Source organism: Acipenser ruthenus, chromosome 1 (genome assembly GCF_902713425.1).
Source record: "Acipenser ruthenus chromosome 1, fAciRut3.2 maternal haplotype, whole genome shotgun sequence".
NCBI classification, from domain to species: domain Eukaryota; kingdom Metazoa; phylum Chordata; class Actinopteri; order Acipenseriformes; family Acipenseridae; genus Acipenser; species Acipenser ruthenus.
In genome coordinates this window covers 24779286-25067643 of record NC_081189.1, presented here as the reverse complement: position 1 = coordinate 25067643, position 288358 = coordinate 24779286, and the positions used below count along the sequence as shown (strand labels likewise).

Genomic DNA, 288358 nt, shown 5'->3' with positions numbered 1-288358 from the left:
ATGGCATACCCGTCTGATTGGCAGATAAGGATTATTTCAAGTTTAGAAGAGATATAATGATAACAGTTGGATAATATTAATTAATCAATAATAACTTGGATGTTAAAACAACTACATCTAGTGCTATTACACTCTACTCCTTCAATGCATTTTCTTAGAGGTTGCATTTGTCAATAGTAAATCGATCAATAAATCTTCATGGGGTACAGAAAGTAATGACAAAATGTACTTATCATTACATCAAAGTGTTTTTTGCAAAACACATGTGACAATTAATAGCAGGTAGAATTATTTGATCATGCGGTGTGTCACTGATCAAAGCTTTCTGAAAAATTGCTTTTAGTATTATGGATTACTCAAATGCAGGATGCCTTTGTAAAAGGACCTCCAACATGTCTAATCTTTCCACAGCAGAAACAGAGATACAGGAGTAGAGAATCTTATAGTTTCTAGCTTATTGATGAATCAGTACCAACTGTTGTCCTATATTGGGATTGTTTGCATTCTATAGAATAGTTACAGCTTGGGTTCATTGCCTTGTCAACTAGGAAGTAGTTTACTCAGACCAGATGAAGTGGGGAGCAGTTATTAACACTACTGCAACTTCCTATGTTATTGTCCTATAACAATATTTGTCTTGGCCAAATAGGCCTTGCATTGATCAGTACTTTTTACGAAGTCAGTCAAGTCATATGAAATCTATCGACAGGAAGCAAACCACAGTTCACAGGATATCAGCACCCCTGTCATAGATGACAAGAGGACTTGCATAAACACAACTAGTGATGAACCTAATGATTCTTGTGAACCCAGTCAAACAAGCTGTGAAAAAGGCAAGGGCATCATCATGGGCCTAATAGAGTTCCATACAGAGTGTACAACAGTGCCCCTGGTGTTCTACGAATCCTGTGGAAATTGTTGAAAGTAGCATGGGAAAAACAGGTTGTACCAAGAGCATGGCGCTGAGTAGGTGGAGTCTTTATACTCGAAGAAAAAGATTCTACGAGTATCGGTCAGTTTCGCCCTATTTCCCTGTTTAACGTGGAAGGCAAGATTTTCTTCAGCATTGTTGCACAAAGATTGTCAGCTTACCTATTGAAGAACTGCTTCATTGACACTTCAGTACAGAAAGCTGGTATTCCAGGTTTCCCAGGATGCTTAGAGCACATTAGTGTGATCCGGCAGCAAATTCATACAGCTAAAAAGGAGAGGAAGGAGCTCCATGTGACATTCCTGGATTTGGCTAATGCATATGGTTCAGTGCCAGATGAGCTTCTTTGGGCAGGATTTGATTTTTTCAGTGTACCAAGGACAATAACAAACTCAGTGAAAGCCTAATTTGGAGATTTGCAATTTTGTTTTTCAACTTTAGAATTTACCACTACATGACAATGTCTAGAAACTGGAATAATAGCAGGATGCACCATTTCTCCACTGGCTTTTACCATGGCAAAGGAAGTAATCATTAGGGTGTTAAAATGGGTAGTGGGAGGAGAATGCTTGGCTTCTGGAATGTGACTGCCACCAATTAGAGCATACATGGATGACATGACAATCATGACTACAACAGTAGCCTGCAGTAATCAGTTATTGGGCAAACTAATCAATAACATTGAATGGGCACAAATGCAATTCAAGCCCACTAAATCAAGGAGAATCTCTATAATTAAAGGTAAAGTAGTGGATAAGAGGTTCTACATTAACAATGAGGCAATACCAACAGTGTATGAGAAGCCTATGAAAAATCTTGAGAGATGGTATGATGGGGACCTAAAGGACACAGTTCATGTGGGAGAAGTCAGACAACAAGCAGTGCAAGGGTTGAAGAGCATAGATAGCAGCGCTTTACAGGGCAAACTTAAACTCTGGTGCTTTCAGTTTGGTCTACTGCCAAGACTTATGTGGCCACTCACTGTATATGAGGTTTCCTTGACAACAGTAGAGAAGCTGGAAGCGTTAATCAGTTAAAATGGTTAGGAGTTCCATGCTGCCTCAGAGCAAAGGGATACTGCAACTGCCAGTCTCAGCTCTAACTGAGGAGTTTAAGTGTGCCAAGGTTTGATTAGAAACAATGAATGTGCGAGTGAGGCAGCACCTGTGTTGAAAACTGAAAGAAAGTGGGCGGCAAAGGAAGCTGTGGAAGATGCAAAGGCTGCCCTTCGTATCAATGATATCATGGGGCAAGTACAGCATGGAATAGGAGGCCTTGGTCTCAGTTCAGCTCCTCCTACATGTTACAAAGCAGCCCCAGCTCAACGTGTGTAAAGGCAGTTTCCCAGGCCAAGCAGGGGGAATGGACGAGATGGGAACAACAGCAGTGTGGAGTAGTGGTTAGGGCTCTGGACTCCTGACCGGAGGGTTGTGGGTTCAATCCCCAGTGGTGGACACTGCTGTTGTACCCTTGAGCAAGGTACTTTACCTAGATTGCTCCAGTAAAAAAAACCAACTGTATAAATGGGTAATTGTATGTAGAAATAATGTGATATCTGTATAATGTGAAGTAATGTATAATGTGATATCTTGTAACAATTGTAAGTCGCCCTGGATAAGGGCGTCTGCTAAGAAATAAATAATAATAAATAATAATAACACAAGATCAGCTGGCAAGATCTATGGACAATGGAACAGAGCAGGACAGGTTTCCTCATCAGGTCAATATATGATGTTCTCCCATCACCACAGAACCTTAATCTATGGGTAGGAGAGGATCTGGGACACCAGAATCATTGTCAAGCCCTCTTAAGGTGTCGTGGGCTAGTCGACAAAACACCAATGATGGAAGGTGACCCCTTGAAGACCCCAGAGAAGTACCCTACTCAGCTCAGTCCAGACTGTTGTCATGCTGATGCGCTAGGGAGGCCACACAGTGGCTGATCCCTGGAGCCAGCATTGCAGTCATTGTGTGTGCTGATGAGCCAGGGAGGCAAAATAGGCTGATCCCTGGAGCCAGCATTACACTTCAGCCATCAACACCAGGCAGAAGGATATCTACATTATCAGATGGAAGGAAACACAGATGGATCACATTAGTTTACAGTAAAAGAAGCTATGTCTTAGTTGGTGTTTATCTTGGCTAGAGCTAAGTCCAATATCAGCATGAAGTTTTAACACCTACTCTCATGTAATAAAAATCATGTGCAAAATGGCCATCTGGCAAACAACAAGCAATCAAGCTAGTGGTACAGTGGATACTGAACAAGGTTGTTTGACCATACAGTTTTAAATAAATAAATAGTAGGAGTATGCAGTCTCTTTTCTCTGATTCCATAGCGGATGCCAGCAACCAACTGGCCAAAGGAAGACAAAGGCCAATCCTGCAGGTGCCAGTTCCAATGCAATGCTCCCAGTGTAATCCCCAGTGAAGACCAACAACTACACAGCCTGGACATGAACATGCATTCCTCTGTGTTTTGTTTCTGTGCATTGTTTAAATGCTGCTTCCGAATGGGTATTTGTCTAAGTGTGATCCATTTGCTAGAAAGAATACTCTCCAAGCCTCCCTCCTGTTGTCATGGTTACCCCATGCCTGGACTGGAACAGACAAAGTAGAGAGGAGCTGACTTGCTTGTACGTTCTTGAGCGCGGAGTACGCACAGGCAAACTTCTGGACCAAGGAAGAGTGCAGAGTTGTTTTTTCACAGTATAGCGGATTGGACTGGCTGTTTTTTATATAGCGCTCTAGCCCGAGTTGCTACAATAGTACTCTGTCAGTCAAATGACAAGTTTGTAACCAAGTGTGACAAGGCTGGCTGAGTGATGACGTCAGACCCAGTAAAGGAAACACACACAGGACGGTGAAATGATGAAGGCGCTTGCTTGCGCCGGTTTATTTCAAATAAAAAGGTTGTACAAAACAGAAAACACAGACTGAACAAACAAAACGGCACGTTGGCCAAAGTAAATAGACAGACAAACAAAGTGGACGAACAGACAAACAAGTACCGCGCTGGTGCTTCCAGCGCGCAATAGCAATTGTTATTTTGTTTCTTTTTAGTTTTTACCTCCTCTCCACACCTGTTTTCCACTCACGAGCACACAACCCCGAGTGAGTAAAACGTGCATCTATATATACAATTGTGCTAGGATTCAATTACCAATTAATTATTCACTTGAATCCCAGCACGTGAACTAAATCTGTGCAACCCCGTGCTCACATATTATTAACTACTTTAAATGCACGTGAAGTGAAGTGCAATCCCTGTGCCTAAATACAATTATACATTTTAAATAACTCGTGCTACACACACCCATTTATAACACACCACACGCAACATATAACACACAAATGCACACAGGGGCGGGGCACATTGGCACACCAAGTTATTTACATTAGATGTACTACACAAACATTTTTTCAGCATCCTCCATCTCTAAAATATGTTCAGTTCTGCAGGCTAGAATGTGTGTTTAGAGCAGTGGTGCTCAACTCGGTCCTGGAGGGCAGGTGTCCCTGCAGGTTTTTATTCCAACTGCACCCTAAAGTACTTTATAAGAATGCAGTTAACACTCTGGCCTTTACAGGTCTTTTTTTGTAGGAAGTAGTCCCACTATCACATGTTCTGTGGAATAGGACGTAGGAACACAAGTTGTAAATATCTGTGACAACATTATCTCTGCAGTTTATTTTCTCCTTTGATATACTTCAGTTTGGTTTGTGCAGATATTTCTAAGGATGAATTTCATGAATGTATTACTACAAACCATATCAGCTCTTACTGACATTAAGAGAAATATGACTCATTGTTTAGGAGCAGCAAAACATAACTAATGAATGAATATATTCAATTAAGCATTCATTGAAAGTACTTGTTCTGTCCTGTTGTGATGTAAGGTTAATTGAAATAGTAAATATATAATTTGCACTGACTGTCTAGTAATAATACTTAATTGAATAGTAATTACAAATCTGTTTAATTACATATTTTGAAAGGTACCAATAAAGCTAGTTTCATAGTTGATTATGTGGCCAGGCTTTATTTTAAAGGCCATTTTTTTTAACTGTTAACAAACATTGTTAATTTTTAGCTAAGGATTAGGGTTAGGGTTAGGGTTAGGGTTCAGGTTAGGGTTACTGTTAGGGTTAGGGTTAATAAAAACCTGATTTAATTTGCTAAACATTACTACAGTAACAATTTGAACCGATTTCAAGCATATGATCTGGTGTTTGATTAATCATCCATAGGGCGCTGGTGTTTGATTGATCATCCATAGGGCTCTGGTGTTTGATTGATCATCCATAGGGCTCTGGTGTTTGATTAATCATCCATAGGGCTCTGGTGTTTGATTGATCATCCATAGGGCTCTGGTCTTTGATTGATCATCCATAGGGCTCTGGTGTTTGATTAATCATCCATAGGGCTCTGGTGTTTGATTGATCATCCATAGGGCTCTGGTGTTTGATTGATCATCCATAGGGCTCTGGTGTTTGCAGTTTTAGCTGGCCTATTATATATTATTTACAAACAATTAACAGAAAATAAATAATGTACAGTAACATGTTTATTAGCTGTTTGTTAACAGTTAATAAACAAAAAAAGTCCTTAAAAATAAAGCGTGACCGATTATGTTGCCTTTGAGAAAATGGGTTAGAGAACTCATTATAATATTATGCAAAAACAAGTGTACAGTATAATCACTGGAATTTCTAAACATTGGAGTTTTATTTCACAACTATTGGGTTGATTGTCATGTGGTATGCATAATATCGAAAAGGTTAGAGTGCCTAATAAGGGATGACCCACTCTCCTGTACCAGAAAGTCTTTCAGGGATGGAAATAGCATTTTGATATATTACAGATTGTATTATCAGCTTAATTACAGTATACACACCTGTAGTTCTTACATGGCTAATACTGTACAGCAGCCACACTGCCTGAATAATTCACAATCACATTTTCAACATTTGCTTCTCATGCATGATTTATGTAGTGCGGATTGGGTATCTATAAGACAAACTCTCCATTTTTTTGTTTCTAAGTACAGTGCAGTAAGTACAGTAACATATGTCCAATAGTTTTACCTGTTACTGTAAAATACCCATAATTACATCAATTATCATATTATGCTAGTAACTTTTTTGAACAGTGCTACGGGACACCAGAACTGATTTTGTCGCTGTATGATACAATCGCTGTATGATACAATCGCTGTAGGGCAGCAGTGTGGAGTAGTGGTTAGGGCTCTGGACTCTTGACCAGAGGGTCGTGGGTTCAATCCCAGACACTGCTGCTGTACTCTTGAGCAAGGTACTTTACCTAGATTGCTCCAGTAAAAACCCAACTGTATAAATGGGTAATTGTATGTAAAAAAAAAAAAAAATAATAATGTGATATCTTTTAACAATTGTAAGTCGCCCTGGATAAGGGCGTCTGCTAAGAAATAAATAATAATAATAATAATGATACGACTGATGACAAAACATTTCTAGTGGTATGATCTCTGACCATATGAATAAAACTTTAAACAAGCTAATATTGCTTTGTAACATCAGGTCCTCATCTAAAATGCTTTCTTCAAGGAGGTCAATCATGCTGGATTTACGCACAGAGCTTTGTCCCCCAGTAAACAGCTCTACAATATGTCAGAGCAAATGATGTCTTTTCAATCGTGACATTTGTTTAATATGGTTTTCTGCTTGTGTTACTTTCTACTGAGCCATATTGAGCCTTACTCAGCCTGCAACAGCCTAACTGTAACCTTCCCTCCAATATGTTGCTGTGTTTTTGCCTGACAGTGGGTCATTAAAAGTTCACTGTACACATTTTAAAGTTGCCACCGTTTTATGGTAAGTGGTACTGTAATACCATTTGCCATTTAAATTGTCGCCCATAATACATTGTGAGCCTTATTTTAAAAGTGTTACCTCCAGTCTTTAATTAACTCCTATTTTTTGAAAGGAGAAAAAAAGCATGCAAGTCATTTGTGACTAATTAAAACAAACTGACATTTGAATAAAACGATTCCCTTCAATCCAAAGTAGCAAAGTAGCAAGACAACGGGCTAAAGAGTTTGAAAAAAAACAATGTATGAAGATGGTGGCAAATTATTTTGCAAGGCATGTAATTGTGTTTTGGATCACACTCGGAAATCCACACTAAATGACCATCTGGCTTCCCAAAAACATAAACAGAAGTACGAGGAAGATTGCGCCAGCAGTTCAAAGAGACGGCAGACTACAATAACGACGAGCCTACACACCAATACAGAATCGGAGATAGAACGTGTCAAGTTAAGTTTTCTTTTAACTTTACCATCTTATGGCAATATGTGTGTATGCTGTTATTGGGGATGCATCTTATATCATTTTCAACTTCAGATAAAGAAAAGTGCAATTGATTTAAAAGCAGAACAATGGGATATGATGAATTTAGTTGTTCAAACGTTGCTGTAAATCTTTACCAGTTAGATTGCCACGTTTAAGTTATTTTTACGAAGGGATCAATATTTTTTTTTGTTTTTCCCACTTGCTTATCTACCAAGTAGTGATCAATTGATTTTGTACTGTGGTGAGCATAGAGTTTAAAAAAACAAAAACAAAGAGTCGCTTGGGTTTGAGGATTGACTGTGGCTTGGCAGAAAACAATGAGGAGGAAGTCATCCTTAATTAAAGTAAATCTAAAGAATATACATTTGAGAATGTTTCACTGTAAGAATTCATGTTTGTTTAGTGTGATGGGTTTACAGTTTTGTTAATGGATGCTGCTTTTATGTGAATCTTATGAAGAGTAAGATTTTGTTTTTGACATTTGTTTCAGTACACTTGACGTTTAAATCAATGTACTCTCTCTGACCATTAGAAATACTAGCAGAAAAAGAATTCCAATTTATATGACACTCTGATATGTAAAAGTATATAAGTCTTGAGTTTATCTTATGTGTAAAACCACTGCAGAAATACTACAGAATGTTCCCGGAATTTATGAAATTTTGTTGCAGAATTCCCCAGGGAATTAACTATATATACTGTGTGTATATATATAGCGCAGAGGAACATGAAGCAATTTAGTAAAAAAAAATTACAAAATAAAAAGCATCAAATATTCTTTTTTAGCTGACAAGATACATATTTTCATAATTAGAATGTCATTTATTAGTGCTGTAAGGTAATACAGTACAGTAACATCCGTTTAGATGTAAAATGTAAAAATGCAATCATATTAGGTGATTATGTAATAATATAATAATGTGTTGTGTGCCGGATAATTTACAGCTAATTTTAATTTGAATTCCATTTAATGCACAACTTGATTGATTTATTTTAGACTTGTCCTATCCACCCACTAACAAAAGTCCCTGTAATAATTTTATATAATAAGATGTTAATAATAATATAATAACATAAAAAAATCTATAGTGTAAGATTCTGAATTAAAATCATTATTATTACTCATCTTGTTTTAGCGACACCAACCGTACTAATCAGGGCCACGACAAGGTCACATAGGGACTAACTGGACTGGGCCTCTCCTCCAAAGTTCAGTAGCCAACATTGTTCTCCACGATCTACCAGCAAACAGGCATGACATTACTTATTCACATTTTGATTCACAAACTGGTAAAAATAATAATGGAAGGCAGGTGTGTTTCCATTTTTTCTTTATAGTAAAGTTTAGATGATAAACAACTGAATGAATCGTACTGATGTGTTTAGCCTGTCCCTAAACATTTAGACTAAACTGAGATATACAAGTCACTCATTTAACTCAGTATGTCATTTATTTGCTTTGTTGGTACATGAACAGCTTATTTAAATAGAGGCTTTGTTTCTGAACTCACTTAGCTAGGGCAGTAAGTGTAAATGTTCATTAAGTTGTTTAGTCACTGAAGAAGAAGACTTTCAATAAACAGAATCTCTCTTCCTGGACATGTAGGTAATTTAGTTAGGAAAGTATGAAATTTAAGATAGGATTGGCAACTGCAAGGAGTAGGGGGATCATATTGAAATGGAAAATTTAAAAAAAACAATCAGGAATTAATTTAGTATACTGCAGACACACAGCCAAGCAACATGAACTTGGCAGAACTAAAATTTTTGTACCAACTGCTGTATGTTTAATCAGCTGCAGCACTGTCAAACTACAGGACACCATCAAAGTAATCACATTAAAATGTCATTGCTCAGCAAGTGCATCGTCATTGAGAACTATTTAACAAGTAACCCCGGATGTTTTCCCTGAGCCTCCATTTGGATCCAAGCTTACTGTTACAGATTTAGTGAACATGTTATATTTTTAAAAGTATCTCATAATACCCAGCACAGTGCCATCTGGCACACAAACAGTGGAATTTAAAGTAATTAAAAAAGTCTCCTTTTGTCATGTAACAGGAGTGCAAGGCACCAGGCATTTTTTTTATTACCAGAAGACTATAAGTTACAGTCAAGTTCCCTACACTTTCTTCTGAATACACTACCTAATCGAGGTCGAGAGCAAAGCTGTCTTTGTAACACCACTGCAGTTCTCCCCAAATTCTCTTGGCTGTCCTTTATAGCTTCTCTTTTCTCCACACCCTGAAGACCTACATCATCGCCCGCCACTCCATGGCATGGCTGGAAAAAAAAACACTCGAACTACAGGTGCTAGCATTACTAGAGTTCCACCCAGCCCCAGCATGACTGCTACAATATTCATGTTTTACATACAGATCTGTTCTTTTCCATCCCGAGTTGGAGGGCCGGAGAGGGACTACTATCACCCCAATATTGGAGGCGGCGCCGGACCATTGATGGTGTGCTGTGTGCAACAGAAAGCGCTACCTTGTTGGAGACTGACCAGCGGGGGCACCAGTAGCACCAAACTGTCCGGCTAGACTGCCTTAGTCTGTGGGTTGGGCTCAGTGGTGCCCCCTGTTGTGGGTGAGGTGAATTTGATTAAATTAATTGCTAAATTGGGGAGCAGCAGACTGGAACCACATCCGGTACTGATGACCTGGCTAGGGGAATTGGTTAGTGAAATTGTAGCTGTACTGCTTATTAGTTATTCATATTCTTTTTAACATTGTCTGTATCCAGAATAAACATAATTAATCACTTACCTCATTGTCCTGTCTGTGTGTCTGGCTGTTGTCCTCCACTGTAAATGCCTCAAACCTGTGTAACCCAAGAAACAGAAGGGTTAAAACAAAGTCAATATAAATTTGTTCTGTCGCTGTTAGCCCAGAACTGGTGTAATCGGACTTTGTCACATCCAAGTAATACTATGTCGGACTATATCGGCTGTGGTGCTGTCATCTGATAGAACAGTTCTGATGTAATTCAGGAATTGCTTGCTGCATCAATAAATAAATGGATGATTTTAGTACCTGTATCACTGTATCTTGTTCAACGTGGCAGTTTTGAAACATATTCCTAAACCACACATTAAATACAGTTAATAAAAGCCTGTTTGGCATCTGTTAATGAATTTTCTTTAACTGCAGACAAGCATCGGTTGATTTTGCATTTTACGACAGTGTAACTGACAATACAAGAAGCATATCTGTGTCATAAAACAAGCATGTATAATGTGGTGCCCATGCGAGCTGACAACCTTTTGTTTAAATTTGGCTGTTACCATATGTACATTATTCAACAAAATGTAAAATTAGAATGTACAACTAATGCAAGTGTATTTTATTCTGAAATGCTTTTCCTGGAATTCTCTATCTGAAAGCTGGATAATCTAAGTGAAATTGTCTTAATAATGGCTACATTCCTTTTATGATTCCATGCATGCAGATTTTTTTTTTTACATAAATCAGACAACTTTTTTTTGCTGAACAGTAAAAATACAGAAAGAAATGTGATCCATACTGTATATATCATGAAATGTTCAGAAACTGGAACAAATACAGCAACACAGATTATTGTAAATTGCTTTAGACATGCTCATGTAAATAAGAATGGTGTGCATATATAGAAGTGTTAAAAAATGTTCCCTGTTATAATGTTCTGGAAAATACCTTAAAGCCTAAATCACTTTAATCCAAACACCTTTTACACTGGCAATCTAAAATATGCATTTTCACACTGCTTTTTGAAGAAGCAGGGTCGACCTAGGGTGACAGAAGCAAGTACGCAATGCCCGGGAAGCAGCAACGTTCACATGACCACACTTTCATCTGTTTTTAATCTGCCTCTGCACTGGACTGATGTCCTGTGAAATCCTCAGCCAACCTCTTGCAAATAGCTTTGAAGACGTTCTTGTTACTGACGCTTCCATCCAAGCTTCTCTGGATGGAATCGTCGGCCCAAATGTTGATTAGAGCAAATGTTTCTTAATTGTTGCCCATGAAAAGGAGGTTTCTGTTTATTTATTGTGTTTATGTGAATAATAGTGAGATTATTTGTCTGTAAATGTTTCATGGGGAACCTGGCGCTCTTGGGAGATCTTACCTGCTGTGTGTGGTTGCAGGAAAGAGCAGCCTGAGATTGCCAGCTGTGGGATCTTAATCAGCAGGTGGGTGTTCCAGCGGGGTGTCAGGAATAAAAAGGCCCCGATTTATACACCTCAGGGCTGCTGCATAGCCATAGGGATCAGAGCGCTGCTGCTGCAAAACCCTCGACTGCTCGGAGTTTGTTGTGGGAGAAGGAAGCCACAGCCGCCAGCGACCGTGTGTACATCTAGGGTTGGAGTTGAGTGAACTGCCCGAGGGACAGGGAGTTAGTTTCAGGATAGTAGATCCCACCAGTATAAAGCGGGACCTCCACTTGTTTGTGGAGTATTCTTGGCAACTTTTGTTTATAGTTTTTGTAATGTGTTTTAATTTGCCTTTTGTATGCTTGGCCGGATGTTCTCTGTGAGCTACCATTGCTGGTAGCAGCATGTGATTTGTGTGTAAATAAATAAATAAATCCTGCGCACCTGCGGGATGTGTCAATCCCAACCTCCATCTCGGTCTCCTGCCTGTCAATCAGAAATCGCTCAACACCAGAAATCGCTCAACACCATCCCTGCAGCAATCTGGCTCATGGTGTGTGTCAATCAACAGAAATATGGTTAAAACAAAATAAACAGAAATGGCTCACAGGTTCCTTATGCAGGCATGGCTGTTTGTTACTTTGTGTGGAGGTGGAGAGGAATTCTAACTTGCTTACTTGTGTGAGTCATTTCCCAGTGGCCAGATCAGTAACTGGTTAAAGCATACCCTCTGTGGTACCAAGAAATATGTTTAGCTGTGTGACAGTGTGACTGAGGGTTATTGAGACTTGGAGACAGTAGCTGTGATTTTAAGTGATGGGGCAGACATTTATTAAAGAAAATAAATAAAAAACACTGCTCCCAGAGCAAAATAAAAAGGTCACACAAAACAAGTCACTAACAGAACCAACAAAAACACCGGAACAAGGTAACTGGCACAAGGGCCAAAATAAAAGGTTTAAACAAAACAATAATAAATATCAACAGTGCTGTCAGGCTGGGCATTCGCCTTCACTCACTACCACAGAATAACACACAGTTTAACCCACAGGGTACACTCACCCAAACACCAACCTCCCAAATAAAGGATTTTCCCTTCCTTAATACCATGTGACTGGAGCCTAATTAACCATTAATCATTCAATTATGTCTCCAGCCGCATTCTCACATGTATTTGGCAGGGATAGGAATTAACCCCATCCCTGCCAACCACCACCACCAGTACACAAACCACACTATTTATAAGCAGGGCCCTGATCTGCCACAATCTGGTACTAACCCTTTTGTAGAGGAAAAAAAAAACATGGTTGGGTAAAGTATCACTCCTTATCAGCAGCTTTTTATCCCCTGACATTATGAGGCCTATTCCAAACACTCACATATGCAGTTTAATGAAATAGGCCTACTCTACATAGCACAGTGCAACATTCAGGTTGATGGATCTACTAAGACATTCAGGACACTTGCTTGTTTTGGTACCCCTGAGTAGCTTAAAAAAATATGCTAAGGATTTTAATGATCAAGCCATCTCACAAGTACAGTGGTACCCCAAAATTGTATTTATTTTTAGGAATGTAGAACAACTATGGGTTGGAGCTTTTATCGGCCAGTTTTTTTTCTTACTTAGGCCCCTTCCTCACTAAATATCTTTGTATTTGTGGCCCAGCGCTACAGTAGTTAATGTTAATAAGAGGTGAGAACATGAATAAATCCTTGACTAGCACTCCTTTAATCCAATTTTCTGTCAACATCATGGATATCTTAAGAAGAGGGTCATTGGCTTTGACCCTGGTGTCGTGGATAAATCCCAATCACTGCCAGAAATATATTTGATGTGATTAAATTCCCTTAGCCTGACTTATACTCCCTGGGTCACCACCATATATTAAAACCTGTTCTCTCAGTCTCTAATTTGATAACCTAATTAGCTTTTGCTCATTTCTATGTATCTTGTATTTGGATGGCCAGTAAGGACTTTTTTTTCTAGCTCTCAGCTCTTTAGTTCTTTCTTTTTTTCTATTTCATTTTCAGTTTTTCCTATATTTACCGTATTCGTCTGAGTAAAAGTCGACCTTGTGTAAAAGTCGAGCCCCCCCTTGAGGGCGAGATTCGGGTATCATTTTATTTTGTATTTTTTAGTGTGGTAAGTTTTAGTAATATGGTAAGTTTAGTGTAACAGAAAACAACTCCTGAAATCAAAACTGTTGTTAGATTGCACATCAGGTGTTAGTTTTCCTAAATATATGTATTAGATATCCTGATGGTGTTTGAGCGGCAGACTTGCAAAAATAACAATTTTATAAGCACTTCTACCTAGACATGTTTTTTTTTTTTTGTATAGCCTACAATAGTATTATTTTAGTATACAAGCCCCACCCTCACTTCCTTCTTAGCCCACATGGAAGTATGTATTTCAATGGAATGTGGGGGGTGGTGTGGTCTGGCTGTAATTCAATGAAACTGTGTCTGTGTTTTATGTGACAGCTCTGGATGTAAACAAACCTGGGATTCATTTTTTTATATAGACCATGTCACAGAATTGTTTTCGCCAAATCTTAAGATGTTTGCATTTTGAATTGAGAGAAATTAGAAGCATTTGCTCTGGCAACGAGGGCAACAAGGATTTGCCCACAACAATGGAGGTGCTGCTGTTTCCCACAGAAGCACTATGCTGCAGGGTCACACAATAAAAAAGGTAACGTTATTATTATTATTATTATTATTATTATTATTATTATTATTATTATTATTATTATCTGTAAACTTTTGAAAATACAAAATCGGAAGTGTAGAGCGGCGAAGGTGGTGGGGGGGTCAGGGTGCAGGTGCGTAGCTAAGTACTGTATGTGAACGTGCCTCGTGCACTGAATGCATGCCTGCCACAGGGCTCCCCTGGGTCCTAAACCATGCTAGGTACAGACAGGGATTGCAGTAACCACACACCGGCCATGACTTTTGCAGACATTAAAGGTTTGCTGACATAAGGGGGGTTTTGCTTGTGTATTAGTTGACCCCCCAACTTCAGGATTGTGTTTTGGGGTTAAATTTCTCGACTTGTACTCGAGCAAATATGGTAGTTTAATTCATACTTTTTTGATGATTGCTTTGTTGCCTGAATTGAATCAATCACAGGGTATCAAACCCATCAAGACAGTATAGTACCTAGTCAAAACAAAACTTATTCACTTCGTTTTCATAGCCTGTCAGAAATCTTTTTTTTCACAATTTTCATAAAGTGGAATTTGCAGTGATGGCTTTAATTGGTTTAGTTCAATCTGAAATGAAAAACACACCTAGGTTCTCTTAAATAACAACACCATTTTTCATTTTTGGCAAGAAGCAACATTTAATCTAAGTCATTTGCAGATGTCTTTCTTTTTCTTTCACAATCATAGTTTCAACAACTGAGGCAATCTGCTGCTTAGGTGCTTACTTTCTGTCTCACTGCTCTGTGAGTAACCACTTTACAATCAATTCATACATGAATAAATTATTTAGTTGAATTTAGCTGACACATTTATCCAAAGCGACTTACAGAGACTAGGGGGTGAACTATGCATCACAAATGCTGCTGCAGAGTCACTTGCACTAGAACCTCTGTCCACTTATTTATTTATTTTTTAGGTCAGAGTGTTATTCTTCTCCAAACATTTGACAAGTTTAGTTCTCATGAATGTTGAGGGACATCGGCACTGGCAACTCTTTCCAACTTGACCTCTTTCTGTTTGCTGGAGCAGACCACTTTTAGGATGGCTGGACCAAGGCTGGCTGCACTTACACTACAGAGGTGATTAGCCCCTAGCCATGCAATTGTTACTGCACGGCCATGTGATCTTGTTCAGCCAATCACAGCACTTAATTGTTCCAAGCCATTTAAAAAAATGTAGCAAGTCGTATTTTTTAAATCGCTGCAGAGTCTAAACCTACAAACATACAGTACTTATATTGCTGCTGCAGTGAATTGATGATATTTATTGTTTTCACTTCAAGTCACAAAACCAACTAACTAAACTGTAACACTGAAGGGATTTTTAATGTGTTGTTCTTCACGGCTAAATGACTTTGTCAACTGGATTTTCCTAAGAGCTTATGAAGATATTTACATAATAAAATGCATGAGACAAATGCAAATAGCACTGTAGGTAATATGTGTGGAGTCCCGTTTTGTAGCATGACAAATCAATTACAGTTATTTTGAATTCATGTAGTCAGTGTTTGAATTCTACTGTGAAAAACAGTTAGGTGTCCCAAACTGGGCCATTTCTGAGGTTCTTTGTCAGAGCTTACCTGTGTGTGGAATTTATGGTAAGCAAAACATCTAATGAATTGAATGGAACGGCAAGGGCTGGATGTGAACCGGGAAGCATACTGTACGGTTCAAAGATGAACGTCTTACCATTCAACTAAAAAGCAAGCTCTGTAGTCGAGAGGTAACTAGTATAGATCATATTGTTTTATGGAGCAATCGTCCAACTCAGATCTCTACATTCCTGTCAGGGGTTTTCAACCTTTTTTTTTTTATAACTGTACTCCTTCTGTCTGGGAAGGTTTCAGCTCAAGTACCCTTTTACAATTTCCACTCTACTGAATGGCACTAAATAAATTCGCCCCTGTAACAAATGTGCCCCCTTATAAAATCTCTATCACATGAAACGTAGGTGGCAATACAGGGCACAGTGTTCACATCTCGAAATAAGTTTTTTTATAGCAGAGTCCTATACAGCATAGCCTAATTTAAACTCCAATTACAATATAATTTATAATCCAATATAAATTGCATATTTTTAAAAGATGAACAGTGCCTGGAGTGTCTCTTGATCTTGAAAGCGTAGAAAGAGTTACTGCAGTACCTATTAAAAAGTGAAATCCTTATGCAGCCTATATTTTAATATATAACATTAAAACAACAGTTTACACGTCGAGAGGTCATCGAGAGGAAATTCTTCAGACCTTACTGCCTTAAATGTATAACTGATAATGAAAACCTATTCTTTCCCTATCATGAATCCCAAATATGCCATGGCCCAACTGAAGATATTGGATTTTTTGTACAAGCTGGGCATGACCCCTGACTTGTAAAGAGATTCAGTATTTTTAGTTTGTCCATGGCAATTCTACAATTAATTAACAAGAGTAAGCAGAGTTACTGTAAGTGAGTGGAGTTCATCACCCAGAGCATAAAAGAGAAAGCAGATACCTGTAACTGGTCAGACCCTGGCATTATGTGATTATGTTTCCGGTAAGACAGAGAGACTGCTTTGTGGATTAGATTGGATTACTTGCTGTAAATCAAACACACATCCGGAAAACACAAGTGCTGCTCTATAATTCAATGAAACTTGGTAAAAGGTTATGTATGTTTTGTTTTTTGTTTTTTTAGCAGATCTATGCAATCATACATCACTTGGCAATTTATCAATTAAAAAGCGTGGGAATTCATGAATCATAACAAATATTTATGGTACTGGCAGTGGAAATGCTGTGGACTACCAGTATTTACAGCAGGGCTCTTCAACTGGCGACCTGCGAGGGACAACCAAGTGGCCTGCCGACAATCAGAAAAAATGATAAAAAAATTAACTCAAATAAATACAGAAAACAAAAAAAAATGGAGTCAGTCCCTCCTCGAGTCAATCCTCACCCCTCCTCGAGTCAGTCGTCACCCCTCCTCCAGTCAGTCCCTCCTCGAGTCAATCCTCACCCCTCCTCGAGTCAGTCGTCACCCCTCCTCCAGTCAGTCGTCACCCCTCCTCCAGTCAATCCTCACCCCTCCTCGAGTCAGTCCCTCCTCGAGTCAATCCTCACCCTTCCTCAAGTTAGTCCCTCCTCGAGTCAATCCTCACCCCTCTTCGAGTCAGTCGTCACTCCTCCTCGAGTCAGTCCCTCCTCGAGTCAATCCTCACCCCTTCTCGAGTCAGTCGTCACCCCTCCTCGAGTCAGTCCCTCCTTGAGTCAATCCTCACCCCTCCTCGAGTCAGTCGTCACCCCTCCTCGAGTCAATCCTCACGTCAATCCTCACCCCTCCATGAGTCAATCCTCAGGCATCAATCCTCCTCAATTATTTTTTTTTGTTTGTTTTTTTCGGGGAGAGTGAGGGGTTGGACAGAGTCATCTGAATCACCCAATCAAACAAGAGCAAAAAAATACTTTCGATGCTTCCATTGGATGAAACAGATGTCAGTGTAGCTGCTGATTGGTGCATGCATTTTACCTTTCTTCAGCATTTAATATGTATACTGTAAGCATTTTAAAAACTGCTTTAAAAGTTACAATGTGCAATTTCATGATTTGAATTTATTTGGATTTAAATTGTAAGGAAACACTTCTCAGCATGTTATATATATAAATAAAACAGTGAGTAAATATTGTTTTTCTTTCATTGTACAACGCTACTTTTTCACGTTTATTACCAGTGTTTATTCAGGTTAAAAACTAATGTTATTACTTTATTTTTCAATTTTAATGCAATGCGATACATATAATGGCTTTGATTACCTTTTGAAAATGAACGAATATCCAAATGAAAAACTAAATCTTGAACAAATATCGGAACATGAAAATTCCATGTTCATCCCAGCACTAATGAAGACTGCTTCTAAAATAATTATACGAGTTATACAAGCTAGCGCCAAATGTTCATTTTAATTGAATTAGCTGTTACACGGTCAAATTCAACCCATTAGCTGTAATTTACAAAATCACCTAAGAACAGTTTCTTTGTGGTTACAGCAATGTTCGAACCAACAAGGCTAAATGTTTCACCTGACTTCTGACTCAAATATAAGAGATAGTTTCTCATTGAATAAGAATAGATAGCAAATAGTTTTACAATGCAGGCTCCACTGCAATGCAATCAATTTTGTACTGAAGACAGTAATATTGACTGGTTATCCATCTTGCCTGACTCCATCTTTTGGATGTCTGTTTCAGAAAAATAGCTTTATCATCTTACGAATGGCATTTAATCATACTCCAGCAGGGCTATATATATATATATATATATATATATATATATATATATATATATATATATATATATATATATATATATATAGTGACTTTATTTGTATATCAGTTTTAGGAAGTTTGAAATACACCAGGTTATTTGTGATATATCTAAATATGATGGGAAAACAAAAGCAATTGCATATGATATGATAAAATAACAACCTGTTTCTGTCTAACTAAGACCAGATATTTAATATCATCTCAGCTCAGAAAAATAGGCTTGTGGTGCCTGAAGTTTGGGTGTACAGTATACAGAGGCACTGAGAGCAGCTGGCAGCTGGAGATTTGTTGTGATGTCTGCCACAGCAGTTATGTGTGTAGATGGAAAAACTACTGTGACACCATTCCGTTCTGTACTTGTAAAGTCCTGCATTTTAATATCTGTGTTAGAAATCAGAGACATCTTATTTTTCTTGTTTAAGAAGCAAAACATACAGGCAACCCAATTTATTTGAGTAATGTAGTATTATTTTCATTGTTATTTATTTCCATGTTTTTCTTTTTTAATTATCTCCCTGGTCACAATACTGTATACCAAACCCTCCCAGATATTGAAAGCCTTATTATAAACACAAATGGCAAAGATATCCAGCATTCAATGAAAACACACTTACGAGCAAAACAGAAATAAATAAAATAACAAACCCAATGTGTTTTTACACAGTAAATGGTGCAGTACATCTGACAGCTGACCAAATGCACACAACGTACAATGGATTTATATTGCAGCCTGATATAATAGTACGAGTGGTCTATTTTTTGTCCATTGTACCAATATAGCAGAACGCCTGGCGAGTCTACTAACATTCTTTGTGCTTCACTTAACTGCATACTTTTGGATGTTTCAATACTCATTAGGTGCTCTGAAGTACAACCTGATTGCATACCGACTGTTCTCTTGAAAAGTGAACACCAAAGGGGAAATTTAAAGGACAGCTGACAGGAGTAAAAACAACTGAAATGTCAGTGTTTAGGCTTTCCAACATCACAGAAAGAAAGAAAAATCCTTGGCACATTTTATAAAGTACTGTGCCATTCAATGATGCTGCCTTGACTTAAAGAAACAGGGCGACAGTAAAGTAAACTGAATTAGAATCTGCCTAAATTAACAGTACCGTTTTGTAATGGGACATGTACAGTATGTCACGTGAAACATAAAAACATGAGATTATGCACTGTACAGATATCATTGTTACAAAAATGAAACACTGAAATCTGTAGCAACTGGGGAGTTTATATGACTGCGTGTGTTGTCAGTTTCAGAAACAGCACTGTTAAATCCTGATTACTTATACACATGTACTGTTTATAAGAAATTCCATTGTAAGCCATTTCTAACATGTGCTTAAACATTTATAAGGGTTATACGTAATGCTGTAGGTATTTAAACCCACTTGGCTGCTATAGCTTTTTTTGCTGTTGTTTGTTTTTTAACTTGCTTGGCTATGAAACAAGATGTCAACTTCTCAGCAAGATCTAAACGGGAACCCACGGAGCCAGAGAGAGGCAGTATTTCTTGTAGGTTGCACATTGTATGTTTTTTCAGAGAAGCTTAATTCAGGGTATTACATTTCTTTTATTATTTATTGAGCTTCACATCTGCTTAGCAACACAACATAATTTGGAAGTGTGAAATTCACCCAGCCATTCTTTTGTTGCATGTGAATAAAATGATTTGTAGGATTCCAAAATGATAAGCACTGTTTTTTATTTTATTATTTATTACTAATGTAATAACACAGATATGGAATTCAAAACTCAGCAATGGGTTTCTCGATGAGCATGTGTACATAATGAGCCAGATTGTGGAGTTTGCGAATCAGTAACCTTCGGGCTGGAAAGGAAGTTTTAGGCTCTTTTATTTTTGGGAAATGCAGCCCATGTTGGAATGTCCTAATCTTAACAGAAAGGAGCAAGCAATGCAATAATTATTTGTAAAATAACTTAAGTGAGACTGCCACCACATCTACAAAAAATGCTGCCTGTCACTGTCACATGCAACTATGTTTTGAGACAAGAGTTTTCGGTGGTTTAAGGTTGAAAGGACAATTCCATATTTCAAAAACATTTTATCTTCCCATGTATTTCAATTTAATTCAGTTATGTACAAGCCAAGAAAAGTGGGATTTCCATTGTTGCATTTTTCTGGCTGATTTTCTCACAGTGCCCTTCACAGTCAGGTGTATGTAAAGATTAATGAAATTCAGCAGTGATGAGCCTCTGGAACTTACTCAGCTGTCTGACTGGGAAGCTATTATTTTTTTATTGCAGCTAATGTGTCATATCAATGGTACGAACGGAAAGTAAAAGTTTTGCAAAGTGTGATGGAGCAAGGTCCATATAAGGTTATTGGCAAGTTCCCTTAACATTGGATTCAGTGTTTTGATGCTCCTTACCCGCACAATGAAAACTTTGTTATCGAGTACAGTAATCCGTCGCGTATCTGCCTGTCACGTATATCCACCCTAACTGTTTATCCGCCACAATCAATCTCTTCAGCAACGTTAGTTTATTATTGATCAGAGAAGATTAGTTAGATTAGATTGCAAAGACTGTAGATTCTACCAAAGTTTTTGTACACTGTGTTGTTTGCATTCTCTGTGTGTTTTGGTGCTTGTGTGACGGAGCTGAGAGACTGCCTGTGTGTCAGTGCGTCACTGAGGGGGGGGAGAGCAGGTCTGACACGACCAGTCAGAGATAGAGAGTGTTGGCCCAATAAGTGAGAAAGGGGGAGGGGTGTGTGTGTGTGGAGATGAGTTTGAAAGAGAGAAGCCTTATCTGGCGGCGGGAGAATTGAGAGAGAGAGAGTTAAGAGCAGGGTTGCCAGATTGGGCAGGTTCACGCACAACTGGGCTATTATTTGTTTTACTGTGCTTAAAAAAATGGCTTTGGGGTGGGTGCCTAATTTCTGGGCTAGTTTTGGGCATTTGTGCGGGTATTACCTTTGGATATATTTTGTGTGGTTTTAAAGTCTTAATATTTTTAAGCAAAATACTAGGCTATATGACACACAACCCTTAGTGTTTACATAACTGTTGTTAAACATTGTAACAATAACACGCATCAATACCTGTGGCTATGTCGGTACATTGCATGATGGGTAACATATGTTTCACACGTGCCTGGTAACAGAAGATATATACTGATGCAAAATATATAGGAAAGCATGGAAGTCTGATGGTGAATTAAACGTAGATGGTGTTCTCTCAGATGTAACTTCTTAAAGATGACAGTTGAAATAGAATGGGACTAAAACTGCTGTCAAACACATACTCCACATTTGTTTTGGACTACAAAGAAACAACTTCAGCCTAATTTACAGCAGGCCCCTCGGGAGCTGCTGGCAAAGTTTGACAGCAGCATGTGTAACGGCTAATGCAAACCATTTCAAGGTGACTGCACGTGTACATAGTTTAATGGAAGTTTAAAGACTTGTACATTTTAGTTTAGTTTCTTTACATTTTTGTCCATACATTTTTGGATATATATCCTCCTCACACAGCTGTTATCAGAATTCAGGTAGGTTCGATTATTTTTTTATTTTTTTATGTTTTAAATGAAAAGATTTATTGATGTATAATATAAATGATAATAGGGAAAGCAATTGTATTTTTTAATTACAAAATGTTTTTTTGTTCCTTTGAAGACCTTTGCTCATGCAGTTCCAAATGCACTAACCACTCTGATACCCGTAGCTACATAGTGTGCATGTTTGTGCAATGCTGATCATTCTAATACCTTAAGATAAAACTGGAAAATACTGTGTTTATTAGGTTACTTTTAGAACTAGTTTAGGCAACATAATATTGGGCTACTTTTGGGCTTGTATTTGGTTGACTTTGGGCTACAAATGTATTTTAATTTCGGGCATCCCTGGTTAATAGAGATCGAGTCTGAGAGTGAGAGGAGAGGAATGAGAGCCATCGTTCACTAAAGCTAAAAAAAAACAAAACAAATACAGCGGTTTCCTGCTTTGAACCTCAACTGTTGTCTGTCTCATTATATCCTGGAAACCCAGCAGCTCAGCGCTACAGTATGTAAATAAATCCTGTTCGCCTGCAGGGGGCGTATCAACTTCAACCTCCATCTCGATCTCCTGCCTGTCACTCAGCAGCGAATGCACGCACCCACACGGCACACGGCTACTCTGTCACAATCATTAATACCCTGTATCTTTCTAAACAAGGGATTTAGGGGAGCTCCCTAATAAAAGCTGAATTTCAAAACAATAATAATATAGTACAGTAATTATTACACCTGTGTATAATGGTATTTAAAACAAGATTCATTTATCCGCCTTTTTACATATCCGCCCTTACTCTGGTCCCATCGCAGTCGAATACGCAATGGATTACTGTATATTTCTGCATAAACACAGAGAAACACGACAACAAAAGCAGAGAATGGTAAAGCTGTACTGCCCTTTAAATGTGTCTGTGTTTATGAAAACTTGCATTACCATTGGCTGCACATTTTCTGATAGGCAACCTGTCAGAACAGATTAATCGACACATGTCGCTCCACACAGCTCGGTTATTTGAATGTACATCAGCTATGCATGTGCCAGTGATATTTGATATTACAGTTCCCATATACCTTTACTGTAACCTTGCTGTATTTATGTGATGAGAAGGCCAGACATTATCAATTATATTCCACAACAGCAATAAGGAAAGCACTTAATGTTTGTTGTGAAAGGCACTTTACAAATTGAATTTGTTGTTCTTGCAACATTAAGCTGAATTTAAAGTGGATGGCACCATATGCTTATATATTTTTAGGTGAGTAGTTTTGGAATGTTTATTATCTGCAGCCCTCAAAGCGAGATGCAGAGTACTCTCTCTGTCTGTCACACTCCATAACCCACAAACTAAACAGGTTATAAAGGTCATTGTCACACATGTAGACGAAGGCATAAACAAGGCTTGTGGGAAACCTTGACATTTTGATCTCCAGGTCAAGGTCACAGACTACCAAGTCAGTTCTCTGTTTTCGATGTTCTCACAATAGGAGTAGAACTGATGATCTGATTTGGACAACATTTTGTACAATTAAACAGTTAGGTACAAACTTGGCTCCTATTGTGTTTTTTAGTAAATCTATGAATCGCTGTCGGTCAAACAGAAAGAACTGTAACAAAGAAACAAAAAAAAAAAAGTTGGACTGACTTAAAGTGAAAAAAAAATCCATTTGATTGGTGGACCGCCTCTAGATACTTATTTACACCTCTGGAAATAAAAGTCCAGTTAATTATGAACATGGAAAGCATCAAAAGAACTGGGGAACAGATACGACATTCACTAATGATATGCACTGTATCCCCAGGCTCTGTAATACAGCATACCTGTGCTTTTCTTCTTTTTTTGTGTGTGTGTTTATATTTATATTTATACACTGGGTGTGTGCGTATTAGCAATATGGAAATGTATTATAATATGTAATGCCATGAGTCCAACTACATGCAACCGTTCCCGTTATACAAACTTTAAACTGTAATAAATGTAATTAATGTAGCCTATTTATTTAATTATGTCTTGTTTTACACGTGTAGTCTACATAACAGGCTAATCAACAGATCCATAAATTGTTCGGTCATTTATTTCAAACATTACCAAATGAATCTCTCACTGCAACATACACATTTATATTTGGGCCAAACAGTTAAATCGGGTCGGTACGTGTGGCTTATAAACCATCTGCAAGATTCCTATGATATTCTTACATAGGAATGTGTAGTATTTTGGTGTATGGCTCTTAATAATTAGAATAATTGCAATAGGAAATAACATACACCGTTAGAAAATGACATACAATTACAGAAAATACAGCACTGTGACCAATACTTAAACTTGCTGATAAAACCTTAGCTTCAACAGATATTGCATGAGTAGATTCCAATTTGAGTCTAAGATGTGAAGCCTTTTAACAAACATTTCATCTGGGAAACTGTCAACATTTATTCAGGGTCTGATACGTGGTGGACAGGATTGTCCTTGCTGGGATGAAAATTCTTACTCTCTGATGCCTTCTATGTAAATAAAGAATGGAATCTTATTATTATATTCTGACTGACAACACTTTTCATACTACTAAAATATAATATAAACTAGGATGTAATATGGTAGGATTACAACAAGTTATATCTACAATGCCATATTAGCAGTGCAATAATGCAAGGATAGTGCACCCGCTGAGGAGTAACATGGTGCTTAGGTTAGGCAAGTCCAGTGCATAGTAGGAGGGTTAGATCAAGAGATCTTCAAGTGCAGTCTAAACAGGTTTTACCCCAATTCGGCTGTTAAACGCATTTTCTCTACTAGCCAACAGAGAAAAGAAAACAGTAGCCCATCATAGTTTATTCTAATAAACTTAACTGTTACACACTGCCAGTGTGTGTTTAAAAATGCACTGTATACAACATTGATATACCATTCAGATTTCAAGATCACATCACTAATATACTTTGCATACAGTATGTTCTAAACAAAGTTGTTAAGGCAGTAGAAAGGCAAACAAAAATCAAGCACATCCTATCGACTTAATTTGCTAAACTTAAATAAATAACCAACAAAATAATTATATACCGTACAGACAAAAAGAGAGTGAATGAGTTTGTCTGCGCTGGGGGAAATATGGGTATACGGGCATGCAGTGTCTTCTGGGAATAGTAGTTTATCTAGTATACGCTGAAAGGTGTTTCCAATCAGCAGAAATGCAGAGCAAAACTACAACTCCAGTAACCACGCATGTCAACGCTGGCTTTGCTTTTTAACTTTGGTTTAATGGGACTAAACAGTCAAGGGATTTTAGAGCAGCAATGCAGTTTATTTTTTTTGTTTACCATCCCAGATGATTTTCAAATGTTCTTACCATTATGGTGGATTAGTTTTTTTTCTGGTCAAAATCTCCTTCAACTCATAATCGCGAAAACTCAATGCTTCAGCAGGGGCGGGTGGGTTTGAGTTGCTCCTCCAGTTAAAACCAGGGATCAGACTACATCATGTGCCATTGCTAGTACTGTACTGTGTGTGGTTATAGCAGATAGTTTGTAACAGAGGCTTGTCTCCTCTGATAAAAAAAACCCAAAAAAAACTCATACTCACGTGATCTTCTAGTGCTAGTATTGTGGTTAATAGCAGATAGGAGTTTATAACACCAGTGTGGAGTAGTGGTTAGGGTTCTGGACTCTTGACCGGAGGGTCTTGGGTTCAATCCCAGCTGACAGACACTGCTGCTGTACCCTTGAGCAAGGTACTTTACCTAGATTGCTCCAGTAAAAACCCCACTGTATAAATTGGTAATTTTATGTAAAAATAATGTGTAAAAAAAGAATGTAATTGTAAGTAAAAATAATGTGATATCTTGTAACAATTGTAAGTCGCCCTGGATAAGGGCATCTGCTAGAAATACATAATAATAATAAGAACGGAGACTTGCCTCCTCTGAGGAGCCAGAACTGCTGTTACTATAGGAATGTTGAATCTAGGGTTTAGGTTAAAATGTCATTTTTTCTTGCATTTTAGACATATTATAATGCTACGCAACTATATATATATATATATATATATATATATATATATATATATATATATATATATATATAGATAGATAGATAGATAGATAGATAGATAGATAGATTACCTATAATTATATAGTTACTGCTTTCTCCCACCTTAACTCGAAAGCTGCTTGTATTTACTTACTCTCCTGAGTTTTTCACTAGTTGGAGTGGGAAACATGTGGGTCAAAAATATTATCATCACAATAATATACAGTATGTCTATACTGACATCACTATGTATTTCCAGCAGAAACAGGGCTGGGCTCTGCAAAAAACCAATCATTGTGAATTATGTGTGTATTTTCACTGTGCCATATCATTTACTTGTCACAGTAGGATGAATCATGTGCAATGATATTTACAAAAGCATCTGAGATAGAGGGTTTTTGTTATGGAGCTCTTTAAATATCATTCAACTCCCTTACAACTACAAGTTTTTCAATTACTGCGCTTCTGATCTTGCCTTTGGCAACTTATTTTACAACTGAATGACACTGACATTATGAATTGAATGTTTTGTTACTCAAACAACATCTAAAAGCCACTACACACCACATGCGATGCGATTTTTCATCAAGCAATAAGATACTTTTGCAGCAACATGACCATGCACATCTGAAAACTGCCAGATCTATAAAAATGTTACAAACTGCTGTTGACAAAACTATGATCAATACTGGTACATATTCAACAAAATGATGTGGAAATGATGAGGGTCTTTTCTGATGATGATTCAACATATATGGCAATAAATCATACATACCAGGCTTATCAAGTTCCTTCTAAATGGACTCCCATGTATTATCTTTCATCTCTGTAGCTTTATAATTGCGATTATCTTTTTTTTCTTTAAATTTAGTAATTGATTTTTACCCCATTTTTCTCCCAATTTGAAATAGCCACTTTCGTGCTGACTCCGGAGAGGCACATGCTGTCCTCCAAAACATGTGCCATCAGCCAACCACTTCTTTTCACTCTGCAGGCCCACCATGCAGCCACCTCAGAGGTATATTGTTGCAGGACAACGCAGCTCTGGGCAGCTTACAGGCAAGCCCACAGACACCCAGCCAGTCTACAGGGGTTGCTGGTGCGTGGTGAGCCGAAGACACCCTGGCCGACCTAAGCCCTCCTCACCCGGCCGACGCTCGGTCAATTGTACGCCGCCCCTTGGGAACTGTCATCCACGGTCGGCAGTGGAATAGCCTGGACTCGAACTGGCGATGTCCAGGATATAGGGCGCATCCTGCACTCCACGTGGAGCGCCTTTACCGGATGGGCCACTCGGGAGCCCCTTAATTGTGATGATCTTTGTCATAAAGCTCTGGGTATTTTTCAACGGTAAGTATTACTTTTTCCTTTCATTTTGGATACTGCCTCACCCTGGTGGGCACTAGTTGTTGCGTGAAGACATCCTGTGGTCACACCCTGATGTTGCTCCCGCGTCGCCTGTGGTGTGAAAGACACTTATCAAAAGTATAGGTTCTATTAATTTTGTCATATCGCTGCACATTTCCCCATGTCACATTGCATCTGGTGTGTAGCAGCCTTAAGTGAGAACAGAAAATGTAAAACATTTAAATGTTTTCTTATGATGGAGCAGCAAATATTACAAGCACTTGTCCAAGAAGAGGAGCCTCAGGTTTTAGCTATGCAGTTTAGCACACAGTCTGAACTTGGTGGTGCAGAATATGGCACAGCAAATAGACATATGTCAAAACTTGGTCACCTTAATCCGTGACTTGATTAACCATGTCAAGAGCTCTCCAAAACACCTTGCTTGACTGAAAAATGTCAGTGGGTAGAAGACCATGTACGCATGCGGCCATTTTGCCCAAGAAGGTGGAACACAGAGTATCTTCATTGCAGTCAATGGCCTCCAACTACAGTGAACTGATCGTGTTTCTTGAAGATCTGTGAACGCATGACAAAAGTGATGCAGGGGGAAAGCAAGTGGTTTTATTGTACATCTCCAATTGCTCTCACACTCCAATTGCTAGTACTTATTTGTTCCCCTATGGAAACAGTAAATACTGCTTGGCAGGGGAGTAACATAGTTCCAGCAAGCAAAAATGACAATTACTTCTCTTAAAGATAGTACAAGTCAACTTTGCGACAGATTTAATGAGTTCTGGGCAAAAACAATTAAGCAGGCAGAACAGTTGGACTTGGAAAATCCCTCTGTTCCAAGACCAAAAAAGGCTCCCCGCAGCATTGATGATGGGTCTACCACATGTCTTTCAGTCTCTTGAGGAACTCTACCAACAGAGATACTACAAAGTGATACACTACATTGCTACTGCACTGTCCAAGTGGTTCACATCTGCTGAATGGGAATGGGAATATATGACAAACATTGAACAGTTATAGGAGATAGCAACAGTAAGTAGATTGCAGACTTTTACAAGACTGACTTTAATGCTGGTTGACTGCATACACCATGGTGTTTGTTGAAATTGCAAAGCAGTGCAGTGCTCACCTGTCAACATTTCAGGATGCAGTAGTAGATTTGCAAGGACAACTACCGGGGCTGGCGAGGCTGATTAAAATTGCATTTATCATACCAGTGTCCTCGTGTACATGAGAAAAGTAATTCACAAGCCTTTGTAGGATTAAGACCTACCTGCGATCGACCAAGTTATCCTTGTACATGGTCATAAACACCTTTCAAGGGAGATTGATGTTAGCAAGGTGGGGAACGGGTTTATCTGCCGATAGGCTTCAAGACAAAACACCTTCAGCATTGAAGAGTAACAACGCAGCATTGAAGGTAGATGATCATTTTATTTTTGGAAATTTTGAGTAAATGTGGTATATACTCTTACTGCAATAACTGGTTGACCAGTACGTACAGTGAAGCCAATTTTACACAAAAAAAAAACAAAAATGGCAAGGCCGGTGTTCAGGTTTGCGTCTATAAAGTAACATTATTCTATACACTTTAGTGAACTTTAGTGAACACTCTGTTTATAAAATGAGGACTTGAGTCAAGTGTGCATTTGCAAAATATAATAACTGGGGACTGTGTACATATAACATCTATGATTTTGACAACATAATAAAATGACTAATGAGATTTTCATCCTTTAAGTCTACACCAGTAATTACTTGCTTTTTTACATGTAGAATAGGCGTAGACACTAATGTCAATTTAAATAACAATAAAAAAGCTACATTTATATATTTATGCTGTATAAGTTATATGGCTCAATTTTGTTCACAGGGCAAGACACTAAGACTAAAGCAAAGGTCATTGGTGCCTGATTGTGGAGGTGACTTGGGAGAGATCAGAATTTGCCCAGTGATCCTGTTTTGCTCTGATTTTTTGCGACTGCGTTTTTGTTGGGTGTCAGCCCAAAAAATTCACTGACACACTGTTGGCCTTAAGAAAGAAAGAGAAATTGTTAAAACATTTTTAATAAAACAAAAATGTTAATAAGAAATTATGAATCTAGGTTGGCAAAGTTTTTATGGATTAGAGATGAGGCTTCATTCTAATATAATTATGAATAATGTGTGATCATTTTATGCCATTAATATTTGTAGCAATTTTTTTTAACCGTTTACAGCCAAGTGGTTTTGTTACAGATGCCACCCCATAGCCAAGCATTTTTTTTACCACTTCAAGCGCTATAAAAAAGGTATTTGAGGCAGTAGAGTAAGATCATAAAAAACGAAAAACATCTTTTTTTATATTATTATTATAGCGGAAAGATCAAACATGGCTAATGGTGGCTACCCAAAGACCACTAGGGGAACTGAATATAGTTGATGGAGGCTGCAAAGGGGTTAACCTTGCTCATTTTAAAGCAGGTTGGTCTGCTCACAGAAGAAAGTACATTATGTTAGCCTGGGTAACTCAACGAGCAACACAAAAAAATCAATTTCCAGCCACCACACTGATAATGCAGGTCGGCTATTTTAAACCTCCAGCTAGGCAGCTCGGTTATGTAGCGCTCTCGGCGTGCAGGTAATTTAATAGAAAGCGCCACTTAATGCTCTGGAGTGCTCTGCCTAATGAACGCACTGCTGGTGTTGATACTACATGTTCACAGTATTGTAAAGTATATACAGTATAAGTCTGCAACACCGTTTTTGAAGTATGAAATTGCTGTAAAACATATAGCTTTGTATGAAACAAAAACTGTGTTTAGAAACAAATACACTTACAGTAATACTTTATATGTATTTAAGAAACAGTGCCCTACAAAGCCCAATGCTCACTTATCACATGTACTTTCCTACAGCTTTTTTTAACCCAAATAACAGAGGGTTCTACTGTATAATGAGTTCAAATAGAACAATTGAATGCAACAGTAGTAATGTGATGCTTCATACTTGAAGGGCACTGCTTTTGTGAGAGGGTAGTAGTATGGTACTAAAAAGAACATTTGTTATAAAATTAGACATATGTTTTGACAAGACTTTGGAAATGTCTTGTGTTAGTTACTGTTGGAACAAAAGTACTATGGGACAGATTAATGACAGTACTTTGAAACCATTATATCTAACTGTAAAGGATTTTATTTACTATTGTTGGTAGTGTGTTTCAAGGAGGGAACAAAAGGAATGTGATGTCTTATATGGATAGAAAGATACAGCACATTATTTCAACTGGAAGTTTATTGTTGGTTCACATTTTAGTTGATATGAAAGTTAAATAATGCAAGAGTAAAAAAAAACCCTGTACTTTATATGATTGATGGAACATATAACCACTATAATTGCCCATCATTACAGCTTTGACAAGAGTTTTTGCAGTTTGATGATTTCCCTCATAATGCCTCAGAGATTTTTTTTTTATCAGGGTATTTTAATTACTTGTGTCTTGACCTTTTTCTGCAACAATGTATCCTTCTGTGTCAAGACTGGCATCCATGTATTCTCTGACCACTGATTTTCCATTATAGGTTTACAAATCTGCCAAATGATCTCCGTCAGAACTTGCTTCGTGTTGTTGGAGGTGTTATTTAAAAGCACCAAATACCATGCTAGATTAGCAAATCATGAAAGCCTCCCTGCTATATCGGTCACATGTAAAAGTCACCCCACCCCAAAAATTGTTAATAGAATTGATATTTACCAGGGGAAGTATTCATCAATTTCTCTGTGGAATTGTGCTATGAATAATGTAAAACATTTTTGGAATCCACATATAGTGAGTATATTGTACTCCTCAAAACAAAATATATGTCATAGAACCCTGATGTCTTGAGGGGATATAGTATATATTACAGAATAGTAGGCAACAGGTGCTTTTCATTGTCAACATATGCCCCTAGCTATGCGTTTCATCTAGAGTAAGTGGTACCACTTTAGTTTAGGTATCTGTTATAAGTGATTATAAACAATCTATAAACATGTTATTAATTATGCTATTAACAATGATAGAATATGATTAATAATAATAAGACTATTATTGCACACTTTTGCCACTGTTTTATTTGTATTCTTTATAATCAGTTATAACAGATATAGTCTGTCTGCCTGCCTGTCTTTTCAGGTCTGTTTGTCTTTCTATGCCTGTTTGTCAGTCTGTCTGTCTTTATATGTGTGCCTCACCAACTGTATGGGGCTGCTTTATAATATAAAAATGTAACAATCTGAAGCAATTGTTCCAATAAGAGATCAATGCAAGTAGCTGTGCAATAATGTAACAGTTAATTAATGTGAATGTCTTATAGTTTAAATTGTTATCATAAATCATACTATCTTAGCTGTAAAAGGCCAGTAAGAAATAATTTATCTTGAAGAGGTTTCTTTTTCATTATAAAATGAATGGTAATTTTGCAAAAGTAAATAGTCTAACTGGTCTGCATACTTGAAGTTATGCACATTTCCATTCGGATTAGAAGTGAAATCTCGATTGCATTTATTTTAAGAATAGCTGTTGGGACTCATAGTAAAGGCACTACCATGTGCAGTGTGGGGTGAGTCATGCAATCAGGAGCTGTTTAGGTTTGTTGGTTGAAAAGAGGCTGTTGGCTGTTGGCAGTATAGAGATTTTCAAATTGTGAATTTCAGGTAGGGGAGAAAACAAGAATAAAATATGTGATTGGAAAAGGTTTGTTTATGTTGTATCAGAAGCAGATCAAAATGCAATCCTACTGTGTCTATTCCAGCTATACATACTTTCAGTGAAGTGGTCAAAAGAGATATGAAGGTGGCATTACATAAAAAATACTATCATACACATAATTTAACTATGTTGGGATCATTAGCTTTAAAATATCTGACTAATTTTTACACCTTTATCTCTGAGACACAAAATGTAATTCATAACAATATCATACTTTCAGTATATGTTTTACTTACCATGATTAATTACCCCCTCCTTCCCCTTAAATGTTCGCTAAACATAATTGTTCCAGAATGACTCTAATCAGCACCTATATCTTCTAATTTTAATAATACCATGATAATAGTCATGATTTTATCATAAATGCTGGTCTGTACTTTAAATGGCATCTCAACCCTATTATTTCTTCTATTACCATCTTATACAAGTATCTGTGTTCAGTTCCACAATTCTGGGTCTTATCTCCCTTCTGTGTCATGTGTTGAACATATTATTAACAAAAGCCTTGATTTACTTGCCACTTTCATGTAGCCCGTTTTTCTTTCTTTCTTTTGTGAGATCACATACCAGTGAAACTTGAAACCAAAGCCTTTTATTAATCCTCCCTGTTCCATCTGGATAATAACTTCACTGCAGTCTCTTTTTAATTTTCAACTGTCAGCTGCATTGCTTTTCTTTTGTGAATGTCTTTTCAACCTCCTATGCATCCAGCATTTAACATGGGTGCAGTAAGAACTTAATTGAATATAGCTATCCTCAGACCCTTTGTTGAGTAGCGCCACAGAACTAGGCAATGATGTCGATCATGTCTTTATAAAAGTTTACCATGATAAATTTGCATTGTAATTTTGCATTGTTCCCATGGTTATACTATGCATTTACCATAGCTTACATGGTTTGCTGTGTTTTTTTTATTTGCTTTACCATACCCCCCTGTGCTTTACAATATGCTTTACCATGTTTCCACTATGCCATTAATTTTGCTATGCTTTCACTATGTAAACTTTTGTTAGGGTCACAATTCCAGGCAGTTGGAGAAAACATCATCAATTGTCAGTTGAATACAGACAGTATAGCAAAAATACTCAGCTAATTATACCACAGGTATTCTTCATAACAAAATGTTGTTATTGGCTATTTAAGTTAATTTGTTATTCGGATGTTTGTTTGCAGTGGCGACTCGTGGCTTGAAAAACTGGTGGGGCACCGCCTCCTTCCCCCCAAAAAAACGAACTAAGGAAGCAAAACCGCGCTCAAACCCGATGCCCGATTTTAACCATTTTTATGTAAACATTAAGCTAGCTTTGTAACATCATCAGATCTTTCATAACAAACAGTTCTATGCCAAATTGTCACAATCAAGAGATCTGCAAACAACAGGCAAGGGTCTCTTTTATCGGCAGCTGCACCTGCACTAACCTAAGTTTTTTAAATGGAAGTATCGTCACACTCTCATGCTGTTAATATCATTCTGAACTACAGAAGAGTCACGTTCGGTTTCTGTTGATGTGTCTGGTGTTGGTGGTTTAGCTTTTTTGTTGTAGAAAGACTCCTAACGTAGCTGTCTCTGCCATTTTAACAGGGCTACATCAAATTCGCTCAGTTTTTAGCACATATTTTTGCTGACTGAAAAAGTGAGTCTCACATGAGAACAAATATAACGGTGAAGCGTCTGAGCTGCGACTTGCTGTGTATTACTGATGATGTGATTCGTAGCAGGTATCGATTTAAAAGAAGCACAATTATTCACCTTTTTGGAGAATTAACATGTTTAATTGTTTAATCAAAACAATTAATGTGGATTCATTCAGTGCATGATTAGGATTCTGATTGTTGGTGAGTTTTGCAGTTGAAAAACAAACACTCACTATTTTTCGTTCCTACAGTATATTCATCAGTGCCAAGCTAGCAGGTACTTAGCTTTACATAGTTTTCATAGCATTCCATCTACCGATAGAGGCAGCTCAAGTCATTTTAAAGTAAATTATATTATACACCCAACAAGTATGTGTGTTTACTATTTACAGCTATAGCCAAAAGTTTTGCAACACCCTGTAGAATGAACTAACTGTGCTTCTTAAAGTCAAAAGAAACCTGCTGAATAATGGTACTCTAACACATTGAATTACATACCGCTTTGTAGTTTTCCATATTCTTAATGAAAAACTGACAAAAATTTTAAAATGTGACATTTTGAAATCTAACATGAAATACTGTACTTCTGTTACGGCTTCCGGTAGACTTTTGTGATATCATTTTGTAGTTTCTTTGAGTACATGATTTTAAATAAAAGATGTAAGTTATGTTCACATAGATTTTTTTTAATTGTTTCAATGCTAAAAATGTTACTGAGGTCCAGTTTTCAATGTAAAAAGAGGAGCAAAAGACTCCACTTAGCTCCATTATTTTACACTTAATTCAGGGTGGTGTAAATGAGGAGCAAGCTATAAAACAGTGTTATCAATAGCTATGTTTACAATGACTTTTGGCACTCAGAAAATGCATGTTCCAAGCACGAACGTCAGGAGGGGATAGGCCAGTGCCGAATGAATATGATTAACATTGTACTACGTGGTCTGCAGCAACAGTGCTGGAGCTGTCCAACCTACTAACTAAAGCCTGGTGAGCTTGTACAGATATGGCTAAAAGACTTGCATCACCTAGAATGTTAGGATAAAGACATAATTTATATATATATATATATTATTTAACATCATGTAATCAAAGAAACTACAAAATGATATCAGAAAAGTCTACCGGAATCCATAATAGAACCATAGTATTTCATGTTAGATTTCAAAATGTCACATTTTTCAATTTTTCGTTATGTATATGGAATACTACAAAGCAGTATACAATTCAAAATGTTAACATAACATTATTCAGCAGGTTTCATTTGACTTTATGAAGCACAATTCTTTCTATAGGGTGATGCAGAACTTTTGGCCATAGCTGTAAATAGTAAACAAACGGTGGGGCGTAATAAAATATCATTTATTTTTAAATGACTTAAGCTGCCTGTATAGTTAGATGTAATGCTATGAAAAATATGTAAAGCTAAGTAGCTTCCTAGCTTTCTGTGCAAAGCAATGATGAATATACTGTAGGAACAACCATATCACCTAGACTTTCAAACCAACTATCTTGGGAAGCTGAACAATTGTGAATATATTCACAACCTTTCCTTTGACTGTGAATTATATAAATAATTTGTGAAAATCAATAGAATATCCCATATGTGTGTATAGTGAACATGCGTGAATGATTAAGCTTTATATTGAAAACCATATCACCTAGGTACTTATTTGGAATCATGTAAATAATTTGACATGTCCGGTCTGAGGCACATGTTAATTATGCCGGTAAGGGTCAATTAACATCAGAATACAGATTTACGAATCAGATGAACAATATGCTATGAGAAAATTGGTCTCTAAAAGCACATTATTCTAACGTGGCGATGAATGTTTTTTCCACAGTAAATGGCATTTGTGTATAATAAAGTATTCCCAACCCACACATTCCAATAACAGGATGTGGTGTGATCCTCTGGATTCAGCTGTACTGCCAAGAACTATGAGAATATTTTATGAAGTCCACCCTCCTGGCTACGTGAAGGTCTATATAAGACCATGTTAAAATATATGCTCATTGCAAGTTTGGCCATGGCTCATTCCAGGGATTCCTGGGTCATTTTTTCCTGTCACAACCAATATTAAGTGTTTTTAAATAGTAATTTAGTATCTCTACTGTGTGTTCTACTGCCATCTACATTTTTAGGTTTAACACAAAATCCAACAAAACCATTCTTAATTGATTTTATCAGGACTAAATAGTTTGGTGAATTACAAAATAGTATTGCTGTATGTCATTTGGCAACAGAGTTAGAATGAAGTCCTACCACAAACACAGTAATCAATGCAAAACCAATGGTTAGTAAAATTAATGTGCAATGTGAATGATGTGCAACCACCTGTTCAAATACTGTGGCTTAGTTTTTTTTTTTTTGTCTGACAAGCCAGGGACACCTACTTCCTAGTTCCTACCACTTGACTTCCTTATTTAGCCTTTATCAATTGACCCATATGCTTCTCAGAAGACCTAATGGCCTCTTTTGGTCATGCCCCTCGAATATTTTATTCTTCTCAATATTGAACCAAGCATCATAGTCCTGGCAATACATAAACATCTTTAAAAAAAATAATGGAAAGAGAATTTGGAAAACTGGAATATAGGGAAATAAAATCTGAATTATGTATGCATTCAGCCAAGGCAAGATCATGTCTTCAAGATAATTAAGAGCTATTTGTAAAATCTTAAATGATAAATGCAGAAGTGTACTACTTATTAAAATTGGTTATATTAGTGGAGGTATGTGACTACTGGCTTGAATGCAAGAATCAAAGCAGTACCAAGTGGTAGCACTTTGTAAGAGCTGACATGTGGAAGTGCTTACAGACTGCCAATGCATGCAGGCAATAAAGTATGCATGACACGCATTGAGAAAATGACAATGTCAAACAGAATGATTAGCGTAATAGTAAGATTTACAGTATTAATGTGACACTTTATTGACCAAGCCAATTCATTTTAAGCCTCTTAAGATACAGTAAGCCATAACACTGTCTTTAAAACACAGAGAAATGTTTCAGAAGAGAGCTCCACTATCATGAGTCCATAGTATGTGTTATTGATTATCTTCAAGAGTAGGTAGCTTCAAATTCCATTTGTATTTCTTGTTTACATTTCCCTTACTTTTGTATGGCTTTTGCACTCATTCTGAGTGGTTCTGGATTCATTTGCTCCAATATTTAGATATACCATGCCATGCACATTCCTCATGCCATAGGAAGTGGTCATCATGGTCAAATCCTTATCATACTTTTTAAAGAGGAGACAATAATCTATTCATACCAAGATATCTATACCAAGATATCAAGTGAGCAAGTGAGGTTATCCAGTTGCACGGATCAGGCAGATTCCGAGAGGTGCTGCGCTGGAGCAGCCGCGGCTGCAAAACAACAGAGTGCTGATATATATAGTATCCACCACTTACACCACTCAGGGTTATTGCGGGCAGCCGATTATATATCGGACAAATTAGCGTTTTCCATTTGCCATTCCCATTGATTTCAACAATAAAGGCATTGTTTATACCATGTTATTTTGGGCAAACTCAGCTGTTTGGATCCGTTATGTGCCATTCACATAGATTTGTGGGCAGCAGTGTGGAGTAGTGGTTAGGGCTCTGGACTCTTGACCGGAGGGTTGTGGGTTCAATCCCAGATGGGGAACACTGCTGCTGTACCCTTGAGCAAGGTACTTTACCTAGATTGCTCCAGTAAAAACCACACTGTATAAATGGGTAATTGTATGTAAAAATAATGTGTAAAAAAATAATGTAATTGTATGTAAAAATAATGTGGTATCTTGTAACAATTGTAAGTCGCCCTGGATAAGGGTGTCTGCTAAGAAATAAATAATAATAAATAAATAATTAAAATAACAAAACGCACTGCTAATACTGTAGTAATCGTTCTTACTAGTCGGTTGTTTTCACCTCGTTACCTTGCCATTCAAGTAGATTTCAATACAAAAGGCAGCACTTTACTGTAGTAAAAGCTTGACAGATCAATCAATCAGCTGTTTATTACCTCATTACTGAATGATTACCCCTGTACTGTACCTTGGCTATTTAATCACTGTACACAGTATCAGGTTTACAGTTTGAAAAAACAGCACTGACTGCAACAGCAAGCATGGCTGGAAAGAGAAAAGCAACGAGCATCAGTAGGAAAATTCAGTGTGTAAATAAAATGGCTCTGTTGGATGCTGTGCGCCTACTAAAGCATGCTTGGAACCCTGTCAGTCAGCAAACAATGCAACGTTGCTTCAAAAAAACTGGGTTTACTGTAGTTGAGGAGGAGAGTGCTGACGAAAATACAACCGAAACTGAAACTCTGACAACATCAGAGAGGATGTTAGAGGAAGAATTCTCAGCTGTGTCACCTTAGCGACCAGGACGCTCTGCCTGAAACAGACACAGATGATGTAAGCGTGCGTGCTGTGCTTTTAACACTGCGGCGTGTTATGGAGCAACATCCGGATAGAATTGGGATTTTTCAGAAAACACCTACAATGTGCCGTCCATACTTGCAAAAAAAGACCATCCAGATGCGCATCACAGAGTTCTTCACTGGAAACAATCTGCAGTAATGTAGCCTACCTGTTTTGTACATTTCTGCACTTGCATTACTTTTTTGCACTTACTTTTTATTACATTCATAGGTTTTAATACATTTTTTTATTAGTGTAATGCAGGTCTTAATAAAGATTTTTAACCGCATGCACGTGTGTTTGTTTTGTTTACTGTACTGGTGATTGGGAGACATTTTGAATGTCAGGTTATTGTGTGAGAATTTATACCGTCCATCGTTTACTGCGGGCGAATCATGTAACACAAACGTGCCTGTTCTAAGCGGTGGCGACTATATATATATATATATATATATATATTGGAGCTTGCTCTTATTGTGTTACTTGTATTGTAACACTTGAAATGTATTTGCTTACGATTGTAAGTCGCCCTGGATAAGGGCGTCTGCTAAGAAATAAATAATAATAATAATATATAAATAGTGTACTGTATTTGTCCAAGAAGTAATACAATTACAGCTCTGTGCAAATAGCATTACATATACAATATGAAAACACCAGATGGCATTAATTCAGCTGACATCACAACCTCATCTCTCTCCAAGGGTTTCACCTTTCACCATGTTTCCAGTTTTCAATCATTTCACTGTGTTTAAGATGTGGCAGGAAGGTGTGTGCTATTGTTGTTCTCCTCAGTGGGCTTACCTAGCTGATCTTGCCAGCAGCATATGCTTGTCTTAAAGATTAAATCACGCCTGTCTAGTTACCAAGGGCTCGGGCAGTACATTTGGACATGTCTATTTGGATCACTTATGGTTCTTTTGACTGCTTCAACTTGGCTTGAATGACCATTATTTATAGGCCTGGCGCAGAGGTGGCCAAGTGTATGATAACAGTTATAATAACTGGTGACAGGATTGGACTAATATTTGGTGGAGTGAGAGTTATGAAACAAAATCAGAGACTTTGAGAAATTCTCCTTGAGAGTTTGTTTATCGATCAAGGAGAGGAATACTAGAGCTTCCATGGCACATTCCATCGGCAGCATCTGCCACATGCACCAAACTCCTGCTTATCACAGTATTGCTTTACTGTAAACAACAAAAAATATGAAATACAAAGATGGCAGGGGCTGGGACAACATATTAGAGGGTCAAGATTTTTTAAGCAGTGTAGCCAACAGCCTATGTTCTGAAGCTTTTTCTGATAAATCAGGCTGTCTTTGCAGGCTGACAGTAATGCTATATGTTTTTTGTTTAAATTCAGTATTTTTCTAAGACAGTTGGTTATTCATCTTTTCTAACCCTGACTTTATAAAGTCAGTTATCTAAATCTTGGATGTGAACTTATTTAGATTTAAAGGATTACTGGTATGTGTGACAGTGGAACGGACAGATCCACTTACTCACAGTACTCGTACGTTTGACCAACTCTGTACAGAATCAGGATATGCTCCGATAAACGCAACATCATAAAGGCTTTCACAGTTTTGACTGATTGAAGATTCTTTCTGTTGGCCAGAGACATGTGATATCATTGACTTGCAAACTTGCAGTCGAGTGTCTGGATATAATAAAGATGACAAATACAAAAGTGAAACCAGAACTTAAAAGTACCATCATCTATACTACAGTATAGATACACGTTCCCTTGTGTTATTTCTTATTGTAAATAAAAAATCTGTTGTTAGGAAGGAACCTTGTTTTATTAAACCAATACTGGCTGTATGGGAAGTCACACTCCCCCAGGTATTTTTAGCCAAGTTCCACGTTCAAATTTAGAGGAAATTACTTGCTTTAAAATTCAGACTTTGAAAGTAAAAGCTGGCACATTTTTTGACAACTTTAAAATGGAGCCCTTACTACTGAACAATATGTTTTGTTGATGTCCCCTTCATTGCGTATTGCTTTTGTTACCTCTGGTACAGTATGCACTGCAATTATCAAACCTTAAAGTTAGAGAAATATAAGTGTCTCATATGAAGTCAAGTACATTTTTAACAGTGTGTGGTAATGACTACTTTTCTGCAACAAAATGATTTTCCCATCCCGCATTAAGGAATGTATTTTAATAACTACACCTTGAATGGCTTAAAAAAGAAAATTACATTGTCATCACAAGGACAAACTCAACAAACATCAACAACTGAAATGGAAAGCAATAGGTGTCAACTTTGAAGAAAAAAAACAAATAAAAACTGTCAGTGCACCCTCATACTTCCCAATTCGATAACTCTGAAATCTGGTTAATTCATGGTAAAGCAAAGTTGACTGTAAACTTTTCATATACTAAACTTTATTGTGTAGGAACCCTTACTAATTCTCTGCCCTCTATTTACGATTCTTCAACGTCTAAGTCCGATAGCAAAAAAAGAAAGCAGTGTAATTGAAAAGCATTTATCCAATATTCCAAAGTAATCAGGGAGCTAAGGAATTCCAGGAGAACATGCCCCACATCCGGGCAATGCCAAATCCAATTGAGTAGACAGATCCTAATAAAGTGGGCAAATGATGTATGTTGTTGAAAAATGTTTCATAGTATTTTTTTTAAAAATAAACAATGGCAGTATTTATGGTTCTAACAGGCTGTTCGTGGTAATCTTATTTATGTCTCCTTATTCTATTTGTTGACATGGCTGACAAACAGCTTCCAATTTAGAGGTTGCTTTTCGATTAAACTGGTGCTGACCTCTAGCCTAAAGCAAGGGACCAGAGCAGCCTGCTGAAGTTTATTTAAGTCTCAGATGGTATTTCTCATTACTACTAATTGACAGAAAACCTTTCTTTGGATGGACTTACAAAAGGTTACCAATGACTTATTTAAAATCAGAAATAGCAAATGCATTTTTAAAAAAAAAAAATTTAATCGTTGCCAATTATTTTTTATTATTTTCACTCCAATTTGAAATGGCCAATTATTTTTAGGCTCAGCTCACCGCTACCACCCCTGCACTGACTTGGGAGGGTGAAGACGAACACACGTTGTCCTCCGAAGCATGTGCCGTCAGCCGACAGCTTTTTTTCACACTGCGGACCCACCATGCAGCCACCCAAGAGCTACAGCGTCGGAGGACAACGCAGCTCTCGGGCAGCTTACAGGCAAGCCTGCAGGCGCCCGGCCAGACTACAGGGGTCGCTGGTGCGCGGTGATCCGAGGACATCCTGGCCGACCTAACCCTCCCTCCCCCCGGGCGGCGCATGGCCAATTGAGTGCCCCCCCTGGAAGCGTCCTTCCTCGGTCGGCAAAGGAATAGCCTGGAATCGAACTTGCGACGTCCAGACTATAGGGCACATCCTGCACTCCATGCGGAGCGCCTTTACTGGCAAATGCATTTACCATAAACATTTAAAGGTGTAACAATTGGTTTTACATGCAGATTCATTTTTGTTGTGTGCTTCCATCTAATAAACTGCCAACAACTCAATTTGTCAGGTTTTCTCAACCATGATTTTGCATGACCGTCAATGCACAATAGAAGGCATTCAAGCATAGCTGTTGCTAAAATCCACATAATAGAAAAAAATTCATACTTGACCTGCCTATTATAGAAACATTTAAAGAGTTATCGGGCCTGGTTTACTAAGATTAATAATGACAACATTTATGTTTGTTTCTAATGGCAAGTAAGCATTAAAGAACAAAAATATACACAAATGATGTGTGACATTATGGAATAGATGTAAGTATAGGTGCAGTGCAAATAATTGCAGATGCAAAATTCAAATTGCATTGTGGCCAGCAATTATTTTGCACTGTGCCCTATGTAAGCTTAAGAGCAATGCAAATTACTCAACACACACAAATAATGATCCGCAATTATGATAATGAGGGTCTCAATGAGGGCATCGGTCTATTTAGCGGCCGCACTTGCAGTTAGGAGTTTAGAGAGCAGTAGTGGAGCACGAAAATTCAAACCAAAAAAATATATATGTCAGACGAAGGGCAACAAAGTCCTCTTGGTGCACGGAAAAGAAAAGTTTTCTGAGAAGGAGCTAAGAGTCCCTACGGATGAGGTCACAAAACAAAGTCATTTGGAAAAGCCTCAGCCAACATCAGTTATGCTAGTATCCTTAGGAAATTATATGTATTGGCCTGCCCTTTTTAGCATGACATCCAGAAATTTGCCTAGCAATCTGGGAAAGGTGGATTGGGCCAGAGGCTAAGCAGTGCAGAGGACACAACACTTTCACATGTGCAGGGATAGCGGTCCCTAGATTGACGCTGGGTTTTAGCTCATCCCTCAATTCAGTTATTAGGTCTACGATGACCTGCAGAGTGAGATGATAATGCTTTAGCACCGCATCCTCCGGCATCCCAAACAAAGTGACCCTGGAATTGAATATGCAGGGTTTTTTTTCGTCTTGCCCTTCTCCTCCGAACGTGTTCCTGCCTCTCTTCAACAAAAGCCAAGTGTCGCCGCATCAGGAAGTGTACCACAGGAGCCATCCTGAAGCCAATGACAGGTCTCTGCAGGTGTGTGCTTTTATACAGCTCTTTGTTACTTGCTTCTACAATGGTTTGCACCTTGTATAAGAGGTTGTGACACAGATGGCTTGGTTGTGACATTAGACCAGGAAGAGAATGACAACAATACTGGGGATGATGAAGCGCTGGTGCACGGATTGATTATAAAATTAATATTTAAGCAAACAAAACACTTTACAAAACAAAAGACATGATGGCCAAAACAAACAGACAGACACAAAACACGGAAGCAAACAAGTATCGTGCTGGTTTTACAGCCAGCACGAGTAGCAATTGTTATTTATATCGTTAGTTCTCTTTACCTCACGTTCCATCCACGATGAGCGGCTGGTCCGCTCTTTTATACAGCTGTGCCTGGGCTCGATTGCTTGTTAATAATTCAATCGAGCCCAGACACACTCTGCTCATGAAGTAATTTGGTAGGGAAGGTAATTAACACTTCCCTGACGTCCTAAAACAACAGTGCTCCAATACATACATTTTAAATAATAACAACACATAACACAAAACAAACAAAATATGCACTTGGGCAGGGTGTACCTCGCCACAGAGGTGTAAAGTTTTTGGAGGGTCAGCAATTGCCTAAGTGCAAAGCAAAATCCTTACAACCCCAAACTGGAATAATAACTTACAGTAATAATATATTTTTGTACATGGTTCAAAAGTCTTCAAAATAGCCTACTATTACCGGCAGTGTTGAATCGGTTACCTGAAAGGGAAATAAAATGTAGTGTCAGTGAGATTGTGACATCGTTGCCATAGTAAAAACTGCAGTCAATGCAGATGAAAATGTATGGAATGCCCTCATTCTCTGCTTTCATTATTTAGAGGAAAAGAAAAGTGACAATATTATGTTTTGGGAGCGGTAAATCTGACAACCTATTTATTTGTTAACACTGTCTCAGTGCTTGTGTCTTGAAATTAGAAACATGTAGCGTCCACTATGGTGGTGGGGGAGGGAAGGGAAGAAATGTGAATTGGTCATGACCCTTACAAGGGTAATTCTACACAGTAATTTTGCAGTTTTCCCATGCATTTTCTTTGTGTGGTGCATAAGTATGTACATGTACAATGTTGGAGCATAGTGAACAATAAAGATGAGTCTCTGCGTGTCTGCTGAATCAAGCCTTCATTATACATGTCATTGTACTACTATAGCACGGATAATTGAAAACCTGAGAAAAAGTGGGGGCCCTTTTCTTGAAGCTAGGAACTAAAGCACAATTAGAACCATTGCTATTGCACACAGAATACATTTTTAATCCTTATGTTCAGATTTTGTTTATAATAGGATGATTTTTTTAATATTGGGGGATTACAAATATTTAATATTGGTCAACATTGGGGCAGTGACTGCAACAGGGGGCTTGAAGTGTATTGAGTAATTTCAGTGGCAAATCCACTGTACATAGTTGAATGTATAGCACAAGATAGATTGTCAGTACCACCACTACAGCTTCATCTGCTTAAAAGGAAAGTGAGTTAATAGGGGTCGGTTTTGCAATAATGAAAATAGTAACAACATCAGACATGACTGGAGGTTCAATACACATAACTGTAATTATTCTATTCTACAAAGGCCTTGAAGCCATACGCTCCTAAACCGAAGGACGTTTTAGATTAGACAAGCTGTCATCCTCATATTCCAAAGCATAAGATCTTTGAATGGCCAACAGCAAGATGTATGTCACTTTTCATGTACTTATATATATAAAAAAACAGTTTCCTGTTATGCAATTGTATATTGTAGTTCTACTGTTGGCCATAGCAAATAAATAATAAAGCAACCTCTTTAATTTCTGTGCCATTCATTTTTTTGGTTTGATCTTTAAATTACTAACAGTTAACTACACCGTAACATATGACTTTAGTCACTTAGATAGCAGCATGCATCTCAATTGACAAATACAAGGTCACATTTGGGGGAAGCACCAGAGTCAGGACCAACCCGCCCACAAGAATTCAGGGGGGAAAGATGGATAATGTGGGAGGGAGGGTGTTTTTTTCAAGGGGGGAGGTGGCCGGTTGCGGCCATGTGTGCTGCACACATGGAGAGGAGGTATGTGGCATGGCAGCCCTGCTGGTGTAAATAAGTGCATTTTGAATCTAAGTTTGGCAGGGAAGGGGTTAAATCTATCCCTGCCAACAACCACATGGGGAATGTGTCCATCCCCCTATTAGGTAAGGTGCTAATTGGGGAATGGCCACTTGTATATAAAGGAAGGACAAATCCTTTGTTGCAAGGAGTTTGGGGTGTGTTTGACCTGTGTTTTTAAAAGTCCAGGGAAGCCTCAGCCCAGCCTGGAGAAAAATGAAACATTTATTTGGAAGTTTATGTATTTGTTTTGTTTGAGCCTTTTGTTTTGGCCCTTGTGCCTTTGTTCATTTGTTTTTGTTTGTAATTGTGTAATAAACGTGCACAAACAGCGCTTCACTGCAGCTTCTATGTTTCTGAGTCTCCTTTACTGCCCATAACATCTTGGGCCACAGCGCTATCCTGCCACACTCAAAGAAAAGCCTGTGTCGTATCCATGCTTCTGAGCGATGCTGATCAATGCACTCGTCATGCATGTACAGAACAGGGACACTACCTTGCGTAGGCACTATGGGAGCCTGGGGTTTATTATTCACATTAGGGTGAAAGAATACATTGCATTTTTATTAAAAAATAAGTCATTTATAAAGGAGTTCAACATGGTCTTAGTATAGAAAACTAGTGAGTTTTTATTTTTTCAATGCCTGTTTCAAATATAACTTTTACAGGGAAAAGCATTAGATTTGGATTGAATGCCAGACTATTTTAAGGTCAAACAAATACAGCTCTTTGGGCCTGTAACAGGGCCAGGAGCCCTGCTCCTATAAAGTGTATTTGTTTTGTATTATTATTATTATTATTATTATTATTATTATTATTATTATTATTATTATTATTTATTTATTTATGTATATGTATGACGGCGTAGCCGTGCGTTTTTGTTTTGTTGTTATTTAAATATTTTCTGGCAGAGGCGAGGTTGGCAGCTCATCCTCTGCCAGTAGTAATTTAAAAAAAAAAAACTTGTGCAGATTGTGGCCGAGGGGTATTATTATTATTATTTATTTAGCAGACGCCTTTATCCAAGGCGACTTACAGAGACTAGGGTGTGTGAACTATGCATCAGCTGCAGAGTCACTTACAATTACGTCTCACCCGAAAGATGGAGCACAAGGAGGTTAAGTGACTTGCTCAGGGTCACACAATGAGCCAGAGGCTGAGGTGGGATTTGAACCAGGGATCTCCTGTTATAAGCCCTTTTCTTTAACCACCGGACCACACAGCCTCCTAATGAGATAATGAGATAATTGATAGTTAACCCCTCGGCCATAGTAAATAAAATCCTGCAGCTACGCTCAGGGTGGGTGTTCAGAGGAGTGAACGAGCGTGAGAGCGAGAGAGGAGGGTAAAAATAAAGATAGAAATAAGTACGATCAGAGAAGGCTACTGCCCAGCCTGATCGTATTGTTTAGTGTTCGTGATTTGTTTTGTTTGAACCTTTTATTTCGCTCTGTGAGCAAAGTGTTTTTGTTAAATCTTTTGTTTTATTTTTGTGTTAAAATAAAACAGCGCAAGCACCTTTGATCCTGCAGTACTGCCTCGTTCCTGCTTCTGACCTGACGTCACCACTAAGCCACCCCGTCACAAGCCTGATTTTACTTTCTATTAGTGTGTATCAAAATGAATGGTTTTGACATTAACACATATCATGATTCACAACCGTAAAAAGATAATAATACTTTCATGCCTTCTTAGCTCAGCAAGCACAATGAAAATATTATTAATCAACTCATCTAATCACTGTGGGTTGCTACTTGGATTTCTGCATCAGCAGAAGCAGTCCTGGCAGCAATGTTGCTATAGGTGTTCAGTGTTGCATTTGCAAAGCTTAATAATTCCTGGTGTTCAGTTTGCACTACAGCTGACAGCAGGTGTATGTTTTTGTTTGGCTAGACATCTGTAAGTTACCATTTGCTTTGCAAAGTGGTTTGCATCAAAGTCAACCAGTCTTATCTCCTGCTGGAAATGTAGACAAAATAGATGATTGTGTAGACTGTCAACCAACTGGTACACAACTTGTCTATTGTCCCTGTCAGACAAGTTCCAAATATCGTCTTTGTGTGAGGTTTAGAAAGCTCCCTGTAGATGGCAAAAAGCTTCATTAGTTTTCTCTTCTTTTTTGGGATGTGCTAAGATTAAGGCCTGAACAGTGATTTTTAGGAACTACAGCTCTATCAAGCAAGGTCTAACCTTCTTTATAGTCCCCTTGGGTTTCACTGAAATATGGATGCATGTTTTATTTTTATTTTACCTCTGCAGCAAGATCTACAGTATATTAAAAAAATGACCTTCTGAAGGATTAGCCAGTAAAATCATTTCCAGGGCCCTTTGCGATCACTTGTCTGCATGAATCAATATGCTGCATTGCTAATCAAACGCAGTATTATAATGGATAGGTTTGTGAAAAATGTATCTGGTTCTAGAGACAGAAACTTTTTTTGGAACAAAAGTGTGGCCTTTCCTGTTCCAGAATGCACAAGAGATCTTCACGAAGACCTTTTGCATGGTATACAATAATGTTCTTGGCCATAAAAAGAAGGTCAACATTATGGATCAAGTATTGTGTTAAGGTTGCCCTACTGTATATAATTATAAACAAAGAAAACTATTTAGTCTTCAAAAGGCTTTGCCTAGAAATTGTAGTCCCCTGCCACATAATTTTTTAAAAGTTTGCAGCATTTTTCACATAAAAATAAGTTTTTGGTCCAGCAGGTTTGGTCCAACTGGTTCTATTTCATTTCAAGAAAGCTGTTTAAAGTTTCTTCCTTTACCCAGCAATCTTAAGTAAAACAAACAAACACATTTTTTTTTAAACAGTTACTCTAGTGGCTCAAAATTGTAGTTAGAATACTGTTAAAATAAGGTCATGCCTTTTAAATTTTTAAATAGTTTGCTTGAGACCGGGATCTACATTAGCTCTTATTAGCTCTTTACTTTAGGACATTTTTCTAATGAACGCTGAAGTATTTTGCCATATTTGCAATGTGCTATCTCTGGTGATAGCATCTGCAGACATTTGGATCAAATCACTGTCTTATCACTGTAGATTTGTGCCAAACTAATATGCCTAAAAGGTCTAAACCAGTGTTCTCTGGCCACATTAATCTTTTTTTTTTTTGTTGTGTCACATGCTGTCTGACCTTTTAGTATTTATTCTGTGAAAATGTGACTGGAAAGCAAACAAACAACTTAAAACTTGCATTGTATGTTTTGAAAGGTATTTTCTGTATTACTCCATAATTTTCCTCATCTCTTTAGTTAAAGTCTCTGATGCATTTCTATAAAAGCAAAAACAAAGGTAACCTAGTTGTCTTTTTGGCGTGTTTAAAAAAAAAAAGAAAAAATAATTAAAAGCTACTCCAGAACACAATGTTCAGGCAATTAAAAGGCTATGTGCTAGGGCTGTGCCGAGTACAAACGAATAATTGCAATGAGAAAAGCTAGTTTTCTATTATTCAATATTTGTTATTGTGTTGGTATTTCACTTGATGTTTTGTGTTGTTTTTTTCTAAGACTGTGTGGGTTATAGTAATACTAACTCTTTTTTTCGAGTAATTACCTTTAAGAAAGTTGTTAGGTATTAATTAAATGGAATACAACGTGTTAATTGCTCAACACAAAACAATGTGTCCCCTCGGTTTCCCTTGTTTACACAGCTATTGAGTATCAATCAGTACATCTGTCAGTGTTATTTAATGTAGAACCAACTAACTTAAACTCATGTATATTTTATAAGCAATTATTTGTCTTACCTGTCTTTTATCCCTTTCATATGAAATCTTTTTTTTCACTTTACTTAGTTTCCTTAGACATGCGTCATGTCTGCAGTGAATTGTGGGGTGTAGCCCTGGGTAAGGTCTTATCACTGATTAAAATCGACAAAGAAATATCTGTGGCAGCGTGCCCCGCCCCTGTGTGTATTTTGTGTTATATGTTGTGTGTGGTGTGTTAATATTGATGTATATGTATTGGTGCACGGGATATAAATGGGTCTGTGTAACACGAATGATTTAAAATATATAATTGTATTTAGGCACGGGGGTGGCACAATCACTTCACATGCAGATAAAGTATGTAATAGTATGTGAGCACGGGATTGCACACATTAGTTCATGTGCCGAGATTCAGGTGAATAATTAATTAATAATTGAATCTCGGTACAGCTGTATATATATAGAGACACGAAGCACTCACTTGGGGTTGTTGTCGTGAAAAAGAGCACACCATGTACGCTTGCTATATTTGATGACAATTTTTGGATGACTCCTTAGAGTTCCAGAAGTGCGCTGTTGTCCTAAGGATATACTTAGGGGATTTCCTAAGGATATACTTTCTAAAAATATTCCACATTATTTAAAAACTTTTTTTTTGTGTTCATATTAGGTTTATTTGGGGATTTTAGAATTTTTGAAAGGTTATTCATTACGTCCATGAAAATAATGTTGTTTTAATTTCACAAAGAAAAAAAAGCTATTATAAATTGAAGCCAGCTGCCAAATATAAAAAGGGCAGCAGTCAGTCTAGTGTAGACTGCTGTGTGAAAAGCATGCTCGATTGTGTGCTCAAGCATACCAAAAAAAGATACTGTGTGATCCTTTTGTTTCGTAATTTGTGTATTGTGTAAACAACTGTGTGTTGTAATTTTGTTTTAACAGGTGAACAGCTTAGCTGTCCTGTTTTATAATTAGGTTCCTGTTCTGTTCAGTTAGTGCTTTAGGTTTTTGTTTGTTTATTTTTATTTTGTATTATTGAAAGTGCCCTTCAGGTCTAAACTCCCAAGTTTTGTGTGCTGTGTCTCATTTTATAGGGCACATTAACCCCTGTGAGTGTGTCCCATGTTACATTCTCTCTCTCTCTCTCTCTCTCTCTCTCTCTCTCTCTCTCTCTCTCTCTCTCTCTCTCTCTCTCTCTCTCTTTATATATATACTGTATATATATATATATATATATATATATATATATATATATATATATATATATATATATATATATATATACACAGTATATAGATAGATAGCTAGATAGATAGATAGATAATTTATTTTTCATTTTCCTTGTTGGTTTATTTGATATCCGGTGTGTATTATTTAATGTTGTACAGTACAGACAACACCTCCAAGTATTTAAGATAATAGTAAATAGCAATACAAATAATTCATTCACGCTGTAATTTGTAACATATTTGTACTGTAGCTCTGCTGTATCCAGTGTATTAAATAGAGCTGAGGACCATTACTTATTGGACGACACTGGGCAGTAGCTGCAGCAGCACTCGGGTCTAAGGTAGGATTTTTGACTGTGTTGTTTAGACAGGTGTTTTGCATAATTCTTGCGTGCCCAAATTTGATTTAGTTTAAAACACCAATATACTGGTACCCGACTTTTTTGTTGACCTAAGATCACCTTGTGGCCATCATTTTCTACAGTAATATATAAGATGTAAAAGAAAAGGTTTTGTACATAAAAGGTTTAAAAACATATTTTATTTTCAGGACATTTCGGGCAAAAGCCCTTCTTCAGCTGTTTAAAAAGAAAAGTAAACACAGTGCAGTAAACTTGTTGTTATTCAAGAATTGTAATTATACAAAAAATCTGTGAATGGTGTCACGATGATTAGAATAGAGTGTTCATTCCCAGAGGTTCCAAAGCTCCCAGTTTGAAGATAAACTCTCCTTCCTTTTGTTTCAAAGCAAATTTGTTCCATAGCACTGATTGATCACACAGACTGTAATCATCACTGTTGAAGTGACAGACTACTGGAAATGCAGTGGTGTTGATGTGAATGCTCCTTAAGTGTTCTACAAAGCGGTCTGCTAAATGCCTTTTAGTGTCCCCAATTTACAATTTGTTGCATTTAGATAATGGAGTAGACTATTCCTTTAGAAGTACATGTAAAATGTTCATGTATGTTGAATGAAGATTTAATGCCTCTAATCTCTGTTTCAGAATGAATGTATTTACAGGTATTACATCGTGGTCTATTACATGGATATGTGCCTTTCAAAGGTTCCCCAGAAGGACGAATAGCACTGTGTACGACATATTCTCTTATATTCTTGTCTCTTCTATTTGACATCAAGGGGGGAGTCTTGAAAATAGGCGCTGTGGATGGGTCTTGTTGTAAAATTGTAAAGTTTCTTTGCACAGTTGTCTGTATCGTTCTGTTGACAGGGTAGTAAGTGAGGACCAGAGGGATTCTATCATCTGTGTGTTGTATGTTGTTGTTAAAGCATTTTTTTTTCTATTTATATTTTAAATGCAGGATTTAGCTTTAAAGTCATTTAAAGTAGGTTACAAACGTGGCAGCGGACTGTCTCTCTTTAACGCGCACACAAGAACTTGCAGACTTGATGCAACTGTGTTGAGAATTTAAAAAGAAAGCATTTTAAGAGATTTTTAACTAGAGGTACCGGGAATATGACTCTGCACGCCCAGAGGTTAGTTTTAGTTTTACAGGAGATTAGCAATCTAAACATAAAAGAAAATCTGTTAAATACAAAATTAAGATGCACAGTAATGTGGTCATACTTGCCCCACTTCTGTTCACCATTAAAAGTCATTAAAACTCTGCAATGTACCTAAGATATAGTTTAGGTGTGTTTCCATTGTATTGCTGAAAAAAAATGTTTTCATCTGATCCTATAAAAAAGCAAGCATATGATGGTCCCATTTTACATCCCGTGCTAACACCCCTTCTTGAGTGTAAAAATTACCATCAAAGGAAAAACAATTCACTGTGAGCACAAGTTCAGCCAGTCTCAGAAGGATATCTGTTGAGGGTTCTTTCATTATCCGTTCATCAAGAAAGTGTTTTATTGCAATTAACCCTTAATTATTTGGTATAACAGTGTAGATGCTTTTAATGTCCATTGTAAAAAGAATAATATTATCACAAGGGTGCTGTTCTTTGAAATTATCCAATTGTTTTAGAATATGTGTAGAGTCTAACATAGGAGGGCAGTGATTCAACAAGGGGTTTGAAGATTCCGTCAAGAAATTTGGAAATCAGTTCTCTGGGACAGGAACAGGCTGATATAATTGGGTGGCCTGAATTGTTTGGTTTGAAGGTTTTCGGAAGATATACATAACATTAAATAAAATATAATGGCTATGTCTTTTTTAAACAACTTTTTTTTTTTTAAATGTGTGAGACAGGAGAGGCATGGTAAGCTACTAAATAAATGATTGTTGATTGTTCTATTTATACATGTGTATAAAATTAACAAATAAATATGTATGACATTATACCCTTAACAACTCTTTGTGAGCTGTCATGTTTTTTTTAGGTATCAAGAGTTAGCCTGTATTATCCCACACAAGCTGTGGCGTCAGAAGGAGAGGGAGCTGCTGGCTGAAAGGGATGTGTACATGTGCCATGAGAAATCAGGATCAAGTTTTTAATAATTCATTTAAGGTGGGTAATTTCTATTGCTGAATGTACCAACAAAATGATTCATAGGAACAGTTCACATATGTCCTGTCTTTTTCTGCAATGCCACATTTAAATGCTGAGAAAAGCCTGTGTTGTAAAGTTTGTAGTATTATGTTGGTAACCACCTACATGCTTTATTTTTGGTTTTAATAATTCTTTACTAAAGGTGGTATCCAGTGAGGTTTATGGCTGTGGAAAACACAGTGTAAGCTCATTTAAATCTTTTTTTGCCTTTATAGTATAGTCGAGACACAAATAATAGTTCAACATGGTAAGATTTAATCTACATAAAAAAACTGTCCATTACCACTATAACAGTACACTACAATAGGGTTCCCCTGCACCCCCCCAAAAAAATGATTATTATTTAAAATAGATGTAAATCAAATATCTTTCTGTATACTTATCTGGCAGTATTAATCCAAATGCCTGCAATATTTAAGAGGTATAGGCAGATAGAAATTAGGAGCTAGCCGACAGTCTCCTGCGCATTCAGACTGCCAAACATGTGAAGGGATTAGAGCCAGTTGCTTGTGTGAAATCCGATTAGTCCATAAATCCATATTTGTATGTTCGTCTACAACCATGAGCACTTTCCAAGTCTGCAAAAAAGCCAGAACAGCTGTCCTCTTCTGAGGTTAGATAAGAGTTTGAAGACAACACATTTATGATTGTGCCCCCTTCATGTATAAATGGGCTGTTTGAGGCTTCTGATGTTTCTGCTAATTGCCTTTGGTGTATAAAATATTTAAAAGATGGATCGGAGTAGATAAATAATGATTTGCATTAACATTATGATGCATTGCGACTGTATGAAAGGTAATGATCATATCATTAGTTGAAATCCAGAAAAGAAGTGACACTTTAACCTCCTTAGGTTCCATTACATTTGCAAAAAAAATAACAGTAGAGTATAAAGATGATGGATAGCATTCTGTCAGACTGAGTAGTCTCTTGTGTCCTTTCTTTCGTAATAATGACAATGAAAATAGATTGCCTTGTGTTACACCTGGAGTTCCTCCAGCTGCCAGACTCTAGGGCTTGGTGAGGGTGGTTATGCTTTAGTGAGACTTATGAGGGAAAGCACACACAAATCAACTGCTTTTTAATGATTTGTTACTTCCAGTTTTATAATTGGAGGCGGTATGTGTGTGAAGCACTTTTTTTTTTCTTCTCAAGACTTACCCTTACAGAAAACCTTAAAGAGATACTTTATACCATCTACATTTCCAGAATATTAAATGTATAACAGGGTTATTGGACTGCCAGTGTCTGTGGATGCAGGGAATATTGACACAAGAAGAAGTTAACTATTTATGTGCTGCATGTTTGCTCACAGTCCGATAACTCTATTATGTACTGCTTTTTTGTTGACATACATGTTAAAATAACAAGCCCATTCCAGACGGTTTCCATGCTGAGGCGCTAGGGAGGCTGCACTTTGTTTGATCCCTGGAGCCTGCATCACCACGTTGTGTGTGCTGATGCACCAGGGAGTCTGTAAATAGGCTGATCCCTGGAGCCAGCAGTACACTTCAGCCATCAACACTGGAACAATAAGAAAATCCACATTCCCTGGAGGAAAAGCGCTGAAGGCTCATAGCGAAGCTACGTCTAGGTTGGTTCCTGTCACTATTATCTCATTTTATCTTGGCAAAAGCCAAGTCCAATATCAGCATGAAGAAAATAACAGCTACTCTCATATAATAAAAATCATTAACCAAACATTTTAAAGAAAGTTAGCAGCAGTGAAGTGGTTATTATTATTATTATTATTATTATTATTATTATTATTATTATTATTATTATTATTTATTTCTTAGCAGACGCCCTTATCCAGGGCGACTTACAATCGTAAGCAAATACATTTCAAGTGTTACACATACAATGTAGGCAAGTCTACCTGAAGGAACAGCAGCACAGTCTGGGAAGGCAAGGTTGTTTCAAAATATATCCTTACAGACTGTGAAGTATACATCTCATTATTCTGACTGAAAGTCTACGTCAACATCAAATGCTATATGTATATATAATGTTACTCAACTACTGTAAATGAACATCATATACCTGACATCTTAACAATTCCCTTTATATATACACCTGTGGAGAATAAAATTAGGTAATGGTATTATTGTAAGGGTTAAAAATTGGTTAATTGTTTGTAATTAAGGTAATTTTAACAAGCTATAAAAGATTCAAATTTGTCTGCATTGGGTGTGGGTGAAGTAGGAGTTGTGTGGGGGGTGAAATTGGTGCAAAATGAAAACTGTGTATATTATATTGAGCTGAACTGTGGTTTTTGTAACAGGAAAACAGCTTCCCGTGTTAGTTCAGGTCCTGGGTAGATTTAGTTAGAACTCTGTGACAGAGCTAGGTTTTTGTTTTGGCTTTTATTTATTTTTGTGTTTGAACTATTCTTCTGTGTAATATATATATATATATATATATATATATATATATATATATATATATATATATATATAGTAATGGAAACTTTACACACATGTAAATGTTTGAGTGTTTGATGGAGACAGCTAAGGTCGCACACTCCGTAATGTTCCTTAGTGATATACACCAACTCAAGTATTAAAAATTATTTTCATTTTATTGAGACAAACAGGAGATTTAAAAGTCCACGTCATCCTGAGCCATGGGAAACTGAAGTTTGAAGGATTATCCCCTACTTATTGGCGTGAGTCAAGAGACAATTATTTGTACCATATATATATATATATATATATATATATATATATATATATATATATATTGTGAAGTACTTTGTTCTTTCCAACAGGTGTTTGTCACTTTAATTATACATGAAACAAGGGTAGTACTCTTAAACGCCGTGGCGTACGTTTATTTAGCAAACTGTTCAAACAAAAACACACAAAACAAAACCTAGCCTTTCTTCAGGCGCTAACTAAACTGAGAAACAGAAAGGCTAACTAATGCAGGGCAGGGTAAGCCTGTTCCCCTGTTTAAACTAATTCCCAGAATCACCTCAGCCAAATCACCGTCCAGAACTTCGTTGTCAAGGATCGCCGTACCTTTATTTTGTTACGAGAAAACCTTTTGTCCAACACGCTTGTTTCACCACTTCAACCCTCTTCCCCGAACACACAAACTGAAACCCTTTTTAACCCCGACCTGATCACTTCCATCTGATCAGCATTTGCCGATTAATTATACAATTAAACACTTGTTACATTTGTTTCAACACAGTGTGTGGCTACCCCCCATGGTCCTAAAGCCTCCAAATTACTGTCTGGTACATACACATCATCACAATATATATATATATATATATATATATATATATATATATATATATATATATATATATAAATAAAATAAAAGATCACATTTCCATGCTTTCAGAGCTGCATAAAGAAAAAAAATGAATATTGTTATATTAGGGGAATCCAAATGTCTGTACAGAGCAGCTCAAATTGAATATGCATGGTTATAATGCAGTGATGGTGCCCTGTTCTATTGAGTAAGTGCCACCAGAATGAAGGCTTGTCATTTACATACAGATATAACTCTACTGGGGACTTAGCAGGACCCATGAAGAAAGAAATTAGCTGTGCTCCTTACTCCATGTTTAGAATTACACAGGCAACGCTTTTCATATCCTGACATTTACTTCTATGTAATTAATAATACATGCTGATGAATGGTACGCTGAAGTTCAGCAGTGGGTAAACGATTGCTTTGACAGTACAGAAACATGACAAGGCCAAGGCTCACAAAAGCTACACTCACATCACAATGACAGGCCAATGAGGCACACAGTAATTATTTATTTTAACGGCGCTGGAACAGTAATGATGTTACCACATGCACTAGTCCCAATAATTAAAAACAGCAATTAAAGCTGATTATAATAGTTTGAAAGCATTCATAAAGGCACATTTAAGAAACTTGGTGGATAACTGCTGCTTTGTAAACTAAGTGTTGTATTCTAAATAAATAAAACCCTGAACTTCGCAAGCTAGCATCGTAACCATTACATAAAAGATACAGCCTTGATTGCTGGAGCAGTTATACAGTTGCACTGTTTAAACTTTTAATGTTTAGTGGTCAGAATCCGTAACACAACAATGGTCGTGGGTCCACAAATCTGGACATAAAATTATGACTAAAAATTATATATTTAAGTATATAAAAATTAGGGGTCTACTTAAATCGCGATAAATTTACATATTTTTCACAGGTTGCGGAAACAAAATGAGGATTTCGCGGACATTTCACTGACCTGTTTAAACATTAAATAAACCTAAGTAGTATTTCAGAACACTATAAAGTCTAAAAATAGTGGTACTTACTAAAACAGAGTGCTGTCATTTGTTAAAGGCCAGCATGCAGCATCCCCCTGCAGTTGACTTGCCCATACATTAAGACTGCACGTCTGCATCCACTGAATTGGTTGGAAGTTAAGGCAAACCTTTGCCAAGTTATTCAGATGTGGAAATAGATTAGAAACAGCCCCAAAACTTGTTTACCCAAGGGCATCTGGCATACTTTAATAAAGGCAATATATGGAGAACATTCGTTGTCATGTTATTTGTCCCATCCAATAATTTATTTTATTAGTACCGAGTCAAAACAAAGAAAACATGGCTAAAATTCCAACTGCGAAAAAGTAAGCAGCAGGTAGAAGCGAGGTGGCTGTGCTAGATTGTTGTAGTACTGATTTAACTTACCGACAGGAATACTGTTTGCCTGGGCTGACTTTCCAGTTTGGTTTCTGAAAGCTGTTTATTTTATGTTCTGTTCAGCAGCCTCTGTAGTAGCCTTTTGTTTAATGTATGATTCTGAAGTTATAGCGATTGATCGTATTTTCTAGTCACAATAAAAGATGTGCAAAACAATTACCTCCATCTGCATGTACAGTTTCTTTGGGAAATGTCTTGACACGATCCTCAGCCGAAATATACTTTACTGGTTTGGTTTGTCATCCATTTTTGGTATTTTACGTGTAATGCTGAAAACTAGACCAAGAACAGTAAACAAGAATGTTATTTGTGGATGTTTTTTGTTTAAGTGCAATGCACACAGGACGTTGAAGGAATAAAAAAGGGCTATCTACAGATTAAGATACGTAGTTTGTGTCGCTTGAGTTGTGCAGTAGTTCATTTAAATGATTTTTCTTTTTTTTTTCCTCTCCGTACTTGTTCGGTATGCATTGGCCCCTAAAAGAGGTGAATTTCACGGTAACCACTCAATTTCACGATTTCCGCGAAATCCACGAAATCGCGATTTAGGGAAACCCCTATATAATCCAGGGCTGGCAATGGAACGTGAAACAAGCAACATGATTGGTCGAGCAATGTTCCAACTGTCCGTATATTGGATGGATACAGACAGTTGGAGCCTTGTCACAGATTCTAAATCACTGTGCTGCCTGTAACTATTAAACTGAGTGACCGATATACCTGCAAAAAATCCCAAAGTAGTAAGTAGACATGCCAATTTGGATGAAGAACAATTAAGTGACGTGGAAGATAGAAGCGTTTTTTTTTGTTGTTATTACTGTCTTTATACTTAGTCACCCCGACTTTGTTACTTAAAATAATGTATTTTTGGCAGTTTGTAAACAATACAGAAAAACACAAAAAGACACTTCTGCACATTATTCACGCCTCTCAGACACATACCTTGAAAAAGTACTGAACTCCGAGACGTCGTTTTGTTTATTTTTATTCCTCCCGTCTGTTCTGCTCAAACAGTGTGTCTGCACTGTCAGTGACAGAGAAAAAAAATAACTCAGTGTCGTCTCAACTCCGCCCCCTGGTGTATCTTGTCAATGGGAATGTCCACAATAGCAAAAATACAGATGTCCTTTATTTTGCATGTTCCAATAAAATTAACTCAGCTTAACTTAGTGTGTAGTTCAAAGTTATAAATGGGACTACTTTATTGATATTTAATTTTAAAAAAAAATTGCCCTAAACATGATTTATGCTTTTTTTTCTTCAAATCCACTGTTTGACCTGGATTATAAATGCAATAAGGCCCTTCAGGGTATATGTTGAATATACGGACGTCCTGTCGGGCCTTGTTGCATACATATATAGAATGAGCATTCTATTCTAACATAATCATGACATCATCATAACAAGTTTACTGCACTGTGTTTACTTTTCTTTCTACACAGCTGTACACTGCAGTTATAACTTATTTTCAAACATATATATTTATATATAAATATATCTAGTTATTTTTTTAATATTGGGGCTGTAGGGAAGAGAGGTTAGGTGTAATGGACCAGCATATTATTCTAGAGCACTGTTGGGCTTGATATATTAACTGAGTAAAATTGCACTGAATGAACTACATAAATATATGTGACATTAGCGCATAAGTTAAGTCATCCGCAGATACAGCAGGACCAGCTTCCCTGGGGATGTCAGTTGTTCCTAGTTCACTAGAGATGACATCACGTCTTCCTTGTTGTTGCTCCTTTGCTTACCTGTCCTCCAGCCTCCTGGTCAACAACACAATCAGAGTCTGTTCTGCATCTGCTGCAGTCTCCAGTTACTGCTTCAAGGGCTTCTGTAGGAAAGTACAAGGGCTGGGATAACATTCAAGAAACCGACTAAAGGTTTCACATTTTGAAAGTAATTTAGAGCAGAATGGATGGACCTTATTGGAAGCAGAATACAGTTTAATTATCTAAAAGGCAAATAAGTTACTGGACGCTGCAGATCACATTCTCATGCAATGTGTATCTTGGAGACTTTACACTTCAATTTGTCTATTGATTTCAACCTTTTTAACAGTCTCTATTGATTCTCAACCATGGTAACGTGTTAGTTAGTGCTAATTTTGATAGTAGTTCATGATGCCAATATAACATATTTTAAGATTAGTATACAGAGTTTTCTGACTTGCCATGCAACAAAGCACATATCCCGGTAACCCTTGTTCCCTGAAAGAGAAGACGACCACCAAAACATTACGTATGGGATATGCCTGCCTATTGGTAAGTATTCACTGAGCTCTCTATATCGAGCCTCTTCCTGGATGACATCCTCGTTCCCGCCTACCGAGGGGTTAAAACCGTCATTCCACAGAAGCCATTTCTATTTTTGCATCAAACTCGTGAGGGCAACCGATGCGACCTCGCGGTTGGTAGTCGTCTTCTCTTTCAAGGAAACAGTGTAGACTGTTGAAAGTAAAGAAAGATTTTTTTTTAAAATAGAGCACAGTTGCGCAGCGTTTCAGCTCAGTCCTCAGAAGCTGAGTTTCTGTTTCCGGGGAAGTGGCAAGCCGACTTCCAGCAATAAATTGCAGTGGAATTAGCAGAAAACTCAAGCTCTTTTACAAAGAAACAATCACGCAACTGGAGAGGTTAGTTATACCTACCTTACCTACCTGATTGTGAGAAGCAAAAGAGAACGTAATCTCTGCGGAGTGACTACTTAATACCTCGGTAGGTGGGACTGAGGACTTCACTCCCCGGAGGGGCCTAAATGCTCAGTAGATGCCTGACCTGTGGCAGACATATTCCAAAAGCATTGTTGTTGGTTGTCTTCCAATTGAAAGTGTGTGTTATGGGCAAACCCCGGACAATTGTGGGCACTCCTAGATCTGCCTGGGCAAAACCCAGAATGAAAGATCTTTGTGATTAATTTCAGACTTTGTCCGGCAATCCGCAAATTGCCCATATATATATATATAGTGTGTTGCTCATCGAAATGTATGTATTGAGAAAATTGGGATAAATCTCAGGACAAATTGAGCATTTAAAAGTAATTTGGCCATGGAACATCACACAGGGCTCTACAACAACAACAACAACAGGTCTTGAAATGTTACTAGCAATCAGGGTAATTCTCAATAAACATCTAATACAATCTATTAAATCACCTGAATTAAGGATGCAAATTAGGTTGATCAGGTGATGTGACATGGGGTCCCTGCAGCACTGTAAGCTGTGGGAGCAGCATACTTTTAATCAGTCTACCAGGGTTAGGGGAAGACAAAGATCTAACAGCATTCAGAAGATGCTTCATAGTGGGTGCATGTTGTGCAAGTGCCACCGTAGCACAGACAGTTGTGTTGGTTGGCTGCTTCCAAGACATCAGAGTGTATCAGTAAAGGCAACATGAAGAAACAGTGGTTGCCAAGAGAGACAGCTGTGGTTGCAGCAGTAACGAGGGATAAGACTTGTTAAGAGATTGTTCTATTGATTACTGGAGGGAAGTGGTATGGCCCAATGATTGCTATTCACCATTTATTTCTTCTGTTTTGTGGTATTAGTATCTTCAAGCCATGCAATGGCAACAGATATAATTTCATCAAATTAAAAAGCCAAAACATAGAATTTGTAAAGAGTGCCATCTAGTGTATAATACATATCAAAAGTAAATTATTGTTCACATAAAACCAGTCAGATATAAATATTACAATGAAATGTTCCTAAATGTTACCCTATAAAGTTTGATCCAATATCGATCTGTATTCAATTGAGCTAAACAGTTTCGGATCTTATTACCTTATTAACATATACAACTTAAGGGAGTAGGTGGATTTGAATGGTGGTGACAATAATATTTGCTACTTGTTAGATCAATTGATTAGACCCCAGTATTTTTTTATTTTCTGATGGTACAACTTTTTAGGGGTGAACATATTACATCAAGGTATAGTTGCATTGTAATTAAGGATGATAAAGATAGTGGTTGCAGATGACAGATGCATTAGATTCTACTTGAAAAGGTACTTTTTCTTAAGCCTTAGTTATTATCTCCTTATTGAAAATTGTAGTTAGGGGTTCTTTTAATTCATAACTCTCTTCTGCATTTAATTAAATCTGTATTCCACTTGTCCTGAAGCGTAATTTCATCCTGAACACATCAAATCATTTTCTAAAATTTGTGTTAACCAGACTGGGCCAAAATTGTGACAGTTCTGATTGGGAGGTTTAATGGGCCTTTGATGAAAAGCAGCGATGATTAAACTGTGGCATGAATATCAGTTAAAAAAAAAGTAATTATTCTCCTATTCTCCAAACACAAAAGACAAAAAAAAAAAAGGTCAGGTCACTGTCGTGTAAAGATCAAGATTTTTATTTCCCAGTTTGACTGAAAAGCTTGCTAATATGCAGTCTCAAATTAATTTGGTGGATAAAGACAATTTATATCAATAAAATACAAATCTTCTGTTATGGTCCACAGCATACAGAGGTGAACAAGTCCCCATACTGCTGCCTTAGATGCATTTTAATTATTGTAATTATTATCTTCACAAACATGGTTTGATTGCATCAACATATAAACTATTTGAGTCTGTACAGCCTATGCTCTACACTAAGTAGCAAGTTGATAAAAGATGAGGGAATCTAATATAAGCCAACACATGATTCCCATGATGAAGAAGTGACCTTCCATTGCCACAAAAGTGTCTCGCCAGACCCTTATATGCTGCTCTGTAGTCCCTATCTAGCCTTTACTGGTTATTTCACCTCCTTAGAGGTAACCCAGAGGGAAGCTGCTATCACCTAGGGAGGGCTCAATTCACACAGCAAACTACACAGTGGAGCATATTACATTACATTAGGACTGACAGCAGCAACATTATAGCAAACACTTCCATGTTGTAACTTCTTTTTTGCAATGTTTAATCAAAACAAGTGATTCACGAAGTGTATCTTTCAATTTCTCAGCCATTCAGGAACATGAGTAAGTATGTCACAAAGAGAATCATATTATAAGTTGTATACCAAATGTGTAGCTACTATCTGTATACCTTTGATCTGGAAACTAAAACCTCAAATTAAAGCAATGTGGCAGATATGTTAGATGTGTAGTTTCACTAATACCTATATCCACTCCCTAGCAGTGAATGCCACCGGGGGCATTGCTGGTCTATACCCAGTTATGTGAACACATCTTTGTATTTACATCTTTCCCTACATTTAAATAGTTTTCTAGCTGCAGATCTGACTATATATAGCCGTTTGAATGTTTGGTGAGCTACCCCATTCAGTTCACAGCTGCCTTGGGGTGAATGTGAGTAATGCAAGGCAGAAAGAATCTCTTCAGAAAAAAGGTTAGCATTCGTTATTTAAAATCTGTTGTTGGTCTCATGTGGGCAGTTTTGAAAGACGCGCATTACATTTTTTTAATGATCTTCTGAAGGCTTCCATTGATTACCTTGAGGTACTGTGGTTTGTCATACTTGTGCTTCCAAGGTCATACAGTAGCTGTAAACTCTGCCGAACTGCTTTTTATACAGCTGGCAATATAACCCTAATCACTAGGAGACCTGATAGAACTAAATATAAGTCAATTCAGCGCTCTGGTTGGCTCAACTTGGCTAATTATGGCAACATTATTTGTGAAGGTTTTAATAATTCCATGAAGCATTCAGAACTGTGAGAATTGATCAAAATTGGGCTTCAAGGAGTTTAAATCTGAGTAGGGTTAGAAGGGGGTGGTCTGCATAGGGCATGATAAGTAAGCAACAAATAAACATCAATATAATTTATTTATAGTGTAGGAGCCAATTTGCTTTTCTGGCTCACTGCACATGCGCAACGAAGAGACTAAGAACAGAGAATGCAAAAATACCAGCAATTGACTTGTATTTGACTTGTACAAAGAGTGCAAGAACAATGGAAGGTTCCAAAGTGTGGAATGTGTGCAAAACTGTTATACATAGATGAAGTGCCAGCACTGAGTGATGCCGCCCCTGTGTAGAATGTTCAAGGTTACTGATGCAAACTGTTAATATGCTAATAGTGTTATTGCAAATTTACTAACATAACTGCGTGCTGAATGCTGATTGGTGAAACATATTTCTTACTGTGAAGTTACCACTGATTGGTACTAGCAAAATGTGTAAAGCAGTCCCTTAAGGACATAACTATAGAGCAATTTACTACACCATTGGTCGTGTGTGATTGTCTCTCCAGAGCTCTGCTATGTTCAATAAACAACTTTAACAATCTACTATTGGATCTGAATCGTTGTGTTCCAGCTTTTCAGGACCCTACAATAGCTAGATATTACAACAAGTGCATAAATAGTTCCACATTTTCTTACAATCCATTCACATTCTTTCCACATTCAATTTCCATATCAGATTATAAGTCAAGTTAAGCTTGTAATTACTTGTGTTACCATGTTTACTGTTTTAATTATATTGTTTCTTTTTTGCTTAAAAGTGTGTCAACACTTTTGAACCATGTTAAATAGATCACGAAACAGTAATTAGAAACACCATGCGCAAAATAGAGAATTCCGACAGGCAAGACGCAAAGCTGCCACAAAGTCAAGCCTGTCACATTTGAGCATTGTCTTGTGCAGTCAGTCATAGAAAAGTATAACCCTGCAGTCAATAAAATGCATTGGTTCTGCATTCAACTGAAAAATGGTTAGGTTCCCAAAGGTAAATGCTTCAAAAACAATAGAAAGAGATTTGTCTGCCGATATACTGGGAAGCTGTTATAATGTCTTCACTTAAATGAATAATACACTGACGGGGGATCACAGTACACACCATTTTTAACAGGTATAATGAAATATTAAACTACTTTAAGGAGGTTTAATTCATTCAAATTAACAATTTAGAACATGGTTGGAACAGTGACCTGGACATGGAATGTTACATGGGCATCCTGTTATGGACTAGGGGGTGCCCTGTGATATATATATAGGACCCAGGCATCTACCTTGCTTAGATGGTGTTGCATGTGTCACCAGCATCCCCACCCACTTTCTGGAAAAAGGGTATGAATTTCATCTAGAATCTTCTATTTACATGCCAAGAACAACCTGCAATAGGGACCTGGCTATGTTTAGGGAAATTACCTTTTGTTTTTTCCTGGATGGATTCCACCACCGTGCAGAACGATCTAATTAAACTTAAGAAAGGAAATGCACTAGTGTATTTAGCCCAATATAGGGGTAGAGACAGAGGATCAGATTTTGATACACACACACTGTATGCTGTGCCAAAAGAGCTTCATTTGTGAAACAGAAAGACACTTTATCATTCAACTGAGGTCCAAATTAAATATATACCTACCATATGGCAATGGCAGGTTATGACAGGGCGAGGTCTGTGCTGGCTGTCTGACGCATTCATGGTTCTGTAGGAAGAGGGGAGCAGCCCTGTAGGACCTGCCTGTCAATCATGGCAGTGACACAGGGAGGCTGGGAGAGGGTGTGTTGTCTCTCCCTCTTTCTGAGTGAGGCGGGTCTTGGGGGTTCTCTCACCTGCCCATCTAGGAAGAACTACAGCAGGAGCGGTGTTTGAAAACTTTGACGGCAGACCATAACATGAACGTCAGTGTCTGGAGAAAGTGAGAGGGGCAAGCAAGCCCAGCTGCAAAAGACAGCCGATACTTATTTAGCTGGGGAATATTGGGCAACCCCCTGAGTGTTAGTGAGGGATTAACAGAGTATCTCTGAAACCTGAGCCGTACTGGAGAACGGAGGCTGAGGGACGATGCAAGGAGCAGCACCTTTTATTTGTAGTTTTGTTACTGTGTTTTATTTTCCCTTTTTGCTTTCGCCTTCTGGTTTTGGTTTATTATTTTTAGCACCTGCGAGTGCAAACGGGACTGTGAAAAAAAATATACCATTGCTGGAAATCACTGCATGCCACCCTATTTACCGTTGTCGGTATTTGGGACCACAGCATAACAGCGCCATCTACTGTACCAAATAAAGCAGTGCACCCAGTGGTGTTTCAAAAAGAGTGTTCTGTCTCCTGTGTCAGTGAATTCTCCCACCATTCCATACAGCTCCATAGTATTATTATATTATTATAGCACCCCCCCTTAACTTTTTCCTTTCTTGTTTATTCTCCAGGTTACATTATTGTCAAGGCAAGTGTGTGCTGATTTCAATGTGTTTTGCTTTACATTTTCCTTATCGGAACACCACAGTATTTGTTTTGGAAAATAAGTGAAATTTCAACGGAATTATAAAAGGTATGCATTTTATTTGAAAATGAATTACACAGAAGGAAGTTCACCTCATCTTTACATTTGACCAACTGGAATGAGATATTTGTTTAGTTCAGATTGGACAGGTGCCTTCCACGTTCTGTGCTTGTTGAATTTTATATTCCTGGCACGCATGGAAAGCGTCAAGCTCCTTGTCTAATAAGACAATTCTTGCAATGACACTTGTTCCTGTCAGACTGACTTTTATGTCTCCTCTGTCATGTGTTGTTTCCTTCCCCTTCCCATAGGGAGTCTGTTGTTTTTCTATGTGCCCATCATTCTTTTCCAATAAGAGGTTCCCCATCCCTCCCTTCCTTAATGATGAAATAAAACTGCCAATTTGATCCCTTCTCTATATTTTATCTCTGGGTGTTAGGTTAGTTGCCACTAGTGACTGAGTATGTGTAGTGTCATGTACATGCCCTTTTCCTTGTTATCTGATTAATTGTTGTACTACTTTTGTTTAAGGATGCGGTACATAAATCATTACATGTGATATATTAAGCAAAATTAAGTTCTATGAGTACAACATATAAAGTAAAGATGTATTTAAAAAATGTAAATCAAAATATAGGTATGCTGATATTTAACTGTGAGCTACCCTCATTCAACATGAACTTCAGAATAAGCTCTCTATGGCTCTTTGCTGCTATTAAAAATCTATTTTAAGATCATACAATATTTGTATGTGTAGCAAAATGTACGGTAATTATAGTGATGTTGCCATAGTGATTAAACACAGCTTTACTGCCATTGACAAGAATATATCCTGCAATAATCTAGGGTTTTCTACGTGGTATACTCCTTGTTAAATGAATGACTGTAAACGTCACCTTGCTTATCTGTATTCTTATCATGGTATGTTAGATCACATAGAAGAACAATAGCACTCTAGAGCCCTCTACTGGTCAAACTACATTTCAGCACTGAACAGATAACATGGGGCTGATGGAAGGATACATGCAGTGATTTGCGGCTGCAAAACACCCATATTGCGGCCAAAATCTGGGCTGTAAGTGCGGCCGCTAAATAGCCTGATGCACAGGCGGTGCTCATTGCGACCCTCATTATCATGATTGCTGCTCATTATTTGTGTGTGTCGAGTAATTTGCATTGCACTTAAGCTTTCATAGGACGCAGTGCAAAATAATTGCCTGGCTGCTAAGCAATTTGCATTTTGCAGCCACAATTATTTGCACTTGGCCTATCCTTACATCAGCTCATATAACTGATACCTAAAATAATATCAGTTTCTTAATTGCATATTAGTTATTGCAAATGATGTGCATCCACTGTTTAATAACAGTGACATGTTATCATTAGTACTGTGTTCATGGCAATTATCTTCACTACAGTACTTTACAACTCAGTGTTGAATGATTTTTGCAATTATGATCCTCGGTCTCATATACTTCATTTTTACTAGTTTTACTAGTTCACACATTCAAGTGTTGTTACCAGAATGTGTTATTAACAATGAATGCAAGAACAAAGAAGAACAAAGAAGATTTTTTCCATGTTTTCTTATATATTTTTCCTAATATATCCACAGGTATTAAAACTATATACGTAAAATGCTACCAAACAAGATTCTGGTGGTATAGAAAGAGGTCAAGCTTTGCTCTTGTGTGTGTTTATAATGTTACAAGAACCCCTCTAAATGTAACACATAACTTGGAAAAATCATATAGTGTATATATACACGCATATATATATATATATATATATATATATATATATATATATATATATATATATATTGTATTACATCATCATGGGGCTCTGTTTAAGATACAAGAATGATAACAATGAGGAATTTATACTGTGTTTTAATTGTATTTACATTACTATAATGGTTGTAACAAACCAGTTTTAAAAATCACCACAGATTAATAGACTGTAGAGACAGCTACAGTGACATGTTATGTTCCCTTGGCTTAACATTTAGCAAATGTCTTTACAAACAAAACCCAATTTCCACTTCATAGTACCACTAATGCCTGCTACTACAAACATTTTCTTCTCGATAATTACCTTTCCAGTTATTGCTTTTCACTCTGGACACTTAACTGTTACCATGGTCAATTATCTAGCCGGTAATAGAACCCCCTTGTTACTAAGATAAAGTGCTTGTCTTCAAGCAAGACCAGTGTTAAGCAAAACCAAAGCATTACAATTCACCTAGAAATGTAAATACTGCTAACAGTGCATTCTCAGATCAGTCTGTTAAAATATCTAAATATATACGGCAGTTCACAGTTCACAGGCCTTACTGGATTCACCCTTTGTGGAATATAGGAGGACAGAGTTATTATCTCATAACATTTTCTAAAGGGGAGATAATTTGTGACTCATCTTATTAGCACAGAAAAAATACTAGTGAGGCCAATACATGTGTGTGCAGAAAAAAACAAAACAGGGCTAGCTCAGCTGAGTAGTGGAGCCTATATGCACAGTTCTTATTATATATGCACGTGCCACATGCGCTTTGTAGGTGGCTCTTGGAAAGCTTCCAAGGAGAATTTCAGCACTGAAAGTCAAAAGTCTTATTTCTTCTCCAGCAATGTCAGGTTGTCAGTGTCCTCCTTACAGGGGAGAGGTGTGTCTATTCTACACTGGTGCTGTCACATTGTGACGCAGTATACTGTAGCTGGGCTTCTGTCATTTTGAGTTAGGGAAGTATGTGTCTATCATAAATCAAAGGTTTCATTTGTGCAAGTATACACGTATTTATAAGTATGTATGGTACTGTAACTCATTCAGCATTGGGAGTTATAAATGGAAAATATTTTACATATTTTTAACTTCTACTGAGGGACACCAAAATATTTACTAAGCAAGGTTGCTGAGTTAGGTTATCAGGAAACTCCACATCCCCAGTTGTACTGCTTTACTAGAAAAAAGGAGAACATTTTAGGATACCATTCTACCTGTGAGATGTCTTGCACATTTAATTAGTTTGCATATTTTTTTATATAGGAGGTGAATGTCTGTCAGTGTTTAAACAATAACATAAATTAAAACACAGATACATGAAACGCGTGTACACCAGGCTGCAAATCACAAGGACATGAAAGCTGACCTCATTAATGAATATGGGCAGGTAATATCTTTTTTTTTTTTTTTTCTATTTGCATAATTCAGTGGTGCCTTTCTAGAGTTTGTCTCCTGTGACCTACCGTAGTGAAGTTGGTAGCGCATGCGTGGGAGTGCCCGGAAGCTTGTGTCACAGGCAACGTGAAGCTGGTCGGTCCATAACAGCAGTTTTGCTGTGTGCAGTTAGTAAACTTTATCAAGCCGTTGTTTACAGGCATTAAAAAAACAAAAACAAACAAGAAACACGTATAATTAGTATTTTAATTACTGACAAAGAGCAGAAGAAAGAGAATGGCGCAAGTGCTAAATTTGAATAACGAGGTACGTTTGAAACTAGTACAGTAGCCTAACTGCAGTAATTTAAGAATGTAAACCATAGGTTATTTTTCAACGGCAAGACTTTGATTCTAGAATCTTCTTTTTTACCTTCAGTTTCTGCAACGGCAGTTATGTTACCCAATGTCTTGCAGGTCCGCATACTGTAACTTTATAGAATTAGACTGGTTGACGCTTTAATTATATGTCCACGCACGTGTGTCGTGATACTGTCGGTCTATCAACACAGTGCACGGAACACACTAGTGGACTATTATCACAGCATTGTTAGCATGTGAAAATATATCTCGTACAATTTTATGACTTGTATTGGTACAGAAAGGGACTTTTTTATTGATGGGTCGCTTCACATTATTACAGGCGTTTTCCACATAAAATGTACGGTTTCACTGACACACTGTTTATTGGCTACATCCATGTACAGCACACACGCTTCTCAAGTTCAAAATAGTATAATAGTTGTTTTAATTCAACTATATTATTTCGAATTTAGCAAGCAAGTGTACCTCACAGAGTGTTTCAGATCTGTTTAAAAACAGAAAATATGGTAAATACAACAAAGTGGTGATTACAACATTTGGCCACCAGGTGGTATGTGTTAAATACAACCCCATAATAAAACACAACATATGCTTTGCAGCCATGTCTACTATGGATCACTGGTACAGTCTCCTGAAAAATTATACATCTGACAAACTGCAAACCAGCTGTATAACGTATGCGTGTGGGGTGATACTCAGATGTCAGCTACTTGAGTTAACACAGGTTCTTTTCAAAAGTAGCAGTGACAGAGGGCCTGCACTTGCAAGCTAAAGACTGGAGGAGTCACGGTTTAGTTTAGGCCTACCTGATCACTGCAAAAGAAGTAAACTGCCATTCAAATACTGCCACCTTGTCTTGGTGAACGACATTCGGGCTAGCTTTTTCTTCTAAGATGAATGAGGACGATATAAATAATTTGAATGGCAGATTAAGAGGAAGAGAGGTAGTGGGGATGCTACATTCCCCAGAATGCCACGGGAGCGAGCCAGAAGGAGGTACAATTTTATCAGGGTGCACTGTGTTGCTACCTAACTGGAAAGAATGAGGATGTTAATTCCAGGACTGCAGCCAAATAAGCAGTTTGTAATTCTGAAAAAGTACTGAGAGTTATTTTAAGTGATCCTAAAACGTAGGAAACAGCACAGTAAGGTATAATGCATCTTGCAGGTATTGTTATAACGTATATGGATGCGATACTGGCAATTTAACATCATGTTTCTGATTCACCCATGTTGTCAGCAGCACGTGTGCATAGCACCCTTTTGGTCCATCGATATTGCCACAATTGGTTCACCGAAGAGTGTACCCATGGGCCTCTCCTTTACAGCCTGTTATGGACCAGTTTTTTTTTTTATGGGGGAGTGGGAAAATCTGGATGGAAAGCATGGGCTTTTTATGTGCCTTATTAAACACACCTGAGCTTTTTTAAATGGACTGTTGCTAATTAACCAGATAATAAAACCTGTAATGTATCAATCTCCTCTGAAATGGTAGTCACATTTGTACCCCTGTTTGAGCATAGTGTTTTAAAAAGAAATCCCTTTTTACATTTCAGATGTTGCTGCAGTACAGCAGGGGGCATTATGATCCAACATATCCACGTCTATTACCATGCCTTGCTTTCTGTAATGTGTAACCAAGGTATTGGTACTAAGACTGTTAGACATGTCTGCATGTATTTTCATATCTATCAATTTGTTAGTCCTGTCATTCAGATGATGTGTCCTGCAGAGAGGAACAACCACTGGAAAACATGTGTGTTCCCATATCCATGGGAACACCCAGACACTACATTTTAACAGTCACATAAGGATTAGAATACATAAATACCCCTGTAATTATTATGTAAGGATCACAGTATGCTGTACATCTTAAAGGTCATCCTAGGAAACCTACAGTGCAGTACTTGTCTACATGTAAGCCACAGCTCACTCCCATTTTTTTTCATTTTTTTTTTTATCTGACCATTCAAGCCACGTTGACTTTTAATTCTGTATAATGTGTATTTTGGAAATGTTTTGTAACAAAACAGTAGTAATATGAAACCTACTGTAATTAGAAACCCTGCTAGAAAAAAAAAGTAAACTCTCAGAGTCTGCAGTAGGAAATGTCAGCATCCAGTAAGTATTGAATAAAGGAACTGTGACTTGGTATGTCTGTGTTCCAAAACAACCTGCAGTTTTCTGTTTTTAACTTGATGGATAGGCTTGTGGTGTTTTTAGACATTAACCCACTGACCACAGTCAACTTAAATATAATTTTGCAGTTTGCATGACCATTCAGAAGCAGTCAGGACTGACGTAATTACTGTATAATCATATCCCTTGCAGAAAAAGGTACCTTGTTTGAGCTTATTTTTGGCCTCCAAGAGGAGACACCTAATTATATATATTTAAGCCAATAATTTTGTTCAAAAGTTTGTTTACATATACAGTAGTTGCAAAACTCAATATTCTGTATTATTTTTTTTGTTTTGTTTTTTTACAGTTTTTCATAAAGTATACAGAACCACTTGTTCACTACTGAAGCTATATATCATAACCTTAGAGTATATGGAGGCTGTGTCTGTCCATCTGTCTCTTAGAGTTTCATATAGCAGCTTGTCCAATTCTATGTCATGATTACATTTACATACATGCTTTTGCAAATTGTGATTAAACTTTTAAAGGACATTCAGGTTATTAGGTGAATCAAAATCTGGAGGTATGCACTGCATGTCTGTATAACATACATGTATGGTAGTTAGGCTATGTATTTACAGTATACAGTGCTGACCCTTTATAACACTATAATGGGGAGCCATAGTTATAAGACCGTGCTATTTGTGTTCCGCCTTATAACTAATATAAAAGAGCTACTATAATGTCATTATGGGGGAAATGGGAGCCACGACCCTACCGTGTTCTAACCAATTCTGCACTATAACAGGGTGCGTTATAACAGGTGAGCACTGTATTTCTTGTGTTATGGATTCCTGACCTCCAGTTTTAGATTTGCTGTAATTTTTGTTGCTTTAAATTAACTATTTGAGTTGCCCTGCCACTGTCATATCACTTCTTTGCTGTCAGCTGTGTGTATCTGTATCTGGTTAGCAAGTTACTTTAGGGTGAAGCGGGGAGGAGGTTGCATTAATTTCAATCTGAAATCGTGAATGTTTCAAGAACTGCGCTGTAAGAACGTTCCCAGACTCTGTAGCAAGTATGGCTGGCATGGCTGTGAGGGAAAAGAAGTAAACAAGCTTTCTGATTTTGCTTTCTATAATTGAAACATATATTGCTATAGGAAAAAATACACAAACTGCATCACTTAATTTGTTGTATAGTATATTGGACTCAGCAAGTAGTGGGGTTCTGGAAAATAAAGCGTTATACATCCCCACATGTTGCTACAACTGTTTAAATAACATACCTGTAATCTTTCTTTTCATTGTTAACATCCTGACAACATTTTACACCTCTAATTTTGATGTCTGTTTCAAAACTCTTTTCAAAATGCCTGCTGTAATGCACTAGGGTTTGAGATCTGACCTCTACAACACTGAAAAGAAAAAGAAAATAACAAGTGCTCTGACTTTTCTCTTCCGTGTTGCTGTGTTACCTGTTTGACAATGTGAGCAACAATCCTTACACTATCAGTGCACTAGAGCAGACATATTTCAAATATGTGTACTTGTGTTCTTTAGATACTAATATACAGTAATATTGATGTATGTAGTGAGAACTAGTTGTATCTAGTACTAAAGGTTTTTTTTGTTTTGTTCTTGGCTTCATACTATCATCTGCTTGAATGTAAAATAGCCTATTATATCCATTCCAAGTTCTGGCACGTATAAAACTTGCCACATCATCTGGAACCTGTTTTGTAATAGAAATGCACACTGAACACTTCTATACAAAGTAGGGTTGGAGATTTTTTCTTTTTTTTTTTTAAATAAAAAAAAATCGGATTTTTTAAATTCAAATCGAGTTATTGTTGTTTTTTTTTTTTAATTATGGAATTTTGTTTGAAGTACCATAGTTGTAGCTCTACAGTACCTCCAAACTGTAAATTAAGGTTGTTGGAAGTGGTGGTTTGTGAATAGTTGCATACCAAACTACATTACTCAATCTTAAATGAATACATAAAGTAAAGTATTTATCATTGTGGCATCCTCTAAATGTGAACTACAGTATATGAACTATAAGAATTGGGGTACGCCAAAGAAAAATATCCCTCACTCATCCCATTCTTTTACTTTTCTTTCTTTGATTTCCTCTTTCTGTGTCAGTCCAAACACACACAGTTGTTACTTAGGACTGCTTTGCTTTTTATTGTGTGTTCAGTTGTTAAAGTTCCTGATTGCACCATTAAATAAACCTGGTTTCAGCGGGTCTAAATACAGTGCTCAATTTATTTGGGACCCCATCAGAATCGCTTCGGCAAATATGTTAATAATGGGGCAGGTGCTCTATAGCGGGGCAATACATGTCTTCAGAATACCATTTCAGTGCAGGATTTCGTTTTTTACGTCTTCACTCCATATGCTACTGAATTGGGGGCAAACGTCGTTTGCGCTTGCACTCGCATTTGTGCTGTGATCAGAGTTTTAGTTTATAGACAGTAAGAGTTTAAGATGTTTGTGTTAAAAGGTTTTTAAAACATACTTTTCATCTTTTCCTTGAGAAACTGTATAAAATAGGTATAATGAAAAAATTGTTTAAATCAATTAGTTGTTTTTTTTTAATCAAGTGACAATCGACGTGATTTAAATCAGGCAACCCTCATATAATTGTGTCCTCTTTCAAATATTTGGACTAGTGTTTCTTTCTGCATTTAACATCTGGTGTAATGTAAAACAGTCAATTGTACAGAACTTGGATCTCATCCAGATTCCAGCACTTATAAAAGCGCCACATCATCTGCTGCCTGTTTTGTAATGGCCAATAATTCTGTTAAAGTATATATTTACAAATGTGTTTATTTGACATTGTAAACTGTTACTATGGGGCTTAAAGCATGTGTATGTTACACAAACAAAACATAATGTTGCTATTGCCAATACTTTCAAAGATTGCTTCCTATAGCACACTTTTTATATGAACACATGTGGCGGGCCACGTAGGCCTGTTAGATGCTGTTACGAAATCACATGTCTCTGGTTCTTTGGTAGGCTAGCATATAATAAAGAGCTAACAGTGCTGTTGTATGTTGTGAGGTCACTGAACTATATATGAACTTGGCTAAAAAGTGTGTGTGTAATATATATATATATATATATATATATATATATATATATATATATATATATATATATATTATAATTTGAAGTTGATAAAGGCTTAAAAAGAAAGCTGATGTTGAAAATGTGACTATAAAAAAAGTAGATGGTAAAATAAAGAAACTTAAAGTCCTTTGATACGGTTGTCGCTTTTATTACATTATGCAGGAGATACTCCTCGCAAGCACGTGACTGAGTATTCTGACGATACGTTAATTCACACAAGCTTATATAGAATGTAAGTCATTACATATTCACAAGACGTGATCAGGTACACCCCGGCTGCTATCCCTTCTCTGTCCAGTCATCGCGAGACAGCAGCTTATTATCTCGCACCCCTTGTTCAGTGTTGTTCTGCTCTCACTGGACTTTAACACCCTAAACTAAACTTGCCTTGTACCAAATACTGGTTTCTAACCAGTTTCTTATCTTAGCTCTGAATCACTCCCATGGGGGCTGCTAATTGTTGTATAACAGGAGTTAAGGGCTTTTAGCTGCATACCCATCTGTTTCCCTTGGAGGTTGCGTTATCTTTAATTTGTGGTGGTTATTCTGCTTTTCTGCTAATTTTACTTATTCTGCAAATCTGCAGGTTTTTGTACCGTGCTTACAAGCTTCTCATCGTATAATACAACACAGACGTTTTATTTCCCTACCCTATTTTAGACTTGTTTGTGCGACTGTGGTTACAAGTGAAGGTGCTTTGGCTGAATGTCCAGGCTTTTTCCATCCTGTTTCTTCCTTTGAACTGTATGGGCCGTTTCTTGCCGCAGCTGAGTTTAGGTTTCTAGTGAAACCTGCTAACAGATTCAACAAAGCTTCTACAAAACCCATTTGTCATGTTTTAAACTCAATTTCATGTTCTTTCATGTTTTCCATCCTACAGTTCAGATCATTTCTGTCACACACACACACACACACACACACAGCTGCAGATGTCAAAAAGACTTCAGTTAGGGAGAAATTATACAACAATTGTAAAGCACAATGAGCATCAGGACAACCTCATATTTCTGTCACCGAGTGCCGTTTTGTGCTGTAAGCTGTCTTTAGTGTCATATGAGTGAAGTGGAGTGGGGCAGCAGTGTGGAGTAGTGGTTAGGGCTCTGGACTCTTGACCGGAGGGTTGTGGGTTCAATCCCCAGTGGGGGACACTGCTGTTGTACCCTTGAGCAAGGTACTTTACCTAGATTGCTCCAGTAAAAACCCAACTGTATAAATGGGTAATTGTATGTAAAAATAATGTGATATCTGTATAATGTGAAATAATGTATAATGTGATATCTTGTAACAATTGTAAGTCGCCCTGGATAAGGGCGTCTGCTAAGAAATAAATAATAATAATAATAATAATAATAATAATAATAATAATAATAGCAGTTGTGGGTTTGGCCAGCTTTCCCAGGCAGTGGTCCCATTTGCCATGATAATGTTCAAACTAAACCCTTAAATTGAAATAGTACACTACTTTCAAAACAGATTCCTAATGGAGTTGTTTGTGTTTATGGGTTAAGTGTGCATGTCTAACTTTGTAATTTAGTAAGCTATTGGGGTTTTGTTCTCTTATAAAGGTTTCCCATAGTAGAAGCTTAGCAAAGTGTAATAAATCACAGGTAAAGCATAGGTAAACATTGTAAAGCAGAAAGGTATAGTAAAGTATATAAACAAATAAAATAACAAAAAACATGGTAAAGTACAGTATAACCACGTGGGAAGCAAAAATACCACGGTAAACTTTTATAAAGGTTACTACGTGGTTTTGACCATTTGTTTTAGTTGAAGCATGAAGTTCATCTGTTATAAAATAAAAAGATGATGTCAAGTTTTAATATAAAAGAGATCACAGCAAGATAACAGAACACATCAATCTGTAACTCCCCTATTCCTAACAAAATAATTCTAGCATTTCTTACCTGATATGTATCATGTGTTAAATGTGTATTTGGTTTTTAATGGTAGGATTCATTTTTTTTCATAGCTACAGTATTGGTGAACCAAAAAAAATAAAAATAAAAGCTTTTGCATTGTTTTCAATGCTACACTTATTGTCATGAAGGAACACGGCCGTTCCTTCAGTGACAATAGAATATAAAACCGTGCTGTACAAAGTATTGTTTAATTTTTATATTCGGAGGTAACCTTCACACTTGTAGCCTGTAGACTTTTTTTTTTTTACCAGAACTGAATTCTTTATCAGAAACCTTCTTTATCACAGCTGCACCCTTAATAATGTTCCTTTTTAAAGCAATAATTGGATATCCATTTAACCTGCTGATTTATGTTTTTCCAGTTCATAAATTGTGTGTTTAAAGTTGGGCCAAGTATTGAATTCAGGACCCAACTAAGTGTTTTGAATGCAGTAGCTTTGCAGTATTACTGTATTAAACCATACCGTGTCCCAAACTGCATTATCCTTTAGCAGCTACATAGTATATTTATGTAAGGGATGTGTGCTGTGTAGGACAGGTTTGCAGTTGTCTGTGTCCCTGACCGTCCCTGACCGTCTTGACCGTCTTGCATCTGACCGTCTTGAAGCGGGCAGCCCCAACACAGGTTATTTTTTAAATTTATTTTTTTTAAAATCATGCAGGTAATATAGCTGTATTGTGTGAAGTTCACGCTTCAGAATGTTGGCGGGCTCATACGTTGTAGTTCCTGCTGTAGAGAGCTGGAAAACATGTAACTGGGTATGTTTTGAATCGGAGCGAACTGAACATTACCTATGTGTGGTTCCTTTTTTTGCTGAAATCCATCTCAGGGTTCCTTGCTGACCGCTTCCCAAGCATAAGCAACTGTTTAAAAACCTGATAAGTAGGTCTGTATATTTTCATGGTAAAAAATGGCTTATTTCACAGCATTCCACGGTCTAAAAATAGGTATTTCAAGATATTTCACGATTTAAACATATTTATTAAAACAAAAAAATAGCGTTGACACATTCAAAATTGATAATACTCTGGAGTTATCATACAACAAATGTCCCTACATAGTTATTGGTCTTTATTATTGATGCAGTGGGGGATGCCTGGTTGAGTAGAATGGTTGGTTGTCCTTTATGGAATTTTGCTTTTGTGGATCCAATCTGTTTTTGTTCTTCGTTCTTTTAGACAGAAAAGCTTTCTGTTTGTGGCTTTTAGTGTTTGTTTCTTATTGTTATTGTTAAACATTTGTCAAAATGTAATAAATGAAGAAAAATAAGTGTCCATGATATTAAGACTGGGGCCCTAACATTTGATGTAGGGATGGAAATTTCGAATAGTTTCCTATTCGAATACTCGGGGTCCACATCCACATTTCTTGTGTATTTGATTACCCAAACTCTAGTCCCTGCTCTTGCGAGCCCAAGAATAAAAGGCAAATGCGTATGTGTACTACAAGCAGACAGCATAACAATGTAAGCTAGTCAAGTTTACGCAGTGTGGAGTAGCGGTTAAGGCTCTGGACTCTTGACCGGAGGGTCATGGGTTCAATCCCAGGTAGAGGACACTGCTGTATGTATGTAAAATAATGTGTAAAAAATAATGTAATTGTATGTAAAAATAATGTGATATCTTGTAACAATTGTAAGTCGCCCTGGATAAGGGCGTCTGCTAAGAAATAAATAATAGTAATAATAATGTCCAAGACTCGTTCAATACTCCATTTCCTTAGGCACAGGTGTTTCCTTTTGTTTACTGAATGAAACTTAAGAATTTAAGACATCCTCGAATTTAAGACGCAGCCCAAATTTCCCACCCTCAATTTGAGGAAAAAATAAAACCTAAAATATGCATTTACAAAAATGCAACCTCATTTACGCATATGGAGGCAGTTTGCGGCCATCTGCTATCACACAGAGCATTACAGTTATGTGTTGCTTCTCATTTCCAGTAGTCATTACCCGCACCTGTTTTTCTCCCAATTTGTGAACTGTGGTGTTGCTTGGCTTCTTGAAAAATACGGGGGTCTGATCAGCATTTTTTATGTGTCCAAGCTGGTACTGTTCGTTAGGTGCTGAAATTGTAAAAGCTTCTCTTTGAATCCCTAAGGAAGCTATTGATGCTTCTTTGAAAATGGCTGCCTGTATGTCATGGATGATTCGAGATCAGGCAGTAACTTTTTGGTTTGTCTTCTCTCGTCAGCAAGTCACGTTGCTGCTTGTGTATTCAGGCAGTGGCGTCTTTGTTCGTCTTTTCTCGGCAGTCAGTCACATTGCTGTTTGTGTACTCTGATAGTCCCGTCTTTTGTTGGCGATTTTAATACACACATCACTACTGTACTAATTTTAAGACACAGGCTATTTTTGAGCAGCAAAAAACTGCTTCTAAAATCCTTTTTTCTGTACTCGGAATAAAGTATCTCATATCATATTGCAACCTAAATATTCTAAATATGTTTAGTTGTAATAAATAATAACATTCATAAAATAATCTGAATAGTGCAAATATTGTAACCTGGCCAAAACAATAGAAAATACATTCCAGCGTTACAATAGTGTAACATTACTCCAAATTACAACTAGCCATTAAGTTCTGACCTCAGGTTAATCAAGTTACTTTGTTTATTCAATAACCTGTAAATAGTTCAAAACAAGGAACCTGGTTGTACTTTTAATGGCCAGTGCAAATGTCGACGTTACTCCATCCATTCACAGAAAGTCAACAGTGGATGTTTTACAATGAACTGCAGTCCAGAGTTTAAAAAAAAAACCACACACACAAAACTCCTGTCCAAGTACAGTGCTGTAAAAAACATTGCATACTCATTTTTATTGCTAGAACTAGGGGGTCACAGCGCAGCGAAGTTTGAGAACTGCTGCTCTATGATATAACAGATGACATTTTCATTCGTCTTTGAGTACAGTGGTTTAAGAGATCTGTACTGACTATCTGGTGCATGTGTGGTACTGCAGGAAGGGGGCAGCAGCTTCGTAGAGCCGCCTGTCAGTCATGGCAGTGACACGGAGAGGTGGGGAAGAGGGTGTGTTGGCTTTCCCTCTCTCTGAGTGGCTGAGAGACGGGCCTTGGGGGATTGCTCGGCCCATAAGTACTGCGCTAGGTTAAGCATTCGGGTGGCCGTAATTGGAAAACACACAGAGACGCCGGCTGAGAAGGCCAATGGTTGGAACGAGCGACCAAAACAGGCAAGCACGGCTGAGGAAAACAGCCAGAAAAAAATAAACAATTTTATTAAAATCTCTTTTTACGTACCCAAGGGGACGTGTGTAGTGATAGGGGAACCTTAGCCACCCCAGTGTATAGTGCATAACAGCGTAGGACGGAGATCCCGAGCTGACCTGCTTAGTGGCAGTGGGGGCACTGCGTAAGCAGCACCTTTATTTTGTAGTTTTATTACTGTGTTTTATTTTCCCTTTTCATTTCGCCTTTTTGTTTTCATTATTATTTTGAGCACCAGTGAGTGCGCCTGCATTGAACTATTTACCTGTGTTGGTATTCCTGTGGACCTGATTACCATTGCCGGTAAACAGGCCACGGACAACAGTGCCCTCTGCGGACTAAAATAAATCAGTGCGCCAGAGCAGTGTTACAAATAAAGTTCTGTCTCCTGTGTGTCAGTGAATTGTCCACCACCCTTCCACATTTGGTAACATGTATTTTTATTTTAAAATGGTGTTTTATTTTATGTGAAACCAGTGTCCACTGTAGTGGATCGAGATTAACTATGAACGAGATACTAGAAACTTAGAAAGGTGTACCACTGCACATATCATCAATGTGATAGTCGTGATGCAATTAAAGAGGATTTGTGCTCTTAAGCTGCTTCTTAAATGTCTGGTAAACAAATGTCAACGCATGACAAAGACTAAATATGTGGAAAGTGTATTTATTTAAAGGGTATTTATTTAAAGGGTATTTAGTGTGACAGTGTAACTACAATTAAACTGTTAACTGATAGAAATCAAATAGTTTAAACAGATGTTTTATTAAACAATATTTACATCCCTACTTTTAACACTTGTCAAGTGTCAGCATTTAAACAAAAAATTAAAAACGATTTTGCTTCTACAAGTAGCTAATATATAAGGTGATTTTCGTATATTCGACTACACCCTAATTTGAAGAGGGGTGGTAAGTGTTTGTACCAATCATGATGATTATTGTGTGAATGAATATCGCACATGGTTAAGGGTTTTAAATTGAATAGCAAAGCTGTGAAAGATGCCCTGTCTATAGCTGTTTAGCCAACCTCATACAGTATAGCAAGAGAGATTTCTAGATCTATCTTTTGGACACAAATAGTGTCCATTACTGATTCAGCTTTACTAGCTTACAGTGTACCTTTTTTTCACTAACCACTAGAGCTGCCAACAGTAACTTCTTAATTGTGCAAGTGTTGGATAAACAGAGGGTTAACTCTAAAATGTCAGTGTAAAAGATGATTAACAATTTTCTCAAGTATGCGTCTACACCCTTGCTCCAAGAATAATATGAAAACGTCGCTGGCTGGGAATGCCTTGCCTTTTCATGCTTTTGTTTTCGTTCAGGCTTCAGACACATCTCAAGGGTTTTTGGCTTGTTCCATTTCCTTTGAAGATTCGTCAGCTTTTATTAGGGCAATAAATGCAGCTAACCAAACTCTTAGGAGAAGGGGCCACAGTGTACAGTATCAGTCTCACAGTGGTTAATGTTAAATTACAGTGTGTCGGTCAGAGTGTGATTTACTGTATGTAGGAAATGTTAAATTTGGTTTCTTTTTGTATTTTTTTAACCAGGTTGTGAAGATGAGGAAAGATGTAAAGAAGGCCAGAGCACTGATCATCCGGAAGTTAACGAGGCACATCACCAAACTAAAGTCGAAAAAGTTAGTGACTTGAGTTATCTATTTGTATTTATTTATTTTATTATGTGTTATTTAACACTTGGAGGCTGTTCACTTGATCTAAACATCTCGTTTACTGAATGGCTGTGATTTTAGTAATTTCCCTGCTGGATTTTTTTTTAACCAGGGATTTCAGGTTTTCTCCAGTCACTAAACAAAACGCTCAATTCAATTATTTAAACTTTTATTTAGGAAGGCCATATGAGCTTCAGGTAGCTCGTTTACAAAGGCGTCCTAGAAAGTACTGCAGCAGGTTACAGGCTTCAAAATAAAAATAATAAAAACACATAATGACAGGATAATAACACAAAGTACACATTAATTGTACACAGCACGTACACATTAAATGCACAAGCCCTGTTTAAGTACTGGAACAGCAGTTTTTTAAAATTACCACAGGAGATGTCAGATCTAAGTCCTGCGGGTAACAGGTTCCAGTCTGTAGCAGCATAAAAAACTACAGATTTTCTTCCCGCAGCACTTTTTACAGATGATATATTGAAGTATTTTGTGCCACAGACATTATGTAGGCTGTATTTACAAGTAAACTCATGAAACAAGCTGTTTAAATAAACTGGTAATGTTATATACCCCTTTAAAAAGAATCAGATTCCAGTGATAATTCCTTCTGTTAGCAGGTGGTGGCAAATTTAATCTAGAATGCAAGCTGCAATGATGCTCAAGCGGAGTACACTGGAGTACAAACCTACAGATCCTATTATACATTGTATCGATCTTCTTCAGTGATTCCTTACTAGCTGTCTTGTAGATCACATCATTATAGTCTAGAATAGGGAACAAAAGTTGTTGGGCTAATTTAAACCTTGCTGTAAAGCTTAAACGGTGGCGCTGACCATACAATACTCCAAGCTTCCTACCAATTTTACTACATACATCTTTTAATATGTTTTTCAAATTAAGAGTTGTGTCAATATAAACCCCTAGATATTTAAGTGGCAACTCTCTCCAATGGTGTAGTATTACAAGTAACAATAGAAACATTTGAACTAGTATTTTGAATCATTTTCTTCGAACCAAATAGCATGGTATTTGTCTTTTTTTCATTTAAGATCAGACCATTTTCATCAAACCATTTTTGAAGTTCAAGAAAATCGCTCTGTAGTATCTTAGTTAAGTCATGGATATTAACTAATTGTAAACTACAGTATCTTTTACAAAAAATTGCCCTTTTTATCAGTCAAAAACCATATGCTGTCATCACTAGAAAAGAAGTCAGTAAATCCCCTGAAGGAGAAATGTTAAATAAGTGTTCTGTCTCAGCCATTTGCCAAAGTCTCGTGTGACTTCCATTGTGCATTTCTCTGTGGTTACTCAGCTGTGGATAGTAAGAAAGCTGGTTACCAGTCAGTCTCATGGGTGAAACAGAAATATGTTGTTTTACATTAAAATGAAACATCGTCTTAAGGGTCTCTTTTTACCTGTCTGAGTTTTGAGTAAACATGGTTGGAAAGAAAAGAGAGCAATGTCTTAAAACTTCTGTTTTCCAACTGCATTATAATCAAGGGTTCACATAACTTTCATCATTAGGTTCTCACGTGAGTACCAGCAGAAATGGTTTGGTACGCACCAAAATTAGGGGTCATCATCCAAGTCGCTGTCTAGCTCCACCTCTGACAATTCAAACAGTTGGGATGGCAGAGTCAGAGACCACAACAATAGCTTCTGAGTGTTTAGCTGAGTGTTTAGCTTCTGAGTCTGGATTGCTGGTTATTACAATTTTTAACAAGTCGTCACATTCTCTCTTATTTCAATATCTCCCCCCCCCCAGAATTCAGCATTCCACACTGTCTGGCTGCCATACCGTCATCGTCTCCTGTAAATGTATTTCAATTTGTTAAAATATTTTTTAAATCTATACTAGTCAGCCATGTTTTGGGCAATAACTTACTTTAGTTTAAAGGTAATCCATTCAGCTGTTTTTCCATATGGTACTGTTTTTGCAGCAACAGTTCATTCCCTATAAAAAAAAAATCATTATCATCAAGGGGGAAAAACTAATAATAAGAATCAAGGTGATTAGGAGACTTTCTGAAGTAGAAACCTCATCACTTTAAAGTTGCTGTAAAACAGTGGAAACTGATTAGTAAGAAACACCTCTTTTATTATAGATTATGAAATGAACTGTAAAATGCTCAGATACTTGCCTAATTAGTGGCTACTTGCTCAATTTCCTATATTGTAGATAGATAGAAAAACTATCAAACTTAAGAGTACTGTCATGACCCTTATATAAATATTCCAACTTCTAGTTTAAGTTATATTATGATTTTGCCTTACGTTTTACTTCAAGGCTGGTCTTTCTGCGTACAGTAAAATGGCATTTGGTGACAACCTCATTATCCAGGAGACCTGTTGATATACACTGATTTCATTTTTTTTGTATGGGGGTGTTATCGTTTTTATCGGTTAAAACCGAAAATTAGAAGCCCTAATTCTATATTATATATACTGTATTGCACCAAAGAAGGTCCTTGGCAAGTTTTATGTAAAATTGCAAAGAAGTGTGACATGTGTTAGTACATAAAGAATTTTCATATACGTCCCTGACGGAGGATAAGATATTTTTGTAGTGAGGTGACCAGAACTACAATAAATAAAATGTCCCTTAAAATTAAATGTTAGCTCTCTGCGCTTTACCACTGAGCTTTTTTTGGCTACAAAAGGCACTTCTCATTAGACCATTTAACTGAGGTAGGCCTAAAGAATGTTATGCTTATTAATGCTGCACAACCTCTTGGCATTCTATATCCATGCTTGCTTTGTTTTATCCAGAGCTGGTTATGCTCTTCTCAGGAATGGGATTACACTGTATGGATGCAGTAAGTTACAGATGAATACACTATATGTTATCAGAGTTGTGCCCACTAAAACATTTATTTCCCAGCAGATACTAATTTTATTTTAAAATGTGTTCTTGTATCATTGCAGGGGTAATGCAGAGGAAGTTGAAAAGAACCAAAGACGTGCAGGCAGGTTGTTAGAAGAAATCCATGCTATGAAGGTAAAACAAAAAAGATACACTAAAGGCTGCCACACACCAGACGCATTGCGATTTTTTCATTGGGCGTCAAGATCCTTTCGCAGCGACATGACCATACACACCAGAAGTGACAGAAAGGTGCTATATCTATACAACTACAGGACATGAAGTTAAGGTCATGAAGGGCAAGGCAATGTTGCCTTCGTTGGGTGTGAATATTCAGGGGCACCAAGGCAGTTCTGGGGGCCAAAAAGGCAAAACATAAATCCAACCAAAGGGCACGAAGGCGATTTCATACTCATTCATAATACAACAAAAAATAGAGAGCCTGTTATGTTGATGGAATTTGAATTCAAACAAACACAAAACCAATTTTTTCTAATTGTTAGAAAAATAAAATATAGGTCACTTTTCCATTGTAAAAATAAAATGGTATAAAATCAAATTTTAAAACAACAAACTTTTTATAATGAGAAATTACAAAGGGTAATTTGGCCAAAAATAAATATTCAGGGTATTTTTTGACTACAGGCTTAGGTACAGCCTTAGTGATACAAAAGCACAAATAAGTGATATCAGTGAAGGGACAGTTTAAAAAAAAAAAAAAAAAAAAAAAAACATTTTCAAGCAAACTGGCTGAAGGTTTACCCATGACTGGAGTTTAATAACGATAGTGGTCAAATGAGTTGTTCGGTCTGCAGTCTGCACAACTGTAGCTTGGGAAACTGCTGTTGCAAAACCTGTACAAAAAACGCAGCTTTTAAAAAAAGAAAAAAAAATTGGAAACTTCGTCAGGCAATGGAGAGTACTCTGCATCACAATGATGAACAGCTGGATTTACATAATGTTAGATGTTTACATTTGAGAGACTTTGTATAGTTTCACAGTTCTTGAAATTTACAGTTGCAAAGGATTTACATTGCTGGACACTCAATTCAGTAAAAAAACGGTATGCGTTAACCATACACATCCTAATCCCTTTCGTGAAAGCATGCGTTTTACTAGTTAAAAAGAAGTTAGAGGGGCTCCCAAGTGGCGCATCCAGTAAAAGCACTCGCGTAGAGTGTAGGACTCGTCCTATAGTCTGGACATTGTCGATTCGAGTCCAGGGTATTCCTTTGCCAACCAAGGACGGGAGCTCCCAGGGGGTGGTGCACAATTGGCCGAGCGCCGCCCGGGGTGAGGGAGGGTTAGGTCGGCCAGGGTGTTCTTGGCTCGCCGTGCACCAGCAAACCCTGTAGTCTGGCCGGGCGCCTGCAGGCTTGCCTGTAAGCTGCCCAGAGCTGCGATGTCCTCCGACGCTGTAGCTCTGGGTGGCTGCATGGTGAGTCTGCAGTGTGAAAAAAAAGCGGTCAGCTGACGGCACACGCTTCGGAGGACAGCGTGTTCTCGTCTTCGCCGCTCCCGAGTCAGCACGGGGGTGTAGGGGTGAGCTGAGCTAAACAAAATTACACTATTAAATTGGGGAGAAAACACAAAAAACATAATTTGGCAACTACTAAATTAAAAAAAAAAAAAGGTGCAAGATTGTTTATTGCACTGTTGTATTTTAAAGTATTAATTTTAAGCCAGTTTTGTAACCATTCGATTTCATTCTGTCTCCTCTCGTCCTTTCTGCAGTACTGTACTTGTATAACGGGCCGCCTTGTAAAGGGGGAGCACTGTATTGATGTCGTGTATCTTTTTCCTATAGTCTTGCTTACTGTTTTGTAGTTTCTGTATTGTATCCCCCCCCCCCACACACACACATTTAAAATTTGACAAATCACATCCTAATAATAATAATATAAATTGTATCATGTCCTATTTGTATATATGCTAACAAATAGCCATGTCCTGTACGGTATATGTATTAAATATTTAAGTATTATACCTTAATAAACTTGTCTGCCTTCAGAAACGCAAGCTAGCTTCATAATGCATGGTTTGAATCTGCATTTATTAGCAGGGTATTAGTTAATTGTTAATTTTTCAGAATATTTTTGGATTACAGTTTATGACAATGTTTGTTTATTCTGGCATCTGTGTTGTGCTTGGTATGTATATTAATTCAGCAACTTTATACCTTTCGATAAAATCTTCAGCTTTTAAACTACTGTATCAGGTAAATAATAATTTCTGATTTGCTTCTTTAAGGTGCTATAAAGGTTTTAAAATATTTGTATTTTTTTATGGTTGTGAACAGATTGTCAACCTCTGTGAAATGAGTTGTCCTGATGGGGTGGGTAGGAAACAGACTGAACCTTGATTCACCTATCCATAAGCTATTTTTGTACATTATAAATATTCATTGGATTTAGTTTATTGAAAGTGGGAAATTTGTATTCGAAAATAAAAATAAATAAACGTTAGAAGTTAAGGTTAGGAGTCAAGAAGCTTGTAGTCTGCTTTATCTTTAGAATGCATCAATGCTGGTATAATAGCCATTATTTTACATCATAAAGCAATGTTTTATAATTAGCAAGTAGTTAATGTGTTAAATGACATTTATTATTCTTATTTGTATCAGTTTAAAAGGCTGAATTGCAGGTGAGTCCATTTGTGTACGTTTTGTGTATTTCTCAAGGCCCTGCTTAAAACCATTTTAGATGGCGTCTTCATATTTTCAATGTTATGGCAATTCTTCGGGCAACATCTAATGGCATTCACACTCTATACAACTGTATTCTATGATTCTCAAGGTTACTCAGGGTATTGTCTAAGAAAAAAAAAAAAACTTTGTCAGTAATTATGTCGCTATTCTACTTGGAAAGTCTAATATCTCAGTCACTAATTAAGGCACTAATCTCATATTGGGGTTAAATTAACACCGTCTGTGTCTTGGAGACCATGACATTGGCTTACTGCACAGAACAAGAATGTCTGTGTTTATCATATTTTTGGTTCTCATTTCCTGACGTTTCGCTTAGGTTTAAGGGGGACAGTCTGATTCTTTTTGATGAATGCTGTGACAGTTTGAGCATTACCACACTAGACCACGCAGTATGCTAATTTAATCACTTTTGTATTGGGTTATGCCAAGCACAACTGAGTATGCTTGCATTTGCTGAATTTTAAAATCACATACTGTAACTACATAACATAAAGAGGAACGAAAAACGTCAGGCTTTTCAGAATGTGGACTCTGGCAGTGTTGATCAATTATGACTTCATGCTTCTCCACATGCCAGCCTTGTACGTTTTTCTGTAATGTTCTCAGTATTTATTGTTGAACATTTCCAACTCAAATACATATTTCTTGAATCTAATTTGGCTGTTATATGGATAGGACGGGAGCACGGTGTCAGTCTGACCAGCTCTTCGTCTGTCATGGTGAAAGGACCCGAGGTCAAGCCCTCTCTAAGCAGTGAATGTCCCATTGGATTGTGGACACGGTCTCGACTGCTTATACTAATGCCAGTCTACTCCCACCTGGGAGGGTGGCCACGCACTCTAGCGGAGGAGTGGCTACGTCATGGGCTATCTGTAGAGGAGCTTCATTGACTGATATTTGTACTGCGGCTAGATGGGCTACGCCGCATACATTCACCAGATTCTACCAACTTAATGTGGTAAATCCTTCTATGCCTTCATTAGGCGCAAGGGACCTTGAGGTTGCACGCTCACACCACCAACACTAGTTGGCGGTAGCGAGACGTCCCTCATATGCTGCCCGTTCACACTCCCTTGCAACGGCTTTGGTATACTTTTCCTACAAGTATGGTTGTTGGTCGTCTTCGAATTGAAAGGGAACGTTAGGTTACGGATGTAACTCTGGTTCCCTGAAAGAGAAGATGACCAACAAGCCTTGCAAGGTCGCATCACTCGCATTCGCGGGTTCAATGCAAAAGAGAACATGATCTCTGCAAAGTGACTATTTAATACCTTGGAGGGCGGGACCAAGGACATCAATCCACAGAGGGGCCTATCAGCAGCTTTGATATAAAATCCTCAGTGAATACCTGACCTGTGGCAGGCATATCCAAAAAGTATGGTGGTTGGTCGTTCTTGGAACGTTTTTCTAACAGTCTAGCGAAAATGTTAGAAACGGACCATGGCACCAAGTACTAAAAGAAAAAGGGAGGAAAAACTTTGTGACTCACTACATTTAAACCTTTCACTGCCAGTGGGTACTTCCAGTGGAATACCATTTTTTCAGTAAAGTTGAAAATGAGCTATATTTGAAAGGCCAGTCACTTGTGACCTGACATTTAGTTTAGCTATTTCTTTTTTTAGCCATATATCAGGATGCTGTACATATAATAGCTCACTCGTTAAATGTAAAAGAACAGTAATACTTGTAAGTGTTAAACTTTTTTTTAATCTAGTAATTGCTGTAATTGGATAATTATGAACTAAGCCAAGCACCAAATTAAGTACAGTTTTTGTACTGTAGTTTTTTTGTGTAATGCGACTTCCTATTTTAGCACAGGTATGTGTTGACAAATTGTGTTTTTTTTTGTTTGTTTTTTTACTAGGTTTTATACATGTTAAGTTTCTAAGTACAATATGATATTTCTTTTTGTAGGGTATTTACTGTTAATAAATAACATATAAAATGTTAAGACTAGTTTAAATAACAATATAAACCAGTGTTGTGTCGTTACCTGTCCACGCATGTGGGGCGCATTCACACCCCTTTCTGCCGTCTGTGTGAGGGAAATTTATTTCCACTGACGAGAGTTAAGTAATGGATAATGTCAAGTTTTTTTTTTTTTTTTAATGATATATCATCTGCAACATTTCAAATACGGGTAAGTTTAACTGAAACTGCTAGTATTTTATTTGATTTCATTCACTTTAATGTATCTGCAGCCTCCTCTGGGAAACATGCAAGGCATCAACACACTGTAATGCAGCAAGGACAAGGAGAGGGCTGTTTTACTAGATTTGTTAATACAATATTTTCCCTAAGTGATCTGAATTATTGTAATTAAATGCAATATGAGTAAAGAGGAAATTCCAACAACAATAAGGGACAATTTGGTAAATGCTTCAGTGAAGTGTAAAAACTGTTGCTTAGATAGGGCCAAAAATAGTGTTTATCAAATGCAGCTTTACATTTGGGTCATTCAGGGGGCAGTCTTACAGTACATCTGAAATATTGCCTCTGGAACATTTTGTTTACATGAGCTGTCCATCGCGCACTTCAGTGTTGTGATTTGGCCCAACACTTGGTCCGATCCTCATGATTTAGTGTGTTTTTCTAATGCAGTAGTCCATTTAAACCGAGCAGTAGGATGCAGTCAGCAGAGCATGTAATACTGTACTGTGCTTGAGCCCGTACAAGCCGAATTTGATGCTCTTTCTGCAGGATGACAAGAGCTAGAAATTCTAGCAACGTGGATATAAGAGTTATGTTAATTGTTTGCAGAAGCCATTTAGCTGTTAGAGGTTCAGTGTGTGCTTGGAATGCCACAATAGTTTTTTTTTTTTATACTGATATTTATAAAAGATGGAAAAATTACTGCTAACACATGACAGCTGGTTCTACTTTCCCATAGATATATTAAGTATTCAGGCCAGAATCAAGCCGGTAGAGAAGCCCTGTGGATTGCTGTGCTATCCTTGAACTCTTTTGTCTCTTAACCAACCAGGTCTGTCGTTCAGGGAGTAATGCATACTATATGTGTATTGATTTTGGCTAATCATTTCTTAATTATTAGGAATGCATGCTTCAAATGAATGACTACTTAACATTACTCAACTTCATTAAAGTAAATGTGCCAAGACATATTTCTGTAAGTGAACGTCTGGTTTCACAAGCACGGATAAGCATTAATCTTGGACTACTTTACCTGAAGTAATGTGATGTAGTCTCAAGATTCGTGCTAATTGGGGTCTTTGAAACCAGCCATAAATGTTCAACAGCATTGAAAAAAAGGAGTTTATTGAAACATTATCTTTTTATGAACAGTGCCCCAGGCGCAAGGTTTGTGAAGCAGATGGCAAACTCATCACCATTACCATTCTTCAAAACCGACATGTTTCATAGAAGAACCCCTGTGAAAAATGATCTGTTTTAGTTAAATGAGAATACTTACTGACAGAATGGGAGACAAAGCTCAGAAGCTTTTTATATATATATAAACAATATATATATAAAATATAAATACCTGTTTAGGGAGTTGCTATGGTATGGGAACATCATTGGACAGTCTAAACTGAAAAATTGTGATATATAATTGGAAACTTCAGATGTATTTAATTGAAGTCACAGGTTTTAATCTATCTAACACTTGGCTATTTGTACTGAAAGTCATTATTATCGATGCCTTTTCAAATTACTCCATTGTACTAAAAAATGTATTAATGCTGCGTTGTTTATATTTTACTTTATCATAAGGGCCTAATCTAATTTTAATATCCTGAGAGGCTGAATTGGGACACATTTATTGTATGTTGCCAATTTGGATTAGATCCGTCTTTTGGATTAGATCTATCAATATTTCAAACCTCTTACTCCAGTGATTATACCCTTGAATGTTATTTCCATTAAAGAAACAAATTACATTCTTGGCAAATTACTTGAGCAGCAAGCTGAATTCCACCTACCTCCTTCTCGCATGTTATTGTCATCCGGTTATTTGGCAAAGAGAAAGTGTTCTAAAAGTTATTTGTGTTTTGATTACAAAACACAGTGATTGTTTAATGACTTGCAGGTCCATTTTACAAGTAGCAAGAGAAGGTCATTGTTAAGACTTTTAATTGTGAAATATATTTGTCAGGAGATTTCTTGGAAAAACAAGTGTCAGTATTGCTGTGAATCATCTTAGAATTCAAGGAGTTAGGCATCCAGCAATTAACTCCTTCATGACCTTAAAAATAATGGTTTCCTTTCACAGCTCCTGATTCCTGATTGTGTGTAAAACAATATGATATTAATCAGATGATGGGATCGGATTGATTAGTGGCCTGTGAAATCATTGACATGTTTCTATAGCAGTTAGAGCTGTGAGGTGGTTGAATCAAAACTCTTTTTGTCTGTTGGTAAACCAGCTTGTCACATTCCTGCAACTTTTGGAAATCCAAAGTCATCACAGAATCAGGCTGATTCTAGTGTCTTGGCTGGAATGGTGCAAGAGGCTTGTATGCTTGTTGTCTGAAAGGCAGAAGCAACATGTTTTATTTCTCAGTCAGTTTGTTTTCTTTGTCAAACTTTTTTGGGGATAGATTTTACAACTCTCTTCCAAACTAACACAATAATATTTTCATGGCAGTATATCACTGACATTTTGGTATTTGGAGGATAAGAAGTCCAGTATAGTATTACAAACCTGCTCCATTGAATCATAGGTTAGGAATCTATTTCCTGTGGAATGAATTGATGGGATTTAGATGTGTGTAAGTGTGTTTTTACATCCAGTGGTAGGAATAAAAAGGCAGCCTATTGTGTTAAAAGAAAATTATGTATTTAACCACACTGTTTTCCGGTATACAATATACTACAACTACAGACAGCTTATCAAAGTAAAATATTCATTGAGTTAAATTAGCACTATTGGACACCAGTGAATAATCTAAACCCAGATTCAACTCAGTGATGTAATAGTTGGCATCTTCACTGCTCCACACCAGAATTCAAAATGTGCCTAAAGACATGTCAGAAGAAATCTGTCTCTGTGTCAAGGAGGGCATCAGCATGTATTTGTTTTTTCATCTACCCCATTCATCCATCTTTTAGTTATTATTATTTGTTTATTTAGCAGATGCCTTTATCCAAGGCGACTTACAGAGAATAGGGTGTGTGAACTATGCATCAGCTGCAGTCACTTACAATTACGTCTCACCCGAAAGACAGCACAAGGAGGTTAAGTGACTTGCTCAGGGTCACACAATGAGTCAGTGGCTGAGGTGGGATTTGAACCGGGGACCTCCTGGTTACAAGCCCTTTCCTTTAACCACTGGACCACACAGCCTCCTATAATTAGAACCAGATTTAGAAAACATTTACATAAATACATAGCCAGTACATGTGTAAAATTCCAAATAAAAAGACACTGTCTACAGGCACTCTCTTGGTGGAGACAGCCGGCCCGTCTACGCCTAGGCGTGGCGCTGGGCAGCGTCACCAGGAGAGAGGTCATCACCAAGGATGTGTCCAACTCGGGTTGGGTCAGAGTGTGGAATGGCCGAGGCATACGCTCCCGTGGAAGGGTCACCACATCAGTGTTTTAGAACTGCAGGTAGTGTACCTGTCCTTGCAAGATTTTTTGGAGGTTCAGGGGAGACACTTGCTCGTCCGTACCGCCAACACGGCTGTGGTGTCCTACACCAGGGTGGTTTGAGGTCACCTAGTCTCCACTGTGTGGCCCATAAGCTTCTACTGTGGGCACAAGAGAACCTCCTCTCACTCCGGGCAGTTCACCTACCTGGAGTGATCAATTGGGCTGCGGACTTCCTCTCGAAGGGGGGTCCCCAGTAGTGCAGAGTGAAGACTCCATCCTGAGGTCGTGAGCCTCATTTGGGAGCGATTTTGGAAAGCAGAGGTAGACCTTTCTGCCGCTCAGGAGTCGGCACTGTCCCCTGTGGTTCTCCATAAAAGGAGAAGGGGGACCTCTAGGTGTAGGTGCACTGGCACACCTGTGGCCAGCACATCTACTCTATGCATTTCCATCGCTTGCACTACTCTCGCTATGCCTGGAGGTGGTCAGGCAGGACCGGGCCAGGGTCCTACTTGTAGCCCCATAACGGTCCAGGAGAGTCTAATTTTTTCAGAGGCCAGAACGAAGGTTACCCTTCATACTAACCCTGCTTTTTTGCGGAAGACCATCTCAGCTTTTCATGTTAACCAGTCAGTGGAATTGAAGGCTTTCCATCCTGCTCCTTTGTTATCTGACAGGGAGCGCCAGCTCTGTACACTTTGCCCAGTGTGGGCATTAGTGTATTATGTTAACAGGAATAAAAGCTGTAGGCAGTCAGAACATTTTTTTTTCTGCTACAGGGCCAAGTCCCGAATTAACAGGCACAGTTAAGACTGCTTATGAACTGGCCAAACTGCCTCTGCCAGAGACGCTCACCAGCCATTCCACTAGGGGTCAGGTGACTTCATGGGCTTTGTTCCAGGGTGAATCTGTCCAGGACATATGCAGTGCAGCAGTGTGGGCTTCCCCCCATACTTTTACCAGATTCTACCGACTGAATGTCGTAGATCCGCAGAACCCTGAGTATGGCACTAGAGTGCTGAGGGTGGCTTCCCAGTCCACCCTCACAAAAGAACATTAGAAGTGAGTTCATCCTAATGTCTCTTCCAGCTTTGCTGGGATACTGATCACAAGTACAAGGCGGTTTCGACTTAGCTTTGTAGCTCAGAGTTAAACAACCATGTCCTTGTGACAGCGTGGGTGTGCTCACTCATTTTGTAATGGCTAATATTCCCTACCTAAAAGGGAACGTTAACCCTGGTTCCCTGAAATAGGAATATTAACCATTAACTTTGGGGTCGCAGTTCTCGAAGGAAAATTACATCGTTGTCAGTGTGTGCAGCTCCTATATTGCTCTCGGGGGCGGAGCAGCAGCTGCGTCACACTACTAATATTTATTTTTAATTTTTTTTATTGTTACCCATAAAAGACCTGTTCCAGATAATATATATATATATATATATATATATATATATATATATATATATATATATATATATATATATATATATATATATATATATATGTGTATATATATATATATATATATATATGACTGAGATGTGGCACTTAAAATGTTTGTACCGTTTCCAAAGCCCTATGAGTAAAATTATTAGATTCTGAAAAGTCAAGCATTGTTTCTGTTTTTATTACGATGTGTCTATCTTCTTAAGGCTTGGTGTGGACTCACCTTTTTAAGTTAAAGATTTAATTTTTAAATACTTAAATAGCAAAAAATACTATAATCAGTTTAGAAAAGTATGATGGTAAATAAACAACCACTAACGTCTACTTAAGTGTGGTGCATTTTAGTTGAAGCGATTTACATTTTGTTTAATAACAGCCACTTTTGTTTAATTACTTTCCATAATATAAACATCCCATTTTCAGGAATTCATGGTGTGGAATTGTAGGCACTACAGTAGTTATCCACTGTTAATGTCTTGGAAAGTCTGAAATGTTGGGAGAAGGTTTGAGGCAATTAGACACACGTGGTACTACTTTAGCAGTTCCCTGTGTTGTTGGTTTTTTTTCCATTTTAAATAAAACTGTAGCACAGCAGTGTGTGCAAGAATCTGTATGGAAATACAGTTTGATCTTTTATAGGGCATGTTTTATTTAATGTATTTCCATGAGTAGCCCGTTGGTAAAGGAAAATCTTGTCTAAGCAGAGAACATAGGCCACTACGGATTGTGGCAATATACTATTTCAGAGAATTTTTAGGCTATCGTAATCTCAATTTATTAAAACTAAAATAAAGCTTTAAGTCATGGCAATACATTTATTGGATCTGGCAGGCCTCAGGTAAGACCCTAGAATTGGTACTCGCAGGGAGTTTAGAGCCATAGCATCATATGAATGTACGTGGTACTGTATATGTAAAGTACTGTCCCTCACTTACTGTAGTAGCTGATTCAATTCTTTGTTCACTTTGAAAACAGAAAATAAATACATTGTCAGCAATTCTACTGCAGACACATTAACAATTTATTTTTAATTTTTTAAATGGTCTATCTGTGCCTTTTAATCTGGTTTAAATGTAATATGTTAATCTCTGTTGTACTTGAGACATCTTCAAAGGGATATTTCCATTATTATTCTCAAAAGGGAATGCATACCACTGAAGACTGGGGTGAGGTGGAGACTTTTCTATGTGTGATTTTAAACTTGTTTAGCACAAAAGCACTGGAGAGTATCTGGCTCTTTCCAGTCTGTCTCTGGCTGGCTTTCCCCCATGTTCTTTTCTTGCTTAACTTTGTTTTTCCTCCAGATTTTTTTTATTTTTTTTGCACTTTTCCCTAATACTCTTTTCTACTGGAAAAGGGTAAACTATTTGTGGAAAGTTGCCTTGAGGTGTTTACAGACAGGCTTCATTCATGTTTTACTAATAACCAGTTACTGTAGCATTACAGTTTTGTATTCTAGTTTGTGTATGGTATCAAAACAATTAGTTACTGTTACAATTTAGTGGAAAGCATGATTACAAAAAGTTGTTGCAAAAAGATTACAAAAAGCTGTAATGCTACAGTTACTGTAGCATTACAGTTTTGTATTCTAGTTTGTGTATGGTATCAAAACAATTAGTTACTGTTACAATTTAGTGGAAAGCATGATTACAAAAAGTTGTGCGTTGTTTGTTAATGGCAGCAATAATCAATAAGTTAATTCAATTACTTTGCGGACATAAGATAAAAGGCTGGACATACTTTCTTATGGAGTCTGTTATTCCAAAGGCAACTTTTTTAAAATATTAGTTTTAAGAAATAAGCTTTAATTGGCATGAAAGTGAATGCAGCTGTGAATGCTCTAAACACACCCTTCTCATTTTTTTATCACTCAGTTTCAAACAAAATGTGGTTATTGTATTTAATATAATGTAAAAGCAAAGGCAGTACAGAAACAAACCAAGTACTGGAACTGAACTTGTTTTTGTAATGCAATGTGGTGTGGATTCAAAAGAAACTGGGCTCATTTGGAAACAAACCATTTGTGAAACTTGCTTGCATTCTTCCTGTATGCACTTGGATACCGTTTACAGTGGCCAATTGGACATAGGGATTGCTGCCACTTAACAATTTCAACACAAATACAAAGCTCTTTATTGATGTTTATTATACGGTAGCAAATGTTGGTTTTAGTTTTCTACTAACAGAAAGGCCAGTTAGAGTGCATGTCAGAGGATTACGCTTGTGATTATATCGAATTAAAAACAAATTAAACATTAAAAAATTCAAACATTCTAACAAATGTCAAGATTAATGTTTTTACTGGGACAAGAGATTTAGTATGTTAATAGATGCCAGTATCCCAGCTTTTCCACTTCACAGTATTATTTATCCTTGTCTGGGGAGTTAATACGTTGTTTTATAAATCTAATTGCCCCCACCATTTCAACTGCCGAAATATCATAAACTATTTCAGACTCCAGCTTCATATTTTCTGTGTTTTGGAAACTCCTGAGACAAAATCTAACAATATCTTTCACATTGACCTGTGAATAGATGTGACATTTTGATTTCATTTTGGATCACCTTTAAAGAAGGTATTTTACCTCTTGCAATTCTGTTGCGCAGATTCTGTCGGTGCAAGGCCAAACACGTTGTGATTCTTTACTTCTTATTTCTATCAGTTGTGTATTTTCTAGCGGACACGGACATGTGTGTGTTTTTTTTTTTTTTTTTGGCCTTCATGAATACATGTAAAAAAAAATGTGTTTCGGATATTTTTCCCAGCACTAATTGTATATGTTTTTTATTGTACTGCAACATGACCCAAAGTTGCCTGAAAACCTCTTGTCAATTTAAGGTTAATTTAGTGATTGTGCACTAGTACAGTGACCAGCAAGAGTTTCCAAATTATACCACAGCACTACTATTTTGTTTGCTGATCAGTCCTTTCTAAAGGTCTATGGAAAGTGTAAATTTAGCCACAGGTCTGCTATGAGTATGCCGGTAGAGAAATCGTAGGCGTCTCATACAATCATTCCCATTCTGTGCAGTGTGGCCTGGAGAGGATTGTTCTAGAAATGTCATTGGGTACAACCACTGGCCTTGAAATGACACTGTACTGTAGTTGAACAAGACTGGGTTTTAAACTGGAATTGTTTTCAGTACATGTTTGGCCCTTCATGGGTCAGCCTATTTGGTGGTGAATAATTTTCTTCGTAAAAAAAAAAAAAAAGTTCTTAGTTTGTAATCATTGAGCTCCACACTTAAAGAAATTGTATTTGTTTGTTTTTACACCCACCCCTTGTTATATCGCCCCTTGCTATGCTGCGGATTCGGATATATCGCGGTCCTGGCATTGGCTCCCCATTTTTACTGTCTAACTGCGTATGCCTTAGCTGCAATATGCACAGGCACTTAGAATTACTGTTTCTTTTTATTTCGTACTGCACATCACAAACAACAATATACAAAACAATTAAAAACAAAGCAGTAATATTGTACTGTTATGATATACTTATTATTATTATTATTATTATTTATTTCTTAGCAGACGCCCTTATCCAGGGCGACTTACAATCGTAAGCAAATACATTTCAAGTGTTACAATACAAGTAATACAATAAGAGCAAGAAATACAATAACTTTTGTTAAAGTGTGACAAACCACAATTCAATAATACAGCAGATAATAGTGATAGTTACATCAGGATATGATTAAATACAAAATACTACAGGTTAAACACTTGGCAGATTACAGTATTCAGAAGTACAGGATTAAATGCAGTAAAATAGGGGGCAGATAAGAGCAAAATAAAGCACATTTACATGAAGGGTGATAGTGTCCCAGGATACAAACAGAGGAGTTCTACAGGTGCTGTTTGAAGAGGTGAGTCTTAACGAGGCGCCGGAATGTGGTCAGGGACTGGGCAGTCCTGACATCTGTAGGAAGGTCATTCCACCACTGCGGAGCAAGGGTGGAATGACACAAAGAAAATTAAATATCTACTTGCTCTAGTGGTTTTTATTTTAGCCAATGAGCTGTTCACGTGTGGCAGCAATGAACTAGAAAAAGTCACAAGGCAGTGACGTCGGCTCCCTAGCAACAAACCTCCTATGTTGGGAATGGATTATTTCAATGCAGTGGGTTTGTGCATTTGAGAAAGGAGAGGAAGTCTCATGAAATTTAATTGGAGACTGAAGTTGATAAGAAGCAATTACCCTCCACTGTACAAATTAAAACGATGTTCTGCTTTTTATAAGAAAAATGAGAAAAGCAGGTTGCGTAGAGGATTTATACTTGACCCTGACACCTCCGATAAAACAAGGGAGTGGTTTACAGTATTTGTTTTGGGTCTCTCGCTATATTTCAGCCCTCAGTATATAGTGGATTTATATTGGATCCTGACACCCGCGATATATCGAGTGGGTGGTGTAGTCAGTTATGTTGAACTTAAAGACCAGCATTATCTGTAAGAGTCAGAACACATGCTATAAGAGTCCTGTAAGAATTGTCATGGCAAGGGCACACCACAGTTTTCAGATGGCCCGTTCTCTTCCAAGCATGATATATGTTTCTTTGGTGGATAGAACTGTAATGCCTTATATGCACATCTTTGCCAGTGAAACATGTAAAAGCACAGATAACTTGTCACATAGTTTTTTACATTATTGTTCATCTGATAAATCCAAAAGTGACATCAGTCATAGTAATATTTTAAAAAATGGCTATTTTTTATATAACAATTTCTACATTATTATTTTTTTTAGTTTGGACTCTAGAACTAGGTTAAATTTTATTTTTCATTATCTTGCAGAGTCTAAAACCAGATCAAGTTACCAAAGCTGCTTTGCAAAGGAATATCATCTTTGAAAAAGTGTGCAAAAATGTAAGTATAAACACAAGTGTTGTGTTTTTGTTTGTTTTTATTCACTACAGTTATACAGTAGCATGAACATATGGTGTTGATTTACTAAAATTTGTTTTCATTCTCTGTATCATCAGAATTGTTTCTTTACTAAACATGTTCTCGTAATTAAGCTCAACTAAATAACTACTGTCAATGTTAAAAGTTATTTTTACCGCCCCATTAATATTTAAACAACTGCCAAGATGTGCTCATGTTTTTGATAATCTTAAAATATCTTCATAAACCCTCTATGCCAGTAGTTCCCAACCTTTTTCAATGTGTAGGAACCCCCTTGGTGTTTGGATTTTTCCCACAGATCACTTGACACATTTCTTTCACAACAGCATTTTGAAACTAATTTGTATGTGTATATGCATATGTACATTTAGAAAGTAAAGTATTGTGGGGGCTCCTGTGTGGTGCGCGTAAAGGCGCTCCGCATGGAGTGCAGGATGCGCTCTATAGCCAGGACGTCGCCGGTTTCAGTCCAGGCTATTCCACAGCCGACCGTGGACGGGAGCTCCCAGGGGGCGACGCACAACTGGCCGAGCGTCACCCGGGTGGGGAGGGGAGGGGGGGGGAGCGTTTAGGTCGGCCGGGGTGTCCTCGGCTCACAGCGCACCAGCGACCCCTGTAGTCTGGCTGGGCGCCTGCGGGCTTGCCTGTAAGCTGCCCGAGAGCTGTGTTGTCCTCCGACGCTGTAGCACTTGGGTGGCTGACTGACGGCACATGCTTCAAAGGACAGCGTGTGTTTGTCTTCGCCCTCCCAAGTCAGCGCAGGGGTGGTAGTGGTGAGCTGAGCCTAAAAAAATTAATTGGCCATTCCAAATTGGGAGAAAATAATAAAAAAATAATTGGCAACGACTAAATTTAAAAAAAAAAAAAAAAAAGTATTTATTTAACATACCTAACAATGAGATTGCTGGGCTTGAATCTTCGTTACCAGGTCAGCAAGGAATGATGTCATTTTACACTTTGAAAGTTTCTGATGGCAAAGTTCCTGTTTCTTTTGTTTTAAAAAAGTTATATTTTTCACATTCTGAATGCTTTGTCTATAAATGGTGTCTCAATTTTGCAGGATTGTGAGTTTTGTTTGACAAAACCTCCTGACAAATAATGCACTGGAGCTTGGGTCGTTCTCGGATCCAGTAAATGTAAATACTAGCATTGGTCCCCTAAACCGTTACCTCGTGTAGCAAATTCATCTCTCCATTTCTGACGCAATTTATTGCATTCACTGAGTCTCCATCTTCGCTCGATCTACATATAAAAAACACACTGGAAGACGAGGTGGGTGGGAAGCAATTTGAAAAAGAAAAAACTGATTGGAGAGTGTGTACAAGGTGTTGCATACCACTTCTGGTGTGCTGTGATGTGTAAATTAAAGGGATTGGTGGCACAGTCGATAGGATTTATAGCATTTTGCTTAAATATGACGGCGTCAGAACAGACATTACTGTACATTATTTCCAGAAGTAGTGTTAAGAAAATGTCCCTTTGGCATATAGTCTTGAGATACTAAACTTGTCTGAATATGATAACATGGAGCTGAAATTGATCATTCGCACTACAGTACAGTTCACAAGTCAAGCAACAAATATAGCCTCTATAAATGTTCTAATATAACTAAGTCAAATACCTCAGATGTACAGTGTTTTCCTGTTTTTGTTTTAGCTGTAAACAGGTTCTTGTGTCATGTTTTGTTTCTCTGTGTTGCTGAAAATGTCTGCGCTCTTTAAAAATGAAATGCCCATCTTGGTGATGTCACACGAAAAAACAAACAAGCAGGCAGTGAAATTCAATTCCTCCCCAGTGAAATGATAGGCATGAACAAGCTGTACTGCAAATTATAGTGGCCCAGCAAGTCAAAGAAACAAAGTGTGTTTTTTATCGTGTTTACCCAATCACGGGCTCAGAATGACACTTCAGTATGATCGTGCTTACACGATCACAGGGTGTTGTTGTGATGCTTAGAACTGCGTAACCAAATTTTGCGAGTTGTTTGCGGACCCCTGGTGTTTACTCGCAGACCACAGGTTTGGAACCACTGCTTAATGCAATTGCTAAGAAATTGAATAAATAAATGTTTAAATGTAATTGGCAATGGTGATGACAGAGCGCCAAAGCCATTGAGTGGTCCATAAGAAAGATTTTAAACAATCCCAGCAAATTAAATCTTAATCTTAAAGCTGCAATGCCACCATTTTACCCTAAATACACTACTGTCGTAGTTTATTTGTGTCTGTGGACGATGTATCCTATATTTTATCGTTCTGTGCACAGTACTCTTTTATAAAACAGGCTACTACAGAAAGTCATGCTCCTTCTATTACTTGGAGCAACATAGACTAGCTCAGAAAGCGAAACAAAGGTTCTGCACCAATATGTACACTATATGCATGTTTGTTTGCAAAGTGTAATTAAACATCCCCGCAAGTGGAGCTTGTATGAGTATGCAAACCCGCCATATTGGGGTCAAGTGACTTTTTGCAAATCTTCCCCTGCCACAATGCCAAAGCCTCATATCTCAGAAACTATGAGGTAGTGCCTTTTATATTTTCAGGGTCATATAAACTCTGCATTCTTAATGTGTTGGTGACATTGACCTCTCACCTATTATTGCTGCTATATTAAAATTAGCCCTTTCACTGCTTCATTGCGTTTACCTCTAGCCTTATCAATGATAAAGACCTAATACTTTTACATAAGGTCTTCATAATTGGTGCACAGTTGTACTGAATTTCAGCCACAGGTGGTGGTTAGTGAAAATTAACTATTTTGGTGCTACATAGTTTTAAACTCCATATTATTGATACAGACCACGCTATCAAACAGGGTCTTTACAACCTGTATTCTATGATTGTCAATAAAGTTATATTACAGGTCCGATAGAAATTAACCTTTGCATTGATACAAAAGACACTGTTTTTATTCACAAAAAATATTTCTAGTTTAATTAATATTTAGATCTTCAGTTAACAGAATGGTTTATTAGAAATAGCATTAGTGTTGCCCCCTTTATAACTCTATGTGGTTCTTGTGTGTTTGCAAATACTTCAAATAGTACACTGTAGATAGTGCTGCAATCCACACTGTACATTTTGGGAAGCAGCAGCCCCTTTTCATCTTTAGTCTCTGTGAAATGGCTGCATACTCCTAACGGAAGTGTAAAATACAAGCAAGATCCAAAAGATTTTCAACAGAAGAAAAGGGCTACCAGTGATATTGCAAGTGCAGTAAGAAAATCTATTTTTATAACCTTAGTTAGGACTCCTTTTAAAAGTAGCAGTTTCAATGACCTTGATAAAAAAAAAAAATCTCATACTTACCAGTAAAGTACCAGCTGCAAAGTAGAAACGGAAGACCATCTGCATAAAGCAGTGGCAAAAAAATATGCCTGCAAGTCCACCACAAGTACACTGATGCTGTGCCAGCCAGACATCCAAAGGAGGTCACACTGACTGTGAACGAAGGCAGCCTAAATTCATTTTTTAGAAAGGAGGTGTTTGTTTGTTTAAGTAATGTAAGTTATTGATGATCTAAAAAATATCCTGTCCTCATATTGAAAGGCTGGGAGCAGTCAGAGTTTGGAAATAATAACATCGGATTGCTTTCATGATTGAAAAAAGTCCTGCTTCTTTTCTGAAAGAGAGCTGTTCTTAATTCTTAATGGAATGTTATACATATTGTTTGATTTCTGTGTGGTGGGTGATGTACCAGATGTTTACTGGAATGTATCTTGTATTTGTTGTAACAACTTTGTTTGTATTTAAACATAACATGGGATAGGTTGAAAACTAAAGGAAGGGAACATCCCCCCCCCCCCCCCCCCCCCCCCACTTAAAAAGGTGTTACAAACATAGAGAAAATCGTAAATGATATGGCTTAAATAACAAATCCCTTTTTAGCACCAAGGTAACTGCAGCGGATTTTATGATTACATCTGGAGGATGAGGCCACTTTCACATATGTGGGAGTGAAAGCTAGCCACTGGTCAGATTATCAATCAGCATTAACCTTTTCACTTCTGCCTGTTATCTGTTTGCTGCCGGTCAAAGTCTGTCAGACCTTGTGCCTGCTCTTGCCCTTTGAATTCCTTTTTTTTTTTTTTTTCTTCTCACCAGTTAAAAGCACTTGTGAACGCACAGATAACCCTCCCATGTTTTGTACACGTAGGCCAGGCATATTCTGTTGTGATAACCATGGCAGCAAAACATTAAACAAAAAAAAAAACCCATAAGATTTTATATACAGCAAGTCATATTGAAGTATTTACATGTTTCCTATATGTGTATACAGGGAAATTAGTGGGGTCTTTTTTTGCATTTGGTACATAAACAACAGTCCAGATGTTTAGAAGTATAATTCCAATGAAACAGTCTTGTTTTCTTTGGCAGTGACTGAACAGTTTGACTTTCTGTCTGGAAACTGAAACCATACTGCAGAAAAAAAAAAATTAGTTGTATGGATTAATTAAATGAGTAACAGTTTGTCTAAACTCACTGTTTTAGTTTTATCAGATTATTGCCTATATTACAGGCAGAGGTATTCATATTTACTTAATGTGCTGTGGACGTGCCCTCCCCCTGTTGCACTGTTGTGTAAGTGCTAACAGGGATGTTTTACATTAGGTTCTGTATTAAAAACAGCAGATGAAGAACACAGACTAGCTGAAGTGCAAATGTGCATTTGAATTTTTCTTGGCATAACTAGCCATAAATCTGTAATGTGTTCAAACATATTGTTGGATATGTTGGTAGGTCCTGATTTTCTGTTGGTTACAAAGAAACCCAGAAATGGCTGCCTGAGATTTTCTGATCTAAATTGAAGGTATTACAGTGGTCTCCGGCTAAGAGAACACCCCTCGGGAAGCAAGCAAAGTGTTCTTTATGACCACCAGGCACAATATGAATCAATAAATAAATACATAAATAAATAAATTAATAAATAAATATGTATTGCTTGTCATGATGCACGTGCATCAACATATTATTTATTTCTTAGCAGATGCCCTTATCAGGGCGACTTACAATTGTTACAAGTTAACACAGTACAAAGTATCACATTATAAAATAACACATTACAGGTTATCACATTATAAAATATCACATTACAGAATATCATAATACAGATAAGAGCAGATATGAAAGTACAATAAAATCAAGTAAGAGCAAAATAAAGTATACAGAAACTTACAGCAGTGTTCCGCATTTTCGGTTTTTATCTTTAAAAAAAAAAAAAAAAAAGGGATAAAATCGGTCAAAATTGAAACATCGGTAAAAATCTCAGTATACACACTTTACATGTGGAATATGATGCGTAGCAGTTCTGGTTTCTGATTAATAATGTCACTGGCATGTATGATGAATCAGAATCTGTGCAAGTCGAAGCCACATTTTCCCAAGTTAGCTTGTACTTTGCGAACGTTTGGGCAATCGATGCATATTACGTAAACAGTTGTTAATAAAATCCGCTATCAAATCGAATACATTACGTACAATTGGAGCAGGGTGTAGTATCCAAAACAGTGGGCTTGTACCTCTAGTGGATGTATTGCTTCAGTAAAATATGTACTGAATACCTAGTGTACAAGACAGTGTAAGAGAAACAGCGACACATTTTGCCATTTGTTTACTTACCATTTCATGGAAATTGGAATACAGAATAATTCAATGATATGATGACGGTTCTGGAAAGATTTTAAACCAATCCGTGTCCCTGAAGACACTCTTGCGATGACAAGTCACGTTTTTACAAAACAGTACTGTATCCATTGTGAACAATTCCCTATCGGTGCTAAGAAGGTGTTCTTTTAAGCGAAGTTCCTGTTCCTTTACAATGGTGAAAAATTTGTTTCACCACAAGTGTATTCTCTTAGGAGCTGTTCCTATACACAGAGACTACTGTACCGGTATTTATGTTTTTTGTAAATTAGCAAGTAAGTAATACTGCTTTTTTAATACACGAACCTAACCTTTAAATGCAGTAATCTAGTAAAGTTACCAAAACAAAGACCATAGTTGCTAAGGTATTAGTAGATTAGAAATAATCGTTGTATAATCTTAAACTAACAGGAGCTTAGTTAATAATAAGCAGCCTATAGTATTTGTACTTGTTGGGATGTTTAAAAAAAAAAAAAAAGAAAAAAATTGTACACCCCTGTTTGTTTGTTTTGTTTTTGTTTTTTTTTGGGGGGGGGGGGGGGTGTTCAGTTTTGACCTGCCCCAGCTTTTGATTACGGGCTGATTTGGAGTACTGTGTATTATATTATGTGTATTATATGTCTAATGAAAATACTTTGGGATGCATTTTCATTTGCAGTGATAAAAAAAAAACAGGGCTCCAGTAAATTTAATTACCGGTAGTCACTGCAACATTCAAGTTGTCAGAAATCTTGATTTCAAGTACATTTTTATAGTTGTGTCTGCCTCAACACTGCTCCATGGAAAAAATATACAGATTTGTTTCAGAACAATATCAGTCTGTTTCCTGACTGGGTCTCGCCTCAAGCTAGAAAATACATTCCTGTAATATTTCTATGAGGGTTGTGGATCTAACTGGATGTATATAACACATATTTTTTCTTTATTTAACCCTTTACAGACCATTTATTCAGCGCCTGTCAGGCACGTCAGGTCTAATTTATTTTCACACAAGCTGTTAATTTTACAGGCGCTGTTTATTTTATTCACAGTAAAACAGGTTTAAAAGGCTCTGCATATCAACAGGACACTCAGTACTGCATCTCCAGCCCTGCCCCACCCCTTGTTCGCTGTATTTATCACATATCTCTTCATAGTAGTGCATACTGATAAATCATCTCCTGATCACTCATTTTATCACCAAACTCATCAATAATGATATCCAAGTTATTATTTTATTACTGTAACATCTCAAAAGGCTTGGCAAATGGCCGTGGTTTTCTTCTTATTTGTTTATTTAGCAGACGCCTTTATCCAAGGCGACTTAGAGACTAGGGTGTGTGAACTATCTATCAGCTGCAGAGTCATTTACAATTACGTCTCACCCGAAAGACGGAGCACAAGGAGGTTAAGTGACTTGCTCAGGGTCACACAATGAGTCAGTGGCTGAGGTGGGATTTGAACCGGGGACCCCCTGGTTACAAGCCCTTTCCTTTAACCACTGGACCAAACAGCCTCTTTGAGCGCTGGATCGGAAGCAGCTATCTTGTTTGTTTATGTCCGTGTTATGTCTGTGGTGAAGGGACTGTGTGTGTTGCTCAGATCCGCCTCCATTTTTTTTCCTTTTTTTTTCGGCTTCTATCGGCCTCTCTCGGCCATTGAAAGCTTTTCTTTGCTTTTTCTGGAGAAAAAACAACTAGGGACCTGTGTGACGCCTTTTTGATGATGTCGGACAGGGTAAAAAATAAAAAAATAAATTAAATAATGTCGGACCTGGTCCGACATAGGACCGCAAAGGGTTAAAGTTTCCCTTTTTAAAACTTTTTTTTTATTTTTATTGGGCTTTTTGTCTAAAAGTTTAGGCATGTCTGTGATAGCATTTCATTTTTTAATTGAATTCCAACATGGGTTCCCTGGAGCTTGGAAACTGGCTGTTCATAATTTAAGGCTCAAGATGTTTAAGATTTAAGGTAGACATTTAACTGGACAATTCTGCCAGTTTGTACTGTAGCTGCCAAATTCAGTTAGAATCTGTAAAGAAAAGACTTGCACAAACGTGGAGTCAGTCAGTTTGAGGTCCATTCCTATAGCATGTAGCGTCTTTGCAATGTGAAAGACCAGTTTCTAATATGAAGTATCTGTTTTTTTAAAACACCGCAAACTACATTCTGAATCATCTGTGGGTGTTTTTAAGTTTGAATTAAGTGAATGATGAAGCATTCAGGATTCTATGAAGTAGCCTATACTGAAACAGAATCAAACTTCCAGTAAGTTCAGCATACTGTACTGTGTGTTCATTTGGTCATTATTATTATTATTATTATTATTATTATTATTATTATTATTATTATTATTATTATTATTTCTTTCTTTCTTTCTTTCTTTCTTTCTTTCTTTCTTTCTTTCTTTCTTTCTTTCTTTCTTTCTTTCTTTCTTTCTTTCTTTCTTAGCAGACGCCCTTATCCAGGGCGACTTACAATTGTTACAAGATACCACATTATTTTTTACGTACAATTACCCATTTATACAGTTGGGTTTTTACTGGAGCAATCTAGGTAAAGTACCTTGCTCAAGGGTACAGCAGCAGTGTCCCCTACCAGGGATTGAACCCACGACCCTCCGGTCAAGAGCGCAGAGCCCTAACCACTACTCCACACTGCTGCCCTTCTATGAAGTAGCCTATACTGAAACAGAATCAAACTTCCAGTAAGTTCAGCATTTCGCAACCCTGCATTGTTAATAGTCATGTCCAGCATACTGTACTGTGTGTTCATTTGGTCATTATCTTCGCTTTTGTATAGTGTAATTACTGGTCAAACAAAGGCAGATGGTGGACCTGTGAAAGAAATAAACAAACACACAGCACTATTTTGTCCATAAGGAGAACAGAAACCATTCCACAATGCACAGTATGGGTTTAAGTGAATGGGAGTTCTTGCACCTGTCTGTTACATTCTTTTGCTTTATCAGTTGGCTGTAGAACACTACAGTCATCTTTGGTGTAAAGTTAGCATTTATAATTTGTAATGGAAAATTCTCAAGAAACCTGTTAATATTTATACTGATATTCCTAATACATTCTACAATAGGTTAGTTTCCTTTCTTTAAAACAAAACAAAAAATTACAGGGAGAGAATCTACTGTACCTTAAATGAATATTGGGCTAAAATAGTAATGCAATGAAAAAATGGTTTTGTCTGATCGCTCAAACATCATCTTATCCTTTTTACTCTTATTAATTCCATGGCAAAGCCAACCCAAAACTAAGGCTGCGTTCACACCGAATTTGTTAGGGAGGTTTGTTCAGGACTCTGGTTTGGAGTGTGGTGTGAACAACAGCTCACTTGGGAAACAAACTGAACTGAGACCATGTATTCAAAATCCAATGAACAAGTTCGGGCCCTAAGTGACTTTTTTGCTTGCTACATGTTGACCTTATTAGCTAGATGAGGAGGAAGTGAAGTTTCACGGTTATTTTTTTGTAGTTGGTAGCATCGCGCATCTTGTCTGGTATTCTGCAAAAATTTCGGTCAGAAAATGGGTCAAAACAATGTGAACAATATGGAAATGAAAGAAACGGGGGACCCTTTTAGAAATTTGTAGTTGGTAATTCATTTAAGGGCAGAATTTGACAAAGAGAATTCTCTTTCCTTTTACTCCATTGCTCGGGATAACTCGCTTCAATAACGATAAAAAAAAAATATTGTAAATAATTGAAACCCATGCTGACAAAAAACAGAAGAATCCCTCCATCACTGCCATCTTAAAAAGATACCAATATGCATTGCAGATAGGGTAAGCATCCTTGCAAATTACAATGTGAACACAAATTAACGCAGTCCTAAAAAAGCAGATCATGTAAAAAAAAAAAAAAAAAAAAAAAAAAAACAGCATGAGTTTGCAAACTCTGGCCAGATCTAAATCTGACCGTATACAATGAAACTTCAACAGGGAATTTGTTTTTTGGAACAAATTGGATAATAAATAAAGGAATTCGACCATATATATATATATATATATATATATATATATATATATATATATATATATATATATATATATATATATATATATATATAAAAGCAACCAAAGAAAACAAAAAGAAAAAAAAAAATACATTCAAATTATTAGTCCCAGGGATCCTGATCATGTGGCACAAGACAGGGCTGTTCACTTTGGCTTGAATGGCCAGCACGATGGTGCCCCTGGCAGCATAACCTTAACAGCTCTTGTTTTGTGCATCTGATCCACAAACACGAAAAACAAATATATATGTATCGGAAAATAGGTCCTTGTGCCTTCGATGTCGTCATTTCTCTTACTTTGTAAAGATTTTATGTGAAAATGTTTGTTTACTGCATTGAGGTAGATCTGTCTTACAGTGCAGCAGCAACATTGCAAAACACTCGCATTCATGGCTATCTCCTAACGTGGTCATCTACCGGAAATACACAGGACCTTGTTTTAAAGCTCTGACTCTGCTTTCCATTTTACTTCATGTTTACAAACTATTCAGTCTGATATGAAATATGTTCCTTGGAGTAAATGAAACATTAAAAATCTGGATCATAGGTAGAACTCTCTGGGTTTTCTTTGTTTTTCTCAGCCCAACTCTACATCATCAGAACGGGCAACTGCAAGAATAGCATCCCATCCACAAATCAGCAAAAAAATAATAGACATCGAAGGTAAGATTTTTGTCTTTAAAAGCAAATAGATATTTTAAATACAGTAGATACAGTAATATGTGAAGTAATCCCCAATTTAGGCATATGGCATATTTTATGTGGTGCATTGTTTTTTAATTTTTTTCTAATTACCACATTTTTGTTTAATTTACTATCTCAGAATCCTTTTTTCATTTCAGTATTTTGTCCATGTAATGTTGCGTGCCTCAGATAGTACGGTTGTTTGTACAGTATGAACACAAATCAAAGGACTATAGAATATTCAATGTAGATTATACAACTCGTGTTTTGTTAAAAAAAAAAAAAAAAAAAAAATTATATCTTTATATCTTTTTCAGTGAGTAAGACATTGATTATGATTTTGCAGATCTACTTTCATTTATGTCATTTGCAGTCATTTATTGTTTATTGTTGTAACTAACCAGGCACTGACGAATCTTTGTATAACTTCTGAGTGCTAGAGTTGATCAGATGCACGATAGTGTTTAAATTACAAACACATCTAACATCATAAGTGCCTGCTGCATGAGGATCCACTGTTGGTAATAACTGGATTTGACATGGAAGCAGGAAGGCATATGCTAAACAGTTACCCTGCTATGTGAATAGTAGTATTTGATTATCCTTTAAAAAAACATTCAGGAAATTTTTCAGAGTATTTTACATATATTAAAATAGGGATAAAATTGGTAATTAATAGTTTTTAATTGAAACATCGGTAAAAATCGGGGGGGGGGGGGGGGGGTGGAATCTCAGTATACACACTTTACATGTGGAATATGATGCATAGCTGTTCTGGTTTCTGATTTAAGTTTAATGTCCCTGGCATGTATGATGAAGCAGTATCTGTGCAAGTCGAAGCCACATTTTCCCATGTTAGCTGGTACTTTGCGAACGTTTGGGCAATTGCTGTGCTGACAGAACTGTACTAAGTTAGTCCTGATTACAGCGTACCAAAAAGCTAATCCTGGAAATTGGTTTAGCTGACCTGAACAAGTGGAACAAGTTAGACCGATAATGAGGACCAACCCATAATAAGCCATTACAAATGTGGATGGAAATTCACAATTTAGTGTAAAGACAAACTCAGACATTTACGTGTACATTGTCATTACTAGCATTTGATTTAAAAAATAAATTTAAAAAAATACATTGAAGATATTGATCCAGCAAAAAAGTCAGAAATATGAACAGGTATAAAAAAAGCAAATAATAAATATATTAATGATAAAATGGTAAAAGCGTTTTTATTTCATTTGGCATGATTTGGGAAAACACATTTAAGTAAAAGTAAAATTGTAGCCTACTACATGTCTTTTTGTGCACATTCCACACACGGATCATACTTGCATTTTAACTTGCCGGTAGCCTATTGCTGCTTGTCACTGAACGTGAAGTTCTAAATGTGGTGTTTGCATTTAATACACATTACACTGACATTTCATTGTTTATCAGACATTTCCGTGTGATAAACATGGCTACATTTTTTTGTACAGTACTGTGCAAAAGTTTTAGGCAGGTGTGAAAAAATGCTGTAAAGTAAGAATGCTTTCAAAAATAGACATGTTAATAGTTTATATTTATCAATTAACAAAATGCAAAGTGAGTGAACAGAAGAAAAATCTAAATCAAATCCATATTTGGTGTGACCACCCTTTGCCTTCAAAACAGCATCAGTTCTTCTAGGTACACTTGCACACAGTTTTTGAAGGAACTCGGCAGGTAGGTTGGCCCAAACATCTTGGAGAACTAACCACAGTTCTTCTGTGGATTTAGGCAGCCTCAGTTGCTTCTCTCTCTTCATGTAATCCCAGACAGACTCAATGATGTTGAGATCAGGGCTCTGGGGGCCATACCATCACTTCCAGGACTCCTTGTTCTTCTTTACGCTGAAGATAGTTCTTAATGACTTTCGCTGTATGTTTGGGGTCGTTGTCATGCTGCAGAATAAATTTGGGGCCAATCAGATGCCTCCCTAATGGTATTGCATGATGGATAAGTATCTGCCTGTACTTCTCAGCATTGAGGATACCATTAATTTTGACCAAATCCCCAACTCCATTTGCAGAAATGCAGCCCCAAACTTGCAAGGAATCTCCACCATGCTTCACTGTTGCCTGCAGACACTCATTTGTGTACCGCTCTCCAGCCCTTCGGCGAACAAACTGCCTTCTGCTACAGCCAAATATTTCAAATTTTGACTCATCAGTCCAGAGCACCTGCTGCCATTTTTCTGCACCCCAGTTCCTGTGTTTTCGTGCATAGTTGAGTCGCTTGGCCTTGTTTCCACGTTGGAGGTATGGCTTTTTGGAAGCAAGTCTTCCATGAAGGCCACTTCTGACCAGACTTCTCCGGACAGTAGATGGGTGTACCAGGGTCCCACTGTTTTCTGCCAATTCTGAGCTGATGGCATTGCTGGACATCTTCCGATTGCGAAGGGAAGTAAGCATGATGTGTCTTTCATCTGCTGCAGTAAGTTTCCTTGGCCGACCACTGCGTCTACGGTCCTCAACGTTGCCCGTTTCTTTGTGCTTCTTCAAAAGAGCTTGGACAGCACATCTGGAAACCCCTGTCTGCCTTGAAATTTCTGCCTGGGAGAGACCTTGCTGATGCCGTATAACTACCTTGTGTCTTGTTGCTGTGCTCAGTCTTGCCATGGTGTATGACTTTTGACAGTAAACTGTCTTCAGCAACCTCACCTTGTTAGCTGAGTTTGGCTGTTCCTCACCCAGTTTTATTCCTCCTACACAGCTGTTTCTGTTTCAGTTAATGATTGTGTTTCAACCTACATATTGAATTGATGATCATTAGCACCTGTTTGGTATAATTGTTTAATCATACACCTGACTATATGCCTACAAAATCCCTGACTTTGTGCAAGTGTACCTAGAAGAATTGATGCTGTTTTGAAGGCAAAGGGTGGTCACACCAAATATGGATTTGATTTAGATTTTTCTTCTGTTCACTCACTTTGCATTTGGTTAATTGATAAATATAATCTATTAACATGTCTGTTTTTGAAAGCATTCTTACTTTACAGCATTTTTTCACACCTGCCTAAAACTTTTGCACAGTACTGTATGTGTGTGTGTGTGTATGTATGTGTGTATATATATATAATTAATTTCATAACAATGGTAAATAATGCAAACATATAATATACTTTTTTATTGAAAGTACAGTTGTTGAATATTTTGTTGTAAGAAAAAATATATATATTTTTGGATTTCCAACTTAAGTAAAACAACACGGGACAATTTGTGTTCCCAAATGCCACAGTGCGACCGCTACTCGTTTTTTCAACCAATACCGAACGTCTCATTTGTGTGTTTTGGCACTCCAGGAAATGTCTCAGTAAATGACGAAGACGCATATACAACTCCTTAGACATGCGTACATTTTTAATCCAGTCATTTGGAGACCACTGAAGTCTTTCCCACGAGCCTTCTGGTCGGAAGATCGCCCAAATGTTTCGATCTACCGTCGTGGTACTGCAGATTGTCACCACTGTATTTAGCAGTGCAGAAAAAGCAAAACAGCGTCTCCGCTGGTTTTGCAGAAAAGAGCACAGCTGTGCTTGATGAGCTCTCGATCGATTACGTACTGTACTTTCTTCCAAAAGCATAAACAAAAACACAGCCTCCATGCTGTCACACAAAACCTCACGCTCTGCATGTAATGATGGCCCGAGTTCAGTGGTTTGTTTAAACAGGGAGTCACTCACTTCAGTAGTGAAAGGTGTGTGTGTACAACAAACAACCACAGCCAGTGCCGTTTGTAAATACGGTTGTCCAGCCAACTGCAGTGTGTGTACATAGTACTAAGTCACCTTGAACAGAATCATTTCATGTCCGATTTTGGTACGCTGCAATCAGGATCTTGTTTAGTCCGATTTAGTGGATGATCCACCTGTGGTGGTTTATCTTATCTTCTGGTATGCTGCAACCAGGATTAACAAGTGTACTAACTTTAGTCCAAACAAGTGGACTAAACCTGCTTAATCCGTTAGTTAGACGCAGCAAGTGGACTAACTTTGGTACGCTGCAATTGACCAAAACTGGTTTACGTTTTCTCCCCATTTCCTCATCCACTAAAAATATTATATTTTCGTGTAAGTATTTTAATTTAGTTTTTGATCAAGCTAGTAGTTTGATCACGCCCAGCAATTGCCACAATAATCAGACTTTAATTGCCCAACATAATCAGGTGATAATGTGTTTGTGAAGTGACAGAGAACCACGTTTGAACGCTATTTGATCTTCTGGCGTCTAAACGTCTGCTGTATCATAGGATACAGTGTAGGGCTGCTTATTACAATGTCAGAGTCAAAATAAAACTGCATTTTAATCAAAAAATTGTGTATTTCCTAGAAAATAGTACCGGGAAAATATTGAATAATAGACTGGGTATAAAATCGGGTATGAATCAGTAAAAATAAAAATAAATAATAATAAAATAAAATAATAATAAAAAATAAATGCAGAACACTACATATACTGTACTTGCACACATAATAAGTAGCTTTGTCTTTTGTTTTTGGATCAATAAACATTATCATTTAATACTTGTCTTTTTTTCTTTTCTTTTTAGCGGCAATAAAGGCATTTAAGGAAGAGAGAGAAATACAGTCAGAAGGCAAAGACACTCAAGAGGTTCCAAAGCTAGAAGACACTGTACAAAATACACAATCAGTTCAAGAAAAGGATCACTCAGAGGACCTAGAACTAACCCTATCTGGAGATACTGCAGAAAGCATTAACCAGATAACTAAAACAGAGCATGTTCATAGTCTAGAAAGTAATAAAGATACAGATAAGACTGATGCACTGCCTGAGACAGTCATAATGCAGGAAAATGCCAACATAAAAACCTCTGTAGGGAACACTTCAAATGCCATTTCTCAGAGAAAATCACCACACAAGAAAAACAAAACACAACCTAAACCTCAAAATGAAGCCAGTGGTACAATAATACAAGATAAACATGAGTCACAGGGTGAAGAAAGTGAATTAGAAGAATCAGATGAAGAAGATAAAGAATATTTTGACGACAGTACAGAAGAACGTTTTTACAAGCAGTCATCCATGTCTGAAGACAGTGGTGAGGATGATGACGATTTCTTTATTGGTAAAGTTAAACAAACAAAGAAAAAGAAAAGTGACACTAGCCTAAGACAGGAAAAAGGGAAAACAGAAGCCAGGAAATCTGAAAAAGAAGATACTGAGGAAAGCAGGCACATGTCAAACCAAAATAAATTACAGTCTGTATTTTGCAATTCTTTATCGGGATCAAAAGTATCAAAACCACTGGAACAAAAGAGGTATGATTTTGTTTTTTGTGTGAAGGCTGTGTTCTGGAGAGTGGTGGTGTGGATGATGAAAAAGCAATACTTAAACACAGAAATAGAAGGACTTAAGTCTTAAGACTTGTAATGTTTGTTTTACTGCATCCCAAACATAAGTGACCAAGAATTACTATCTGGTTGCAGTAAATAGCCACCTGCGATGTCTGCATTTTGCAGTTCTTTTTAAAGACTTTATTACCATATTTATTTACTGAAACGCAGTGATGGTAACAAGTTTGTGAAATGTTCAGGAATGTTTGAAAATATTTGTACACTTGAACACTGTCCAGATTTAGTCTTTTGCCACTACACCATTTGAGCCCTTCGTTCTCATTTCAACATAATACATGGTCATTCCTAAAATGCTGACTGATGACAAATCTGTTTCAAGTTCAGTCAGTTTTAACTGGTGATTTGAGCACAGCTTCAGCAATCTTGTTATAATTTACAGTACAGTCGGCGCCGCCTAGTCGAGATACTGATAATCTGGATTTCTGCTTAAATAGGATACAACTCTGTGAGGAGGTTATTCCCAATGCTATTTATGTTTAACTGGGACATTACTTTGTTTAATTGGGATACAATATTTTCAGATGATGAACGGAGATTGCTTTTCTGAGCAAGAGGTTTGCGTAGCGCAGTGCAGTGAGTACGTGATTACACTGTGACTTCCGTAAACCACGTTGAACTCTTGAAGGAGCTGGAGTCTCCTGTGGTTTCTTAGGCTGCAGTTGTAAAGAAAGCTGGCGTGTCAGTATCACCTTGTGATAGATGTGATTTCATTCTTTTTCATTTCATGTAGAAATAAAAAAACAGCGATTTAATTTGGTTTAGGAATAAAAAAAAATAACAATTGACTCGTGTTTTTAAATGATGCATTTAATCACAATGTGATGTGATTTCATTATTTTTCTTTTCATTTAGAAACAAAAAACTGTGACTAATGTCATCTCAAATGCCTCTCGTTTTAATTGGTTCAGGATATGTATACTTCTCCCGAAGCGTCCAGATAAAGCGGCACCGACTGTATTTACCAGAGTTCTAATTAATACGACTGTGTGCCAATAGATCCAGTAGAAAATTAGAGAAGACTCAGAACTGTATTGACCTGTTGAGAATAAATGCATTATGTTGACCATGGGAGTGTTCTTTTTTTTTGCCATAAAATTACTATTTACAAGGTTTTACTTTGGTCAATAGTGTCCTGTAACTACTGAAAGCATGGAAAAGCTAACATTTATAAGAAGCTAAGTGAATACAATGTTTCAGCTGATTACAGATAAAAAAAAAAATTAAGAAAAATAACATTTGGACATTTTGTGCTGTACCTTGGCGTGTAAATATATTCTTTCAGTTAGATATCCATTTTGTTTTCCAGGAAGTCTCAAGGAAAGCCTCAAGTGAACAAGGGGTCAGGTATGTTAAGCTTATACATTTTGTTCCAAAACCTCTTAAGCCACAATAAAACTTTATTTTTCTGAGACTTTAAAAATTAAATAAAAAAATCAATATAATCACAAGGGATACTAGGAATCAGTTTGCTGTGTAATAATACCAAAAAACACTGATTTTTCTATGCTGTGGGAGATTTTTTAGTTTTACACTTGGAGAGGGTCAAAAAACATGAAGGCTTTTTTTGTTAGTTTGATAACCAAGTCAATACAATATTCATATTCAATCATAAATTTATGTAAATGTACTAGAGTCCAGTAAAACTGCTTCCGGTGTACAACGCTGGATACTAAACAGGCTGTTTAAAGATGCTGAAAACTGAAAAATCACCCCTAAAGATCGGGTCAATGAGTCCAGCTCTATTTTAACAATAGCCATCCGGATGACAAAGACTACCTCGGAGATTATATATATATATATATATATATATATATATATATATATATATATATATATATATATATATATATATATAATATATATATATATATAAAATCATTACTACACAGAAGTATTTGTAATGTTTAAAGTAAAATGTTAAGTTTTTTTATTTTATGGATTGATGGCACTGGTGAGCTTGTAACTTCCTTGAAAGTGTACCAATAAATGCTTTTTGTGTTAACTGTTATTCAGTAGTACTGTGTGGGTATCTTTTATAATGTATAAGGAGGAACTCAATTTTGGCCTTTTTATTTTAATTTCAGAATAACGCAGATTTGTATTTTATTTTCTTATTGCGGAAAACTAGTATCCCTGATAATCACAATTGAAGTATTGTATGTCATTTTTAAAAGTAAATCATTAAAAAAGGGAAAGATAGTGTTATGTGTTTTTCCTATTGAATGGCACGTTATAGGAGGATAGATATCAGTTGTTTGTAATATTACTTAAAATACTTAATTATATAGCACATAAACTTCTATATAACCTTTGCAGGATATTATTTAATGCACAGAGTGCATTAATAGTTTTAAAGATTACAATGCAGTAACAGATTTGCATGGTGTACATAAACTAAATAAAAAAAAAATGTGGTGTAACAATTGAAGAACATTTTCTAATCTAATATTTAAGAGCTATGTTGATTTTTAGTTAAATTTGACATATGAAAATAGAGAGTAGACTTTCTTGTAATAAACTACTGTATAAACACTGGAGCCCATGAAACATAGGGCAACGTTTTTGGAAACGTATTAATACAATTGTTGCCATTTTTAATGCCATAAAGCAAACAAAATGTCCCCTGCAACAAATTGCTTCAAAAATTGCAGCAAAATTGTAGTGTCAACAATTGGATAACCTTTAAACACATAACACACAAAACTATTATCACACCTTCTAGTTACTTGCATAGACAAAATACTGGGTGCCATTGTTAGTTTTTATTTTTTAGTGTGTGTTCATAAAATATTACTTGGTGGAATCCATTTTTATCTCCTGTATAATATTGTAACTGGAGACATTTTATTTGTTTGTTTTGTGCTGACTCATCCATAACTAAAACTATAATCAATACAACTAATCAATAAAACTAAAAGTATGTTTACTTAACTTTCTAGTCTAGTGTTACCTCCATTTGAGAAATGACTATTCATTCATTGCATCAACTAAACTTTTGTTTCTGCAGCTGTGTTAAACAGACCCCAGTTTAAGAAGCAACTGCCTCGTGCTGCTGCCAGTCGGCAGTTCACAAGTAAAGTTCCACACGTGCAACAATCTCTCCATCCGTCATGGGAGGCAAGCCGAAGGCGGAAAGAACAGCAGGCCCAAATCACAGCATTCCAGGGGAAAAGGATTAAGTTTGATGACGACGACGACTAATTCTTGTGTATAACTTCACTTGAACTGGGTAGAGTAATCCAAAATGACATGCAAAGTGTAACTAAAGCAAGTTTTCAGTGTTTTAAGTAGAAATCTTTTTGAGCTCCCACATTTTGTTTCTGTACGTATGTATTACTTTGCTGAACCTTTCAGATACTGAGTTCTACACAAATCCTAAATTATTTAGAATTTGGTGAGTTGTCATTCTTTGTATATTGTACCTTGTAATGTGAGCCGTTACTGTTTTAAGGTTTATATTGCAATTTAATGAAGAGATATAAACTTTCCTCATATTTGTTCATTGGTTTGCGTGTGTGCCATTGTTGACATGCTTATGTTATTTGAGGTTGTTTGATAGTACGTATAGCTGATATATAATGCTCCAACAAGAACACCTTTCACACCTGAAAGAACTAGACAACCCGTGTTAACAATAATGCGTATGATACCTGACTTATGGGACACACTGTACATTTCTCAATATTATTATAAGCAACGAAGTTCATCACATTTTGTAAGCACCTGGGACTATAATGGACTACAAGGCAATGCAAGTCCGTGTGCCATCTTGTAAAATGCTTAGCTACAGAGGACATCTGAGCATTGCTTGCCATGTGTAGCATATTTACATACATAGACACTTAATGTGAACTACGTTTTTCAGTTTGTAGGCGTAAATATAGCAGGACATGTAAAATGTGTTTAAGACAGATTAAATGTTAAAGATAAAGATTATTTTAACTGTTTGTGCGTTGGGTCTGAAGAATGAAACATTTGACTAGCTCATTTGTCGTCATGGACGTATACTAGTAGATTATATCTAGGCTTGCTCCTTTCCAACGTTTATTTTTCAGGAGCTCACAAAATACTGTAATAAAAGAGTTTTTTAAATGACTCGAGCAGTATGTTTCCATGTATTCTTTGTATCTGACACGAAGCTGGATTTGTGGTGGTTGTAGGTGTGTTTCATATATACAGATAATAATTCAGTATTATCTGATCTCAGCTTTCAAAAGGGAAAATACAGGTTACTTTTAAAAAGGTTAATATATTTCAGTTATTGATTCATTGCAAACATTGGGTCTGATAGGCACAGTATCCAGGTAGTGTGTAGGGCAGCAGTGTGGAGTAGTGGTTAGGGATCTGGACTCTTGACCGGAGGGTCGTTGGTTCAGTCCCAGGTAGGGTACACTGCTGCTGTACCCTTAAGCAAGGTACTTTACTTAGATTGCTCCAGTAAAAAAAAAAAAAAAAAAAAAAAAAAAACTGTATAAATGGGTAATTGTATGTAAAAATAATGTGATAACTTGTAACAATTGTAAGTCGCCCTGGATAAGGGTGTCTGCTAAGAAATAAATAAATAAATAATAATAATAATAATAATAATAATAATAATAATAATAATAATAATAATAATAATAATAATAGTGTAAGAACATATGCTATATCTCCCTACATAGTGTGATCATTTATTTTTTTTTTAAACAAGTTTTCAAAACTGAAGTGTCACAGACAACGAATGGAAGTAAGAGGAATGCAAAGGAAAATAACTCAGCCAGAATGTACAGCTATACATTGTATGAATAACCCAGGGCAAGTCCTCCAGGTACAGTCTTGATTTTTTTCAAGTCATGTAAATAAATTAAGTAAGTGCTCAAACTGTCAGCAGTTGCTTAAATAAAGTTCCAAATTTAAAGGACAACATATCCTATCTATAGTCCATTCACAAAAAAGGTAGCAATATATATGCTACCCCAATGTAAGACACAAAAGTATATAATTTGTAGAAAGAGCAAAGGTACATTGAACACTTCACTGTTTATTCAAGTACATTTTTCATTAAAGATACAGGAATGTAAAGTAAGAATATGAAAGGGCAATAAGAATACAAAGCTACTATTTGTAAATGTCATACAGGAGTTATATAGCACCCAGGTGATAAATGTACAATATTATTTTTAAATGCTACAAAAACAAGGAAATAAGTATTTTATCTACAAAGCTGCAACATTTAGTGGCATTTAACTTTTACCTGCACACTAGTTACAAAGAAAATTGAAATCAAGTTCCAAGTAGGCTAATAATTAGCACTTGTTTTTACTTAACAGTAAGACACTTTAAAAGAACGTTTATTGCAAGACTGGACGTAGCCACTGCATATTCCTGCATACGTGGACTACATAGTTTACTGCCTGGAACTTGTCCAAAAAACTTTTTTGGTATTTTGCATGAGGATATGAAACCCTAGTATGTGGTCCCATATAAATGACCTCACATTACATTTGTATATTGAGTGAATAGTCACATAAATATGTTGCTGATACAGGCAGTTTGTTTTTTTTTTTTTTTTAAAAAAAGAATCCTCAGTAAAGGCCGTATGAAAGTGGTCTTATGTCTGTTAAAGTGGTGTTCTGACCCCATTTAAACTGCACAAATTGTAGGTTTTAAATAACCATCGTCATTCGGTGCATGTCAAGTATGTACTCTTAATTGAGCCAATGCTGTATAACTGAAAATGCTACAGTCAATTTAAAATGTGAGTACACTTTGGTCAGCTTTGGTTATTTACAGACTTACATTTAACAATGAATGCTTTGACATGTAAAAATAAAAAATAACATTGTCTTTTGCAAATATCCCAATGCTGTATTGTCTTCTAAATGTTGTTTATGTCCAGAGAAATTGTTTGTTGTTTTTTGTTTGTTTGTTTGTTTGTTTGTTTTTTTTTTTTGATGTGTGAGCTAATACCACCCAACTCTACAATATCTAAAATTCAGGCTGTTTGAACCACAAATACTCATTTTACTGCAGTAGCTTAAAATCCAGTTATAGTGTTTTGTTACAAAAAGCAGTCCTTGTGCAATTAAAAAAATGTATATATCCTGGCATTCTGGAAATATCAGGCAGTTTAGATTTTCATTTCACTTGTTGGCACAGATCCACATCTGTATAAATTAGTACCTGAAAATAAATGAGAAGTTGTTTACTCATCAAATCATAGCTAGTCATCATCACATTTTAAGGACAAAAATCCAAAATTACAAAGTAAGGCTATTAATTTTGAGATGTTACGCAACTAAAATGTAATAGCATTACAGAGCCATTTAAGGTGTTTTTACAATGCTGTGTTTAAAATAAGACAACAGGCTTCATGGATTCCCAACATTAGAAACATTTATAAAGTTTACATTTTATTAATGTGTTTGTGCAGCATTAGTCTTAGGTGCAGCGAAATACAAACTGATGGGTTAGCGTTTGATGCAGAGATGGAATGCTATTTACCCTGAAGCAAGGCAGCTGAGTTATGTGACACTGCGTAAGTTCTGGATGATGCAGCATTGTTACTGAAAATGCCAGTGAGATACTTAGCATTGTATACTGCAGCTTTAAACATTGAAAGGGTCTAGATTTTCCTAATCCATATTATCGTTCCTGTTAAGTATCCTATTTTGTGTGTTCTGTATGATTCTCTCATTTAGTTCTAGCAAAAAATTGCTTTGAATGATTCCTCAAGGCTCATTGTGGTGCCGTGATGTGGGGAAGCATTTTGGCCTTGCGCAGGCCTCACTGCACAATGCTTCATCTATGGCTTTCAATGACCAAACTTGGCTAATGTCTCCCCGCTCAATCTTTTTATAAAACACGTTTGCTGGAATAGTTGGCAAGCATGGCAAATAATGATCTAAGGGGAAAACAACAGTTGAGAGTTGTATGTTTATCCAGGTCTATTTCTTTCTCTTCCCCAAACGTATACTTCAGCGATATATATTTGTAAACAATGGCCGCTTATTGCTGAAAACGAGTTATGTTTCCAAATGATGTGGAACCCTTGCCAAATGTGTACAAAAAACAAACAAGTATAAGTAAGGCGTAAGCTTGTATTATTTAATTATAGACAAAATAGCTTAATACTTTGTGTCTTGTTGAAGATTATCTTTTTTTTTTTTAAACAGTCAACGGATTGCTTCGGTGGGGCCTCCTTTTGCCTTGATAATCTTGATCACTGCCAGAAACCACCTTGGCATGAAGTCAGTACAGCTCGAATGCAATTAAATCGGTCTACTGCAATTTGATCTTCATTCTAGGCTTCTTTGCTACCACTTCATTGACCATTTATTGCCAACAATCTCATAGTTATTCCAACAAGAAGCCTCCTCTTACAAAAAATAAGTATCTATATCCTACAGACCCTCCTTTTTCTCCACCATCAGAGACCCTTTTGGCTGCACACAATATGAATGTTCAATCTCTTGATTGCTTTCCAGTTACATCTTTGGATAAGGTTTCTGAGTTCCCTGATGATGTTTAATGTTCTCATTGTATTATACTTAGATCAAAGCGCCATCGGTTTGGCTGCTATCTTGGCCAGTAAATAGCTCTGTTGGAATATGTGGTGTGACAGCAGAGACATAGCACATGGGTGCACGGGTGGGTGTGTGTGAGAGTTTTGTGACTGGTGGCCATCTTGGTGAAGGAAGCTGGAACGAAGCTGGCCACCCTTGCACAGCTACATGGCATTGTTTAACTGTTTAATCGTTTGATTAATTGAGTGATTGTTTGAATGGAAAAGTGTGTAATGTGGCCAGGTGGTGATTGGATGGAATCAATCAATGAAGCCCCTGGCCACATGGTATAAAAGGAACAAAGGAATGTTAGTTGAGAGAGAAAACAAAAGGTAACACAAGAGATAGCCGAAGCTTGGGTGTTCTATTTTGTTTGTTTTAAGACATTGTAGGGTTTTTGTTTAAACCTTTTGTTCCTGTTTTGATTAATTTTGTTTAATAAAAGTGCACCAAGGCACTTTACACTGAAGTTCAGTGTTTGGGGTTTGCTATTTCTGCCACTGATCAGCCTTGACCGCCCACCACTACGCCACAGTGGTCTTCTGTCAAAAGCATAGAATACTAATTTTACTATGGAATTGTGGCCATCAAGTACATCCAGGCATTATCTTTATATAGTCTAAACTCCTTTTACTTTTTATAAAAAAAATATTCTTAACTTTCATAATACACCAATGTTCATAGTTTCAATGCCTTGTACATTATTCCCTTGTATAACCCAGGAATCATGTCCACATTTACATGCTGCATTAGGATAGTCGCATTTCACAGGGCTTCAGTGCCTTTTTTCTCTTTCAATAAATTCCCGCAAAACAGATACACTGTATGTGCAGAGTCAGTAAATTTTGCTCATAACATAAATAAAATAAAAATACAATATGATACCTTTTTAGAGTTTAAAATAGGGCATTAACATAGGCAAGCATTTAATAGCATGGAAATATTAATAACAATACATTCAAATAAAAAAAAGAACTTACGCTGAAAGTCTGCAGCCTGATGTATATGCATAATGACCTGTGTAGCGAATGTCACATCGTACAACATTATTTGAATAATCAGATTCTGGTACCTGGTAGCTGGGATTCACGCTAACCTACAATTAGAAAAAAAAAACAGGTGTTAGTTGTGAGTAAGTGCACAATGTTACAGTATATACAGCCATGTTAGATATTAAAAGGTCACAAACCTTAAGTACATAGTTGCCAGGCTTTACATCTGTGATATCAATCCACTGGCAGTCAATGTCAGCATTATAGGTGTCATAACATCCTGGACTCAAACCCTGCACAAAAGAAAAAAAAAAAATATATATATATATATATATATATAATGCTTATTATATTTATCTTGTCTTCTTTTAAATCACTTCTTTTTTTTAAAACTACTTGGGTGGGAATGACATTTTGTGCAGTGCTACATACCATTAAAACAATTGCTACTGTATAGAGCATCATAATTAATCCACTATGTACGGCTGGGATTACATTTTAATCATGTGGTACGTTTATTTGCAGTTTAGCCATGTGGAACATCTAAATGTCAGAGCATAGTCATATAAATGCAAAAGTCATGATTTGCTGGACTTTTCAGAGGAATTCTGCCAAAGAAGGACATTCTAACTTAATAGCACACTGACTGGTTGCAGATGTGTGCAATGTATTGTGACAAAAAACAGTAGCAGTGGCCCCAATCACAGAAACTTTCAACAAGACACACCTTTTTTCACTCACACATTGCACTGGGAGCTACATTGACCATTCTCCCATTATGTGACTCAATGAAAGAGTTTATCAGTGTTCACTTTTGGAAGTTACAATAATAACAATAGAAAAGGATCTCATGTTTAAAGGCAATTGTCTGCAGAAAACCACACCTGTGTATGAGATGTGCAAGCATAGCGTCTACGGTAGCCATAGTCACATGAGCTGTCTTCAAGGCAAAAACTTGCTTTATGTCCTTCAGCTACTCTTCTCTGTGAATTGGCCTCCAAGAAGTCATAGTGGCTGAATTCATCCATACTGTGGTAATGTCTATTACACATAAACAATGATTTATTATTATTAGAAGCCATACAAATTATTCATTCTTGTATTCTTCATCATAACTACTGGAGGATATTCAGTATTATGCTATTTGTTGTTTTCAATGTGTTTTATACTTCTAGTTAATTTGTTAAATCTATAACAACTATACCATTTGTAACACAAACAATACTGTTACCAATGAACTAAGTCTAAACCTTAACTAGCCAGTCACACAGTTCAGTGGCCCAGCTGTATTCCTAACAATCCACTTGCTTTGTAGTCTAAGATATTGAGGCAGACTGTGTTCTGCAGTAGCTATTCGCTGAATGCCATGTCCACTCAAAGGCTCTAAACAAGCTGGTGTACTTCATAGCTTAGCAATGACCTTATCATTTCAATAATATTATTGCAATCTATCAGTAAGGTGCAAACAAAAAAAAATCACTTGCATCATAAACGTGTTGCCAGGCACCACTGATGTGCTCTTCAACGTAGAAACAAGTATGTTTTTCTAAAAGGATACCATGGTTAATGGTTTTGCTCATTTTGAATTTATTTGCCCTATTCACAAAGCTTTAACTCATGAGTTACACTTTTTTTATTTTTAAATATCTAAAAAAAAAAAAAAAATGAAACAAATTATGAACAAAACATTTTTTTTTAAATGGCTCTTGAGTTAAAGCTTTGTGGATATTGCCCATATCAAGTGTCCCAGATGTTTTCCCCAGTTGGCTTTATGACTGCATTCCACAGAGTGAGGTGGCCAAAGAAAGCAGTGCATTACCTTACAGCTGAAGTATTTGCAGAAATACTGAATGTGTTTAACTTACTGGTGACAGCTGTGCCATTCCCATGCATAGCGTGGTCTGCTTGGCATGAAGTCTGCTGTTCCTTGGTTCTTCACTCTCTGGGGAAACCTCAACAGCACACGCGTATCATAATCTCTTACGGAGTAAGCTGAACTGTCAACCACAGAAGGGATACATTTATTATTATTATTATTATTATTATTATTATTATTATTATTATTATTATTATTATTATTATTATTATATTCAAAAAAAAGAAAAATATAAACTTCAAATATATAGCTTTTAGCACCAGCAATAGACAAAATAGCCAGTGGTTGAAGTTAGGTGAAACCAAAGGTTCGGTTTACTTCTGAGCATTGAATAAAGAGAATATGCCATGATGCCATCACAGAAAGTTAAAGCAACGTTCCAAAGCTCCCTGAAGGTTATACCTTGAAAGGCAGTTTTCCTCTGCCGCACATCTCAGGTTGTACATTGACATTTTCTGTATATATGTAGAGGCTTGTATATAGTAGGGGTCTGGCACCAAATCTGGGAGACCTGTGGATTATACATTTTACAATGACTGTTAACCCTTTGAAAGAATCGCATATCTGTGGACTTGTTTTTGAAGGATTTAATATTACAAATTAAACAGCCATATTTTCTCACAAATGTACAGTGTACTTTATTACATGTTTTGATCAGATGCTGAATACAATACAAGTACTTACCATACTGGTGATACCTTGTCCCATACCCTGGTCTTTGCCTTGGTCGGGGTCTTTCATATGTATCGTAGTAATTATAGTTAGGATTGTCATCTGAAGATTTGTAAGGGTTGTAAGGATCATCCCCAACCATTCTATCCTCTGGCCTTAGATTGCTTAGTGGTGGGGGGTTCGTCTCTTCAGTACCATTGCCCTTTCCAGTACCATTGAAACCAGCCTGGAACCAGTATGTTGCCCCTGGCCTTGTGCCAGAATGATTTTGCCTGCGTGCACTGTTTGAGGTTCTCGAGTGCTCGGTCCCTGCTGTGTGGTTCGGGTTACTTATTATGATAATAGGGTTTGGAGGTGGAAGCTTGGCGTTGGGTTCTCTTCTTCTCGCTGGCTGGTATTCGGATCCGTGGCTCAGCAAACTGAAAACCCTACCGTTACTCTGCCACTGAATTTTCTGCCTAAAACCTCCTGTCGAAGGGGCATTTCCTCGATTGGTGTGGAGCTGCTGTTGTTGGCAATAAACAACTTGTAAAAGACAAGTCAAATAACAAAAGAGGATGCATCTATAAATTATCGCGTTTAAAAAGAGTGTCTTCATTTTCGAGTCAAAAAAGTTTAAGTGAGGAAACTTGCCTAATAGAAAATATAAAACTAGCTTTTATATCCTCTGTTAAAATAATTATTTTTTATTTAAAATAAATATATATAAATATACTGCATTTCTTAAAATATTATTTTTTGTAGAAAACTGCATCCGAGCTATTCAGGGAATTTTGAAGTTTAAAAAAAAAAAAAAAAAAAAAAGTCTTGTAAAAAAAAAAATGCAGATGAACAAGCGCGCTCACATCTTCCTCTTGCTCGCTGGTGTCTGGAGTGAAGGGAGGAGGAGAGGTGGGATTTTTAAAGTTTCTGGCACCGTTGCAAAGTTACACAAGCTCTGTTCTAGCGGGCATGCTCTTATTCTGTCTGTTCACGTAATAGACTGGAAACGTGAAGTCGGACAGATCCGCAGATCTTTTTCTTTATTAGAAAACGCCCCTTCTGGTCTGTGTTAACTACCGCTCTTTAAAGAGAATGGGGCCTCATAATATATGCACAGCATTGAAATACGAGAGGCTACCCCATGGGTAATCGTTTTCTAAGACTGAATTGCATTTCTTGTGACCAGTAAATCACATGTATCAGTTGTCATCATAAAAAAACAAAACTTAAATAAGAATTAACAGACTGTTCAATCCATTCTAGAATGGTGCAAGCCTTAAGCCCCATTCTAGTATGGGTTGGGTTTGGCTAAAACATGCTAGTAAGACCAAATCCCAGAACGTATTGGATTCTCAGTTTGGAAATCCGATCAAATGAACGCCGTAGCAAAACAATGTGTTGATAAATCCCTTCAATGGACTTGCAAACAGTATGTCGTATTTCTCAATAGACAGTATTCAATATTTAACAGCTAATTTAAAAAAAAAATGACATCTTAATGTTTAAAACCAGATGTGTTTAAATTCGGGATTGTGCCTTGTGAATCTTTAAAGCTAATACATCTCAATATCAATTTAAAGTAGGGGTTAAACAGATTGGCCGAACAAGAATACAACTTACTTTTACCCACCCGTTTACTCAATTTTTTTTTTGTCTGTGTGGTGTTTTCATAGGACAAATATAGACTTAAAAAAAAAAAAACGATTTTACAACGTATAATTTTCTTTTCTGAAAGTGGGAACTCCCTTTAAACAAATACAGTATCTTCTTTCCAACACATCCTTACCTTAAATGCATGATTGTATGGGTAATGCAAACTGTAATATAAACTGTTAATGATCTATATAATTAATAATCGTTCTTCGTGTTTCATAATCTGTTTTACCACCCTGTTGTAGAGAGTTATTATGTGTGGTTAGAATGTTTACTCTAAATGCAGGCTTGAGCATTTGACACGTGTGCAATTTGGGAATTATTTAAAACACACCCATGATACCGAGTCTAGTGATAAGGAAAACAAAGTGATTTTAGGTCATCTAAGAAAAGAAATGTGTTACTTTTAGCGGTGAAAGAAAGAAAGAAAGAAAGAACTGCTTGTCTGATATGAGGTCACTCGACGTTATTGCAGGGTAAGTCCTACACAGCGGCAAAACACTTGTGAGTTTCCAGCTATCCATTTGAGATGCTGCTAATTGAAATATAATAACAAGGCTTCTGGGATTTAAAAGCTAGTGAAAAATATTACCAACTTTAAAACTAACAATAAAAAATAGGTAGCCTTAAGAATACGGCATCAGCATAAAAAACTGGAATATACCTGTCTAACAAATACGTGAGAGCTGCACGGCGTTCCGTGTGCCTGTGGCGCCCCCTTGTGTTTTCTTATTGCAGGTCTTATCACACACTGTATGATAGAAGTCACTGTCTCATTGTGAATCGGACCTGTAAAAGCCACAACCCATTTTGTATCATTATGTTTAGACATTTGTTGTGTTTTGATACTTTTCAAAAATATTTGAACACGTCCAAGAGCAGGATGACCTGTAATTATATTGACGACTTGTATTAATCCCGATTACAAATACCATACGAATATAATTTCATTTTACATAAAAAAATCATTTTCTGTACACGTGCGCACGAAGAGCTCAAAGTGTTGTCCAAACACACACCTATCCGTTAGTGATTATACAAAACAATGTAACAACAAGAGGACATGGTATATGATCCAATTATCATTGAGCCAGAGGGGAGCTGGAATACGTTTTTATATGAAATTAAATCATACAAATTAAATAACTAATAAGTTATTTTTAATGTATTAATATATAGCTTTTTTTAAATACAATACATTTTAGAAACCTATACATTTGTGTTATAGTATTTCCCTAATATAATTAAAATATGTACACTGTAAATTAAATCATTTTCAAAATACATTACGTTTTGTAAACCAAACCATATATCTTTCAATTGTATTTTAAATGTACCTGAATAAGAAACATTCTACATAAATCCAGAATACAGCCTTCAAAGAAGAGGTGGCAAACTGTTTCATCAGAGTTGTGGTAAACAGAGCAAACTACATCAATATCTGGGATTTCTCTTGGTTGGGTAAAACCTATGTAAAATGTTGTAATATCACTATTTTATTTTAAAAGTTAAAGAATATTTTCCCCAATTGTCCAGACAGCTTTCCAGTATCTTCAAATCTAGCATTCCAAAATGGAATAATGGCAGGTGTGGATTATATTTTTGAAACTGTTGGTTTATGAACCTATTATTACATTTGTACTCCGTGAACTTAATGATAGGTTGAATCAAGAATGGAAAGTGTTGCTGTGATGCATCTAGGCCACTCCCCTTGAGAAGCATTATATTTATAATCGGTTTGGGAATAGCATTTCAAACAACAGCATACTCTTCTGAAGTACCCTAACAGGAACGTTTTATTTCTCCATAAATGTAGCATTTGAAAGAGGAAACCCATGATCACCCAGTAACTGTTGAACTAAGATAATATTTCTTTCAACTCGTTTTTTGTTTTAATAGACTTGTTTTTGTATTTTATACTCCAAATTAAACACTTACAGTATCCAAGAGAACGCTGATGAAACTTTGATAGCTTTTTTATAGCCTAGGTATTTTACACACATCGTAATCACAATGTAGGAGAAGTGTATAGGTCATGGAGGCAGCAATGAAGTTTCACATAGAATCGGGATTTTTTTTTTTTTTTTTGCCATTTCAGTTTTAGAGATTTATTTTGACAAAACGCACTATGATTTTTTTTTTTTAAATCACCTTCTTTTGGCTCTACCTGTCTGCATCCAAAAAAAAAGTTTGCGTCAGTTTGTTGACGGTTGCTACGAGACGCTGAAGATAACGCCTTGAAATCCTAGGATAATCTATGTGTTGCCATGAGACGTAGCTCTAGCATTGGGACAGTCTGTGCGACAACAGTTTGTACTTGAAGGATCTCTTGTTCTTTTCGTGTAATATATATATATATATATATATATATATATATGTAAATATTGTTTTATTTCCAACAGATGTAAACGCTTAAACAGGTAGGCATAACTTGTGTGTGAATGTGTGTTTGGTTTTCTAAAGCAGGATATTTGAATACATTAATATTGCAGAGTGTATCGTATAGTACACAAACAGCGAAGAAGTGTGCTACCAGGCAGAATACATACACAGAATACATAAAACAGAGCATTGCAAAGCGTCGTGATAAAGGAACCGGCTGTTAAGCAGACACAGTTGTAAATTCAATTTTAAGAAGTTACAGTATCTTTTCCTTCTTTGTTTCAATGTGCAATTACAATTGTTACAATGTAAGTCAATGCATTGTCTATGTATTTATTTATTTTAGTATTAATTTAGATCCCTCGTTGTAGTTACATGAACCTACATTTTGCTCACAATGGAGTCGTTTTGGAAAACGGAACTGACAAAAATATGTTTAGATGGATTACATTTAAGCTGAATATCAAGAAATGGCAACTCTGGAAGTGTTCATTTAAAAAAAAAGAAAAGAAAAATAGACTTGTTATCGCCCCCTGATGAAACACATTCACATAACATTACTAGTTATTGGAAAAGATCTAGGAACCATTATTGACCGGTAACTGTTGTTCAAAGACAGTTATTGTATTTGTATATTTGAGAAATGTATTTGATAATAAGCACAGGGAGTTTCTTTGCCACCTCATTTTAGAAAGATAATTCACAGAGCAGTTCTTCAGATTTCCTAAAAGCCTCTTGAAAGAGTTAGTAGCTTGAAATTATGTTCTTGTTTTCAATTTTTCTTTCTTTTTTTTTTTTTTTTACTAAAAAATACACTTTGGCTGATCTGGCCTGTGATACATGCATTTGGCAGGCAACTAAACCTAAAGAGCCTCTCTGAACCCATAGTCAAATCACCTTAACACTTCCTAAAGAAAATATCACTTGAAGCTATGCAAGTATGTGCAGAATATACCGTAACTAGTGTTTCTGCATACTTATATATCTGAAACAATCCTTTGTATAAATTATTATAACATTATTTCTATGCATAGCTAGTAGATATTGTTTTGTGTAACCAATTTCTCTTTATAAAAGGTGATCATGTAGCTGAATTTCATACTGAGGTCTCCATTCTCGAAAACCACAAATTCCACTGAAGCCTTAAAAGTATCTGTACCAAATACTGAAGCTTATAAGTTAAGGGATACCTAAGCAAGACCATAGGTTCCCAGAACACCATTAAACTTTTATGAGAACACTTTTTTGTACATGAAGCATAAACAAAGCTTGTTAAGGTGCATTTAGTGTTTTTAATAAGGTCAAAAGGTTGTCTCTGGAAAACATTTGGAAAAACTATCACAGACACCAGCTTCTGACTTAAATTACATGCCTTTTCCACCTAACCAATTACATACGTTAGGAGACTCCACTTTACAACCTAAAGAAGGTGCTAAGGCAATCAACACTGGTGAACAAAAGAGACTAGCAAGACCCACTACTGCATTGTTAATCAGAAAATCAAGTGAATCGACCATGTCTCAAAACAATCTCAAACACCCCGTGATACCCCCAAAAAGGCCAGGCTTTAGGGTCTGTTATATATGTGGAAGGGAATTCGGCTCAAAATCAATTGACATCCATGAGCCAAAATGCCTGGAGAAATGGCATATTCAAAATGAGAAATTACCAAGGAATCAAAGGAGACCAGCACCTCAGAAACCAGAAGCCCTGTCTGCTGGCAGTGCATATGATGTTGAGGCTATGAACGAAGCAGCATGGCAAAGTTCAAAAGCTCAACTTCTTCCATGTGAAAACTGTGGCCGCAGGTTTCTGCCTGATCGTCTCGCTGTTCATCAAAGGAGCTGTAAACCAAAGCCAGGTGCCTTGGGACCCTCGAAAACACCAAGTAGTACCACCCTGGAAACTTTGTCCGAAAGCATTTCAAGCTCGTCTCAAAAAGCACAACCCAAACCCCGAACCTTAGTTTGTTACATCTGTGGAAGGGAATTTGGGACACTATCGCTTCCGATCCATGAACCAAAATGCCTAGAAAAATGGAAGATTGAAAATGACAAGTTATCAAAGAACCTTCGCAGGCCTCTCCCACAAAAACCGCAAGCCAATCAAACAGGGGGGGCCACAAGGGAAAAACAAAATGAGGCTGCCTACCAGAGCTACAAGGATCAGCTTCTACCCTGCTCTAACTGTGGCCGCACCTTTGCACCTGACAGGCTCCTTGTCCACCAGAAGAGCTGTAAGAATAAAACTACTGGTCTCAGTGTCAAGACAGTCTCCCTCACTAATGAGGTGACAAGTCAGAATAATCAAGGTACCATCAAGAAACAAAATAATGGAACCTCCTCCAAACAAGCTGAGAAGGTATAGATGGGTTTAACTTCATACTTACAATTATTTGTTGGGAAAGGGGTGGACGATGTTTGTGTTTGTTGCTTATATCTCTTTATCTGTGTTTTGCATTCAAAAACTGTTATTTCTTTTCTGGTAGCAGCAAAGTTGATTGCACTACAAATCGTGGAGTTGTGGTGCATATTATTTTGAAACATTAGTAATTAGTTCATCACAATGTGCTTGTGGACTGCTCTCACCATTCCTACTGGGTCTTCTTATTCACTTATTTTGACCAGGATGTTAAAAGGTAGATGATGAACATATTATGTGTTCAAGGGCCTGAAGGGCCCATAGCCTACTTAAAATGTAACCACTAGGGGTAGCTCTAATACCATAGGAACAACAAATAGTCTGTGTATCCTGTGCTGTTCATTTCTAGGGTCTGCATGGGGAGTAGATTGCTGTTCATACATGGTGATGACTGATCATTTCTTTAAAAGCAATGTTTTCATTCAATTTAGACAGTTAAGTATAACCATTTCACCCATTTGAAAATATGGATACAACTGCTAGGATGTTGTGTCACAGAGCTTTAGTTTCTTCTTCTTCTTCTTCTTCTTCTTATTTTTTTTTTAAGCCAGCAATAGTAAGACGGCCAGCAACTGTTGTTTGCTACATTTGTGGACGGGAATTTGGATCCAAGTCTATTAGTATCCATGAACCACAGTGTTTGAAAAAATGGCACATTGAAAATAGCCAGTTGCCAAAGAGTCTCCAAAGAACAGAACCTAAAAAGCCTGAAGTGAGCGTGGTCACAGGTACATATATTTCAATTCACTTTTATTTCTATTTACTTTTAATTAACCAGGTGTTTTGTATAAATAAATGTGGCTTTTTAATTAGCTGTTTAATAGCTTTCATTTCAACAAGCCACCATGGTATTTCCAGGCAGTGTAATTTACACTGAGGATGACTACATGTATGTGATTATGCATTAGTACCACAATATCATTTTAATACAAATAGATGTCCTAAGAGTATACAATCCAGTTCAATTGCTGTTCAATAACATATAAAGTATTTCCTACTTTACTACAAAATCACTACAACTGACAGATGTTAAATCACTCACAATAAGGTCTCGAAACCTTGTTCAATTCTGTAGAGTTTCACACTAGCCAGAAGGTCTGGTCTGAGAAAAAAGTAGGAGGCTTGTGGTCCAGTGGTTAAATTCCCACCTCAGCCACTGACTCATTGTGTGACCCTGAGCAAGTCACTTAACCTCCTTGTGCTCCGTCTTTCGGGTGAGACGTAGTTGTAAGTGACTCTGCAGCTGATGCACACTTCACACACCCTAGTCTCTGTAAGTCGCCTTGGATAAAGGTGTCTGCTAAATAAATAAATAAATAAATAATAATAATAATAATAATAATAAAAAAAAGTATTGTATAAATATGGCTCTCGCTCTCTCTCGCTCTCTCTCTATAGCTTGAAGTGTTTGTAGAAAGCAAACTTGTTTTTGTAAGTTGTAGTTATAGCTCATTGGAGTTTATGTGGCCCATGGGGTTCAGTTCAAAAGATTTGAAAAAAAAAAAAATAGTTTGAAGTGTTTAACTACTGGATATCACTTGAAAATATTTTCCACAAAGAATACAGTATCCTTGTCTGCAATAAAAACTGATACTGTTTTTATTTACATTTTCTAGCTACAGGCTTCTATGATCTTGAGGCACAAAACCAAGCAGCCTGGCAAAATGCCCAGGCCCAGTTGGTGCCTTGTGATATCTGTGGGCGGACTTTCCTGCCAGACAGACTGACTGTCCACCAGCGATCTTGTAAACCTCGAAAATAAACTTGTACTACCACATACCCTTGATGAGAAATTATACAGTAGTTATTAAAGATGGATGGAAGGAAAATCTGGAAGACATAAACTGTCTTGCACATTCTGAGTTTTTTTTTTTTTTTTTTTTTTTTTTTGTGTGTGTGTGAGACAGCTGTGAACATTTACAGAATTTTCCCCATTTGGCATTTGTCAGCAATTATGTCATCAACTTACTTGTTTAACTTTGCAGTTCAACACAATTTATGTATTCTTTCATTGACTGAATCATTTGAAGTTTATCTTATGGGCTTTTTTTTCTAAAGATTTCTACAGTGTGTTAAATGTTTAGTTAATTGGTACTGATTTTTAAAATCAGGTATATATAACAAGTGGCTGGTTAACGGTGGTTAAAGAAAAGGGCATGTAACCAGGAGGTCCCTGGTTCAAATCCCGGCTCACTCAAGGACTCACTGTGTGACCTTGAGCAAGTCACTTAACCTCCTTGTGCTCCATCTTTCGGGTGAGATGTTGTTGTAAGTGACTCTGCAGCTGATGCATAGTTCACACACCCTAGTTTCTGTAAGTTGCCTTGGATAAAGGTGTCTGCTAAATAAACAAATAATTCATTAATAAACAAATAATATAAATACTATTTTTAAAAAAATAATGATTATGTGGGACTTATATTTAATGTATTGTACAGATGTGGTCAATATAAAAAGGACAACATATCCAAGGTAAAATTAGACAAATATTTTGGCTAGTGCCTTCAGCATGACGGACTGCAATAAATGGTGTCAGTAACATAGAGCCCCTCCCCCCCTCCAACAGTATGCATGTGTCATTACCATGAAAATGTTGTTTCCCATGACCTACATCTACTGCATTATTATAGCAAATGCTTAGGCATGCAATTGTTACATCAAAGTAAGAGAAGCAGTTGCCAGGATACAGCTTTCAATAGTTCACCCACTTAGGCGACAGTACTGTAATAAATAATGAGTGCTTTCATAGTTCTGATTTTGATGAAACTGGATAGATGTATATCCTGATTGTAATGTAGAGTATGTGTAGATGACTGGAGTACTAGCCACAGACCAAAGATCTAGACAGTATTTGGTTTGTTCACAAAACTGTGGAATGGATTAATGATTGACCACCAAATTCACCTGGTTGGTTTGGAGCAGTGGAATTAAGATGAAGAGTATTCAGACAGTGTTTTTCCTTTGTTATAGAACCTTTTAATATTTTGACCAAAGCTGTATATTCTATATGTTTGTGTAAAATGGGAGTAAGTCACTTAACCTCCTTGTGCTCCGTCTTTCGGGTGAGACGTAAATGTAAGTGACTCTGCAGCTGATGCATAGTTCACACACCCTAGTCTCTGTAAGTCGCCTTGGATAAAGGCGTCTGCTAAATAAACAAATAATAAAATGCTGTAATCAAAAGTGAAATGATACAATTAAAACCAATGACTTTGTTTACATTTGACATTGATGCTACTATACAGCTATATTAGTATGAAAGTATATATGTAACAGTGCTGTATGTGATAACATTACCTTAATAAGTATAGAAGACTGTTAAATCTATTGTTTTATTGTCTCCATGTGCCAAAAAGTTCTACACTAATTCACTTTACCATCCTTTAAATGTACTTTAAAAAATACACAGTAACACATCTCTATGTACAATAAGACTGTATTGATTTTTAAATATCAAAATAAACATAATCCTATTTTATCACTACACTTCATTTAGTGTTTTTAGTATGTTTTTAATTTATCAAAGAAAAAAGATTGACTTTTCTAATTACTATGTCAGACTCAGTCTGCGATAAGATGTAACATTGCACTTCAACAAGCAGCAGGCTTATCGTTTATCGTGTTCACTCATATTTCATACAGTAATTAACAGAATACAAACAGAAGAGATTAAGCGTGGGGACAAAAACATAGGAACAGCCCATACCTACACTTCCATGAGTTTCATTTCACAAATAACTCATTGTTTACACCTCAGATATACAAATAAGCTTTTTCACTGCCGTTAAACTTACTGCACACTCCCCTTTAGAGCGGTACTGTGTAATAGCATCTACCACACAGTGTTTCCTGCTGATATGAGGCTGGAGTAGCTGCCAGGATCCCTGCAGCCAGTGCCTTGCAGTGCTTGCTCTGGGTCAACAGCAAGTTCAGCTCCATGGAACAAAGCAAGCTGGCTCTTAAACACATGCAACTTTTGAACTGATTGGCTAACACAACTGAAACGTTGCCTTATGGAAGCAGATCCCTATTCCAAATATACCCTCCTACTGTATCTTTTTCATTATATCTATGCACAACGATGATGATGTTGGAAAATAACTGGTCTATTTAAAGGAGCAATAACCATACTCTTAACCACAAAATCCATTATTATTATATCCTCAATAATTGTCTATCTGCAGTATAGTTAAAAAAAAACTTTTTTATTTTTTTTTTTCCACATACTGCAATATAGATTAAAGGTTTCTGTCCCATGGAACCAATTCAATTGCTGTGTTGTAAACCTGTCTTACTACAAAGTAAGGATGGGAATTTCCCATAAAATCGTTTAAGTACTCGAGAACTACAAATTCTGAATACTCGAATGCCAGTTCAATTACAAGCTGAGTAAAGCTTGTGGCTTATTGATTTTCCTTTTGTAATTATTCTGGTCATGTATAATAGACATAAGAACATAAGAACATAAGAAAGTTTACAAACGAGAGAAGGCCATTCGGCCCATCTTGCTCGTTTGGTTGTTAGTAGCTTATTGATCCCAGAATCTCATCAAGCAGCTTCTTGAAGGATCCCAGGGTGTCAGCTTCAACAACATTACTAGTGAGCTGGTTCCAGACCCTCACAATTATCTGTATAAAAAAGTGCCTCCTATTTTCTGTTCTGAATGCCCCTTTATCTAATCTCCATTTGTGACCCCTGGTCCTTGTTTCTTTTTTCAGGTCAAAAAAGTCCCCTGGGTTGACATTGTCAATACTTTTTAGAATTTTGAATGCTTGAATCAGATCACAGCATAGTCTTTTTTGTTCGACTGAAAAGATTCAATTATTTTAGCCTGTCTGCATACCACATGCCTTTTAAACCCGGGATAATTCTGGTTACTCTTCTTTGCACTCTTTCTAGAGCAGCAATATCCTTTTTGTAACGAGGTGACCAGAACTGAACACAATATTCTAGGTGAGGTCTTACTAATGCATTGTAAAGTTTTAACATTACTTCCCTTGATTTAAATTCAACACTTCTCACAATATATCGAGCGTCTTGTTGGCCTTTTTTATGTCTAGATGAAGACATTTCTGAGTCAACATAAATTCCTAGGTCTTTTTCATAGATTTCTTCTTCAATTTCAGTATCTCCCATATGATATTTATAATGCACATTTTTATTGCCTGCGTGCAGTACTTTTCTCTATTAAATGTCAGACAGCAATACATAAACCTTCTCAAAGTATGTAAAAAGGGCAAACAATTAACAAAGCAAGGCCAAGCATTGATGCTTATTTTGTGTGTTTGAGTTCCCTGTCTCACCCCTACTACAAATGTCTGGCTTTAATCAGACCACATGATGGAGTAAGAGATTAGATTCCAAGAAGCTGCGGTTTTACATTTTTAAATTAAAGTGTTGTGTTTGAAAAATCTAGATCTAGATAAAATTGTCAAAAACCAAACTAGAAAGAATCAAAAGTGATGAGGTAAGAAAATAGATTTTTTAGCTGCGGTTACTGCCCCATCAGTGGTAAGGTTTGTTGATAGGTTATCATTTTTAATTACACTATTGTATAGATTGCTGAACTGATTAAAATTATACAATTGGAAAAGATTTTTGTACCAGCAGATGTCAGTACAACCACTTTTTTTACAGTTTAGGGTTATGTGCACAGGTTTTCAGCTGTATGGACACTAATTTCCTCAGTTTTTGAAACTTCACGTTCTATAACATTTTTCCACATTTCACCTGGGGAGTGAGATTGTCCCTACCCATTCAACACCTTCTTTTCTGTCATTAACTAACCAGCTGCTTCCAATATTGACCTTACTTGTAATATGTTTTGACCCTAAGGTGAAATGACCTAGGAAGTGAAACTATAACAGACTTCCTATAAGGTCTGCAAACTGATCACTTTATTTAACATATTTTAGAACCTGATGCATGCTTCAAAATGAAAATACATAATTTCTATAAACTGCACATTTGGAACATACATAGAACATAGAAGTGGACAGCAGGTATGGTTTATGGAAGTATTTTGTTACTGTAGTTTAAGTGAAACCTGTCTATAATACAGTAACTGGAGTAGCTGATTACAGGAACTCAGAAAGATGTGATGTTTTAATAATTAGAAACATGTATGAGATATACTAATGTCATAGAAACTACCAGATAGTTTGTGATCTGTATCATGTACAGTGAGAGATGGCCAACGAAAGACTAGGATACTGTGGATCCTATCATGCCACTAGTTCATTTTCTGGTCAATCATGAGAACATAAAAGACCTAACAAAGTGTTGAGAACATCTTTCTTTTTAGTACGAAAAAAATGGGTAGCAATTGCTGAAAAATGTAGCTTCATATAAATCACAGTATATGAAGGAATAGCAGTTCACAAAGCCTCAAAACTAGGTAAAATATTACGGCCAAGTTATGGCCAAACAAAATCCACAAACAGATCGCTTAAAGATCACAGAATTACAAGTACTGGCAATGGCAAAAGATTTGTAATCAACGCTGCACAGCTCTACAGATGCAGTAGCACACTGGTACTGCAGTGGTTTACGGTATAGTCTTTCATACATATGTGAGAATACTGTATTTCAAAGAGGCTCTGAGATACTGCTCTAACCTCTTGATGTTGAGGTGCCGGCTGAACTCCAGCTTGACCAGCTAAGGAAAGCCAGGCAGAGCCATTGCTGCTCACAGGAAGTGAATTGCTGCATGGTAACAGGTACTATTTTGCAGTCATGCCCTTACATCTGGATGCAGCTTATAAATCAGGATTTAAAATGAATAGATTTACAAGACAAAACAAAACAGTATACATCACATCTTTAAATACACAGATCTTGGGTTTTAAATTGTGCAGGAACTATTAGAACAAAAGTTGCTTAACTGAAAATGGTTATGCAATGATTTTCAAAGACCACCAGCATTTAAAAAAAAAAAAGTGCTGAGGAGCTTTAGCGCCACAAAGTGTATATCCTAATGTTCAAATGAACTGAAATGCCCTGCTGCCCAAGTTACAAATGCTGATTGATGTTAGATCTGAAGAACTCAGAGGGGCAACTGATTAATCACCATTACATACAATTATTTCAAGGGAGTGATCCACACAGACTTTCTGGAACCTGGATCCCACAGTCCACTCTATTAGACTTTTGTATAAAACAATAATGTCAGGAGCATTGCTGATATGAAGGTTCAGTACAAACAGTATGATTTCCCTGTCTTTCCATTAATTACCATGTCCTGCTATGTGTTTAATAATTTCCTTCTGGTATTAAGTAGATTCATTATCTTATATGTTCTGTACTGATGTTTTTAAAATATTAAATACAGAATTAGAACATCTATTTTAATCTATTAAACTGATTTGAACTGATTCATAGACAAAACTATCAATAAGATCAAGTGGAGGCAATATTTCTTCTTTACTTTCAGTAAAGAAGAAAAAAAAGACCTCATGGCCAACTTTCTTAAAAGCATAAAAGATAATAAATATTTGGTGGTTTTGACAGACCAGGTCAGAAACAGGGTTAAACCAGTTCCTCTGAGAAAAGCCACTTCAAAGGCAAGTCTGAAGATTCTGGAGGAAGAAATATATTGCAGGTGTTACTACTTAAAGCCACAGACACCAGATTGTGATGGAAGTAGACATGTTAAATAGGGAGAGAACATATTCAATGCAGATCCCCATATAACCCCCAAGACTGACTTAACAAAAGGAGTGATCTTGTGATAAAAAAAAAAAACTACAGAAACTAACCATGATGCAGCAACTCAACTATGAAGGTCCATTAACTACCCAGCTATAACTTTTAAATGAAGAGCTTGACTAAAGTGTAGAATTCACAATAGCACAGCTTTCTATTACTTTGTAAACAAAACATAAAGAAATGGGTATTTGGGCAAATTATACTCTGCCTCAAAACTTCTCCCAGTAATGAGAATTAGAATCAAGATAACAAATGTATGAATGTATGTGTGTGTGCGTGAGTGTGTGTGTGTGTGTTTGTAATTTAAAATAATTGAATTATTTGAATGCCAGTTTTCTAGCGCATGTAGAAGTGAAGATCACACATGGTTTTCATTTTTATTGCTTTTCATCTGCAGTCACACAAACTGAAATGGATAGCAGTCTCTTGTCTACAAGTTCTAGACAGGTGACAGTTAGAAAAGAGATATTGTATAAAACGAAGCTATTAGCACAAGGAAATGTTATCTCATGTTATTTTGTCTCAGTCACTGAAAGTATAAAAGGTCTGATTACACTGCTAGCAGTAGTGGAAGGCGGAAAGCGATAAGCGGTAAACCGTGCGCTTTTTCATATACTGGAGGCGGGAAACCTCGCGGTTTATGTTAATGTATTATCACATGTTAATGTTGAGAACAAATTTATTTGATGAAAGATGTCAAGAAATAAAGGTTAAATATGTTTGTGTATGCTGTATTTGTGTATGTGTCTTTATTAAAAAACAAACAAACAAAAAAAAAACATGCAGCGTTTCACCTGAGTAGCAGTCTCCAGAGTGACCATTATAGTTATATAAATAAACGTTATATATTTCTTAGCAGACACCCTTATCCAGGGCAACTTACAATTGTTACAAGATATCACATTATTTTTACATACAATTACCCATTTATACAGTTGGGTTTTTACTGGAGCAAATCTAGGTAAAGTACCTTGCTCAAGGGTACAGCAGCATCCCACCTGGGATTGAACCCACAACCCTCCAGTCTAGAATCCAGAGCCCTAACCACTACTCCACACTGCTGCCCAAACAAACAAACAATTATAGACAAACAAAGCTAAACACTCATGGTACCTCTATCACTGGGTCTCACATGTCCTTACAGTTTAAAAAATTAAACCAAATGAAGGAACAGATTGAGAGTAATGTAAAAGTAATTCTATATGACATTATACATATCTATCTATCGATCGATCTATCTATCTATACCAAACAACGTTATTCCACACCATATAAAGATAATGTGCATTGCATGACTGAATTGTTTACATGGCTTGGCAAATCCAAGAGTTTTATGAAATATAATTTAAAAACCTGTACAAAAAAACCCTCCATGAAATACTACAAGAAGCCCGTCATTATTAAGACCTATCAACTTTGAAGTGTTTTGCTTGGAGGTCTATGGCATACAGTACGCTATATACTAGTGTATGCTTTCTGTGGCTCTTCAAATACAAATATTTTTTACTTGACATGTCTAATTTGGCCGCTATGGTGTCCCAGGTGTCTTGCTTCTTTAGTGTATCCTTATCTGGACTGTGGGTATCATACAGTTGAGGGCATTTTTGCACCGTGAAAACCAGTCTTCCGTTGGCCATCTCTCACTGTACATAATGTAGATCACAACAACTTCAGTTGGTCTCGATGTTAATTTGCGCGCGGTATTAAAAGTCGCTCTGGTTTTTATACCACGCGCTTTTCCGTTCTGCACACTGTGTAATTGCACCCATTCAAAACAATACTATAGATTTTTTTTGCTGCAGGTTTACCGCTTTCCGCTACCGCCCCCAATGTAATCAGACCTTAATAATACATATATCTAGGGCTTCTGATTTTCGGTTTTAACCGATAAAACCCAATTAAATAGGCGGATAGCAAAATAAACACCGGAAAACACCGTAAAACGGTGGAAATGGTTAATCTATTCACATCGACTTTACCCTTTTCACATTTTAAAAAAAATAAACCTACTACAAAAATAATAAATACATTTCCCAGTGCTGCTGGGCAATGTCCCGCCTTCCTGACTTGCATCTATCATTATTGTTTCGTTCTGGATACTTTAAACCCGCCCCAACTACTGAATGACAGCGTATTCGTACATTTCTATTGGACACTCCGCTTGCGAGATTTAAAACGAGATTACAATCAGGATGGAGACGTGTTTGCGGGATTTCAAAAGATGTATTACAGTTAAAATACGGACGATTTTAATCAAAATTGTGGCGAAATGTACAAAAATGCCTACACACAAAAACCCCAGAAGAATGTGATCGTGACCATAGGGATTTTGTTAAGGAAGACAGCAAAGCAAAGAAGGTACAACTTAAGGTACAACTTAAGTGTGCAAGTACAACTTAAGTGTGCAAGTACTATACATATTTTACAGGGAAAAAAAAGCATTTTGGAAAGTAACCGAAAACACTAATAGTATGTCAAAAACGAAAGCCCCGAGAAAAAACGATTTACATAACTCAAAAATAGCTAAAAATAACCACCGAAAAATACAATTAATAAAACCCGAAAAACAGAAGCCCTAAATATATCACATTTAATGTCACCAATATCTGACGTCAGTTATTGTTTTACTGATGATCTTTTGCTTTCCAAAATCTATTTTCATTTTCACTCAGGTGAAGGCAGTTTATCCTGCCATAACACTACAGATTCACAGTCGGTTACAGCCTAGGTAAAACAGACCGTGAATTACAGTACAGTATACTCAAATTCCATGCTGCCAATTACTGGAAACTGGCATCCAATTACCTGTAAGTCAGGAAGTGAATTACTTACTTTAAAACAGTGTTGTGTCAGGACAAAGATGTATATACATATATATTGCAGCTATACCTACATAAAACCTTAATACAAAAATACAACTCGCATTTTTTCCCAGTGTTTTTCATTAAAATGTATGTAAATCAAACAATGATAATGGGTAAATTTATTTTTGTTCGAGCACAAATCGTGGCTGCAACAAAGTACAAAAATGTTATCTGTACCGGTGTCTGGAAAAATACACATACCGTTTAACTTCATAACAAAATGGTGTAAGCTGCAGTACACGTTATATTGAGTCTCAACTACTCCAATGTGGAAAGGGGAATAATAGCAGAAAGGAAATCATGTGCATTTGAGGTAGGAAACCGCACTTCCTCGCATGTAAGAGAAAAGGGTCTCTGAGCTCTCCGCTTCCGGTATGAAAAGGAAAACTGAGAGGAGCTGAAAACTGAGCTCCTAGTTCCAAATCCAGCTCCGTTATACAGTGCAGGACACAGGCGTCAGGCTGAGGCAAGTCGGGGCAAATATTGCAACCGGTTGTGTCCACTTCCATTAAAACCGAATGAGATCTACTTGTAAAGGTAAGGGTAACAATGAAAACATGTTTTGTTTTCAAAAATATTTATAATGTTTATGTTTGGTAAGTCTTTTTTTTTTGCATTGTTTACCAATCATTTCAAAACAATGAATCTGGGATGTAGTGCGATGAACTGACATTACGTTTTGTTTGATTACCAGTAAATAAATAATGTTAATTACATACATGTAATTAACATACATGTATTCTGTTGTTGTAAGTTTAAATGTGGTGATAATGCACTTCAGCACTGTAATCAGGGAAACGCCGCCCTGTTTCCCTTATATGCTTGGATGCCTCATTTTCATGAGGACAACATTTGAAATGTCATGACTAGTTGTCCGGTCTGTTTACCGTAGGGGCATTTTTAGACTGAAAATAAATAAGAGGATAATCGTGTTTTTATTTTAATTTTGATTGGAGATCTAAAGCATGTTAAATGTGCGAAAAACTCAGTCTTCATTACTGTTTTTAACGTACTGTATTTATTTTGTATATATATTTTTTCTATTTCGCAACTGTTACGCAAGCAGTTCATGTCCAAATTGTTTATAGTATCTTTAAAACTGATTTACGGTATCATGTTGAACATGGAAATGTCAATTATTTAAGTACATAATGTTTTTATTATCTTTAGGCGGTTTAAACGTAGCCTGCATTAAGTACATGCTGTTGTATTGTAGATGGAATGAGAAAAAAAAAAAACCAAAGTTTTAACTGTAGCTGCCACTTAAGTTAGACTGGCAGTGGTAGCCTAATGCAAGAGCTACTGTACTGTACTATGAGACCTACGGGCTTTTTTTTCTGTTTCTTTTTTTCAACAAGAGGCAGACAGTTTGACACATGCCATGGCGAATAGAAAATTCAATAGGCCTTTGTATACAAAGGGTTAGCAGATGGATTCCCAGTATGCAGACAAGGGGATATGACTTTTTTCTGTATTTATTATTATTATTTTTAACAACATGGTTTTACCTATACTGGTCAGTCAGATTAGAAGAGGAGTGTTCTTGCTGAACCCAGTTCCACAACACAACTGTGGCTGTACAAATCCACTGCACAGTATCACATAACAAACTGTATTTTTAGCTCTTTATGGGGGCAGACAAACATACTGTAAACTGAGTTTCTAATTGTATTTTTATATAGTTATGGATTGTAAATACATAATGATTCATACTTGGAGCCTAAATCATTCTTCCAGATAACTGAGCATAGTTTAGGTGAACTGAGGGTTGGCTTTGCTGATATGTTGGTAGTGTACCGATCCTGTGGGTGACTCAGTGAGTGTAAGGATATATAAAATGAATCAGTAACAAATGTTCCATCCTGTGCAACATTTGCAAATAATGTCTAATGTAATCTTGTTAAATAATTTACCAACTAATGTATACACAGATAAATAATGGCAGTTACAGCACAGTATGTGTACAGTAATCTGTTCTGTGGTATATTTATCACAGTTGACTTCTGTGGAATCATTCCAATGAATTGGGTGGCATCATCCAATTATTGCAGCCAAGCTGTGGAGTTTGACAGATGCAGCCGTTCCTTTGTTTGCCAGACGAATCCTGTCATGAGATACACACACGAGAGATGACATAGTTCTAGTAGTAACCGTGAAAAAGACCACTGTGTATCATGACAAAAAAGCCCTATAGCATGATTTTTTTTTTTTCTTTTTATCATCTGGCCATTTGTGACACTTCTTCTATAAACTGAAACATCTGGTGGTAATTCTGCCAAAAATAGCTTTCAGAATTAGCTGCTTTAACATACTGCAGTATATTCATGCAGATACTTTAGGTTGGGTTGAACAAAGAGGCTTGGCTTCATTTGTAAAGAGGTACATATATTCTGTAGGCCAATAAAATTGGCCATATGTCCTCCTTGAGTAAATTATACTGCCTTATTTAACTTGTAAGATTTATACAGTAAAAAGGGGGGGGGGGGATGATGTGACAAAACTAGTAAAACACAAATCAGGGTAATTTAAGAGCTCAGATGTTGCTGCTTCTTGGTTTTATAACCATAGAAGTTCTACTTTGTACTATGGCTGGCAGAACCTTGCTGTAGCAAAGTCATACAGTGTAGCATCTTTCCAAAAAAAAAGGCTTCATGAACCATTTATCAGTTGGAGGCAGTTGCCAGAAAGCATTCTTTAATTTTGCAATGCTGTATAACATTCTGTAAAGTGATGATTTATATTTAACTATTAAACAGCAGTGATCTCACCTGCAGGTGTTGAATGAAAAAGTGACCTTGTTAAAATGCCATGGTTTGCAGTAAAGAGCACAATGTTGGCAAACATACAGTTTCCACAGGAAATGCTTGCATTCTTTACAGAGCCATGGTTGAAGTATTTGCTTTCTGAATGTGCAAATAATATTGTTTGGGGGGGGGGGGGGTTCGGGGGTGAAGAAGTGTTTGTACTGAAATGCCATTGTTCAAGTCAAATATGTTTACTATTTTCATGCCATGCTGAAAACTGTTTGGAATTTCTTACACAGGGCTCTGTACTGATATTCGGTTCCATTTTCTTACAAAGGTGTCATTCATTTAACTGCATGCATATTGGTTGAAGGACTGCGTAATTCTTCCAGATAATTGAGAAGATTTTAGGGATATTGAGGCTTATATAAAGAATGTCAGTTGATTTATCTGACTGTAAAGGAAATGTGGCATCCACAACTTTTTTCTACAAAAGGGATTTTAACAGCGGTACATTGCATCACTGCAGTGCTTCCTCGTAACACAGTCGCCCTGCATAAAGTGGAACTGGTTAGAAGGCAGTTTGGTCATGGCTCCCATGATGCAATTCTGCTGTACTAACACTTGCATTCTTCTAACTACAGTAAGAGTCCTGACTACAGTGTTTTAAGGGGAGTGTTATATTACTTAGACATACATTTTTCCAGAAGGACTTTACCGATGTCTTTATAATTTTATGAATGAGTTATCGATATTAATGTATTGGTATTTTATTATCAATTTAAATCCTGTGTCCTGGAAAAATCATACTGCTGAATTACTGGAGTGTACATGTTTGGTTATCGTTTCCTAGACTTTAAGGAAAAATGCTTTTAACAGACCTACCAGGGGCTCCCGAGTGGCGCATCCAGTATAAGCACTTGCTAGAGTGCAGGATGCGCTCTATAGCCTGGATGTCGCGAGTTCGAATCCAGGCTATTCCACAGCCGACTGTGGACGGGAGCTCCCAGGGGGCAGCGCTCAATTGGCCGAGCGTCGCCCGGTGGTAGGGAGGGTTAGGTCGGCCAGGGTGTCCTCCGCTCACCTCGCACCAGCGACCCCTGTAGTCTGGCCGGACGCCTGCAGGCTTGCCTGTAAGCTGCCCAGAGCTGCGTTGTCCTCCGACGCTGTAGCTGTGAGGCAGCTGCACGGTGAGTCTGCAGAGTGTAAAGAAGCGGGCGGCTGACAACACACACTTCGGAGGACAGCGTGTGTTCATCTTCGCCCCTCCCGAGTCAGCGCAGGGGTGGTAGCGGTGAGCTGAGCCTAAAAATAATTGGGCATTTCAAATTGGGGAGAAAATAATAATAATAATAAAATAATAATAATTGGCAACGACTAAATTAAAAAAAAAAAAAAAAGAAAAAAGACCTACCAAAAATGTTCTGTAATAATATATTATGTAATTATTTTGGTGTTTAAGTCGGTTTAACATGGAATTAATATTTTCCAACTTTCAGAAATTCAGTGCACAAAAACTGAACACCATAACAAAATATGTACTGTTTATACTGTTGAAAGTGTAACATTGCAATCTACTGTATGACAGCCAACTTGTTTTTTTAGTTTGTTAGCCAACATTGAAACCAGACCTTTTGGGCCTGCAAGAATTCAATCCTGAAATCCTAGAATGGGTGCAAAACCTTGATTAGCATCTTACATACTTTACTTCATTACTGTGAGAGCAGTGCTGGTAACATCACCATATGTCACATTAAATGTTATTTTCCACCTGGAGTAAAAGGGGCTAACTTTGTTTGTGTGATTCCTTTGGTCATGTCATTAAATGTTTGTTGCAGAAATTTTACAGGAATGGTCTGAATATTATTCAGATTTCTTTGAAATTTAGGGGGAGGGGGGAGGATCCAGTATAATAAATATGCAAGTTGCGACTACATTTTTATTGTGTTCTCTCACAGTTTACAATCGGTATTAAACATGAACCCAGTCGAGTTAACCCTGTTTCACACACAAACTGCCTACTACACTTGGTGTGTGATCCTCTGTTTGTGTTGGAAACGCATCCATTGCTTTGATCAGTTTGCAACTGAAACACATTTGGGATGTGATTAAATGTTTCAGTCATTTTGAACAGGGTTCAGGCTCCAAGTTGAAGGGTTTTAATTCGGTGGATTCAGTACTTTGGCTTGGGGACCGTTAAACCTGAAAGCCAGTGTGAGTTTGCTTGTTTACTTCCGTTGCCATTGTATCAAGGATCATTCAGTACGGTAGTTTACTTTTTACTATTCATGGGATAATCATGTTCCTCTTAGCATTCTAGTCTTGTGTCTCATTTCTTAAGTTAAATTCTTCATCAAAATGGATGCTGACTTGCATTTTACGTACGAAAAGCTAGCACAGATGCTTATTGTTTGCTTACTGTTAGTGTTTGCTTTGGTTGCTAGGAAGTAGCCAAAACTCTCTCAGATGACCTTTATGGAAGGAGCTGGAAAAACTTTTATACTCACATTTACATCATGGTGATTGTTACAGTGATCTAAGCTCATGCAGAAATATTTGAGGTGTACCAAAATGGTTGTAGCGCTGGCACTGTTAAAATAATCTGATATGCTGTACAGAATGCATTATGCAAACAGCTTCTAGGAGAAGAAGCTGGTTTACTGTCTGCAGATAATAATAAAGCAACACTGAGCTTTTGTAAAGATAACATTTAGGATTCTCTTTATAAGATTGTGAGGCCAGCACTAAAGTGCTGCCTGCTTCTTTGTTGGATGTCAGTTGAGGTCTTCACAAGCACTGGATTTTGATAGCTTGAGAAAGAACATAGCGGAACAAGGGGAGATATAGAGCAGAAGCTTCTCTGTTTAATCGAAATAAAAATGTGATGGTAAAAATCCTGTAAAAAGGGCATGTCATACCTATGACTGTGTTTAAAATAGGTATTTCAAGATATTCCACAATTTAAACATAATATGTATTATTAAAGCATTCACATTCAAAATTGATCACTTGCTCTAGAATTAATATACAACAAATGTTCCTAAATATTTAAATGCTTACCTAAAAACAGTGAATGCTAAATTGTAGAATACTTCATTTTTTATGTCCACCTTTTAAAGACATTCTATTTTCACCATCGATGAATTATTATTATTATTATTATTATTATTATTATTATTATTATTATTATTATTTATTAGCAGATGCCCTTATCCAGGGCAACTTACAGTTGTTACAAGATATCACATTATTTTTTACATAAAATTACCCATTTATACAGTTGGGTTTTTACTAGAGCAATCTAGGTAAAGTACCTTGCTCAAGGGTACAGCAGCAGTTACCCCCACCTAGGATTGAACCCACGACCCTCTGGTCAAGAGACCAGAGCCCTAACCACTACTCCACACTGCTGCGCATCAAACAAAATACAATGCTACCCCGTTATAACGCGGCTGTCGGGGTCCATAATTGGAGACGGCATTATTTGTGTTTTGCTTTATAATGAATATTGGCATTTCTGTTCCCGAAACGATTTATAATGGCCAAATTAATATTGTAGCGTAATGTGGAAAATTAAGTAGGAGACACACACAGTTTGCAGGTACTTGAATCAAAGGTTTATTGGGACGATTATTCCTGGCCCCTGTCAGCCTGGGCCACACCAAAAACAACAAACAAACAGTTTTGCACATTCACAGAGCAGCTTATCTGACTCCTCTATCAGCTCTGTCCGCGTTGATGTGGGCTTTCATGTCCCCGCCTACCCGGACGTCAATCAATCCCGGCTGAGGCAAGCTTAGCGCTTCCTTGCTGGCACACACACACGCACACACACACAGACAAAGGGTCCGTAGACCAGTCGTGTAACAGTGTAAATCCCGGGTCGTTACAATATATACAGTATAATAGAAACTGCTGTTCCACCAGATTAAAGTTTACACCACTCTTATTTAAATAGTATATTTTTTATAAGAAATGTTATGAACTGTAAATAAATAAGACCGAATCCAAGGAGGTACACACTTGTTTTTTGTTTTGTAACATTAACGGACAGTTTGTTTTTACTTTTAGAAAAAAAAAAAAAATAGCACAAGAGCTTCATAAGTACTGTATGTCCCAGTTTCAACTTAGATGGGTTTAAATACAGTAATGTAAACAACAATAAAACCCAACATTTGTGGGTCAAATTGCATTATGGGGGAAATGGAAGCCACAACCTTACCGTGTTATAACCGATTCCGCACTGTAGTGGGTCGCGCTATAACGGGGTAGCACTGCATAAATACATGTAAAAATAAGAAGACACATATAATGTCCCCTTATTGAACTGGACAAGAGCGACCTTTAGCAGAAATATGTTCCGCTCTTTGCAGCTGGTGTCTTTCATTGAAGACATTTTAAACAAAGAAATCGTGCTCCTGTCTGCAGTGTGTTAAATCATTTTTGAAATTTTGGAATTACCAATTTGCACATTCAAATGCATAGGATCGTCAAAAAATGTGGTTGCATTGGATACCATATTATTATGTGTTTTTTTTTGTACTGTTTTTATTCATTTGCTGAACGAACCTCAACTACAGTATAATGACCAGGATAGCATTTTTGATATGGTTATTAAGCATCCCCATCCTTGGACAAAATCTGATGGCACCCTTTACTTGACCCATCAGTCCTTTCCAGATGAGAAAGGACTGATGCTTTGAGATAGTAGCTTCATAGGCAGTACACAACTGTATTCTATGTTTCTCCAGGTATTGTTTAAGCATGGGTATTGTAATAAGAAAATAATTCTTCACAGGGTTGAACCTAAGGAAGTATTGCTGTAAAAGATGTTTACAAAGTTGTGCTAGAGGCCACATCAGTTCAGTTACGAGTTACTTCTTAATTGCAAGTTACACTTAAGCTTTTCTCATCAATTTTTTTGTTGGCGTTATCATTTACCGTATACCTCATAAACCTTTCAACTTTGTAAGTTAATCCTTTTGATAAGTATCAAGCTACATTCCATCGACTAATTAAATACAAGGAATAAGCAGTGATTTATTTTCCAGAGAGATGCATCGTGCCAAACCATCTTTTTCTCCAGTATTTTATACTTGCCACTCCAAAATAGTTAAAGTATATTTTAGACACTAGTCTTGAATTGCAGACAGATTTAAAAGTATTCATCAGATACATGTTGTGATGTACCCTGTTCCTAATTTATCTGAGCTTTTTTACTGTGTGCAAAAAGTTAATTCAAGATCTCCTAAAATCATTATTATTATTATTATTATTATTATTATTATTATTATTATTATTATTATTATTATTTATTTATTTATTTTTATTTTTTTTCTGAAAGCAAAACACCATGGTGTAAACAGTTTTGTTTCATATCGATCATGTGTTTATTTCTCTTAAGCCCCTTTCACACACGCATGCCGTTCAGAGACATTCTGTGCCGGTATAATATCTCGCTAGGTGGTTCAGAGACGGCATAAAACATGACAGTGGTCACAGCTATATATATTTTTTTTACATAGGGCAGCAGTGTGGAGTAGTGGTTAGGGCTCTGGACTCTTGACCGGAGGAGGGTTGTGGGTTCAATCCCTGACGGGGGGATACTGCTGCTGTACCCTTGAGCAAGGTACTTTACCTAGATTGCTCCAGTAAAAAAAAAAAAAACTGTATAAATGGATAATTGTATTTAAAAATAATGTGTAAAAAAAAAATAATGTAATTGTATGTAAAAATAATGTGATATCTTGTAACAATTGTAAGTCGCCCTGGATAAGGGTGTCTGCTAAGAAATATATATATATATATGTCTGCTAAGACATATATATTACAGTGCCTTGCATAAGTATTCACCCCCCTTGGACTTTTCCACATTTTGTAGTGTTACAACCTGGAATTAAAATGGATTTAATTAGGATTTTTTGTCACTGATCTACACAAAATAGTCCATAATGTGGGGAAAAAAATACATATTTTTCAAAATGATTTACAAATAAAAAACTGTAAAGTCTTGATTGCATATGTATTCACCCCCTTTGCTGTGACATTCCTAAATAAGCTCTGGTGCAACCAATTGCCTTCAGAAGTCACATAATTAGTTGAATGGAGTCCACCTGTGTGCAATAAAGTGTCACATGATCTCAGATTAAATACACCTGTTTCTGGAAGGCCCCAGAGTTTGTTAGAGAGCATGTCTAAACAAACAGCATCATGAAGACCAAGGAGCTATCAAAACAAGTCCGGGATAAAGTTCTGGAGAAGCACCAATCAGGGTTGGGTTATAAAAAAATATCCCAAACTTTGAACATCCCCCGGAGCACCGTTAAATCCATTATTAAAAAATGGAAAGAATATGGCACAACCACGACTGCCTAGAGAAGGCCGTCCACCAAAACTCAGTGACCAGGTAAGGAGGGCATTAGTCAGAGAAGCAACCAAGAGGCCAATGGTAACTCTGAAGGAGCTGGAGAGATCCACAGCTGAAATGGGAGAAACCGTCCATGGGACAACTATAACCCGGACGCTCCACAAAGATGGGCTTTATGGAAGAGTGGTGAGAAGAAAGCCATTGCTGAAAAAAAACACAGCAAATGTGGAAAAAGGTTCTCTGGTCTGATGAGACCAAAATTGAACTTTTTGGCCTTAGCGCAAAATTATTATTATTATTATTTATTTCTTAGCAGACGCCCTTATCCAGGGCGACTTACAATTGTTACAAGATATCACATTATTTTTACATACAATTACCCATTTATACAGTTGGGTTTTTACTGGAGCAATCTAGGTGAAGTACCTTGCTCAAGGGTACAGCAGCAGTGTCCCCACCGGGGATTGAACCCACGACCCTCCGGTCAAGAGTCCAGAGCCCTAACCACTACTCCACACTGCTGCCCTGCTGCTATGTGTGGCGCAAAGCCAACACTGCTCATTACCCTGAGAATACCATCCCCACGGTGAAGCATGGTGGTGGCAGCATAATGTTATGTGGATGCTTTTCATCGGCAGGGACTGGGAAACTGGTCAGGATTGAGGGCAAGATGGAGCCAAATGCAGGGAAATTCTAGAGGAAAACCTGTTTCAGTCTGCAAGAGACCTGGGACTGGGGCGGAGGTTCACCTTCCAGCAGGACAATGACCCTAAACACACAGCCAAAGCTACACTGGAGTGGTTTAAAAACAAGAACCTGAATGTCTTAGAATGGCCCAGTCAAAGCCCAGACCTCAATCCGAATGAGAATCTGTAGCAAGACTTGAAAATTGCTGTTCCCCAACGGTCCCCATCCAACTTGACAGAGCTTGAGCAATTTTGCCAAGAAGAATGGGCAAAAATTGTAGGATCCAGATGTGCAAAGCTGGTAGAGACTTACCCAAAAAGACTCACAGCTGTAATTGCTGCCAAAGGTGCTTCTACCAAGTATTGACTCAGGGGGGTGAATACTTATGCAACCAACAAATGTATTTTTTTTTGTTTAACTTTTGTGTCACAATAAAAAATATTTTGCACCTTCACAGTGTTAAGTATGTTGTGTAAATCAAATGGTAAAAATCCCAATTAAATCCATTTTAATTCTAGGTTGTAACACTACAAAATGTGGAAAAGTCCAAGGGGGGTGAATACTTATGCAAGGCACTGTGTGTGTGTGTGTGTGTATATATATATATATATATATATATAATAATATTCTCAACTCTACCACATAGTATGCCTGGTCCTGTTGCAACTTACATAATATGAAAGGAAATTGCATTACAAAGTATCCAGTAGTTATACATAAATGAAAACCGTGAAAAACAGGCGGAAATAGGGCTGAGTGTAAAGAGTTAAAAAAAAAGAAATGGCGCACTGGTTAAAACGAAAAGCACCTTTTTCTTCTGCTGTGTGCAAAAACTTCACGTCGGGCAATGGCAAAAGCAATGGAGAGTGCTCTGTGTCACAGTGATGAACAGCTGTAGGTCTCCTGAAAGCAGCTTATTTTAAAACAACACCAGTGTGAATGATGATGCAGTTAAGTATATGTGTGTATATATATATATATATATATATATATATATAGTTTTTATATGCAAAAGTGCCTTTTTTTTGCCATTCCCCCCTAAAATGTTGGAATCCCCCCCCCCCGCCCCCCCCCCCCCCCACCATTGGCTGCAGCATAGGGGGGGAATCCCCCCAGCACACAAAAATGAAATTCAAGCCCTGATAGGCAATTCACACAGACCAAATGCAGCATCAGTGCCAGTTCTGAGCCGGTATAACTTGTCTGTGTGAAAGGGGTATAAGTCTGTTATTGATTGCACAGTGTTTGAACATTCAAGTACTTTTTACTTGGACAAGCAAACTGTTGAGGTGTAATCTCATCCATGAATGTACAATTCTTGGCAGTTTTAGATGCTTGTTGCAGTTCATTATTTTAGTATTTTATGGTCCTTATACTGCTTAGATCCTTTGATCTGTTTTTTGTCCATCAACAGTAGTTATTCATTTGAAGTTCAGATGGAAAGGTACTGTAGGGCTGGCTGCACTCATGACTGATCCACCGTTACCTTTTTAAAACCACAGCTTTCAAAACACTTCAAAGGGTGCCAGTCATACAGGGATAGGGTTGAGACACAAGCTTATTCTGTACTGATCCTGCTGAATCAGTGGGTACGTTACCGTAGTGATGAATATTGTAGATTTTGTATTGCTCTTTCATTTAGTTCAGACAGTTCCCTTAACAAGTATGCATTCACTCTTTTACAAAGTTTTAACTATCGTATATGTATAACAGTCAATAGCTATGTTTACAATGGAAAAAACTATTATAACTGATACTCTATTGGCATTCCATTATAATACAGTAACATTTTCAGTGTACCTGCTTTTTTGGAACGTGTATAAGTAATTTTGTCTGTTGCCTGAGGTCAGCATCTTTGTATTTTAATTGAGGTGGGGCTATGCCGAAATGATAGAATGAACATTAAAATTAAAAATACATTTGGCACATATTGTATAGTAAAATAAATGTAAAAATGTACTGTTAACCATAGGAAAGAAAAATAGCATAGCAGTCTCTTAAACATAAATACTGTAGCCTATTATAACAATTCTATTCAGTGGAGTGATGTGTGTACATTTACAGTAGCACGCTGTGTTTTTTTTTTCTGTAAATCAGTTTTGTCCTGAGGCACATTTCCTACTCATTATTGTAGCCTTACTTTAAAGAGGTAACATTCTGCCAATTTCTAGCTGCAATGTTGTACAGTGCTAATGTAACTACTTTGTAGGGCATACTGTACCTGTCGCTTACTCCATAGTACGTGCTTCGAATCCTAGCTCTCTCTCTCTTTCTTTTTTTATACATAGAATTTGAACACAGGAATTTTTTTAACCTGGTACATCAAATTGCCTGTGTTAAAATCATACAATGAAAAAAACAGAGCAAAATTAAAATTGAACCCACAACAACTGGAAAGTGGCTATTACCACAGCACACAATCCTACCTCTTCCAGAAGCTGATGACATACAGGTCTCCTTTGCAGGGCTTTTATTAAATAGTATGCACATATTAGGGCTGGGTTAGAATAGTATAAAATAATTATTACTCAAGCACTCATATTACTCCAGTACTTGGAAAAAAATGTAACCAATATCTCCATGAATGTAAGTTCAATATATTGTAGCGACCCAGTCAGTTCAGGTTGGCAAGACTTTTGTTTTGTCTCGTCATGCTCTTGGTCTAGGTAACATGACTTGCTAATTATCTTGTTATATCCTGAATCATCCTGAGAGAAATGTACGTACAGTATGATGTTGTACAGGACTGGAGGCACCCGTTTAAGGGAGGAGCTAGAACAGATTAAAAAAGTAGAAACGCACGTGCAGTTCATACGAGAGGCGTGGTTATATGGAAAACCGACTCTAAAATGGTGTGAACAGGCATCTCTGTAGCAGAAAGGGCACTGCAGCCATAATTGCCGTGGATAGGCATGCATTTAAATGGGCATTGCAGCAATTGAGAAAGGCAACCACAGCAATTGCTGCATGGCTGGCGTTAATTTCAGACCCTGTTATTGTTGTAAGTTGTAAGTAGCATTTTCCCAAAACCACATCAAGTTGTATCTAAAGCTGCCCTGTGATTACAGTAATTTCTCTTTTTTTACTAACTTTTGCTATACACAAATCATTTTAATAAGCTACATTAAGTTATGTTGTGCTTTATGTTAAAGAAACAAACAGAACAAAACTATTTGCTTTCCATTTCACTCTTTTCCTCTGCTTGTTACACTTTTAATCATTGCTGCATAGGGTAAAGAGCACAATTAAGAAAATAAATGTTAATATACATTCTGAGCAAAGAGGTGCTTGACCAGCCTAATGGATTAGCATAATGTGTTGAAAAGATGATGAAAACAGATGGGGTGGTTGTTGTTGTTGTACACCCTAACAGGAAATGATGTGTTCCTCCAGTTCATTGCACCAATCATGCGACAATTTGGAAGGAACAAATGTAATTGAAAATTCAGATGTTTTATCCACTGAATCACACGCAGTATCCTACGATTTAAGCTGTAAGATTTGCCATCACTGCAAACCATGTTTAAAATGTAAGGATTAATTTAGTAATCTTGCCAATGAATCTGTTTAACTTTAGTCAGTAGAACAGTGACATGAAGCCACTTACTTTCAATGAATCTTCCAACAGCTGCAAAAAATGACCGAATCAGCAGTGTTCATTGCGAGACTGGCCATTTTGCACTGATAATGTCTGTGATGCTGTGTAATTCTGTCGTCAGTGCATTTTGAGTAGCAAAATGTTTGTTGCTGATTTTAGCCGGTAAGTGCATATTGGTGGGGGCGGATATTAACTGATGTCTGGGCTCAAGCTTATGGTTGATGATTTCCAGATGTGAGAGGTTTTAGGGTTTTACAGTGAGGAAAGTGAAGGAGCCAGTTTTATACCTGCACAGAAACATGCATACTGGCTGCTCTCTACATTCCTTCTTTTAACCGTTCTTAATCTTGGTAAGTTCAGCTCCTTTGTTTTGTATCTGGATTGCTTATTATTTACTCAGGACAACCCAAATATTATAGCGCAGTGGAATGCCGTGTCTGCTCAATATTACATGGAAGAACTAAAGCACATGTTTGATTGATTGGCCTGAGGTCACAATGAGTCTACAGCTGATAAGGTCTTAGATATCTGCCTGTTTAAAACTGTACCACTATACCCCCATTAAATGACTGAAAGCTAATCAATCAGTGTTGTAAACCTTGGAATGCAGGGCTATTGGCTATCTTTGTTTCAATCTTGGGTTACCATAATACAAACCTTTTGAATAATGCAAACCAATGAGTATGAAGCGCAAATACAAAAACATGCATCCAATGTATTTGTAAAAGGGTGTGTGCTGTACAGTATTCCATAATTGTGTTAATCTTTTAAAAGTAGAAAATATATAAAGGAAGAACTGGTTATTATAGACAGTCCATAAAACTAAAACTCTACAGAGGCAGCTGTTTTACAATTTTAAAATATTGTTAACATTTGAGTTCCAGATGCCTAACAGATATTATAGGTACCATTAAAACATGTTAAAGTCAATGCAGTGAGTCCACTGGATATTTCAAGCGATAGTAAAAACATTGATTTACTGTGCTTCTTTTTTAAATTCTTAAAATCCATTGTTTGGTACCCTTGGTTTCTACTAATTTCTTCAATTTCACTAGCTAAGAAACTGGTGGCCTAGGAGTCAAGAGATCAAGGTTTAATTTGGTTGATGACATCATTTGTATAATAATAAATCATTTTCAGTGACCCGTGGTACATTAAAGTAGCCAAAATGTTCATCAGATGTGCATCTCCTCTCACAAAATCAAAAAAGGATACATTTCAAATAGAGCATTGTGACAGAAATATAATGCGAGGACAGAGTTCTTTTGACGGGCTGGACTGACAGTTCTTTCCCGGGTCTGGGAGTAAGGCCAGTCTGGAAGAAGGCGAGTTTCTGTTGCAAGAACGTATTGACCCGGAAGGTAAACAATGTAGCACTCGCTGATTGTAAGGCAGCTGCATTAGTTTACCAAGGGGTCATGTGTGACAGCATAAAAAGGGGACAGAGACTTGTAATCGGTTCCTTCGCTTGGTTTCAGAGACGCACGGAACTGGAAGGACCGGGAGAGTTCCCAAAAATAAATAATAAATATTCGTGAGTGTTTTGTTTGTTTGTAGCACTGTTAGTAATTGTCTTTTTTTTTTTGTGAATTCACTAGACGGCTAACACGTCTCCGGAGCTGTCGCCTTGGGCCAGCACTACCCGGAACAACAATTTTGTTATCATTACCAATGGACATAAAATATAATGCTCTAATTTGCATCTGTTTTAAAACATTTTGTTGAACAGCACCAGGGAATCCCCCTGGATTACTGTACATGAACTAGTTGAAGGGCTACACCCACGATAACCACTGATAGGTACAGCAGCTGCAGCAATCCAGGGGTGGTTTAGTTTAGTATAAAATGCTCCAATGAAGTCTTGCTGTGGCTTGACCCCCTGATTATTTGATCCCCCTACAGTATACTCACACTGGGTTAAGCCCCAGCAGGATTTCATTAGAGAATTTTAAGTTAGCAGAATTGCTTCATCCTTTTAATTTAAAGCCACACATAGTTTGCTTTTTATAATTCACTTTACACCATTGAGGTTTGGTAAAAGGTGATTTGTGAAAAGTGAACAAATCTAATTTAAAACGAATCCCAAAATACCATTAACTTCACATTTTTAATTTGAAACTATTTTGGGATTCATTTCAAGATGTGAACTGAATAATCTACTACTTTATACCTATCATATTTCCTGTTAAGAGCTGGTAAACAGGCTAAAACTGTGATGCACAGCTGTAACAGGACGATGTTACATACATGGGTCGTCACTGAATAATAATAAGTCAGACACAGAGCAGTGGGTGTTGACACACAGCACAGGCTCGCAGATTTAATAACAACGCAGGCCCGATGCTGAGTACCAACAGTGGTAGTCCTAGCGCCGGATTTAATAAAGAAAACAAAATAAAGCTAAAAATAAATGTTTGCCACACAAGGCAAGCGCTAGTCCCACTAAAAGGAATGTCCCGCTCCAGGAACCTACTACACTATACTACACAAACCCTCTCTCTACTGTTTGGGATCAACATCCCCTAAACTGATCTACTTCTGGGCTCCCGGAGTCCCGGCATCGTCACGCGGACTCTAGTCCCACTAAAAGGAATGTCCCGCTCCAGGAACCTACTACACTATACTACACAAACCCTCTCTCTACTGTTTGGGATCAACATCCCCTAAACTGATCTACTTCTGGGCTCCCGGAGTCCCGGCATCGTCACGCGGACTCCTGCCTCTTTTAAACTGATTTTTCAAACTGCCTCGGCTGGGCAATGCCTTCACCAGCTCCGTCTTGGAGTGGAAGGGTTTTGTGTAGTAGTTCTCTCCATGGAGCAGACGCTCTCCTCCTCGATGTCAACACAGCAAGCTTTCGCTCAGCGCCCGCCTGTATACCGGTTTATAGTTATGACTCCTTGTCACAAAGACGGCTGCAGGGAGGAACTCAGACCAGAGACACACAGACAGACGGTGATGATGAGAAACTGAGTGCGATGGTTGCACTCAGCGTTTAATAACAAATAAATAAAAAGGTTTAACAAACAGAACACAAAACAGGACACGGCACTTGAGCCAAAATAAACAGACATACAAAACGGACTAACACTAAACAAACGGTGCACGGACAGACCAACAAACACGGTGAGTGAAAACACGTTAACTACTACTTTTACTTTTACTATTATTATTATTCTTTCACCTCCGTCTCCAATCCCGTTCTCCACTCACCGAACACCTCACCCCCAGTGAGTGAAAACATGCAGCTTATATGCAGTTGTACCGAGATTCGATTGCTAGTCAATCATTCAATTGGAATCTCGGTACAACTGCACGTGAATTAATTAAAGTGCAATTCCCCGTGCTCACATATTACTTTTTACTTGCACGTGATGTGATGTGCCATCCCCGTGCCTAAATACAAATATACAATTTACACACACGTGAAACACAGACCGCTTATATCCCGTGTACCAATGCCTATACACCAACATTTACACACAACACGTAACATAACATACACAGGGGGGGCACTTTGCCACATATACCCCCCCTTGTGCAACGCACACATGGCCTCAATGGCCACCTCCCCCCTCAGTCCCAAAGTCCCGGAAGAGGGGGAAGCAAGTTGTTTCTGGGGGTGGCCATGGTGGAATGTCTGGCACCCCCCAATTGTTCGTGGCTGGCAGCTCCCTCTTCCGGGGCTTCAGCCACACTATCTGCTGCCGCGAAAGTGCAGCTGGGGGAGCTGGTCTCCTGACCTCCCCCTCTTTCTTTATGGCCGGCAGCTCCCCTTCATGGAGCTCCGGCCACAGTGTAGCGACCCGAGGCAAAGCAGAGGCCCCGGCGACCCCAGGCGAAGCAGGACCCTCGATGACCTCAGGCGACGGCAGCAGCAGCGGACCCTCGGGAGGTGGAGGCAGAGGCAGCTCCTGCTCCTCTCCCTCGGGTGGTGGTGGTGGTGGAGGCAGAGGCAGCTCCTGCTCCTCTCCCTCGGGTGGTGGAAGCAGAGGCAGCTCCTGCTCCTCTCCCTCGGGTGGTGGTGGTGGAGGCAGAGGCAGCTCCTGCTCCTCTCCCTCGGGTGGTGGTGGTGGAGGCAGAGGCAGCTGCTGCTCCTCTCCCTCAGGTGGTGGAGGCAGAGGCAGCTCCTGCTCCTCTCCCTCGGGTGGTGGAGGCAGAGGCAGCTCCTGCTCCTCTCCCTCGGGTGGTGGTGGTGGAGGCAGAGGCAGCTCCTGCTCCTCTCCCTCGGGTGGTGGTGGTGGAGGCAGAGGCAGCTGCTGCTCCTCTCCCTCAGGTGGTGGAGGCAGAAGCAGCTCCTGCTCCTCTCCCTCGGGTGGTGGCGGAGGCAGAGGCAGCTCCTGCTCCTCTCCCTCGGGTGGTGGCGGAGGCAGAGGCAGCTCCTGCTCCTCTCCCTCGGGTGGTGGTGGAGGCAGAGGCAGCTCCTGCTCCTCTCCCTCAGGTGGTGGAGGCAGAGGCAGCTCCTGCTCCTCTCCCTCGGGTGGTGGTGATGGCGCTGCCGGCTCCTCCGACAGCGGGGGTAGGGCTGGTGGCGCTGCCGGCTCCTCCGACAGCGGGGGTAGAGCTGGTGGCGGGCGTCTCCGCTGGGCTCCCTTCAGCAGCAAAAACAGCGGCTGCTGTGGAGCCTGAGCTTCACGCCCTCGTCCCTCCCAAAAAAAAATAGGGGTTTGGGCCTTCAGCTCCTCCCCTCCGGACACAGGACGCACCGACTCCTCCCTCTCGGGCCGTGGACGCACCGACTCCTCCCTCTCGGGCCGTGGACGCACCGACTCCTCCCTCTCGGGCCGTGGACGCACCGACTCCTCCCTCTCGGGCCGTGGACGCACCGACTCCTCCCTCTTGGGCCGTGGACGCACCGACTCCTCCCTCTTGGGCCGTGGACGTTCGGGTTCCTCCCACTCGGGCTGTGGACGTTCGGGCTCCTCCCACTCGGGCTGTGGACGTTCGGGCTCCTCCCACTCGGGCTGTGGACGTTCGGGCTCCTCCCACTCAGGCGCAGGACGTTCGGGCTCCTCCCACTCAGGCGCAGGACGTTCGGGCTCCTCCCACTCAGGCGCAGGACGTTCGGGCTCCTCCCACTCAGGCGCAGGACGTTCGGGCTCCTCCCACTCAGGCGCAGGACGTTCGGGCTCCTCCTCCCCTGGCTCCTGCTCTGGGCAGTCCTCGTCCTCATGCCCATAAGCAATGCACATGGTGCACCACCTTGGCTCCCTCTGCTTCCTCCTCATTTTTCCCCCTCTCTGCCTCCGTCTGCTCACCTTCCTCCTTTGGGCTGGTTCCTCCTCCTCTTCCTGGAAGTGGCAGACAGCCACCGTGTGCCCATACACCCCGCAGGCAAGGCACCAACCTTGGTCCTCCAACCTGCCGAGGAGATCCTCCAGCTCACTGCAGCCGTCTCTCCAGTTCCAGCCTTCCATTTTTTTTAATTTTTTTTTTATTTACTTTTCCACAAAAAAAACTGCGGTTCCCGCTCTGGCCTGAGCCCTGGAGGCGCTGTTATCCCACTTCTGACACCACGTGTCACAAAGACGGCTGCAGGGAGGAACTCAGACCAGAGAGAGAGAAACACACAGACAGACGGTGATGATGAGAAACTGAGTGCGATGGTTGCACTCAGCGTTTAATAACAAATAAATAAAAAGGTTTAACAAACAGAACACAAAACAGGACACGGCACTTGAGCCAAAATAAACAGACATACAAAACGGACTAACACTAAACAAACGGTGCACGGACAGACCAACAAACACGGTGAGTGAAAACACGTTAACTACTACTTTTACTTTTACTATTATTATTATTCTTTCACCTCCGTCTCCAATCCCGTTCTCCACTCACCGAACACCTCACCCCCAGTGAGTGAAAACATGCAGCTTATATGCAGTTGTACCGAGATTCGATTGCTAGTCAATCATTCAATTGGAATCTCGGTACAACTGCACGTGAATTAATTAAAGTGCAATTCCCCGTGCTCACATATTACTTTTTACTTGCACGTGATGTGATGTGCCATCCCCGTGCCTAAATACAAATATACAATTTACACACACGTGAAACACAGACCGCTTATATCCCGTGTACCAATGCCTATACACCAACATTTACACACAACACGTAACATAACATACACAGGGGGGGCACTTTGCCACACTCCTGTATACTGCTTTATAGTTTTCCATATACTTTACAAAAAACTGACACATATTTTAAAATGTGACATTTCGAAATCTAACATGAAATACTGTACTACTATTATGGCTTCCGGTATACTTGTGCAATATAATTTAGTAGTTTCTTTGATTGCATGACGTTAAATAAAATATCTAAATTGTGTTCATATAGTTGTTGTTTTTTTTAAATTATGTCTCAATCCTGACATTCTGGGTGATGCAAAACATTTGGCCGTATTTGTAGGTTACCTAGTGAAGTACAGCTGAAAAATCCTTGGAACCACTTCAAATTCAAATACATGTAGGTCTCTGAGGAAGAAAAAAACTAAAATAGTCAAGGAGATCCAAGGAAAAAAACTACAAAAACAGATGCACTGGGTAGTTAAATTGTTTTACGTTTTTTTATCTTTTCAAACTGAAAACCGTAAAACAACTTTCTATGTTAAATTCTTATTGTCTCACAGCTTTTCTGTTTAAATGATATTTTCAAAGACAGCACCAATATCTCTAAACCATTCTAAACAGCGCTCTTTTCTTCTGTGGAAAAAACTGTTTTATAGAGCCCTACTGTAATAGTACTCTTGAATGGAAATTTCTGTATGTATTACAACGTTAAATTGCAGAATATAAAACATTTCCAGATGGAGAAGGTTTATGCCTGCGTACTTTACACTTTACAGTGTAGTATTTATTATACATTTGGAGTTGTGTAGTGATGTCATGGCCATTACATTTTTGTTTCAGATATAAATATTGTTCCGTGTTGCACAGCTGGTTTCCTGCTAAGTCTATCCAGTCTACACTTTGCTGTTCACTGTATTTGACCGGGCATGTGCTGTGTGGTCCAGTGGTTAAAGAAAAGGGCTTGTAACCAGGAGGTCCCTGGTTCAAATCCCACCTCAGCCACTGACTCATTGTGTGACCCTGAGCAAGTCACTTAACCTCCTTGTGCTCCGTCTTTCGGGTGAGACGTAATTGTAAGTGACTCTGCAGCTGATGCATAGTTCACACACCCTAGTCTCTGTAAGTCGCCTTGGATAAAGGCGTCTGCTAAATAAACAAATAATAATGTGTGAGAGCAATCTTTTTGTTAGCAGTTCTTCGCAAGATGTAATCCATTGAAGCCGAGGACCCTTAACTTGGTTTTTGCAGAATTTTACCAAAATCAATTGCTGTAAGCAATAATTGAATCGCAGCTGCATCATTCAGGAAAGCTTTGCTTTCTTGAGAGATGAAAAAAAATCTTTGTATACTTTATTACTAGTTACTGTACATATGAGGTCTGATATGTCACAGGTTTTCAAAAAGCAGATTTCTATCAAGTAATGTACTTTATAAATGTTATATTTAGAGTCCCAGTCAGTTGTACTTGTTTTTATAAAGACAATGAAGCTATTGATGAAAGTCCTTGATACCTGTAAGTCCCACTTTTAGTATGTTATTCCATTGATGGTTTAAAATGTTTTACATAGGTCCGTGATACCATATGTGGTATGGATAGTTAAAAAGATCATGGGAGTCATTCTATGGAGTACTGCATTTTAGAGAGTGTCTTGTTAACCTGAGAAACAGAAACCTTCAGGTGGTAAGTAGGGACAGAAACAGTTTCCATGTATTCTAAGATTTCCAGTAACAAATTATAAGAATTTCAAATGACTGTGAAAGACTGAAGTTAGTTTTGTGTACTCTTTCAGACTTTAACCTGTATTGAAATGTATACATTGGCAAACAGTACTGTTTTAATGTTAAAAGAAAATTGCTTACGGATACAATGTAATTATTTTGTATACATATTAGGCACAGTTTCCAAGAGATGCTAATTCTTTAAGGGGGTTTTCATTGCAATGTGTTAGTCACATCAGTTGTGTACTGCAGTGGTACTGCTAATGTGCACACCATGTTGGAAGCCAATAAATAGTGCTGTATAAAACAGTGTTACTGTAAATATCAATCAGAGCAGTCTGAGGTCTTGTCCAAAAGGATTTCTTGGTAAGCACTAGACCATAGCCATTATCTCTCGATGTAAAAATTGCTTTTTTAGAAACTCCAGAATTAGAAAGCCAGTTCAAAAGCTGTTGTTAATCTTGGTTAGACACGCCTATGTTTTAGCAGGAGAACATCTTTCAGTATATGCTGCCTGAGGAAAAAAATAAAATCTGAAACCCTCTGCTACTTTTTTGGACCAAACTTTTGGATGACAATAACGTTATTTGCAGCACTTTATCAGAAGGCATGTTTTTTGTTATGCACATTTCGCGATTTTTTGTTTTTGTTTTGCAATTTTCAAGCAGAAAATTCTCGTCAATCAGGTACCCAAAGCACTTCCGAACAGAGCCAGCAATCTGAATATCTGAACCCAGCTTTGTTACACCATGTGCCTCTTGTAGGTACTGTACGTGATAATCGAGCTGTTCAGTTTGCTGGGTTAGATGGGTTGACCTGTCTGCAGTATCACTACCTGTAGCTTGCTGAGTTTAGGCTGGAGAAGAGATGACTTAATGCAAAGAGACAGGTATACTGTTAAAACATTGGCATTGCATTACTTTAAATCACTTTAAGTCGCAGGATTTTCTCTGTACTGCAGGCTCACACTTAAGATTTTTGATCACAAAGATTCTTCTTTGAACCCTGCCTTCTCTACTTGGCACTAATAGGTTATTGCACTGTAATCGCAGCTCTGTTTGAAGAGAAGTAGCACTTAATCACTTTGTGCTGCTTTAGGAGCTATATAAATTACTGCTGTGAACTTTTAAACTTGCACAGCCTCTGAATAAACCTGATAAGAAGGAAATGCCCTTCATTGGACAAAATGTACTTTACTGCTATGTAACAGTTTACTTTTGTGTCCCTAGTTCGTTTGGCAAGGAATTTTGCGCTAGAGTTCAACTAACATCCAAGTTCGATTCTTTTGGTAGGTGTGAAACCTAAAAATATATTTGTTTCACATCAGAGTGAGCACCAAATGAGGGGACCAGGATTCATTTAAAAAGGTGGTCTTGGCTCGATTGAGGGGGAACTCTAATTAGTTTCCCCCTCAAAGTCAGGCACTATATTATAATATATGTGTGTGTTATGGACCGTTGCCGTAATGCCCAAGCAGTTGGCGAAGTGCCCAGCTGCAGCGGGCAGAGTCCAGAATAAAATGCAACAATGTTTTATTTTATTCTTATTGCAGTAATACAATACAAATTTCTGAGCAGAGCTGCGTTGTTTGAATGAGAGATCATTCAATATCAGCAAGAGACTAATAATCACAGTTAAGTTTAAACGTGTAAAAGACACCCAGTTAAATATAGTTACCTAAAACTCTGAAGAACGCAGTGCCAAAACTAATTTATCATAGCAATATTAATTAATCATTAATCAACAGCATAAAGTTTGTATTTTTCTTATTTAGAAATATGAACGACAATTTGACTCGGAAGAAAAGGTTTTCTTAGAAAAAGTTTAGTTTTCGTTCTGTAGAAAATTTTTTATACACATTGAAACAATATTATTTAATGTCTAACATTAGTTGACATCAGATCTCAGACAATTAGACATTTGCCTCAACATTTCATTTAAATAAATAAATAATAATTTATTATTATTATTATTATTATTCTTTTTTAGCAGACGCCCTTATCCAGGGTGACTTACAATTTTTACATACAATTACCCATTTATACAGTTAGGTTTTTACTGGAGCAATCTAGGTAAAGTACCTTGCTCAAGAGTCCTCCGGTCAAGAGTCCAGAGCCCTAACCACTACTCCACACTGCTAAATAAATAAATAAATAAATAAATAAATAAATAAATAGATGAAAACGATTCAGTCGGTCTAATGATTAAATAGTTATTTGACTGACAAACTATTATTGAGAACTGCAGTAGATACCCAGAGGATGAACACTGCTGTGTTACTTTCCATTAACCTTTCATTTGTTATAACAGGGCACACTAAAGTCTTTCTTCACCATCAGCCCGGGTGGCTGTGGGCAGCTGACGAAATTACATAAAATTTGACGCTAATTCGGCATCTGGCAACCGCAGCTGGGCACTTCGCCAACTGCCTGGGCATTACGGAAACTGCCTGATTTCAGCAACGGTCCATAACGCACACATATATATAATGCACGTTCACTGTATTAAACAGCTACCTGGGCATCAACAGCCAAACAGCATTTAGGTCACATACTGTACACAAGCAAACAGTGATTACAGTGTTGAAGGACCCAATTTAAACAAACTTGAGTTCAGTTGGAGACGAACTGCAGTTTGTTTGCAGTTTTGTGGTGTGAAACCAATTGAAGCAAAATGGCAACATTTTAGTTTGTTTTCAAGTGAATTCTAAATGAAACACACAGCATTTACTGTAAGATTGAATCGCTGTGTTTATATTATTGCTACAGTATAATACCGTACCTTTGCATTGGTTCCATAGATCAGGAATAGGGTATACAGTAGTGTTATTGTGAGAATAGGACAACCTGGATTCATTTGACTTCAGTATATTGAAAATAAGTTTGAAGGAATCATTTTATGTTTTATGCAGGTGCTGGTACATGTTTTTAAAAAAATAATGAGCCTTTTACTAAATAAATAAGCTGTTTACATACTGTAGTATTTTATGCTTGCATATATTTCTTTTGAAAAAATGCTTGAAACAAAACATTTCATTTAGCATTAAGTAAGTAAGTCAAATATTGTGCAAATGGTTCCTTTTAAACATACTATAGAACCAAAATAACAGTATTTTGGAGAAATGTTTCAACTGAAGGATGGTACTTTAAAGACATATTTTATCTACATTAAGGCACTGTACTGGTACACAAAACTACTGGTAAGTGCCCCCAGCTCCTGAATGAGTACTGAATAGTAACTGGATCTTTTGTCCTTGTATGGGCATGTTTTTAAAGCAGAAGTGTTAAAGAATAGCTGGGTTTTACTGTAACTCTTTCCCTTTTTGGTATTGGCCTCTGTTTTTACAGGGAATGAGGGTGATTTATTTAACGTGACTTGACTGTTGTCATTATGGATTTCTGGCGGTGTGCATTAAGGAACATATAAAACATAATGTTCCCTATTGGAGGGAGAAGTAATAAAACAATCTTAATGTGGGTATTGCTCATTGGCAAAATAAACTTAGCAGCAAATGTCAATTTTGATTTGCGACTCAAGTATTTATACAATGTGCTGTAAAGCTGTCGGATAACATTGCTGAGAAAACAGTAGCCTTAGTGAAAGGTCAAGATAATATGCATTGGTTGGCATCAGGCATCCACACTAATTACATCCTGGGACAAGTTGCTTTGTCAGACTTTGTGTATTCTTCTTAAACAGAAGAGTGCTTCCTTATAGTTAACTCAACCGGGATCTTGTAAAATGTGCAGCTACAGTAAGCCACATGCTACAGTGCACTATGTCCTTTGAGGCAGGGTTTCCTAGACAAGTAAAATTGTATTTTATTCTTCCCTTTAGAAATACCTCGTCCAAAATATGTAAAAACCTGAATTTAAGAAGCACATTTCTACTGGGGAGCCATAAAATGTTTCAAAATCTGTTACAAAATAACACTTTTTATTTTTTGTGTGCAGTGTGATCTGACCCTGGGGAATATATAATGAATTGTCACAAGCGGCTTGTTTTTTCAGTGAAGCAGGAGGAGTTTTAATTATGTTTACTGTTCAGGTTTGTTTTTGCCAGTATCAGTAAAGGGGGAATAAAACAATATAGTGTACTGTACAGTAGGGAGTGAACTGCATGTTTATTCATCTCACACAGCTGGTTACTGAACACTTTCTGGAGATCCAAGGACGGATTTGTAACTTAGAAAGCTGCCTACGTTTATTTGATAATGTTTATTTTTTCAGCATTGGTTGAACTAGTTGTATACCTTGCCCTTGGCTTGATTGGATTGGTAGGAAACAGCGTGCTGCTCCATGGTGCTTGTAAATGCTTAGCAGGACGACGGAGGACATCATGCATGTTGCTTCTCAACATTGCTATTATTCATTTGACCAGGATCGTGGTGGTAAACGTGCTGAGTATCATTTACAGTGTGGGCGGTGTGGTTATATTCGATATGGCTGGCTGCAAATTATTCAAGTTCACCTTTGCCCTTACAAACATGCTTGCCATCTGGTTTACCCTCTATGTGGCATTGTTCTATATTGTTAGGCTTGACCGAGTGGTGCATCCAGCAACTTCAACGCCCAGAGTGAGTCGACAAACGATCCATCTTGTAGTAATGTTGGTGCTGTGGGCAATTGGATTGGGAGTCAGCTGTCCTCTCTTGGTGTATGCAGATAAAGCAGAAAGAATCTCTAATGTTTCTTACTCATCAAACCAGGTCTACACTTCGTGCCAGGTCAACTATACCAACCCTATAGTGCACCTCATTTATGCACTGGTGATTTTGACTGCTGTGGACTTGGGGCCCCTTGTAGTTTTGCTTCTTGTCAGCATCCGGATAGCGATGCTTCTGAAAGAACATCACGTTGCAACTTATGGAGACATCTGGATCGGTGAAGACAAAGCAGAGAGTGAAATTTTCATGGCTTCCAAGCTTATTTTGCCTCTTGTGTTTCTTCTGATTGGTTTGTGGGTTTCCCATTTTGCTTTATTGCAGTTCTTAGATAAGTTAGATTCTTATTATTTCATTCCTGTGATACTTGCTGTACTGTCTTCTGCCTATTCTGCTCTCAGCCCGTATATTTGTATCGCTATTAGCAGCAAAGTGAGGCAGTGTTTGAGACCGTCATGTTTTTCAAAGCCTGCACAGCAAAGTCCCCAACCTGCCACCATATTGAGCTCACCCTATGCTGAGTAAATATGTTATTGAGAAAGAAGTGCAAGTCCTAAGTGTACCTGCTAAGGCATTGGGTGTACAGTATACCATTGACTTGTAAGGAGCAGTAATGGAAAATTAGGTAACAAACAAATATTCTAAAATGGTCACCTATAGTTGTGCCAGTAGAATCCAGTCTTTCCATTGCAACTACTGTACAGCCCTTAAATACGAAGGTGGGTATGAAATTGGGCATGTGGTTGGAACTTTGAGATGAGATTCTTGTCTTGAAGTCCACAATGTTTCAGTTTTGTACAAGAGCAGTTAGAAACAGGAGGAAAAATGTTTTGCATCATTACAACAATTCAGAAATCTTGATCTGTACATGGAAATGAGGGTTTTTTACAAATGATAATCAGGCTATATTTTAAATAAATAAGTAATTGTAAATAGTAATCATAGATATCAATTGTTTTAATGAATACTTTTAGAATGCATATTCTGTACAAGTAAATAACAAAGAAGCTTCTATAGTAGAATTATTGAATGCTGGTGTAATTATATAGTTTTGTAGTCATTTTTTTAAAAATTATTTTTCATTGCTACAAGGTAGACGTGTATGAAAAGCTCCACGTGCAAGTGTTTCATAACTCTTGAAAGAATGGGAATAGTAGTCATTGCATATAAGTTTGAGACAGACAGCTAGCTATGACAGCTTCACAGTTTTTCTGAACAATGCCTTATTGTTACATTTTTCCTAGCCCCTTATTTCTGTCCTTTTAATCACAATATAAATGCAATATAATTGTATACACTATTTCATGTATAAAATGTCCATTGTGTATACATTGCTCAGAGTTAATACATCCACATTGTAGAGATAATATGATAGTAGTTCTAGGTGTTGCAATGGTTTAGCTTACTGTAAAATTCGAAACTTTGTGCTGCTACAGTCATTTTAGTAATCATTTTGGAGAATGCATTTGAAATTTTTTTCTGGTATTGGGGATTTACATTTGGGTGATGGTTATGGTTATTTTTAATGAGTGTCATGTAACAGTACAATTGTTTTAAATGGAAAATAGTGATTCCTTGGTTGATGCATCTGAAATCTATTGGAACCGTGCAGATATTAATGGTCCATTCCGGGATTCATAAGGATGCTGGGGTTTGGTTACCTTTGTAATTGATTCCAGCTGTGACCCAGAACTGATTTTATTTTACAGTCCACCTCGTATGCAAACCAAGTTTACAGTAATATACCTTTCATCTCATTTTACCGTATTTATGCCCAAAAATGTATTTTCTAAATGATACAAAATTGATTCCCCCTGCATATTGTAAACTAGACCATGTTTCTTATATTTTTGCATGGGATTAGAATGCATTATGCATCTGCTATCTGTTGTGCTATAAAAAAAAACATTTTTGGAAAGTTGCACATGCAGTACAAACTGTCCAGCTTATTTTTTTTGTCATCTTGTGACTGACGTTTGCTGGATGTTCAGATAGTATTGGTCTATAAAGAAGAGGCAGTGCTATAATGTATATAGTCTGTCTACCTGTGTTGATTCATAACAGCTAATCAGATACATCATCATTACAGCCTATGTCTGACCCAGCTCTATCACTTAGGGGTTCAATAAATCAAGCAATAAAAAGGGTTGATATGTTGCATCCCCTCCAGTCTAAAGACTTGCACAGTACGTAGCACCATTTTCTTTACAGGAATAATGCTTATTTTGTATGCCATCCACACCCTTTCTTTCCTTTTTAATGCAATGTGTATTCTAAAATCCAGATTTATATTTATATTTGTGTATTCTTCCTGTAAAACGTTTGTAAAATGTGAATTGGTTGATATTTAATAAAAATCTACTATTGTGACAATTCAGTTTGTGTCAGAGTTTACATTTTCTGTTTTATAAATATAGTTGTCAATAATATGTTGCCACCATTGTTAAGTACATATAGAACATTATAGTATAGCATTTAGAGATTCACCATTTTCTTTATCTACAGTACCTACTCCCTTATTTTTCTTTTTCAATCCTGGGAATTGATTTATTTGGGTTTTCAGAACCCAAAAATGTTTTTATTATAATTACCACCTTTCATTTTATATGTCTTCCTTGACATATACATTTTTAATTTTTTTTTTACTACTCCCATAACTCCAGCATAACAGAACATTGTTGACATTACTTGGTCTAAATATCCTTAGCATCTGTTATTTTTTATGCGCATTTACAGAATCAGGCTCCTGGTCTGGAGGGATTTCTGGAATGTAAAGAATGTGTAACAATACTAGCATTGTCCCTGGATGATGCTGTTTCATGCCACCCGGGCTCAGGGCATTATGTGGTGTGAGGAGATTATACGAAAGGGAAAGCTTTGCTCAGTGTGACACGCAGATCTTAACGTGATGAAACACCCTGGGGTGACATGAACGTGGAACTTAAGATTGAACCTCACAGCGCTGGAACGGTCTCATTATACAAAAAGAATGGGCCAGGATTTCAACCTGCTGTACTACTTTACTGTAGATATTCATGGGTGAGCTTTTGTAATGTTGCAATGGACAAAACTGGATGTATAGTAAAATTACAAACACAAAAAATATAAAGTATACCTTTGTGCAAATGGACGAGTACAGTATAACCGTGTGCTTTGTTTGGATGTACTTGTTTGTGCTAATCTGGTGCTTTGCTTGATCCACAGGAACTTCACATAATGCTTCTGCAGATAAATAATGGATGCTCCTGAGTACTTGGATTTGGACGAAATTGACTTTAGTGATGATTTAGCAGTAAGTACAATATTTTTTTTATGTCGTTGTTTATCATGCTGGCTTTGCAAATGTGTATAATGACATGTTTTATTACTGTACTGTATTTTCATAATTACAGTGATTCAAGGTATGAGAAATCTGAGTTACAGGATAACTGGTGTACAGTATATGAATTATGATTTAAAAAAAAAAAACATAGCAAGATTAACTCTTTCAGAACCAAGTAACTTTACAGAAAGACTACCCTGGTATAACTAATTAATATACATATACAAATAATATAAATATTAGCACATATATTCATATATTAGTTTTTTGGTCTGCAGTATTGATTGGAGTTATTGTTTAGTTATCTATTAGAAAGTTTACCAACACTGAGGATTTAGACGGCGATAGTTTATTATCCCCAATATTGTGGGTGCTTAGATGCTAATTAAATACATTATCTGGTTTGAAATGTAGCTTTTTTCTTTTGAAAACTAATTTGAATTGAACCGTTGTTCAATATCTCTGCATAAATACAAAGGAATGCATTACGCATAGTGATTATCGGTGGCATGTTAACAAATTAACACACTGCCATAAACTCTTAGTGAAATTCAACAGATTTATTTCCTCACTAATGGAAGTAGCCTCATGGCTTCTTAAACTGCAACATGTCTTTTCATTCAGTCATGTTTGTGTGATACAGTGCTGTTTTCTGCGACTGCTTTTTGGATGGGATTAGAATGCATTAGCTCTAGTATTTATGTAAGATATTTTCCATAATGTACATAGTGCCAGTACTAATGCCGGGGCTTTTAATTGAATGTGCATGTAGTAGCATTGTTGGTACAAGAACCTTTCTGATGTTGCAGAAATTCAAAATAACCCCTACTTGGGAAAGATTGATTACCTGCAGTTCAAGGCAAAGAGCAGCGTTCTAATTACAGCTCAATTATGCAGCTTGCAATTAAGGGATCTGCACCAGCTGGAAACAAACAGCTACCTTTTTCCCCTCAGAGATGGAAACTGCACAGGGAATAGGTTCCCAGAGCACAAGAAAGTTGTTTGAAGGAGCCTTGACACAGAAAAATATTCTGACTTTGAATTAAATAGAAGCACATTAATAGGCAGAAAACTAAAGGGTGTGTTAATGCACATGCCCCCTTTTCGAAAGAAGTGGAATCCTTTAATTAGTCACCAGGGACTTTGAATAGACAAAGCACACTATCACATTATTAATCACAAAAATTACAGCTTGGAAGCAAATGTTCCCTCAATTGTTTACTGCTGTATCGTGAGGAGTACCGATTTAAACTGTCTAATCCACTCATATATTACAGTATTTTTACAGTCATTTCTTTTGTCGGTTTGATATAAAATCACGTCTTGGTTTTACTTTGCTCGTTTTTGTAGGTGTGTGTGTGTGTGTGTGTGTGTGTGTACACAGCGAATTGTGGGATTGTAGTCCTGGGCAAGTATACCCTATTCATATTAACTAAACCATGCACTATGTATTTTTAAACTCGATTGTGCGTGAAGTGACTGGCAATCGCATGGATTCAAAACAACGCATGCATTAGTATATTGCCCTCTGCTGAGCCTCTCATTCTGTCTTTGGGTTGCATGACATAACAGCGAGTCCAAAACCGCGCCGACATCACCGCGACAGACATTACAGCGCCGACCATTACAGCGACTGCCCATAACAGGGCTAACATGACCGCGACGGACATTACCAGAAGTTCACAAGCGCGTCACTTACCAGGAACACGGGCACACGACGCAGTCAGAGCTGGGCTCACAGATTTTCTGATTGCAGAAGACTATATATTTTTTTCACTCTTCCCATACAGCTCCATCATAACTAGACTGGTAAATACGATAAGTAAAACCTCCATGCAATAAAAGCGTGTTTCCACAAGCATTTTTTTATGTAGTTGGGCTGCATGTCGATTTTTCTTTTCACTTGTTGCAGAATGATATTCAGCACGTGTTTTGATATATATATATTTGTATGATTACTCCTCCACAGGACATCCGGATTGGGGACCGATACAAGGGCATTTTAAAAATGTAGATTTTGTACGGATTAGTTTTTTTTAAATAGAGTGTAACTTTATCTTAATGTCCTTGCTTCTCTGCCCTGTCGTATCCCTACTGAACCCACTGTTTTCTTTCTAGCGTGACGCTTTTATCCAGACCAGAGCGAGTTCACTTTTGTTGTTTGAAATTAAAATGGTGTAGTCAGATAATTCCCCTTTATGTACTTGAGTGGCACCTAGTTTTCATTATTATTATTATTATTATTATTATTTATTTATTTATTTATTTATTTATTTATTTTATTCTAGTACTACTGCTAATCAGGGTTTGTAAACTATTTCTAATAAAAGGGTCTATTAACAGACCCTTACAGATACATTACAGAGATATTTACATCCGCTAATACTTTTGAATTGTCAGTCGCAAGCTTGATCCAATTCTTCCAGTGACAGCGAGACTTGCAGCTCTTCCCCATTCCCCTGTATCTGAGTTCTGAGCAGAAGCTTTTGATTATTATTATTATTATTATTATTATTATTATTATTATTATTATTATTATTATTATTTAATTGTGCATTCATATATTTATTTGAGTGAGTCTTCCACCCTCAAGGGCTCAGCGTATATATTGCAATTGGCCAATATCCACAGTTGTTTGTCAAAAGTATTCCAGTGTATTGTAGCGTGCACGGGGGAAGGCGCAGCAGGGCTGGTAGGTGACGTAATCACACACAAAGACATAAGCCCGATATACGCTCCTTCCAAGTGAGCCGGCTCCTTTGTACAGCGGTATCGGCGCTATGCGTTAGTGCGAGAGGTCCCGGGTTCGCGCCCGCTCCGCCTGTGTGTGGCTTGCCTCGCCCTGTGTGATGCATCTGCCTGCGGAATCCAGGATCGCTACAGTATGCTTCTGTTACACACATTAAATGGTGATTTCTTGTTTCTTTGAAAATGTATTTATTCAGGGCTACAAGAGTACAACACAAACAAAGCAGTACATAACTGTAACAAGCTGAACTGACGTTTTTTTGTTTTGGAACTTTTTTTTTTTATATATTAGAAAACAATAGGAGAATTTTTTATGTACCATCTACATATATTTACCATAAATAAATAATGGTGTTTATAGGAATGTACTATATACATGTATTCAACATTAATTTTCGGGTGTTACACTTCCATAAATTAGAGTTTGTAAACGTTGGACGACCACTGTATACGCACACCCACACAGTATAAATCTATTCTTTAGCATCTTACAGGATTACATTTTTAGGTGCCCTGCCAAACGAGCAAACAAACGTTTCTACATATTGTGACGCAGCGGACAAAAGAAACACACCAAAGGCAGTTTTGAGGCCAAAATAGCGGTAACAACAACCACTGTTTATTTCTTCCTTGAGGAAACAAACAGGGTACCTGCACACTTATATATTACGCTCCAAAGTGTTAATATGTTTTATTATACCTAAAATCAACTTTTCAATCTGCAAGAGATCTTCATCAAACCTGGCATGCAATTGCTTTGCAATTGTGCAATACGAGTCTTACTGACACTGCTAGGTCATATTAAAACCGGCATACTGATGGGGAAGGGGGGAGTTCCTGGTAAGTGACGCGTCTGTGAACTTCGCAGAGTCTTCTGGGAATCGAATTGTGGTTCGGCGCAGTGATGTCATAGTGAGCAGTCGCTGTAATGTCCGTTGCGGTAATGACCCGTGCGGTGATCTCTGCGCGGTCTTAGATTCGCGGTGGTGTCGTGATGTGCTGTCTTTGAGTACTTCTTCAGAATCATATAAATCCATGATATGGTCCTACTGATATTCGCATGGTATTTTGAAGTTGCTTCATTTTGTTATCGGTAGACAGTACTAGCATGCCACTCTGATGCTTATACTATACGTATAGGCCTGGAATGTAATTACATCTGGTTTAAAATATTACGATAAATACTTCTTCCTCTTCTTTTGATGGAATATTTTCATATCTGGAATTAGTTTCTCTTGCTCATAAAACACAAAGGAAAGGGAATGTGTGCGGCACATTTTAGAAATACTTCAAATGCATTGCAAATGAATGAAGTGAACTGAGGTACAGTACAAAAAGTTAACTGGTAGTATTTAGATTTGATATTAGGCCTATGTACTGTAGTGCATTTCTGTAGCTCATTTGGGGTTGAAATCAATGTGAAGTCTCCCCTAACTTGTGGTCCAGAACCAGATGAAAAATGCAATTTTATAAACACTGAAAATAAATTCAAGACGCATGCTGTACTTATCAATAAGTAAGTGGCATACCAAAACCCCATTGAAGCATTACATGAGATCAGGTATTTGTTACGCAGCAATCTGGTGTTTACTTATAATAGGTGACCCCTAAATCCTTGTTCTGTCTGTGCTGCTAATGAAACCCTGGCACACTGCTTAATTACTGTGCCACAAAGCAGTTAGTCAGTCCGAATTAGTATACCATGCTCAATACACTATTGCAGAAAAAACATATTAGTACTGTGCACTGAAGCCCAAATCAGAAACATTTTGTTCTCATAGGTAATAATAAGCTTGGCAAATCATGGTCTAAGCAGAAATAACAATATATAATGATAGAGAATAAACACGATTGGGTATTAAATATTGGCAACCCATACTTAGTTGTTTGGTTCTTGTTTTTATACACACTTTGATAATATGACATTTATATAACTTTGGACAGACAGCTGACCCACAGACAGTGCCTAAGATTAAATATGCATACTTTAGTGGTGCTGGGTTGCTTTCTTGGAGTTTACTTTCCCATTATTTTGTTCTGCAGCACAGTTACAAATCCTATTAGAACCAATGGTACTTTATTATTATTTAATTATGAATATTTGTTTCCCTCTTCATCCCCAGCATGAATGAGACAAGAGGCTACATTCTAACAATATGTAAACGTGTAAAAGAATTCCAGCTTTAAGTATTTGTGCCAAAAGTGCGTAGGATCTGCTCGTGGATGCACTGGCCCCAATCCTATATAATGATGCTTTTAAGAGGATTGTACAAGTGATGGTTAAGTTTCCCCTGTGTATTTTTCAATCTCAGTATATACTCAGTATATAAATTACCTTTTATTGCTTTTTTAGTATTCAGTGACGTCTCTGAAGACCATCCCTGAGCTGTGCAGAAGATGCGATTCTCAGAATGAAGAAAGACAAGGTACCACATTCATAGTGTATCCGTAGTATAAAAGTTCTATTTCAAACCCATCCAGTGACAATAATTCAATCTTTATGCCTGTAGGATATACTGTCATTGTCTGTGTATCATATAACACTACCATTTGGTTGAAGACAAAAGACTGTAGAATTGAAACTCAAGCAAGATAATAATGCAGGCTGAAAGTAAACTCTTAAAATCACGTCATACTGGTAAATTGAATTAGTTAATAGCAGCTGGTCACTGTGAAGGCCACAGGGATATGTCAGATCTTTGTATTCTGCCAATTAGAGCAGCTCAAAGCTATTGAGTAACTGATAAGGGGTTAAGAATCGAGGTGGAGATTTTAAGAGTTTCAGACTAAATTCTTGCTATCAGGCTGGATAAGGGCAAAATCCACATGTGTGATAAAGTTTTTTAAGCAGTGGAAGCTGTGGGGCAAATGACATTGTGAATGACTAATCCTTTTTTTGGAGGGGGGGGGGCAGTAACTTTTTATTAATAACATACTATAATGCTTTTTCATAAATTTTGGCATATCAGTTCCAGTCAAACTTTTCAAAATGAGATTTTGTTACAAGAGTCATTTTCACACACATGCCAGTTTATCATGCAGCACTGCTAGCAGTTGAATAGACCTGCGTTGTTCTGTAATCTGTGTTCTTGAGAAAACAAAATAGAGATTACCTTAGTGTAGTACCCTATATTGCATTTCAAAATAAAAATACTTGTTTACTTTTTTCAAAAGAATGCATATTTGAGACCCAATAAAAATGCACTATGGGGAAGGTGTATGAATTAATTTTTTAGCTACAGTACCGTCACTTTAACTTAGTGGTTATCAACAGCAAACCCAAGAACAGATTTTCTTTTGTTCTGTACAAGTGAATGGCAGAGGCATCTTGAATAAAGCGGACATCTGTCTTTTGCAACCAGAAGTGCTTATCCAGGTTTCACTGTACCTGCACTGGGATGATCCAGTAATACTGTACAACAGCACCACCCTCTGATCACTGCCTGTTTTGCTGCTTTTCATTATGAACTGCCATGTAATTTTCCATATAATTTGAAATCTGCACTTGCCTGTCAGTTACAGTAATACCATAAGAAATGCATTGAATATTCAAAGCAAGGGTCAATTAAAACATTGATAGGGTAATACATGTAAATACCATTTTACAGTCTGTCACATATCCACATCTCTACATTGTTTTAAGTGTGAAATAGGGAAACATTTGATTGTTGAGTTTTCAGTTTCAAATGCGGAATACTACTTCAAATGTCAGTATTTATCCTCTTACTATAACTGATAACATTGTATTTGACTTGAATTACATTTTAATTCAATATTTGTAAATATGAAAAAACATTTAAGAAGTAAAGAAAGTTATTTATTTTCTGGGGTGGGGTGGAGTTGGGGGGAGAGGCAGTAAACAAAAAAAAATACTTTTTAGGCCATTTTAATATTACAATTACATTTTGTAACTGAAACATTTACTATTAAAATATTGTTTTACTACATTTAAATTACATTTGTTTAAAACTATGTAAGGTTTGTACTTGTCAGTCTTGCAGTATGTTACTTTTATACCATGGCTCCATATAACATCAGTAGCGATGATGAAAGCCACTCTCTCTTGCTGTCTGTTTTAAATTTTATTTACAGCAACTGTTTAGCTTTCATTAAGGGCTAAAGTAATCTAAAAATTACAGCTGTAGCACATTCACACTTAAAGCATAACTCGGACTGCCTCAGCAATAATAAACAGATTTTGTTTTCCATATGGCATTATGTTTAATCTCACACTACGGCAGACAGACATCTTGGTAACACTGCTACAAAAAATACATGGAACATAAACAAGAAAATAATAAACACCAAACAGATCTTTGGGTAACCCAAATACATTTAAGAGGGCTTACTAGTCATTTATATAAAAATAAACAGGGTCAGTCAAAAGAAGGTAAGAATGCCACTAATACAATTAAAGCAGACAACACAATTGTAACCAGCATTGGGGACCAGCAGGAATAGAGGGGGGATTCCCTGATTGTAGCAGGCAGACCTTCACTCGCCAGATGAAGGTTTAGATTAAAATCTAAAAGATGCTGACGTTTTTTGGAAAGAATTCCAAACAGGAATATATAAATATGTTATGCCTGAAAACAGCTATGTAAACAAAGCACTGATTAAATCAAAAATTATTTCTTTAAATATCTAAAAAATATTTCTGGCTATTTTTATCCTTTCTTTTAAACATTAACTGTGGCATGAATAGGTGTAAGGAATATCTCATAGATACAGTGTGTAAAGATATAACAATATCTCATGTATCTTTTTATATCCTATTTTTCAAGCGGTCAATAAGTGATCTAGCAACAAATAGCACCTCTGACTAAATACAGCCAATTACAAAGTATTTATAGAGACCACTCTGTTTACTCAAACATATAACAATTTGCAGAGACCATTCACCTAAATACTGTAACTGTAATGACTACCAGCATGGACAGGAATCAAACTGGTGACTCAGTGCTTTCCTTTTGCCAAACCCCCAGCACACAGCTGCTACAGCCGATTATAATAAAACTTTGAAGTTGATAATCATGGGGAATAAGCTTTGTTCTTATAATACCCAAACTCAAGAGATTTTCTGGTGTTATGTTAGCTGTATAATTATCCACTGCTGGATATAACAAAGGGGATATATTGTACGGTAGTGTGCATCTGTTAATACATGCGTAAAAATGTAACTAAAGGGAAACCCATCTGATTTATTAATGTAATTTTCTTTTTTGTGACAAGCCTCTGAAGTAAGTACCAGCCTGAGAGACTGAACATACATTTAGAAACACCTACTATCACACTGTCAGTGAGGTCTGAAGCCAACATGGGCAGACAAAGACTGTACTGATTTGTAGTGACGCGTCTGCAAGTTGTTTGAATGGTTCTAGGTCTAGAGGGATATGCAATCATTTTCAATGATTACTGTATTACCTCTAATTACTTTGGGGACAGTGGGAGTGGAACTATGTTTCAAAGTCTGTTTGCCAGCCAGAGAGTTATTACATTTTATTCATGAAACATTAGTATTTTGTGCAGGACACAGAAGGACCTGCAAACCTCAATGCTAGTCTGTCAGAGTTGTTACTTGCTAGTTTTATTCTAAATATGGTCAGTAATGTGTTATAGATATCTTTGGCAGGGTATATGTTACTGAAATACTTTATTAAGTTGCTTTTCTCACTTATTTATTTTGCCTTGTACACTAAACTGTGGGAGTGTAAAGACGTATGGTATTGTAATTGACATTTTAACTTGCATACATTCTGTGCTGTCCAATGACTCCCATTAACTTGATCTTTTGAAAGCATTTGTTACAAATTTAGAAAGAAGGATAAAAACAATGAGCAGTATTACATGGGGTTCAATATAGTGCTCACTCTGTTAGTGTCTAGACCTGTCTGTAGAAAAAATATGTTTTTATAAGGTCCAGACAGAATTAATTTTCATGCAGTCTTTAATGGTGCCTGTCAGATCAAAACAGCTGGGAAACATATGGCATTCATTTTCATATATCACTTGAAAAGAATTTAACATGTAAACAAAGTGAATATAAAAGTGCAGCCCTTTGTGAACTCCTAAAATCTTACACAATACATAAGTAAAAAAAAAAAAAAAAACCAAAAAACAACAGTTGATTTATTGTATTAAACCTCTGGGTTGTTCAAATGTTTCTAGGCTACAAATGCCTGATAATTTTACTATGCTGTAAAGGTAAGTCACATAGTAATACTAATGTTAATATAGTTACAGTTGATGATGTCTACATGCCAACAGTGTGAGGAAGCAGTTTTGAAATTGGGCAGAAACTAGCTAGGTGCTTTTTATGATTTATTTCTGGTATGGATAAGGTTATTTATAATTGAAACGTTGTGCAGTCAAGGTTCACGTCCCTGTTCTGGTTTCATGGGAAGCTTGTGTTAATTTAAGACATTTGATGGGTGACATTAGTTACAAACTATGTAAATAGGCTGCATTTTTTATTTTGTTTGTGTGTGTGTGTGTGTGTGTGATGTGATAAACATAAGAAATAAAAAAATGGTAATGCTTTGTATGTATTACAACCACAAGAGGAACGTTGTCATCAGAATTCTGAACCAATAATGAGCTGTGGTCATCTGATGCTTTGGCGTGTTTTACTATGTACTAGGAGAGAGACTCTGTTATTTGAAGAAGGGCTGACCAGTGAGGATTTATATCTACCAGCAGTGCCGGTCTATTTGTGCAGCAATCTCTTTTGAACAGACAGAGGGATTAGGAAGGAGTTCAAAACGGATCAGTAGGAAACTGGAACCATAAGTTATACTTGCTTTGAAGTGAAGATTTTTTTTTTTTGGTTCTTGTTTTTTTTGGTTCTTGTTAATTATTTCCCAGTGAAAATAGTGTGCATTAGTATTATAATTCTTACATATCTCTCAACAGTTTAACTATTACCCTGGAAGTACATTTTACTGTGGATTAAATCACCCTGTAACTGCAGTACTTCCACACTGAACACACACAATCCACAGGATAGATTTTACATCTTTAAAATAGATTCAGAAAATGAAAGCACTGTGATATGCAAATATATTTTAGGTATTATGTTTTATTTGGGTTTCAGGATGGCAGTGATTTAAAGCATATTACATTTTTGCTACTTAAATTCTAAAGTGTAGTGCTTAGTGTTAACGACTGCAACTTTCTGACTCTTGTGTGTTTTACTCCATCAGTTTCAGGTACAAACTGGAATTCTGGAGTGTCAACACTCAGTGGTAATGGATTAAAACCCACTGGCATTGCAGAAGTGTGCAGTAAGTTTAGACCTGTTAAAAGGGTTTCTCCTCTCAAACATCAACCTGAAACCTCTGAAAATGAAACTGACACTGACCACAAAGGAGAATACCACAAAGAAGACACATCAGAAAATCTACCTCAGCCAGCCACTGCATCCCCCAGTGAGGGCCAAGGCTTCAAAGGTAAAGATGTTAGCTCTGGGGTCTTGTTTGGGGAGCTTGAGCATTATGACTTGGACATGGATGAAATCCTGGATGTGCCCTACATTAAGTCGAACCAGCAGCTCTCCACTTTGTCAAAGGTAGCTCCTGAGAAAAGGACTGTGGGTATCGGTTTAAGTGACACATTTCATAGCAACAAGCCTTGCTCCGGGGTAAATTCTGAGAATGTGCCAGCCAGTGTGACACAGTTCTGTGTGCTGTCCCCTGTGAAAAGCTCAGAGCCCAGAAAGGCACAAGCCATTGTCCCAGACCAGAACAGGCACTCCACTGGAGGGTTAGAGCTTTCCCAGAATCTGTTTACATGTGGCTCAGTCTGTGAAGCTGAAGCTCAAGGTAAAAGCTTCACGAACAGGACGTTTGCTGATTCTCATGTACATAAGACTGACAAGACGATGCCTAACTGCCAGCCCAGGATTTTCCATCTGCAGAGTCCAGCTGCTGAGAGCAACCTGGACGAAACCAGCAACAGGACCTGGAGTAACATGGGAGGACAGGGAGAGAGGAACGAGGATGCAAAGAAAGTCAAAAGCATCCTTAACATCGTCAGAGAAGGACAGATTTCACTGCTGGTGAGTATGCACAATAATATATATGTACCTATATAATTTATGGATGGGAAAGTCTTTCACTTACTTCATTATTTATTGAGCTAACAGAATGACTCATGTTACTGTACTGAACTGCCTTTGACCTGGTTAATTAATTGCAGTATAAATAATTGCCTTAAACAGAAAGCTGTTCCTTTTTAGAAAATTTTTTTTTCGAAATACACATTTCGTATTTAATATCACATCAGACGTAGAAAGAAAGTACATGTGTGCAAAATATTTATAGTTCAGTTGGCCACAGCTATTCAGAGATTAGCACAGCTTTTGAAGCTCCATGCCTGGGAACAGAGGGTGCTCTGTAATGTTCTCATTATTATTCAGCAGTGTTTGTGTCAAGTTGTTGCAGCAGCATTCACAGACTGAGGTTCACATTGGAGCGCAAGTCTCCTTTGACCCAGAGTGAAGGTTTAAGTTAGTTCCAGCGCTCTGATCAAACACCATGCTAATGTGTTTCCAGAGAAACCAGATCTGAATGCACACTATAATATGCAGACGAGTTCAGCAAGCCTCACATTCATCCTGAAAAGCCCCAAAGTAGCACATTTGCAGTAGTTACTTAGCTATGCAAAATATGATTCATTTCTCAGTGACGGAGGAATTGAATACACCCTGGAATAAACACTACACAGTTGGATCATCAATACGTTATTATGTGAACAAGCCTCACTTTGTTCAACTGCAATAATCATTTTTAAAAACATGAAGTTTTATGTTTCACTTAATCCTTCACTAGTATTCTACAGTAATTAGTGCCTTATGAATTAACTTTTTTATACAATATTTTTATTGGTAAATTATTATATTAGACATGACTCATCCCAGACAGCCGATGGTAGGTGGTCCGTCCACGTCATTTTACAGCTTGGTTTCAAATCCAGGATCTCTAAATACTTTTCTCTAACCACAAGACCAAACAAACTGCCTTCAAATTTGTATTAAACATCAATAGAAGTCATGTGATATTTCTGCTTATGATGGGCCAAAAATGTTCCTACTTGCATTGTAAGACCCTTTGGAGCCATATTGTTCTGTGTTGTTTAAATGTATACTTAATAAAGTCTAGTTTTACAATAAAACAGATTCTACTAAGAATATCATTTACTGTCTCCGGTTTTCAAATGCTGATTAGATGCCTGTCTGAGTGCATGACACATTTGGACTTATTGAAAAAGCAATTTTGTAGTGATGAGCCATTAAATTATTTACCTTAACTAAAGCGAATATCATTAATGATGGTTTTATTTATTTATTTATTTATTTATTTATTTATTTATTTATTTAAATTTAAAGTTAAAAATAATAGTTTTCCTTATAAAATCAATAGTTTAAAAACAGACACTTTCCTTTTTGAGTTTTTTTTATTTTTTCCTGAAAGATGATCATGCATGATAATTTGTGTAGGTTTCTGTCACCGCAACTTGCCAGCATAGTGTTATTTTAACAGAGTAATCCTGTTTTCTACTGTCTACTATATCAATTGTCTTCTGCAATGGGACCCAGCCACATTTAGCAGTCGATAACCTGGAAACGATCCACGATGAGAATGGAAACAACCTGTTGCACGTTTCAGCCTCACAGGGACATGCTGAGTGTTTACAGCATCTCACCTCACTGATGGGAGAAGATTGTCTAAATGAACGGAATACTGACCAGCTCACTCCAGCAGGGTTGTCAATTAAGGTTAGTAAGGAAGGCTGAAACTGCTGTTTTGGATGCTTCTGATATTGGTGCACTAAACGTTTTGGTACAATTTTAAGGAAGGGTTTAAACCAGAGGTTCCCAGCATTATTTAAACAAGGTCCACTTACCTCATGCAATGATCTGAGATCCAAATTCTTAAATAAAAATATAATCAATTATACCCCCCCCCCCCAAGTATTTGGCCATCAAAATAAAAAAAACTTATGCCACATTCCAGACACAACTGTCCCAAAAGCTGAATTATTTATTTTTCAGGTAAAAAAAAATAATAATAATAATGCACAAGGCTGCCATAAAAGGAATTGCCACAATGATGTACAGGTGCTGGGAACTTGTGTAAAAAATTGCAAGATTTGTCCATTGCCGTCCTTTTGAATTCGGAATATATACGTTCTTAACATGCATTATTTTAGAATAGAGCCATTCTCTGTCCGATAACCCAGACCACCCGTATAAAGCCTCAGTTGCCATTTCTTGATCTGTCTTTCAGCTGTCTTTAGTTTCATGGTGCCATTTTAAAATGTAGCTTTTAACTGCCACGGTTTTATACAAGAATACTGTTTTACTATTTGGTCGATCTTATGAATGAAAAAAATAAATAAACTGTGACATCCACCCATTTTGTAAACCAAATCCTCCATCTGCTTTTATTTTTCCTTATCCATTTTGTACTCAAACCTTTTTAAATTTCTGTTTGCATGGTGAGAACATGACAACTGATCCACAAGAGGTGGGTCACACCAGCAAGTAATGTTAAGCAATGCTAAGATTGTGCAGCCCTGTCCTCTAGTGGCCATGGGCATGTACTGCTGTATTACTTTCCTCGTAATAAATGTAAAAGTAAGACCAAACAAAAATGGCTTTGCAACCTGGATCACCCAGGACATGCCTGTGCAAGTTTAAAGATTCATTATATTGAAATAACAGACCAATATTAAATATATTACTTATAAACCCAATATATTTGAATTATATGCTAAACAGACTAAAACCCACTGCTTTGTTAAATACAGAACGGACATTTGGAATGCGTACGCTGGATGGTGAGTGAAACTGAGGCTATAGCAGAACTGAGCTGTACTAGAGACCATCCAAGCCTTATCCATTATGCAGCATGTTATGGACAGGTAAGATGACATCAAGATCAGCCTCTTTGTTTTGTTTGGGGTTTTTTTATAACTTTACTAATGATATTTCAAATGGCCATATTTAAATGATTACTTTAAGTAGCCTGTATATAAAAACTCTACAGTGTACTTGAACTTTTTTCAACTTCCATAATGTCATGAATATGATTTGTATTGAAGGCTAGTAACATTCCTTTTGTCGGGCTATTGTTCCACTGTATATTATTTGGCACAGTGTTGAACCAACAGTCTTAAACAGTGGTTTTGATTCATCACGCAGTTTAAGTACTCATTTCACTTTTTTTTTGCCAGCAAATCCATTTGTTTAAGTTGCTGTCAAAGGTGAAATGTCCTTGTTGGCGGGTTAGAAACAGACAGATTAAAGTCTTGTGTATATTTTGCACACATAAGGTGGTTGTAAAAGTTGTATGATATTATTAACCACCTGAAGCACAATGAATTCAGTAATGTTGTGACCAGTGCCCATGATCGAAATGCTGCCAACCCTATCGCTGGGGTTTAGTAGAAATGTAGGTCTTTATCCACCAGTCTAGTCTATTAAAATCTAAACAGCATTGGAAACAAGATGACTAATCTCAGTCAGTGTGTATAAATATAAAATTGAATACATAAATAAATCTCTGGGGGATTTAATTCATTTTAATCATAATTTTTCATGTTGCAAAACTTTTTTTTCAGAACCTTTTGCCAGTATAATGTTGCTTGTATAATAAGAGTGCCAATATTATTATTATTATTATTATTATTATTATTATTATTATTATTATTATTATTATTATTGTTATTATTTGTTTATTTAGCAGACACCTTTATCCAAGGTGACTTACAGAGACTAGGGTGTGTGAACTATGCATCAGCTGCAGAGTCACTTACAATTACATCTCACCCGAAAGACGGAGCACAAGGAGGTTAAGTGACTTGCTCAGGGTCACACAATGAGTCAGTGGCTGAGGTGGGATTTGAACCGGGGACCTCTTGGTTACAAGCCCTTTTCTTTAACCACTGGACCACACAGACTTTTTCAATTTTATTATTATCCAGGGCGACTTACAATTGTTACAAGATATCACATTATTTTTTCAGGGAGACCGAGTCATAATGTTGAAAGATATATTATTTGGCTTTTATATTTATATTTTTTATTTGATTTTCTTTACAGGAAAAGATTATTTTGTGGTTACTACAGTTCATGCAGGAACAAGGGATTTCATTGGATGAAGTTGACCAGTATGGTAACAGTGCAGTTCATATCGCTTCTCAACATGGGCATCTGGGGTGCATTCAGGTATCAACATTATAAAATAATTAAAGTACAGTAACATGCCTATCTTCCACCAAATATATGACAAGCATAATACAGTGAGCTTGAACCATAATGAAGTAGGTCACTATTACCTGCTTTGACAGATTGAGTAATCGGGAACTGACATTGTAAATTGCTTTGATTTATTAAACACGGTGTGAAGTGATTTATAAACTTTTTAAAGCATATTTGTCAGCAGTCTAGAACCGTTTCAACAAACTTTAATTCATCAAAACAGGGAAAGAAATGAAAATCCTATATTTTTTCTGACTGGTAAGGACAGGTGCATACTAGATTTACTGTAGGAAATGAAGTGCCGCTTCATTCCAGGTGTAATGGGTAGAATGAAGTGCTTTATAGTCTGGTTAGGGGATTAGTTGGTTCAGTTAAGTCCTTTATGACATGGTTGGAACAAAGAACTGGACTGGATTTACCAAGGCTGCGTACCTCTGGTCAAGTGTGTTGGGGATAATTGCGAGTTTCTTGTGAGACAATGTAGAAACTTCTGGTACCAGTTTTGTGACAACAACATGCATCTGTAGAGGCACTGAGGACTACATTAAGCAAGAACATACTGTGTTTCGCTATGATAGTTATGCTTTGTTGTTGAATTCTTTCAGATTTATGTTTATTTTATTAAGGAGTTTGTTTCTGATCATGTTATAAAACTGTTTATGTTTTAGAGTTTGCCAACTCACAGTAATGTCTCAATGGGAAACTCTGTTAGTTTTGAGTGTATTATAAATACATAAGCCCTGTAAAAAAAAAAAAAATATATATATATATATATATATATATATATATATATATATATATATATATATATATATAATACTTCACACAACATTCACTCATGAGATATTTTAATCTGTTATGATGGATTAAAGTGTGGTATAGTGAAGTCGTAATGATGTAGTCTTATTTTTTTAAACCGAAAACTAAAATGTTTTGGAAAAGATAGGAAAACTAAACTCACTTGGAAACCACACAAGATTTTTTCTCATTTTAATATTTTAAAAGAAAAAAAGAAAGTATTTTCTGTAATATTTTTTGCAGTGATGGCGTTGTTAACAAATGTGTTTAATTTATTACAAAGTTTTAGTATTACTGTATGGCTTATGATTGAGTCTTTAGATAGCTCATGTTAATGCTTGAGGTTTTGTTAAAGCTTTGGGATTGTCTGCATGGATTTCTTTACTAATGTTTTTTTGTTTTGTTTCCCTATAGACACTGGTAGAATATGGTGCCAACGTTACCATTCAGAATCAACAAGGAGAGAAGCCTTCCCAGAGTGCTGAGCGACACGGACACACCACTTGTTCTCGCTACCTGGTGGTGGTGGAGACCTGTATGTCCCTCGCATCTCAAGTTGTAAAAATAACCAAACAGCTGAAAGAGTAAGTGATAAACACAGCAAACATTCTGCAATTACCTTAAGAACTCCTGAAAAATCTTTTAAAATCTGTTTAAAAGAAAATCATCCCTGGCTAATGTACTAGCTTTCAATAATAAAGTGAAGTGTGGCACAACTATAATGTACTACATTATTTTGGTCTTAAAATGAGCAGTACAGTAGGTGTTGGTATGTAATCATCATTGTATAGATTGAAGGTCTTTCAAGATGTCAGATACAGGGCTATCCTCAGTTACTGCAGTGGACTGCAGTTTCACATTATGTAAATGTTTTCCCTTCTTTCTTAGTTGATTTAAAAGTGAGTTGACTTATTCCACCTTGGGTGGATAATGGCTCTGTTGATTTTAGAAACACCAGGATTGTTGATTTCAAGTATGAACAAATATACAAAATAATCTGATTTTGGTTTTGTAGTTAATAACAATACCAAGGGGTTTCAAAGTGTCTTAAGTAAATGATAATATGTTTGCAGGCAAACCACTGTACGGGTCACCTTGCAGAGTCAACTTCAACAGTTACTGGAGTCACAACAGATGGAAGAGGGTACACCTATTGAGTCGCCCAGGTATCTACTTCATCTGATATTACAAGCGTGACTGCCGTCCTCTTCTATAGCCATAGTTGTTTACCTATCACTTGTTGTATGGGAAAGTAAAATAATTAAACAGATCTAAATTGGGGTATACGTAGTAGGGTATTAGGAAATTGATACATTATATGGTACATATTAATCTGCATGTGTGCATGCAGGTTGTTACTTTTAAATTGAACGCAGTATTGATGAGAGTCTGTTTTGATCTGATGTACTGTATGTAGATCACTGTTTGAATTTGCGTGTTTGCAAACCTTTTATATGTATAATCTTCCTTGCATTTTTAGTGCTCTTTGTTTTTCCTCCTAGTTCACCTTTGTCCCCTGGGACAACCAGGACTCAAGTGCCTTTTTCTCCTGAACATAAGCCAACTGATCCAAGTAACTCAACACTGCAGAAGAGCTGCATTGGTAACATTACCAGCAGGCGACTGTTTAAACAGAAGGAGGAAGACTCTGACAAAATCTTGCGTCAGCTGTTGGGAAAAGAGATTGCAGAGAACGTATGCACCCAAGAAAAACTGTCACTGGAGTTCCAGGATGGGCAGAAAGAAGGGGCTGGAGCTGGAGTGGGGACCACAGTTCTGAGAAGGATGCCAGCAGAGAAGAGGGAACTGAAGCTGGCCAGACTGCGGCTGATCATGCAAAGGTCACTTAGTGAGTCGGACACAGACTCCTATAACGCCGAAGACCAGAAAAACACTCCTGTTAAGAGAGCTGACAAGCGTCGGCCTCAGCCTATTGTTGAAAATGTGGAATGCACCGAAAGCTTAAACTTCATGATCAAAAAACACACATCCGCTGCTGCACGGAAGTACGCCTTTGCCACTGGTTCATCAAAGTCCGTGGATGGACACAGCCCCTCGCCCACTTCAGAAAGCAGTGACCCAGATTACGAACCACATTATCAGACTGGGAGCCTGCCAAGAAGAATATCTGCTGGAGAAACATCTCAGTGTGGCTTGGATGGTGCCAATGGCCAAAAGGTTACCACAAGTCCCAAAAGTGCCCTCAAGTCCCCATCATCAAAAAGGAGGACTTCCCAAAACTTGAAACTCAGAGTGACCTTTGGAGAAGCTGTTGTTCACGTGGAGCAAACTGAATGTGACTCAAACAGTGACAGAAGCAAAGAGAGTGGGAAAGGAATGTCTAAGACTCCACCTGGCAGCGAGGCCGGAGACCATTGGAAAAGACCATTTGGGACTTTCCGATCCATTATGGAATCCCTGAGTGGAAACCAGAACAATAACAATAATCATTGCCAAACCACCACCAGTCTACCACAGAATCCCATAGGGAGAAAAGCAGCAGATTCAAAATCAAACCAAATTACTCCCACAAAGTTAAAGAACAAGACAGTGAGTGCAGTATAGAGGCTGACTTTAGAGATATTTGCCTGCACTTTGTGTTTGTACCATGCTGTAGCTTTCTGATGCATTGCTTAATGCTGATTTTCACCTTTTCAGGATTCCGTAAACTTTATGAAGCTAGGCACTGCTAACACCCAGCTTGTCGTAGGCGGAAGGTTTTTTTAATTAGACATGTAGATATCATAGTTCTGTTTGCACTGCAACAAACAATTTGGCAAGAATGTAGTCTTATTCTTTTTATAGTTTAAATCCGATTCAGCTTTATTGGATGACATTTTATTAGATAACAAAATAAATGTGTACCACACTGTATTCAGAAATTGACAGATATTTACATTTTGTTATCACATTTTGCATGCAGTTGCTTGCTTGACTTCTGCATGTATTGAATCTTGGGCAGGAAAAGATGCATGATTTGCTCAAAAAGCATTTGCCTTGCACTCCTTTTAGGACCCTTGCAGTTTCAATTCCAATCACCCTACTTGCATGCTGATCACTGATGGCCTTCATAACACTTACACTGCATGGTATGTTTTGGTATGTTGGGAATTATTAAACAATGATTCAAATTATATATTTTATTCTAAAAGTATGGTTTCATCAACATGTCGTTGTGCAGAATGAGGCTATATTTGTGTTTTAGGAAGTACAGTTAGTATTGTAATAATAAAATATATACAGTTTGTGAAAGACACTGAAAGATGAACGTCCCTTAATATAAGGTTGGAAAAATACTGCTGGTAGCTATATCATTATAATATCAAAGTAGTATCTAAACAAAAAAAATGATCTCTGTGTGTGTGTGTGTGTATATATATATATATATATATATATATATATATATATATATATATATATATATATATATATATATATATATATATATTTGGCAGCTGGCTCTTTCAGCTAATATATATATATATATATATATATATATATATATATATATATATATATATATATATATATATATATACCACCTTGTTTGCACCATACTTTTTGGTTGTTGTGTAACGTTCCTTCTTGCACTTAAAGACTGTGATAGAGCTCAAGACGATGACTTAAACACTACACTTTGTTACTATATCTATCTATATCTATGTATGTATATTATTCATCTACAATTGTAGTTGCCCAAGAGTTACCATTTCCCTTAGTACAGAACCATTGCATTGCTGTTGCAGTGCCATTGTATTGACATTATAAATCATCTGGTAACAACTTTTTTTTTTTTTGCAATTTTTTTCATAGTATTAGTCCGAATTTTTGATGTCACTAATTCAGGTTCTGCTTCCTGGTTCCTAATCACTTAATGTGCAGCAGTTAAAACTTGCTCTCATAGTCTAGCAGACCATGTTACCTACAACACAGGTACCAGGGTGCAGCAGGTTAGTTATTTACAGCGCATTAAATTGGGGACTAGGGATTGTGTTAGGTTTCCATTCTTATTCTTAGTATACCTGTTATCTGTACATTTTTTCAGTAGGTAAATGTGTTTATTTGTTTTTTCACAGCACTGATGACCTCAACAACTCTTTGGAGAAAATGACTGTAAGAAACGTAGAAGACCCAGAGTTACAGGAACTCTTCCTTTAAGGGCAGCGTTGTGTCCACATGAGCTTCCTTCACTGTGTTGGTGCAAGTGACGTGAATGTTTTCCTCTGGTTCATTTTGAGCAACCCTACATCGCAGAGACAATGCAGAATCCAGAATGTTATGAACATTTACTCTCCCATAAAAACTCTTGTAATGCTGAGCCAACAGGTCCTGTATTGTTTGGGGGAATTGGAGCGCTCATTTTCTTTTTCACAGTTCATTGAACTTCTATAATACAACTATTTATAAATCTATGCACTTTCAGAAGCAGTTAGACATGCCATGTATTTAATCTATTTTCAACAAAACCCAAAGGAGGTATGAATATATTCATTCTTTTCTGATACATTAAAGAGTGGTTTAATCATTTCAACAGGTTTTATTAACATTATTTTAGAAATAAAATGCATGCCTTTTTTTAATGAAGACGAACTACAGATAGCTAGCAGTTGAATATTTCACTTGGTAGTTACTGTATGAAGTACACAATTATGAATGAGGGATTCTAATCCTTTAATTACTGTGGTAACCTGTTTTTTTTTCCTGTAAACTTGTTTAATTCATGTGTGGAATATGTTTGTGTTTGTTTTCTGATCTGTTCATTCAGCACTATTTGTTATTTTATGAATGTTGGAGTGCAAGGTGATTTTTACCTTGTCTGTGTATGGATACAGGTAAATGATATCTTAGTACTTTAGTAATGATTGGAATCTGAGCCTATGGAAATGTGTATACCACATAATGTATTAACAGATGTTCTGTTAACTCCAGCAGTGTTAACTACAGATCTCTACTGTTTGTAAATGAGAATGTTTACATGTCTTTCTGATGGTATTACATTTCTGTTTTAACAACTGCAGTATTTTACAAATGGGCAGCACTATTTTATACTTTATTAACCAGCATTTCTTTTGCATTTTTATGTTGTACTGTATGTAAGATAATCCATATAGTTGCTATTATTGGCAGTGCAATAACAGTTTGAATACAATGTCTTAAACATCTGTTTCATATTACACTTCTGGACAGAAAATAAAATCCAAAAACCTAGATTATCCCATAAGTCATTTTTTATATTTTTATTTCTGTCATCCTACAGTAAATTAAATGAGATTTCTTAAGATAAGCAATAAAGTACTTGGATGCAGCTGAAGAACAGATACAAGAATACTCCCAATAAATGTGTTACTAGTTTATACTATTGTAATGGTTTCATTCCTTTTAAGATCTATTTTATTGCAAAAATAAGAACATTAGCATATTTTTTTTTTATATGTGAGACACCTCCAGATATTTAAGACACTTTACCGTACATTTCCCAGTAAGAGTGAGGGCGTACGCATTCCCACATAGGTTTCAGTTTTGGGTAGAGAGGCTTCAGATCTTTCATGCAGGGTGGTGGTGAAATGTTCCATGTTGCTGACATTTTGGCACTATCTGTATTCAGCATCATCCAGAGGGTATTCTGAAAATTAACAAATGTACTACTTACAATTTACTAATATTATGCCACTATGGAAATTTAATTGTTAATTGAAAATCTATTATAGCCACAAACATGAAATAATAAAGGAACACATACATCCAAAACCTGTTCTGTTACCATTAAACTGTTTTCCATTTATTTAAAAAATAAAATACAGCAATTGTCTGCTAAAAGTAAAATAGACAGTAATGTATACATCTGATGTTAAAATGTAATTTTCTATTGAGCTCATTTCAAAGTGTGACCTACCTGAGTGTCATCTACCTGAATGTTTGGATGGATACAGAGGAACCCACACAGCTGACTACTGATCTCTGTAAACTAGGGTGTCGAGATAAATGGCAGATAAAAACACCGAGATCAGCTAATCCTGAAGATAGATTATTTTACCAACAGGGAGGTGAAATAGAATAGACATAAAGCTTGATAAATAAATATTTTTTTTATTATTATTATATCAATAGATTAGATGGGAATGAAAAGTGGCACCAGGTACTAACGAGGCAAACTGCTACTGTATCTGGTTCTGAGTATATTACATTCCAACAACTTCTTAAAAAAAAAAAAAAAAAAAAACTAAATCATTTCAAACTAGCACTAAATGTATTTTTTTTAAAACAACTGTTCATTATACGGCCACTCTAAAGCTTATAAACATGCACCATCACTGATTCCTCACTTTCTTTTTTTTGTATTTAGTAAAATTAATGAGGGAGTTACTTTTTCACATGATACTATTGGTTTTATAAATATTAACATTTATCAACCTGTTACAAATGTACATAATGTTCACTGTTCTAAGTCAACGACATTATAATGTAGTACCACCCAGTTCATTATTATGTCCCTGTATTGCAGTTCAATATCTGTGCCAATATTCAGAGCTGTGGGTTGGATTTTAGAACTATGGAGGAACCTCCCAACAGCACCCTCTGCTGGACTGTACAAGATTGTACTGCAAATATACTGATGTACAGAAAGACTGACATTTGGATTAATTATTTGAATTTATTGCAATAAATATGTATAGTACAAAGAAATATATCAAGGTAATTTTTACTTCACTATTTCATAAAAATATATATATCATGTATTTATTTAATTAGTTACAGTATGTGAATTATTGTAAATAAATACCAGGTTAAAGAGTAAGTAGCGGGTTCCGAAAAATATAGCGTTACACATCCTCACGTGTCGCTACAACTGAAGTATATGTAATTGTTATCTTGTTAACATCCTGACAACTTTTTAAAACACTTATAACTTTGAAAATATGTTTCAAAGCTCTATTCAAAATGTCTGCTCTAGTGCACTGATTGTGTGCCCACATTGTTGAACAGGCAACACAGCAATAACCATCCATTATGTGGTACAAACGGAAAGCCAGAGCATTTGTTATGTATTTTTTTTTTTTTTCCTGCTGTGATTAGAGGACAGATCTCAAACCCTAGTGCACTAGAGCGGACATTTTGAAAAGAGCTTTGAAACAGACTTTTAACGTTCTAAGTGTAAAAAGTTGTCAGGATGTTAACAATGGAAAGAAAAATTACAGGTACGTTATTTAATCAGTTGTAGCAACACACGGGTATGTATACTGCTATATTTTTCGGAACCCCGCTACTCTTTAAATTGGGAGTGATGAACAGCTGTGGAGTTTTAAAGAAGGACTCGGAGACTGACACAGAAATGAAGCTAACCCGTGGCAGGCCCAGTACATCCAGTATGAATGAGAGAACCAGGTTCTTATTTTCTTCTGATCCAGGATTGAGGTTATATCTTTGCCAAGCTATTCATTTCAAATAGGTCTGCCCTGAATGACTGTTACTGTACGTCACTGAACATTTGGGCACTCACTCACTTTATTACAGAGAACGTAATTCCAAGTATTTATACTGTTGAACTATAGCTTCTTAACAGAGATGCAATAAGGATGCTGTGCTATCAGATCAAAGAGATATTGGTTATTGGTATTAAACATTGTTATCCTGGTCAACCATTCCTATGCAATAATAAACTAAAGATGAGTTAACAATTAACGGGAAATTAACTGTAAAATAGTAATAGAATGCCACATATAGAAATGAATATAATATTCCACATATGGAAAGTGTCAATTATTTGTATTGCAGTAGGAGATTGTTGCACATCATTCTGTTACATAATTTCAAATAACAAAATGAATACTGTGATTCATCTAATACATATTTATTTAGTGAAAAGGGCACTGAAATGAAGTTGAAGTATGAAGTTATGACACCTACAGTATTGTGAGTCAATATGTGAATAAATATACAGGCCTAATAATAAATCTGGCAAAACAAAAATTTAACAAGGCAGTGGGTGTATGTCGGGGGTAATGAATTACATTACTGGGCTACCCTACCAAAATATTCCAGCTACATATTCAGCGGTAAGATTTTGTACTTTTAGCAATCCCCCACAGATTTGCTAGTAAGTGGGAAGAGTAAAGCAGTTCAGGATTAAGAATGCCATCTCGTCAGCGTCAGACACCATAATAAACATAATTCACCAAGCCAAGGGGGTCTTGTGGACATTTTTCGTCGATCGGGTCTGTGTAACCTAGCAACTTTAACCACACATGACACTATAAAAGTTACTGCTAAAAAAAAAAAAAAAAAAAAAAAAAAAGTCGTAAAAGTACGTCTGCCACTCAACTAAAACATTTCGTTAATGATCAACCTGGAATGTTCAGCAAACCGTTAACTAGTAACACCGTGTTGCAACAGCCTCATATGGCTTAGATACTGCAACTGAAAATAATACAGTATTTTGCCAAAAATTCAACTGCAAAGGTGAGGTTTACAATTTCTTCATTGATTTAGCTCAGTGATGGCTATTTTATGGTGTACACCCGCAGTAATACTAACAGAAACGTGTAGGCAGTACGTTTGAAAAAAAAAGATGTTAGATAACTACTGTAGCCAGGGGGTCTTCAGTAGGCTATACTATATTTTATATAGAAATGCTTTATTGCAGTTTCGGTGAAAACTTACTGTAGACTCGTGTCAGAAACAATACTATAATAAGTGAAAGTCGCATTTCAATTAGCCACGGTTTGGATGAAGTAATTACTGGGTTGAGCGCTGTAGTCTTCATTTAGTATTTATCTTCACAATTCACATTTGGAGCACATTTAATGGGATTACTGATGGTAGGATAAAAGTTTGTTTAAGTACGGAAGCTGTAATAAACATTACCTTACGGTACCTTGTTAATTACAATTTCCTCAGCGACCGGGCTGGATTTCTGCATCACTGACCGATGGAATCCCCCGAAGGTGGAGATGGACCAGCGCTTGCAGCGCTTCTTGGAGCTGCAGAAGTACACGGCAGAAGACGAACAGAAGAAATGATGGAAGAACTGGAGAGTATCAAAAATAGGGTCTCCCTGGTAAGCACTGTGCAATAGAGCTGGATTATTTTCAGAGTGGAAAAAAAGCGTAATAATAAATACTTCATATTAATTTACATATTTCATATCACAACAAATTAAGTCACGTGTTATTTCCGGGACGACATGTGTAATATTGTATCACTCCTAAAGCTTTGCCTCAATGGGAAAATAACTACGGTGTGAATCACTTTTATTTATTTATTTATTTATTTATTTATTTATTTATTTATTTGTTGTGGTTTTTTAGACCATAAGTGAATATGAAAGAAACAGCAAACCAACAGAAGACAACATTAAATGTGGAAATATGCAGTTTTTGGAAGATTTGGTAAGCTATATTTCGACTGCCACATAACAACTGTTGGCTTAACATGTCCATTTACAAGTATTGTATGTTAATTGTGTACTGGCACTGATGTTTTTTTCTGATGTCGAATAATACAAAATAAAAAATCATATATTTTCAGAACCAGTTGGAAGAAATGTTAAAGGATTCAGTGAAAAGAAACAAATACAAGCAACAAGTAACCATTTTTATCATTGGATATCAAAATGCATGTGGAGAAAGACAGGTCATTCTAGACCAACTTCATGAGGTAAATAAAATGTTATTTTTTTTCTTTGTATTCTGACCCTGCCCATTTGTAAAGTGGTTAAGACGACTCACATAAGTACTGTGGGATATTTAGTTTTCAACCCACACCAAGTGCTATAGGTTTGACTTTATTTTTTTAAAAAAGAGAAAAGTATTGTTTTAAAATGTCTTTCATTCTTTATTGATATGATGTTGAATTGTCTTTATTTTTTGTAGTTTTTTATTCGGCACCTCAGTTTTTTATCAGCGGAGGAGGAAAAACTCTCAGACATTGAAGACAATGACATTGAGGACATTGCAATAAGGGTACCATTGAAATATTTCTTAAGCTGTTGACAGGTATTACAGGTAAAATCAAATGATAGTTCAATGTACTAAATAATGTAATGCATTTTATTTTTTTATGTAGGTAAATGAGGCTCTTTTTTCTGCTGAACAGGCAACCCATCGATTAGTAGAGCTTAATAAAGAGATGTTAAACTACATGAATACCACAGCTTCATCAAAGGAAGGAAATAAGTATGTGCTTTTTATCACTTTTTTATCAAAAGATTAGATTAATGATTTGAATTTATTGCAAAAATATGTAAAGGTAATTTTTACTTCACTATTTCATATATATATATATATATATATATATATATATATATATATATATATATATATATATATATATAATGACAATTCTCTAAAGATAAATATAGTGATTCAATATTCAATATCTTTTTTTTTGTCCTGGATATTACTGTATGTATTGAAATTAAATCACACTGCACAGCACAGTACTAAGACATTCTGCTATAATAATTATCCTGGGATACAGAAACAAACATGCAATAATGCTAATCAAGAAGATCTTTATAAGCTCATGTACAGTAGACAGTACAGTAAGCGCATGGTTATGTCATTCATTGACTGCCTCATACTGTGTTACAGAACATTGAAGCAAATCAAGTGCCTTGGAAACAAGGCTATAAATTAAACAAAGCACTGGAGCACAGCCAGCACAATGCTGGATGTGTTATATCAGAAGAGTGACAGCTGTGCTTTCACCACATTGTTTGGAGGCAGTATAATAACAAGCACAGAAGATCATTAGTAAAGAGTCATTTATTACATAAGAACATAAGAAAGTTTACAAACAAGTGGAGGCCATTCAGCCCATCTTGCTCGTTTGGTTGTTAGTAGCTTATTGATCCCAGAATCTCATCAAGCAGCCTCTTGAAGGACCCCAGGGTGTCGGCTTCAACAACATTATTGGGGAGTTGGTTCCAGACCCTCACAATTATCTGTGTAAAAAAGTGCCTCCTATTTTCTGTTCTGAATGCCCCTTTATCTAATCTCCATTTGTGACCCCTGGTCCTTGTTTCTTTTTTCAGGTCGAAAAAGTCCCCTGGGTCGACATTGTCAATACCTTTTAGAATTTTGAATGCTTGAATCAGATCACCGACTGAATAGATTCAATTCTTTTAGCCTGTCTGCATACGACATGCCTTTTAAACCTAGGATAAATTCTGGTCGCTCTTCTTTGCACTCTTTCTAGAGCAGCAATATAGTTAGTAGAACAAATATCATTGTGTACTAAATGATGTATAACAAAATACTGAAGAGAGAACTAGAGATCAGATTGAGTGTGAACATTGAGGAGATGCATCTTCCTAGTGGATAGGATCTGATAGGACTGCTCTCCAATGACACTAGATGCACCCTGTAGTTATCCTGTAGTAGCTGTTATGTTTTATATACCATATGCATAAAGCAGTGTATCATATCTATTACACAATTATGCACATTTGTTTTTTCAGGAAAAGAAGGAAACTGGAAAAGGCATTAAATAAAGCTGAAGCTGAGATAACCAACTTAACAGTGAAGTTAGCTCCAACTCAGAAAGGTAGGGTACTGTTGTGCTTTAAAATGTCTGAACCCTCTGAAATACTTGAGGCAGTTTTTGCTTGATGGAGTGGGTTGTTTATCTACCCTTTGAAGCTATGAGCGACTGTCAGAAATCCATATACTTAGACAGGACTGCACAATAAAAACAACAGCAACAGCAGGAACATTCTTCTGTGGTGCTGCCCACAGACTTTGGAATGCATTAACTGATTCTGTTGTGAGAATCTCCAGACCAGAAAAATGTGAGTGCAACATAACAAGTTTAGGTTCAAGTATCTTACAGTGTCTGCATAAGTAGGAGGTTCATTACAGTTTTAAACCAGTTAATTGAATTGTTTTCTGTTACAGAATTGGAAAAGAAGGAACGCAACATTAAGCAATTAATAAAACACAGTGAAATAAAAAACCTGCAGTGCCTTCAGTTCAAATCTCAAGCAGACGACTTCAAATCCCAAACTGAAGTTATGAAGGTATCTACTGTACTGCAGAGATGGTTAAAATAATATCAACTGTAATCTGATAAGCATTCAGACTGTTTATTATGCTCTGGAGAAGCGCTTTGTAGATTTGTGTCAGCTTTCCTTTTTAAAAAAATGCAGGATTTTGTTTGTGATGTGAATGTGAGCAGCCCAACTCATCAAGGAACTTGGATTCTGAAATAGTGGTTCATCGACTGTGATAATCTGAAAAGTCCTATAGCACCACATATGAAACTGACAGCTGCTCTAGGCTTCCAGTAGGATCAGTTGAAGCACCTGCTGGCAGATTCTGTATTATTCAATACAGAATTAAAAAATAGTACTGCTCAAGAGCCATTGTCAATAATGAACAGCCCTTCACAAAGCAATTTTACAAAGCTTGAATTCGCTGAATTTTATAAAAGAGAATAACCCTGTAAGCACATGACATGACCTATTAAAGAAAGGAGAGAAACACTCAATTTATTTACTGTATTTCAGCTGTCATGATATCTTTTTTGATACAAGTCAATTATATATTCTGTTGAACGAATATGAACACGGTTATTTTTGCCACAGAATACATTTCAAGTAGTGTTCAAATTACTACAATATTTGTCCCCGGCACTATATTTTACTGAATCAATATACTGGTATATGTTATATTCTGAAACAGTTTACAGTGTATATTCATAAACCTACCCAGTTATAAATTGGAATATTATGAATGGAAACACTAAATATTCTATTTTCAGTTTGCCAGTAGTATTTAATGTTCATTTTGCATGATAACTTTGGTTGCTAAACTTGTTATTTACATTATAAAATACGTATGACTGTTGTCACAGTATTTTATAATGTAAATAACAAGTATAATCTTAATATAAATGTGCCAGATTGAGTGAATTTTAGAGTTCCTAATCTGTAGTCACTGCAAAAAATGTGTCCAAACCTAAAATGTGCTTTGAGACATGTATTGTGTTTGGTGCTTCACACTTACGCGTAGTCATACAGTTGTCCTCCGTTATAGTGGCTTGGCAGGAGGGACCTTTTACCCAATCCACCTGACTGCGTGCAGCCTCCATGATTGCCTGCATATTTGAGCAGAAGTAACCTGCAGTGCTGTTACTGCCACCTGCCACTCAACCAAAGTAAAACACCATGGTGTGTTATGGTATAGTGTGTTAAAGAGTAGCTGGCTTCAGGTTGTGTTTCCCTTTTTATGACGTTGGCAGTCATTATGAGTGGTTCTTATTGCTGTCTCTCAAATCCAGTTTTATTTGACCTGAGCTCAGGAGCAGCCCTTGAGTTTGAGCTGCCAGATTCCTTTTCACTACAGACATAATAACATAGGATAACATAGGATAATAATACATAATAACATAGGATAATAATACATAATAACATAGGATCAGCACCTGTATCGTTGTAAGAGCCAGCTCCACTTGGTGAACATCTGCTGTGAAGCAACTAGAGCTGAAGAGCTGGTCCTGAGCTCAGATCAAAGCACTCTGAAAACAGAATGTATCAAAGAAACAACTGAGTAATTGCAATAAGAACCATAAAGAATGAATGCAAACAGCAAAAAAGGTAAGCGGACAGTGTCTTAAAAGCTTTGACATACATTCATGTCATTACACAGAAGGAGCTGGAGAGCCTCCAGCAGGATGTGGAGGTTCAGAAGTTTCTTCTGGACCATCAGAGAAGACAGCACTTATCCCAGCTTGAGGACTTGAGAAAGCAACTTGAACACGCCCTTCAGGGAAAGGAGCAGCTAAAACCCCATTCCTCCCAACAGGCAGAGGTGTGTAAATACAATAAAGGAAAGCCTGAATCAAAGGCAAATGCAAATTACTTCAGAATATGGGTCCATAAGTGTCAAATTAAGTACTATATATCTATTCTACTTTTTATGTATATTGCCAGAATGATCAGTTCATCTATATATATATATATATATATATATATATATATATATATATATATATATATATATATGCAGTGCTGGTAAATGAGGAAATGCTGCCATGAGAAGCTAGATCAAAACTTTTCTCATCTGCAGAAACAAACTCATATTAAAAGACACACACACACACACAGACACACACACACACACACACACACACACACACACAAACACACATCTTGGTATTTGTGCAGTAATATATCTGTTTTGAATACAGTTAAATAATGTAGACCTTAGGTAAATATATAATGTTGTATAAGAGGAAAATTCATAAAAGGAAAACTATTTCAATTACTAACTTGTATATTTTTATGGAGAGATACACAGGATATGATGATGCGTTTTACTGAATCAAGATACTTTTTACATTCTGAGACACAGATGTACAGTATTACTTCTTTATTTAGAAACATACTATTTGTTTTTGTTGCCACAGTGCAATCTTTTTAACCTGATGCAATATCTCAATAAACCACAAGGGGGTGATATAGTTTTTTATGAAAATCACGATCACGTGATTATACCTTAACTTTTACTAAACCATCACTGTTTCCTTAAGTTTAAAAAAGATATAAAAGAAACTAGATACAGTGACACCTTTAATTTTGTTTCTGTTTTCGTTTCCACCTTTTACTGGTAAAATGTTTTAAATATTTATAATACAAGGGTAATAGAATACAAACAAAAGACCAAACTGTGATCATTATTTCACTGTGTCCAAAAGGTTGAATAAACCCTCACAGGAAGATTATTTTTAAAGTGAAAACATAAAATCTGTAAATATGTAAACACAAGTATTTACAGTATTACATTTACCATTACTGGAGCACTGTTGATAAAATAATGTTTTATTTTGCACGTACATCACTTACACCATGATGTCTAGACAATATTATTTTATTATTAATAATAATTTATTTTCCATTCTTGTATTGTAGGAGGACCCCAGATCTTCAGGAGTTCTCCCGGAAGTGAAATGCATTGAAAAAGGTATTGTAACAGAAATGCATCATAAACTACAGTATTGCAACGTTTTGTCCCAGAACCTATGTTACTCATTTAGATCTTGATTTACAAAGATCCCCGGTTACACAACACATAAATGTACTGAAAAAGTGTGTTGAGGATGTGGACAGACCAAATAACCATACAGTTAATGCATGGAGGCACAGGCAATAGCACTTCAGCCCGATTTGGTGATTCGATATTGCCCTGAGTCCTAAGCAAAAGTCCTTTTGAACTGTGACATTTATTTATTTTCCATTGAGTTCCTGCAGCAAAATTTAAGTGGAAAATAAATTAAAAGTACGGTTTTAAAATCTTTTAAAAGAATTACATTACATCTGAACATCTGTGAACACACATGCTTGCACACTAAGAAATGCAGTGTATTAACACGTTGGTCTTTTTATTTGTATAGATGCTGTTGCATATACTGGTGACTGCTCAGTGTGTGTATATTGATCTTGATTTATTATTATTATTATTATTATTTATTTCTTAGCAGACGCCCTTATCCAGGGCGACTTACAATCGTAAGCAAATACATTTCAAGTGTTACAATACAAGTAATACAATAAGAGCAAGAAATACAATAACTTTTGTTCAAGCAAAGTACAAGTGTGACAAACCACAATTCAATAATACAGCAGATAATAGTGATAGTTACATCAGGATATGATTAAATAGTGATAGTTACATCAGGATGTGATTAAATACAAAGTACTACAGGTTAAACACTTGGCAGATTACAGTATTCTGAAGTACAGGATTAAATGCAGTAAAATAGGGGGCAGATAAGAGCAAAATAAAGCACATTTACATGAAGGGTGATAGTGTCCCAGGATACAAACAGAGGAGTTCTACAGGTGCTCTTTGAAGAGGTGAGTCTTGAGGAGGCGCCGGAATGTGGTCAGGGACTGGGCAGTCCTGACATCTGTAGGAAGGTCATTCCACCACTGCGGAGCAAGGGTGGAGAAGGAGCGGGCTCTGGAGGCAGGGGAGCGTAGCGGAGGTAGAGCTAGTCTTCTAGTGCAGGCGGAGCGGAGAGGTCGAGTGGGGGTGTAGGGAGAGATGAGGGTCTGGAGGTAGCTGGGTGCAGTCTGGTCAAGGCATCTGTAGGCTAGTACAAGAGACTTGAACTGGATGCGAGCGGTGATCGGGAGCCAGTGGAGCGAGCGGAGTAGTGGAGTAGCGTGGGCGAAGCGAGGCAGAGAGAACACCAGGCGGGCAGCAGAGTTCTGGATGAGCTGGAGCGGACGGGTGGCGGACGCAGGGAGGCCAGCCAGGAGGGAGTTGCAGTAGTCTAGGCGGGAGAGTACCAGGGCCTGGACCAGGAGCTGGGTAGCATAGTTGGTGAGGAAGGGTCGGATTCTTCGGATGTTGCTGAGGAAGAATCGGCAAGTGCGTGCCACAGTGGAGATGTGCTGGGAATAAGAGAGGCAGGGGTCCAGGGTGACTCCAAGGTTCTTAGCTGAGGAAGAGGGAGAGAGTGTGGTAGATTCCAGAGGAACAGAGATAGAGAGATCAGAGGAGGGGGAGGAGGAGGGAAAGAAAAGGAGGTCAGATTTAGAGAGGTTGAGTTTGAGGTGATGCAAGTGCATCCAGGAGGAAATAGCAGAATCATAGCATCAAAACACTTTATCTGCATGTAGGGACATCCTCTTGTTCAGCTACTTTATCTACACACTCAAGCTTGATTTACAGTGCCTGAATGCATTTAGTAGTATCCTCAAGCTGGTTTCGTAGACCACGATTAGTGCAAGATTACTGCTCATCAGGGTCTGTAAAACCAGACGATTGTGTCGGTGTCTTTTTAATTTTTTTTATATAAATCTTAAATTTTTTTTTTATTTATGAAATGTTAAACCGGTGAACTACAAATGAGCATGGGATGTTACAAAGGAATAGTGAGTCTTCAAGTACTGTACATACCAGGGAGCAGATACCATTTAAATTCTGTGCTCAGCATTAGCTAAGGTGGAATACGTGTTGGTATTAAAACCAAAATTCACAATGCTACCAAATTGCTTGGTGTTAAACCAAAATTCAAGGCCCCGCATAAATGGGATTGTAAGGGTAGGGGTGAGGGGTCACTTCAAGGTGGTATTAAAACACATTCATTGAAACTTTGTAGAACCTGCGTGAGGTAACTTTTTAAAGGTAGCTTCGAAGTTCTTATACAGTGCATTAAGTTTGTTTTTTTTAAAAACACTATATATACATGAAATATAAAATGGGCAGCATATCATACTTAATATTCTGCATCTGCACAAAATATTGGCCGTGGTTCAATGAAGAAAATAATAAATCTGTATTTATCTAACCGCAAAAATATTCAGGTCTAGGCCGGATGAGAAAAGTTTTGATCTAGCTTCTCATGGCGGCGTTTCCTCATTTAACAGCACTGAATGATATATTGGTGTGTTTTTGCCCTGGAATACATTATTATGTGCTTTGATAATCACTTGGCTTCAGGGGCACAAATGGTAGTTTGCCTTTATTCAGTAGTAGTTAAGTGTAATATATGAAAAATGTATTTATCTGCAAAGAAGTAAAATACTAACATTCTTTGAGCATTAAGGACATACCTTGTGTACCAGTCAGAAACAGGGCATTGTTGCCAAAAACGCCTTGCCAGTGCTATTTGAAACCTAAGATAGTGATGCTGCCATTAAGAATAATACTTAGGGGTCATTTTTAGAATTGTAATTGGAAGATTAATGCAGTGCCAAGAAGGAATACATTAACAACATGAGGCGGGGTGTGTAGGTAAGATAATGCATTGCTTTCATTAAAAAGCAATCTGCGTGGAGCCTGTCCACTGCCACTGGAAACTCTTCAGCTGTCACCTTTATCAGGGAAACAAGAGAAAGCCACTATATTTTAATCACTGGTGTTTGTCAGGAACGTAAAACAGTTAGCTTCCCACAAATCAACAGACATGTATCCTGATAAAACAAGCGAGTTGGAAATGCCTGGCCCCAAAGCAGCACCAAGTCCAGTGTGATCAAAGCAAAAATAATGGTAAAAGATTCATGCAATGCATTTGGTCTCAGGTTTCTGTCCACCTCCAGTTTTGAAGACAGCATACCTGTGAGTATAAGTTAGCCATGATTTATAGTATTTGCTCCGCACTGACATCATTTTAAAGCACTGTGCTTTATAAAGTGCAGTATAATACTACTACATCATAAAACCATCCCCAGGCATTGTCATAAATATTCATTTTATCATGTCTTAGATAAAAAAAGGTCCAGCTGCCTAAATGTACTGCTTAACACATGTAGTAAATGCTTTTTCAGAGATAGAGGCATTTAGACACATACAAGCAGATACAGGAACACACTTCTGATCACTGTCGTTGACAAGTTGTATTTTCATTCCTTAAGCATCACATTGCAAATGGCTTGGGGGTTTTCTAAAGGAATACATTCTCATGCTAAATTGTACCAGTCATACAATATGTTCCTTAGAGGTGCTTAAATCTGTATTTATTGTTTGCGTTTATATACTGTAAGTGTCATGTTTTATTTTGTTGAAATATCATTTATTAATAAAGTTGGCATGTTCAGTTTGCTTTGCCCTCATTATTAATATGATTTCGGGAAGCTAGAACTAGTAAAAGAGGAATATTATTACCATTATTGTTTTAAAGATATGCAAATTCAAATACAGCACTGTGATGAAGATACACAGCTGCATCCTGCTACATTTCCAGAAGGTCACATGGTCTGTTTGTAGCTAGACCATTGGAGTTAGTTTGAGCTACAACACATTAAGTAGTTAGGCACCAGCAGACAGCGGCAGCTTTGAATCTATAGCATTATCTTTGAGATGTCCGCATATACCGAACTGAAGTACAAAATACAACCACAGAATCAAAGCTCTGAATGACCAGTGAGTATAAAGCTTGTGCTAATGGGAAGTAAAACAAAAAAAATTGTGGCATGTTTATTTTTTTTTCTTTGTGAAGTTCTAAACAGCCATATGTTTTAGTTCTAAACAGCCATATGTTAAAAAATAAGTATTTAGTTTTAATAAATCCCAATTCAGTATTTCATTTTGGTGTACTCTCATCAAAGAGGATAACCTTACAATGTCCTTGTAGGGTTAAGTGCCTCCGTTTGGATGACATTGATTAGCCATTGGTATGTCTTATCTGGCACACTGTAGTACTGCCAAAATCATATCATTTCCTAAATGACACAACATTAAGTAGTAAATTATCTTGTTTAATGGTAGTGCAAACCCCCGCCCCCCAATCTATATGAAAGATACCTTCCCTCAGCAAAGGCTGTATGATGGTGCGTTTCATTACAGTGCAGAATTGATCTTGACCTGTTTTATGTTCATATTACTTCCTTCTATAAATAACAAACAGTAATGTCAGACAGAAATCAGAATCAGAAAACTGTAGGTTACAAAAACAAAATCGTATTAAAAATTAGAGTGCTACATTTTAGACATGGAATAATGTTTTTTTCTCTTATAATGAACAACAAAAATAACATAAAGAATATTAGTATTTCTGTGATTCCATCAATGTATGCATTTAAATTAAACATATTTATTTTAATTATCTGAAGGGAAACTTAAACTGTTACTGAACAGGCTGTAGGATATATTGCTGTAGGTAGCAGGGAAAGCCAGAAGATAGTGATCTATTTTATTGATCTTTGAATATCTTAACATCAGCCTTTTACTTTGTATTTTTCAAGAGAGTGCTAAACATGCTAAATAATATACTGTTAAGATTAAGAGAGGTCAGTTGGATTACATGTTTTAAAAGTGTTACTGAACAAGCTATAGGTTTGACAGATAAAAACACATTACTTGCCTTTGCCTGATGTTTTGTATGTATTCCTGCAAAATATTTTTCCTGTGTCCTAAATCCGTTTTGAACAGTTATTTCCATTTCACATTGGGACTTTGGCCTGAACATTTCTTGTGAGCCTAACAACAAGACGTCAGTGTGTCTGCTGTGACTCAGCCGGTAAAGTTTACATGTAGTTTGTTGTTATTTGCCAGTTCAAATAGTGCGTTTGCTTCAGCATCTCATGCTGTCTTTCAAAGATTTTACTGTTGTGGATTTTAGAATCGTACGTATTTTACTTATTATTACAAACGTTTCATGCATATTCATCTTCCCACCCCTATATATGCCCCAGATGAAGGTTGTACGAATCCTAGCAACGATACCAGACAGACAGACAAATCAAAACGCTGAAACGCTGAACATGCTGTGATGGTTTAAGACATTTTCGTGGCAAGACCCCAAGTGTGAAATGAAAATAACTGCTTAAAAGAGAGACTTATGATCGAGGACATAAAAATATCATATCATTAAGAAAAACACATGAACTTCAGATGAAATGTTTATAGTTGCAAAAATACTATAAATCAAATTTATATTCAAATTTAGACTTTCTTTTTAAAAATGCTATTCTGCAACATTTGTGTTAAAATGTAATATTTTGTATCATAGTTACACTTGATACACTCTGAGCACAACACTGCAAACACGGCCTGGCTTTTTTTCGATAGGGTTAAAAAAAATCAGGTAATCTATCATCAGGATAGCCACTGTAATAAAATCACAAACGACCTGTCTGTGGTAGCGCAGTCAGACTGTCGTCCTCCTTTTTTACACTTTTCGGCATGGAATCTGAGTATTTCATTTTTATCACTTGATTGGCTGCACTGGGACTCTTTAAAATTCTAAAATATCTGAAATCCTATACAAATCCAATGAGTTCTGTCATTAATCATGTGTTTGGGGTATTATCTAAGGTTTTTACTCTGAAATATGCCATTAAAAGTTGCGGAAATTAATTGGTGCTATCGAAGGTAATGGTTACCAGTGACACATTTTCTCAAATTTGAAGAAAAATTATGGATAGGGAAATTCCTTGTGGAATTTTTATAGACGGCTGCTTTCTCCTGCAATTGTTTATTGCAAATGTTATTACTGTGATCTATTGCTCTATCAAGTTTTGTCTATAAGGGTTACCATTTTGAAGCACTCAACAAATACAGACTCTAGCCATTACTGTTAGTTGTTCTGGAGCAGAGGTTTTGACACTCATGCAGTAATCTGGTCTTGCAAATGTCAGAAGTGTTCCCATTCTCAGCGCAATACAAAAGGATTGTACATATATGGGGGGTTTCATTTCTGTTTAAACTAAAAACATAATTTACATGATTTGTGCCATCCAAACTAGATTATTTTAATTACGACTATTCAGCCTTTGTTAACAAGTGGCTTCTGTTTTGTAGTATATAATAAAAAATAAAAAAAGCACAGAAAATACTTTAAGTATTATATTCACACTTACTTTTTTTGTTGTAAAATGACTGAAGAATTCTTATCCAGTCTAATTTCCTAAACCGTTTAATCGACTGATCTGTGCAGTACAATGCACAGACTGGACATGTCCCCTATATCTCCACTCAACATCTCATTTGAAAATCAGACATATTGTATCTTGGTGAGATTTTAAGTCTTGTAACATGGCAAATCTTGTCGTGTCATATATATATATATATAGCAATAGTCTTCCCGAGGGGCATTTCATTTTCCTGAGTCTGCAGTACATAATTAATATATGATTAATCCAGTTTATATTCAGGCCGTCATATTTGTTTACATCATCAAGTTGAATTTGTTTGAATTTCAGAAATTCAGAAAACAGTGACATTTTAATCACCATTTTAGAGTTTGGAGCATCTTTCATTTCTAGCATGTTTTGTAATTAATTTTCTGTTAAGTCACAGAATCGCTATTGAGCAGTTTTTTTCACATCTCCCCTGCACGCCTCACAACAAGAGAAAATTGTGTTCCTTTGAAACGGGGCGGGACTGACAGTGATGTGAACCAATCACATATCAGAGGGAGAAAATTGCCCAGTGGTGTAAGGATGTTAGGGCAATGGTTCAATCTACTTTTGCTCCTATGATGAGGTTTTCACCAACCACAGGCCAGAATTTCCAACCACTGATTCATATATATATAGTGCTCCAGATAAGGTTTTGGGTCATCGAGTAATTTACTCTCCAATGTAGACAAAATGTGAGTAAAATATATTAAATATATATTTAAACAAAACATGAAAACTGCACCACTCTTCCATTTTTTTTTTAAAAGGTGTCATCGGCTCCTAGAAGGTGTAACATATGAATACCAACTGGAAGAAGTCAAATTGTTCTCATTAATTGCTTTTATTTTTATTCGAAGATGAAAAAAAAGGATTTCCTGCAGAGATGACAATTGAAGTGTCTGAGCTGTCTGAAAGAGGAAGAGAAGGAGGACAACCTAAGGTAAAGAGATACCATACAACTTATATTTAAGATTGCTTGTCCTGACCAAATCCCTACTGAAATGAATAGCGTGTGATCCCCTTTGCAAACCAGAACCTGTATCTTCTGGAATTCATGAACAGTCTTGTCTGCCTAAAAGCAATGCAAATCAAACTCCAGCCCACAATGAATTGACGTACATTTAATTAAATATGTATGGTGTACTGAATAACCAGAAACAATGTATTCAAAACATATTCTGGTAACTAGAGCCGTAAAGCAGTACTTCGATCGTTCATATGCTTCTGTTGGACGGCACAACTGAACAATTCTGTTGTCAACAGCAACGGACCACAGCCCAGTGTGCCTGCATTCAGTTTCGTTTTCTGCACTTGTAAACATTTGTTAACAAGAGGCATTGCAATTTAGTGTGACAAATTAGGCTAAACTTTTTATCTCTGGTTGTTTGCGCACATACTGATTGGACTGCTTTTTCGTCTAAAGATTGCCAGGGAAGATAAATGAACAGTGGGAGCAATTAGAGTAAGAAAAAACTAAAGATTGGCTGACATGATTTAAGTTTACTGCTAAGGTAGTTTGTCATTTTGTCTCTGTAGTCTCTATCAGAATTGACTAAAACTGTAAACATAAATCATTATCTTAATTTATTTCACCAAACTGTAGCCTGTGGAAAAGATTTCATTTTTTTTTTCTTTGTTGACCTTAGGGACTCAAGCAAAGCAGTCACTGTAAACTTTTTTTTTTTTTTTTTTTACTAAGAATCAATGTAATTAGTATCCAAGCATGTTTTATAGTAGTATACGCAGGCCAGGTTGGTAATGGTGTATGTGACCTTTACTTGAAAGATGATGATTGTAAATGACTACCAAGGTTGTTATAGAAGTAATTTAGGAAAAGTATGCCTTGTAGATTATTGATAATCACGCTGACAAAATGATGCCTTGAACCTTTGAAAACAGTTTAGCCATTATACATAGTACGACTGCATGTAGTACCCAATCAGGCTTTTTTTCATATGGTGTAGTTTATGCGATACATGTGCGCTTATATTTTCGTTTTAGGGAGAAGAAAGCATTTTGTTTCTGTCTGTCACTGTGTGTCTTCATTTAAAAAAAAAAAAAAAAGCTTCTTGTTAGTTAGGAATAATAAGACCAAGATTTGATGTGCAGGATACAAAGGTCATGCACTATTGGAAAACTATAAAAACCTGTCAGGTTAAAAAATAAATGATTGGGTTGCTGTGCATGAAAGTCATTTTTCCTATCGTATATATTACTATTATAATGATACCTTCATTTTTATATAGCGCCTTTCATAGTAGACCACCATCAGAAAGCACTTTACAGAGGTAGGCTGTGAACTGTGCATTGCATGCAGAGTCACTTACAACAGGACAATGATTTAACATCTCATCTGCAGGATGGAGCACAAGGAGGTTAAGTGATTTGCTTAGGGTCACACAGTGAGTCAGTCAGTGGCAGAGGTTGGATTTGAACCGGTGACCTTTTGGTTACAAGCCCTGGACTTTAACCACTGGACCATACTGCCTCCTTAATTCAACATTATTATATTGAATTCACAACATTTTATAAGAAAACGTTTTGTTTTGTTTAACCAGACATACAGGTATGTGATAAAAAATAACCTGTATCTATTTTTAATACAATTGCAGTAATAAAGATGCAGGAACATTAAGAATTTTGTCTAAAGAAACATGAATATAGGAAACTTGTTGAGTTAGATAGGAGAATTTATCATTCACAGCCAACTTGCATTTTCTTTTTTCTTTTCTTTTTTTTTTAACAAAACAAAACAGATTCATGCATTTAGTAGGTTTTTGACTAATTTCATGCATTCCATAATTGCTGGGTATTATTTCCAGATAGAAAATGGTAGTGCCAAATAAATTCTGCACCCTTTAAAATATCTGTGTTTTTTAGATTTGGTAGGACAATATGTAAACAGCGAATCAGCAAACAGTGAATCAACAAACAGGTATCATTCTGCCGATATTTCTGGAATTTAATTGTAGATTGAATCTGCCCCAAAGTTTCATTATATTGGATGAACAGCAGAACAGTGTAGGTGATATAGTGTATACAGATGGATGGCTTCCTTTTATCCTCGTATTATGATATTTTCTTCACCAAGATTCTCCAGGTACAGTGTAAGTACAAATGTGTGATATACGTACAGATATACAGACAGGCACCTCCCCAGCTTCAAGCATTCTCAGTGTTTCGTGTTGAAAAATGTTGTAACCTAGTTTTGTTACAATTGGCTAAGCGGTTCTCTATGTATGTGGAAATGTAAGTAGGATTTACATATGTACAGATGTCCCACACAGGATATAATAATCTAGTGACCTTTTTTTATTTTATTTTATAACGTCATTATATAGGCTTAAGTTAAACCAGTATTCAGTATTAAAGAGAGTCCATTTAATCAGCAGCCAAAATTGTCATTTTGAAGTTGGCTTCTTACTACATGTACTTGAGGGTGAGAATCTGTTTATTGTTTGGCATCTAATGTAGGCAGTTTATCTTACCGGCTCATATTCCAAAACATACCATTAAACCTGACATTAACTGCATATGTCTCTTACTAGCTAAGATAACACATGTTGCATTACATTGCTTTTATTATTGTGGCAAGCCTATGGTTGTTGCAAAATATCAGGAGTTGCCTTTATCCAAAAATAGAATCCAAGAATTAATTGAAGTTCACCCCATGGTAAAGTCATGTCTGAATAAAACCAGGGATTGTTTGTGTAACCTCTGTATGGCTGTCTACAATGAAAAGAAAACATTAGTGGCATAGTACTTCAAAATGAAACACTACAGAATGTTCATTCTGTGGTTTTATTGAAAAATATACCAGACATTGAAGACATTGAAAAAGACTTCTTGTCGAAACCTTTGTCACTGAATTTGTGTTTCTTTTAATATTTCACGGGGCGCGAGCTAGGGCAGTGAAAGCAATTAGGTTTGAGGTGTTTGTGCATCTTGAGATTGAAAAGAGCAGCTCGTGTTCAAGCTGCTTTGAGGTTTTGTGCTTGAGAGGTATGGACAGGAAAGGGGGTCCCTGACTGTCGGGGCCCTGACTGATGGTGATTAGGGCTCTGCCTCAGGCCAGTTGCTCGGCAACCTCGGGCACCCAAAAACACACGATAGGCACCATCGGGCGAGGAAGCTGGTTCTGTCAATTTCTGAAAGAGGAAGACCAGCGACCCATGATTTTGATGAGATGGTGATTGACGTTTGCTTTGGCAGCAGAAGTGGCTGCTCCGATTCTGAAGAACTGGGGAGAGAGGCCTGCCTTGGATATGAGGGAGGCTAAATGAGTAGTGAACCAATGTCTTGTATGATTGTTCTGGAAGAATTGATGAATAGAGGGTCTGCTGGAAGGAAAGGACTCTTGTAGGAAACGTACTTGAGCACGGAGGAGTAGGGACATATTGGAGAATTGATTTTTGATATTTGAATGAACTGTCCTTTATGAAGCTGATCAGTTTTTAAGGAACGTAGAAGGATAATGAAATGGGAATCGGGGACCAAGGATAGGTCCCTGGAATGTATCCCTGAGGGCAGTTGATGAGACTGTAAACTCTGAGCACCTGAGGAAGACGAAGAATGCAGTGAGACACAAAACTTCCATGACTAGATCGTTGAAGGGAGAAAAACAGCCATTGCAGAGAATTGAAATGATGAAAAATGAAAATAATAGGTCAGTTGATATGGGTAGCCGAGATGGGGAGAAACGGGGGAAGCTTCGAACTGCGAGTATGGATAGAAGAGTCGGGGAGGGCACTGACAGGAGGCGGTACTGATATTGAATTGCAGAGATGTAGGACTAGATGGTAGCAGGAGCGAGGAGAAGAGAGTCCCGGGAGTGAACTATAAATTAAATAATACAGTCGTGATTGAATGGGAAAGGTTGGATATTGTTTTGAGCGCAGAAGGATGAAAATGATGACCATCCTGACGAATAAGCAGCTTTTGTAGATGGGGTTAAAGCCACGGCCATGTAGCTCCGGGCAGATTGAAGCAGGCTGAAAAGGTTTGAATTCAATCCAGCAGTAAGTGCTGAATCTGTGGAGTTTGAAGTGGTGTTGGCGAGGCTGAAGGAACCAGCTGGAGGAATCGGGACACCTGCAGGCGAGAGAGAGCGTCAGCAGTATTATTATGTATGCCTGGGAGGTGGCGGGCTTGAATTATAAATTTATGAGATACGGAGATAAAGATGAGGTGACGGAGTAGACTCATAATCAGGGGAGAGGTTGAGCGACCTTTATTGATCATATGGACTGAAGAATAAAATTGATTTCCTTGCTTATTGGTGGCCCCAGAGATGCACAGCTGTAACGATAGGGTAGATTTCTAATAGAGCTGTGGGTTTGAGGTGGTGGGATAGGTTCTGAATTTCTGGGGGTCACTCGCTAGAGAACCATTCAGATCAGAGGAATCCGAGGACTCCTGAGTGGGAAGCATCAGTAAAGAGGGAAAGATCGTGAGGAGCCGAAATAAAATCTTCATAAAATAAAGAAAGGTCGTTCCAATGGGTGATTAATGTGGCCCACATTTTGATATCTTTCCTGGTTTCAGAGGATATGTTAATGTAGGCATTAAGGTTCTCAACTGTGGTGGATAGGGCCAGAAGATGAGAAATGAAGGTCCTGCCCTGAGGTATAATGCGAATTGCATAGTTAAAATGACCGAGAAGGAATAGCAGGTCTCGTTTTTTTCTGGAAGTTGAAATTTGGAAATTGTTGATGAGAGAATGAATGCGGATCAGTTTAGAGGGGGGCAACATTTCAAGGTATCCAGAGTGATTCCAAGAAATTCCAAGGAGATAGAAGAGCCGACGGTTTTGTCTTTGGATAAAGGAACACTCACTGAAGAAAAGAGAGATTTCAAATTGTAAATTGCTTGAGATGGAGGATCTGAAGGAGGAGATATTAGAAGAAAATCATCCATAAGATGGAGCAGGAAGGGAATGTGATAGGAATTGAGAAGGATCCAGCACAGGGCTTCAGACAGAGAGTCGAATATCTTCGGGTTACTGCAGCAGCTGAAGGTGAGTTGAGTGGTGAAGTAGAATTTATCTGCCCAGCGGATTCCAAACAAGTGATGAAGAGAAGGATGGATTGGCATAACATTAAAGGCATCGGAAATGTCGGCTTTGGCTAGCCAGGAAATGCCATCAGCAATCTTGATGAATTTGATAGCATCTGTGAACTTGATATGGAGAGAGAATTCATCATGAGAAATGAGAGAGTTAATACTGCTAGTAGAAGACCCACAAGGTGCTGAGAGATCGATAATTAATCACTTCTTGCCTGAAACTTTGCGAGTGGCGATACCTATGGGATTGATATGGTAAGAAGTGAAAGGAGGTGCTGGGAATGGGCCTACCATAAAGCCTTTATTCACTTCGGCTTGAATTAGAGAGCTGGTTATCTGGGGTTTGGCGATGGCAGAACAGAGGTTTTCGCAGATGAAGGAGAATGAAGGTATTTTTGAAAGACCAGTAGAAAAACCATTCAGAAGGCCATCGATGAGATATGATGTGAAGTGTTTGTCGGGGTGATGCTAGAGGGTGTGGGTGAGGGCTGGAACGATAACTGGAGTGAATACTGAAAGCATTGTTGAATATCACTTGGAAGTGACTGGGCAGATGATTTTAGAATGGGCGTCTCCACAGAAGCTGCAGATGTGAAGATTTTTGCACAATTTAGATGAACATAAGTTGGTATTGAAATGATTGCAGATCTGTTTGGAACCGGAAAATGTGATGGCATGGCCATGTCTGTCCTGAATGGTGGAATATTCAGGAGGAGCTGATGAATGGATAGGATTTGAAACAGAAAGGTGGGTACTGAGCAGAGGGGGAATATTGCGTTGACCTGTACAGAACGAGCTGGAGGCAACTCTCGGGCACACGTGGGTGGAATGGGCTGTGGAGGCGCAAACTCCGCAGGCATTTGCGTGTAACCCGCTGAATATCCTGTTGAAGAGATCGGGATCGGAATGAGACCAGTCAGTGATGCTGCTGAGGCAAGGTTGTATTCCAGGGACAGAAGCAGATGGTGCCAGAGCAGACGCTGAAGCTGAAGCTGGAGCTGAAATGACAGCGGTAATGGTGGCTGGGGATGGTGTTGTGTTAGCTTGGATTTCAAGGACGTTGAGACGGGTGTTTGTGGATTGGATGGAATAAGCGATCAGCTGGGATGTTGAAAAGGGCTTTAAGCAGCTTGGCGGTCGACAGTCTTTGAACAGGCGTGGCTGGGCTTACAGTACTTTGACCCTAACTGTACAACCACCACATTGATGAGGATACCTGCCGCCCCCTTGCTAAAGACTGAGAGACTGGCATACAGATTTCAAGTTAAGGTGAGAAAAAGCAGTAGCTACAGAATTATGGGTAATTGGGATATGCAAATGTCAGCATTATAAGAGACAATCAAATCTCTCTCTCTCTCTCTCTCTCTCTCTCTCTCTCTCTCTCTCTCTCTCTCTCTGTCTCTGTCTCTCCAGTTGATATGCCAGACAAAGACACTAAAGGCAGGTGGTGCTGTACAGCCTGTACAATGATACTTCCCATCAACCACAGTTCTCCAATCTCTCACTGATTGCTCCACACCTCCCCTATACCTTCACTACTGCTCCCGCCTACTGACCAATAACACAGTCCCAGCAAACCCTAATCACCAGTCCTAACCACTGGTATGTACTGTATAGCACTGTACTAGTACCATTGAAATGTACACAGGTCCTTTCCATTTCCAGTGACATACTTACTTCCCTGTTGCATTAGCTCGGCACCATATTCCTTATCCTGACCAATTTAATGGTACCCCTGTGAGCGTTCCTGTACATTATTTAGTTGGGTTATCTTTCATTTGTGATCAGGATTTTTGAGTCATACAATATATTGTGTTTTATAGAAACATCTTTGTTTTGTATGGCCAGAGCACTTGTTTTGTTTGGCCAGAGCACTTGTTTTGTCAGCCAAACAAGACAATTGGTCTTTCATTTCTAAACCCCCAAAAATAATGACAAGTCGGCTGCAGGAAGCTGCTCATTTGCTTGAAAATAGTAATAAAAGACACAATCGGATATTTGTAAAGATACTTAACCAAAGTATTACTGTAAGATAATTCTCCTAGTGTTCTTGTATTTTAAAATAATTGTATTAATTCTATATGGAAGAGGTTATCTTTTAGTCATTGCTAAAGTGTTTATATTTTAGAGAACATAAAGCAATTAAGAGTGTGACTACTGGAATCCATCTGTTTTTTTTTTTAATTAATTTTCATTTTTTTCTGAGGAAAGTGAAAAATAAATATTGTCTATGTATTCTTCTAAGTAGTTGCCATATTTAGCAGTCATTGATAATATCAGCTTTTGCCTTCTCTTTCTCTTTCTCCCAAGAACTTCATAGAGCTATTTGTGGCATTCCCCTCACAGGGCAAATAGCATATAGTACCTAGAGACATTAGTTTTTTGAAAGTGAAGTTAAACTGATAAATTAGACCTCATTTATTGAACAGCAGTTAGAACCAATTGCCCAGGGAGTCATTTCACACCTTTGAAGACCCTGGTAACTTAATTGGTAATAGTTTGGGAGCTGAAGGAAACATTTAAGCATGTAACAGCAGGATCACTGTGCAGCATGAAAATGGAGAAGACGAGCTCTTGCTCTGACAAGGGGAGTCGTATATAGATTTTTGTGTCCATTGTTTTCGCTTATTTGTGTGTGCTTTACTCAGTCAATCAAATATAATTGACACCGCTGGGCTCTGTTGTTTCGAGGATGACAGGAGCTAATGCAAGAGAAAAAGCTGGAAGTAAACTTCTCCCTGAAAGGACGTGAAAAGGTTCCTGCCAGGCCTGTGACATTTCTTTCCTCAATTGCATTAATTGATGTAATGGTGAAGAAGAGCATAAGATGATGGATACTGATTACTACAACCTTTTTTGAAACTGTGATGATTTAGCTTTAGCATACAATGTTTCTCTGCACACACACACACACGCGCGCGCACACAAGACAAGACACGCGTGCACACATGCGCACACACGCACTCACACACACACACACACACACACATGCACACGCACTCACACACACACGCACACACACACACACACATGCACACATGCACACACACACTCACACACGCACACATGCACACGCACACACACACATGCACACGCACACACACACACAAATATAGCTGCAGTTCTTGTAAACAAGAAACATCATTTTCTGAAGAAAAGCTTTTTGCAACAACTATACTGCTACCTGTTTGCTTTTCGACTTTAAGGTCATTTATTTTCCCACCACATTTGTATACTTCCGAGTATAGAGTGCTTGTTGAACGCGTGACATTAATACCACTGTGTTGCTAAGACATATGCTGTTACCAGTTGAGGGACATGTGGTTAGTGCTACAAAGGCCTGTAGCTGTATTTGTGGAAACCAAGGCAAATTACTGATTTAAAAGAAAAGGAATAGTTTCTTCAAACATATCCCTCTATTTCGTTGTTTCTAAATTAAACAGAGATACCACAGATATTCCTGAGCACTCTGATTGGCTGAAAAAGATTCCAACACTGGTTGGATCTCTTAGGCCCCTGAGTATGCTTTTGTTTTCCTACAATACTGAGGTTTTTCTTATCAAATGGGAAGTTATATGATCTAAGACTTTAAGGTGTGTGTTGTTGTGAAGCTAGGTGGTTGCTCGGCACTGCATCATTTTACAACAACTCACACTTTGGTGTGAATTGTTGCTTAAATGTTGTATTATACTATTGAACCCCCCCCCCCCCCCCCCCACCACCACACACACACACACACCCACCATCACCAGCAATCAGCAGAAGGACAATTAGCAGATTTATGTCAAATAGATACAGTATTTACTCAACATCAGAGGCACCTTTACATGGTTCATTAATGCTTTTGACCATCTTCTTCCTTATAGTAAATTACAGGGCAGATTACATGATTTGAGAATTCTGATATCATACTGAAGGTGAAATCTTACCAGTCAGAAAACTAAATGTGATGTTGTTCATTGTTCTTGTTAAAGTGTTTGAGGCAGTGGAACTAGGCTGGCTGGGTGAATTTCAATCTGGACAAAATGGACCACAAGAAGTTGTAATAAAAGACATTTCTCTTCATTGTCCCCCCTATTTCCATAAACACTCAGCCTCATACTCTGAATTCTGAGCTAAACAACTGAACACAGCCATTTATCTATGTCCACTGTGAACTGGGCAAAGACAGGAACCCATTTCACTTATATAAGGCACAACAGCCAGTAAATGGAAGTGACTTTTGGTTATTCTGGCAGCAACCAGATTAGAACATAAATCTTGAAGGCAAGGTCTATTGGTGACACAGACTTCCATTAGGTGCCATAGGTTTGCAAAAGCCTCCAAAAGCAGCATTTATTCAGATGTTAAACATTTAGTTTGTTTAGTTTAGTTTGTTGCAGCAATTTAAAGCAACATTTGCTATACATTTTTTAGAAGAAATACATCTAATTTTCACATTTGCAGTTTTGTGTTCAAACATGACAAAAACTAGATAATTTTAGGAAAGGATACATCTATCGTATCATTCACTATGAGATCAGTCCATTGATACATCATAATAATAATCAAATCTGATAATAATATAAGTTTACAATAAAAATGCTCAGAATGTATGTTTTCGATACTGGATTTTAAGATAAAAAAAACAAACAAAAAAAAATGTTATTAAATATATTTTAACTATATTGAGCATTACACCTTTAAATTTAGTAGCTACTGTAAGTTTCTGAAGTAAAGCAGAAATATTTTATATAACTAGGCTTTACCATCCAGTAGATGAAACATCATTGGAAAAAACACTAATGGAAAACCTTATGCCATGTCCTTCAGGCTTGGCTCTTATCCAGCTCAGCACAGCACTGATAAAGGATATTCAGGAGTGATTCACTAATGATCTTTCAACAATAAAGGTGAAATATAGATTTAGTAGCAAGGGCAAATAAAACACAGTACACACTTAGAGAAACAACTCGGTGTTCAGATAATGATTTCACTCAAGCATCATGCAACCCCCTTTTATGTTATGTTCCCATTTAGCATTTGTGCTGTACTGACAGAGAGTTTCACAGATCCACATTACCTTAACCTCGCACAGTTTGACGGTTCAACATTAGGCCGCAATTTATTTCTACAGAGCTGTAGGTTTCATGTTGTTATCTGGAGTTAGTTTTTATTTATTGTCACGCGATTGCTCCTATAACCTATTCTATTGATCTGTGGGTGGCTTATAGCCAAGCATCAGCTGTGTGTCCTAAGGGAGAGAAATAACCAGTCCCAGAAAGCCTTTAAGATTGACTGGATCGTTCGAACCCCAGTGGAATCCTCCTTACACTAGAGCATCATTTAGGTCTATGTTCTTCCATCTACCTTGTTTGCTGTAAATAGCTGCTCATTATGTCAGGTCAGATGAGCGCTGTGGCGTCATGGCTCAGCAGCCGTGATCAGCTTGCAGAGTACAGAGGGGAAGGCCTCCAGAGGGGAAATGCATGTGTCAAGTTCTCAAGCTGTCAAGGCGTCTAAGCGACAGTTTAGGTTGAAGGTTTAAAACATTCTGGCAAGACCCCTTTACTTCCCTGGCAAATGACTTTTACAGTTGACATTCAGTTTGAAGCAAGACAGATGTGGGTACAGTTTTCTTCAAGTTACCCTTATTCCAGTAAGGTGCAATACAGCAAACTCAATTCTGTACATCTTCAGAAGACTGATAGTGTAAGGCAGACCCATTTATTTTGTTTGACAAGAGAAATGTTTTCTTTCTGTTTGATAGTACTCGGTTAACCTTTTAAACGTTTGCTTTCATCATGGTGAAAACATGTAGGTATTTAAAAAAAATAAGTATTCACAAAGTAAATGCATGTTGCTGTTTTGAAAAAATAAAACAAATACGATTTACAAATATAATTCACAGACCTGTATGTGATAAAATACAATACACTTTTGTAAATGACACATTTTATGCCTTAATAAAACAGTTGTTACGCAACTAAACTTCTAAAACAAAATGAAATCCCAGCAAAAAACATTAAATGTTTCACAAATTGCCTCCACTCTCTAGCAGCTCCTATTTATAAGCCTGTTTTTACCAGCCAGTCATTGCGACTAATGTACATGCCCTCGTGTGACCCCTTCAAGAAATAAGTGTCAAAGGAATAGAGAAAACCTGAGAAATACAAGATAAATTAATTTCTTTCACTGAAACAAAATAATATAACATTTTGAGTGCTGTTGTAATAGGTGAGAAATTCTCACTGTGCTCTTTCCAGTCCGTAAATCCCAGAACAATTTTTTTTTAATATTAGTGAGTGACAGTGACAGCTTCATGCATAATAGTTCACTGTTCTTAAAGTGGTTTCACCTTTATGCCATGTTGCCAATTGTTTATGTAATTGACAAAATGTTAATGAAGATGAAATGGAAGATTTACTATTAAAAAGACAGTAACCTGGCAAATAGCAACCTTAAAACATTTTAATACATATCTTTGTACAGTTTGAAAAGATATAAGATGAAAAAAAATCATGTTAATAATGCCTGGAATGTTTCTAATATAACTTTTGCATTAATTCCTCTTGTGAAACTATAGTTGTATTTTTTTCTATTGATGATAAAATACAAATACATATCCTCTTTGCACAAATTAAGTCTAAAAAAGTAACAACTCTTTAATAGTTGTTTGATTAAGCACCAAAATCATTTAGTCATTTAGTGAATGGGTCTTTTATACGAGAGAGAAATATATAGTAATAAACCATCACCCTTTAGTCCAGTGTTTTTTTTTTCTGCTTGTGATTTGCTGCCATGGAAACTGCTTTTTTTTCTAAACTGGCTCTTTATTCAATAGAAGCCTCATTTCTTCAAGGATTAAAGCACAGCATGCTTTCTTTTATCACTTCATTTTCACATTCAGTAAGATTTGCAGTTACTTTTTAGCAAACACGTTTTATAAAACTCAATGAAGGGTAGAGTGAAGAAGGTGTCTTTTTACAAAGGCCCAGCTATTGCTGAATGTATTGACTCAAAGGATATTCTGGAGATGGTAAGTCAAGGGATGTTGTGATGTTCTTAAATTGATTGTTTACTCTGCCTACCCTAGGGTATAACAACACTAAAGGATCAGTTATGATGGGCAGCGCAGTGACCTTTCTTACAAAGGCATTTTCAATGAACTTTGTTGTGGTACATAGGTCAGTTTATGCAATAAAACTGTAACAATAACCAGTCAAAATATAAAAACAGGTTCATTGCTCAGTGTAGAATTTGTTGTACAAAAGCAATCTTTTTTTAAGTGTTTTTTGGAAGTGATTTTTAAAGAAAACAAGTTAAGTTTTACTGTCTGTAGCATTACAGAGGAATTAAAAAATAGGTCCTATTTTGTAGTAAATGCTTTAAGCAAGTTTTCAAAGAGAAATAATATAGTTTTACTTTATTTAACTAATAAGAAACTACTTAGAACTATAATTTCTGTTCCTTCCTACAAGTTATGTCCTGGTGGTATTACAGTTTACTTCAGAATTATTTTTGTAATACAGTTATGTAGCTCATTCTGACAGCATTACAAATCAACTGTTAAATAAACATTTTTGTTCACATCAGTGTGGTTTCTGATGACATTACAGACCGTGAGAGCCAAAGGACTGTGGTTTACTTTTTTTTAATAGTCTGAGTGTGGATTATAACTAGGGCTTCTGTTTTTCTGTTTTTATTAATTTCATTTTTCGGTGCTTATTTTGAACTATTTTGTATGTTTCTATGTAAAGTTTTTTTCGGGGCTTTTGCTTTTTATATGCTGTATGAAATTATTGTTTTCGGTTACTTTCCAAAATGCTTTTTTTCTGTCACAATAGTAGTAACTTGACAGTACTTGCACACTTAGTTGTACCTTCTTTCCTTTGCTGTCTTCCACAACAAAATCCTTATGGTCATGGGCACATTCGGTTACGGTACACTTAACACACGCTCAAAAATAGAAAAATGTTGCTTGTTAAGCTTTATTAGGTCATTTTAAGACATATAAAGTGAGGCAGATGCATACATTATTAAATTATTTATGAAATATAGGTTAAAATGTTATTGTGTATTACCTTTTAGTTCTGGATGATGAGCGGCGGTTGTAGTAGCCACTAGAGGCTGCTGGAGGGTGCAAAAGAAACAGTGTTGAAATAAGAGGAACAGACTTACACACCACACTGTTAACTGTAACACTTTTATAGCAGTGTAATAAATACCAGTTAAAGTAAGATGTGCATTTTGGAAATGCTAAAACAAACATTTGTTTTAGAATGGAGACCTGTACTCTGTAGCAGCACATACTGGCCAGGCCAAACTCCGCCCTGATGAAGAAACCAACCATTCATCAAAAGAAGGACCTAGAGAAGGTTTACTAACTGATTCTGAGAAGGTAAATGCACACTGTTGAGACCAGGTCCATTTAGTATGTAGACTTTGTTCTGTTCATATTCTGTTTTTATGTTATATTACTGAACTAACTTACTTGTTGAACAACTTTCAACGTGTTCATTCAGGTCCTCAAGGTTTTACTATTAATATAATGGTAGCAGGTTTGATTATGGGGCACACATAACCATGTAATAACATTGCAATAACTTGGTAACTATCAACATTACCTAGCATGTGTGTGATTACAAGAAATAACCTGTGTTGTAGTGTTACAATGTAATTACTTCAGGTAACAAGATGTTAATAACAGGGTTGTTTCCATTTGTAATTACACAGTTATTACAATGTTTTTATTTGGCTATTCAGGCCCTGTAATCTAAAATGCTACTTTTGGTTAATGTCCTTTACTTACAAATATGCATGTAGCTGGAATATCCAGCCTGTCAACATTAAAGTGCATAAAGATAACAAAATATTTCCAATAAATCTTAACAAATATGTATTGTCATCACTTCGTAGGTTTCACATTTCCCTGTGTAAAAGATGCAGCCATATTCACACGTTTATGTATAAGGTACATCTGAAACCTGTCAACCTTTAATTCATGTCTAACTTTGAGTAATCAAGAAATTCCATTCCAAGACATACCTATGTTCACAGATATATTGCTGAATGAATACTTTTCACCTTTAAAACGTACTTATCATTTTTCATTCTCTATATTTTTTATATTCAGAACATACTAGTTTGTCTAGCTTAATCATTGTATGCGTGTAACATGGCGGAGGCTGGAAACGAACCTTTGACCATTAGACTCTCAGACCTTTTCTTGGTTACCTAGCTCGGTCAGCCTGAAACCAAAAAGTCACATGACGACACCACAGGGAGGGTACATACATGAGACATGCAATGTGATTCAGTGTTTCAGTTTGGTGCAAGCTAGGAGGGTGGTGTTTAGGATAATAAGCCATTGAGAATTGAACAAAAGCTATTACTGTGTTCTGTTAGGCACAGTTGACTGCCTTTTAGAACCACACACTGTCTGCAGAACCTTTATCTGTCATTTGTTACACTCAGGTGTATCTGATGTTCGTACTTTAGTTATGATTCTGGGACCTCTTTTGAAGGTACAGGGTTGCTTTAATCTTCTGAGTTTTAAAATATCACCAGGATTTAATGACTAAAACAGAAAATAATGCAAAAAGAACACATGTTGATATTTCTTATCCATACCAAGTTTCTCTTTCAAGTACTGTAAATATGTGAACTAATATCTGCTTAACTTTAAAAGGATGCACAACTGTTGCCTAGGGGAGGATTCATGGAGAACAAGACAGGGGGAGTCATGCTACCTGTGAACAGGGAAGATGCAGCACTAATTTCCACTGTGCCATTCCCCCCAGGTTGTGTATAATATATATATATATATATATATATATATATATATGATTGATGTTAGCTACTTTTTCTCAAAGCACTTACTGTCCGAAAGTCATTGAAACTGTTCTAAAAACAATTTGGGATCCTTAGGTTCAAAAATCTACAAATGTATAACAGCCTTTATATAGGCTAACACGTGGTTAAGCTTGGTGAATAGGACCCATTTATTATCTGTTATGTCTCCAAGCATCACATGCTGTAATACAGAAATACAGGAATACATTTCAGTTCAAGGTCAATTTTCTTAATAGTTTATTTTTAAAACGACCCTTAACAAACATCTGTTCTTTTCATAGGCACTGAAAAACCTACACTTGTTGTTACTCAAGTGAGTTCTGAACAAAGTGCAGTACAAGAGCGGCTGCCCACAGAGGGCAGTGAAAAGTTCCTCTGCAGGAGAATGAGCGCTCTGGAGACTGTTCAAGTTGCTTTCCTGGAGCACAGTATTGATCTGAGAGACGAACAAGCTCTGGTAACAAATCCCAGCTACTTTCTCCCAAAGACCTTTTCAAATCCCTCTATAATCACTGGCTAGGAGGCAGTAAATTAAGGGTTTTACAGTTCTGAAAGGTGCACTTGTGAGAATATATGGAATCATTGGGTTCTTTTTTAACCACATGTACACTGAATAGAAAGTACAACCTATCAAATGCTTCAGTTAGAAACGGTGAGATATATTATTTTATAGGACACTGGATTTTTGTATTTGTACTTTTTAATGGTGCCAAATGCAGATGTTCACAAATAATTGTGGTATAATGCTTTGGAATATGAACTTGTGAACTTGTTGACCTCTGATCCAATGTGGCTGACAGGTGGTCATGTGACTTTATGTTTCTGAATTAATGAGACCATTTCCTGACCACTTTTTTTCAAACTTCATATTTTGTTGTTACACCACCATTTTACTTTTACCAACCATTATTGCATATGGATATCCCTTAAACTATTGTGTGCCCGTGGAAACAGTAATGTTTTTCATAACCTAAAAATCTTTCTTTTTTTAAGTCGAGCATTCCTTCAGATGAACACTACTTTCAGGCCTATAAAACTGAGGTAAACATGATTAATTCCAATATAATGTTCTCTTTTTAGCAAGGTATTCAAAAATATGTTGCCAAAATATATCTATTTAACAATAATAGATCATTTAAAATATGACTTTTCATAGACGTCTTTAAATGTATACCGGTCGTGAGTTATCAAATGTAACTATGTTTTTGTGTTATAGTCTAGGAATGATGGTTGACTCTAGAATAGATGCTAGTAAATGAATATTGCATTTTGCATTGAATTTATTCCCTTTAACCCATTATCAATATTGTGACCATAGCCAATGCTTTGTATGTTAAAGGATTAATGTCACAAATTGATGTCTTTTAATTAAGTATTTATGGAGATTAAAGTTTGTCTCTATTGTTCTTAAGGCTGTTAGTAAGATAGATGAATTAGAGAAAGAGGTTTCTACACTGAAGGAAAGATTCAACCAAACTGTAAGTTGTCTTCAAGATGAACTGGAAACAAAGATGTTACACTGGACTCAGGTGAGTAGATCTTGCACTGTAAATCAAAAAATATATATTGTTCACCAGTTGCACAGTTTTAAACACACGGGGCAAACAATGAATACACCTCTCAAAATGCCAATATTAAGGATTATATTTCAAAAATGTTAAGTCATTAAAATCACACAAGAACCCTTCAGTCTGATTGTTATTCATATTGAGGTTTGCTGTCATTTGTAAAGCATGGTGTAATGAGACTCCGAGGACTCGCTGGGAAAGTGGATAAATGTTTTGCAGGAGTACCAATTGCACTGTGTTTGTAACCTTTCATTCTTTCAACATCCAAACGATGAATCATAGTAATAAGAGTTCAAGTGTTCAGAGTATCATTTATGCTTATATTTATCACTGGTGTTAACTGTTGAAATAAATTTGTAAAACTTTGTTAATGTTTTATTTTTATTTATTAATTTTTTTGCAAACAGTACTTCCCAATGTATAACACAAATATTAGTAATGCAGGACAATAATTTACATTGTTGTTAACATAGTTTTTTTTTTACAAGTGACATACATTAAGCTGAAAATATTAACTACAGTGGAAATCAATAACACTGCTATCCATCATAAAAATATTATTTTTAAAAAATATTAGGATGTTATTTTTTTTCCCCTGAAATGTAAAATGCACCATACAGTTTAAACAGCTGGAATAATCATAGTTCATTTTCTTTCTTTTTTTATACTATTTTTCAAACAAATAATGGGTCTAAGAGATTCTGATGTAAACTGAGCTTTGTCATGATTTTATGTATTAAATGTTCATTTACTCCAGTGTATCTAATCATTTTGACATGCTGGATATTAAATAAGACTAACTGAGATATAATAAATTGATAAATGCATCCAAATCCGGACTTAGAATAATTAGGTTTATATCTGTGTTATTTTTCTAAATGGTCAGGTCAGAACTGGGTCACCTGTTATAAATTATTTCTAACATTACCCAAGTGAAAGGAATGTGACATATCTAATACCTTGTGTAAGTTATTATCTGCAAAGAAGAATAAAGCAGGTGCTAAAATGACCATGAATATATTTGCAAAGCATTGAAAATATGTTGAAAGAACCAGTCCATATTTGCCATGATTAACAAGTTTATTGTGAAATGGTTCTTTGCAATTACACAGGTTATGTTAAATGGGAACATTTCACGTTCCCTCATACTTTATGTTAATGACTGCCTTTAATACTGTATATGCAAAACTTGTTGAGCTGTAATAATTCATTGTCTTGAGTTGTATGCTAATATAATATAATACATATTCCAGGTATAGGACTTCTGATAATAATGTAATTTTATGCAGGAGAGAGAGTCGCTTCTGGGGCAGCTAACAGAGGCTCAGACCTCCATTTTGTACTTTAAAAAACATTCCTTGCAAGAGCACAGTGATCAGGTAAGAGCATGTGACAGACTTGAATCACTATAGATTTAAACCATACCATCACAGCATTCGTTACTCTTACAAAATTCTGTAATGTTTTATGAAAGGTGAAACAAATCGGTATATTTCTTCTTACCTGTGGATACTGTGCTTGAGATGTTAAAACAAGCCAAAGATGATGCAATGTTAACAGCCTGCAATAATGAAGTGCATAGTGTAAGCTAGATATCACAACTAACTTGATCAATGACTGTGTTACAGAGTTCCCAGGATGAGACAGAGGCCAGTGTTCACTCTTTAACATTGGATGAATCAATGCAATCAACACATGCTGTCAAAGTAATGAGCATTCTTTAAATCATAATTTTCTTCTACCCGAAAAGGAAAGGAAGGGCAAGCATCAGTAACAGTAATTGCCACATTAGACAACAGCTGAGAAACAGTGTATTTTTCACATTTGTATGTCCTGAGTCCGAGACACATTCTGTCTGTCCCTTTCAATGGGGTTAATATGATACACAATACCATACTCTAATCCTAAATGTTCTTGACCATGGTGTTCTTACTTACTGTAAATAGTGTGTCAGATGGGATTAGAGCCTTGTACATCCGGTTTAGGTGTATTTACAGAATAAGAAGTGGCTTGTTCATATACAGTATGAAGCTGCTAGTACCTTGGTTCCACGAGGGTTATTCTACAGTATACACTATCTTCCTTGTTTAATAGGGAGAGCTGATCTTTCTATCAAAATAATGAACAATACTGAGAATGTAAAATCTTGCAATGTATATAGAGCAAAATAAAGTTCACCACATGAAGAAGAAGAAAAAGAAACCCATTCACCAGAGAGACTTAAATCAATGAGATAATGTCTAATACAGTTCTTCTGAGAATTGGGTCCATAATTGACATGAAAGCTTTACAGCCTATTCTCTGAGGTTCACTTCAGTATAAACCACAAAACTGTTCTAAAGTAACACTAATTGACACACTTAGTAGTATTCCTTTGGACTGGAAGAGTACTGAGACCAAATTACTGTCTCAGATGTGGGCAACCTTCCCTGGACCTTTGTAAGAACCAAGCTCCTGCTGTGCCTAACTGTAAATAAATGACTGGCTTGAGCATCCAAATCTCTCATAAACAACACAATTTAATTCTATAAAAATTATATATTTTTTGAACTACTAATGTAAAACCTAATTTTGTCAATTTACAGTATGTCCTAGTTGTATAAAACGTGAAACACAAAGTAACTTGCAATGAGCTGGCCTGGATGTTCTCTGTATTGCATACAGATACAAGATGTCTGGAGGCCTATTAAATTCACCTATAACTACAACCAGTAACGGTTCTGTTATCTAAGGACTTGCTACAAAGAATCCATATTACTCTTAAGATAAATGACTGTGCACCATAGGGCAGAGGAGTATTTCACAGTCTGCAATTCAGGTTTCTTTCATAAAATTTTATTATCATTGCTGGTTCCCTAATGTCTGAATCGTTGCAGTTTAACTATTACTCATTGATGAACTATTTTAGGAGACTTTCACATCCTTTGCTTGTAAAGAGGGGTTTGCTTTTACATACACATATGCAAGGTTTGAGGTGAGGCTCGTGGAAGAATGGAAAACGAATAACACCCCTGACAAATTTGATAAATATCAATACGTTTGACTTGAAGGGCTAGTCTTTCCAAACACATTCTGCCTTGATACAATAAAATCAAAGGTTAGATAAGAATGTTTAGTGTTTCAAACCCTTCCTTAACCCTCTTCTTCTTCTTAGTGATGATCACTCAGCGCTAGGAAGTGAGGCATATTGGCTTTAACAGCCAACAAGCTTACACACAATTTTAGTTCTAAAAGGCTCAGATATGCATTGACATTTTTTAAGGAGCATTAAGATATTCAACCCCACACACCATTTTGATCATTTTTTAGGGGAAATTGGGGCTTCAGATTTATTATGGGGCAGGATTTTAGTTGGAAAATCATAGAAGTAAACAGATATTATCAAAGCAAACTGATGTCTTCATTCTTTAGGAAAAAAAAAAAAACATCTTCACATTGGGGGGAAAAAATGACAACAAAGTGTCATTGAAAACGCACATTAAATACATCCACATGTAGCATTAAGCAGTTTAAAGAAAACAGTTATCATACTAAGAGAAAATCAGCTGATGTGGATGGTCTTATTGGGATTACATGTCTATAAATATATGCTGTGTTATTTATAGGACTTAAAGATGAGATGCGCAAAAAAGGGATGCAAGTTAAGCACTTTTTGTTAGGAAGTCCTGTATGAATGCCGAACTATCATTCTTTTTATCAATACATGTTCTAATAAAAAAGCTCATTAAAATTGAATTGTAATATTTTGAGGATTATTTAGATGGGTTTACAACTAATTGACTTTGTTGAGAAACTAGTGTGAAAAGAGGTACAGCCAAGTTGGTAGCAACCACACTGGCGCAAAACAGCTCTTTGATTACAGATGGTGTGGAGCTGAAATAGACAACCTGGCCTATGTTTTCCACGGTGTGCAAATTGCAGGCAAATTGTGCATTCCATAACAAATGTGTGATGTGAGCATTTTGTCCACAGTGGGAAATCAGGCCTTCTGTCTTACTGTACACAGGCATGTTGCTTGAGTGCTTGAGTTGATTGCTTGGAATTAGCACCCTTCTATTCCTATGAATCACAGTGCATAGACTTCAACAGGGCTAGGCAGTATTTCCGCTTGCTGGCTGACCCCTGGTTATTGACTAATAATTTCACTTGAATTAACCCTGGTAACAGTTATCGATTCCAGTTTGTTTGTCAATTTCAGTCTGACACGGGTGACCTTAGTGATCATACAGATCTGGATGCTCTCATTGATGATGAAGCTGGATTCATGGCATCAGAACCAACTGGAACATTAGAGGGTCCAGTTGAAGATCTGCTAAGGGAACGTTCACTATTGTGTTCTACATCTCAAGGTATGATTATCTATTCAATCATAGCATCAGAAGACACAGACATTTTGTGGCACTGCTAGAGGAAATTAAATATATTTTAAAAACCTGTTTTGTGGTTATATGTCTACTGTATCTGTTTTGTGGTTAAATGTCTTCTGCCAAAAAACTAGTGAACTTTTTTTTTATTTAATCTATTGCATAATTAACATTCTAAACCCCATTTTATTAATCTAAACAATAACATACAAAGAAAAACTATAATTTGCATCCCTTGCTTTTTACATACGCATACAGAAAAAAAGATACACAAAGATGTTTTTCAAAATTGATTTATTTAAAATATTGGTTTATTTCAAGTTTGATAACTAAAATAAAACATGGCTCACATTTTACACTACAGCAAAAGCTAATTTGTGCTAGTCATATAATATAAATGTCTGGGTCTGAAGGTGTATATTGTAATTATGCAGTGCTTTGTACACATAATACAGCTATGGCCAAAATATTTGCATTACCTTGAATTCTAGGAATGAGACATAATTAATGTATATATATATATATATATATATATATATATATATATATATATATATATATATATATATAATTTAGATATTTTATTTGACAAGTCTATGGGAAGCCATAATAGAAGTACAGTATTTCATGTTAATTTGGGAATATCACATTTTTGTCAGTTTTTCGTTAAGTATATGGAAAACTACACAGTAATTCAATGTGTTAATGTAACATTATTTGGCAAGTTTCATTCGACTTTTTGAAGCAAACTTTGTTAATTCTATAGGATGATGCAGAACATTGTCATCTAGTAGTTCAATGTTTTCCAGAAGTTGAATGTTGGGTTATATTCCTAATTTAATCTTCCTTTCTGAAGCTGATGGACCAGATGCACTTCTGATGGAACAGGACTTACCAATCGTTGTAAATAAACTAAGCAGAATTAGCCAACATCAGATGAATAATGAATTCAGAAAACTACATGCACAAATTTTACATTTCAAAGATGCAATTATCAAAATGTTTTTGGACAAAGGTATGTGTCAGTTGTTTATCTTATAGTGTTTGGCATGAAGTATACTGTAGAAATACAGTACACAGGGGATTTTAAATTTGTCACTGTATTTTGTAAAGCCTGCTATACATTATGTAATATGTATAATGCTATACATTATGTAATATGTATAATGCTATACATTATGTAACTTTGTTCTAGTTGCACAAGACAGTTTATGTTACCTGTTGCATACCTTTTTTATTGGAATCAAGCAGTGCTTACATAGATCCTAACAGCATTAATTAGCACTTGTCTTGTATTGGGACATATGGCTGTGCCACATAGGTATTGTGTTTTGCTTGAACAAGCACAGCATATTATAATTGTGAGCCTCCCAATATATATAAAAAAACTACTTTAAACACACACACATACTACTTGTTTGGAAAGTTTGATTAATTTGATCCCCCCCATTGGACAAGGAAATAAAGCACACACTATTTGAAGTAAATATTATATTACATAAAAAGACAGCTGCTTTTGGTCATTTGTCCCTTTTTATTCTTGTTTTTGGCATGAACAATTATAGACATCAAATTGCATGCAATCGGGTTGAGTTTTAAACAAAAAGGTACAAAATCTTATAATTAAGGAAGATGGATAGCATTTTTGTTTGTTAACCTTGATTTACAGTAGCTTCCATGTAGGCATGTTCTCGTTTGCTTGTGGATCTGGGTTTCATGCTTTACTGTTGGGATTGGTAGTTGCATGTCAACCTTTGCCTAATCAGGTTTTAACATATAGAGTATTTTTTTATAGACTCCAACCCTAAGTAACATTAAAAGACAGCTGGTTTTGGCAGAGGTCATCTGTCCCTTTTTATTCTTATCAGTCAGGTTTATGGCATGGATAATTATAGACATCAAGTCGCATGCAATAAAATGCACAGTGTAGGGATCACAAGTTGAATGTGAACAACATTGTTACACCGGTCTTTGTGATCACTAGACAGAAGCTGGTGACATTGCTAGTTTAGAATTAGACCAGCATTGCCTGACAATGATGATTTATGAATATGGTTCATGGGGACTACTATACTCACTGACCTACACATCCTTCATAGACTCCCTACTTTTCATATTGCAGTCCAACCCTGTGACTATTAAACTACTAAGAAGTAGCTCTTGTTTAAGTGCTCAGTGCATGAGGTCAGTTTTTCAGACATTCATATATACAAAAATGTCTAGACATTGATAAAGTCACCATCAGCTCTTCAGACACTTCCATAATACGATACAATATGGTTAATGCACGTATTGAATTTAAACTTGCTGAAAGCCATTAGGTTTTCTCCCGGTACTCCGGTTTCCTCCCACAGTCCAAATACATGCTGGCTAGGTGGCTTGGCCTCTCTAAATTGCCCCTTAGTTGCCCTGTGATGGACTGGCGTCCCATCCAGGGTGTAGTCCTGCCTTGCGCCCTGTGTCTGCCGGGTTAGGCTCCGGCTCACCGCGACCCTCTATAGGATTAAGCGGTTACAGATGATGGATGGATGGATGAAAGCCATTAGCTAAGCCTTCTATCAGTTGCAATTACATTGTCATTATATTTAAATAATAATGTATACAAATATTACAACTGTATTGTGTCATCAATTTAGGAAGATTGTTATGCCAGTGACACTTTAAGCCTTAGTAATTTATTTAGTTTTCTAATCATTTCAGAAATGTTTATTGGTGCCCAGCGCTTTTATGATATTGCAGTAGTGCAATACAGTCCAGATGTGGATATGTTGGACTACGTTTGTTCCCTGGCCAGCAGTAGCCAGTGCATCCTCAATGAAGCCCTGACAGGTAGGAGTGTTGGGTGGTATAAAGCTACAGTTCCAAGGCAGAGAAGGGGAGAATCTGCCAAAATACTCCCCAAATGCTAACTGCTTACTGTAATCACACCTCATTTATTACATTTGAAAGGCAGAAAGACAAAGGTGCAGGGCATTGACCTTGTAATTAATTAAACATTTCTGTCACAGTGATTCCATTAGGGTTAAAGTTAGATCAAGCATGCTTAATTACTTAAAATAACCGTTTAGTGATGTTTTCTCTGTAGTTTATTTTTCTTTCACTGTTGGTGATTTTATGGGATGTTCATTCATATTTTAAAAACATTGAAGATTATATTTTGAACTTAGAAACCTAGGCTTGTGAAGCTCAATTGTGACAACAGATCTGATGGGTACTGCTCTGTGAGTTTTTCTCATAACTGGTGGTTTAAATTGAATTACCTCTTCACCTTTGAAGCTGGAGACCAGGATTCATCTTTGTGCACATCCTTTTTCAACTTCTTACAATCAATAATAAAAAAACATACAACCTTTTTATATTATTCAACTGTCACATTAGATTATTATGCTTGCGCTAATTTGCATTGTTCACTTTAATACCCCAAGCATTTAGTTTATTGTTGAACATGAATGAGAAAGAAGGTGCTACATCCTATGATGGTACGGCTCACGAGCAAAGAAGCATGAGCTACATTAACTCTGTGCTGGAGCAAACCAGCCTCGACTCCTTGCCAGTCAGTGGGCTAAGCACTGCTGATGCTGCCATGGAGAGTCCAACAAAGTCAGAGCTGCAGAACCAAATGCTACAGATGTAAGTCGTTTAAGAATTGCATCTAATTTTGTGTTATTTATTTGTATTGAATGCCTGGATACCACAATCTAAAGCAAATGTGCTTACTGTTCAAAAACAAAATGTAAACTCCAGAGGAACTGGATGAACTGGTGCAAGTAGGGAGCTGATACTAACAGCGACAGATATCTCCTGACAGATAGTGGCTTTAATAGTGAGATGGTTTTTATATGGAGCTAGTCCCACTGGTAATTCATTGAATGTGTGTGATCATGATGTTGCCTTGGTGTCACATTTGCAAACAAAAACACTGGGAGAAAACAACCAAGGTGAATTTCAGTTTATCAACTGAATTTAAATTTAACTGAAATTGCATTTTCTGTTTGTTTCAGGAAAACAGAACTCAGTATAAAATCCCAACTTCATCAGGAAAAAGACCAAAGAAGCCACCGTTTACTGTCAGATATGAAACAACGTGTTGACTTCTTACAAAAAGTATGTGCAAAGGAAATTATTAAATAACTGGAACTTGCACTCCTGAAAACATACCTTTCAGTTGTTGAAGCGGAAAGTAACTTATTTGATTTGTATTTATTTGGTTAAGGAGCTGAATACAGTTAAATTATCTACCAAGGAGGAAGGAAATAGACAATTTAATGCAAGCAAGAAAGGTCAAGACTCTGTGATTTTGTTTACAAGATTAGACATCAAGCGAAATACAAAGGTTTTGAAGAAAAGCCTGTCAGCTGGTAGGATTCCTCAGGAGAGCTATGAGGTAAGACAATAAAGTAACAAAATGCATAATAGGGAGAGTCATTTTGAAATTATTGGTGGTATGTTTATATTTAATACTGTCTGCAGGGCTACATGTTATATATAGAGTAGAAGATTTATTCAGGAAGAAAAAACAAAACTAACACAGCATTTGTCAAACCTAAACTTTTACCTTCTATATTTTACTTTCTCAGCATTTCTGCTATCTGTTTTCATAAAACAAAACGTTTTACTAACTGCTTATTTGATTTTGTATTTAACTTCTGAGTAATCCAGTTATCCATGTTCTATATTTAACACATGATTGATGATTATATATGGTCTCCACAAAAACCCTAGGATAGAAAGCTAATAAAACGTATGCCTCTATAGCAGGGGTCTCCAACCCTGGTCCCGGAGAGCTACTGTGGCTGCTGGTTTTCGTTTCAACCAATCTCTCACTTACTTAATTGAACCAATTATTGGCTTAATTAATCAAGATTAACAGGTGTTCCAGATCTTTAGCCACTGATGATGTAAAGACACCTATAAAACCTGCTGGATAGGGGCTCTCCAGGACCACGGTTGGAGACCCCTACTCTATAGGCTAGAAAAACTGAAAAAAACTAATAAATGCTGGCCATTTTCTTGGCCTGCAAATACTGAAAACTACAATAATTTCTGTTTTGTTCCCGTACAAATTGTCAAAATGTTTAATTAATTGGATAGGCAACCAAGTATAACGTTTTATCAGATAAAATATGGATCCACCAAAAAAACACAGTGGTGAATGTTGTCCTCTTAATGACTCGAAAGTGCACTCTATTATTTTCTCAATAAATTATTTCCCAGAAGATTTTATTACTTACATTAAATATTACTCGGCATTCAGGCCCAGTACTCCTTTTGAGTTTTTTATATGGATGTCTTATTGAAAACAGATTGTGTTTGTATAACATGGATAATCGTGTTTCTCAACAGATTGCTTCTCAGGCAATGGGGGAGTATTCCAGACTTCAGAGAGAGAGATTCAGCCAGCTTGTGAAGCAGTACACACAGCATGTTACCTTATGTGAAGCCAAGAAAAACCTCAGTAACCTGAGAAAGAGAGCTGCTGCTGCTGCACCAGATGAATCAGAGACTCTCAGAAGAATAGAGAAGCTTCACAGGAGGGTAATTCCCCCCCCCCCTCCCCCTCCTTTCTTGCTTTGCTTTGGCCGTAGACACATATGAACAGTCAGTAATTTTTAGTAGTTTTTTTTTTTTTGTTTGTTTTTTTTATAATGCAGTCATGTTTGAAAACCAGCCACCCAAGGCTTTTTCAATAAAATGACACAGGGGAAAGTATATCTGTGAATAGAATCAGTACATATCAACTAGGGATAGGAAATGGTAGAAAATGTGGAACCAGATTCCCATTCAGAAAGTTACCGGGGTACATTTTCACACCATTTCAAGCTCACAGCTGGTAGCCTAGCATTAAATTAATTGCAAAAAAAAAATGACATATCATGCATCTCTAGATCTGTTTTTCTGCTTTTATAGCCTCTTTAGGCAGTAATAACTGGTTGTCAAACAGTAACAGTAACCAGGGTTTCAGGTACCCATCTCTACCACTAATAAAAACATTGGTGGATAATGCATGCCTACCACCTTATAAGCATCATATGTATTGTCATTGGTTTGCTGCAGAACAACGGTATACTGTAAGTGGTCCTAAAAAGCATTTAGCCGAGCCCCCGAGTGGCTCAGCTGGTAAAAGCACAGCCGCATGGTGTGCAGGGTAAGTCATACAGCGTAGGTTCGCGTCCTGGCTGTGCGAAGTGTCCGGTCTTCGTTGGGGAGCGTTGCATTGGCTCTGGCTCTCCCGTAGGTTAGGGAGGCAAAACTGTCAGGGACTGTTTCTCCTCATCACGCTACAGCGAAACCTGCTGGCCAGGCGCCCAGTGAGCTCAAAAGCGGACACCTGCAGGACCAGAGGTCGGTAGCTCACTGACATCCACTCTAGAGTTCCTGGGTGTAAAAATGATTGGACATTCCAAATTGGGGCGAAAATCGAGGGTAAAATAATTTGAAAAATAGTTCTTAATTAACTTTGAAGTATATTTAGGACGTTGTGTTTAGAAGCTAGAATGGACTAAACCCATTACAACATCAGCAACAATAACTCATTTGAATTATTTATTGACTAGAAAAAGGAAACATGGAACAGGAAAGAACTGGATTTTTCAGAGCGGAGGTTGAATCTTGCCAACATGTTGATGAGCACATTGATTAATATTGAGGAGAAATCAGGCTTGTTCTTAGTAAAGCCAGTACTCTCATGGCAAGGAAGGTAAGTGCATAAGAAAAAAAACAATCAACTGCTGTATGTTTACTTGGCCTTCTTTGGTGATTATTATATATTCTGTGATCTCGTGGTTTATTTAAGCAGTAGACTGCAAGGTTTTGTTGACCAGATCGGAAAGGAAAGAATGTTTAACAACAAGGTCAATAGAAAAATGCAATTGAGAGTGGCACTATTACCTTTAAATTGTAAAGGAGTGGATTTCGAGCTCCTGGTGCCCTGGCTAAACTACATAAAAGAACCTCCTATATATATATATATACAGACGTGCTCAAATTTGTTGGTACCCCTCCACAAAAAATGAAGAATGCACAATTTTCTCTGAAATAACTTGAAACTGACAAAAGTAATTGGCATCCACCATTGTTTATTCCATATTTAATAGAAATCAGACTTTGCTTTTGATTTTTTATTCAACATAATATTGTAAATAATAAAACAAATGAAAATGGCATGGACAAAAATGATGGGACCGCTAACCTAATATTTTGTTGCACAACCTTTAGAGGCAATCACTGCAATCAAACATTTTCTGTAGCTCTCAATGAGACTTCTGCACCTGTTAACAGGTAGTTTGGCCCACTCTTCCTGAGCAAACTGCTCCAGCTGTCTCAGGTTTGATGGGTGCCTTCTCCAGACTGCAAGTTTCAGCTCTTTCCATAGATGTTCGATAGGATTCAGATCAGGACTCATAGAAGGCCACTTCAGAATAGTCCAATGTTTTGTTCTTATCCATTCTTGGGTGCTTTTAGCTGTGTGTTTTGTCTCATTATCCTGTTGGAGGACCCATGACCTGCGACTGAGACAGAGCTTTCTGACACTGGGCAGTACATTTCACTCCAGAATGCCTTGATAGTCTTGAGATTTCATTGTGCCCTGCACAGATTCAAAGCACCCTGTGCCAGGCGCAGCAAAGCAGCCCCAAAACATAACCGAGCCTCCTCCATGTTTCACTGTAGGTATGGTGTTCTTTTCTTTGAAAGCTTCATTTTTTCGTCTGTGAACATCGAGCTGATGTGACTTGCCAAAAAGCTCCAGTTTTGACTCATCTGTCCAAAGGACATTCTCCCAGAAGGATTGTGGCTTGTCAATATGCATTTTAGCAAATTCCAGTCTGGCTTTTTTATGTTTTTCTGTCAAAAGTGGAGTCCTCCTGGGTCTTCTTCCATGGAGCCCACTTTCGCTCAAAAAGCGACGGATGGTGCGATCAGAAACTGACGTATCTTCACCTTGGAGTTCAGCTTGTATCTCCTTGGCAGTTATCCTTGGTTCTTTTTCTACCATTCGCACTATCCTTCTGTTCAATCTGGGGTCGATTTTCCTCTTGCGGCCGCGCCCAGGGAGGCTGGCTACAGTTCCATGGACCTAAAACTTCTTAATAATATTTGCAACTGTTGTCACAGGATCATCAAGCTGCTTGGAGATGGTCTTGTAGCCTTTACCTTTACCATGCTTGTCTATTATTTTCTTTCTGATCTCCTCAGACAACTCTCTCCTTTGCTTTCTCTGGTCCATGTTCAGTGTGGTGCACACAATGATACCAAACAGCACAGTGACTACTTTTCTTCATTTAAATAGGCTGAATGACTGATTACAAGATTGGAGACATGTGTGATACTAATTAAAGAAACTAATTAGTTTGAAATATCACTATAATCCAATTATTTATTATCTTTTCTAAGGGGTACCAACAAATGTGTCCAGGCCATTTTAGAATATCTTTGTAGAATAAGCAATAATTCATCTATTTTCATAGCTTCTTTGCTTTATTCTATGACATACCAAAGGCATGCAAGTATACATGATAAAATAGCTTTTAATTTCATCACTTTTCAGGAGGAATGAAGCATTATTTCAATGAGCTGTAAGGGTACCAACAAATTTGAGCACGTCTGTATATATATATATATATATATATATAATCTAACCGTATTTCCATCCCTTTTATATATGTATATCTTTCAGACCTGCTACAATGAAAGGACAATTTAAGGTCAGTACACTTCCTAAACTAGGAACAGTGCTACATGTGCCTTTACCATCTTTTGCTCCAACTGAACACACAGCTGAACCTACTTCAGAAAGTCCTTTATTGCAGGTACAGCACATGTATACAATATCTTTTGTAAAGTTTTAAACAATATCTTTTAAATAAGTTTTTAGCAATGTTACTGTATGTAATTTGTAAATAACCTTTGAATATACTGTAAACATGGAACATATATTTGATAACGTGACAATGAGCAAGTCACTTAATCTCCTTGTGCTCCGTCTATCTGGTGAGATGTAGTTGTAAGTGACTCTGCAGCTGATGGATAGTTCACACACCCTAGTCTCTGTAAGTCGCCTTGGATAAAGGTGTCTGCTAAATAATAATAATAATTATGTATTGTATACAGTAGTACTGTATACTCAAGTGATTACTGCATTACATCCAAGACAATTGCATAGGGTTAAAAAAGAAAAAAAAAACATTAATTATACACTTGAAAAGCTGATTGCCTAAAACAGAAAAACAAGTAATATGAAAAATGAGTTTTTTTGCAAACTACAACTGCAGTTTATATATTTTTTTTTAACACTGACCACTGGCAAAGTATTTCTCATAAACATTGCAAATGCATTTCCAGTTAGTGTTCCTTCTTTGAGGTTAGCAGGCATTGTATATTCCTGATTAGCTAAATAACACACAATGTTTGTCAGTGCACGATATGCAGAATTGCATTTATTTATTTATGTATTTAAAAATATTTTTTACTTTCAGCATATGGACTGCTTCACAGCAAGATTTTATGAAGGTATCCATCATCTACCATCTGGTTGTGACCCTTTTCCACTGCCCATGGCTGAAGGATCTCAAGGAGTGTGGGAGATGGTGATGGCACAACCTCAACATGTTCAGTCATCAGCACAAATAACTTCTTACAATATACCCAAAATACTGGAACTGGATCTGCAGAGAGTGCAGTTTCCTCAGCAACACCCCTGGTAATAAACAGGACAGGCAAATTAAATGATATCCCCTTTATACGCATATATTAGAATAAGCAATTGTAAGTGGCAACGCTGGCAGCGGCAGTGCTGACAACAGTGCAGGGCAATCCAGCAGCTGTTCCTCCTCCTCCTCCTCTTCCTCCTCCTCCTGGAGGGGGCAGTTGACTGTAAAGTGCCCCCGCTCCCCACAGATAAGGCACTCACGAGGTCACGAGAGCACTGAGGTAGGCGTCCCAGCTGCCCTCCTGACGTGTAGCTGGCAGGGGTGCGGGATACTCTAGCAGCAACGTTGGTCCCTCCCACCAACTGTGACAGGGTGGCATCACGGCCTAAGATCTTAACTGGCAGGAAGCGAGACTCAGAGACAGAACTAGCAAGTTTGAAGCGCTTTTGCGCACTTTAATTATAAAATAATAAACAAAACAAACAAACAAACAGTCACAATGGCCAAAACAAACAGTTTAAACAAAAATAATATACTTTTAAAATACTGTTGTTTTAAAATACTTTTAAAATACTGTTGTTTTAGACTGAGCAACATTCACCAACATTAATTCTCACCACTAATGCCAAACTAACACCCATGATCACCCTTTTTATACATCTGTGAGTGGAGCCTAATTAATAATTTAATCCTTTATTCACTTGGCGGCTCCAGCCACATCCCTACGTGTTTTTGCAGGGAGGAATTTAGTCCCCTCCCTGCCACCCAATACTCCCCACACCTGTGCACCGGCAGTGCTTCCACCCTGCCACAAGGGGATATAAGCTTTGGTAATTGACCATGAAACCTGAACCACAAGGTTCATTCTATTTAACTATTTCATATTTGGTGTTGAACTCAGTGTCAAGTGTGTTGCAATTATTAAACCATTAGCAACATACTTTTGTAAGAATGTGTGGTACATGTAGAATATCCTGCAGCATCTCTGGATTTAGCTGTGCCTGTGGATCACCCAAGAGTTTGGGATTTAGTTACTATTTTATTGTATAACAAATACTGTTCTATTTTAGTTACAAATTATTCCAGAAGGCAATTCCATCTGAAGTAAGACCTATAAAGAATACAACTAGAAGCTACTTCACAATGAAACATCAAAATTATCACCACTGCATAGGTAAGGGATTTTACTCTACTGCTTATGTACTGTATAACATCACATTTTACACCTCTTGTATCGGGGGACTTTCATTATATCTTCAAATTGTCTGTGATTTTTTTTATTTAACTGCTGTGTGTGTGTCTATGGGTAGGGTTACATCTGAATTATTATCCTTATAGCAGCTTTAGAGATAATAACACAACAAACTAAAACTGTAATAACAATAAGTAATATTGTTTTAAAATTTAGCATAGCACGATGAAATTATGTTTATGACAGTGTTTGTTATGTTGTGCTTCTATAAGCCAATACAAGGATAACAGCACCATAACTACATTTTAATCTCAGCATGTTTGTGCTTAGATGTTTTGTCAGGACATGTGTTGCTAGACTGCAACTCTACATTCATCCTTCAACTCCACAAGAACTGGCATTTAAATTAAAGAAATTAAATTAAACCTTAAATTAAAAACAACACCGGAGCCCTGTTTTGAAGCAAGTGCAAAAGTTAAGACAAATTATAACAGTATAAAACTAGCAAGAAAATGGGTTACTTGTTGCAGGAAGGAGCAGCATTATTATTCTGCATCATTTCTCTGATTGGTTTGTACAAATAAAATGATTTTATTCCACTTTGAAACTTTTCCTGTGCCTCAAAATAGGGCCTGTGAAGTGGTAACAATAATGCCACATACTAAAACTAGTGAACAGTAGTGCATTTGACAGTTAATAGCTAGCAAGTAAGTACACCATTACATATTTGGAAGCCTACGGTCAGACTGACTTGACCTGATTTTCTTTTCTGAGAATAATTTCCAGTGTATTATTATCTTAATTACTTGCATTTTTACAAATTTAAAACAGCAGCAGGGAAAACAAAACAAATGTCTGCACCACCTGTTAGGCACCCAGCCCTTCCTAGTCTTTACACAAGCGATTTTGCACCATCTGCACCCAGACCAACTCCTGAAGGTAAATGCAGCTTCCAGTTTTTATAAATGCATGTCATTATATCAGCTTTGATACCGGGTGTTCTACATGTTATGTTTTTATTCTGGTTGTGGTTGCTGGATTAGCTTTATTGGATTTACAGAGCAGGGGGAGCACACGCAGTGTCAATGTTCAGTAAGCTTTAATACCAAGCTCTCATTCCTCAAGCTGCTCTACAAGTCTGAGATTGTTAAAACATACTGTACAACCTATACCCATACACTGTACTTAGAAACCCAGGTGTCCGTTAATCCAGTCAGAGGAATGCACTTGGAAAGGTGCACCCAATCAAAATGCTGTACCATAAAGGCAGCACCTACCCAATGATATTAGTGCTACTGTCTCACTTTCAATACATTTAGAGATAGTGACGTTCATTGAAAATTGCATCTGAAGGGTGGCCTCAAGTCTATCTTGAGGGGAACCTCCAGTTATAGCAAGAGCTAAGGTAGTCTCCATGCTCATCCAGTATCTGACCTCTGTATTGCCAAGTGAGAGGTAAATTGAAACTACATTCACTTTTTACCAAGTTTATTAAAGTACATTAAACACACTGCATTACCAGCGTAATATCAGCATACTTTTTGTGGCTTTATTTAAGAACTATAACAAGTTAAGGACGGGTTTAAATTCCTAAAATTCCTTATCAAATTTTCAAATGACAGTTTTACTGTCATTTCTACCTGACGTTTACAATTTGAACATCTCTTTTGTAATTTGCTCATTATGTTTATCAGGCATCTGAACTGTGTGTCTCATCATGCACCTAGCTAGTTTCTTAATCCCAGACTGCAGCTCCTATTGTACACTGAAATTAGCAACCACTGTGTCAAGCATCTTTAAGGAATGGTTAACACCCAGAAGCCAACCACTGATCAATCTGTGTGTGCTTGAAAGTGACAGGTGACTGATAGGGCATCACTGCAGCATACTGTAAAAGGATTATGACAACCTGGAAGTTACCAATCAGTGTTCACAATAACATAAATACGGAATGTAGAATGTAGCAAGCAAGGAGTGTGGAGCAGTATGCTAGAGCAGGAGTTACACAGGATGAATTTACACTGAAGTACTACACATTTCTGTATGGCTTTGCATATTTATCAGTGCCAAAGGTAGCTATTTTCCTGCATTTAGCCCATATAAGAGTTAAGGTTTCTATATAAAAATAAAGTTGGAATGAACAACTATTAATTCCTGAGATTTTTACTGGCATATGCAAGGTCAGTATCACTTTTTTACTTATTTCGAGAAGTATTTCTTTATATAAAGTGCATCTTTTGAAAAATATATACCCTGAACCTAACGGGAAAGGCTAATTCTTTTACCCCACATAATATAATGCATATCTTTACAAAATGTCATTCCAAGTTATGTTTATGTAACCCAGTGAAACACACACACACACACACACACACACACACACACACACATCTCTTCCCTGGTGTTCACCCTCATGACTGAAGTACCTGGCTTTTATAAGAGCAACCTGTCATCTTAGCAAGATTGCACCTGTAAGCAACTGTTTGAAAACCGGCGGCCATTTTGGCCCTGGACATTCTGGAGAGCCAAGACAGCCGCCATCAACCACTTTCCATGGTCCTACTGCCCTGTAGTGTTGGGAATGCATGTATACATCACGATATATGTACATATAATTTAAACCCCTTACATTGTACATGAATGGTTCTGAATCTGAATACAGGCTTGAGTTTGCATATGCTCTTATCTACCATCTGCCAAAATACATAAAAGCAGTCTTTGCCCATTGATCGTAAAATAATTTGCTTTACAGGGCAAGTTATTTTACAAATAAGGATAATAACATGCATGTTTTATTCATGGGAAAACAAGCTAATGTGCAATATGTTTGATGTTTCTTAAACAATGATAATTCCTTTTTCTGTATTTTGTCAGTCACACATTCAAACTGCATTGGAATAACCCCAACAGGAATGCTCAAACTTTGTTTTACAGGTTATCCAGCACATACGCTTCCTCCCATACAAGCATCATCAGAGGTCAGCTTCAAGTCACACTCATGGAAAAGTAAGCATGAATAAGATTGCAAAATGTATTCAGTGTATATAAGATTTATTTGGAGACAATACAGTTCTTTATGTTTTAACAGTTCCAGCATCCAATTTCATCATAATGATTCTCTGAAGGACTCTGAAGGCACTATTTATTCATATAACATAAGAGCACAGGTCTTAAGCAACTGCATTTTTGCATCTTACGATGAATTGACTGACAGGTCCAAGGATGATAATGCCCACAACAGTTGGCCAACAAAATGCAAAACAAATAAAGTTGTTCTTCTAAAAACGTAATAATATAAGTCTATATTAGATCATAGAAAACACACACACACACACACACATATATATATATATATATATATATATATATATATATATATATATATATATATATATATATATATTTCTATTTTTGTAATAAAAAGTCCCTCATTATATTGACAAATACAGAACAGGTGCCAAAGTGGTGCTGTAGTGAGAGAGGGTTGATAAAAGTCCAATAAACAATTACATCTGTTAGCAATCAATTTTTTTTTTTTTCAGTATGACAAATGACACTAGTTTGTTCAGTGCAGTAAGCAACAAGATAAACGTGTGCAAGGATAAGCTGTCATTTTCTTTTTTGTTGATGGGGAAAAAAACAGTACAATAACTCAAAACAAAAGCACATTCCTATTTGATCCATTGAAATGGATCAGCTGGTGATTTGGGTTTTTGGAAGCACAGCACAGATTATCCCAAACAGAAGATATGTCATAAGCTGTAATTTTCTGAATTTAGTATGAGTACCTTTCTGTCAGTAATGTGAGGTAGACTGCAATGTATTTATGTATACTTGCTTAGCTAGTTGCATTTGCAGAAAGTGCCGCAAGGGTAGGGTACAATGGGCAACCCCCCCCAAATAAAAACAGTTTATATTGGTTCACACTCACACAGGTTCTGAAAGAACAGCGTTGCACCATAACAGGGAGTGATATCCCAAGTACTACCATATACACAATTGAGAATAACAGGTGGCAGGCAGTGTACTATAACTCTGTATAAGTCCATCAAGGTAGGCCACCTGGAAAAAAAAGATGGAATTACAGCAGTAAACACTTCCCATTAGGTCAGTATATATGGATTTTGTTTCAAAATTGTTTATTTGATGTAAAATTGCCTTTTACAGATACCCTTGAAGACTGCGTAGAACAAAATGTTCATCTGTTCAGTCCTTTTAAACGATTCTGTTACTCTGCCCCGGAAATAAACAAACCCATATGAAGGAATACAAGTAATACATCATTTCCAAAGGAAAGGAGAAACATATAAAAAGGATTTACAAATGAGTGGATTCGCTCCTATCACCTGGACTTTGTAAATGTCATGGCAACATTGTGGATGGAATTCACTGACATTTACTGTTACTGTATATTACTTTGACCAATACAAAATAATGTAAATATATATATACAGTGGCTCTCAAAAGTATTCACCCCCCTTGGACTTTTCCACATTTTATTGTTTACAACATGGAATCAAAATGGATTTAATTAGGAGTTTTTGCCACTGAACACAAAAAAAGTCCATAACATCAAAGTGAAAAATAAAATCTACAAATTGTTCTAAATTAATTACAAATACAAAACAGAAAATAATTGATTGCATAAGTATTCACTCCCTTGAGTCAATATTTGGTAGAGGCACCTTTGGCAGCAATTACAGCCATAAGTCTATTTGGATAAGTCTCTACCAGCTTTGCACATCTGGACACTGCAATTTTTGCCCATTCTTCTTTGCAAAATTGCTCAAGCTCCATCAAGTTGGATGGGGACCTTTGGTGAACAGCAATTTTCAACTCTTTCCACATAGTCTCAGTTGGATTGAGGTCCGGGCTTTGACTGGGCCACTCCAGGACATTGATCTTTTTGTTTTTAAGCCACTCCAGTGTGGCTTTGGCTGTATGTTTGGGGTCATTGCCCTGCTGGAAGATGAATCTTCTCCCAAGTCCCAGACTTCAGCAGGTTTTCCTCCAGGATTTCTCTGTACTTTGCTGCATCCATTTTGCCCTCTATCGTCACAAGCTTTCCAGGCCCTGACGCAGAGAAGCATCCCCATAGCATGATGCTGCCACCACCATGCTTCACGGTAGGGATGGTGTTCTCAGGATGATGTGCAGTGTTAGGCTTGCGCCAAACATAGTGCTTGGCGTCGAGGCCAAAAAGTTCTATTTTGATCTCATCAGACCATAGAATCTTCTTCCACTTGGTCTCAGAGTCTCCCACATGCCTTCTGGCAAACTCTAGCCGAGATTTGATGTGAGTTTTTTTTCAACAATGGCTTTGTTTTTGCCACTCTCCCATAAAGGCCAGTTTTGTGAAGCACCCGGGCTATTGTTGCCATATGCACAGTGTCTCCCAGCTCATAGGCCTCTTGGTGGCCTCCCTGACTAGTGCCCTTCTCGTCCGGATACTCAGTTTTTGAGGACGGCCTGTTCTAGACAGATTCACAGTTGTGCCATATTCTCTCCATTTCTTAATAATGGACTTTACTGTGCTCCGGGGGATATTCAATGCCTTGGAAATGTTCTTATATCCTACCCGATTGGTGCTTTTGAAGAACCTTATTCCAGATTTGCTTTGAATGTTCCTTCGTCTTCATGATGTAGTTTTTGTTAGGAAATGTACTAACCAACTGTGGGACCTCCCAAAGACAGGTGTATTTAACCAGGAATCATGTGAAACACCTTAATTGCACACAGGTGGACTCCATTTAACTAATTATGTGACTTCTAAAGACAATTGGTTGCACCAGAGCTTATTTAGGTGTGTCATAGCAAAGGGGGTGAATACTTATGCAATCAGTAATTTTCTGTTTTATATTTGTAATTAATTTAGAACAATTTGTAGATTTTAATTTTCACTTTGACATTATGGACTCCTTATTAACTCCTAATTAAATACATTTTGATTCCATGATTCCACTGTGTGTGTGTATGTATGTATTTATATATATATATATATATATATATATATATATATATATATATATATATATATATATTCACCTTGACACATCATGGGGTATTCACAAAGCCTTGTAGTCTTTACTTGTAGTATGTGTGTCCTTTCAAATATGAAGTGCTAATGGCATTTGGAGTAATCTGCTTTGTGAATTCCTCCATCTTGTATAAATGTATATTATATTATTCTTCCATTATCTACTGATCAGTACCTTTGCAATCCAAATGTATAGCATGAGACAAGATCATATAAATGAGCTGAATGATGTGACGGGCTAATGTTCAGTAAGTCAGCAATTATCTGTTAGTTGGCTGCAACTGAGAAATCAAGAATCATGGGGAATTCACAGAACCATGGCCCAGTTTGGATTATTTGCCTTGGCAGGTCTGCTGTGTCCATGACCCCCACCCCCCTTCCTGCATCAATGGTACATCCTTATTATGAACTGTTCATTACACAACTGGCAAGCATTTTAAAGTCATACCATTGTTTGGTTTTCCATTATTTTAGTAGGAGTAACAAAAAATGAAAGGTGTAATTTCAAACCAGTGATTAAAAAAAAAAAAAAAAAAAAAACATTTTTCAAATTGTAAATGAAAAAACAGACCATATTTTCATTTTTTCCAATTTTAGGAAATGCTCTAAAAATGGAATTCATAAGCGTTACAAGGACCAAACCCCCCTTTCTTTTTTCCTTTGTTAAAAAAATCATAGAAACAAAGTATGACTGATAAAATTACTTATGTAGTAAAAAAACATTATTACACAGAGAATCATTGTGACTCAAATTGAAAGGATAACTATCACATGCATTTTGCATAATGCATGGTAAAAAAAAGTTTATTATGCTAAAAAAAAGCTAGTAAAGTTCAGGAAAATCATGGTCATACAGAGATTTGAAAGCATGGTAATACATTGGGAAGCACAGTAAAAACGCACAGTAAATTGTGTAGACTGACTTGTGAAAACCTTTATTAAGGCTTTAACCAGTATCCTTTGTTTCAAGTTACTGGAGATTAAATACAGAAATGTAATTCACATTTAGGGAAAGTGTCACAAAATAAATAGTCTAACATATTAGAGACTAGAGGTGTTTTACCGTATGTCCCTGTGGAAATGTATTCTGCTGTTTGTAATGTAAAAAATAGATTTATTCTTGGAGTTCAATGATGTAATGTTATTTAAACACTAAAGGATTGTATGAATCAACCATAAGGCTTGATTATGACTTGAAAGTTAAGTATTTCAATAACCACCATAATTTTTATTTCTTTATTATTACCAACACACCTATCAGAAATAATAATAATAATAATAATAATAATAATAATAATAATAATAATAATAATAATAATCCTTAAGTTTACTGTGGTATATCATGGAAACAAAATACAGAAAAGCATTGTAAAAGAACATTGAAAACAAAATCACAACAAAAGACTTCTATGAAACTCCAACATAACAAACATATTTGTATACTCAAGCTTGGTACCTATGAACATTCAGACTATTTGTACTCTAATTAGGGAAGTATTTTTGAAAAGGGAACATATATGTATGGGAAACCGCCGATCTGATACTATATGTAGCCAGAATTGTTTACAACTTCCCACAAATACGTTTATTTATACAGTTTAATATCACTATGATTAAATAACAACTGCGAGTTTAGTAATTTTCATTCATTCATTTAGATTATGTTCTGTTATATTAATTGCCTATTTTTAAATGTGTACATAACGAAAATGATACCCACAGAAATCCTGAAACTACAAAAAAGTAGCATTTTGGGGGGGCATTTCAGTCGTAACAGTTTACAGTTTAAACCAAAAACAACAAAAAACTCTCACGGTGCTAGAGTGGATAAAAAAAAAAGTCGCAACAGGCCGTAAGTAGAGTGTCCCAGTCAAACTTTAGACTTTTTTTAGTACTGAATAAACCCGGGAAAAGAAGAAACAATGTATTTGAAAAAGTCTGGATACACGTCGCTAGTGCTGGTCATCAGTCAGAGAGCGTCACAAGACCAAGCGGTTCCAGCTGATCACATGACTCTTCCGGGTCCTTCTGACTCTCACCGTTTCTCCTGATTGTTTTTTTGGTTCATTTATTATTGCTGGAAGAAGATGGCGACGGAGAGGGAACCTCCACCGCTGGGAGATGCAGAACAAACCGATTTCAAGGAACTGGAAGACGGGGAGGACCTCTTCATCAGCACCGCCTCAACGCTGGAGGTGAGACTGCAAAAAACGTAGCTTTAATGTTCAACTATCTGTATGTTTCTTGCAAACCGGTAAATTAACACAAGACAGAGACCACTCTGTTAAAACTAGAGTACACTTAACAACTTTATGTTTAAAACATATCTGGGAAAACGCATTGCACAGAATAACACTAATTGCATCGCTTTTTAGAATTGTCTTTGTATAACAGGTATCAAAAATAAACTGTTGTGTGGGTTACGATTAGTACGCATGTGTGAGATGGGATAGGGGTGTCAGTAGGGTTATTTTCACTTCCTGCTTGCGAAGGGTTACACCAAACGAGTCTAGGGAAAACAAATGCTTATTTTGTATACAACGTACTGTATCTAGAGGTTTAGTGAAGATGATATATAACCCAAAAACTTTGAAAAACAAGCTTGGCCTAAACACAAGTCAGCAGATCCCGGTTGTGGTACAAATAGTGTTTAACTCCCCCCCCCCCCCAACAAACCATTCAAACCCCATTCCTATGTGGCTGTATTTATTTGTTTTTCATTGATGTGATTGTTGACGACGCCGTAATGAACAGTTACTATGCAGAACAGATTCAGTCTGGATTATAGATTGAATAGGGTCGAAATGACATTATTAACAAGGAGTAGATTACAGTATTTAATACTTTTGCTTTGTCACGTTAACAGCAATTAAAGTTTTAAAGCTTGATATCAATCAGCATATATATATATATATATATATATAGAATGGTAGTCTGTACTAGTCATTCATGGAATTAATTGTGGGGGTTGGAGACCGCCCTGTTTCAAATAAGACATTTATAAAAAAAATAAAGTGTTTTCAGGTATTGCTGAAGGGCAAATCTGTGACCTAGCGACCCCTTTCCCTGGTTTGCTGTACACCTTTCACCAACATAAAATCTGGGAACTTCTGAAAAGACCAAAACACCCCTCCCCAATTGCTATATAGTTTGTGCCTGTTGCATTTCTTGGCATGACAAGCTCAGGCACCGTAGTACTGAGAACAGTAATCTGTTGATCTTGTTTTATCGACTACATACAGAGGTGTAATGCAGGAGTTGGCATCTGTTGCAGTTGTCCGGTCACTTAGTACCTCCATAAAGTAATGGGTGTGAGGTGTGGCTGTTTCTATACCAGATTGTTTTTCTTCTGAGGTTTGTTACACCAGAAAGAAGGAGTTCTTGTTTGACCTTGTCCACTGCTAGAGTCATGTGGTAGTCTTGTGAGTGGTTTATAAAATATATAGTGCCTAATGTTCTTTTGCCTTTGAGTCTGAGGTTCGCAGTGGTCTTAAAAGCAGCACTCTGGGCTTAGACACAGATTAACCAACCTGACCTTTGATTCCTCACAGTTAGAAACTACTCTCCAGTGGTGTTTTCACTTGATCACATTTTAAACAAGAAGGAAACAGTACTTAGTAATTGAAATGGTGGTGATACCCAGTTAATCGAGAATGCTTATTGTGACGTGGGGCCATCCTAGGTAAAGAGCAACAGGCTCTTTATAAAGATAACCCTACCAGGTCTTTTACTGTTTTTATTTACTCAGGATCGCATTTACAAGTGGCAAATTGGTAGCAAGAAACTTAAGTCATACGGTGCACATTAAAAGTGATTCAGTTGGAGAAACTTTGCAGGAAATAATGATTAAATATTGACCTTGCTGTTAATAATGCTTGACCTTGTTATTTTGTTTACTGTATCTCAGTGTCCTGTCTACTGTGCTACCAATATATAGCCTACTTTCTACTCCTGCTTGCATTCCCTCGTGAGAGGTTCCTCCAGAACAAGGTTAAGGCACATTAGCAGTGCCATATTTGCTTTAAATAGAAGACTTTTAGTTTTTAATAGTGTGTCATTGTTCAAATTGCATAACTGAAATATATATATAAAAACTATTTAGTGTCCCCAGTCAGTTGTCTACCTAAGCTGAACTTTAAACACCAGACCAGCCAGTGTCAAGGTTCAAATACTGTCTTGATGACAAGACAGTATTTGAACAAAATCAATCATATTGAACCGTTTAATTAATGATCACATTTTCTTTACCACCAGACAAAAAATGTGGTGTTTCTTTCTGTAATAATTTCTTCAAAAAGTATTTGTACACAATGATCTGAAAGATGAGGTTAGAGAGCAGTCTTCGGAATGTTTCAGTTTTACAGTGTAGATCACAACATAGTGGCCAGACTGTTAGTTAATTGTCTGGTTCTAATAAAGGTCTCCAGTGTGGTGTTTATACAGGGTGCGTCAACATTGCTGCACTCATGAGAATAATATCCAAGACTTATGAGTTGTACACAGCTCTATGGCAGAAAGTTTCACAAGAAAGGCCTCAGTATATACTGTATAAAGTACTGACGCATGCAGACTTTAAATCAGTCATAGAACAGTACAATACACTGTTCAGAAATCAGGCCTTGTTGTAGATGCTGTTTGGAAGGGCTGCCCTAGGAAGACCAATGCCAGAACTCACTTAAAAATTGTCCAAGTGGTGCAGAAGAACAGAAAAGCATGAAAAGTATGTTGTGGTCGGTCATACAGTTCAAAATTTAAATGGACATCACTTGGTGTGGCGAGAGGCAGATGAGGAATACTGCCTTGACGGTCTGCAGCCCACTGTGAAGTCCTTGCGTGGGGTTTTAAGGCAGAGAAGGGGATAGGTCATCTGCATTTCATCAAGGGGACATGTGGATTCAGAGATGTACGAGAACAGTATGAACACACAATTGTTGCCTGCTGCCAAGAAACCGATGGGTCGCCAGTATAACTTCAAACATCATTGTGATCCAAAAGTGAGTGAAGTCTTACCTGGACCTTCAGGGGTCTCCTCAAATCCCAGTGCTTTTTATTTTATTTCCAAGATAAACACAATAACAAAACCTGGCTGTTTGTTTGGCTGTGCTCCTTGACCAAATTTATTTTTTATTTGTAATGAGCCCATGGTTAAATGTATTTGTTACCACCAGTTTCTTTAAAACACAATACTATCCCACAATTCCCCAGTGACCTTTGACGCACAGCAAGAATTTCAGAGGTTGGCCAGGTTTAGGAATAAAGCACTGAAACGCTCCGAGGATTGAAACGTTCTGACGAAATGATTCTGGCAGCTAGCCATGGGCAGCCGAGGCCTGTAGCACCAAGCAGTGGAAACAAGGCATAATTTACAGGTGTTTGGAACAAAGTGATGGCCAGTTATGTGTGCTGTGCTGTTTGGCCTATAAATGCATGTGTGATAGATGCATGTTCCAGATCTACTCAGTACTAGAAAACTCTTGTGTTGTACAGTAACAAATAGACTTGCCCAGATACACATTGTTTTATTTTTTCATAAAGTATGAAACTGTATGTTGGTTATAATAGAGGAACTGTCTCATATTGCCAAAAAAGTTAAACTTGTTTTTGACAGGTGTACAGGTACTTTGCAGCCACTCTATTTGAAGCTTTGAAACATCTAGGGCTGCAATGAAGGGTACATTTTGACTTTCGAAGGTTCGGAACACATTACCGAAGGAAGGTTTGAACCTTCAGTGTTACTAATTTGCATATTTACAAGTGACATCGCCATAGCTACTAGTTTGTTTGATTGGAAATCCTATTTTGCAGGTAAGCCAAATATATGGAATACAACATCCACATGTAGTTTAAAAATATGTTTTATAGAACAGTAATCATGTTTTTATAATTTAAGTAAAAATGCATGTTGTTTATGTACACGTAATTGATGCTGCTTGAGATACACTGTATACAGTAAGCTTACATTGCAGCAGCACCAACTGCAGCGGACCTGGGCAAAACAAAGCTGTATTTAACAATCACAGTTCCAAGCAGGTTATCATTCACAGTCACATTTTACTACTACTAAAAATGGGGGAGGGGTGGACGGTGCTCAGTTTTCCAAATTAAAATTATTAGTGTTAGCGTATATTTTGTATGTTTCAAACATATTCTACCATAGCACTTATTTTACAATGTCTTGTACACTAGGTATTCAGTACATATTTTACTGAAGCAATACTACCGCTATAGGTACCGCCCCAGTGCTTTGGCATAATATATCCTGCTCCATACACGGCAGTGGCGCCATATAGACTTGCTATGTAATTCTGCATGTGAGTGACATTTAATGTGTGATTTATAGATAGTATTCACACATTGTCAAATGGTTTCTTTTAACAGAGAAAACATACAGTGCGTGAATGCCGCCTGGCGAACCTTCGAAGGTTTAAAACTACCTTCGAATTCCTGGCTTGAGAACAAACCATCGAACACGGCCCTAGAAACATCAACATATTAGTATTTTTTGAAAAAAAAACCTAACTGTTAAAGTTGTATAGTTTAAATCGTTTTTTGTAGTTAATTTCAAATGTACCAGCAATATAGCTCTGTACCATTCATTATAGTTGAGATCCACAGACCCGTTTTTGAAACACACGTGCATACACAACATGATTGAAACATTTTCTGTCTCCTTATACTCCTGAGCACAGGATATGGATACAGCTGAAACTTAACCTCACTTCCTTTCCAGTTACCTCTTGCCCACTGAGATTGTTTCACATGAAGAAAACAATCTAGATGCTTTAATGAACCTTCTAGACAGCAATTGTTCAATTCTGCTTATCCAGGCAATAATGTAGAGAGGTTGGTGTTTTTTCTGCTGTAGTAGCTTCAGGAAAACATCTGTGCTGTTCTCCATCAGGCTGATTTTATGTTTTTGTGTTTTTCAGTCTAGTCCAACGTCTCCTGAACCAGCTAGCCATCCTGCTGAAGACATCTGCGCAAACTCTAATGGGCCTCAGCCTGCCGAGATCTCATTAGACGATGATCTGGAGGATCTCTTTGCAGGTAATTAGATCTGTTTGATTTTTCTAAGGCTTTAAGACTAAGGGCCTCCTTTACAAAAGGGCAGAAAACATTGTGACGCACCATAATTGCAATTAGTGTGCACGTTCATGATTTCCGTATTTACGGTCGTAATTTTATTCATTGTCGCATGAAAGTGGCTATATTATGGCACACACTGATTTATTGTATCTTCTGTTTCTGTTCTTTGCTTGTTTTGATATTTTACGTTTTGCAATATAATAATAATAATAATAATAATAATAATAATAATGATAATTTGCTCAAAGACCAAAATAACCTTTAATTTTGTTCTTTGAAAATTTGTCAGTGCTCAAATCGCGAAATGGTTATTTTTGTTGGTCATTGACTGAATCTTGACTAGGATTTTCAAGGTTTGATTGCCCTTTTTATGCAGACCGGAAGACAGAAATTGATTTTTTAAAAGCACTTTCGTGCCATTTTATTAAATTACAGAAATAAAAAATAAAAAAACGAAAAGCTAACTCATACATGGAGTTCTAACTAAACTTTGCACAGTCCCTAAACTAACAAACCGGACAGCTAAGCTGTTTACCAGTCACCAAACATACATGTTACAACACAAACAAAAAGCTTTACACATTACCTACTTTTTTTTTTTTTTTAAACCACACAGGTTTCTTCACAATGACAGCCTTTCTCTTCACACACTGGAGAGTGCCCCGAACAAACATTTGATCCTGTTTTAAATACATGCTACAGGCATGTGACAATTAATTAAACAAAAATAATTACACCCCTACATTTCTCTGGCAGGAACAAAAGTTAACCCTTTCCCTGCCAACCCCCAACACATTCCTTTCAGGCAGGGGCTCTGCCACTATATATATATATATATTACACACACACATCCCAGAAAATTAACACAATATAATGAACGGGAATGCTGTCTTCTGATTGGTTGCTGTAGAGGGCATTAATGGCCAGGAAATGCCTTCAGAATGTCCACACAGCCATCACTGATAAAGTACAGTAAGGTATCAATCCGCCAAAAAGAACATCTAGTGTAACTGTTAGAACCACAACAAACCCATGAAATAACGGCTAGAACAGGTCACAAAAACAAGTCCTAAAATTACTGCCGCCATCTCTATCCAACAAGCGAGAATGGCCTTCACATCTTTCCAGCCGTCAATGGTTGAAAATCAGCAGCAAACTGATTTTTTTGAGATGCAGCGAGTTGGCTCTTTTGAGCAAAAACATATGTATACACACTAACTATACTCTGCCAGTTGTTACCTTTCACTCTCTCAACTTAATTGTAGTTTATTTTTATGAACCTTTTGTTTTTTAGCCTTGATCACAGCTTTAGTTTTAGTTAATTTGTATTGAAGTGCTATAGCCTACACAAACTGGCCATGCATTGTTTATAATCCATAGAAACTTGGACAGTGCTAAATTGATAGCATACAAGATATGCCATTTACATAACTGCATGATTTCATAAGATTTGTCTGCACGGGGGGGGGGAAATGTAGTATGAAACTAATTTTAATTAACAAAGCTTCCACCAGTGATTTCATATTAACATGGTAAAACACATGGGACATTATGACACACTTTTTCCATGTCCATTATTATTATTATTATTATTATTATTTATTTCTTAGCAGACGCCCTTATCCAGGGCGACTTACAATTGTTACAAGATATCACATTATACATTATTTCACCATACAATTACCCATTTATACAGTTGGGTTTTTACTGGAGCAATCTAGGTAAAGTACCTTGCTCAAGGGTACAACAGCAGTGTCCCCCACTGGGGATTGAACCCACAACCCTCCAGTCAAGAGTCCAGAACCCTGACCACTACTCCACATTGCTGCCCTCATTTCAGAGGTGACATTCACTTTACATTATACTACTTTGGGTGCTTTGTTTTTGATCACACAAATATAAAAATAATAATAATAATGCGTTCTTGTAGAATTTTCAGAACAGGCACATTTTCCCTTAGTCTAAAAGTGCAGTATGAATGTATTGGTCAATATCAGGCTTTATAATCTCCTTGTCTCATTTCGTACCTTCTCCAGTCTTTTTTGTCTGTTTTCTTTGCCAATTGCGTAGTTCAGTTGCTATCTCTACAACCAAGTGTAAAACCACAGCCTGGCTCCTGTCTTGGTCCCCTGGTGCTGCTTGGGCTTTGTTAGGAGGTTTCTTTTCTAACTCTTTCGCTTTTGTATGTCCTCAGAAGCAACAGAAGAAGTGTCTCTTGACAGTCCAGAAAGGGAACCCATCCTCTCAGATGAACCGTCTCCTGCCATCACCCCAGTGACTCCGACTGCACTTGTAACACCAAGAGTAGAACCAAAAACTATTTTTGTTCCTGCCATGTTTGAGAGGTCCAAAGAAGAGGTAGCGTGCACACTAAACACAGTTTTCTGGTTCTGCTGTTTCATGAGAACAGTCCATGGGCTGTGAAATGTGCATTTTTGAATTTTAGTTTAGTTTTTTCACGTTGTGCCCACAGGGCCAGCACAGGTACATCAATAGTACAAGCACTGATACAAAGAGAAACTTAAGGTGTATCTTGAAGTGCTGGGACGAATGTGGGTTTTTCGTGTTCAAAATTGCCAACAATACAAACACTTCTGTACAACAGAATGATTGTTTGGAATTTATTTCAGAATTTACTGCTCCCCAGTTAATAGGATTTATATTTCCTCCAATACTTTTTCAGATTATCTGGGCCCTATCGCACCCCAAAGACGAACATCCACAGATAAAGGCTATATATAGTTTATGGAGCGACTCCTTACATTTAGTATATTAAATCATGTTAAATATATACTGAATAGTTTATGTAATTTAGTTGTTTTCTTGCAGCTGGAAGAGGAGGCTAATGGAGACTCATTTGATATGGAGATTGTTGTATCTGACCCAGAAAAAGTTGGTGAGTTCTATATTATATCATTATGTTTTTATAAGATGAAACGTTTTCACTATTTTACTACCATATGAAGTTGATCATTATGTGCCTGCAATACCAAGCACTGCTGAATAATATTAAACTTTCTGTTTTTTTTTCTTCTTTAAGGGGACGGAATGAATGCCTATATGGCATACAAAGTAACAACAAAGGTAACTACTGAATTCTCTTTTATACATCTTGTTTGTTGCTGCCAAGCCACAGTAATATACTAAACTTTCATTTAATTCAAACTGAATAAAAAAAAAAAAAATGTTGTAACAAATAGACATTCATTTGTTCCCATGTTTTCCCATACAGACTTCCCTGACGATTTTCAATGAGAATGAATTTTCAGTGAAGAGACGGTTTAGCGACTTTTTGGGCTTGCATAGTAAACTAGCCACAAAGTACATGCATATAGGTTACATAGTTCCCCCTGCACCAGAAAAGAGCATTGTAGGTAAGGTGGATTTTGTTTCACTTTATTTTTTATTATTAATAATAATAATAATAATAATAATAATAATAATAAAAAACCATTATTACGATTTGGTAAATTGCAACAAACTAACAGTAGTGTACATAGGATGTACTAGTGTACTATATGAGCATAATTTAGATCTTTTATTTAACATCATGTAATCAAATAAACTATACAATTATGTAAATGTGTGTTTTTCAATAAGAATATGGAAAACTACAAAAGTGTATGTAATTCAATATGTTAACATAACATTCAGCAGGTTTCATTCGACTTTATGAAGCAAAATGAGTTAATTCTATTGGGTGATACAAAACTTTGTCATAGCTTTAGGTTTGAAGATCCTCTCAATTGCAGTGAACACAATGTATCAGTCATCTACTCAGTGGCTTTCAATCCTGGTCCTGGGGAACAGACCCCCTGTATCTACTGGTTTTCATTCCAACTGAGCTCACAATTACTTAACAAGACCCTTAATTAAACTGATAATTTGCTTAATTAGACCTTTTTTTATTGTTTTTAGCTCTTAAACAGTTGCAGAGTTCAAGTTACTTATAAAATGTTATAGCTAACTTGAAATATTTTCTTAATAAGTTAATTATTCTGAACATGTACCTACATCAAAAAAATAAACTGACATTAATATGCTTTCCAATACTTAGATGTTAAGAAGAAAAAAAAACAACTTGATAGCATGTGTGATACAGTCTCCAAGGTCAAGGCTGGTCTGCACCCTTGCACACTTTTTAATAACAAAATAAAACAGGAACAAATAAAATCATTTACACAAAACACTTGTACACACCCAAGCTTCCGCTATCTCGGTGGCTCTTTCTCTGTTTATTCTCTCCCTGGTCAGGCTGGGCAACGCACCTTCACTGGACAATCTCCATCCAGCAAACGTTTCTTTGTCTTTCTATAGGGTGTAGCCAGGGGTAATTGCTAATCAATCAATCATTCAATCAGCACCTGGCCACATTTCTAATAATCAATTACAACATTAAACAATTAGACCTTAATTACACTTTTCTAATTATCCTATTAAACATTACCCCAAACCAGTTAACAAATTACTCAGGATGTGTAAAGGCGGCCATCTTGGCGCCTGGCTGTTCCTCCACACCTGAGCCCAAGATGGATGCCAGCCACAAATGAATACTTGTGCAGAGCCTCTGTCACTTAATTAACTAAGTTTTTCAAAAAGCCTCCTCTTTTTTCCATACACGAATAATAAATGATCAGTTTAACCCTGAGGTCTGTCCTACAATTGGAGATCTGTTGATCCAGAAATGATAGCATTGTAATGCAAAAATAAATGGACCAAAGATAACACAGAGCTGGAAATGATCTGCAGATATTCACGTACGAGCTAGTACTAAGAACATTCTGAAGTTTCTTGAAATTGACCAATTGGGTTTTAATATAATTTTCATTCTCTTTAGCTTATCTATATCAATTTAATTCCATCTGATTTTGAGTTGAACCCCCCCCCCCCCCCCCCAGCAATTTTAAAAGAATATACTGTATCTCCATGTTGAATTTCATATCTACAATGGATGAAAAATAATGTCATACTTAGTCCATTTGGTAACTTACTTTATACTTTAAACATTTACAGGCATGACAAAGGTCAAAGTTGGCAAAGAAGACTCATCCTCTACAGAATTTGTAGAAAAACGAAGAGCAGCCTTGGAAAGGTATGCTATTGGCACAGTTAACATGTTTAAAATGTTATTATTGTACGTTTTAAGTCTGCATTTACGGTATGTGGCTGAATATGGGGTGGGTCAGTGTTCCAATGTCATCTGGGTTAATTCATGAAAACTGCTGGTAAGCTCAACATTTTATGATGATCAGGCTTCCTTGTATTAGTGAAGTACCGTCACCTCAGAAATATTGAGCTTGCCATTAGTCTTAATATCAATGACTTGTACGTGTAACAAACATATTGTTTTCATGAAATGGAAGGGAATAAAACCCCTTTACCTTTGAATATATAAGGTCAATATCGGAGGTGGAAGTGTTTATTAGGATAATCAAGGTTTTAGTGTAATTTGCAAATTAAGCTCTACAATGTAACATCTATGTGTCCACCCACTGTGCAGGTTGCAGTTGATTTTCATACCAATTTACCTTTATGGCAAAAAAAACACAAAAAAACAACGTTTTACAGTGTGTTTTTATCACAAATGGAGTTAAATTGTATGAACAACTTGATTAATAGTGGGCAAGTAATGGTGTAGTGAAGTGGAAATCTGGAGTGCTTAATGCTTAACGAGAGGTGCACACCAAATACATTTCCCAATTTCCCTTTGTGCAAAAATGTCCACAGGGAATAAGCCTAATAACACCCTACTGGACTACAATATATGGATTATTCCCTGTGCTGGGGGTTAGACCTAGTATTGCCTGTAGTGTGTACATTGGATGCAAGTGGGGAAGGTTTACTGCACAGTCCGGCTCAATTGCATGCTAAAGGTTCACTATAAAGAGCACTCTTGTTGTGGTATTTTACTGTGAAAAGGTTAAGCAACAAAATATTAGGTGAATGATTATTACTGAACTCGGTGGGTTTCTCATCTGACAGAGCTTTAGAGCAGCAGTAGTTTTTAGTGGACATGGGAATATCAGAGTCAGCGGTCTGACAGTGATTTGTGACATGAATGGTCTTTTGTCTGGTTGTGATCCACCCTAGTATTCTTTGTTTTGTGCATTCTGATGCATTGAATAAAAATTAAAGTTAAGTGAGGGTTTGACATTTCTCTGCCCTTTTTCGAATCCAGTTGATTGACTTGAAGGTCAGTGTTGTTTGAGTCCACTCCAGGCAAAATACTAAAAATCTTTTAAGTTCGAGGATACCTTCTTTCTTTTTTCTTTTAAGATTATAATCTGATTTCCATGGTTAAAGCCTGAGTACTGTATATATAATTATACAGTACTCATTATTGTATGGTATATTGTGGTATTACATTTTTTTAAATGAGTTATGCAAATTAACTAATTTCCCTGTGTTCTATGATGTCAAAGTATTCACCAAAAAAAAGATAGGCCTATTCATGGTGAATAAAGACACAGCCTACTTTATTGAAGAGAAGTGTATCCTTTGCAAAAACGTCATGTTTGTATAAAATTGAGAAGTGCTTACAAGCTGGGGGTTTTTGTGGTGTTTTCTTTTTTTGGGGGGAAATGCCAAATGTTGGCTTCTGATTCATTATTTTAAATAACAAAAAAATGTGCTTTTTACTTGACATATCGTGACACGTGATATAAAATGTAAGGTCTGTGTATCCCGAAATATAATATGTGTCCACCTGGCTGAAAGTCTACCCAAACCTAACTGTTAGATTCATATCAACTTTCCAGACATGGTACTAGTTATTGTTGTGTGGTAGATCATACGTGCCTTTATAGTGAATATATAGACCTTTTAATTTGATACCATAGCTGTAATTTATAAGTCAAGAAAAAAAAAAAAAAAAACATTTAAGAGATAGAAATCAGGAACTAATGATTTTAAATGTTCTGCAACCAGGAGTTCTTGCAAAAACATATTGGTCTTTAAAAACTAGAAAAGTGATACAGAAAACTACTTCCAGTGACCTTGGTAAGGACCTATTTTAGCACATTGTTGAGAGTATCAGAATATGGGGATATAAGGAGGTCTCTGTCATTTTTACGTGCTCATACAGTGGATGTAGGCCACAGTGATCTACTTTTTCATGTAGATAGCTTTTTGCAGGGGACGTGTGTTACTAATGACATCCTTGTTTCTAATTTTACAGGTACCTGGAGAGGACAGTAAAGCACCCAACTTTGTTACACGATCCAGATGTGATGCAGTTCTTGGAAAGCTCAGAGGTATTTTCTTTTAACTGGAATATTCAGGCTGCTAATAACTTAGATAATGCTAGGGTAAATTGTTATTTGCAATGTAAAAAGTACAATAAAAAATGAGTTGCTGGGATCCTTGGTATAATATTTATTTTTGTATGTCTCTTACAATTGTACTGTACCTGTCATACTTCTATGTAGCCACATGTAAATTGGGTGCTAGCATAAATAAATTAGAAAAGTTTGTACACCATGAATTAAAGATCCATGAACACATGTTCATTATATTCTGTTACCTAAACAACGATCTCACTGTCTTTGTCTTAATTCACTTTTCTCTACAAACTAGGAGTATTATGTGCTCCTATTAATGAGTTTCAATTTTAATTGGTGTTCAAATTCCATCACCTTTCTTGAAGGTAGTTCTTTTTCTGATACAACAGATTGCTAATTGTAAAAGCTTGCCTTGCCATGCGCTCCTTAAGTGGCAAGTAAGTTTCCTTTTTCCAAGCGTTTTTTTGACAAACAGCGTTTTTTGTTCAATCTTAATAGAAAGGGGTGGCTGAGGGCAAAAAGAGCAACAAAAAAAACACAATCAATTGAAAGCCTATATATGTGTTTTCCCTCTGAGAATTTGAGAAGTGAACGTACAAAATGAGATCCTGTGTTATTGAAATGTATGAAAGTGGAGAAAACCCCAAATCCTATTTTCTTTCCTTTCTCCCTCTGGTGTCCGGCTAAACCTCCAGCCTGCTAACCAGTTTGTTTGCCCTTATTTGTCATTTGATTCCAGCTGCCAAGAGCAGTTAGCACCCAGGCGCTGAGCGGAGCAGGGATATTGAGGATGGTAAACAAGGCTGCCGAGGCTGTCAACAAAATGACAATCAAGATGAATGAATCGGATGCAGTAAGAGCTGATTTTTGGACTTGAATAATGAGATGAATTAATGAGCCTCCCCAATTGCATTTTCAGGTTTTGCCAGAACAAAAAGGTATAGTAATTTGCTGAGTGGATGTGGAGGAGGAGGAGGGGTAGGGTAGGGGAGAGAAAGGATAGGGGTGTAGGGGAGAGGAGAGGATTAGGGGGTAAGGGAGAGAAAGTCTATCTACATTTAGTAGGTTCCAAATGTATACATGGTAAATTTATTAATTTAAAATGAGAAATGTGGTGTGTAATGGCTTGTTCTCTCTAAATGTACTCCATTTTTTTGTTCAACAGTGGTTTGAGGAAAAGCAGCAACAGTTTGAAAACCTGGACCAGCAGCTGAGGAAACTGCACACAAGTGTTGAGTCCCTGGTCTGTCATAGAAAAGGTTTGTATTTAGTAGAACAAGAGCATATCTTTTTTTTTTTTTCTTATGTCTGGAATTCAGCTTCCCCTTCACCTGTCAGGATTCATTTTACTTTGTTGTAACACTTAAGTGATAATCCCTGACACAGAGGGAATTAGCAGTGATTATGGACAGTTTTGGGCAGTAATGGCCAAACTGATCCATAATCTGATAATTCCAGATGTGAAGGGTATTATTATATTTTTATTTTAATGAAGACATAGAATATGCAATGTATTACTGGTCTTTTTTTAATTATTTTTTTTATTTTAGAAATTCATTCCTTAAAAATAATTGCTTTTTTTTCAGCTTGTGGTGCGTGGTTTCAAACTGCATAATCAAGGATTACAGCTGTTTTATAGCCAAGCAGCTTGTACGTTTTCTGTGTATTGACATCCTTAATATTATCTGGATTAAGAGTGTAAAGTAGAATACTGTGATGCTGAGCAGGTTTAGCTGAAGGAAAGTGTTTTATTGTATTTTATTTTGTTGGGGTGTTTTTAGGCAAACTTTTAATGTAAGGCTTTTGAAAAAATGGTTTAACTTTTTTTTGTTTGGTTTGTTTATAAAAGTGATTTTAGATAAATTGTTTGGCTTTTTTTTTTGCAATATTCATTTTTTCAACTGCACAGATAATATACTGTATAACATGTGTATTCCAAAACGAATGCTGCCCACTGCCAGCTGTATTTGGTGCAGAAGCTGTCTTTTTCATTTAGAGCTCTCAGTGAACACCGCTGCTTTTGCAAAGAGTGCTGCCATGCTTGGAAACTCTGAGGACCACACTGCCCTCTCGAGAGCTCTCTCCCAACTGGCAGAGGTGGAGGAGAAGATAGACCAACTCCATCAGGAGCAAGCCTACGCAGACTTCTACCTTTTTGCTGAGCTGCTCAGTGATTATGTTCGTCTCCTTACAGCTGTAAAGGTATTCATTTTTTCACACTTAAACACAAAAAAAGGGTAAAATAACTCAAACTTGTGTATTGTGGCAGGATAAATGACAGGTTTTAGTATGAAGTAATGCGTTGGTTCATTATTTTGAACTTTTTAAATTCTTTTTGCCTCCATCAGTATGAGGTTTATGACACAAATGTGCTTCTTCATAAGCTACATGAACATAATCTTTCTATTTAATGAGCAAGTAGTTTCAAATGACATTTTGACTGTTATTTGTACACTTGCTTTTTATTATGTTAACTCAGGTGAAAGAACTCTGGTTTAAATGTTTGTTTTTAATTAAATCTATAGCAGTTGCATGAATATTAAATTGTATTTTTTTTTATATCGTCAATAAGTATATTTGGCTAGCATGTAAGATACATAATATAATAAGGCAGAATTTATTTGCCCATATTAAGGTATTTGACATAGTACTGAGAGACCTATTCTGAAGTGTGTCTTCTAAGCAGTGGTTCTCAAACTTTTTTTGTTCACGGACCACCTGGATTTTTTTTTTTTTATCTCAGTGGACCACACAGTAAGCACATACAAAATCACTATAATACTAAGACTAACCGTAGACTTGCCTTTCTTTGTTTCAATGCGATGGGTGGGCCTGTTTCTGTGAGCAAAGTCATTTTAAAATTGGAGTTTTAAAGAACGGTTCTAGTTTTACTTTTCATAACACGAAGGGGAAAAAAACAGACTTATTTTTAAATTGATAATTACAGCAGAAATGTATTTATGTGAATTAGTTACAATACATCCGTGAGGTACCAGCACAGTCGGAGCTATGAAAACAGAATGTTTGGATGCTGCACGCTGATTGGCTGTTAAGGATTTTTTACCCTGCAATAGGGATGTCACGGTATCAAAATTTGAAGGTTTGGTAACCGTCAAAAAATATACCACGGTTATCGTCGTACCGTGGTATAATGTCATTTTTGTAATCCGTTTTTAAATGACTATTTAAAGAAATACATTCAAGTCAAGTCATTTTTCAACAAGAAAAATAACTTTTAATTTAAAGTTTTAAAACAAATACAACACACTGGTACTACATTTCTGTCAGGCACTACCTAACTGGAAGAAGTGTTCACTTCAGCTCACACAGGCTCAGCAAAATAGTGCTGCTTTTTTATTTCAAATTACTGTGGAGAAACACCAAAATATTAACATTTTCTGGGCTCAGTCTGGAATGATAGGGGGTAAGGATGTGACCCGTGCAACTGAATACCCTCTTCATCTTTATCAGTATCCTGTTAGTTAAGAGAAGCAAAGTGTTACTTAACAATAGCCAATCGAGTGCGTTTTAAGACATGCAGTGCCCACTTATCTCAGCAGAGTGCAAAACTTAATGATGAGAAGACGGTGTCTGCACATTTTTTTTAAGGTTTTTATTTATTTATTTATTTATTTATTTATTTATTTATTTTTTGGACTGCATGTTAAAAGCAATGAACACAAAGGAAAGAAGAAAAGTTAAGGTGGGTATGACACCGTTGCAAAGTTAAGTGGCATCTAGGGGACTAAATGTGTTTTAAATGTGAATAAAATTTTATTAATTTTTGAATACATAAAACCAAAATCCCTACAACACTATCAACTCGAGGAGACGGCAACATCTTTACAATACTGTTTCTAAAAAAAAAAAATACATATGCCTGTAGCATCTTAGACTTAGATATATAGTAGTAAACAGACTTTTTGATTCTCTACATTGATGTGTGCTTACTGCGTTTCTCTTGACCGATACGATAGATACTACTGTTACTTCTTTGGTTTGGTAAATGAATAGGAAGGCGGTGATGAAAAGTTAGTGCCTTGTTGCTGATATTTTTGAGTATTTGTGTTTCATTTACTGACAATCATGTTTGCTAGAGATCATTGTTTAGTAGGGCAGTTTATATTAAATATGACGTCACTTATTTAATAGCCTACTCGGATAATCTCATGCCTGGCAGTTTTCAGAACTTGAGATGTCTGTGTTCATTAGTTAGTTCTAATGAACACAGAGGCTCACCGATGGACAAACAGTGAATAAAAAAAACGTGCCCATATCACCTTAAACCATGTGAACTCGGTAATCATAGTATAGAAAAATAGTTGTGGTTTCAAAACCGTGACATCCCTACCCTGCAGTTAAATATTACAGTGCACGACGGAGCTTTTTTTTGCTGAAGCACAGTTCAATTAATACATTATCAATAAACAACATATTAAAAGAGCCCTTTTAAAGTTTTTAAAAATGAGTGACATTCGTTTCGTCACATTAGATCTTTTCGTAGGCATGACTGTAGAATGGCTAAAATTAGCCTACAAGAAGCAAAATCTCAGTTGAAAAAAAAACATTTAAAAAAGGGTTATGTACGCTCTGTTTACGGAGCGATTGAGACCAACACGAAGGCTTCATTCATTTTAATGAATTACAATAAATGGAAATATTGAAAACCTCCAACCCAACTACAGCTGTATGCTAATGTGACACAACGCATGCCCTGTCGTGTGTTATCCCTTACTTTACAAGCTGCTGAGTGCATGTGAGTGCAATACACACAAACTCCCTAGTAAAGAGTACATTTTAGACACTCCAAAACTATATATGACAGAGAGTTTAGACCTTTTTTTAACTTGGAGATATTCTGCAGGTATGCATTTTCTTCCTGCTTCTGTAGCTGAGTTTTTAAGGTCTCAAATTTGGGGTTTGCAATAGGATCTATAAACTATGCTGCCACTTCTTTTCCATAATTATGTAACCTTTCCGTGGACTACAGATTGATAACCACTGTTCTATAGCATTTATGTAAAACTTTATGTAAACTTCAGTCTGATTTTGGACTTAGTCATAAAAGTTTTCTTTATATGAGAAAGGAAAGAAAAAACAAATTCAAACAAAAAGCTTATGCCAAGTTCAAATGGTATCAGATGTTATCAATTGGTCAAGTGCATAGTTTGTCATGTTTTTGTTTTTTCTCCCTGTAGGGCGTGTTCGATCAGAGAATGAAGACCTGGCAGAAATGGCAGGACGCACAAGCCATGCTACAGAAGAAGCGGGAGGCAGAGTCCAAGCTTCAGTTTGCCAACAAACCAGACAAACTGCAACAGGCAAAGGATGAGATCAGAGAGGCAAGTCTGTGGCGTCAGTTGAACTGAATCACGAGTGGAGCAGTGGATTATTAGAATCAGGCCATTCTACCTCTTATAAGGGGAAGTCTAAGAAGATTGGTAATCTACGGTCCGCAGTGTGGCACAGCTCATTCTTGGCTGTTGGCTTACAGGTTCCCTTGGCCCCTGCTGCAAAATGTACCTTCTCACCCTCTGTGTAAAATATGATTATATATAGATGGAATGGGAAGTGCATAGTGTATTTGATAACATCAATTAGTCTGCAACCTGGTATGAAAAGAGGAGAGGAAATGCTACCTATACTTCCTTTACAGCAAACACATTATACTAATCTTCTCATGTGTTAAAATCCATAGAATACACATCAACCCATAAACTCTTATTTCAGTGGTAGTTTAAATGCTTTCACCCCATTTCTTGGTGCACTTTAAAAATATATTTTGTGAATGTGGATTAAAAATTTGCCTGTAATCTAGGTTGTCCCATACAAGGTCAATTTTTAAACGTTCACTTTTTTAAATATTTTTTTTTTAGCATAAGACATTTTCAGCGTTGACATAATTTATGCATTTTCTCTGCCATGCTTCACAAAGGAAATTGAAGAGGTAGGACAAACCCGAGTTTGGTTTTTCTTTTTGGTTCATGAATCATTAGCAATAATGGTTGTGTTCCTCTCGCTGTACGTCATACAAAGCATTGATGTACTTCTGAGTGTCTCGAGTTTAAGAAAGTGCATATTTTATACTAATACTTCACTGCTTGTTTTGGTTTGATCATCTTTTCACACATCGCCTTGTTTACCGTTCTCTGCCTGTGTACCACCCATGAGACATCAGTGTGCTGCCTCTATAGTGCATTAATCAAGGAGCTGAGTTGTCACTATCTGGAAACTGACACGCTCTTCTGCAAAGTCAGCTTTCTCTCATAGTTTTGCCCAATTTTCTTTATGTGGTTGAAATCATTTTCACTTTCAAAACACAAGCCATTACATTTGACAGTTTGTCAAAGAACAATTGAGATTGAGATTGTGGCCTTTTGTCTGATAGATGGTAATAAAAAATGTGATGTGTGTTTTTTTAATTTGTATTAAACTAGCTTAATTATATAAACAAACACCACACAATAACACAGTATGAAGGTAAATAAATGCCTAATAGTAAAATATCAGTCAATCAAAAGTATTTTGTATAGCACCTTTCATGCCAAGGCATCCCAAATCACTTCACATTACAAATAAATATACTATACAATAATATAATATACAATAAAATATCAAAAACATCCAAAAACAAAAATGAGAAGAAAAAAAATACAACAAAACTCTAAAATAGGCCATCCCAATCTACAAAAAGGCCTCTGCGTAAAGATGTGTTTTAAGCTTTGATTTAAATACATTTATACCTATTAAGAAAACATCACTGCAGTCCCTATTCACAATATGAATAAAATATAGTTTGATATTCATGTTACTTTTCTAGACTATTGTCTTCTTTTACAACAGCCAGTGAGATATTCGTGAACATTCCCACCAACATAAATAGATTGTTGAACATGGCTGCATTCATCGCAGCATTATGTTGAGGGTTAGGGTGGGTCAATTTCCATTGTGTGTTTCAGATCAACTTTAAATGGTGTTGGGGTGTCCAAAACTGTTTGGAATAGGACTGCCTTTCTTTTATTAAATTGCAAATGTTATTGCCAGTGCTGTGTTTTATGACATGAATTTTGCCACTTGTTTGTGGAGCAGGAACAGCATGAATCAGTTTTGGAGTATTTAGAAAGACTAATGAATGGGTACCATGTCAAAGCTACCTCTTCTACCCTGGTTTCCAGCTCATCTTTGTGTTTTAGATGCTTTGTTTTGTGGTGAGATTCCAGTCATTTTGTAAGATTCCACACACATTTTTTTAATAAGCTGTAGCTTGTGTTGGTAAAATTGATGTGCAGTTTACCCAATATGAACGTCACAGTTTAGCTGACCTAAAGATCTTATCTTTGTTTCTGTTCTTCATTTTTATTCAGTGGGAGGGAAAAGTCCAGCAAGGAGAGAGAGACTTTGAACAGATCTCCAAAACTATCCGCAAAGAAGTGGGAAGATTTGAGGCATGTACAGAATTTTGTAACTTTTTTTGAAACGCCTCATTCTGTTAGTTGTCGTCTGTTTCTGCCAGATTTAATCTCTTTCCTTTACATAACCTGCTTAAACATTGCCCTTTTCTCTACCAACAGAAAGAAAGAGTGAGGGACTTCAAAGCTGTTATCATTAAGTACCTAGAGTCCTTAGTGCAGACACAGCAACAGGTATGTTTTTTATTTATGTTTGTAAATTCCTCTAAATGTATTTATTTATTTAAAGAGCAATGTTTTGTATGTATCTGTCTTTCCATTGAAACCATGTGACATGGTGAGTAGGTGGGACTATCCATGTTGAAAGGTCATTTGAACAGAATGAGGGAGTATGTTCAGTCCTAAGCAGTTAGAATTTTCCGGAATTTTTTCACTGGCAGTTGAAGACAGATAGAGAGTAATTATTATAACCCGATATTTGATCAACAGAACACAGAGCCACGCAATGTAATTGAAAACACAATAAAATGACAAAGGAAAGGTGACAAATGTAGATATTTGATGCTACTTTTAATTATTTAATTATTTATTCCAGTTCTGTATGTTGAGTCAAATACATAATGTTGCATGTTGTTGGTTGTTTTTTTTTTTTTTTTTGCTTTGTATATTGATGCCATTTGATTGCCACTTGAATTCTTAACACAATATGGTAAATCTAAACACTGCCGCTTATTATTTCTATATTCCAGTCCCTAGGGTTAATTTTATAGAGGGGCACCCGAGTGGCGCATCTGGTAAAGGCAGGATGCGCCCTATAGCCTCGAGGTTGCTGGTTCGAGTCCAGGCTATTTTATTGCTGACCGTAGACAGGAGCTGCCAGGGGGCGGCACACAATTGACAGAGCGTCGCCCGGGGGGGGGGGTGGGGGGTGGGGGTGGACTTAGGTTGGACAAGGTGTCCTTGGCTCACCGCGCACCAGCGACCCCTGTAGTATGGCCGGGTGCCTGCGGGCTTGCCTGTAACCTGCCCAGAGCTGCATTGTCTTCCGATGCTGTAGCTCTTGGGTGGCTGCATGGTGAGTCCACAGTGTGAAAAAAGCGGCCGACTGACGGCACACGCTTCGGAGGACAGCGTGTGTTCGTCTTCACCACTCCCGAGTCAGCACGGGGGTGGTAGCGGTGAGCTGAACCTACAAAATAATAATTGGATATGCCAAATTGGGAGAAAATAATAAAATAATTGACGATTTACTAAAAAAAAAATAATAATAATAATAAAATAATTATAGAACGACTTATTAGCATTAGTACATTGAATTAAGAAACACCAAAGTTACGTTATTGAAAAACCAAAACAAACAAACAACGAACACTACCTTTACAAGCACATGGATTTCTGCCATGCGTAATAATGCCACCTGAGAAGAGTCCTGAAAGAAAGTAGAAGGCTGTGCACATTTTTTTAACTGTAATTCACTTGAATAATGGTTCAATTGCATTATCTCATTATTTTAATTTCCTTTTTTTTACCCAACGAAACAAATACGGTAGGAAATACTTTTCTACGTTGTATTACTGTGTTTATCGTGTTTATGCTTCCCCTTGTCTGCCAAGCGCTGAATTGCTCTCTGCGGTCTGGGTGATGACAGCTGTGTTCCTCTGAACAGTGACGCTGTTTGCCAAAAAGCATCTTTTCTGACCCCGTGGGCACGAAAGTTACCCTCATGCCAGCAAGCCAGTAGCCACACAGGACAGTGAATGCAATTAAATGTACAGAGGCAGCGTTTGCCAAAAAACATTTTCTGAACAAATAAATGGTTATTAAGTTGAACTATGTTGTTTCTTTCTGCAGCTAATAATTAGCTTGATATATGAATCCTAAGCAAAATTACACAACATCCTAAACTTTGGCCTTGACTTAGAGACCTTGGTGCCCTCTACACATTTTTGGACTGAAGCCTTGCCTTTTTTTTTTTTTTTTTTTACTAATTTAGATCCCTGTTACTACCATAAATGATCATCTGTAACTATTAAACACTCAATAGTGCTGAATTTAGAAATACTAAAGGAAACTAAAATTCAGTGACAAATGTTTTGACCAATAGTCTCTTTTTCAGTGTCTTTCATTCAATGAGAGAGAGCTATTTTTTATATTGTTTCCATGAGCTGTGTGAAATCCGCTTGGGGCACACCAGTGCTGTCAGATAAAATGTGAATTTGCTCAAAATTAATTGACACAGACCCAAGACATGTCAACCACTGAGATAAGACTTTTAAAAAGTGATTATCATTCTTGACATGCAATTTTTATATAAATGTGAAGCACAGTTTGATGACTGGCAGAACATGGTGTAAGAATCTTGGCAAAGTTTGACCTGTCCTCGCTCTATTAAACTTAAATGTATTTATTTCTGCAGCTGATAAAATACTGGGAGGCATTCCTGCCTGAAGCCAAAGCCATAGCCTGAAAAAACAGTGATTCCAAATCAGAAGATGCTGTTGACATTTATCATGTTTACATCGGAATTCCACACTACAGAAAATGCACGGAAAAAGGAAATCTAGAATACACCCAAATAAACCAACCACTATATATTTTAAGATTAAACATGTGGCTCTTTTTTATCCTATGGTGTTTTATTAACAAGCTGCATGTCCTGATCCAATCAAAATGTACACAGACTGTGGCATGATATGCTGCAGTATTTTGCTGAATTGAGCACTACTGCTTTTGTCTTACTATGTTTTCCTTTTTTTTCTTTTTAAATGAAGTGCACTTAGTGCAATGTGAGAGCCCAAAACTTTGAAGATTTCAATTTCAACAAACTTGTGTTTTAAAATCTGTGTTGAAGGATATCATGAAGCAAATTCTACTTTCATTTAAGTTTAATAAAACATTCCTGTACATAAATCATTAATTTTGTGATTATTATTATTATAATAAAGGAATGTACCTTATCAACTGTGTTTGAGTTTACCTGGTATTTCAAGTACAATTTCATGAAATGTCATTTCCACGCTGTGTGGTTGTTATTAAAATGATCCAGCAGCTTTCTTGCTAAGGCTGATTACTTACATTTGAACCAGGAGACAGTAGTGCTTTAACACAAGCCATGAAATAGCCACATTCAAGAGCAGTTAGCTCTTTAGAATTGATTGGTTTTGTACATTTCAGTAACCCCCCTCAACTGCCGTGACGCGTGCAGTTCAGACTTTTTATATAGCAATTGGCAATAAAGTGACTAACAATGCAGAACTGGGTGCAATATTTCATTTTACCCAGATGAAATTGGTTTTTGCAATGTTGACTGTCGAGACTTATATGACATTTAATGTGATACGAGTTGGCAGTCGCAAGTTTCCTTCTGTACTGACACTGCCAAAGAAGGTATTTGTGCAAAGAAACCATGGGATAGGAAATCTAGGTGGAAGGAGAGAAGGGAGGGAGATGAGAGGACAGAGGAGTTAATAAAAGGTGGGGGTGGCAGGGATGTACTTCATTGTATTTTGGACAGGGTGACTTTGTTACTTTTTACATATAAACATGGAAGTAGCACATTTTAAGGCTATCAATTGTTTCTCCTTTTGAATTTCATTCCTACACATGGTTAACTGATGTCTGCTGTTTATCAGTGACTTCAAATTGAATATATATGATCTGTTTCTGTCTTGGCTCTCCTTTAAGTTCTCTGTCTTTATTAAAGATCCTCTGTCTGTTGTTAAAGAAGATTGTGTTTGTTAATGCCTTGTTCAAATAAACTCAAAGAAACTTTAGTTCTTAAGGTCTCTACACACCGGACGCAATGCGACAAGCGTACGTGTCGTACAACACACCGCACCACGACAAATAAAATAAAACATGTATTTTTGATACAAGCTGTTCACACTGCCTGCGATACGACAGGCTACACTTATGTGACACTGAAGCAATGCGAAAAAATAAGATTGGTGTCTATTTTTGCAATTTTGTTGGGCAGCAGGTAGGGAACTGACCAATGAAGAACAGCTTCCCTTGCGCACCTTCAGTAAACAATGGTGTAAGAAAAGATCATTCTTGCAGTATCAAAATACCCGCAGCTGTACAATAAGACACAACAATTATAGACACGGTACTGAGGAATAATACCTGGCAGTCCACTACGAGGGAACTGGATATAGCTGGTGTGTATGATTTGTTTACCTTCACGGAAAGAAGTATTCTGAAAAGCTATTATGTATTTGTGAGGCTACTGCCGTGTGGGTGCGTGCATTCACTGCTGAGTGACAGGCAGGAGATCGAGACAGAGGTTGATATGCCCCGCAGGCGTGCAGGTTTTATTTACATAAACACAGACAAAACATACAGGAACCCCACGTGACGCTACCAGCAATGGGTAGCTCAAGTGAGGCAACTCCTAATACATGGGAGGTCTGGCTTATTCACCTCACTCTACACCTTGGTGGGATTAGTCTTCTCTGTTCAATACAAAACAAAGCCCGACTCTGAGTACTCGCCCGGCCATTGGCGGTGGGGTTTTGGTTTCATTATGTTCTGATCCCAGGTCTTTAGGTCTCTTTTTCCAGGTTGCATGGACGATGTTCAGCCCATTGTCCTTGGCTTTGCAGCAACCCTGAGGTGAATAAATGGGACCTTTTTATACCTGATGCCCTGCTGGAACACACCTACCTGCTAATTAAATTCCACAGCTAGAAATCACACACAGCAGGCAGGCTCTCCCAGGAGCAACAGGTACTAGATTAATTAATTACAATAAACACACACTATTTACAAAATACATTTACACAAAAAGCCCTCTTCATGTGCTGGGCTCCTGCCCTGCCACAGTATTCTACATTTTTATTAGCTGTATAACAGGACTATCATACGTGTGTTTTTTTATTTTTTTTCCAGCTGATGATACAATCAGAGGAGAACTGTCTATCACATCGCGTGTGCCTGTTGCCACTGGTGTGCAAGGTAGTGTCGCAGCAAAAGTACCATTTTATCGCAGAACAAATCACATCGCGTCTGATGTGTGGAGACCTTAAATCGCTAAACATTCTTAAAGGGAGGTTTCTTCTTCAGAAAAAAAAAAAAAAAAAAACTATATTGGTTAAGCACATTTGTTACCAGTATTGGATTCTACTACTTATGTTGTAGTTTTAATTAGTAATGACTAACAGATGGATCAGTGGTGTTGGGCATTACTTAAACAATCATGCCATAGTAATTAAACTAAATGTGGTATTATTGTCATAATACAGCATGTCAATGAATATACAGAATGGAATTCATTTTATTTGTATACTTTATTTTTTGTTGCCTTTTAAAAACTGTAAGCTTCCTCAGGGTGGAAGTAGTTCGCTTCTGTTCTGGATATTTTCTCCAGCTTCTGGTGATGAGGTCTGGTGTATATTGCAAGAAATTGTTATTTAGCCCATAAGCTTGCAGGTTTTCAGACCATTGACATATTCCACAGGCTCCTATGTGGTGCCTTTAAAATTCTGCCATTTGAATCTTACAGGCACAGATTCTGCACTGCTGACATCCCTTGTCAAGTATTTATGGGTGTGCATATACATCTCTGAATTGCTGTCAAAAAGTAGAACAGTTTGTTGCACTGTCTGTCGTATTGACAACCTGTCAAATTCAGGCTCTGCATTGAAAGGTAGCCATAAACTAGAAACTCATTGTTAAGAGCTCACATGGTAAAAGCATTTGTTTTTCCTCTGTCCCACGTGGTCCAATGTGTAGTACAGTATTATTAATGACTCAACCATAAGCTGTAGTAAATAAATGTAAAACCCCCAATGGGGGAGTTTATTTTGCAGGTGTTTTGTGTATTGATATGGTTGTTTTTAGTTTAGTTTATACATTTTCATGATTCTGTTTTTTATGACCATTTAAATACATTATAAGTGCTGTTTAAATGTAATTAATAAAATGTTAAATAGTTTAAATTTTTACTGTTTTCTGTGTAAAACAGAATGTAATAACCTACATGTTTTAATTAGATGACATTTAAATAAGTGATACCTATTTCAGAATTACAAGTATGCCATAGTTAAATCTATCTATCTATCTATCTATCTATCTATCTATCTATCTATCTATCTATCTATACCTGTGATCACATGGTCCTAATGCAGCTACTGTAGACCATTGGAGCATTACAACAATTGAATTGCACCAGGCACATAGTTTATTGGGGAAGGCTATAAACTGACCTGACTTATAATGTTAAAGTTAAAAAGGTTCTTAATTTTTGTTTGTTTGTTTGTTTAATGCTAAACATAATCTAGGGCCTGCTGCCCCTCCACCCTCTCTGTCACCCCCCTGGACCTCTCTGATCACTATTTCATCTCTTTTTCTCTGTCTCTCCCCCCTCTCCCTGCTCCTCCTACCACCACTGTCACCTCTCGCCGTAACCTCTGCTCTCTCTCCCCCTCTGTCCTTGCCTCCTCTGCTCTCTCTCACCTCCCTCCTATCGACTCCTTTTCACAACTCTCCGTAGACTCTGCTACCTCCACCCTCTTCTCCTCACTCACCTCCTCCCTCGACTCCCTCTTTCCCCTCACCTCCCGTCCTGCTCGCCCCTCCCCTCCCCATCCCTGGCTCTCCTCTGCGCTCCACTCGGCAAGAATCACACTGCGATCTGCTGAAAAGAAATGGAAGAGAACCAAACTCCCTGCTGCCCTAGACCTTTACCGCACTCTCCTCTCCTCCTTCTCCTCTACTCTCTCCTCTGCTAAATGTGCTTATTTCCAATCTGTAATCCAAGCCTCCACTAACAACCCACGTAAACTATTCTCTACCTTCTCCTCCCTCCTAAACCCTCCCCCCTCCTCCTCCCTCCTCTATCTCCCCTGATGACTTTGCCTCCTTCTTCTCTTCTAAAATCTCAGATATCCGCAAACTCTTTAACACCTCTCCCTCCCCCGCACCCCCTCCCGCTCCAACTCCTACACCCACTGCAACCCCTACTAACTCACCCTCCTTCTCCACCTTCTTGCCCCTCTCAGACTCTGACCTCTCCTCCCTGCTCCAGGGTCACAAACCCACGACGTGTGCCTTGGACCCCCTCCCCACTCACCTCTTTCAAGCTGCTGCTCCTGCTCTACTCCCCTTCATCTCCTCCCTCCTCAACACCTCTCTACTTTCTGGTATCTTTCCCTCTGCCTTCAAAAAAGCCTCTATCACTCCCCTCCTCAAAAAACCTACCCTCGACCCCACCTCCCTCCAGAGCTACCGTCCTGTCTCCCTCCTACCCTTCCTCTCCAAAACCCTCGAGCGGACTGTACACCGCCAGCTCTCTGCTTTCCTGTCCAACCACTCTCTGCTTGACCCTCTCCAATCTGGCTTCCGCTCTGCTCACTCCACTGAAACTGCCCTCCTGTCTGTCACCAACTCACTTAAGTGTGCCCGAGCTGCCTCTCTCTCCTCTGTCCTAATTCTCCTCGACCTCTCTTCTGCCTTTGACAATGTTGATCACTCTATTCTACTATCATCTCTTGCTGACCTGGGGATCTCTGGCACTGCTCTGGCCTGGTTCTCCTCCTACCTCTCCAACCGCACTTACCAGGTAACCTGGCGTGGAGCAACCTCCACACCTCACCCTCTCTTAACTGGAGTCCCCCAAGGGTCAGTCTTGGGTCCTCTCCTGTTCTCTCTCTACACCCGCTCCCTGGGCCCCCTCATCGCATCCTATGGTTTCTCATACCATTTCTATGCTGATGATGCTCAGATTTTCCTCTCCTTCCCCACCTCTGACTCCACCATCTCCTCCCGTATCTCTACCTGTCTGTCTGCTATTTCCTCCTGGATGCACTCGCATCACCTCAAACTCAACCTCTCTAAATCTGACCTCCTTTTCTTTCCCTCCTCCTCCCCCTCCTCTGATCTCTCTATCTCTGTTCCTCTGGAATCTACCACACTCTCTCCCTCTTCCTCAGCTAAGAACCTTGGAGTCACCCTGGACCCCTGCCTCTCTTATTCCCAGCACATCTCCACTCTGGCACGCACTTGCCGATTCTTCCTGAGCAACATCCGAAGAATCCGACTCTTCCTCACCAACTATGCTACCCAGCTCCTGGTCCAGGCCCTGGTACTCTCCCGCCTAGACTACTGCAACTCCCTCCTGGCTGGCCTCCCTGCATCCGCCACCCGTCCGCTCCAGCTCATCCAGAACTCTGCTGCCCGCCTGGTGTTCTCTCTGCCTCGCTTCGCCCACGCTACTCCACTACTCCGCTCGCTCCACTGGCTCCCGATCACCGCTCGCATCCAGTTCAAGACTCTTGTACTAGCCTACAGATGCCTTGACCAGACTGCACCCAGCTACCTCCAGGCCCTCATCTCTCCCTACACCCCCACTCGACCTCTCCGCTCCGCCTGCACTAGAAGACTAGCTCTACCTCTGCTACGCTCCCCTGCCTCCAGAGCCCGCTCCTTCTCCACCCTTGCTCCGCAGTGGTGGAATGACCTTCCTACAGATGTCAGGACTGCCCAGTCCCTGACCACATTCCGGCGCCTCCTTAAGACTCACCTCTTCAAAGAGCACCTGTAGAACTCCTCTGTTTGTATCCTGGGATGTAAATGTGCTTTATTTTGCTCTTATCTGCCCCCTATTTTACTGCATTTAATCCTGTACTTCAGAATATTGTAATCTGCCAAGTGTTTAACCTGTAGTACTTTGTATTTAATCACATCCTGATGTAACTATCACTATTTAATCATATCCCGATAACTATCACTATTATCTGCTCTATTATTGAATTGTGTTTTGTCACACTTGTACTTTGCTTGAACAAAAGTTATTGTATTTCTTGCTTTTATTGTATTACTTGTATTGTAACACTTGAAATGTATTTGCTTACGATTGTAAGTCGCCCTGGATAAGGGCGTCTGCTAAGAAATAAATAATATATATATATATATATATATATATATATATATATATATATATATATATATATATATATATATATATATATATATATTACGTCAATAATATTAGGGACCAGGGACCAGAGACAGCACAGTAAAATCAGAAGGTGAAACTATATTAAATGCGCCTCCTTCTTTGTTCCCCACTTACACGTGTATGTATTATTTATGAAAATAGAGAGATAGTGCAACCACTATAGTTATTTTCAACGTAGGAAGTACATGACTCAGAAGTCCAGCAATGTTGTCTGCTCAGCTGGGTGGCAGTCATGTGACTAGACACGTGAACAGAGTTTTTTCGCAATGGCTTTCTGCAGCTAAGAATGCTCGGTTGTTTTTTGTTTGTGAAACACTCAAGACTCGACATTTTATTTTTATTTTTATCAAGTTATTCTAAAGTACGTTTTGCTACCTGGTTTTGAATTTGCAGGCAATATGCACTCCCTGATGGTGCGTATCCCGTCCTTCAGATTTGAGGACAGTGCCATGGAGAAAGGATATACGGTAAGGACAAAATAACAAGTCGTAAATAATATAAACGAACGTGAATGCTCTCCAATGCGGTGACACAACCAACACATTAAATTGCCCTGTGGATTTAAAGGGACTCTTGTTGGTTGTTATTTTTCAGCCACTCTTTCCTACGCTACTACCTGGGGTGTGGTGTTGTGAATAAGAATCTCGCGAGTCAGTATCTCATCAGATGCATATTCAGAATCTAATACACATTAGCAAGTTTAAATAGTAACTTCATACAGCACACTGACAGCATTAAACTACATTATAGTGTGGTGCGGTTAATATGTGTGTACTGTATACTGAGGTAAGTCTTTGTTATCTTGAGTGATTTCAACGGGATGTAATATAGTTTTAAAATATTTCAAAACCTTAAGTCTTCTAGAGAAAGTCTGTCCCTTTTGCAGAGTTCATTACATGTTTTTTTTTTTTTCACTTCTTGAAAGCAAAACCCAACCCTAAAAAGTTTAATTACACAATGTATTTTTATTCATGATTTCGCAGCATCAACAGACACTGACATAGACATTATCTTTTATGAAAGCTAGTGGGAATACCAGTCAGAATAATGTTTTGGGCAAAAATGCATCCTTGGAACCACATTTTTAATAAATGCCATTTTAATTCACTTTAAAGATGTTTCTAAGACAAGGCAACTAACAATCTGTGTTTGTTACACCACAATAGTTACTACATGTGGCAACCCTTTTACAAGTTAGCTGCTTGTATCAAGATAATTGCAGAGTTTACCAGAATGGAGAGCTTCAGGGTGGTCTAGAAATAGTTATAAGAAAAAGTATTATTTAATACCTCAGGGATAGATAAATAACATTGTACTGCATCCTTACAGATACTGTCTTTAAACATTTTACTGCTGAAAGGGAGGACATTTCGATTTTTCTTTTCCATCAGTCTTTTGGAAGGCACATTTCAAATAAGCCGATCTTTTACTTTATCAGAAGATCATATTATAAATCACACGGGAAACGGTCCTGCTGGTGTCTGTGAATGACACACAATCACCTTGGTGTGTTTCTGATAGCAGAGAGTGTTTTAATTTTTTTTTTATTTGTTTATAACCGATTCAAAAGACATCTTCTTGGGAGGTAGGTAAGAGTGGAGGTTACATAGATTAAACAAGACAAAAACGCCTTAGTCTAGACACTGCAGACGTCATAACTGAAGAGAGAGTATGATTCAATGCATTTAATATACTTTACCATATTCAGAATGTTTCAGTATTTTAAGGAATTTCACCACAGTATGGTACAGTTAATTGTCTGTGGCACAATGCCGTTAATATAATGTGCCACACGCAAGAGAACATTTAATAAGTGGAACATTTGCGGTGCTGAATGTAAATAATCTATTGTACATGCAGCCCTGAACTATGGGCCAGTAAAGACACACCCGGAAGTTTAGTATTTCTATTTTGAATTGTACAGCATCTGTAATCATGGTAATGTTAAATTACAGTACAGTAAGTACACACAAAGATTACAAATAACAATTGGGGATTCATAGTTTTTTTTAATAAGTTGTTAGCAAAAGAGGCATTCAGCTTAAATTTGTGTTCCATGTTGGGAATCATTATTTCTGGCGACAGTGATAGAATGGAGTTGCATATTGCGCTAACATTTTACCTGTATCTTGGTTTTATTTAAGTTTTCACTTTTAACATTAGCATATATATGTTTTTTTGTTTTACAGTATTTACGGGTTGGCCAGTATACCAAGGTGTTTTTGATAGGTTAGTATACAAGAGTGCCAATACTAAATGTACCTCAAGGTAGTTCAGTAATGCGTGTTTACACAAGGTATGTGTCACGCAAAGGATGAACCACACAATATGTCAAAAAAAGCGATGTCATTGTTTCCTGTACTGAAGACTATTTTGGGAACAGCTTACATAAAAACAACTTAATGGGCACAAATTTTGTGTGAATGGCAACCTATTTTTGCACAGCCATGACACTTGATTTTAGGGTGAAAACCATAAATGCCTGATATGCAGAGACAATGTATTCTGTGGTAGGAAATGACACAATAATGGGTTGGAAATAATAGGAGAGTTCAAACCTGCCAGACCCATTCAAAATAAGAGGAGTTTCATATGATTAAGCACGTCTGTGTAAAGCAACTGTAATATCCTCATTATAGTGGGTGGTAGGAGTATTAAGAATAGCTTTTTGGTTATTTCAAAATCTGTGGCAAAGAGTATTGCTTCATTGGGTGGTATTACAATATGAAAGACATGTTCGCCTATTATGGAAATTGTCACCAAGCCAAGGAACATACACAAATGATTTGTTGTATTATTTTATTTTCTTCTTCCTGCCTCTTGCATGGTGCTATACTTTCACCTGCCAGCCTAAAGTCCATCCAAGCGTCAGGCTAAGGATGCCTGTGGTTATAACGCAGGCACAAAATTGTGTAGTATGTACAGCATCGTGAGCATAGCAGCTCCGATCTTAACCATTGTAAAAAAGAGCCAGACTCGGTTACAGACCTGATATACTGTGCTAACTCATTACAACTACAAGGGTCAGTCTTTTGTCCTGCATCTCTTCCAGAACATTATGCGACAAGTTTCTCTGATGACCACACTTCAGAACGTTAGGATGTTCAACAGCAGTTACTGCACCAGGATGCATTGCTTTAATAATTTAAACCATCTATACACTGGGACTTTATTAACAGTGGAAATGGTTAACATTTTGTGGAAAAGAGGCTGCTTGGAAGAACCAATCATTACAAATAAACCGTATTCACTGTACCTGTATTACACAATATCAGCATTCAATACATACAGCAGATAGTGCTGAGACAAATATTATTTTAGATTTTAATCCTTTGCTGCCCAGTGTCCAATATATTTAACTTTTAAAAATAGGCATTAAATAGTTTTGGGAACATACTCTGGGCAGTAAAGGGTTACATTGATATTCAAATAGTCTTTCATTTTGAATCAGCTGGAAAATAAATGTTTTATTTGTACCATATTACAATAAAATAAACCTGCTACCCCATGAAATTATTTATGAAGGGAAAGGGAGTTAAAAATCTTCTGTACAGTAGAATGTGTGTTCGCATTTCCTTTGCATTTATAAATTCTGTAATATGAACGAATACAAGCATGGTTATTTGTGCCACTGAATACATTTCAAGCACTTCTGTCTGAATATTCAAATATTTGTCCCAGCACTATTTATTTATATTCAAAAGATAATGAAAATGCAACAATGGTTGGTTTACATGAAGTTTAGAAACTCAAAATTCTTTCTTCATTGTCCTGAGAATGTGACGTAGCATGCACTTTCCTCACACTTTAGCAAGTCTGCAGCTAAAGACTTTGTACGCCTATAAAGGGAGGGTAAATCGCATTCTCGTGCTAAAAAGCTGCACAATCTTTTTTTTTAGACTTTTCCATGGCAACAAGTTCAAAAGCTGTACCTTATGTTTACGAGACTTCAGCTATGAAGATCCTGTTTGTGATGCAACCTTGTGATGTAAAACTGGGATCTGTTGGAAGCGGCCCTGGCAGGCTTCTTTGACCAAATAAGGAAAAATAAAAATACAGTAAAGGGTTTAGAGAGCCATGTGACATAATTTATTCAACGTTTCAAATTATTGCCATTTGCTGGCAAATCATAAAATGATCGGGCTTTTATAGTTTAGTTGTTTTATAAAAAACATTGAAGCTACTACAAAGTAAAAAAAAGGCAGTCTTTTGCAAGGAAGGAAGGAAGGCAGGCAGAAATAAAGATAACGAAGCCCCTTGCAAAGCATAGAAAGATATGTTATCATTTTACACTAGTGTTATTTTCAGGTTTGGTGATCAGATAGCTGACTGCTTTAAGCTTAGCTTTTTCTGTCCCTTAGGAGTAAGATAAGATGCAATTTATGTTACACTAGCCTTATGTAGCATCTATCATGGGGACCTACCAAATACTAAAAAAAAAGAGATTTGTACCCCAAAATGTATTAAATTAGCACAGCTGGCAATACGTGCCAGTGGTCTTCTATATTATGGGGGCTACAGATCTCAGAACCAGGCTTTAGCGACCGTGTATAGAGTAAAATCTCTTAAACCTAATTTATTGAGCAAGATTTGTTTCACAAGAACAAAAACATGAACAAAAAAAATGTTGGTTCCACGCATTTGTTCAAAATGACAAAGATGGGGCTTACATCAGTTTTCAGATTATGTAGAGGTGAATGTGGACGAGTAGGGTAGCCTCTTGTAGATTTTTAGAACATGTACTGTACTAAACATTTTGACTGGGTAGTTTTGATATCATTAATCTAAAGTGCTGGGTTTTAGCTCAGTTCACAGACTATAAGGATCAGAATTGCTGAAGTTATGGTTCTGTAGGAAAACTTGTATGTGTTATGTATGTCTGTGTATAATATGTATGTACATATGCAGTCCAAAAATGTTTAGCAAATAATGTATGGATAGTACAAAGCGCTCTTATGGAATTAAATATATATATATATATTGTAATGCTACAGTACGTCTGGGTTTTTATTTTATTTTATTTTTTGTGGCCAAATGAGGCAGGCTGCACATGCAGGTCTTAAACAGAACCAAAAAACGTCTTGTAAACCCAGTTTAAGAAAGCTGCATGATATCAGTAGTCCTGCAAAGCCAAACTGAAACACTGACAGAAATATTTAAATATACCCTCCTGTATTTTAATATTTATTAAATCATTAGAATTTTGACGGATAATTTCTCCTCCTTCAAAGAACTAAATGTAAACCTAAATTGCCCGAAAGGTACTTCCAAAACAGTGTGTCAAAAGGTGACTTATTTTTAGTGTTCCGTGTAAACCAAGCCATTGTCAGCCTTGTTTACATTAATTAACTTGCAAATGTGTGGCACTGGCTGTATTACATCTAAATATCTTTGCCAAGTATTTTGTGCTTTCCTTTACAAAATATACACATTTATAGAGTCAGGACAGAGCATGAGATAACAAAGTGTTTGATAATGTTACTGTCTTTCAACGCGCATTGATGGATTCCTCCAAGACTCTTCTTTTTTCTTTTTTTTAAATGTTATGTGATTTTTTTGATTACCATTTATTTATTTTGTAAATTATGTGCCATGTCTACTTAACGCCATACATAGTAAATGACGTTTATTGTAGGTTACTGCTCCTTTACCTCAGTAACTGTTGCAGAAAGTGTAAGTAGAAAAAAAAAGGTATATTTAAAATTCTGTGCTGGGATTGAAAAATAAAATATCCAGGCTTCAATTTATTTACTGTGATCACTCAACCACACAGACTTGTGCCAGTATTTTCTTGTCTGTTGTGAGTCAGTAGCTTTCAAAGCATGCAGTAGTTTTACAGTACTGTAAATATGTGTCTTTTGGGTGCTGGGATTTAATAGCTTTGGGATAAAGAACAGGAAACAAAATAACATTATTTAAGCACTTAAGACCAATGAGGATTTTATAATCCTCAATTTTATAATGCCTTGTAGTGTGCTCATTTGGCTTTATTACAGTAAAGAAGCACAGAAGTAACTAAGGTGCCGTGACACAAGGCAGAGTGCTGTCTTATAACTAGATCATTAAAAAAAAAAAAAAAACAGCTGCTAAAAGCTATTGTTGATCCATCCTTTATCTGGTTTATAACGAGTGTCCTGGTTTTGGAATAACTAGCTCTCCTGACGGTGGTACAGTAGTGTTTTATTTTCCTGTAATGCATGGAGAGAAAACTGTGATAAAAATGTTGCTTCGACTGCATGGTCCTGTTTTGTTTATCATATCACCAAAGAGCAATGTTATGTTGTTTTATGGTCAAAATGCAGTGACCTTGCTTAATCACATGTACCCAAAGCCCATAGATAAGGGGAGCAAAGTAATAGAGTACAATGAAAACGGTGTACAGTAATTATTTGTGCCTTGTCAGGAGAAGGCCTCTGGGCCCCAAGTGATTTCAAATCTGGGAACTCTTTACACTGCTACAAACGAACCCTTGCCAACATCAAACAAATATCGCCCGGCTTCTGCGACAGTGCTGAAATTGCATCAGTTTGTCATGCACAGGGCATGCCAGCCTCCCACGATATAATTTGTTTGCAAATGTGGGCCCTGCCTTGAAGCCCCAAGACACTTTCTGTGGTATCAAACTGATGCCCTGTAATTTGTCATTTCTTTGGAGCTATCCGTGTGCAGTAATTTTAATAGTTTCTGATGTGGGTTTTTTTTTGGTTTCTACTAAGGAAGCTAGGCATGTAGGTGGTGTCAGTTATACTGAAGTAGCGTACAGTTTGATGACATTGTCAGCACTCTTAATAACTATGCATGTCTCTTTAGTTAAAAATGCTATGCCTGATTTCCATAACACGAGAGTAGATGTTAAAACTTCATGCTGATTTGAACTTGGCTCTCGCCAACATAAGCACCAACTCAGACGTAGCTTTACAGTAAACTAATGTGATCCATATGTGTCTCCATCCATTTACGTTTCCTTCCATATGATGATGTAGATATCCTTCTGTCTGGTGTTAATGGCTGAAGTGTAATGCTGGCTCCAGGGATCAGCTTATTTTGTCTCCCTGGCGCATCAGCACACACAACGGCAGCGATGCTGGCTCCGGGGATCAACCACAGTGCGGCCTCCCCAGCGCATCAGCATGACAACCGTCTGGACTGAGCTAAGTAGGGTACATCTGTGGGGTCTTCAAGTGGGCACCTTCCATCCTCAGTGTTTCGTCGACTAGCCCACGACACCTCAAGAGGGCACGACGGTGATTCTGGCGTCCCAGAATCACCCCCCTCCGTCCCCCACTCAACTCAGCCCAGCTTACTTATCTGTACATCAGCGTTTCTTTCTTTCTATTGTGCTTGAGATCCCCAGCCAGAATCTTTCCGTCTCAACCACAGCCAGTTGCTGCTCCTCTCTGCTGCTTCAGATAAGTTCTTCAATGTGCGACGCAACTCTTGGCCACTGAATCCGACGTCTCTGAGAAACCGGGTTGTAGAGTGTGCCACAAATCCTCGACAACCCACTTCCACTGGGTAAACCCGGACTCTCCATCCTCGCTGTTCCGCTTCAGTGGCTAGTTGAGCATACCGCAGTTTCTTCCTCTCATACGCCTCATCTACAGCATCCTCCCATGGCACTGTTAACTCTACCAGGTGAACAAGGTGTGCTGATCCAGACCACAAGACAATATCTGGTCGAAGGTTAGTGGTGGCAATCTCAGGTGGAAAAATAAGCCGTTGACCAACATCTGCCAGCATTTTCCAGTCTCTAGCAGCTTCCAGTTGTCCTGGGCGAGGATTGGTTTTAACACCTTTTCTTGGTGGTTGCTCTCCTGGGCGGAGGAATGTTGTCTTTTGTGTGTAATGTTTTGATGGAACAGGTGGCAACTTATTGGTCATGTTACGCTTGTCTTCCAATGCTAAGGCCAAACATCGCAGCACCTGGTCATGGCGCCAAGTAAACCGTCCTTGGCTAAGAGCCACCTTACATCCTGTCAAAATGTGCCTTAATGTTGCAGGTGATGAACACAAAGGACATGAGGGATCCTCTCCTACCTTGAGGTTTAGGTTCTGTGGTGATGGGAGAACATCATATGTTGACCTGATGAGGAAACTGATCCTGCTCTGTTCCATTGACCAATTTGCCCAATAACCGATTATGTGCAGGCTACTGTTGTAGTCATGGTTGTGAAAAATACTGTTACAGTAGACTAGAACACAAATGCATATTTTAAAGGTCGGATTTGATGGTAAACCAATACAGCAGTCCTTAATGCATACTACACTGTGAAAATATAGATTTATTAAAATTGAAATAAAGTAAAGAGAAGAACTTGATTGTTAAATTAAAAATATATATATATCTATCCTATATTAAATGAATTGTAATATGTGTATAGTGTATCATAACTTGCTTTTATTGTCCGGTTTCTCTCCCCAGTAGAGGCTAGAATTAAACATTTTCAAAGTGATGTTGGTAGCAGGGTTAGAATAGAGCCAGGGCCTTTGGATTATGAAGATGTGGAAAAGAAAGGTATACTGTATGAATTTAGGTATATACCTCGGCTTATTCTTGAGAATGTATCCTTTTTTTGTTTACTAGTTTTGGGACATTTTACTCTTAAATGTGGACCCACAAGGAGGTACTGTTTTTATAAAACACATAAACAGTTGACAAAGCATAACTTTACATTCGACCTGGGGTCAATTAAAGTTATGATTACAATTACAGCAGCATTGTTTGCTGAAATTGCAGTTACAGTACTATTTTGTTCAATTACAGTTAGAATTGTGCTGCAGTGATTACAATTATACACAAATATACAGAAACATACCATATAACTGTTATTCGTGTCGTTCGGCAAAATGATGTCGCTATGCGGTGGATCACACGTTTATAAAATTATGAAATGCTGAATAAATAAGTGACAGATGTCTAACTGAAAAAGGTTCAGCTACAGTTATAATGAGATTGTCATTGCTTTTCATTACAAATTACACCATTACAATTGTAGTGGACCCCAGATCTGCTTTACATTGTATTTGATTATATATCTAATTATTTGACTGCTACAGTAATATATTTTATTCATACAGGTTCACATGTGGCAGCAAACATTGTCATAGTAGACACTGTACAAGATATTTAAAAAAGGGAACAGCATACAGGTTCTCATGCAACTTCATAAAGTCCCATAGGAAGATAATCTTGCAGATTCTAAACTGCTGTTTGCATTTTTTTTCTTTTTACAAATCCCCTATTTAATTAATGAATCCTGTAATGTGATCAAGCCTCCAAAATAGATTTTCTGAATTTTGCTGACAACAATTGATTTCTGTGAAGTGGTTTATTTTGCAAATTCTATCAGGTGGCTGTTTGGAAATATATTGGTAATCTGCTGTTGAAACTGTCAAAAAGGCTGACACTCTCATGTTATTTACACTGCAGCTGACTTTTTCAAGCTAGCAAAGCATTTTGCAAAGGAAAGGCAGTTTCAAAAGCTGTAAACTATTCTGAAACACAACTGGGGGGGTGGAGCAGACTGCAATTGCAAGACACCAAACCCACAGAAATACATTGCTTTCCCGTCTGCCTTTCAAATTAATACAATTTTTAGATCCAATTTTACACAAGGTATTGTACTTACTACCTATAGTGAACTTCTGTATAGTGTTAAGGACACCAAACCCAAACACTAAACTGTACTTACTGTTCTAACTAACATATTGGTAAAATAGTATTTTTTAAAACAATAACTAAAGGATAATGCAGGTTAACGTTGATGTATGCAGCACTTCAGATAAGCTGCGTAGTGTGTATTTTATGCATTGAAACAAATATTAAAGTATCATATTTAAATGTGTAATTAATATGTATCTCAATTTTGCTGTACAGCTTGAGTTTGTAAGTTATCAAGCTTCTTGTACTTCGTTGGTTCCCAGCATCCAGTGGTCAGTTGTGAATATACGGCATGCGGTAACTAGAGACAGCTAATTGCAGCCTGCCTGGGAATTGCCAGAAACACATGACCAATAAGTCCAGGTTTTCAATGTAAAAAAGGATTTCTTAGCACCATCTTAGTTCCCCTCAACCTAACCTACTAATTTACCTACCTGTCAACCGAATTTTTGTGAGGTTAATCGATATAATATAAATGCAATATTCTGTATTTGAAGAGAGACGGGATGCTTTATATTGCTATAGCAAGGCAATCAATAAAAATACAATATTATCGTTTCTTTATTTGCATTAGTATCGGTACAGTTTAAAAAATATAAAGTATATTCCATCTGCAGCGTTGGATGTTCTGTTTCTGTGTTTCACAGCCACATTGTGGTCAATAAAATTAATAAGAATAACGTTTGGTTTTGTTTTTATTGTAAGTGTGTTTTTGTACAGTTGTTTAAAGTAACATTACAGTTAAAATGTAAGGGTGTAGTTTAATGTACATTTTTATTGAAAGTACTCATCGCTTCAAAGCAATGTTGCATTTTACTCACCAAAATACATTTTACTCACATAATGTCTAAATTGGAGAGTAAATGACTCAAAGCCTTATCTGGAG

At 37.2% G+C, this 288358-nt stretch overlaps 7 protein-coding genes across 15 annotated transcripts in view; 6 read left to right on the top strand and 1 right to left on the bottom strand.

The window, feature by feature from the left end:
• The first annotated feature begins 68401 nt into the window (after positions 1-68401).
• Positions 68402-118043, top strand: LOC117408326 (serum response factor-binding protein 1). The gene is made up of 8 exons (XM_034013221.3): positions 68402-68590; positions 80617-80705; positions 83673-83745; positions 98110-98181; positions 108451-108532; positions 113123-113852; positions 115255-115292; positions 116956-118043. Exons 1-8 carry the CDS (start codon positions 68561-68563, stop codon positions 117147-117149), a joined length of 1308 nt encoding a protein of 435 aa, XP_033869112.1. The 5' UTR covers positions 68402-68560; the 3' UTR covers positions 117150-118043.
• A 1426-nt stretch (positions 118044-119469) lies between these two features.
• Positions 119470-126062, bottom strand: LOC117408559 (protein-lysine 6-oxidase-like). Its single transcript, XM_034013650.3, has 7 exons — positions 125045-126062; positions 124763-124871; positions 124350-124481; positions 123369-123525; positions 122682-122777; positions 122473-122588; positions 119470-120110 (listed from the first exon to the last, which is right to left on the bottom strand). The coding sequence occupies exons 1-7, from the start codon at positions 125628-125630 to the stop codon at positions 120104-120106; spliced, it is 1203 nt and encodes a 400-aa protein (XP_033869541.1). The 5' UTR covers positions 125631-126062; the 3' UTR covers positions 119470-120103.
• A 2240-nt stretch (positions 126063-128302) lies between these two features.
• On the top strand, positions 128303-134956 carry LOC117409009 (zinc finger protein 474-like). 2 transcript variants are annotated; one of them, XM_034014507.3, is made up of 3 exons: positions 128303-131410; positions 132018-132198; positions 133087-134956. In XM_034014507.3, the coding sequence occupies exons 1-3, from the start codon at positions 130418-130420 to the stop codon at positions 133230-133232; spliced, it is 1320 nt and encodes a 439-aa protein (XP_033870398.3). In that variant the 5' UTR covers positions 128303-130417; the 3' UTR covers positions 133233-134956. The 2 variants fall into 2 exon arrangements, with proteins under 2 accessions (XP_033870398.3, XP_058878503.1); XM_059022520.1 differs by lacking the exon at positions 133087-134956 and having other exon boundaries at positions 132018-132745.
• A 7361-nt stretch (positions 134957-142317) lies between these two features.
• LOC117973217 (synphilin-1-like) lies at positions 142318-192377 on the top strand. Of its 4 annotated transcripts, none has more exons than XM_059022500.1 (12): positions 142318-142578; positions 171098-171185; positions 176317-176389; positions 181166-182019; positions 183559-183738; positions 184773-184886; positions 186067-186192; positions 187438-187607; positions 188097-188189; positions 188526-189573; positions 190036-190122; positions 191100-192377. In XM_059022500.1, the coding sequence occupies exons 2-12, from the start codon at positions 171129-171131 to the stop codon at positions 191103-191105; spliced, it is 2808 nt and encodes a 935-aa protein (XP_058878483.1). In that variant the 5' UTR covers positions 142318-142578; positions 171098-171128; the 3' UTR covers positions 191106-192377. The 4 variants fall into 4 exon arrangements, with proteins under 4 accessions (XP_058878483.1, XP_058878476.1, XP_058878485.1 ...); XM_059022493.1 differs by having other exon boundaries at positions 142319-142578; positions 190036-190112; XM_059022495.1 differs by lacking the exon at positions 142318-142578 and adding an exon at positions 170914-170932 and having other exon boundaries at positions 190036-190112.
• Positions 192378-195903: 3526 nt separating this feature from the next.
• On the top strand, positions 195904-248228 carry LOC117973215 (uncharacterized). 4 transcript variants are annotated; one of them, XM_034924699.2, is made up of 31 exons: positions 195904-196078; positions 196329-196409; positions 196549-196677; positions 196893-196982; positions 197086-197195; positions 198482-198567; positions 198918-199039; positions 200670-200831; positions 201932-201983; positions 209230-209312; positions 222696-222815; positions 224106-224217; positions 224551-224726; positions 225263-225310; positions 225682-225798; positions 227127-227216; positions 227466-227543; positions 230036-230186; positions 231058-231216; positions 232902-233030; positions 233627-233831; positions 234203-234305; positions 234415-234585; positions 235545-235736; positions 236756-236898; positions 238876-239008; positions 239675-239898; positions 240919-241022; positions 241872-241979; positions 243975-244046; positions 245208-248228. In XM_034924699.2, exons 1-31 carry the CDS (start codon positions 195950-195952, stop codon positions 245300-245302), a joined length of 3774 nt encoding a protein of 1257 aa, XP_034780590.2. In that variant the 5' UTR covers positions 195904-195949; the 3' UTR covers positions 245303-248228. The 4 variants fall into 4 exon arrangements, with proteins under 4 accessions (XP_034780590.2, XP_058878463.1, XP_058878462.1 ...); XM_059022480.1 differs by having other exon boundaries at positions 195950-196078; positions 238876-238903; XM_059022479.1 differs by having other exon boundaries at positions 195950-196078; positions 241875-241979.
• An 809-nt stretch (positions 248229-249037) lies between these two features.
• Positions 249038-271809, top strand: LOC117963433 (sorting nexin-2). Its single transcript, XM_034903522.2, has 15 exons — positions 249038-249272; positions 254007-254124; positions 256358-256521; positions 256993-257059; positions 257204-257247; positions 257396-257537; positions 259177-259255; positions 261341-261416; positions 262183-262296; positions 262609-262702; positions 263440-263645; positions 266642-266785; positions 268808-268888; positions 269015-269086; positions 271269-271809. The coding sequence occupies exons 1-15, from the start codon at positions 249165-249167 to the stop codon at positions 271317-271319; spliced, it is 1560 nt and encodes a 519-aa protein (XP_034759413.2). The 5' UTR covers positions 249038-249164; the 3' UTR covers positions 271320-271809.
• A 6207-nt stretch (positions 271810-278016) lies between these two features.
• LOC117408335 (sorting nexin-24) overlaps positions 278017-288358 on the top strand; it is a 44808-nt gene continuing 34466 nt past the window's right edge. Inside the window, exon 1 of one of the 2 annotated variants that reach the window (XM_034013248.3) lies at positions 278017-278278. In XM_034013248.3, coding sequence (XP_033869139.1) covers positions 278210-278278 — 69 coding nt within the window. In that variant the 5' untranslated portion in view covers positions 278017-278209. Of the gene's footprint in view, positions 278279-278525; positions 278598-288358 lie in introns of those variants that run through there. The other variant, XM_059022476.1, reaches the window with a different exon arrangement.

What these genes read in the sequence shown, in the direction of transcription:
- LOC117408326 (XM_034013221.3), top strand. Translation starts at nt 68,561, where the DNA reads ATGGCGCAAGTGCTAAATTTGAATAACGAG. An exon ending in ACCAAACTAAAGTCGAAAAA is followed by an intron (nt 80,706 to 83,672) that starts GTTAGTGACTTG and finishes GTATCATTGCAG; the next exon opens with GGGTAATGCAGAGGAAGTTG. An exon ending in AAGAAATCCATGCTATGAAG is followed by an intron (nt 83,746 to 98,109) that starts GTAAAACAAAAA and finishes ATTATCTTGCAG; the next exon opens with AGTCTAAAACCAGATCAAGT.
- LOC117409009 (XM_059022520.1), top strand. Translation starts at nt 130,418, where the DNA reads ATGCCTTTTCCACCTAACCAATTACATACGTTAGGAGACTCCACTTTA. An exon ending in CCTCCAAACAAGCTGAGAAG is followed by an intron (nt 131,411 to 132,017) that starts GTATAGATGGGT and finishes TTTTTTTTTAAG; the next exon opens with CCAGCAATAGTAAGACGGCC.
- LOC117408559 (XM_034013650.3), bottom strand. Translation starts at nt 125,630, where the DNA reads ATGAAGACACTCTTTTTAAACGCGATAATTTATAGATGCATCCTCTTT. An exon ending in GAGGAAAACTGCCTTTCAAG is followed by an intron (nt 124,482 to 124,762) that starts GTATAACCTTCA and finishes TGTGGTTGACAG; the next exon opens with TTCAGCTTACTCCGTAAGAG. An exon ending in GAATGGCACAGCTGTCACCA is followed by an intron (nt 123,526 to 124,349) that starts GTAAGTTAAACA and finishes TATGTGTAATAG; the next exon opens with ACATTACCACAGTATGGATG.
- LOC117973217 (XM_059022493.1), top strand. Translation starts at nt 171,129, where the DNA reads ATGGATGCTCCTGAGTACTTGGATTTGGACGAAATTGACTTTAGTGAT. An exon ending in ATGCAGCATGTTATGGACAG is followed by an intron (nt 184,887 to 186,066) that starts GTAAGATGACAT and finishes TTTTCTTTACAG; the next exon opens with GAAAAGATTATTTTGTGGTT. An exon ending in CAAAGTTAAAGAACAAGACA is followed by an intron (nt 189,574 to 190,035) that starts GTGAGTGCAGTA and finishes CACTCCTTTTAG; the next exon opens with GACCCTTGCAGTTTCAATTC.
- LOC117963433 (XM_034903522.2), top strand. Translation starts at nt 249,165, where the DNA reads ATGGCGACGGAGAGGGAACCTCCACCGCTGGGAGATGCAGAACAAACC. An exon ending in GCACCGCCTCAACGCTGGAG is followed by an intron (nt 249,273 to 254,006) that starts GTGAGACTGCAA and finishes TGTGTTTTTCAG; the next exon opens with TCTAGTCCAACGTCTCCTGA. An exon ending in CCTGGTCTGTCATAGAAAAG is followed by an intron (nt 262,703 to 263,439) that starts GTTTGTATTTAG and finishes TTTTTCATTTAG; the next exon opens with AGCTCTCAGTGAACACCGCT.
- LOC117973215 (XM_034924699.2), top strand. Translation starts at nt 195,950, where the DNA reads ATGGAATCCCCCGAAGGTGGAGATGGACCAGCGCTTGCAGCGCTTCTT. An exon ending in TCATCAAAGGAAGGAAATAA is followed by an intron (nt 197,196 to 198,481) that starts GTATGTGCTTTT and finishes TTGTTTTTTCAG; the next exon opens with GAAAAGAAGGAAACTGGAAA. An exon ending in GTACTCTCATGGCAAGGAAG is followed by an intron (nt 236,899 to 238,875) that starts GTAAGTGCATAA and finishes TATATCTTTCAG; the next exon opens with ACCTGCTACAATGAAAGGAC.